Source organism: Symphalangus syndactylus, chromosome 12, assembly GCF_028878055.3.
Source record: "Symphalangus syndactylus isolate Jambi chromosome 12, NHGRI_mSymSyn1-v2.1_pri, whole genome shotgun sequence".
NCBI lineage: Eukaryota > Metazoa > Chordata > Mammalia > Primates > Hylobatidae > Symphalangus > Symphalangus syndactylus.
In genome coordinates, this window is record NC_072441.2 from 79,882,822 (window position 1) to 80,142,170 (window position 259,349).

The following is a 259,349-nucleotide window of genomic DNA, read 5'->3' on the forward strand; positions in this document are numbered from 1 at the left end:
GTCTATTGATTCCAATAGAAAGGAATAATTTTTTATATTTTATTATCTTATTTTTTTGAGACAGGGTCTTCCTCTGTCACCCAGGCTGGAGTGCAGTGGCACGATCTCAGCTTTCTGTAGCCTCCACCTTCCGGGTTCAAGCAATTCTCCCACCTCAGCCTCCCGAGTAGCTGGGATTACAGGGGCCCGTCACTATGCCTGGCTAATTTTTGCATTTTTAGTAGAGATGGGGTTTCACCATGTTAGCCAGCCTGGTCTCAAACTTCTTACCTCAGGTGATCCACTCGCCTCAGCCTCCCAAAGTGCTGGGATTATAGGCATGAGCCACCGTGCCCAGCTGATTCCGAGTCTTTAGACAATAACTTAACTCTTTCAACCAATTGCCAATCAGAAAAGCTTTGAATCTACCTGTGACCTGGAAGCTCCCCCAACCCCCTTCCAATTGTCCCACCTTTCTTTACCAAACCAATGTACATCCTTACATGTACTAATTGATGCCTTATGTCTCCCTAAAATGTGTAAAACCAAGTTGTGGCCTGACCACCTTGGGCACATGTTCTCAGGATCTCATGAGTGCTATATCACAGGCCATTGGTCCCTCATATTTGACTCAGAATAAATCTCTTCAAATATTTTATAGTTTGTCTCTTTTCATCGACACTTGTAGGCCAAGAGGCAGACAATCATAAACTACCACTGCTAAAAGAAACGTTGGAAAGCATCCGATCCAACTCTTTCATTTGACAGATGAGTAAACCGAGGCCCAATGGCGGGGGTGGGGGAGTGAATTACTTTAGGTTGAAATTTGGACAAAAATCTAGATCTACACTGGAGTGCAGTGTCCTTGACCTAGGGAAAGTTCAAAAAACGGCAGACAGATGGTCCCTATCCGAGGCCTGCGTGCACTTACAAAGTAGCTTCCTGGGGAAGCAGAAGCGGTTTGGGGAGGGGGCGGGCCAGGGGAGTGGCTGATGGGGAGAGCTCAGCCTTTAGCCAGACCCTCCGGGATCCCCTGGGATCACTTGGCTCACTGGGGTACACAACTCTTTTGCATCTTGTGTATTTCTAAATTTCAAGTGGTGACTTCCTCTCCCTTCCCTGTCTTTTGATAAGGGTGTGGGGTAGCGGGGAGATTCTATTCCTGTCTACTTCTCTAACTGCTGCAGGTTCTTAGCTGAAGGACCCAATCTCTCTGATCCTCAGGCTTCTTCAAAACAAAACAAAAACAAAACAAAACAAAACGAGAAACCAGAAAAGTAGGGTATGGACTAAGTTCCCTTTTAGCTCTAAAATTCCATGGGTCTTCGGAGGGGAAGACAATGCTTTCGGAGCACGTTTAGCCGGTGAACCTGAAAACGAGGATTTTTTTCATTTGTGAAGTGGAGGTACTCCTGCGCGCCCAGGATGCAGCCACTAGAGGGCAGCAAGTCTTCGAGCACCTGTGCAGGTTGCCGCCGCCGGGCCCCACAGGAAGACAAGTAGGCTGTCTCTTCAGACCTGCCTGGGTCTCTGTAGTTTTCATGTTGTAAATCCTAAACTTAGTTCTTTAGCACAGAGCAGCCAGCCAAGTTAGGATGAGATGAGGGAGCAATTTTGTAAATTAGGCCTAGCACCAGAAGGATAAAAAAAGAGGCCTAAAAAGATACTGGATTCTAGGAAAGCAAATATTTTATGAAAAATTGAAAATGTGTCCGTGTCCTAGTTTAGTCTGCCTTACAGCTCACATCATCAGAGGCAAGAGTTTTGAGAAGAACTGGGAGCATTTTAGGCCGGGTGCAGTGGCTCACACCTGTAATCCCAGCACTTTGGGAGGCCGAGGTGGGCGGATCACTTGAGGTCAGGAGTTCGAGACCAGCTTGGGCAACATGGCAAAACCCTGTCTCTACTAAAAATACAAAAAAATTAGCTGGGCATGATGGTGCATGCCTGTAGTCCCAGCTACTTGGGGGGCTGAGGTGGGAGGATCGCTTGAGTCCAAGAGGTTGAGGCTGCAGTGGGCTGAGATTGTGCCATAGCACTCCAGCCTGAGTGACAAAGTTAAACCCTGTCTCGAAACAAACAGACAGACAAAAACAAAAACAAAAACAAACCAAAAAACAGAAAACAACTGGGAGCATTTTAAGACTGGTAAAAATTTTGGTAGACTGAAAGGTGATTAAAAAAACTAATTTATAAGGCTCATGTGTTAGACCAGCTTTTCCTAGAGTTCCTTGGGAAGTTTCAGTTCATTTTGCTCATGTTTGTTCATTTGTTTGTTTATCTTTGAGACGGAATCTCACTGTGTTGCCCAGACTGGAGTGCAGTGGCGCGATCTTGGCTCACTGCAACCTCCGCCTCCTGGGTTCAAGTGATTCTCCTGCCTCAGCCTCCTGGGTAGTTGGGATTACAGGCACGTGCCACCACGCCTGGCTAATTTTTGTATTTTTAATAGAGACGCAGTTTCACCACATTGGTCAGGCTGGTCTCGAACTCCTGACCTCATGATCCACCCACCTCAGCCTCCCAAAGTGCTGGGATTACAGGCATGAGCCACCGCGCCTGGCCTGCTCATGTTTAATAAGCCCTTACTCAGGAAGAATTGGTTCTGGAAGTTTCCAGAAAGTCCACCAAACCATACACTTTTTTTTTTTTTTTTCTGGAGAGGATGAAATAACCAGAATTATTACATATCCACTGAATAAAAGAGCACCAACCTGGGCTCCTTAAGGGGATAAAAGGAAGGACAGGCCAGGTACGGTGGCTCACACCTATAATCCCAGAACTTTCGGAGGCTGAGGCGGATCACTTGAGGTCAGGAGTTCGAGATCAGCCTGGCCAAAATGGCAAAACCTCATCTCTACTAAAAATACAAGAATTAACCGGGCGTGGTGGTGCATGCCTGAATCCCAGCTACTTGGGAGGCTGAGGCAGGAGAATTGCTTGAACCTGGGAGATGGAGTTTGCAGTGAGACGAGATGGCGCCACTGCACTCTAGCCTGGGTGACAGAGGGAGACTCTGTCTCAAAAAAAAAAAAAAAAAGGTAGGACAGGAAGCTCAGTGAGGGTGGCAAGAAGGAGGGCTGGGTGCTGGCCTGGCTCATCCTACCGTGATGAGGTCAAGTGGCCCCTTCACCTCTCTGAGTCCTGATTCCCTCCTCTGTCAAATGGCAGGTTCTTCAGAGCTCCAATCAGCAATAATGACATTTCAAATCACCACAGCTTCCCAAAAGATTCCAGATGACCTGTCCAATGGCCTTTCCAAATGTAGAAGGCCTGGATCCCTTGAGAAGACAGTTCTCACTAGTAGATTATAATCTGGTAGAAGATCTAGAACACTCATGGAACAAAGACTTAAGGATATTATCTTCATCTAGAAAAATAATGTTGCTTACTCAGCAGCAATAGGACTAGAACTTCAATTTGTTTTTGCCTTCCTTCTCCCTGGGCCACGGAGGGGTCATGGTCGGGATTAAGCTGCCTGTGGCTTTACTCGTTCAGTCTCATTTCTGGACCTCTGCTACCTTGCCAGTTGTTTCTGAGACACACCATGTCCTCCTTCACCTCTCTGCCTTTCCATGTGTGCTTCCTTCGGCCTGAAATTCTTTTCCCTGCCTTATCCTTCTGAGAAGCTCCTAGTCATCCTTCAAAACCCCACTCAAATGACATCTCTTTGGTGAAGTCTTCTCTGACTCCCCAGAGAATCCCCAGACAGAGTTAATCATCCCTCATCAGGGCTCCCACAGCAGCTGGCACAAAACTTATCACAGTGTACAGTACTTGTTTGTTTTCATGTCTGCCTCTGCCCCAGGCCTGAGAATTCCTAAGGGAAGGGGTTGATTATTCATCTTCATGTCTGCAGCCCTGGCCCAGTGCCTGGCAGGTAGTAGGGACCCGGTCAGTGCTGGCAGAACTGAAGTGAGTTCTCCTTCCTGTAACCAGCAGAGTGTTTTTCCACGTGGCTGACCAGGATCACTGAACAAAAGACAATCACTCCATGAGGCAGCCCTGGGGCACCTGCCTGGCATCAGGAGCTCAACGCAGAGAACTGAATGCTAATGTTTAATGTTTGTGCACTGGAGGGCACACATCATTCAAAATTTGATGGAGGCTGTTTAGAATCTATTTTAATCCCAGAAGATGACATGTAAGGAGAAATTTTCTGATAGTGTGATTAAGCTCTGGGACATGAGTTAAAGGGGTGGTGGGTGTTGCAATGGTGAAGGTCTTTATAGTCTCTGATTTTTTCAGAAAAGACTGGGTGGAGTGAGTAGCTGAAATGTGAATAGATGACCTCTGATTTTAAGGTTATGTAATGGGGTTGGATAGGCCTCTTGCTCGCTCTGGGCATTGGACATGGTGTGGGGTTTTGGTAGCTTCAGGTGGAATGACCTGGCCCTCCATGAATGAGTGTTGAGGTTGGACACACGGCTGCCACTTCTCTGTACTGCTCCCCACAGCTTAGCCTCATCTGCAAACTTCGGAGGGATCAGTCCATATGAGTACATATGTGTTGTCAGTAAATAGACTTCTCCAGAGCTGCCAGTATCAGCTGGTGCTCTGTGCTTGTGCTTGTCTCTGGGCTCTCTCTGCCTCCTGGTCCCAAAGGCTCTTGGCGTGGATATGGGGAGAGCCAGCTGTATTGAAAAAGGATGACTACATAACAAAAGAAGAAGGGTGAGGGTCACCTTCAAGGGGAAAGGTAAGTGGGTGTCGTGGTTGATTCCATTCTATGCTGGGGACTCCCTTGCAGGGCGTTCCTTGGGGGTGGAATTTTTTGACTTGTACTTTAGTCAAAACAACCATGGGTCCGAGGAAAGGGGAGAGGATGGCATATGAGTAGGACAGAAGTGATTGCTGAGGCTGGGAATTGGCTGTCACTCACATATTAAAATAGCCCAAAAGCTCAACAGTAGGGTTATTAGTGAAAATTTTTTCAAGTTTAGTACACTTTCTTAGCTCTATATCTTAAATAGCCTCACCATTGTACTAAACATTTTTTATCGTGGAAAAATATACATAACATAAAATTTACTATTTTAGCCTCTTTTTTTTGAGATGGAGTCTCGCTCTGTTGCCCAGGCTGGAGTGCAGTGGCGCGATCTCGCCTCACTTCCAGCTCTGCCTCCCAGGTTCATGCCATTCTCCTGCCTCAGCCTCCCGAGTAGCTGGGACTACAGGCGCCCACCACCATGCCCAGCTAATTTTTTGTATTTTTAGTAGAGACGGGGTTTCACCATGTTAGCCAGGATGGTCTCGATCTCCTGACCTTGTGATTTGCCTGCCTCAGCCTCCCAAAGTGCTGGGATTACAGGCGTGAGCCACCATGCCCAGCCTATTTTAGCCATTTTTAAGCATACAGTTCTGTGGCATTAAGTACATTCGCATTGTTGTGCAACCAACACCACCATCTATCTCCAGAACTTTTTCATCTCCCCAGCTGAAACTCTGAACTCCTTAAATAATAACTCTCCATTGCCCACTCCTCCTTCCTTCTGGCAATAGCCATTCTACTTTCTGTCTGTATAAATCTGGCTACTCTATGAAACTTGTATAAAAGGAGTTATACAATATTTGTCGTTTTGTGACTAGCTTTTTCATTTAGTATAATGTCTTCAAGGTTCATCCATGTTGTAGCATGTGTCTCCCTGTTTTTGTTTTTGTTTTTTGAGACTGAGTCTTGCTCTGTCACCCAGGCTGGGGTGCAGTGGCGCGATCTCGGCTCACTGCAACCTCCGTCTCCCAGGTTCAAGTGATTCTCCCGCCTCAGCCTCCCGAGTAGCTGGGATTACAGGCACCCGCCATTATGCCCGGCTAATTTTTGTATTTTTGTAGAGATGGAGTTTCACCATGTTGGCCGGGCTGGTCTTGAAATCCTGACCTCAGGTGATCCACCCGCCTTGGCCTCCCAAAGTGCTGGGATTACAAGTGTCAGCCACTGCGCCCAGCATGTCTCACTGTTTTTTAATTAAACAATTTTGATAAGCATGTCCTGCAAAATCTTATTTATTGAAATTTCTCCATCTGTAGTTTATAGTTGGAGGGACCAAACTAAAGAGAAGTGCATTGAATATAATTGGCTGCTTGTCTAACTCCATCCTCCCCCGTCCCCCTCACTCCCATCCTTCTTTGACCCCCGGTTTTGTTCTGGTATTCACTGGCAAACTCCTCACACTGGGATGGGTCTACTCTTTGACCCAGGAGTAAGTTTTGATTAGTTTAAGTCAATCATGGCATTTTTGCCAATGATTAGTTTAGTGGATTATCATGTGATATACTTTTGTCTCATGAGACATGAGAGAAAGCTGATGCAAGGCTACTGGAAAGGGTTTCTTGCTTTTCCAATAGACTCAGGATGAAATTTCCTATTTTCTGCTTCTCAGTGTTGTGGCCATGTGTGTTGGTGATACCTGGAGTTCAGCAGCCATCTTGCCACCGTGAGAGGAATTGGCCAATGGCCCAGATGATACACCAAAGATGGCAGAGGGGAGAGATGAAAAGGAATCTGGATCTTCTATGTGAATGAGTCACTAAATTAACCAACTCTGGGGGGTGGGCGCAGTGGCTCACACCTGTAATCCCAGCACTTTGGGACGCCAAAGCAGGTTGGATTGCTTGTGTCCAGGAGTTCAAGACCAGCCTCAGCAACATAGCGAAACCCCGTTTCTACAAAAACTACAAAATTAGTGGGGCGTGCTGGTATGTGCCTGTGGTCCCAGCTACTGGGGAGGCTGAGGTGGGAGGATCACTTGAGCTGAGGAGGTTGAGGCTGCAGTGAGCCAAGATCACACCACTCCACTCCAGCCTGGGTGACAGAAACAAACCCTGTCTCAAAAAAAAAAAAAAAAAAAAAATTAACCAACTCTGGAACTGGAACTCTCTACCTTTAATCCTGACATTTATGTGGCACCATAAATTTCTTTATTATTTACACTTTTGAATTTTCTGTGCTTGCAGCCAAAAGCATTCTAAGGACGTATTAAAGATGAAAGCTAAACAGCAACCAAAGCAGAGGACCCAAGTCTCACACATTTTCCCATTGGATAATGCTAACAATGCAGAAACCTCACGGGTCTATTTGTTATGAGGTCTCCTATCTATTGTATTATTTCTGTAGTGTTGGTCTTGGGAGGTAATTTCTAGGAAAAGAGACTCTTGGAAAATTGAGTTTGATTTTAAGAAAAAAAGGTGGGGGAAGCACTGGAAAAGAGGGAGAAACACAGTTAATAGAGTAACAATTGCCTAGATATTTGCTGCTGGAAGGATAGTGAAAAATGATAATGATATTTGGGAATGGCCTTTGAAGCATGACAGTCCGATGTAGTGAGAGGGCAGGACAGAAAAAAAAGCCAGCCAGTGTGGCTGTAAGAGCCAGGGAACTTTTCTTTTTTTTTTTTTTCTTTGAGATGGAGTTTCCCTCTCGTTGTCCAGGCTGGAGTGCAATGGTGCAATCTTGGCTTACCGCAACCTCTGCCTCCTGGGTTCAAGCGATTCTCCTGCCTCAGCCTCCTGAGTAGCTGGGATTACAGGCATGCGCCACCACGCCTGGCTAATTTTGTATTTTTAGTAGAGGTGGGATTTCTCCATGTTGGTCTGGCTGGTCTCGAACTCCTGACCTCAGGTGATCTGCCCGCCTCGGCATCCCAAAGTACTGGGATTACAGGTGTGAGCCACCATGCTCAGCCAAAGCCAGGGAACTTTTCTTTCCAATGGGAAGCCCAGTGAACCTCAGAGAGGTGATGTTATGGCAAAGTGGAAGACATGGGCATGATATGAAGGTGACCAGGGAAAGGGAACACTACAGCTATAGAATGCTGATAGAGAGCCAACAGAATGATAATTACAAGCTAAGCTGACATAAATTCTCCCTCAAGTTAAACCTGTGCTGATTGTATTAGCTATTGTTTAGCGTCTACCCAGCAAGCTTTCTTCTTAGGCACATGACCTGGGCATGGGATCCAGGTTTGGATAATCATAGTTCTTCTAGAAACTTTATTTATTTACTTATTCATTTATTTAAAGACAGTGTCTCGGCCAGGCAACGTGGCTGATGCCTGTAATCCCAGTACTTTGGGAGGCTGAGGTGGGCAGATCACTTGAGGTTAGGAGTTCGAGACCAGCCTGGCCAACATGGTGAAACCCTGTTTCTACTAAAAATACAAAAATTAATTGGGCATGGTGGTGCACGCCTGTAATCCTAGCTATTTGGGAGACTGAGGCAGGAGAATAGCTTGAACCTCAGAGGCAGAGGTTGCAGTGAGGCGAGACCATGCCACTGCACTCCAGCTTGGGTGACAGAGTGAGATTCCATCTCAAAAAAATAAAATAAAATAAAATAAATAATATAGCCGGGTGTGGTGGCTTACACCTGTAATCCCAGCACTTTGGGAGGCCGAGGAGGGAGGATCACGAGTTCAGGAGATCAAGATCATCCTGGTTAACACGGTGAAACCCCATCTCTACTAAAAATGCAAAAAAAAAAAAAAAAAAAAATTGCTGGGCGTGGTGGCGGGCGCCTGTAGTCCCAGCTACTTGGGAGGCTGAGGCAGGAGAATGGCATGAACCCAGGAGGCGGAGCTTGCAGTGAGCCGAGATCTTGCCACTGCACTCCAGCCTGGGCGACACAGTGAGACTCCATCTCAAAATAAATAAAATAAAATAACATAAAATAAAGACAGAGTCTTGTTGTGTCACCCAGGCTGGAGTGCAGTGGTGGGATCATAGCTCACTGCAGCCTCCAACTCCTGGACTCAAGGGATCCTCCCATCCCAGCCTTCTGTGTAGCTAAGACTACAGGCATGTGCCACTATGCCTGGCTAATTTTAAAATTGTTTTGTAAAGACAGGGTCTTGCTATGTTTCCCAGGCTTGTCTTGAACTCCTAGGCTCAAAAGATCCTCCTGAAACATCCTCGACAAAGTGCTGGGATTACAGGCATGAGCCACTACACCTGGCTGTGTGGTTTGTTACGTAGCTACAGTTAACTGGAATACTCAATGTCCTCCTTAGCTATGTGAACCAACACGTATTCTTTGCTTAAGTTAGTTTGAATTGAGTTTTTGTCACTTGCAACTAATCTTGACTAATTACTTGCAAGGAATCTTGACTAATAAACTCTCTAGTCTCTAGGTATTATTCACTTTTTTTGAGTCAGTTACTCAGATTGCCAAAAAAGTAATTTTTCATGTGGTGTTCATGGAAAAAGTATAGAAAGGTAGTGAAGAGGAAAGAAGACAGAATTAGCGCAAGGGCCTAAAACAAGGACCCCCTTTTTTTCCTCTTTAACCCATGAACCCACGGATAATGGCGGATAATGGATGTCTCATTGCCGTTTTTTTTTTTTTTTTTTTTTTTTTTTTTTTTTGAGGCAAGGTCTCCCTCTGTAGCCCAGCCTGAAACACAGTGGTGCAATCATAGCTCCCTGTAACCTCGACCTCCTGGGCTCAAGTGATCCTCCCGTCTCAGCTTTTTGAGCAGGTGGGACTACAGGCATGCATCACCACACCCAGCCAACTTTTAAAATTCTGTGGCAAGATGCGGTCCTGCTATGTTGCCCAGACTAGTCTTGAACTCAAGTGATCCTTCCCGTCTTGGCCCCACAAAGTGCTGGGATTACAGGTGTGAGCCACTGTGTCCAGTTCATTGCCTCTTTTAAACCATTTAATTTTTCTCCTTAGGGTTGAGTTCTGGCCACTGATCTGCTGAGTGACCTTTGACAAATTGCTGTACCGTGCTGGGTATGTTTCTTTTTCTGAAGGGTAGTGGTAGAGGGAGATATTTCTTTATCAGAAAAAATGAGCAAATGGGGCTAGATGTGATATTTGTTAGAATTATAAATAAAAGGCCGGGCGCGGTGGCTCAAGCTTGTAATCCCAGCACTTTGGGAGGCCGAGGCGGGCGAATCACAAAGTCAGGAGATCGAGACCATGGTGAAACCCCGTCTCTACTAAAAAATACAAAAAATTAGCCGGGCGTGGTGGCGGGCGCCTGTAGTCCCAGCTACTTGGAGAGGCTGAGGCAGGAGAATGGCGTGAACCTGGGAGGCGGAGCTTGCAGTGAGCCAAGATTGTGCCACTGCACTCCAGCCTGGGCAACAGAGCGAGACTCCGTCTCAAAAAAAAAAAAAAAAAAAGAATTATAAATAAAAGCAGCCAGGCGTAGTAGCTCGTGCCTGTAATCCCAGCACTTTGGGAGGTGGAGATGGGTGGATCACTTGAGATCAGGAGTTCACTGGCCAACACAGTGAAACCCCATCTCTACTAAAAATACAAAAATTAGGCTGGTGTGGTGGTGCACACCTGTAATCCCAGCTACTTGGGAGGCTGAGGCAGGAGATTGGCTTGAATCCGGGAGGTGGAGGTTGCAGTGAGCCGAGATCTTGCCCCCACCACACTCTAGCCTGGGCGACAAAGTGAGACTCTGTCTCAAAAAAAAAAAAAAAAAAAAGAAAAAGTGATGTGCTAAGCATTCTGCTAGGCATTTTCTACATATCACTGATTTGATCCCCACCATGGCCGTATTAGCCACTTTTTGTCCCTTTCTGGACTCATATTCTGGAAACACTTGTTCAGCTCCTTCTCTGTGCTTCTCATTCTCATGCACTGTCAGGGCACAAGTCATGTATGACCAGTTCCTTGTCTTCAAGAAGCTTATATTCAGATTGGAAAAGTAAACTAGATATTAAATTGTTATGGTCTAAACTGTGCACTCCAGCCTGGGTGACAGAGTGAGACTCTGTTTATTTCTTTTTATTTTTTTGGGGGGTACAGAGTCTCAGGCTGGAGTGCAGTGGCACGATCTTGGCTCACTTCAACCTCTGCCTCCCAGGTTCAAGCAATTCTCCTGCCTCAGCCTCCCGAGTAGCTAGGATTATAGGTGGTAGCTAGGATTACAGCTACCATGCCACCATGCCGGGCTAATTTTTATATTTTTGGTAGAGACAAGGTTTCATCATGTTGGCCGGGCTGGTCTTGAACTCCTGACCTCAGGTGATGTGCCTGCCTCGGCCTCCCAAAGTACTGGGATTACAGGCATGAGCCACCATGCCCGGCAACTCTGTTTCTAAAAAAAAAAAAAAAAAAAAAAAAATTAAACGGAGTAGTATTGACCTAAATTCAGTAAGAGTTACATTAAATTACCCATTGCTGTGTAACACAGTACCACAAAGTTAGCAGCTTAAAGCAACAGGTATATACTACTCACAGTTTCTATTGGTGTTAGGAGTCTGGGCTGGGCTTAACTGGGTCCTCGGCTCACGGCACCACAAGACTGCTTTCAAGGTGTCGGTTAGGCTGTGTTTCTTTGCGGAGCCCAGGATCCTCTTTTAAGTTCATATGGTTGCTGGGAAAATTTCTTGAGGGTGTAAGACCGAGGACCCCAGTTTCTTGGTGTCAGCCCAGAGCCACACTGAGCACCTAGAGAGGGCCCTGCAGTTCCCTACTGTGAGGCCCTCTCCACAGGCACTTCATAACATGGCAGCTTGCTTCCTCAAGGCCGGCACGAGTCTCCTGCTCTAGTCTGCTAAGAAGTGTTATATAATGTCATATAATCATGGGAGTGACACATCCTCACCTTTGCCATATTCTATTGCCTAGAAGCAAGTCACCGGTTCTACCCACACTCAAGAGGAAGGGATTACACAAGAGCATGACTCACTGAGGGGGGTCACCTGAAGGTATATTTGCCTCAGGAATTTAAAAAAGAGGGATGTCAGAGTGAACTGGAGTCCCCAGGGGAGGCTTTATGGAAGGACTTCAGCCAGGTCTTAAAGGAAGAGTAGAATTTAGTTCAGCAAAGGGAAATAAAGAGGCAGAACATCTAGGACCAAAGAACTCCATGAACAAAAGTATGGAGGTGGGATTCTCACCTAAGTAATTCCTACACAAAAAGGTAACAGAAACCTGATGACTTTGCAGATCACAAGGGGTAGGAGGAACTTTTTCTTATTGAACGAAAGGGAAGCTGGGTAGGGGAAGGAGAATGTCCTGGCTTGATGTCAGAAAATTTGGGTTCAAACTTCAGGTCCAGTATTAACTAGCAGTGTGACTGAGACCTGCTGGTTATCTGAGCCTAGCTTCTTGTGACCATTTCAATTGACTTTGTTATCGTGAGAATGAAACAAGCTCTTGGATGCAAAGTGCTCTGTAAATGGTCCAGATCCTATTTCTGAAAGCAGCATCATTGACTCCCACTCTCTCTGGTCCCCCAGCCCCCTGGCTCCTCTTTCACTGGATCCTCTCCCTCTTTCAGTCTCCTAAATGGGGTGACCATGGGAGAAGATTCTCCAAGTTCTGGACTTGGCACTCCTCTCATCTGACTGCACAGTATGTTTTGGGGTTTTCATCTACCACCACCCAGGGCTGATGGCTCCCAAATCTAAGTTCTGGCCCAGACTCCTTTCCCCAGGTCCACACTCATGTGTTCAACCAGTTGTTGTACAATTCCTCTGGGCTTTCCCACAGGCCCCAAATTAAACTAATCTTCTTCTTGTTCAAATCAAACAAATTTAAACAAATTAAATTAATTTTCCCTGCAAACTTCCTCCTCTTCCTTTTTATGCCATGTTTTGGGGAATCACATCACCACGTCAGGAATCTGATGTCATTCTTTCCTCCCCTACCTTCACACCCGAGATCCTAGTGGTCACCAAGTCCCTTCTCTCTTGTGCATCCCCCTCTTTGTATTCCCACCACTGCTGCCCTAGTTGGCACTTCATTAATTCCCACTGGAGTCACTGCAAATGCTTCATAACTGATCCTTCTATCTGAATTAATTCTCCACACATCTTGCACCATGAACTTTTTGAAGCACAGATTTGTGAATGCCTGTGCTCTGCTTAAAAGCAATCAGAGGCCCCTCACTAATAAGGAATGAAATTCAAACTCCAGGGCATGATATTTGATTTTTTTTTTTTTTTTTTGAGACAGAGTCTTGCTCTGTTGCCCCGGCTGGAGTGCAGTGGCGTGATCTCGGCTCGCTGTAAGCTCTGCCTCCTAGGTTCACGCCATTCTCCTGCCTCAGCCTCCTGAGTAGCTGGGACTACGAGTGCCTGCCACCAAGCCCGGCTGATTTTTTAATTTTTTGTATTTTTAGTAGAGACGGGGTTTCACCGTGTTAGCCAGGATGGTCTCGATCTCCTGACCTCGTGATCCGCCCACCTCGGCCTCCCAAAGTGCTGGGATTACAGGTGTGAGCCACCGCGCCTGGCCGATATTCGATATTTTAAGCCCTCCCGGATCTGACTCTTGCCCACCTCCCCTGTCCACTTCCTGTCTCCTCTGCTCCAGTCCTACTGAACTGTGTGGTCTCACACTGTACTGTGTTCTTTCAAATCTCTGTGTGTTTGAATATGCTGTTTCCTTTGTCAGAAATGCCCTTCCACCACTATCCTTCTCTGCTGCAATTGCTAACTCTTCTCATGTGTAATCACTTAGCTTAGCTCTCCCATTTTGTGAGTCATCTTCCCTAACTCCTCCCTCTGGATACGTGGAAGTCCCTCCAATGTGCACTCCTAGCAACTTGTGCAGGACTCTCCTCACAGCTCTCATCACGCTCTATTGCAATGGTTTTTTCTTTTGTTTTCTCTGCCGCCAGATTGTGAATTCTCACCAGCGGTAATGGTGTCTTATTTTATTTTGCTATTTTTATGCTCTGATCATCTTTTCTTCCAATGTGATCCTTTCTAAATATTTTTAAATTCATTTTTTGAATAGGCAACATACTCATGTGACTGAAAATTCAGAAGTTACATAAAGGTATAAAGTGAAAAGTCTCTCTCCTACCCCTGTCCCCGCCTCTGACACCCTAGCTGTCCAGTCTCCCTCCCCAGCAGCAATCAGTGTTATCAATTTCTTGTGAATACTTCTAGAGATATAAAAATATATATGGTTCCCTTTTATTTTATTTTATTATTTTTTTTTAGATGGAGTCTTGCTCTGTCGCCAGGCTGGAGTGCGGTGGCGCAATCTTGGCTCACTGCAACCTCCACCTCCCAGGTTCAAGTGATTCTCCTGCCTCAGCCTTCTGATGAATACAGGCGCCTGCCATCATGCCCAGCTAGTTTTTGCATTTGTTTTGTTTTGTTTGTTTTTGAGATAGAGTCTCGTTCTGTCGCCCAGGCTGGAGTGCAGTGGCACAATCTCAGCTCACTGCAACCTCCACCTCCCGGGTTCGAGTGATTCTTCTGCCTCAGCCTCCCGAGTAGCTGGGACTACAGGTGTGCTCCACCACACCTGGCTAATTTTTGTATTTTTAGTAGAGATGGGGTTTTGCCATATTAGCCAGGCTGGTCTCAAACTTCTGACCTCAGGTGATCCACCCACCTTGGCCTCCCAAAGTGTTGGGATTACAGGCGTGAGCCACCGTGCCCGGCCCATGGTTCCCATTTTATATACAAATGGTATCATGTTGTATAGATTGTGCTGCACTTTGTTTTCACCGAATCATATATAGTATTGATGATATGATCACTCCACATAAGTGCATACAGAGCTTCCTTATTCCGTGTTTACATTGATTCAGTTTTCCATTGTGGATACATTATGATTTAACGAATAAACATTAGGTTGTTTTCAGTCTTTTGTGAATACAAACAATGCTGCAATGACTTAACTTCATAAAAACATCACTTCACACATGTGCAAGTGTAACAGTAGAATGAACTCCTGGAAGTGGAACCGCCTCCAGTTTGAGGAATACGTGTATTTGTAAGTTGGACCATGTCCTATTGCCTTTCAGGGAGTTTGTAGATATTATTGTATTTATCTCTGCATCCCTAGCTACCATTGCAGAGTCTAGAACAGAGTAGGCATTCAGTATATTTTTATCTAATAAACCAATGAAAAAATAACTCTCTTAGGGGAGGCTCTCTTCTTTTTCCTTTCTCTAATGCCTTGCTTTCCCCATCCAGTGCTCAATTCAAACCAAATGATTCATGTTCAATCCAAATGCCACTATTATTTTGGAGCAAAACTCTTATTCCAACTTACTGTGTAAGTAATCAAGATCCTTCTTCATTAGCTTGGTTGTAAAATAAGGTCACATTGATTTTTATGTTCTAATTATAATGACTTTGAGTCCTCATCCCATATTTTGTGAGATCTCTTCTTTGTTTTTTTGAGACAGGATCTCACTCTGATGGTCAGGCTGGAGTGCAGTGGTGTGATCTCAGCTCTCTGCAGCCTTGACCTCCTGGGTTCAAGCGATCCTCCCACCTAAACCTCCTAAGTAGCTGGGACTACAGGTATGTGTCATCATGCCCAGCTACTTTTTTTTTTTTTTAGAGTCTCGCTCAGCCACCAGCTAATTTTTAAATTTTTGTTGAGATGGGGTCTCACTATGTTGCCCAGTTTGGTCTTGAACTCCTGGGCTCAAGGAATCCTCCCACCTCGGTCTCCCAAAGTGCTGGTATTACAAGCATGAGCCACCACACCCAGCCTTTAAATCTGGGGGGACTCTTTTGTAATAACAGTTAGCTTAAAACACAAACACATTGTACAGATGTACAAAATACTTTCTTTCTTTATATCTTTATTCCATAAGCTTTTTTCTATTTAAGGCAATTTTTAATTTTATGTTTTAAACTTTTTTTTTGGTTAAAAACTAAGACTTAAACACAAACATAGCCTATGCCTACACCAGATCTGGATCATCAATTTCACTGTCTTCCACCTCCATCTCTTGTCTCACGGGAAGGTCTTCATGGGTAATAACATGCACAGAGCTGTCATCTGATGGTAACAATAATTGGGGCCAGGCACAGTGGCTCACACCTGTAATCCTAGCACTTTGGGAGGCTGAGGCGGGCGGATCACTTGAGGTCAGGAGTTCGAGACCAGCTTGGCCAACATGGTGAAACGCTGTCTCTACTAAAAATACAAAAAAATTAGCCAGGCGTGGTGGTGCATGCCTTTAATCCCAAGGGATTTGGGAGGCTGAGGCAGGAGAATCACTTGAACCTGGGAGGCAGAGGTTGCAGTGAGCTGATATCATGCCATTGCATTCCAGCCTGGGCGATAAGAGTGAAACTCCATCTTAAAAAACAACAACAACAAAAACAAAACAAAAACAAAAACACAATACTTGGAATACGTGGGAAAAAACCACAATACTTAGAATACCTAGAATACCATCTGAAGGACCTGACTGAGGCTGCTTTACAGTTAACTTAAAAAAAAAAAGTAGGAGTACACCCTAAAATAGTGATAAAAACTACAGTGAATTCATAAATAACATAGTTCTTATCATTATCAAGTATTATGTACTGTACATAATCATATGTGCTATACTTTCCCATGACTGGCAGTGGTTTGTGAACACCAGCATCACCCCAAACATGTGAGTAATGCTTGCGCTATGACCTTATGGTGGCTACTGTGTCACTAGGTGATAGACATTTTTCAGCTCCATTATCATCTTAGGGGGCCTCCCTCGTCTTTGCAGTCCATTGTAGACCAAAATGTCCTTATGTGGCACATGACTGTAGTTGCAATACAGGACAAGAAAGTTGCACAATAACTGGGCCTTAGTTCCTGATACTTAGTAGCTGGATGACTTTGAGCACTCTAAGGTTGTTTCCTAATAACGTAAAATAGGGAAGCTAATCGTGATCCGGTTGCCTCACAGGTTGTTGGGCCCTGGTCAACATACAAGTTACTGTGCCAAAAAATGAGTTGATATAATTTAAGACTGTGTTGAATCATAAACGTTAAGTTATTCTAACATTATTGTTTTTTAGAGGTTATAAAATGAAAGGCGGGGGGGAAACTTGGTCCGCATCAAGAACTGAATCATTTTACCACGCTGGGTGCTGGGTTATACTCTCCCCACCCAGCAGACCAAACTCCTAACCCAGCATAAAAGATAAACTACAACTCCCGGCAGGCCTTGCTTCCGAACTGCGTCTTATAACCTCGGCTCAGGCCCGGGCCCAGACCGCTCCCCGCCCCCGCCGCCCATAAACTACATCTCCCAGGAGGCCCCACGGTTCCCGATTGTCCGCTTTTCCCCCGCCCCCTGCCTCCTCTTCACCCCCCGCCAGCAGCTCGGTGGCGGAGTCGGTCCCGCGGCCGGCGGATCGGGCGCGCGCGTCGGGGGTCGTGCGGCTGCCAGGCAGGGCGAGCACGCGCCCGGAGGCCTTGGAGGCGTAGGGGGCGGGGGTACGGCTCGCCTGCTCGCAAGATGGCGGACGAGGACGGGGAAGGGATTCACCCCTCAGCCCCTCACAGGAACGGAGGTGGCGGCGGCGGCGGCGGGGGGTCTGGGCTCCACTGCGCCGGGAACGGCGGCGGGGGAGGCGGCGGCCCGCGGGTCGTGCGCATCGTCAAGTCCGAGTCCGGCTACGGCTTCAACGTGCGGGGCCAAGTGAGCGAGGGCGGGCAACTGCGGAGCATCAACGGGGAGCTGTACGCGCCGCTGCAGCATGTGAGCGCCGTGCTGCCCGGGGGGGCGGCCGATCGGGCCGGGGTGCGCAAGGGGGACCGCATCCTGGAGGTGTGAGTATCGGGGCTACCTGCCGCCCCATCCTCCCCGCGCCCCTCCTCCTGCCCCTGCACTCCCCGCTACCCTTGTCATCCCCAGGCCGCACCTCCCCCGAGCTCCGAGCCGGCCTCCGGACCCCCGCCCCTCAGGCCTCCGCAGCCGGGCCCCTCCTTGTGGGCTGCCCTCCCACCACCAGCCCCGGGGCTTCTGCGACGCCGGTCTCCCACCCCGTCGTCTCCAGCTGATGCCCTTGCGCCCCCAGTGCTCTTCCCCTGTGCCCCGATTACTCTGGGCTCTTCTCCGCCCCTTTGCCTTCCCGTTTGGCGTGCTGCATTCTGCTCCTCACTCCCCCTCGTCTTGCTCAGAAGGAACCTCATCTACTCCTTACTGAAGGCGTTTCGTTTTCTGATCCAGCCAGTACCGTGTCCTCCCCAAGTTCTCATCTTAAGCATCGCAGTTTCGTTCTCCACCACTCCCCTCCGCCCCCGTGGACTGCCCCTTCTACCCTCCAGACCAAGTAGGCAGGACCTCTGGTCTGCTCCTACTTTTCCTCCGGCAACATCCCTCCCCTCTCCACTCCTTTTTCTTTCCTTAGTTACCCTCTCCTCATGGTTAAGCTGCCCCTAAATTTTTCCATCCCACCGTGTGCCCCTTTCCTCCCCTCCTTTTTGTATTTCTACTCCAAGAGTTTACCTTGCTTTCTGACCCTTGCATGCCTTTGGGGTGGGGGGCGTGGGATTTGACACTGTAGTTTCTCTTCTCGGTTGCCCCCGTATCACACCCTAATTTGGAATCTAGTGTCTCCATCAGCACACCACTCTAAGAGCATCCCTTCCCTGGCCTCCTGCCTTCACTCCTGCTCTATACTCACGCCTCCTCCTAGTCAGGTTTATGGTAGACCCCTAGTAACTCCTCCTCCTCCCAAACTACTTAAAGCCCTTTTTGGGTCTTTGACTGCTTTGCTTTTTTAGGGCATGCCCGTCTCTGCTGCCTCTTCTACTCTATCCTCCTGTGATCCCACACTTGACTTTGTCCTAGTCTTCCCCTCCCCTAGGCTGCTTTTCCTTTCTTCTGTTTTTTAAGGCGCCTTCTGCTGCTGCAGCCCACCCTCTCTCCCCTGCTGCAGTCCCTCCCCCTTCATACGCCTTCCCCACCACATTCCTCCATGCTCTTGCGGGATGCTGCCGTGTCTTGCAATATCTATGCTCACCTCCTCCATTACCCTAATCTAGGTGTTACATTTGCCTTTTTGTACTTTGTATTGAAATTCGGATAGTAATTGCCGGTTGACTTGCAGATGGTGTGTGCTCGCATTGTCTCCGTTCTCCTCAGCAGCCTTCAGTGTTGTGTTTCTTCTTACTGAATCTATGTTGTGCATTCCTTTTTTACACTTTTACTCTCTCCTTCCATATTTCAATTTGCCCGCGTGAAATCGTTCTCACTTTTTATAAATTTTATTTTAATTGTAATTTCCGCAACCTTCTGTTGCCTCTTGTAAAATAGTAGGTTTGCAAAGGGGACAGTTTTTTGAAAATCTGCCTTATAGAGAAATCCATTCCTTCTTACTCATCTCGTGCCATCTACCCTTATTCTTGACATTTTTACTCTATGGTGTCCACTCATTCTGTTTCCTCATCTCTTCCACCTCAAGAAATAGTTGGTTTTTAACCTGGGAGAGTTGATTGAAAAAAAAAAAAAAAAAAGAAATAGTTGCTCACCTAAGCCAGTGTTTGGAGACAGTATACCTTTCCTCTGTCCTTTCTGTAAATAGATGCTTTCTTGTTTCATTAATGTCCTACATACTGTTTCCTAGTATTCCTAGTATTCTCTGACAATATATTCTTTTTTTTTTTTTTTTTTGAGATGGAGTTTCAATCGTCACCCAGGCTGGAGTGCAGTGGCGTGATCTCGGCTCACTGCAACCTCCGCCTCCCGGTTTCAAGTGATTCTCCTGCCTCAGCCTCCTGAGTAGCTGGGATTACAGGCATGTGCCATCATGCCCAGCTAATTTTGTATTTTTAGTAGAGACGGGTTTCACCATGTTGGCCAGGCTGGTCTGAAACTCCTGACCTCAGGTGATCTGCCCGCCTCGGCCTCCCAAAGTGCTGGGATTACAATAATGACTTTCAGATTTCTTATACTTGGGCACCTAGTTATTTTCTTTCTAGATAACTCAAAATTTGTGGCTGATGTTTTCTTCCAATAGAAGGTCTCGGAATTGTCATTTTCCTTTCCCTTTGGAAGTTAATTTTGGACTCAGTTCTTATTTTTAAATTTAAAACTAAAGCATTTACAATTATAAATTTATGATGAAGTTCTACATTATTTACTCTTCACAGGATCTAAAGGAACTAAACCAAAAAGAATAATCCTGTAGGATACTATAGTTAACATGATCTATCTTTGCAGATACACACACACATCCCAACATACATAGTTAGTGGCTTCTTGCCTTTATTGTGGCTTCTGCCCAAGAGCCTAGATATAAACTGTAAAGGAGACCTCAGATGATCCCCTAGGAAAGGTAGAAGGACTTGCCTTAGGCTCAGGTTCCAGACTAGGAAGCTGGGAAATCTTTGCCTTCTAGAGAAAAAACATTACTTTTTGGCACATCCTTTGTGGTAAGTAGAGAACTTTGTCGCTTTTAGTGGGCAGGGGAAAAGAATACTCTGCCTAGAAGACCTCTCTGGAAGGTTGTGATAATCAGAAATCTTCCTGGCTTTGGTTTCTCACTCTTGCAACTATATGTATTTTGATTTCCAAATTCTCTGAACCTTCTTTGGTACTATAGGGGAAGTAATGATAATTACAGCCCAAAGCCAAGCTAGTGGTACATTCTGTGAGACCTCAACTATACAGTGTCTTTCTCTTTTCTTTTCTTTTTTTTTTCTTCCTTTCTTCGATAGCCTGCGCCTTCTCTGTAGGGTTTCAAGTGAGAGGGGAAATCAGCAACCAAATAGATGTGGTTCTTGAGGGATATCTGTGCCTGCTACTTGTCTCGATCTTGGTTAGGTTGATGCTAATTTTCCTAAAGCATTTTTTAGGCAATACTCCTTACAGCTTTTGTCTGTCCTCCAAGTTCTTAAAGTTTACCTCTGTTGTCCCAGGAAAGCTTTGCATGTTGCTGAAGAGCCAGGTGGGGTCAGAATTAGGGATAGGTGGATTATCATTGTGTGGATATAGTTTGTATCAAGTCATAGGTGAATGTTTGGACCTTGATAATTGCTATCATCAGACTTTTCCCTATTTTAGATTCTTCTATTGTGTTTACAAATTGTTTTTATAACAATTTTCGTATTTTTCAGTTGTTTAGACAACTGACAGAGATGTGAAAGGACAGAGTAACTTTGAGATTTAAGGGCATACAAACTTGGACACAAGTAAGAGCTTCAGTTTCTTTGTGTTTCTTTTAAAGTCAGCTTACCAAGGCTCTGTCCTAATGTTTAGTCCTGAAACTAAATTGGAGCCCATATGGTTCAGTTTGCCTTTTCTCCTTTCAAAACTGTCTAGATTCTAACAGGGTTTGGTACTGCAGTATGAACAAGCCCTCTGGGCTCTAAATTTTACTGCAGATGGAAAGTTTTTTTGACTAGCAATGCTGGTTTCCACCTTGTAATTTTTCCCAGTGTAACATGTACTGAGTGTTTTCCCTTTGATGTGTATGTACCTTGAGGCTAATGAGTAAAGAATGCTTTCAACAAGCAGAACCAAAATAAATATGTCTTTGCACTAATTATATAGTATGTGAAGTAACATTTGACTTCAGGTTAATTTTCTTAAGGTTAAAGTAGTTCCAAGGACTCTTGATTGATTTCTTGAGAGATGCTGCTGGAAGGTTTTAGTGTGCAGTGGATATGGATATAAAACTGTCTGTATTTTTGAAGGATTAGTTTAAGCATGGACCACTAAGATTGGCTTGCAAGCATTCAAAATCATGACATATTTATGCTAGTCAGTATATATGCTTTCCTCTTTGATAGCCACCAGATAATAGACCCATCAGCTTTCCCTCATTAAAGTCATAAGATAAAATAAAACTGTGTATATCAATTTGTTTTTTGAAAGTCAGTTTTTTAACTTCATTTTATGTGAGAGTTTGAAAATGAATAAAGAGGCTGGTGCCACAAGAAGTATTTTTATGAGTTAAGTGTGAGTCATGTAACACAGACTAAGTACCGTCTCAAAAGCTGCTTTCTCAATTGCAACTGAATTCTATTTGGCTGACATTTTCTAGTAGATTTTGGTAATGTTTGAAATAATGAAATCATGGTTATTGATCAAAGGAAATTTGTATGGCAGCGGTTCTCAGGCTTTAGGGTACATAAGAAGCACTTGGGTGTGCTTATCTAAAGTACAGATTCTCAGGCTCACCTTTTAAGGGTTATGATTCAGTAGATCTTTCATAGGGCCTAGAAATCTTTATTTTTTTACTCTTTTGCCAGGTGTGGGTAATGCAACCGACATACCCAGTTACATGCCCAGGGTGATGCAGTAGGCTGTAGGCCTTGGATTCTCAGTTCATTTTATCTTCATGATTATATTGAGAGTAATGAGCTAAGGTTATACCAACAAATACTGAATTGTTAGGCTCTCGAATTCCAACCTAAGTGGAAAATCAGTTAAATACTAACTGTTCTATCTGATCATCTATACTTTATTTATTGGATCTTGCTAAGCACTTGAAATAAAGATGGATGGTTAAGAGGTAGAACAAGTTAATATTAATAGTTATAACAATCATTTTACTGCTTTGCAGCGTGTATAGTGTATTATAGTTTGTAGTTTTATTTATTTATTTATTTATTTGGAGACAGCGTTTCACTCTTGTTGCCCAGGCTGGAGTGCAGTGGCACGATCTCGGCTCACTGCAACCTCCACCTCCTGGGTTCGAGTGATTCCCCTGCCTCAGCTTCCCAAGCAGCTGGGATTACAGGCATGTGCCACCATGCCCATCTAATTTTTGTATTTTTAGTAGAGACGGGGTTTCTTCATGTAGGTCAGGCCAGGCTGGTTTCAAACTCCCAACCTCAGGTGATCAGCCCGCCTCGGCCTCCCAAAGTGCTGGGATTACAGGCATGAGCCACCGTGCCCAGCTAGTTTGTAGTGTTTTTACATCTGATCTTCACACAGTCCTGTGAGATAGGAAGATTATAAGCTCTTATTAATTATAAGATTAAATACTATGTATTTGTTGTATCCCGAGCCAAATGTCTGGTGGCACATGGAAAGTATTCTTCAATAAATACTTGCCAAATGAATATATGAGTATTATCCCTATTTTATAAGACAGGAAATGGAAACTGAGTGTTGTACCAATGAATGGCAACCAGAATTAAATCCAGATCTTTGGATTCTAGATCTTGAATATTTTCTCTTTTTACAGCTGTTTTTTTTTTTTTTCCTTTTAAAGAGATAGGAGTCTCACTATGTTGCCCAGGCTGTACTTGAATTCTGGGCTCAAGTGACCCTCCCACCTTAGCCTTCCGAGTAGCTGGGACTACAGGCATGCACTACCACAGCTGGCTAATTTTTTTGTACTTTTTTTTTTTTTTTTTTTGTAGAGATGGGGTCGCCATGTTGCCCAGTGTGGTCTTGAACCCCTGGCCTCAAGTGATCTGCCCACTTTGGCCTCCTAAACTGCTGGCATTACAGGCTTGAGCACCTGGCTACTTAAAATTCAGTTACATCCGTATAAACGTCGATAGTGGTTGAACTTTGGTTCTACTATTGTGAAATGTAACTATTTTATATCTTTATTTACTCACTATTAGCCATTGTTAAATTGGATGAGAGACAGGGGACTAAAGCAGGCATTCTTTGCTTTTATTATTGCTATCTTTACCCTGTTGGTTATCAGTGAAGACAGCAGAACAATCATTTTTAAATTCCTTTTAATTTCACAAGTAGTTGAGGTTGCAAACAAAACTAAATTTGAAAATAGCATTACCTTCCCCTCAGAAATCACTTCCACAGATTGCTGTAACCAGGAAAATATATTTTATTAGTAGCATAACTATTTGTCTGGGTCTTTTAACTTATTGTGAAGAACAGTTCTCTTTCCATCCACCACTGACCAGTTTTTTTCAGATGATTTCCTGTTAGCATGCTCTCAAAGATAATTATTTTTCAAGATAAGTCCCATTGGGAATAATTCTTATGACCTTGTAGATAAGCAAAGATACTTAATTGACAAGCAGACACTTAACAATTTATGATCACTGCTCAAAATGCTTTTTGAGCATAATCTGTGGCAAGTTCATTCATTAGATGATGGCATTGCTGACAAAAGGATATTGTGGTGTTTTAGGTTAGAGCCATTTAGGTTCATTCTTTTCTTCCATCTCAACTATATAGATGTTTTCTGTGCTTCTTGGGCAATCCAGTAAGAGCCCATGGATGGGTTGGTATAGTTCAGCCCACATTTGGAAAAAAATTTTAGGCAGTTTTAAAATATCTTTAAAAAAATTGCAGCTCATAGTAAGAGATACATTTTACATTATAACCTAATATATATGCAAAAAAAACCACCTGAAATAAGCTTCACAAAAATTATATTTACTGGCCAGGCACGGTGGCTCACGCCTGTAATCCCAGCACTTTGGGAAGCCGAGGTGGGTGGATCGCTTGAGCTCGGGAGTTCGAAACCAGCCTGGGCAACATGGTGAAACCACATCTCTGCAAAAAATATAAAAGTTAGCCACGTGTGGTGGCGCGTGCCTATAGTCCCAGCTACTCAGGAAGCTGAGGTGGGAGGATTGCTTGAGACTGGGATGTTGAGGCTGCGGTGAGCCATGGTCACATCACTGACCTCAAGCCTGGGAGACAGAGACCCTGTCTCAAAAATAAAACAAAACCAAACACCAGAGTGCATGATAGCAGTAAATACAGTTTTTCTGGTTTCTTTTTTCCTCCCACCTTAGCCTCCCAGAAAGCTGGGACCATAGGCGCATGCCACCATGCCCAGCTAATTTTTTGTATTTTTTGTGGAGACAGGGTTTCACCATGTTGCCCAGGCTGGTCTGAGATTCCTGGGCTAAAGTGATCCACTGGCCTCGGCTTCCCAAAGTGCTAGGATTACAGGTGTGAGCCACCGTGCTGGGCCCACTCTGGTGTTTTTTAGTTTGTTCGTATTTTGAGTTTCTTTGTTCTGTTTTTTTGAGTGCTGGTGGTGGCCTGGTACATTAATTTCACAACTCATTAGGTTGTGATCCACTGTCTGAAAAACAGTAATTTAGGGCATCACTTTTCCTGATATTGGCCTCCTAAATATTACTTCATACTCAGTTTGGTTCCACAAGTAAGCACACACTGTATATAAAGTACTGCTTGGCTTGTATGAATCACAGGGTCTCTGCATCCCTGCCTTTGAGAAGCTTACGCTGCAGTAGGGAAGGTAAAAATTTACTGTGTGTAGAGCTAAATGAGGTAATAGAGATAAATGAAAAGCACAGTCGAAGTATAGAGGCAGGAGTGAATATGCCTAAGAAGACTGGTGGGGAGACAGCTCATACAAGGCTTTTAAACTGGATTGAAGAACAAACAAAACTTCAGAGAAGGGGCAAGGATTTTATAGGTTGAGGAAAACTGTGACCAAAGAGGGGAAAATGTGAAAAGCTCTTATGCTAGCAAGGGGCTTAAAGTTGCTGTTTGTCTGTAGACATTTGTGATGATAGAAACTGGAAAGGAAGGTTGCAGTAAGATTTAAAAAAGATGGCTTTGCAATTCTGTGAAGAAAGTCATTGGTAGCTTGATGGGGATGGCATTGAATCTATAAATTACCTTGGGCAGTATGGCCATTTTCACGATATTGATTCTTCCAACCCATGAGCATGGAATGTTCTTCCATTTGTTTGTATCCTCTTTTATTTCATTGAGCAGTGGTTTGTAGTTCTGCTTGAAGAGGTCCTTCACATCCCTTGTAAGTTGGATTCCTAGGTATTTTATTCTCTTTGAAGCAATTGTGAATGGGAGTTCACTCATGATTTGGCTCTCTGTTTGTCTGTTATTGGTGTACAAGAATGCTTGTGATTTTTGTACATTAATTTTGTATCCTGAGACTTTGCTGAAGTTGCTAATCAGCTTAAGGAGATTTTGGGCTGAGACAATGGGGTTTTCTAGATATACAATCATGTCATCTGCAAACAGGGACAATTTGACTTCCTCTTTTCCTAATTGAATACCCTTTATTTCCTTCTCCTGCCTGATTGCTCTGGCCAGAACTTCCAGCACTATGTTGAATAGGAGCGGTGAGAGAGGGCATCCCTGTCTTGTGCCAGTTTTCAGAGGGAATGCTTCCAGTTTTTGCCCATTCAGTATGATATTGGCTGTGGGTTTGTTGTAGATAGCTCTTATTATTTTGAGATACGTCCCATCAATACCTAATTTATTGAGAGTTTTTAGCATGAAGGGTTGTTGAATTTTGTCAAAGGCCTTTTCTGCATCTATTGAGATAATCATGTGGTTTTTGTCTTTGGTTCTGTTTATATGCTGGATTACATTTATTGATTTGCGTATGTTGAACCAGCCTTGCATCCCAGGGATGAAGCCCACTTGATCATGGTGGATAAGCTTTTTGATGTGCTGCTGGATTCGGTTTGCCAGTATTTTATTGAGGATTTTTGCATCAATGTTCATCAAGGATATTGGTCTGAAATTCTCTTTTTTGGTTATGTCTCTGCCAGGTTTTGGTATCAGGACGATGCTGGCATCGTAAAATGTGTTAGGGAGGATTCCCTCTTTTTCTATCGATTGGAATAGTTTCAGAAGGAATGGTACCAGTTCCTCCTTGTACCTCTGGTAGAATTCAGCTGTGAATCCATCAGGTCCTGGACTCTTTTTGGTTGGTAAGCTATTGATTATTGCCACAATTTCAGGACCTGTTATTGGTCTATTCAGAGATTCAACTTCTTCCTGGTTTAGTCTTGGGAGGGTGTATTTGTCGAGGAATTTATCCATTTCTTCTAGATTTTCTAGTTTATTTGCATAGAGGTGTTTGTAGTATTCTCTGATGGTAGATTGTATTTCTGTGGGATCGGTGGTGATATCCCCTTTTTTGTTTTTTATTGCATCTATTTGATTCTTCTCTCTTTTCTTCTTTATTAGTCTTGCTAGCGGTCCATCAATTTTGTTGATCTTTTCAAAAAACCAGCTCCTGGATTCATTAATTTTTTGAAGGGTTTTTTGTGTCTCTATTTCCTTCAGTTCTGCTCTGATTTTAGTTATTTCTAGCCTTCTGCTAGCTTTTGAATGTGTTTGCTCTTGCTTTTCTAGTTCTTTTAATTGTGATGTTAGGGTGTCAATTTTGGATCTTTCCTGCTTTCTCTTGTGGGCATTTAGTGCTATAAATTTCCCTCTACACACTGCTTTGAACGTGTCCCAGAGATTCTGGTATGTTGTGTCTTTGTTCTCGTTGGTTTCAAAGAACATCTTTATTTCTGCCTTCATTTCATTATGTACCCAATAGTCATTCAGGAGCAGGTTGTTCAGTTTCCATGTAGTTGAGCGGTTTTGACTGAGTTTCTTAATCCTGAGTTCTAGTTTGATTGCACTGTGGTCTGAAAGACAGTTTGTTATAATCTCTGTTCTTTTACATTTGCTGAGAAGAGCTTTACTTCCAACTATGTGGTCAATTTTGGAATAGGTGTGGTGTGGTGCTGAAAAAAATGTATATTCTGTTGATTTGGGGTGGAGAGTTCTGTAGATGTCTATTAGGTCCACTTTATGTAGAGCTGAGTTCAATTCCTGGATATCCTTGTTAACTTTCTGTCTCGTTGATCTGTCTAATGCTGACAGTGGGGTGTTAAAATCTCCCATTATTATTGTGTGGGAGTTTAAAAACTACTTTAAAGTTCATATGGAACCAAAAAAGAGCCCGCATCGCCAAGTCAATCCTAAGCCAAAAGAACAAAGCTGGAGGCATCACGCTACCTGACTTTAAACTATACTACAAGGCTACAGTAACCGAAACAGCATGGTACTGGTACCACCACAGAGACATAGATCAATGGAACAGAACAGAGCCCTCAGAAATGATGCTGCATAGCTACAACTATCTGATCTTTGACAAACCTGACAAAAACAAGAAATGGGGAAAGGATTCCCTATTTAATAAATGGTGCTGGGAAAACTGGCTAGCCATATGTAGAAAGCTGCAACTGGATCCCTTCCTTACACCTTATACAAAAATTAATTCAAGATGGATTAAAGACTTATATGTTAGACCTAAAACCATTAAAATCCTACAAGAAAACCTAGGCAATACCATTCAGGACATAGGCGTGGGCAAGGACTTCATGTCTAAAACACCAAAAGCAATGGCAACAAAAGCCAAAATCGACAAATGGGATCTCATTAAACTAAAGAGCTTCTGCACAGCAAAAGAAACTATCATCAGAGTGAACAGGCAACCTACACAATGGGAGAAAATTTTTGCAACCTACTCATCTGACAAAGGGCTAATATCCAGAATCTACAATGAACTCAAACAAATTTACAAGAAAAAAACAACCCCATCAAAAAGTGGGCAGAGGACATGAACAGACACTTCTCAAAAGAAGACATTTATGCAGCCAAAAAACACATGAAGAAATGCTCCTCATCACTGGCCATCAGAGAAATGCAAATCAAAACCACAGTGAGATACCATCTCACACCAGTTAGAATGGCCATCATTAAAAAATCAGGAAACAACAGGTGCTGGAGAGGATGTGGAGAAATAGGAACACTTTTACACTGTTGGTGGGACTGTAAACTAGTTCAACCATTGTGGAAGTCAGTGTGGCGATTCCTCAGGGATCTAGAACTAGAAATACCATTTGACCCAGCCATCCCATTACTGGGTATATACCCAAAGGACTATAAATCATGCTGCTATAAAGACACATGCACACGTATGTTTATTGCGGCACTATTCACAATAGCAAAGAGTTGGAACCAACCCAAATGTCCAACAACGATAGACTGGATTAAGAAAATGTGGCACATATACACCATGGAATACTATGCAGCCATAAAAAATGATGAGTTCGTGTCCTTTGTAGGGAAATGGATGAAACTGGAAAACATCATTCTCAGTAAATTATCGCAAGGACAAAAAACCAAACACCGCATGTTCTCACTCATAGGTGGGAATTGAACAAGAGAACTCATGGACACAGGAAGGGGAACATCACGCTCCGGGGACTGTTGTGGGGTGGGGGGAAGGGGGAGGGACAGCATTAGGAGATACATCTAATGCTAAATGACGAGTTAATGGGTGCAGGAAATCAACATGGCACATGGATACATATGTAACAAACCTGCACATTGTGCACATGTACCCTAAAACCCTAAAGTATAATAAAAAAAAAAAATAAAAATAAAAAATAAAAAAGATGGCTTTGAATGTAATTCCAAGAAGTTTGGATTTTTTTCTCTTTATGAGCTCAGAATATAGCTGTGTGTGCATTAATACCCAGGACTTCCTGTGAATTTAGTTTTATATAATTATTTACCAGAAGAAGTTGAATAACTTTTCCAAGGCGAAAGAGGAAAATCACTATTAGAATAATTTCAGAGCCATCTAGTCTCTTGGACTGTCTTGTACTATATAAAGAAGGGAACTAAGAACAACTAAGCTCTGATATCCAGAACTGGGAACAGCTGGTGAGGAGCTGGTTGCCTTTAACTTGTGTTTGTATTTTATTTCACAATCGAATCCAGCTTCTCAAGTATCCTTTCTCTTATGTTTTAAATGACTATACTTACTATTGTGTTTACAATTGATAACTTTCATCCTTGTGTGCTACAAGCCTGTTGTGTTCTAGCTATACTTTCCTCCAAGTCTGCTTCTCTGATTTGAAGATGCTTCTTCTTTTTTTTTTTTTTGGTGACAGAGTCTCGCTATGTCGCCCAGGCTGGAGAGCAGTGGCGCGATCTCGGCTCACTGCAACCTCAGCCTCCCAGGTTCAAGCAATTCTCCTGCCTTAGCCTCCTGAGTAGCTGGGATTACAGGTGTGTGCACCACCATGCCCAGCTGAATTGTTTGTATTTTTAGTAGAGACCGGGTTTCACCATGCTGGCCAGGCTGGTCTTGAACTCATGACCTTGTAATCCACCCACCTCGGCCTCCCAAAGTACTGGGATTACAGGCATGAGCCACTGCACCTGGCCGAAGATGCTTCTTTTAATTTAAATCTTTTATTTTGGCATACAGCATGTTGGGAGCTGAGTGGACTGAAGACAGAGGGGGAAACTTAATGTGGTACTAAAGTTTACACTTAATACCCACCTTCAAAATGAAAATTCATGTGAAGCTCCTTCAAATAAGTTTAAGACTTGGTGGTGACCACAAAGTGAATTTTTGCTTTCATAATATTAGTACTCCAGGGTTAAATTTTGTGATATGGTATTAGTCAAATGCTAGGTAGTATGTGTGTACTCTTGTTTATTATTTATTACTCCCTGCCAACTAAATAAGGTTCTCATAATAGTTGAGGTAATGTGCCTCTCTGCAAGGTATTGAGTTGCTGAATAAGGAGTTGTATTTGAGTACTCTTACGTGTACTTCCTCAGTGAACTTCCACTGATACGAAAACATCTTTTAAGAAATGGTCTGTTTTTGCTTAAGCTATCTGAAACTTTTTAGATTCTCATGTCAAACCTCAGAGCAAGACCAGAATGATAGGCCTATGTTTTCTACAGGCCTGATACACAAGGAATTAGCTTACTTCCCTCTGGAAAAGTACAGGCAGTCTGCAGAGAGTCAGCTGCTTTGGTGCATGCTCTCCCAGCTGCTTTCAAGAGGCTGATTACTCTTACAGAACTTCAATAAGATTATTAACTAGGAAGGTTGTCTCTTCCCCCCGCAAATACCACAGTACTTTTATATCTATGTGTCGATCTAGTTTTATTTATATTTATTTATTATGTTTTAAAAATTGGGAGATTGATTAAATGAATATTTGGAGATCTTGGAAAACATGCTGGCCTCTGAGAATTTTGGAAACTTTTTCTACTTATTTTGCTGATCAGTTTAATCATCTAGAACGTTTGTTCCTGCCTCTGTCTTTACTTGGAAACAGCAATGAGTTTTGTTCTCTCTACCTGAGGTTTTGTATCAAGGAAATGTGACACTGAAGTTTCGTTTGTGAGTTATGTGCTAGTAGATTATTTTAGATTTCCCTGTCCTACCCAGTTATCTTTTATATTCCTGATTTGGAAAAGATCCGACTGTACCTTTGTTCTCTTTCAATGTGTTGGAACGGACTACAGACTTACAGAAATTGTAGTCTATGTTTCTCATTTCCAAAAGAAATTGCTCAAATTTAATTTGGATTAAAAGATGGTATTTGATCGTCAAAGGGTCATATCCCTTCAAAAGTATATCTTGTTACTAATTTGTAAAGACTATCTTTCATAAATGAAGGTATTTCAGCTGTTTTTTTCAGTTGTCATGATAGATTACACTATCTATTCACATTCATGTACAGGACCACTTGGGATTAATTGAATGTATAGGAAATGGGTGGTTGAAATTCAGGGTTCAGGTTGCGGCCCCAGAACAAATTTACCAGATCACGTGAGGAGTAATGCTTTTAATTACATTATGTAGTAATTCAGAAATAGTAGTGAAATAGAACTTCAAAAAAATCAAGATTTTTTTTTTTGGTGATTTACCTGACTTGCAAACCAAGGTTATTGATAAAACAAGTATATTTTATTCTTTAATTAACTTTCACTGTGGTCAGTATACCAAGTTAAAATCATTTGGGAGTAGCATTTAAATTGGCCATGTTGACAATGATTCAAAATGTAGCAGCTCTCAAACAGTGAGTTGGAGTTGGGAAATGATTTAGGACTAGTTGTGTTTTGGTGGTGAACAACTGAGTGGGGGATCCTCAGAAATGTGTAGAAGGAAAATGAGTTACTTTAGGAAAATCATCATGGCTATTAGCAACTTTCTTTCCCATTTCTTTTTTTTTTTAATTTAAATTTAATTTATTTTTCTTGCCCAGGCTGGAGTGTAGTGGTGCGATCACAGCTCACTGAAGCCACGATCTCCTGGACTCAAGGGATTCTCCCACCTCAGCCTCCCAAGTAGCTGGAACCACATGCATGTGCTACTACACCTGGCTAATTTTTATATATATATATATATTTTTTTTTTGAGACGGAGTCTCGCTCTGTCGCCCAGGCTGGAGTGCAGTGGCGCAATCTCGGCTCACTGCAACCTCCGCCTCTCGGGTTCATGCCATTCTCCTGCCTCAGCTTCTCCGAGTAGCTGGGACTACAGGCGCCCGCCACCACGCCCGGCTAATTTTTTGTATTTTTAGTAGAGACAGGGTTTCACCGTGGTCTCGATCTCCTGACCTCGTGATCCGCCCGCCTCGGCCTCCCAAAGTGCTGGGATTACAAGCATGAGCCACCGCGCCCGGCCAATTTTTATATTATTTGTTTATTTTATTTACTTATTTTTTTTTGAAACAGAGTCTCACCCTGTTGCCCAGGCTGGAGTGCAGTGGTATGATCTCAGCTCACTGCAACCTCTACCTCCCAGGTCCAAGTGATTATCCTGCCTCAGCCTCCCAAGTAGCTGGGATTACAGGCTCATGCCACCATACCCGCCAAATATATATATATATATATATATATATATATATATATATATATATAGAGAGAGAGAGAGAGAGAGAGAGAGAGAGATATGGAGTCTTGCTGTCGCCCAGGCTGGAGTGCAGTGGCACGATTTTGGCTTAATGCAACTTCTGCCTCCCAGGTTCAAGTGATTGTCCTACCTCAGCCTCCCGAGTAGCTGGGACTACATGTGCGGACCACCATACTGGGCTAATTTTTTGTATTTTTAGTAGAGACGGGGTTTCACCTTGTTAGCCAGGATGGTCTCGATCTTCTGACCTCGTGATCCGCCCACCTCGGCCTCCCAAAGTGCTGGGATTACAGGTGTGAGCCACCGTGCCCAGTATTTTTTAATAGAGACGGGGTTTCACCATGTTGGCCAGTATGGTCTTGAACTCCAGACCTCAGTGATCTGCCTGCCTTGGCCTCCCAAAATGCTGAGATTACAGGCATGAGCCACCACTCCCAACCTAATTTTTGTATTTTTTTTGTAGAGACAAGGTCCCACTTTGTTGCCCAGACTGGTCTTGAGCTTGTGGATTCAAATGATCCTCCTGCCTCAGCCTCCCAAAGTGCTGGAATTATAAGCATGAGCCACTGCGCCTGACCCTTTCCCATTTCTAACATTTATTGTCCTCCAGTACAAAGAAGTAACCCATTGTCATGTCCACTCTGTGATAGGATAGTACTATAGGGTTGCTCTATATTGATCAAGTTTTTAAAGATAAAAATGAAAAAAAAATCATATCCAGACAAAATAAATCAGTGTTGTATATTTTTGGAGCATCAGAACTTACTTTAAGACCTCACTGGTAATTCTTTAGCATCTTACATGTGATAAAGACATTGTGCTTACATTTTTTAAAAATTTATTTATTTATTTATTTTAGAGACAAGGTATCACTCTTTCGCCCATGCTGGAGTGCAGTGGCACAATCATAACTCACTGCAGCTATTGATCTCCTGGGCTCAAGTGATCCTTCTGCCTCAGCCTCCTGAGTAGCTGGGACTATGGGCGTGTGCCACCATAAACAGCTAATTAAAAAAATTTTTTTGTAAAGTTAGGGTCTTGCTATGTTCCCCAGGCTGGTCTCAAACTCCTGGGCTCAAGCCGTCCTCCTGCCTTGGCCTCCCAAAGTGTTGGGATTACAGGAGTGAGCCACCTCACCTGGCCTAAAATTCTTTTTTTTTTGAGACGGAGTCTCACTTTGTTGCCCAGGCTGGAGTGCAGTGGTGCAATCTCGGCTCACTGCAAGCTCCGCCTCCCGGGTTCACGCCATTCTCCTGCCTCAGCCTCTCCGAGTAGCTGGGACTCTACAGGCGCCCGCCCCCCCCACCGGCTAATTTTTTTGTATTTTTAGTAGAGACGGGGTTTCCCTGTGGTCTTGATCTCCTGACCTCGTGATCCGCCCGCCTCGGCCTCCCAAAGTGCTGGGATTACAAGCGTGAGCCACCGCGCCCGGCCTGGCCTAAAATTCTAAGACTGGAATTTTGTATTCTACTAAGAGTGAAATGGACAGGTTTGTTTTTATTCTTGGTGACAAGTGGTTACATTGGCTTTACAGGTAATGATCAGATAATAAATGAGCTTTTTTTTTCTAAATAGCTTGATTATATATATATGTATATATATATATTTTTTTTTGAGACGGAGTCTTGCTCTTTCGCCCAGGCTGGAGTGCAGTGGCGTGATCTCGGCTCATTGCAACCTCCATCTTCTGGGTTCAAGCAATTCTCTTGTCTCAGCCTCCCAAGTAGCAGGGACTATAGGCACTTGCCACCATGCCCAGCTAATTTTTGTATTTTTGATAGAGATGGGGTTTCACCATATTGATCAGGTTGGTCGCGAACTCCTGACCTCAGGTGATCCACCTGCCTCAGCCTCCCAAAATGCTGGGATTACAGACATGAGCCACCACGCCCGGCCAGCTTGATTATATTTTTATATTTATTTTTTAAATATCTTAAATCCTTAAGCCTTATTGTACTTTTTTCTCTGAATGACAAGTATGATTCATTTATTGATTATATTTGTATACTGATTGCCTTGGAGTTAGAAGGTTTGAGGAATCTAATTCTTTCTTCCCCAGTAATAAACTCTTGTTACTTCTGGCTGGAGGTATTAAGGTTGAAGAACAGATGAGTCTTATTTGTACTTTTTCTGCCTCAGGCAGCATTCTTTGTAAATAGAACACCCAGTCAAAGGTAAAAAGTCCCAGTGATGGTAAGCAACTTATTTGACAAGTTATTTATTCTTTTTTTTCCTTTTTGGGAAGACCAGATGCCAGTTAACATACTTCTCAGTTTCTCAGCTTTGCCAGGGGCAAACTGTATTGTTATTAATATGCACTTTTGCCCAGTGTTAAATTTTTGGACGTAGGTGCTTTAAAAATACTGGTATAGGCCAGGCGCTGTGGCTCACCCATGTAATCCCAGTACTTTGGGAGGCTGAAGCGGCAGATCACTTGAGGTCAGGGGTTTGAGACCAGCCTGGCCACATGGTGAAACATCGTCTTCACTAAAAATACAAAAATTAGTCGGGTGTGGTGGCATGCACCTGTAATCCTAACTACTCGGGAGGCTGAGACAGGAGAATTGCTTGAACCCAGGAGGTGGAGGTTGCAGTGAGCCGAGATCATGCCACTGCACTCCAGCCTGGGTGACAGAGCAAGACTCTGTCACACACACACACAAAAAAGATAAATAAAAAAATATTGATATAAAGGTTGAATCTGGCCAGGTGCGGTGGCTCATGCCTGTAATCTGAGCACTGTGGGAGGCCGAAGGGGCAGATCACTTGAGGTCATGAGTTCAAGACCAGCCTGACCAACATGGTGAAACCCCGTCTCTACTAAAAACACAAAAATTAGCTGGAGAATCACTTGAACTGGGGTGGTGGAAGTTGCAGTGATTCGAGACCACGCCAGTGCACTCTATCCTGGGCAACAGAGCAAGACTCTGTGTCAAAAAAAAAAAAAAAACTGGGTGTGGTGGCACACACCTGTAATCCCTGCTACTCGGGAGGCTGAGGCAGGAGAATCGCTTGAGCCTGGGAGACAGAGGTTGTAGTGAGCCGAGATCAGGCCACTGCATTCCAGAGCTTGGGCAACAGAGTGAGACTGTGTCACACACACACACACACAAAATAAATAAATAATAAAAGATTGGGCTGGGTGCAATGGCCCACGCCTGTAATCCCAGCACTGTGGGAGGCTGAGGCAGGCGGATCACGAGGTCAGGAGATCGAGACCATCCTGGCCAACACGGTGAAACCCTGTCTCTACTAAAAATAGAAAAAATTAGGCAAGCGTGGTGGCGGGTGCCTGTAATCCCAGCTACTCTGGAGGCTGAGGCAGGAGAATGGCGTGAACCCGGGAGGTGTAGCTTGCAGTGAGCCGAGATGGTGCCACTGCACTCCAGCCTGGGCGACAGAGCCAGACTCCTCAAAAAAAAAAAAAAAAAAAAAGGATGTTTTATGATAATGGTTTTAAAAATCAGGAGGAGAATACTGTTTTATCATGAGATTCAGGAGATCAAGACTATCCTGGCCAACATGGTGAAACCTGTCTCTACTGAAAATACAAAAAATTAGCTGGGCGTGATGGCGCGCACCTGTAGTCCCAGCTACTTGAGAGGCTGAGGCAGGAGAATCACTTGAACTTGGGAGGCAGAGGTTGCAGTGAGCCATGATTGCGCCACTGCACTCCAGCCTGGGCGACAGAGCAAGACTCCGTCTAAATAAATAAATAAATAAATGTAAAATGAAGAAGAGAAAACTGAAATGATTGAAATTTTGGGACCCTATAACTTTGAGGTTGTTGTTTTCTGCTCACTTGTATTTAGGCAGTTGCTAAGGCTGGGCAGTGGTTACACTAAATCATGACTGAAGAGAGACAAGATAGTTTTTGTTTTGTTTTCTAATACTATAAAGTGCTCCAGGCTCATCTTGTATATTTCCTGCGTAGTCCTAGAATCAACCATTTATTTAAAGGTCCCTGGTTCCTTTATTGGTTTTACAGACCAAGATCTGGGCATTCTGGGCATTAGGGTGTGGTTTCTTTTAGGCTATTTCGGCTGACAGCAAAGAAATTTGTGTGTGTATATTAACTCTTATGCATATACTTCTCTGTGTAACCCTCTCTATTATATTAAATTAAACATGAGTTCTGATTCTTCATCTCTACTGCATTACCACATGGATTATTCTAGCCTCTTCCCCTTGCTAATCTGTGCATTTCCATTCCCACAGTGAGAAACTTGGCTTTTCCCATCTGCCACCCATTTACTTAATTGTTCAATTCCAGTACACTTGTTTAGCAGTATCAGAATTGTTAACGAGTACCCTCGTGGAAAACAACTTTATTGACTAAAGTACAGTACTTATTGGTAGTCCCTTTTGCGTTTAGTCTTATAGACCCTTTTCCTTTTCAGTCACTTAGATCCATAACTTTTCCTCTACTCACTTTAGTGAGGTTTTTAAAAATACCTTTGAAATACAGTTAGGTTCTCTTGTCACAGTCTGGGATTCTTCCAACCTACTAACTGATTTTTTAAATATTTGCATATATTAAGGTTCACACTGTTCTTGTTTTTTTTTTTTTTTTTTAAAATAGAGATGGGTTTCACCATGATGCCCAGGCTGGTCTCGAACTCCTGGGCTCGAGCAGTCCACCCGCTTTGGCTTCCCAAAGTGCTAGGATTACAGGTGTAAGCCACTGCACCTGGCCAAGGTTCACTCTTTGTTCTATAAAGTTCTATAGATTTTGACATGCATTATGTCATATATGCACCATTACAGTATCATACAGAATAATTTCACTACCCTAAAAATTCCCTGTGCTTCGCCAATTCATCCTTATCTTCTCCATAGGCCCCTGGTAACCACTGATCTTTGCCTTTTCTGGAATGTCATATAATTGGAATAATACATATATAGTAGCCTTTCAGACTGGCTTCTTTCCCTTAGCAACATGGACTTAAGGTTCCTGCATGTCTTTTCATGACTTTTTTTTTTAGATGGAGTTTCACTCTGTCGCCCAGGCTAGAGTGCAGTGGTGCAATCTTGGCTCACTGCAGCCTACACCTCCTGGGTTCAAACGATTCTCCTGCCTCAGCTTCTTGAGTAGCTGGGATTACAGGCGCCCGCTACCATGCCCAGCTAATTTTTGTATTTTTAGTAGTGATGGAGTTTCACCGTATTGGCCAGGCTGGTCTCAAACTCCTGACCTCAGTGAAACGCCCATCTTGGCCTCCCTAAGTACTGGGATTACAGGCATGAGCCAACTGCGTCCGACCTTTTCATGGCTTAATAGCTCATTTCTTCTTTTAGAGGCATAATATTCAACTGTATGGCTGTTCCACAGATTGTTTATTCATCTATTGAAGGACATCTTGGTTACTTACAGTTTTTTGGTAATTATGAATAAAGCTGCCATAAACATTTATTTACGTGCAGGTTTTTTTGTAGATGTAAGTTTTCAGCTCAGTTGGGTAAATACGTGGGAATGTGATTGCTGGATCTTGTGGTAAGACTGTAAAAAACTGCCAAACTGTCTTCCAAAGTGACTGTATCATTTTGTATTCCCACCAGCAGTGAATGAGGATTGCTGTTGCTCCACATCCTCACCAGCATTTGGTATTTGGTATTGTCAGTTTTTTTGATTTTAGGCATTCTAATAGGCGTGTAGTGGTATCTTCTTTTCATTTGCAGTTCTCTGATGATGAATGATATTGACCATCTTATATGCTTATTTGCCATCTGTATATCTTCCTTGGTAAGGTATCTGTCCAGATATTTTGCCCATTTTTAAATTGGGTTGTTTGTTTTCTTACTGTTGAGTTTTAATAGCTCTTTAGATATTTTGGATACAAGTGTTTTATCAGATATGTGTTTTGCAAATATTTTCTCCTAGTCTGTTTTGTTTTTTCATTCACTTAACAGTGTCTCTTGCAGAGCAGAAGTTTTCAATTTTAATAAAGTTCAACTTTGCAATTTTTTTCCTTCATGGATCATGCTTTTTGGTGTTGTAGCTGAGATCTCATTGCCAACCCCCTAGATTTTCTCCTGTATTATCTTTTAGAAGTTTTGTAGATTTGTATTTTTGTAATCCACTTTTAGGCAGCATTGGCTCAAACATTTCTAGATTAATTTGTTCTTTATGTTTATAATTTTACATGATTGCTTTCTAGTTTATTAAATTATTGTACTACAATTTTCTTAGATTTTCATCCCCCTATTGGCTTTTTATAAAAGCAAATTTGGAAACAACCTAAATAATAATGGATATGTTTGTGCTTAGCTTTTTTGTGTTTAGGCGCTTGCTTCAGCAGCCCATATAGTAAAATTAGAACGATACAGAGAAGATTAGCGTGGCCCCTGTGGAAGGATCATACGTAAATTCGTGAAGTGTTCCATATATATACACACACATATATACACATATACATATATACACATATACATATATATGTATATGTGCATATATATGTATATACACATATGTATATGTGCATATATGTATATATATGTTTGTATATATGTGTGTGTATATATGTGTGTATATATATTTTTTTTTTTTCAGAGACAGAGTCTCACTCTGTTGCCCAGGCTGGAGTGCAGTGGGGCAATCTCAGCTCACTGCAGCCTCTGCTTCCTGGGTTCAAGCGATTCTCCCACCTCAGCCTCCTGAGGGTCTACATGTGCATGCCACCATGCCCGGCTAATTTTTTGTATTTTTGGTAGAGACAGGGTTTTACCATGTTGGCCAGGCCTGGCCTCGAACTCCTGACCTCAGGTGATCCGCCTGCCTCAGCCTCCCCAAGTGCTGGGATTACAGGCATGAGCCAATGTGCCCGGCCACTGTTCCATATATATATTTTTTTTTTTTTTTTTTTTTTTTTTTTTTGTGAGGCCAGCCTGACCAACGTGGTGAAGCCCTGTCTCTACTGAAAATACAAAAATTAGCAGGGCATAGTGGCGTGCACCTGTAATCCCAGCTACTCAGGAGGCTGAGGCAGGAGAATCGCTTGAACCCAGGAGGCGAAGGTTGTAGTGAGCCGAGATTGCACCGCTGCACTCCAGCCTGGGCGACAGAGCGAGACTTTGTCTCAAAAAAAAAAAACAAAAAACAAAAAACTTTTTTGTGTTTGGGATTATTTCATTTATTCTTACAAGAAATGCTTAAGAGTGTTCTGCATACCATTGTAAAATTTTTGCCCTTACGAAGCTCATATTTTGGTCATTGCCTTAAGATAAATTCTCAGTAATACAATTATTAGTTAAAATATTATGACCATTTTTATATCTTTAGATGCATATTGCCAGTGAAATTACTTTCCAAAGGATTTTACCTATTTATAAAACCATCTCATATTCTAGATGATAAAAGTTGATATTACAAATAATTAAGATAATAATTTTTTATTTTAAAAGTTGTTGACCAGGTTTTACTATTTATTAGAAAATGCAAGCATTTTGGAAAACTTTGGCCATTTACTTTCTCTTGTTGTGCTTTTATCATACATCAATAAATAAGATGCTCTAAGATGTGAGGTGCAAAATATTATTTCTAAAACAACATTCCAAATGTCTTTGATATTTAGTGATCCAGAATGGAAATTTTGTTTAGATCTGTTCAAGCTTCACCTATTTTGGCTGCATTCATTGCTTACACATGTCTAATCTTATATCTCAAGAGTTTAAGGGCAAAGTATGGTATGATTGCTTATACAATTAGTCAATAAGAATATTCTTTGGCCGGGCACGGTGGCTCACGCCTGTAATCCCAGTACTTCGGGAGGCCGAGGCAGGTGGATCACGAGGTCAGGAGATCGAGACCATCCTGGCTAACATGGTGAAACTCCGTCTCTACTAAAAATACAAAAAATTAGCTGGGTTTGGTGGCAGGTGCCTGTAGTCCCAGCTACTCAGGAGGCTGAGGTGAGAGAATGGCGTGAACCCGGGAGGCGGAGCTGGCAGTGAGCCGAGATCATGCCACTGCACTCTAGCCTGGGTGACAGAGTGAGACTCCGTCTCAAAAACAAGAATATTCTTCAACTTGTTTGCCTAAGTAAGATAGCAAGGAGGCAGAGTTAGATGAAAAGGAGACAAACTGAACCAGTCAGATGATTTAACTGCAAAAATTAGAAAGGACAGACCTTTACATTTTGTTAGAGTAGTTCCTTGTCTTTACAGTGTAGTTTCTAGTACAGTTGTACTGAACAACTAAGCAGTGAACCAGTGAAAAGTCAAAGGAAATGTCTCTCTTCTCATATGCCAGGGGTCTTTTTTCCTTCAACTTCAGAGATGTCCTAATTTTAAAGAAGATATGTTGTGGAGAAGGTAGGGAGTTCATTTACAAAGCTCTGTATAATTGAGGAGATGATATAATAGCTGTGTTAAAGTTTTAAACATAGTTCCAGTCACCCTAACTCAACTATTTTTGTATTTTACATAATGTGCCTTATGGGCTAAAATATAAACAATTTGTAATCTTCGTTTTTGCATTTAACATAAGAACTTTTCTATGTTTGCATATAGTTTTCATAAATATTTTTAAGATGTTTATAGTCCATATGTTTGATGTACTTCAGTGTCTTTAAAGGTTTCTCTAATGTTGGATATTATTTGGCTGAACAAATTACTTTTCAAATACTTGGTCAGAAGAAAATGCTTTACAATCTTAAATGCTTAAATTTTTTTTTTCCTTGAGACAGGGTCTCCTCTGTCACCCAGGCTGGAGTGCAGTGGCGCAATCTCAGCTCACTGCCACCTCTGCCTCCTGGGTTCAAGCAATCCTCTCAGGTAGCTGGGACAATACGTGTGTACCACCAGGCCCAGCTAATTTTTAAAATATTTTTTGTAGAGGCAGAGTCCCACCATGTTGCTCAGGCTGTCTTGAACTCCTGGGCTCAAGTGATCCTCCCACTGCGGCCTCCCAAAGTGTTGGGATTATAGGTGTCAGCCACTGTGCCTGACCCTTAAAAATCTAACAAGTGAAATCTAGGCCTCCTAAGAAAAAGAATCTGAATTATATTTGTAATGTACTATAATGGTATTTTTGCAGTGTTTGGCGAATTTAACTTTTGTCCCTTACATTATGGCTTTGATAAACTTGAGAGATGCTGCCGTTATCTGACTTAACTTTATAATTTGTTGCAGAGGTTGTTTTTTTTTTTTGAGACGGAGTTTTGCTCTCGTTGCCCAGGCTGGAGCACAGTGGTGCGATCTCGGCTCGCTGCAATCTCTGCCTTCCAGTTTCAAGCGATTCTCCTGCCTCAGGCTTCCAAGTAGCTAGGATTACGGGCATGCGCCACCATGCCCGGCTAATTTTTGTATTTTTAGTAGAGACGGGGTTTCACCATGTTGGCCAGGCTGGTCTTGAACTCCTGACCTTCTGATCTGCTCGCCTCAGCCTCCCAAAGTGCTGGGATTACAGGCATGAGCCACTGCGCCCGGCCACGTTGCTGAGGTTTTAACTATACTAGGTTTGAAATATGTGTCCTGTTGTTTATAGGAGATTAAGACAAGCCAAAGCAGAAGTAGGGGTAAACTAGCTGTGGCTTAATTTTCTTTTCATTATTTCCATGAAATAACCTTGTAAGACTTGGAAATAGCCAAAGTTTAGCTTATTTTCCACAAGATACGGGAGGCGAAGGAAAAAGCATGTATTTTATTTAAGCAGTTTTATGCTGCAGGTATGTACAGATTGATCTACTAGATATTTAACAAATTTATTCACAATAGCAAAACATTCAGAGTAATCTAAAAGTAGAATAGGGGTTATGCTTTTCACCCAGATGGTGGACTCCTATTTCACACTCACAGATGTGGATATTATATAATAATTATTTTTATTTTATTTATTTTTATTTTTCATTTTTTTTGAGACGGAGTCTGGCTCTGTTGCCCAGGCTGGAGTGCAGTGGCGCAATCTCGGCTCACTGCAAGCTCCACCTCCTGGGTTCACACCATTCTTCTGCCTCAGCCTCCCTAGTAGCTGGGACTACAGGCGCCCGCCACTACGCCCGGCTAATTTTTTTGTATTTTTAGTAGAGACGGGGTTTCACCGTGTTAGCCAAGATGGTCTCGATCTCCTGACCTCGTGATCTGCCCACCTCGACCTCCCAAAGTACTGGGATTACAGGCTTGAGCCACCGCGCCTGGCCAGTAAACTTTACTGAGGCGTAATTAACATACAGTCAAATGCACACATATGAAGTGTAGAGTTTGAGTTTTGGCAAAAGTATACATCCATTTAACCACCACACCAGTCAAGACATAGTTCCATCACTTTTTTTTTTTTTTTTCCTGACACAGTCTCACTTTGTTACCTAGGCTGGAGTGTGGCAGTGAGATCTTGGCTCACTGCAGCCTTGACCCCCAGGTACAAGCAATCCTCCTACCTCAGTCCCCAAGTAGCCGGGACTGCAGGCCTGCTTCAGGATGCCCAGCTAATTTTTTGTATTTTTTGTAGAGACGGGGTTTTGCCATGTTGCCCAGGCTGGTCTCAAACTCCTGAGCTCAAGTGATACCCCCGGCCTCTGCCTCCCAAAGTGCTGGGATTACAGGCATGATATGTAAGAAAGTTTCTTTGTACCCCTTTGCATTCAGTACTATCCCCTCCCCTCCAGACAACAAGTGATTTGATTTCTACCACTAAAGAATAGTTTTGCCTATTCCAGAACTTCAAATAAATGGAGTCAAATCAGTCAGATTCTTTTCTGTCTCACTTTCCTCCCCCTGAGTGTATTTTTGAGATTTATCTATGTTGTTGGGGATATGAGTAGTTTTTCCTTTTTATTCCTTTTTCCTTTTATTGGTGTGATACTCCACTTTATGAATATGCCATAACTTGTTTATCCATTTGCTTTTTGATAGACGTTGGGTTGTTTTTAGTTATGTACTATTTTGAATAAAGCTGCAGTGAACATTCAACTACAGTTGTTTGTGTAGATGTGTTTTCTTTTTTTTCTCTTGGATAATACCTAGGAGTGGAATTGCTGGGTCTTGTAGTAAATGTATGTTTAACATTATGAGAAACTGCTAGATTGTTTTTGTTTTATGCACTTATCAGCTGTATATAAGAATGGCACTTGTTCCATCCAAATCTTTGGCAAAACTTGGTATTGCCTCTCTGTTTTAGCCATTCTTATAGACATGTAGCCATTGTGTAGACATATAGCCATTTACAAAATTGAAATGTATGTCTTAGCACTTGCAGTTATAGGAATTTATTATCTATTTTTAATGGGCTGCCTCTGAGAGACTAATTACTTTTTTATTACTTTCGTGCATGTCACAGGGGGTCAAAATAGTATTTTGCTTACTATGTAGAATGGTTTTTTGCTGTGGTATATATAGTGATTGGGTTTGTCATATTTCCATTTATACCTAGTTTTCATTGTGTATAGCTTCCTTCACAAGTGGTATACAAATCCTGACTACAGCTTTTTCTCCTGCTTTTGGGAATGTTTGTGTTAGCTTTGCAATTTCCCTAGCTGGCCAACTTTGGTTGAATAGAAGTCTTATTTGAAGCCGCTCCCATTAGCTAGCTTAAGGCCTCTGTATTGGGGCCAAATGTTGGTCTTATGTAAAAGTAAATATTTTATTAAAATTATCAAGTGTATCTTTACAATGCCAGAGACATAAAATAAATTAGATATCATCTGCATAACTAAACAAAATTTTCATCTTATTTGTGGATTATTGGAATTTTTGGCCCCCTTAATTTTTTCCTTCATTTTATTATGAAGTTTCAAACCTACAGAAAAATTGAAAGAATCGTACAGTGAATACCTGTATACCTATCACCTAGATTCTATAATTACATTTTGTTGTATTTGCTTAATCGCATATGTGTTAGACATTTTTGATGATGTATTTAAGCTGCTGCCTTTCTGTATAAAAGCAGTATATATTGGTAGATCCTACTGGGCAGTCAGTACTTTTGTGTGATAAGAGAATTAGTGCTTCACTGATCCAGTGGTCTTGTGAAGCTGGCTATCTGTGAACCCCATTATCATTGGTTGAGAGCTTAATTATTTATTTTCAAATGAATTCCAGCTAGATTATGTTACAAAGACAGAATTGAAAGGCAAGGGAAATTGCTGGTAGAAAAGGTTTGTATCATCAAGGAGGTGAAAATACTACCAACCTGCTTGCCCAATTGATATAAATACTATAACACAAATAGCTACCATTTATTGAGTAGTTACCATGTTCTAGAGCTTCATCTCATTTTAATTTTCACAACAACTCCATTAGCCAATGATATTAATCCCATTTTATGGATTAGAAAATTGAGATTTAATGAGATAAAGTAATTTACTTCAGGGCTCATCCGTTAAACAGCACAATTCGTATTCAAACACAAGTCTGTTTGTCTCCCAAACCCATACTTTGAACCTGAAGTCTGTACTGCTGAAAGTTTCTCCTTACTGAAGAATTTATATTTTGCATTAATTTATGTCTTCAGAATTGTACAAAGTATTGGGCCACACCGAATTTGAGTCTGGTATAGTAGCCTTCTTGTAAAAAATTACATAACATTTTTGTGACTGTGAAGACCTCTTAATTCCTGAGGATGGAGGGCCCTTTTTCAAATCAGACATCCTGGGGTTTTTACTGACCTTATTTCATTCTCTGAAGAATGAAGGAATTTCCACTTTGTAGTTAGTCGTGGAATGTATAGTATTCCTTCTAGAGTTGAACCAGATAAATATTAGCAAGTCTGTTTAGAATATGACACTGGAAGTTTTTTCCTGTCTTTTTTTAAAAGAGGTTTTTGGAATTATAGTCAGTCTGAAACTTGGTCTTACTAATAAAGAAGTGAAACCTCAGTGAGCTCCCTTGCTCCCTGACTGCTCTTGGTATAAGTCTACTTAAGTTTCTCTGACGATTTTCAGGGTTTATTTTTGTGAGTGACTCAAGGAACAGTGTATTTTGATTTGAAAACTGAATGGTTGGAGGTGTGTATTGAAAGCAATAGTTCTGAATCTTTTTGGAGTTCATATACTCCTTTTTGAAGCTGATGAAAACTAGGGAAACTCCCCAGAAAAAAATGCATAATAGGCACATAAAAAGAATTTTACATACAAATTTTGTAGATCCAGTGACTCCCAAGTCTACCAACAGAGTGCCCTAGATAAAAAATTCTTTAAAGGAAAAAAAAATTAGGGAACCGAAAAGTAAGATTTGAGCATCAGTTTTTATTTTTCACAAATGTGCATTTCATAAAATTGATTGCATTAACAGAAATTTTGTTTTGGTATTTAAATTTTATTTTATTTCACTTTTTAAAAAACAGGATCTTCTTCTGTAACCCAGGCTGGAGTGCAGTGGCATGATCTAGCTCACTGCAGCCTTGAACTCCCAGGCTCAGGTGATCTTCCCAGCTCAGCCTCCCAAATAGCTGGGACTATAGGCACGTGCCACCAGGCCTCGCTAATCTTTTCGTATATTTTGTATAGAGACGGGGTTTCACCATGTTGCCCAGGCTGGTCTCAAACTCCTGAACTCAAGTGATCCACCTGCCTTGGCCTCCTAAAGTGCTGGGATTACAGGTGTGAGCCACACTGTGCCCAGCCTGTATCCAAGATATTGGTATTTTGGCCAGTCTTTAAGGTGTCAGCTTTTGCCACTGTGTTAAAAAAAAAAAAAAAAAAAAAAAGATATTCATGAGTTAGCTAAGGTTCCTAGGGTTTTATAAGATTGTATGGTGATTTCTAAACTTGCTTTTTCATTTTTTTCTTATACCATCAATTTCCTCAGAACTAGTAAGGCCAAATACTTAGATAAAATCTTTTGCCAGTTCCTTACTTAAGATTTCCATTTCTTCTTTAATGAAAATCCATATACATAGTACCTCTTTACTTCTTCAACCTTCTGATATAAATGTTTAGGAATTGTTCTACATGTTTTATTACATTAATCTTCACAGCAGCTCTGTTAGGAACTTATTGTCTCCATTTACAGATGTGGAAAGCAAGGCTAAGAAAGGTTAAAAACTCAGTCAAGACCAATTCTGGTACTAATAGGCAGGATCAGGATTTAAACTCCTGTAACTAGCTCCAAAGCCCATTTTCTTTCCATTTTACCGTGCTGGTGTATGATCAGAGTTGATTTTTTTTTTTTTTTTTTCGAGACAGAGTCTTGCTCTGTCCCCCAGGCTGGAGTGCAGAGTGCAGTGGCGTGATCTCGGCTCACTGCAAGCTCTGCCTCCCGGGTTCATGCCATTCCCCTGCCTCAGCCTCCCGAGTAGCTGGGACTACAGGTGCCCGCCACCATGCCCGGCTAATTTTTTGTATTTTTAGTAGAGACGGGGTTTCACCACGTTAGCCAGGATGGTCTCGATCTCCTGACCTTGTGATCCGCCCGCCTCGCCCTCCCAAAGTGCTGGGATTACAGGTTTGAGCCACCGCGCCCGGCCCCGATCATGTTTTTTGATCACAAGTCTGACTGAATGAATATAAAGCCCAAGTTTCTGTCAGTGAAAGGGGCTCTTTATTTTTTTCTGTAGCTAGCTTATCGTAAAATTACTGATTTTTTTGTATGTAAGTTAGACTTGTAGGATGTGAAATGTCAGGAGTGCTGAATTTACTGGCTAGATTGTTAAACCCTAAATTAAATCCCAAGAGGCTAGCTGGGGGATCTCCTGACTGTTCTGTTTATATAAATGGATATTTCAGATATCAGACTCTGACAGAGACAATTTCAGTGACTGAAAAGTTTATGGAAGGCTTGTTACTAAACTTAGTATCATTTTTCAGGAAGGAAAATCCCTAATGGTTTGGAACAGGACTGAAAAAGAATTTAACTCTAAAGGGTAGATAAGCTTTAAATGTTAAATTGATTAGAGGTCAGGTGTGTATTTCCTACCTCTCTTGGGATAGCCATGGGAGGGAACCTCCAGGCCTGCTGCCCAGTGGTTTTTGCTGAGAGAGCAGCTGGATCAGCATTCTGGAAGGTAGTTTGGTTTGCTGAGTGAGTTTTGTGAGACTCAGCATCTTTCTTGACAAAATACTTCATCTAAACCTTGTACTTTGTTTGCCTTATTTCAGCCGTTTGTACACAGCAAAACAGGAAGGAAAATTAGTAGGCTGACTGTATAATTATAGGTGTATATTTTTTAGTTTGGACTGATTATACAGGACTCTAAATGAGATAGCATAGAGCAGGAAAAAAGTTGATGGAATCCCAAAAGGTTAATTGAATTGGAAACTAGTGTATGTGAAGAGTAATACCATTTAGCTCCCAAAGTAATGAAACTTGGCATAAAGGAAAATTAAGTTGACTGATTTGAGATATGGAGAGAAATTGGATGTAAATGTAAAGGAATTATCTTCAGTCATAACTTTTTTTGAGTCTCTATTTACAAATTAAGAGAATGTATTTTGTGAAGGTTCTTTTAACAGAATTCCTGTGAGGTTTAAAAAGGACAAAGTACAATTTAAGTGGCAGGGCTGTCAAAAGCCACTTTGATTGAATTGTATACATGCTTAGTTAGAATGAGGAAATTGGACTGTTTGACTGAAAAAGCTTTGTTTCCTCCTCAGCTTCAGCCTCTTTCCATGTGCTTTCCTGAGGCTATGTGTGGGATATTAGTATAGAGGAAGGGGAGGTCTTCTCACCTCTTTCCATTTTTTCCTCCGCCGTAAGTTCACAAAGTTTTTCACGTTAGAAACTGTTAAAACATAAACAACTTTTCTGGAAGCAAATTAATCTTTTAACTTCATGGTTCATACCGTGTGACTCTGGAGTGGGGGCAGGAGGGTGGAGCTACAAGGTGTTTGGACCCTTCTGGTTTATGGGATTGTCTTTTTCCCTTTTTCCCCTTAGGAACCACGTGAATGTTGAGGGGGCGACACACAAGCAGGTGGTGGACCTGATTCGAGCAGGCGAGAAGGAATTGATCTTGACAGTGTTATCTGTACCTCCTCATGAGGCAGATAACCTAGATCCCAGTGACGACTCGTTGGGACAATCATTTTATGATTACACAGAAAAGCAAGCAGTGCCCATATCGGTCCCCAGATACAAACATGTGGAGCAGAATGGTGAGAAGTTTGTGGTGAGTGTCAGCCCAACTCGATCCTCAAACATCTAGCTTTATTTCCCCTAGTCTTATAATTATGAAACTATTATAGTGGTAGATAAAAGACTGCAACCTAGGTCAGTTTGTCTACCAGGAGGATGAGTTCACACATAAATAAAAGACACTGACCCTGATTTATTGCAGGGGGTGAACTACAGTAATGGAAAAGAGTCCTACTCAGCTTGAGTATAATTCCATTTTATTTTTAGATAGTTTCAAGTTTGCATTCTGGTTTGTTGTAAACGTGTGAGTTTTCGTTTGTTTAGTTTTTTTTTGTTTGTTCTTTTGTTGGTTGCCGTATCTCTTTGCTAATAGTAGTTTCTTATTTACTGTTGATTCTGTGGTGCTATAAGGCAAGATTAATTTAAAAGGATGGTGTCCTTCAAGATATTTGGGTAATAGAGAGGTTCGCCCATTTCAGAACTTAGATGTCTCTACTCTTCTTTCCACATCATGTTCTTTTTCATTTTCTTTGGAGATATCCCATGTGAATGATTAACTGTGGTTTTTCCCACGAGTTTCCTGAATGCAATTCCCATGAGCTGTTTCACACATTTCTAATCTGTTGCTGTTGTAGTTATGCAGGAAAGCCCATCTTAAATTTTTAGTGATGTGTGCTAGCCCCTTTGCTGAATGCCTTTGTTTGTTCTTCAAAGCCTAATTGCCACTGATAGCTCAGTCTACTTAATTTTTCTTTTGGTTGCAATATGCTTTATTTGCCTTTAATTATTTGTGGAGTGTTGATATAATGAGAAATGTTCATTATTCTTAGTAGAAAATGCAGTGGGTTCTGTTAGATGCTGGCAAACAGACTACAGGTGTTTAAAGCTTAACAGTTGACTAAAGTTAGTCTCTAAAACTGAGATTTATCCTCTGCATAGGAATGAGCTACTAAACATTTATGGTAAATTCTTTTTAGTGAAGAGATAAGAAAAGCAAGGAAGCTAAAAAAGTTGCAGAGGATCAAATAACGCTTGGTTGCATCTGTAATTAGTTGTAGATGATGGCATATAGGTTTTATTTCAGCATGGACTTCTGTAGTCTTAGAACCACACACAGAATTTAGAGTTTTTTGCTTCATAAGTGCTAACTTTGAGTCATAAGGCATGTAAGAAGTTGAAATCAAGGTCACATCCTAAAAGTAGAGCAGACTGGATGTTGAGACCTTTTGGGAATTACCTAAAACCTTGGAAACTTGAGAAAAGGAATGATACTACCAATTGTACCTTTGTTTATTTTTATTTTTATTATATATATTTTTTGAGACGAAGTCTTACTCTGTCCCCCAGCCTAGAGTACAGTGGTGTGATCTTGGCTCACTGCAATCTCTGCCTCCCGGGTTCAAACAATTCTGCCTCAGCCTCCCAAGTAGCTGGTATTACAGGTGCACGCCACCACGCCCTGCTGTTTTGTATTTTTAGTAGAGATGGTGTTTCACCATGTTGGCCAGGCTAGTCTCGAACTCCTGACCTCAGGTAATCCACCCGCCTCAGCCTCCCAAAGTGCTGGGATTACAGGTATGAGCCACTGTGACTAGCCCACTAATTGTACTTTAAAAATCAACTTTATTGAACATAGTTTACCTATATTAACATTCATCCATGTTAAGTCTCCACTTTTACAAGTTTTGACAAATGTACATAGTCTTATAACCACCACCACCACAATGAAGATTTAGAACATTTTCTTTTTTTTTTTTCTTTTATTTATTTATTTATTTATTTTTTTTGAGACGGAGTCTCGCTCTGTCACCCAGGCTGGAGTGCAGTGGCGCAATCTCGGCTCACTGCAAGCTCCGCCTCCCGGGTTCACGCCATTCTCCCGCCTCAGCCTCTCCGAGTAGCTGGGACTACAGGCGCCAGCCACCGCGTCCGGCTAATTTTTTTTTGTATTTTTAGTAGAGACGGGGTTTCACCGTGGTCTCGATCTCCTGACCTCGTGATCCGCCCGCCTCGGCCTCCCAAGGTGCTGGGATTACAAGTGTGAGCCACCGCGCCCGGCCAGAACATTTTCATACCCTCAAAAGTTCCCTCATGCCCTTTACAGTTAGTCCTCACCCCTTACCACTGCCCTTGTCAACCACGGATCAGCTTACTGTCACCATATTTTACATTTTCCAGAATGTCAAATAAATGGAATCATACCATTTGTACTCTCTTGTATCTGGCTTTGTTCAGTTAGTATAGTCCTTAAGATTGGCATACATTGTTATTTATACCAAATATTTGTCCCTTTTTAATTGCTGAGTAGTAGTCCAAATTGTATAGATTTACTACAGTTTGTTCATCCTTTCATTGTTCATGCACATGTGGGTTGCTTCCAGTTTTGGACTAGTATTTCTAAAGCTGCCATGAAATAATATTAAATGTACAGGTCTTTATGTAGACATATGTCTTCATTGCTCTTGAGTATATACCAAGAAGTGGAATTGCAGGGTATGTGTAAGTTTAACCTTATAAAAAACTGCCGAACAGTTTTCCAAAGTGGCTATTTCATTTTTACATTCTCATATGCAGTGGAGAGTTCCAGTGGTTCCATAACCTCTTGATATTTTCAGTCTTTTTCATTCTAGCCATTCTCATGGACATAGTGATATCTTACTGTGGTTTTAATTTGCATTTACATAATGACTCATGATGATGAGCTGCTTTTTGTGTGCTTAATGGCCATTCATGTATCTTTATTGATGAAGTAGCTGTTTAACTCTTTTGCCCGTTTAAAAAATTGGGTTGTTTGTCTTACTATTTTGTTGTAGGGGTTCTTTATACATTCTGGCTCTACAAGTCCTTTATCAGATATATATATATATATATATATATAATATATGTATATATATGTATGTATCATATATATCAGAGATATATATGTATGTATCATATATATATCAGATATATATATATGTATGTATCATATATATATCAGATATATATATGATATATTTTCCAGTAGTTTGAAAAAGGACTTAGATAAGCCAGGCGCAGTGGTTCACACCTGTAATCCCAGCACTTTGGGAGGCTGAGGTGGGCAGATCACCTGAAGTCGGTGGATCACTTGAGGTCAGGAGCTCGAGACTAGGCTGGCCAATATGGTGAAACCCCGTCTCTACTAAAAATACAAAAATTAGCCGGGCATGGTGGCAGGAGCCTGTAATCCCAGCTACTTGGGAGGCTGAGGCAGAAAAATCACTTGAACCCGGGAGGCTGACCTTGCAGTGAGCCGAGATCGTGCCATTGCACTCCAGCCTGGGCAACAAGAGTGAAACTCCATCTCAAAAAAAAAAAAAAAAAAAAGGACTCAGATGTTTTGTAAATATTTGAGTTTGTGACTTGCCTTTTCATTTTTTAAAACAGTATCTTTCAAGGAACAGAAATTTTAAATTTTGGTATAGTCTCGTTTATCAGTTTTTAAATTTATGGATAATGCTTTTTTGTGTTCTAAGAAATCTACCTAACCCAAGGAAACCAATCTGTTATGTTTTCTAACAGTTTTATAGTTTCAGCTATCTTTTTTTGTAGGAACTTTATTTATTTATTTATTATTAGTTTTTTGAGACGGAGTCTCGCTCTGTCGCCCAGGCTGGAGTGCAGTGGTGCGATCTTGGCTCACTGCAAGCTCCGCCTCCCAGGTTCACGCCATTCTCCTGCCTCAGTCTCCTGAGTAGCTGGGACTGCAAGTGTCTGCCACCATGTCCAGCTAATTTTTTTGTATTTTTAGTAGAGACGGGGTTTCACTGTGTTAGCCAGGTTGGTCTCTATCTCCTGACCTCATGATCCACCTGCCTCGGCCTCCCAAAGTGCTGGGATTACAGGCGTGAGCCGCCACGCCCGGCCTATTTTTTGTTTTTGTTTTATTTTATTTTATTTTTTGAGACGGAATTTCACTCTTGTTGCCCAGGGTGGAGTGCAACGGCATGATCTTGGCTCACTGCAACCTCTGCCTCCTGGGTTCAAGTGATTCTCCTGCCTCAGCCTCCCAGAGTAGCTGGGATTACAGGCATGTGCCACCACACCTGAACAATTTTGTATTTTTAGTAGAGACAGGGTTTCTCCATGTTGGTCAGGCTGGTCTGGAACTCCTGACCTCAAGTGATCTGCCCGCCTCGGCCCCCCAAAGTGCTGGGATTACAGGCATGAGCAAGCGTGCCTGGCCATTTATTTATTTATTTATTTATTTATTTATTTATTTTGAGACAGAGTCTCCCTCTGTCACCCAGGCTGGAATGCAGTGGTGCGATCTCGGCTCACTGCAACCTCCGCCTCCTGGGTTCAAGCGATTCTCCTGCCTCAGCCTCCCCAGCAGCTGGGACTACAGGCACATACCACTGTGTCCAGCTAATTTTTGTGTTTTTAGTGGAGATGGGGTTTCACCATGCTGGCCAGGCTGGTCTTGAACTCCTGACCTCATGATCCGCCTGCCTCGGCCTCCCAAAGTGCTGGGATTACAGGTGTGAGCCACTGCACCCAGCCATAAGAACTTTATTAAGATATGATTTATATACCATAAGTTCACCTAAAGTGCACAATTTAGGTTTTTTTAAATTTTTTATTTGTTTTATTTTTTTAGACAGAGTTTCACTCTTGTTGCTCAGGCTGGAGTGCAATAGCGCAATCTTGGCTCACTGCTACCTCTGCTTCCCGGGTTCAAGCAATTCTCCTGCCTCAGCCTCCCGAGTAGTTGTGATTACAGGCATGTGCCAGCACGCTTGGCTAATTTTGTATTTTTAGTAGAGATGGGGTTTCTCCATGTTGGTCAGGCTGGTCTTGAACTCCTGACCTCAGGTAATCTGCCTGCCTTGGCCTCCCAAGGAGCTGAGATTACAGGCTTGAGCCACCACGCCTGGCCAATTTAGTTTTTAGTGTGTTCACAGAGGTTGCAGTGAGCCGAGATCACACCACTGCACTCTAGTCTGGGCAACAAAGTGAGACTTCGTCTCAAAAAAAAAAATAGATAAAAGTACAATTAGTAATTTCATTCCCTTTCTCAAGTTCCCAAGGTTTTAGGTAATCCCAAAAGGTCTCAACATCCAGTCTGCTCTACTTTTAGGACGTGACCTTGATTTCAACTTCTTACATGTCTTACGATTCAAAGTTAGCACTTTTGAAGCATAAAACAAATTTATAACATTTTCATCACCTCAAAAAGAATGTCATTCCTTGTAGCCATCATTTTCCAAACCTCCCATCCCCTCCAATTCTAGGAAAGCACTAATCTATCCTCTGTCTTATAGATTTGCGTATTCTGGACATTTCATAGAAATGGAATCATGGTTTTTTTTTGTAACTGTCTCCTTTCACTTAGCGTAATATTTTTGAGGCTTATTCAAGTTGTAGCGTGCATCAGTACTTCATTTTAACATTCCATTATATGGATATACCACTTTTATTTATCCATTCATCAATTGATGGACATCTGGGTTCTTTCCACTTTTGACTATTATGAATAATGCTGTTATGAGCATATGTGTACACGTTTTTGTGTAGATAATGTGTTTTCATTTTTCTTGGATATATACCTAGGAATGGAACTGCTGGGTCATACGGTAACTCTTTAGGTTTAACCTTTTGAGGAACTGCCAAACTGTTTTCCAAAGTGGCTGTACCATAGTTTTTACTCTTATGTTTAGGTCTGTGATCCATTTTGAGGGATTTATTTATTTATTTATTTATTTATTTTGTATATTGTGATGTAAAGGTCAAGGTTTTTTGTTTGTTTGTTTTTGAGCGTCAGCTAGGCTGGAGTGTAGTGGCGCAATATTGGCTCACTGCAGCCTCTGCCTCCCAGGTTCAAGCGATTCCCCTGCCTCAGCCCTCCTGAGTGGCTGGGATTACAGGCATGTGCCACCACACCTGGCTAATTTTTGTATTTTTAGTAGAGATGAGGTTTTGCCATGTTGGCCAGGCTGGTCGCAAACTCCCGGCCTCAGGTGATCCACCCACCTCGGGCTCCCAAAGTGCTGGGATTACAGGTGTAAGCCACTGTGCCTGACCAGGGTCAAGGTTTTGTTTTTGATTTTGTTTTTATATGGATATCCAGTTGTTTCACAGCAACTTGTGTTGAAAAGAAAGTTCTTTCCTCATTGAAATATCTTGGCATCATTGTGGAAAATCAATTGACTATGTGTGGTTCTATTTCTGAACTTTTTTACTCTGTTTCATTGGTCTGTTCCTTATGTGTCTGAACATTTGTGTCATTTTGGGATTGGTTTCTGTTAAATGCCTTTTCCCTTGAGAATGAGTCATATTCTCCTGGTTCTTTGTATATTGAGTCATTTTGGATTGTATCTTGCATATTTATGAATGTTACATTGTGGAGACTCTGGGTTCTGTAATATTCCTCTGAGGAGTATTGATGTTTTTGTTTTAGCTGGCTATAAGATGTAAACTGTGTTGCCTTCTGTGGGTTAAACTTCAAATCTCAGTTTAATTCTTTCAGCCTTTGCTGTGCTACTTTGAGTCTGTATACATTCAAGAAGGGATTAGTCTGAGATACATGTGGTATTTATTCTTAGAATTAAGGATCACCTTCTCTGGTTTTCTCTTGTCTTGGATTCTCCACTCACTCTGGTAGCAGCCATGGTTACCTAGAATCTTTTCCCTGTATGTTTGAGCCAGAAAGATGTCAGTTTCTGAGTTTTAGTTACTTAAATGGTGCTATTTTGTAACTTATGCCCACAAGCAGGGCACAGCCCTCTTAATGCAGGAGTGTACCCCGCCCTGTGCATCATTGCTCCGTGTTTTGAGTCCCCTCCACGGTCTGCCTGCTTTTAGTGTGTAATTCAGAGTCCTCAGATAATTGTTTTTGTAGTTTGTCCAGAATTTATAGTTGTTACAGTGGAAGGGTTGGTCTACAGGAAGTGTATGCACTAGTTGAAATGGAGTTTTCAGTTCTGTCAGGTTTTTCTTTATGTATAATGAATATTATATCTTGATGAATTGATCCCTTTAATATTATTTATATTATAAGTCTGTATCTGTCATATATCTATCTCTCTTTATCCCTGGTAACATTCTTTGTTCCGAAGTCTTTCTCTCATATAACATATGAGCTACTAACATGTAGCCACTAGTAGCCATGTCACCTTTCTTTCGGTTATTGTTTTCGTTGCTATCTTTTCCATTTAACCTATTTATATATTTATAATTAAACTGGGTTTCTTATAGAAAGCTTAGAGCTGGGTCTTGTTTTTTTATCCAGTCTGGCAATGTTTTTATTTGGAATGTGTAGACTACTTACCTTCAGTATAATTATTGCTATAGTTAGGCTAAATCTACTATCTTGTTCTTTGCTATCTACGTTGCATCATTATTTATTTTTTTCCTCATTTCCTACCTTCTTTTGGATTGATAATTTTTAAATGATTCTATTTTATCTCTACTATTGTTTTATTAGGTATAATTTGTTTTTTTCTTGGTTTACAGTATATATCTGTAATTTATGAACATTTACCTTCAAATTATATATTTGAATTTGTAGTTGTATACACATAATATATAGTATATATATTATATATAGTATAACACTGTATATAGGTAAGTATATCTAATATATCTAATTTTATAATATATAAATATATAATATATATTTGTATTGGCCATTTTGTCCCCCCGTCAGATGTTAATTCCCACAAATTTGTGAATTTGCTAGCTTTCCCTCTGTTACTGATTTCTAATTTTACCCCGTTGTAGTTATAGAAGATACTTTGCATAAAACCTTTTGTGTGTATGTGTGTGTGTGTGTGTGTGTGCACGTGTGTGTGTCAAGGTTTCTCTCTGTTGCCCAGGCTGGACACAGACACAAACACACATACACACACACACACAAACAAACACACACTATATATATAACTTAAGACACTTACAAGAGTATATTTCCCCCCTGCCATCGTTTGTGCTGTTGTTGTCATACATTGACTTCTATATGTGTTATAAACTTAATGATACATTGTTATCTTTGCTTTAACAATTGCCTTTTAAAGAGTTGGTTTTTTTTTTATTTTTTGTTTTTTGTTTTTGTTTTTTGAGGTGGACTCTTACTCTGTCACCCAGGCTGGAATGCAGTGATGCAATCTTGGCACCCTGCAACCTCTGCCTCCCAGGCTCAAGGGATCTCCCACCTCAGCCTGCTGAGTAGCTGTGGCCACAGGTGTGCACCACCACGCCCAGCTCATTTTTTGTATTTTTGGTAGAGATGGGGTTTCATCATGTTACCCAGGCTGGTCTCGAACTCCTGAGCTCAAGTGATCCTCCAGCCTTGGCCACCCAAAGTGTGCTGGGATTACAGGCATGAGCCATCACGCCTGGCGTTAAAGAGATTAAACATGAGAAAAGAGTTATTTTATATTTGACCACATATTTACCATTTCTTTCTTTTTTTTGAGACGGAGTTTCGCTCTTTTTCCCCAGGCTGGAGTGCAATAGCGCGATCTTGGCTCACTGCAACCTCCACCTCCCAGGTTCAAGCAATTCTTCTGCCTCAGCCTCCCGAGTAGCTGGGATTACAGGCATGCGCCACCACGCCCGGCTAATTTTGTAATTTTAGTAGAGACGGGGTTTCTCCATGTTGTCCAAGCTGGTCATGAACTCCTGACCTCAGGTGATCTGCCCACCTTGGCCTCCCAAAGTGCTGGGATTACAGGTGTGAGCCACCATGCCCAGCCCATATTTACCATTTCTGATGCACTTTATTCCTTTGTGTAAATCTAGTTTCTGTCTGGCATTAGATTCCCTCTGCTTGAAGAACTTGCATTAATATTTCTTGCATTAATAGTGCAGGTCTGTTGGCAATGAATTCTCTTAGCTTTTGTTGATGTGAAAAAGTCTTCATTTCACCTTTATGTTTGAAAGATTTTTTCAGGGTATAGAATTCTGGGTGGATTGTTTTTTTCTTTTCTTTTTCTTTTCTTTTCTTTTTTTTTTTTTGAGACAGAGTCTTGCTCTGTTGCCCAGGCTGGAGTTCAGTGGCACGATCTCAGCTCACTACAGCCTCTGCCTCCCGGGTTCAAGCAATTCTCTGCCTCAGCCTCCCGAGTAGCTGGGATTACAGGCGCCCGCCACCACGCCCAGCTAATTTTTGTATTTTTAGTAGAGACGGGGTTTCACCATGTTGGCCAGGCTGGTCTTGAACTCCTGACCTCATGACCCACCCGCCTTGGCCTCCGAAAGTGCTAAGATTACAGACGTGAGCCACTGTGCCTGGCCGATTTTTTTTTTTTTATTTGTTTATTTTTTTAAAGTACCAAAAGAAAAAAACAATCACTCCATTGTAATCTCAGCATTTTGAGAGGCTGAGGCAACAAGATTGCTTGAGGCCAGGAGCTTGAGATCACCTTGGGCAACATACTGAGACTCTGTCTCTACAAAAAATGAAAAAATAGCTGGGCATGGTGACACAATGCTGGTAGTCCCAGTTACTTGGGAGGCTGAGGCAGGATGATCACTTCAACCCAGAAGGTTGAGGCTGCAGTGAGCTATGGTCATGCCAGTCCACTCCAACCTGGGAGACAGAGCTAAACTCTGTCTCGATTTAAAACAAAAATCACTCCAGTCTTCTGGTTTTCATAGTTTCTGATGAGAAGCCTGCTTGTTTTATTTTTTGGTCTTTTCTATGGATTGTTTTAGCCCTCTCTGGCTACCTTCAAAGTTTACTCTCTTTTTAAAAAACAGAGACAAGGTCTCACTCAGTCATCCAGGCTGGAGTGCAATGGTGCAATAATAGCCCACTGCAGCCTTGACCTCTTGGGCTCAAGTGATCCTCCTGACTCAGCCTTCCGAGTAGCTGGAACTACAGGAATGTGCCACTGTACCTGTCTAACTTTTATATTTTATTTTATTTTATTATTTTATTTTTTTGAGATAGGGTCTCACTGTGTCGCCCAGGCTGGAGTTCAGTAGCACCATCTTGGCTCGCTGCAACCTCCACCTCCCGGGATCAAGCAATTCTTCTGCCTCAGCCTCCCAAGTAGCTGGGACTACAGGTGTACGTCACCACACCCAGCTAATTTTTGTATTTTTACTCAAGACAGGGTTTCACCATGTTGGTCAGGCTGGCCTCGGACTTCTGGCCTCAAGTGATCTGCCCACTTCAGCCTCTCAAGATGTTGGGATTACAGGTGTCGGCCACTGCACCTGGCCACCTAATTTAAAAAATTTTTAGTAGTGATGGGGTCTTGCTATGTTCCCCAGGCTGTTCTCACACTCTCAGCCTCAAGCAATCCTCCTTCCTCAGACTCCCAAAGCGCTGAGATTACAGGCCTGAGCCACTGCACCTGGCCTGCAGCATTTTCTCCTTATCTTTAGTTTTCAGAGTTTCATTTTTACATGTCTAGGTGGTTGTTTCTTATTTATCCTGCTTGAGGAATATGTGGTTTGATATCTTTTATTATTTTTGGAAAACTATCAGCCAGTATGTTTTCAGATATTTCTTCAGCCCATTCTTTTTCTCTTGCCTTTCTGGAGGTTCTAATTACCTGTGTTTTACACTGTTTCATACTGTCCTAGAGCTTTTGGGTGTTTTATTCTATTTTAGCTCTTATTTTTCTCTTTAGATAATTTTTATTGACCTATCATTAAGTTTGCTGATTTTTTCCTCAGCTGTGTCCAGTCTGCTGATGAGACTGTTAGAGGAACTCTTCATCTTTGATACCACGCCTTTTTTTTTTTTTTTTTTTTTTCAAACAGAGCCTTGCTCTGTCACCTACCTAGGCTGGAGTGCAGTGGCGTGATCTCAGCTCACTGCAACCTCCACCTCCCAAGTTCATGCGATTCTCCTGCCTTAGCCTCCCGAGTAGCTGGGACTATAGGCAGCCGCTACCACACCTGGCTAATTTTTGTATTTTTTTAGTAGAGACAGCATTTCACCATATTGGCCAGGCTGGTCTCGAACTCCTGACGTTGTGATCCACCCGCCTCGACCTCCCAAAGTGCTGGAATTACAGGTGTGAGCCACTGCGCCCAGCCCATGCCTTTTATTCCTATCACTTTCATTTGATATTTGCTTGTAATTTTCACACCTGCTGAAATTCTGTATCTGTTCATACATGTTTTCCGCCTTTTCCTTTTGCGTGAGATCTTTAACATTGTTAATCATTGTTATTCTAATAATATACTGCCGATAATTTCAACATCTGGGTCATCTCTGAGACTGTTTTATCTCTTGACATAATGTTGGGTTTCTTTCTTTTTTTTTTTTTTTTTGAGATGGAGATTTTCTCTTGTTGCCCAAGCTGGAGTACAATGGCTCGATCTTGGCCCACCGCAACCTCCGCCTCCCAGGTTCAAGCAATTCTCCTGCCTCAGCCTCCTGAGTAGCTCGAATTACAGGCATGTGCCACCATGCCCAGCTAATTTTGTATTTTTAGTAGAGACAGGGTTTCTCCATTTTGGTCAGGCTGGTCTTGAACTCCTGACCTCTGGTGATCACCTGCCTCGGCCTCCCAAAATGCTAGGATTACAGGTGTGAGCCACCACACCCAGCCTGTTTTGTTTGTTTGTTTGTTTGCATTTTTGTTCTGTAATACTTAACTGAATGTCAAGCATCGTGTGTGGAATAATAGTAGAGATGACTGAAGTAAATAGTGTTTGAACTTGGAAATGGGCAATACTCTTCTGTTAGGGAATTTAGTCAGTTAAGCTGGGCTTGGATTTTGTTATAGCTATCATTACCTTTACTGTGCCATAGGCCTCAAGTTTCTCTAGCAATGGGTTGCTATTACCTTGTGCTTAGAGTGAGGGCTGGAGTTCTGGAGGTTTTTAAATTTATTTATTTTTTGTTTTTTGAGACAAGCTCTCCTTCTGTCACTCAGACTGGAGTGCAGTTGCACAATAATGGCTTTTTGCAGCCTTGACTTCCTGGCTTAAGCATTCCTCCTGCTTTAGCCTACCAAGTAGCTGGGACCACAAGCACACGTCATCACATCTGGCTAATTTTTTTTTTACTTTTTGTAGAGACACAGTCCCACTATTTTGCCCAGGCTGGTGTCAAAATCCTGGATTCAAGTGATCCTCCTGCCTTGGCCTCCCAAAGTGCTGGGATTATAGACAAGAGCCACTGTGCCCAGCCTGGAGAGTTTTTTTTTTTTTTTTTGAGATGGAGTCTTGCTCTGTCACCAGGCTGGAGTGCAGTGGTGCAATCTTGGCTCACTGCAACCTCCACCTCCCGGGTTCAAGTGATTCTCCTGCCTCATCCTCCCTAGTAGTTGGGACTACAGGCTCACACCACCACGCCCAGCTAATTTTTGTATTTTTAGTAGAGACGGAGTTTCAGCATGTTGGCCGGGACAGTCTCGATCTTTTGACCTCGTGATCCAGCCATCTTGGCCTCCCAAAGTGCTGGGATTACAGGCGTGAGCCACCGTGCCCGGCCGGCCCCAGAGGGTTTTTTTCAGTGTTTTATCCTCAGGCTTTCAGCCACTTGTGCATACCGGTACCACAGACAAGTTCTCTCTTTACATTCTTACCCCTCTGCTACTGGTAGACTGCTCTTGCATTTTACTTGGGCTGGACTCATGGTAGAGGTAGATGTTGTGTAGTTCACCCTTAGTCTTAGGCAGAATCTGTGTCTCTGTGTCCTAATTCTTTTTCCCTTCCTTCTTACTGCAGCCAAACTCAGCTTTGTATCTGTGGTTAGTCTTGGGAAAGCGTTTCCTGTGCCTCCCTCAGCTATAGCAGACCTCTGCTTGGTAACAGTGGAGGAACCTGGGCCTAATATGGTTTCCTGCCTCTCCCCAGGGGTATAGAGTATTTTACTTTTACTCCTTCCCCAGAAGAAGTGGATCTTTGCCTGTGCACTGTGAATGAGAGGATTTACTGCCTGTCTTAGCCTGTTTTTGCTGCTTTAATAGAATAACACAGATTGTAGGTAATTTTTTTTTTTTTTTTTTTGAGACGGAGTCTTTCTCTGTCCCCCAGGCTGGAGTGCGGTAGTGGGATCTCGGCTCACTGCAAGCTCCGCCTACTGGGTTCATGCCATTCTCCTGCCTCAGCCTCCCGAGTAGCTGGGACTACAGGCGCCCGCCAACACGCCCGGCTAATTTTTTGTATTTTTAGTAGAGACGGGGTTTCACCGTGTTACCCTGGATGGTCTCGATCTCCTGACCTCGTGATCCGCCTGCCTCGGCCTCCCAAAGTGCTGGGATTACAGGCTTGAGCCACCGCGCCCGGCCCAATTGTAGGTAATTTATAAAGAAAAGAGATTTATTTGGCTCACAGTTCTAGAGCCTGGGAAGTCTAATATCAAGGGGCCACATCTGGTGCAGGCCTTTTTGTTGTGTTATAACATGGAGGAAGGCATTCCCTGGTGGGGAAGTGCATGTGAGACAGAGAGAAAATGGGGCCCAAACTCCTGAGATAAATAACCCACTGCCTCAATAATGACATTAATCACGAGAGTTTTGCCATTACCTCTTAAAGATCCCACTTAATACACTTTGTAATCCCACTTCTTAATACATGATAGCTGCTTAATGTCCTGTCTACTGATTCTTTTGTCTTGGTAATTTCTGAGCCTGTTTCTACTGACTAATTTTTATCCTGGTCATAGGTCAAATTTTCATGCTTTTTTATATGTCTAGTAATTTTTGATTGGATATTGTATATTGTGAATGCAGTGTTATTGGGTGCTAGATTTTGTTGTATTTCTTTTTTTTTTTTTGAGACAGAGTCTTGCTCTGTCCCCCAGGCTGGAGTGCGGTGGTGCGATCTCGGCTCACTGCAAGCTCCACCTCCCGGGTTCATGCCATTCTCCTGCCTCAGCCTCTCTGGGTAGCTGGGACTACAGGCGCCCGCCACCATGCCTGGCTAATTTTTTGTGTTTTTAGTAGAGACGGGGTTTCACCATGGTCTCGATCTCCTGACCTCGTGATCCGCCTGCCTCGGCCTCCCAAAATGCTGGGATTACAAGCGTGAGCCACCGCACCCCGTGATTTTGTTATATTTCTTTAAAGAGTGTTGGATTTTTTTTTTTTTTCCTGGCATACAGTTAAGCTACTTAAAGATCACTTTGGTCCTTTTTAGCTTTGTTTTTAAGCTCTTTTTGAGTAGTTTAGAGTACCTTTTACTCTAGAACCAATTTAGCTTCATTCCTAAAGCATGGTCTTTTTGAGTTCCCTTCTAAATTCCATGCAGATTTAGGGAGGTCTCTTTATTCTGGCTGGAGGGAAGTTGAATGATTCCATAACCTGTGTGAACTCTGGGAATTGTTTATTTACTGCTCCCGGCTGATAATAGTTCTTTCCTTAGATTGTTATTCAGTCAAAATTCAAGGGAACTTAATACAGATTTCTGGAACTATGTCTTGCTTTAGCTCCCTCTTGCATGCTTAGTCCTGCAAATTGTAGCTGCTTTGGCCTCCTTGAACTTCAGTCTCTGTTTATTCAACTCAGTGAAGTTGCCAAACTCTGTTTGGGTACCCCTCCCTGAGCTGCAGTTTAGGAGTTACCTCTAGGCAGAAACCTGAGATTATGTTAGGGCTCATCTTGTTTGCTTCCCTTTTCTCAGGGATCACAGTTCTTAGCTGCCCGTTGTCCAGTGTCTGAAAATAGTTGTTGCCTATATTGTGTCCAGTTTTCTGGCTGTATTTAATGGGAGGTTAATTACCACCTGGAAGTCCACAGATTGTTCTGTAAATGGAGAATATTTTTTATTTAGGGATAATTTGATTAAAAGTTGATTTTAAATATTCTTGGCTTTAAAAGAAATGCCAGTGGAACTCTACTTCATATTATATAGCGGAATAAGTTCCAGATGGATAAAGGACTTAAATGACAAAACAAAAAATTAAAAGCTCTTGGTCAGGCGCGGTGGCTCACACCTGTAATCCCAGCACTTTGGGAGGCCAAGGCGGGTGGATCATGAGGTCAAGAGATCAAGACCATCCTGGCTAACACGGTGAAACCCCGTCTCTACTAAAAATACAAAAAATTAGCTGGCCATGGTGGTGGGTACCTGTAGTCTCAGCTATTTGGGAGGCAGAGGCAGGAGAATGGCGTCAACCCAGGGGACGGAGCTTGCAGTGAGCAGACATCGCACCACTGCACTCTAGCCTGGGTGACAGAGCGAGACTCTGTCTCAAAAAAAAAAAAAAGACCAGTGACAAACTGGAAGAAGATATTCACAATACACACAAATGAAACAGATTATGTCAATATATAAAGAACTCCATAAATCAATAAGAAAAGCCAAAAAACTTAGTATGAAGGTAGGCAAAACGCATGAGTAGGTACTTTACAAAAAATGACACTCACATGGTCAATAAGTATATGAAGAGATATATTAAACATCATTAGTAATTAGGATCACAGTAAGAAATCTTTTCACACCAATTCCATTGGCAAAATTAAGAGGATCTTTTTATATATTGCTGAAAGAGAATAAATTGATTGGTACAACCACTTTAGCTTACATTTTGGTATTATCTCCTGAGGTTGAATGTGCATATAACTCTGCAGTGCACTCAGGGTTATACTCAGAAGAATATCTTTTGCATGTACAGCAGGAGGCATTTATACAAATGTTAACAGCAGCATTATTCATGGTAGCTAAAATCCAGAAACAACCCAAGTGCTCATGAGTGGGAGAACAGATTAAAAACAAACGAGCAACTATGATATATTCACACAACAAAATGCTGTATGCAGCAGAGTATACCACAAAGACATATAATGTTGTGATGAGGCTATAATATAATATTTACTGAAAAAAGTAAGTCCTTTGAAGTATCACTCATCTTGATACTCTATTTTTATAAAACCAAAATATCCTTTAAAATTAGAATAAAAATAAAAATTTAAGGATTATATATAAATGCAAAAAATATATAAAAAGAAAAGCAAGGGAATCATGAACATGGTTATGGATATGATAACTTTTTGCGGTCAGAGAAACAGGGACATAAGGACGTGGGATAGAGGAGGCAGAGACTATATGGTTTAAATTAAATTATTTTCAAGGTCTTAGCTTAGCTTTTATTTTGCTTTTCACATTATCTGTTTACTAACAAAAATTCCACTGTTGCTGAAATCATTTTGTTTTTTTGAGACAGTGTGTCCTTCTGTTGTCCAGGCTGGAGTGTAGTGGCAGGATCGTGGCTCACTGCTTCCTGTGCCTCCTGGATTCAAACAATCCTCCCACCTTAGCCTCCTGGGACTACAGGCGCATGCCACCATGCCCAGCTTCATTTTTGTAGAGATGGGGTTTCACCATGTTGCCCAGGCTGGTCTTGAACTCTTGGACTCGAGCAATCTGCCCTCCTGTCGGCCTCCCAAAGTGTGCTGGAATTACAGACGTGAGCCACTGTGCCCAGGCCGCTTAAATCATTTTTAGGCCTTTTCTTTGGAATCAACTTTAGAGCCAGTTTAGGCCACACACAAGTATCAGTTACATTGCTTTATAATCAACCCTAGGTTTTCAGCTCCCTTCAAATTTGCTTGCTTATTGACTCACTATATTTACCACATTGGCTTCAAATGACTTTTAACTTTCTGAAAATAAAATCCACCCTTAAAAACTGATAATTGCCTTTGAAGATATTTACAAGTATGCGAGAGGCCATTTTAATAGCAAAAATAAGATCATGCTCCTCCTGCTAGGTGCGGTGGTTCAAGGTGGGTGGATCACCTGAGGTCAAGAGGTCGAGACCAGCCTGGCCAACATGGTGAGACCCCTTCTCTACTAAAAATACAAAAATTAGCCAGGTATGGTGGCGGATGCCTGTAATCCCAGCTATTCAGGAGGCTGAGGCAGGAGAATTGCTTGAACCCGGGAGGCGGAGGTTACAGTGAGCTGAGATCATGCCACTGCACTCCAGCCTGGGCAACAGAGTGAGACTCCATCTCAAAAAAAACCCAAAAAAACAAAAAGAAGATCATGCTCCTTTGGTAGTCCTTTTTTATATATATAACTTTACGCATGTTTGTCAAAAGTAAGTCTTACTTTAAAGTGACCTTGAATATAGTCTTTGTTAAATGCATAGCAGAATGCATCTAACCAATATCATCTAAGCCTGACTAGATGATTCTGTGATTTAATTTGTATTATGTATGCTTTTCTTTTGTTCTTCTCCTTCACCAGGTATATAATGTTTACATGGCAGGGAGGCAGCTGTGTTCTAAGCGGTACCGGGAGTTTGCTATCCTACACCAGAACCTGAAGAGAGAGTTTGCCAACTTTACATTTCCTCGACTCCCAGGGAAGTGGCCATTTTCATTATCAGAACAACAATTAGATGCCCGACGTCGGGGATTGGAAGAATATCTAGAAAAAGGTAATCCAAACCATCAAACTCTACTATATTGAGTAGACGTAGGTTCTAGATATGCAACTTCTAAACTGCATAGCTGAATTTCTGGAAATTCAATAGTGAATGTAAGTCAGGTTTCTGACTAAGTATTGAACGATCTGAACTTTGAAGGCAAAACTGAAATGTCCAGTACAGTGATCAGTAGCCTGTTTCATTGGTTTGTTGAATGCTTAACAACAACAGAAAAATGAATATTTAGTTTTTGATGCATTTGGTGATGCCTAATGGACTTTTTTTTTTTAGACAGCATCTCGCTCTGTCGCCAGGCTGGAGTGCAGTGGCATGATCTCGGCTCACTGCATCCTCCGCCTCCTGGGTTCAAGTGATTCTCCTGCCTCAGCCTCCTGAGTAGCTGGGACTATAGGCACATGCCACCACGCCCAGCCAATTTTTGTATTTTTAGTAGAGTCAGGGTTTCACCACGTTGGCCAGGATGGTCTCGATCTCTTGACCTCGTGATCCGCCCGCCTCGGCCTCCCAAAGTGCTGGGATTACATGGACCTTTATTTTTAGGGTTATATTATCTTCCAGCAAACACATATAGACTCAGCAATATGCTGAATTGATTTGGGAACTAAGTGGGCAATATTAAGACATTTTAAATATTTAAGACATTTTTATTAAAATGATTCTTGGCTTACTGGTGTATCCTACATGAAAACTTCATTCATTTTATAGGTATTCATAGATAGGTTTGCTGAGTTGTAGGTAATCTAGAGTGCCCTTGTTCTAAGCAGGCTAAAGGTAGATACTAATATTTCTGTATTGAATTTTTTGTTTTGTTTTGTTTTGTTTTGAGACAGAGTCTCTCTCTGTTGCCCAGGCTGGAGGGCAGTGGCGTGACCTTGGCTCACTGCAACCTCTGCCTCCCAGGTTCAAGCGATTCTCCTGCCTTGGCCTCCCGAGTAGCTGGGACTACAGAAGCACACCACATGCCCACCTGATTTTTGTATTTTTAGTAGAGAGGGGGTTTCCCCATGTTGGCCAAGCGGGTCTCGAACTTCTGACCTCAGGTGATCCACCCGCCTTCGCCTCCCAAAGTGCTGAGATTACAGGCATGAACCACTGCACCTAGCCCTGTATTGAAATTTCCTTGTTATTTCACTGCCTCCAGATGATACATCAGGAGTCTGTGGATGTGGATGGTGAAACATTTGTATAGAGGCCTGAGCCACTGCACCTGGCCCTGTATTGAAATTTACTTGTTATCTCAGTGCCTCCAAATGATACATCAGGAGTCTGTGGATGTGGATGGTGAAACATTTGTTTGTCTAGAAAGGCAGGGAAATGACACAGATCTCCTCAATAAGATAGCTCATCTTGTGGCTCAGGGGAGAGACCTTTCCTTGCTACATTATAAAGTTGTATTATTTGGTAGCTGTTCAATAGGTTTTTCTCTAAAATACTAGTTTATAGAATAACAGTTTTACGTGATATGTAATCATTCTGTTTCCTTGTAACTAACTGACCTAGTTGAATATTTTAAAAACTTTTGTAGGGAGCCTTGTCGTGAAGAGAAACCATTTTCCCCATAGAAGGTAGTGGAACTTCTTTATCTGTTTTTAGCTTTTTCTAACATGGACTGGCCTCTCTGAACAAAGCCCTTGGGAAATGAGAAAGGGTACAATTTTAAAAAATCAAACGAAGTAAAGTCACCAGTTTAATTTACCATTCTCATGAGAGTGTCAGGAAATTAACTTTCTTAAATTTAGAGGATTAGCTGCCTACCTTACCTGCCTGCTTGCTTTCCTATCCCATCACACCTCCCCCCAGCTTTTTTTTTTTTTGGTTGTTGTTTTGAAGCTAAAGTCAGTAAGGTGAAATGATGTGAATTCTTAATTACCTACCCCAGTTTTCCCAAAATGGCTTTTAATTTTTGTGGTTCTCTGACTGGCCTGTTTTTAGGCCAAATAAATATTTTTTCTTTAGTATTTCAATTTTATATTTGGTTTATTCCTGATTAATCTTTCCCTACCACTGCCTCTTTACCCCATGTTCTGTTGTTCTGCTTGTTAATAGGTCACACAAGACTGCAAAGTTATGTTTACTGAACTTTTATTTCTCTTCTCTGGTTATGTTTAATATTTTTAGCAAGCTACATCTTTGTATTTTCTATTATTTCTTTGTTCTGATCATATTTAGATGAATGTTTGTCATGCCTTAAAATCTTATATGCCAGACATGGTTTGCTGCCTCATTATTGCCTGCTACTGATGATTTAAACTTAAAACTGATGATTTAAACTTAAACTTTGATATGTCTTTGACTTTATATTCTTGATTTTAAGGCCTTATGCCAGATTTTATCTTTATTTTCTACAGTGTGTTCAATACGAGTAATTGGTGAGAGTGACATCATGCAGGAATTCCTATCAGAATCCGATGAGGTAGGTGAATATCTCCTTTAGTGATTATTTTCCTCTTGGCTCCTTGTGGGGGAAAATAAGTTAAAGGTATTGATTATGGGTTAAATTTCCATAAGCTCTCCAAAGGACTCCATTTTTTCTACTTCCTTTTTATATGTATTCTACTTATCTATCCTTTAAGACCTAGGTCCACTTTCTCTTTGAAGTGCCAGGTCCACTTTCTCTTTGAAGCCATCCCTGATGAGTTTTCATCAATTTTTCATTCCACCAAAAACTTTTGCAATTAGTTCCATTCAGTGATCACTTGTTGCTATCTCATTCTCTAATTTTTGTACATATCATCAGATTGTCGCTTTATATTTTTAGCTTACAAGAGTGTGAGCTACCTGTAGGTAAGAGCTAAATCTTGACCATCTTTATATTCCCAGTGCCTTACCACAGCATCAAGCATGTTGTAGGTGCTTAATAAATATTAATTGAATAGAACAATGAATGTTTAGTGCTAATATAGTAGTGTGTTATCCACTACTTATATGTATATGCCTTGTTTTTCCACTAGATTATAAATTTCTTATAGGCAAGGGCTTACAATAAAGCAATGCTTATGATCGTTTCAGGCAATGAGTAGTACTTTTTAAAAAGTGGTAAATGAAAATGGACTTGGTCTGAAATAATTTTCTCTCTAGTAAAAATTACAAGGTTAGAGCAATGTATTATCATCAAAAGCAGTAAGAGGATTTCTTTTGAATTAAGGAGAGTAAGAATTGTTTACCTTTTGCTAGAAGAAAATTGGGCATCAGGCTAGCTTTGAAAGGAAAAATGGGTGAGACTCAGGTATCCATTTTTTCTTTTAACAATCTCCTGATTATTTCAGGGTTCAGAAAGAAACTTAGTATATCTCTTGATCCAGTCTATATGCCTGACCATTAGTACCAGAGAATATACATCGAAACTACTGCTTTCAGTTATTTTCTCCTCTCATTTGTGAATTCTGAATGGGGAGAGGGAAGCGAATCAAAAATCTCATCTGTGTTTGACCTAGACTGTTTCACGCAAGTTTCCTGTTTTGAAATGTGAACACGTTGGCTTCAACGTGTTTCTTTCCTTCCTGCTTATCTTAAAGGTTAACTTCTGCTGCAGCCCTGAAGTCAGCTTTATGACTTGTAAATGTATTGACTTTTTTCCCATTTTCATTGGAACGCACTTCCTCTCTACCATGTTTTAGGTTATTGTATAGCTAGCTCGTTACAGGGAGAGTGAAGATATACTGGGCAATAAATTATTTCTCTATGTCTTTTCCCCCAGAACTACAATGGTGTGTCCGACGTAGAGCTGAGAGTAGCATTACCAGATGGAACAACGGTTACAGTCAGGGTTAAAAAGAACAGTACTACAGACCAAGTATATCAGGTAAATTAAATGAACATGTAGACTTGACATTGGATGGTGTGAAGCTAAGGAAGATAGATTAAATGAGTCAATACCTATAAAGTGCTTAGGGTGTCTGGCACATAATCCATTTATTAAATGTTAGCTACTATTGTTATTATTAATGCGAAAGTACTTTGCCCTCCTTAAAAGAAAGGTACAGTAAATATCCCAGGTTGTAGTAGTTGTGATTAACCCCTCCTTTTTTTTTTGGAGATGGAGTGTTGCTCTGTCACCCAGGCTGGAGTGCAGTGGCGCAATCCCCGCTTACTGCAACCTCTGCCTCCCGGGTTCAAGTGATTATCCTGCCTCAGCCTCCTGAGTAGCTGGGACTACAGGTGCCTGCCACCATACCCGGCTAATTTTTGTGTTTTTAGTAGAGACACGGGGTCTCACCATGTTGGCCAGGATGGTCTTGATCTCCTGATCTCATGATCCCCCCATCTCGGCCTCCCAAAGTGCTGGGATTATAGGCGTGAGACACCACGCCCGGCCAACTCCTCCTTTTTTTATTGTTAAAAAACCATAACACACATGAAAACAGAATAGTATAATGAATCTCCATATAGTAATCATTTATATTTAATAATTATCAAGATTTTGCCACATTTGCATTATTTATATATATCTTTTTTCTTTTCCTTTAAGTATTTAGAGGCAAATCCCATGTTATCAGACCTGTGTGTACTTCAGTATGCATCTTCTTACAAAACCACAGTGCCATTATCAAACCTTAAAAATTGGCACTATTGCCTTGGTATTGCCTAATAACTACTTCATAGTCACGTTTTTCCAGTTGTCTAAAAATGATTTTTTACATTTGATTTGTTAAAATCTGAATCTAAACAAGGTCCTTAGATCACATTTGATTTTTTTTTTTTTTTTTTTTGAGATGGAGTCTCACTCTGTCGCCCAGGCTGGAGTGCAGTGGTGCGATCTCGGCTCACTGCAAGCTCCACTTCCTGGGTTCACGCTATTCTCCTGCCTCAGCCTCCTGAGCAGCTGGGACTACAGGAGCCCGCCACCATGCCTGGCTAATTTTTTGTATTTTTGGTAGAGATGGGGTTTCACTGTGTTGGCCAGGATGGTCTGGATCTCCTGACCTCATGATCCTCCTGTGTCGGCCTCCCAAAGTGCTGGGATTACAGGCATGAGCCACCACCCCGGCCTCACATTTGATTTTTATATTTGTTTTAATATAGAACACTCCCCACTTCTCCCCATTTTTTTTCATGCCATTGTTTTGTTGCAGAAATGGGTCAGTGTCCTGTGGAATGACCCATATTCTGAATGTATGTGTTTGTTTTCTGGTGGTGTCATTTAATATGTCCTTCTGTGTCTCTATATTTTCTATAAATGGAAGTTTGCTTTAGAGGTTCAATTAGATTCAGGTTCTGCTTTTTTGATAATACTTCATAATTGGTCCTGTATACTTTATATTGCTTCTCAACAACAAGTACACAATACTGGGTTATCCCATTTTAGTGGTACTAAGGTTAACCAGTAGTTTAGGTGGTGAAATCTGATCTTTTCTTTGTAAAATTCACCACTGATCTTTCATCAAATGAATCGATCCATTGATGATTATTGTCTTAACCAGTGATTTCATTAAAGATTACAAAGTGCTGATTTTCTAATACTTTGATTTCTTCCACCGATTAGCTAGAATTCTTCTGAAAATAACTTTTCCTTGTCAACTAACACTATTTAATTATCTTGCAATAGATAATTTCCCAGTTTGTGGGAAAGACAGGATACATATTTAAGCCTTTCCTTTCATTGCTGATTTTCAGAGTAAATATATCATTATATAGAAATATAATTATATATTAATAATATATAAGATATATTACATGTTAAACATATACTTTATATATAATTATATAATATACTAAATAATATAATATACAAATAATATATATTATTTAATATATAATGCATTATGAAATAGTATATATTATATATAATAATTTAGTATCGGGTTTTTAGATTCAATGTGATTTAATCAATAACATATATTATCTTTTTGATGCTCAGATTGTTCCATCTTTGGCCAATGAATGCTCCTTCATGTCTGCTCCTGTATGCTTTTGATGCAACCTAGTATTTTCATGATATTATCCTTGCTTTTTGGTACAATAAGATGTCCTGGCCTCATCTTTGTATATTTGTTACCCTAGATATCTAGAATAGGCCATTTCCCTAAGGAGTCCTATTCTTTTAGTGAGAAACTGTATTTAGAGATCATGATCTGCGTGCTGGGTGTAATCATTGCCTGTATATGCCTTTTCATTGGCCTTTAATCCTAACTTGATCAGAATTTTCAGGGAGACAAGCAGGTTTCTGGGTACTAATGCTTATATTTCTCTTTTGTAGCAAACATTAAAAAATCTATCCCCCATACATTTATTCATCCACTGTATTTTACGGCAAATGATATATGCAGAGGATCTCAGGCATTTATGAAATTATACAATGGTAGAGAATTTCAAGAAAAATACTATTTTTATAGCTTGCTGATCTTTTTGTTTTGTTTTGATTGCTTTTTTCCAGTGTTTCTCTAGCAAGGCTTAGGTTTTTTACACTTTCCTCCCAACCCTGTTACTGAGACTTCTAGCTATAAACTATTTTCTAAACCTCGAAAGCATTTTAGTTTCTATCCAGTGTAATATACAATGATAATTTAGAATACTTATAATGTCCAGCTCCTCTGTCACATCATGGATGAACCTAGGCCTCATATGTGAGCAGATATGAGAAGAAGGGATATAATCACATTTGGCTTACTGAGATACTAATAATCAACAGTTTTATCTTTGTTTTATCAACAAAACAATGGCATGAAAAAGAAATACCTTACTTATATTGAGGTTAATGTTGAAAAGAAATTTTGTTTCTTTGTATGTAATTGTCATTTATTTGCACACAGTTTTCCAATTTCTTTTTTATTTGTCATGTTAGGACCTGAGTTCCTAGAGAGAATGAGTGATTCTTGTTTAATATGCCTCTATTGTCCTAGCATTTTGCTATTTTATGTAGATATTATGATGGTAATTCTTAGGATGGTAATTCTTAGGAAATGGAGGTGCCTAATGATCCCAACATGAGACATGGATCATCTAAAAAGTAAACAAAAAAATTTTGTTTAGCCAGAATATAATTGACAAACAATATTTTACACTCTAGAATCAAATATATAGTTTTTTTTTGTGTTAGTGTATTAAATGTAGGCTGAATGTGTGAAACTGGATATTTAAGGATTTGTTTTCTTTTTAAGATCTGTGCCATTAAGTACATTTCTTATAAGTGGTGTTAAAAAAAGAATGAAGTTATTTTAGAGAGGGAAGCTGATATTTAAGGAGAGACTATTATCAGCTTACACTGGAAGGGAGAAACTCATATTTAGAGATCATAGCTGTTGGGGCAGATACAGGTGTTTTTTCCCTTTTCTTTCATATATATGTATGTGTGCATGCATGTACACATACATACAAAGAAGGATAGCTATGGACCATTAATGCAATTTTTGTGAGGCCAAGATGGCAGAACCTCTCCCCTTTCCCTCTTCCACAGACATACACCTGCATTTTCCTAAAGCATTGTCTGACTTAATTTTCTTGAAACCAATCTATCCTGTTTAACCTTAGGCTATTGCAGCAAAGGTTGGCATGGACAGTACGACAGTGAATTACTTTGCCTTATTTGAAGTGATCAATCACTCCTTTGGTAAGTACCAGTGGCTGATACTAAGCTTTGTTTTCTAATACTATCAGAAGGAAACATTTGCCTAGAGAAGAGCTTGAAGACAAGGGGAGATCCCACTCATTAGAACTGTCTCTAACAATCAGACCAAGCATATCCCATTAAACTCAGCTCATAAGCATGTTTGATCACTGTTGATTCTTTTTCCTCTTTTGTAAGTATAGGTTATAACTAGCAATGAATAGGAAGATACTTTCATGAGGTTCTTTTAAATCTGAGGTTCAAAATTCATATATTCCAATAAAACAGGCTTAAAAAGATGGGATGTTCTATTTAGCCACATGTTGTTTTAGTGTACTTTAGGATTTTTGTAAAGATTCTTAAGCGTGGCTTTCTGTTTTCAGAAGTTAGGAAGATATATATTGGTTAAAAGCCTTGTTTTAATGCATACGTTTAAGTTTCTGTGTGAATAAATTTCCTCTTCCAAGGAAATTTTATTGCGTGGTGACAGGAAATTTATATTTTATTTTATAAAAGCTAGGGATGGTGGTCACATTGGTTGCATTGAGACTACAAAGGGGAGAGAGTCTGAGGGTTCTCTCTGAGTGACATAGATTTCCTACAGTTTATGGGTCTCTTCCATATCATATATATTTATACAGGGCTAAGGCCAAAATTGATATAGATAATATTGGTTGATTAGACCTTCCTTATCCCAGAAAGGGGGAGAGTTTGGTAGATTTAGGTTGCCTTGCTATCTCAGGTCCAGGTAGAATAACTTTGATTCCCCTAAAGCAGCCATCTCCCTAATATTTTTTGTCTTCCCAACTCACAGCAGTGTAACTAGACAGATGTAAATTATGTTACAAAGGATTACTAAGGTACCAGGACATCTGGATTCTAACCTTATTTTTTTTCTAAGCTTTAGTTTCACTTTCTATAAAATGGAAAATATTAAATCTGTCTTTTGTAGTGTTATAAAGCCAAGTAAACATTGAGAGAGGAAGTAATCTCAGCAGTTTGGGAGGCCGAGGCAGGAGGATTGCTTGAGCCCAAGAGTTTGAGACCAGCCTGGGCAACATAGACCGCCATCTCTAAAAAAATTTTAAAAATTAGCCAAGCATGGCGACACATGCAGGTGGTCCAAGCTAGGAAGTTGAGGTAGGAGGATCAGTTGAGCCTAGGAGGTTAAGGCTGCAGTGAGCTATGATTGTGCCACAACACTCTAGCCTGGGCAACAGAGTGAGACCCTGTCTCAAAAAAAAAAAAAAAAAAAAAAGGAAAGAAAAGAAAACTCAGCCTTTCCACAAAAAGGCAATTTAGAAACTAAAAGTGGTAGTTTTTTTATCCTGCTTGAGTGGCTGTTAGAAAGAGGAAGTAACATTACTCAGAATAGCACTTTTCAGTTTGAGGAATGCTGTAGGATTTTTGGAGGTGGGCTGGAAAAAACCTTTTGGCCTTAACAATAAAAGCAGTTCATTGAGAATTGCCACATGAGAGACTCTGAATGTACCATAGCTGGGTAAGAGGAGAGGCTTGCTTTAAAGATGTTTAGTGGAGATGAGCTGTAACTAGCTAATGAATTAGATATTTTAACTAAATTTGGAGTTGGTGCTGTTTGCAGAGTTGTCATGTTAACTGATCTGTGTCTTAGTCCATTTTGTGTTGCTATAAAGGAATACCTGAGGCTGGGTAATTTATAAAGAAAAAAGGTCTATTTGTCTCATGATTCTGCTGGTTTTCAGCTGATGTCTACCAAACATCTTTAAGACTGGGTTCAAAATTGGGCATCTGGTAAGGTCCTCAGGCTGTTTTCTTCCACTTACGGTGTGTGTAGAGATCACATTATGCCCCACCTCTAACATTGGGGATCAAATTTCAACATGAACTTTGTGGGGTGACAAATATCCAAACCACAGCACTTGTCATTCAAGTGATAGGTTTTAGTTAGCTTGAGACTTGACTGGCCATGGTCATAGCTAGAAAGGATATTTGGCTGGACAGATAAGAATGTTTTGTGCTCCCAAGGCAGAACTCCTTGGTGGATTTGAGATGATGTTCTGGTTAATGATAACATATCATTCTTGATCTGCCTTACATAGTTTATACTAGGGAAATTTCTTATATCTTTTCACTCCAGCTTTCTGTGTTTTGTCTTTCCTTTAGTACGTAAATTGGCACCTAATGAGTTTCCTCACAAACTCTACATTCAGAATTATACATCAGCTGTGCCAGGCACCTGCTTGACCATTCGAAAGTGGCTTTTTACAACAGAAGAAGAAATTCTCTTAAATGACAATGACCTTGCTGTTACCTACTTCTTTCATCAGGTAGGTGAATTGATCTACTTGAAAGGCACAATTTCAGGCACAATTTCTTTTTATGTTTGAATATAGTTGGTACTTTGCCAATTCCCTGTGAGTCCTTAGACAGGCTGCTTTGCTCCTGGGTCTGAATTACATTTGTAAAATATTCTATCCCATTTCACGAAAGATAAATAGATAAGTTTTAGAAGTAAAGATATCCTGGAGTTTAAAAATACATATTTTTAAAATATAGTTGCCCCTACTTATTTCCATCTCCCCCCATAGGCAACCACCTTCACCTCTTTTAGCTCTGTTTTTTATTGGTTTGTTTGTTTGTTTGTTTGTTTGGTATTCTATGTCTCCATTATAACTTGGTTATATTGCTGTTACTTAATTTTTCAGATTCCAGCAGCATCTCTTCCATTTCCCACTATTGAAGATGAGACACTAGCTGTCTTTCCTTCTCCATTCCTACCATATACCCATACCTTTTTCATCTCTCCCATCCCCTTAATATAGTTATATTATAACTATATTATAATATAATTATAATATTTATAAGGTCAATGTGCAGTGTTTACAATACTGACTCTGTAAATAGTGAAATTTACAACAGAGCCATATAATAAACACTGTCTTTACTTTTCACTTTATTTACATTTTATTTTTCCCCAGCTAATTGTTGCCCTCCTTTTTCATTTGCTTAATTTTCTGTGTACTTATAATTAATTTAGCTCCATGCTCTTCACCAGTTGTCTAAGTCTCCTCTAAAGACATTCAGTTCAGACCCATCAGGTAGTTCATGATTTCCACTTTCTGAAGAAATCTCTTGTGGAGCCTCTTCCTCTATCCCCGTGTGAAGTGGCAGCATTCTACTGTGGTGCACAGCTGGCCTTCTGGGATTGCCCTTCACTACCACCATCTCCTGTTTCCAGTGTGAGAGTACATTGTTTGTTTTGTTTTGCTTTACTCCCATATTTTTGTAGAATACATTTTCAGAGTTGTTCCTCTTTTTATATATGTAATTTTTTATTTTTAATTTTTGTGGGTACGTAGTAGGTGTATATATTTTGGGGAACATGAGATGTTTTGATACAGGTATGTGGTGTGTAATAATCACATCATGGAAAATGAGGTATCCATCCCCTCAAACATTTATCTTTTGTGTTACAAACCAGTTATACTCTTTTAGTAATTTAAAAATGTACAATTAAATTATTATTGACTATAGTCACCCTATTGTGCTATCAAATACTAGGCCTTATTCATTAATTCTACCTATTTTTTTGTACCCATTAACCATCCCCGACTCTCCCCCAATTCCCCACTACCCTTCCCAGAGTCTGGTAACCATCCTACTCTCTATCTCCATGGGTTCAATTGTTTTGATTTTTATAGTCCACAAATAATTGAGAACATGTGATGTTTGTCTTTCTGTGCCTGGCTTATTTCACTTAACATAGTGACCTTCACTTCCATCCATGTTGTTGCAAATGACTGACTCTCATTCTTTTTTTATGGCTGAATAGTACTCCATTGTGTATAAGTACCACATTTTCTTTTTTTTTTTTTTTCTGAGACAGAGTTTTGCTCTTGTTGCCCAGGCTGGAGTCCAATGGCGCAATCTCAGCTCACCGCAACCTCCACCTCCCAGGTTCAAGCAATTCTCCTGCCTCAGCCTCCCGAGTAGCTGGGATTACAGGCATGCACCACCACGCCCAGCTAATTTTGTATTTTTAGTAGAGACGAGGTTTCTCCATGTTGAGGCTGGTCTCGAACTCCTGACCTCAGGTGATCTGCCCACCTCGGCCTCCCAAAGTGCTGGGATTACAGGCGTGAGCCACTGCACCCGGCCTAAGTACCACATTTTCTTTATCCATTCATATGTTGATGGATGCTTAGGTTGCTTCTAAATCTTGACTGTTGTGAACTATGCTGCAGCAAACATGGGAATGTGGATATCTCTTCAAAATACTGATTTCCTTTCTTTTGGGTATATACCCAGCAGTGGGATTGCTGGATCATATGATGGTTCTATTTTTAGTTTTTTGAGGAACCTCCAAACTGCTCTCTGAGTGGTTGTACTAAGTTACATTCCCACCAACAGTAAACAAGGGTTCCCTTTTCTCCATATCCTTGCCAGTATTTGTTATTGCTTCTCTTTTGGATATAAGCCATTTTAACTAGGGTGAGATGATATCTCATTGTAGTTTTTATGTGCGTTTCTTTTTTTTTCCTGTTGAGTTGTTTGAGCTCCTTATGTATTCTGATTATTAATCCCTTGTCAGATGAGTAGTTTGCAAATATTTTCTCCCATTCTGTATGTTGCTTTTTCACTTTGTTGATTGTTTCCTTTGCTGTGCAGAAGCTTTTTAGCTTAATGTGATCCCATTTGTCCATTTTTGCCTTGGTTGACTGTGCTTGTGGGGTATTACTTAAGAAATCTTTGCCCAGACTGATGTCCTGGAGAGTTTCCCCGATTTTTTCTTGTAGTAGTTTCATAGCTAGAGGATTTAGATTTAATTATTGAATCTATTTTGATGTGACTTTTGTGTATGGCAAGAGTTAGGGGGCTAGTTTCATTCTTTTGCGCATGGATATCCAGTTTTCCCAGCACTATTTGTTGAAGAGACTGTCTTTTCCCCAGTACACGTTCTTGGCACCTGTGTCGAAAATGAGTTAACTGTAGGTATGTGGATTTGTTTCTCAGTTCTTTATTGTGTTCCATCGGTCTGTGTGTCTGTTTTTATGCCAGTACCATGCTGTTTTTGTTACTATAGTTCTGTAGTATAATTTGAAGTCAGGTAATATGATTTTCCAGTTTATCCAGTATATCCAGTTTTGTTCTTTTTTTTTTTTTTTCCAGAGACAGTTTTTTTTGTGTGTGTGTGTATGTGTGTATGTGTGTGTGTATTTGTTGTATGTTTGTAGGTTTGCCGTTACCACAAGGCTTGCAAATACTCTCTTGTAATCTGTTATTTTAACCTGATAACAGCACTGTTTGTATAAACAAATAAGCAAGCAAAAAGAAAACGAACAGAGGCTCCATGCCTTAAATATATCCCCACACTTTTTAACTTTTTGTTACTATTTATACCTTATTGTACTATGTCTTGAAAAGTTGTTGTAGTTATTACTTTTGATTGGTTCATCATTTAGTCTTTCTACTTAAGATGAGTAGTTTACATACCATGTTACAGTGTTATGACATTTTGTGTTTTTCTGTGTATTTTCTGTTGTTTTTTTTTCAGCTTTGTCACCCAGACCAGAGTGCAGTGGCATGATCACAGCTCACTGCAGCCTTGACTTCCTGGGCACAGGCTATCCTCCTGCCTCAGCCTCCCCACTAGCTGGGGCTATAGGCCCATGCCACCATGCCTGACCGATTTTTTAAAGTTTTTGTAGAGGCAGGGGGTCTTGCTGGGTTGCCCGGGCTGGCTTGAACTCCTAGGCTCAAGATCCTCCTGCCTTAGGCTCCTAAATTGCTGGGTTACAGATGTGTGCCACCACACCCCACCCAGTTTTCTTCTTTTTCTTAGGATATCTTTGGCTATTCTGGGTCTTTGGTGATTCCATATAAATTTTAGGATAGTTTTTTTTTTCTATTTTTGTGAGGATGTCATTGGTATTTTGATAGGGATTGCATTTAATCTGTGGATTGCTTTGGGTAGTGTGGACATTTTAACAATATTTATTCTTCCAATCCATGAACATGGAATACTTTTTCCATTTGTTGGTGTCCTCTCTTCACCTTTCTTTCATAGTGTTTTAATTTCTTTTTCAGATTGTTCACTGTTGGCATATAGAAATGCTACTGATTTTTGTTGTTGATTTTGTATCTTGCAACTTTACTGAATTTATTTATCAGTTCTAATAGTTTTTTGGTGGAGTCTTTAGGTTTTTCCAAGTATAAGATCATATCATCTGCAAACAAGGATAATTTGACTTCTTCTTTTCCAGTTTGGATGCCCTTTATAACTTTGTCTTGTCTGATTGCTCTAGCTGGGACTTCTAGTACTATGTTGAATAACAGTGGTGAAAGTGGGCATCCTTGTTGTGTTCCAGATCTTAGAGGAAAGGCTTTCAGTTTCTCCCCATTCAGGATGGTAGTAGCTGTGGATCTGTCGTATATAGCTTTTATTATGTTGAGTTTCCTTCTATACCCAGTTTTTCGAGGGGTTTTTATTATGAAAGGATGTTGAGTTTTATCAAATGCTTTTTCAGCATCAGTTGAAATGATCATATGGTTTTTGTCCTTTACTCTGTTGATATGCTGTGTCACATTGATTGATTTGTGTTTGTGAACCATCCTTACATTCCCAAGGATATATCCTACTTACTCATGATGATTTTTTATATGTATTGTTGAATTCATTTTGCTAATATCTTGTTGAGGATTTTTGTATTAATATTCATCAGGGATATTGGTCTGTAGTTTTCTTTTTTGATATGTCTTTGTCTGGTTTTGGTATCAAGGTGATACTGGCCTCATAGAATGAGTTTAGAAGTATTCCCTCCTCCTCTCTTTTTTTGAAATAGTTTGCCTAGAATTGGTATTAATTCTTCTTTAAATGTCTGATAGAATTTAGCAGTGAAGCTACTGGGTTCTGGGCTTTCCTTTACTGGAGACTTTATTATGGCTTCAGTCTTGTTGCTTGTTATTAGTATGTTCAGGTTTTGGATTTCTTCACGGTTCAATCTTTGTAGGTTGTATATGTCTAGGAATTTATCCATTTCTTTTAGATTTTATAATTTATTGGCATATAGTTAATCATAGTAGCCACAAATGATCCTTTGAATTTCTTCAGTGTCAGTTGTAATATCTCCTTTTTCATCTCTGATTTTATGTGGATCTTCTTTTTTTTTTTCTTAATCTGGCTAAAGGTTTGTCTGTTTAACTTTTCAAAAAAACCAACTTTTTGTTTCATTGCTCTTTTTTTGTATTTTTTCATTTCATTTTAATTTATTTCTGCTCTAATCTTTATTATTTCTTTTCTTCTACTAATTGGGTTTGGTTTGCTCTTTTCTATTTCTTTAAGATGCATCATTGTTTGAAGTTTTTCTTCTTTTTTGGATGTAGGCATTTATAACTATAAAATTCCTTCTTAGTACTGCTTTTGCTGTATCCCATAGGTTTTGGCATGTTATGTTTTCATGATCATTTATTTCAATAAATTTTTTAATTTCCTTCTCAATTTCTCCATTGACCCACTGGTCATTCAGGAGTATATTGTTTAATTTCCATGTACTTGAATAGTTTCCAAAATTCCTCATTTTTGATTCTGGTTTTATTCCATTATAGTCAGATACTTGATATTATTGTAATATCACTATGGTCAGATACTTGATCATATTGATACTATTTGATATTTATAATACTTGATATTCCATTTTAAAAAAATGTTTTAAGACTTGTTTTGTGACCTACCATATGGTCTGCTCTTGAGAATGATCCATGTGCTGAGGAAAAGAATGAGTGTTCTGCAGTCATTGGATGAAGTGTTCTATAAATGTCTGTTAGATCCATTTGGTCTGTAATGCAGATTAAGTCCAGTGTATCTTTGTTGATTTTCTGTCTGGAAGATCTGTCCAGTGCTGAAAGTTGGGTGTTGAGGTCTCCAGCTATTACTGTATTAGAGTCTGTCTCTCTCTTTAGCTGTAATAATATTTGCTTTAGATGTTAAATATATATCAGGGTGCTCCAGTGTTGGGTGCACATATATTTAAAATTGTTACATCCTCTTGCTGAATTTACCCCTTTATCATTATATAGTGACCTTCTTTGTCTTGTCCTATATTTTTGTCTTATAATCTATTTTGTCTGATATAAGTATAGCTAGTTCTGCTCTGTTTCGGTTTCCATTGTCATGGGGTATCTTTTTCCATCTGTTTATTTTCCATCTGTGTGTGTCTTTATAGGTGAGGAATGTTTCTTGGAGACAACAGATCAATGGTTCTTGTTTTTTTTTTATTTATCAGCCACTGTGTGTCTGTTGATTGAAGAGTTTAGTCCATTTGCATTCAGTGTTCCTATTGATAAGTAAGGCCTTACTCTTGCCATTTTGTTATTTGTTTTATGGTTGTTTTGTGATCTTTTCCTTCTTTCCTTCCTTCCTGTCTTCCTTTTAGTGAAGGTGATTTTCTGTGGTGATATGATTTAGTTTCTTACTTTTTATTTTTTGTGTATTTGTTGTATGTTTGTAGGTTTGCGGTTACCACAAGGCTTGCAAATACTCTCTTGTAATCTGTTATTTTAACCTGATAACAGCACTGTTTGTATAAACAAACAAGCAAGCAAAAAGAAAACGAATAAAGGCTCCATGCCTTAAATATATCCCCACACTTTTTAACTTTTTGTTGCTATTTATACCTTATTGTACTACCTCTTGAAAAGTTGTTGTAGTTATTACTTTTGATTGGTTCATCATTTAGTCTTTCTACTTAAGATGAGTAGTTTACATACCATAGTTACAGTGTTATGATATTTTGTGTTTTTCTGCGTATTTAATATTACCAATGAATTTCATACCTTCAGATGATTTCTTATTGCTCATTAACATCATTTGCTTTCTGATTGAAGTACTCCTTTTAGCATTTCTTGTAGGACAGGTCTGGTGTTGATGAAATCTCTCAGCTATTGTTTGTCTTGGAAAGTTTATTTCTCTTTCATGTTTGAAGGATAATTTAGCTGGATATACTGTTGTAGAGTAAAATGTTTTTTTCCTTCATCATTTTAAATATGTTATGCCACTCTGTTCTGGCCTGTAAGGTTTCCACTGAAAAGTCTGCTGCCAGATGTGTTGGAGCTCCATTGTATATTGTTTCTGTTCTCTTGCTGCTTTTACAGTCTTTTCTTTATCCTTGACCTTTGGGAGTTTGATGATTAAATGCCTTGAGGTAGTCTTCTTTGGGTTAAATCTGCTTGGTGTTCTATAACCTTTTTGTACTTGGATATTGATTTCTTTCTCTAGATTTGGGAAGTTCTCTGTTATTACCCGTTTGAATAAACTTTCTACCCCTATGTTTTTCTCAGCTTCCTCTTTAAGGGCAATAACTCTTAGATTTGCCCTTTTGAGGCTATTTTCTAGATCCTGTAGGCCTCCTTCATTGTTTTTTTTTTTTCTTTTGTCTCCTTCATGTATTGTTGTTGTTGTTATTATTATTATTATTATTTTTTGAGACAGAGTTTCACTCTTGTTGCCCAGGCTGATGCAATGGCGTGATCTCGGCTTACTGCAACCTCTGCCCTCCGGGTTCAGGCGATTGTCCTGCCTCAGCCTCCTGAGTAGCTGGGATTACAGGTGCACGCCACCACACCCAGCTCATTTTGTATTTTTAGTAGAGATGGGGTTTTGCTATGTTCGTCAGGCTGGTCTAGAACTCCTGACCTCAGGTGATCCACCCGCCTCGGCCTCCCAAAGTGCTAGGATTATAGGCGTGAGCCACCACGCCCAGCCTCCTCCATGTATTTTCAAATAGCCTGTCTTCAAGCTCACTAATTCTTCCTGCTTGATCAATTCTGCTGTTAAAAGACTCTGATGATGCATGCATTCTTCAGTATGCCAATTGCATTTTTCAGCTCTAGAATTTCTGCTTGATTCTTTTTAATTATTTCAATCTCTCTCTCTCTTTTTTTTTTTTTTTGAGACAGAGTCTGGCTCTGGCGCCCAGGCTGGAGTGTAGTCGCGCAATCTTGGCTCACTGCATCCTTGTTGAATTTATCTGACAGAATTCTGAATTCCTTCTCTGTGTTACCTAGAATTTCTTTGAGTTTCCTCAAAACAGCTATTTTGAATTCTGTTTGAAAGGTCACATATCTCTTTTTCAACAGGATTGGTGCCTGGTGCCTTATTTAGTTCTTTCGGTGAGGACATGTTTTCCTGGATTGTCTTGATACTTGCAGATGTTTTTCTGTCTCTGGGCATTGAAGAGTTAGGTATTTATTATAGTCTTTGCAGTCTGGCCTTTTTCATACCTGTCCTTCTTGGGAAGGCTTTCCACATATTTGAAAGGACTTGGGTCTTGTGATCTAAGCTATATCTGCTTTAGGAAGGACCCCAAGCCCAATAATGCTGTGGTTCTTGCAGACTCTTAGAGGTACTACCTTGTTGTCTTGGACAAGATCCAGAATTCTCTGGATTACCAGGCAGAGACTCTTACTCTCTTCTCTTACTTTTTCCCAAACAAATGTAGTCTTTTCTGTGCTGAGCTGTCTGGAGCTGGGGGTGAGGGTACACAAGCACCCCTGTAACCACTACCACTGGGACTTTGCTGGGTCAGACCTGAAGCCAGCACAGCACTGAGTCTTGCCTAAGGCCTGCTGTAGCTACTCCCTGGCTACTGCCTATGTTTGCTGAAGGTTCTGGGCTTCTACAGTCAATCAGCAGGTGGCAAAGCCAGCCAGGCCTGTGTCCTAAACTTCAAGGTGGTGAGTTCCCCCAGACCCTGGGAGGGTCCAGAGTGCCATCTGGGAGCCAGGGACTACAGTCAAAAACCTTAGAAGTCTACGTGGTGTTCTACTGTTCTACAGCTGAGCAGGCATTCACACCACAAGACACAGTCCTTCCCACTCTTCTCTCTTCTTTTCAAAGGCAGAGAAGCCTCACCCCATGGACACTGCCAACTCAGGCCCATGGGGAGTACTGCCAGACTCCCGCCAATGTTCCCTTAAGACCCAAGGGCTCTTCAGTCAGTTTGTGGTGAATGCTGCCTGGCCTGGAGCTCTCCCTTTAGGGTAATGGGCTCCCCTTTGGCCCAGGGCAAGTCCAGAAATGCCATCTAAGAACCAAGTCCTCTAAGAGCTTCGTGAGAAGAGGGTACATGGGAAGACAACATTTAAAAATCTTGAATGCCTGGAAATGCCATTATTCTACCTTCACACTTGGTAAATGTCACATTTATGTATAGAACACTAGGTTGAAATGATTTAACTTCAGGAATTTTAAAGAATTATGTTCCACCAACAGGTGTGATGGTTCATGCCTTTTGTCCCAGCACTTTGGGAGGCCATGGTGGGAGGATCAGTTGAGCCCAGGAGTTCGAGACCAGCCTGAGCAACATGGCGAGGCCTTGTCTCTACAAAAACTTTAAAATTTAGCAAGGCATGGTAGTGTGCACCTGAAGTCCTAACTGCTCAGGAGGCTGATGTGGGAGGATCACCTGAGCTCAGGAGTCTGAGGCTGCAGTGAGCCATGATTACACCATTGCACTCTAGCCAGGAAGACAGAGTGAGACCTTATCTTAAGAAAAAAAAAAAGCCATCTTATATCTGTACCATTTTATGTGACCCTCTTTTTCTTTCCAGAAACTGAGGTCTTTTTGTCTCCATGGGTCTCAAATTTCACAATCGTGTGCCTTGCTGTGGATCTATTTTCATTTATTATGTTGAGCTTTCTGTGGGAAATTTGTGTTTCTGATCTGGCAAATTTTCTTGAATTATTAAATTGACAATTTGTTCTCTCATTTTCTGTTCTCTCTTTTTGGCATTCCTATTATTCTGATAGCAGTTTTTTGGTCTGCCCCGTCATCATCTTATCTTCTCTCATATTTTTAATTCCTTTGTCTTCTTGTTTTACTTCCTAAAATACTTACTCAGGTTTCTCTTCTAGCCCTCTTAAGTTTTTTGTTTTTTTTTTTTTAACATATGCCAGTTTTTGTGTGTGAGTGTGTGGTTTTTTTTTTTTTTTTTTTTTTTTTTTGAGATGAAGTCTCTCTCTGTCACCCAGGCTGGAGTGCAATGGCGCAATCTTGGCTCACTGCAACCTCTGCCTCTGGGTTCAAGCAATTCTTCTGCCTCAGCCTCCCAAGTATCTAGGATTACAGGTGCATGCTGCCATACCCAGCTAGTTTTTTTTGTATTTTAGTAGAGATGGGGTTTCACCATGTTGCCCAGGCTGTACTCGAACTCCTGAGCTCAGGCAATCCACCTGCCTCGGCCTTCCAAAGTGCTAGGATTACAGGTGTGAGCCACCGTGCCTGGCCTATATTTTTAATTTCTAAAGGTTTTCTTTTGTTCTCTGAATATCCTTTTTTATATATAGTGTTCTGTTCTTTTGTATAGTATTTTTTTCTTGGCTCTCTGAAGATATTAAAAATAATATACTTTTTTAGGCCGGGTGTGGTGGCTAACGCCTGTAATCCCAGCACTTTGGGAGACTGAGGCAGATTACCTGAGGTTAAGAGTTCGAGACCAGCCTGGCCAACATGGTGAAACCCCATCTCTACTAAAAATATACAAATTAGCTGGGTGTGGTGATGGGCACCTGTAATCCCAGCTACTCAGGAGGCTGAGGCAGGAGAATTGCTTGAACCCAGGAGGCAGAGGCTGCAGTGAGCCAAGATCATGCCACTGTACTCCAGCCTGGGTGACAGAGTGAGACTCTGTCTCAAAAAAAAAAAAAATTAGTATACTTTTTTATTTTGAAGTTATCTTTTTCCTCCCTCTATTGTTTGCTTGTTTTGGTCTCTGTTGTACATGTTAGAAGTGCTCCTCTAACACAGATATCTGCTCAAATTTAAGACTGAGACACTGCACAGCTGATTGGGAGCTCAGCATGTGAGTACATCTTATTGACTATGGCACAACCATGGCTCACCACAGCCTCGACCTCCTGGGCTCAGGTGATCCTCCCACCTCAGCCTCCTGAGTAGTTGGGACTACAGGTGTGAACACCATGCCCAGCTAATTTTTGTACTTTTTGTAGAGATGGGAATTTTCCATGTTGCCCAGGTTGGTCTTGAACTCCTGAGCTCAAGCAGCCCTCTCTCCTCAGCCTCACAAAGTGCTGGGATTACAGGCATGAACCATGGTGCCTAGCCAAATCACTAGTCTTCTACTGGCATTGAAGAGGGCAGTCATCTGGTTCCAGGGAATAAAGGAAAGGATCTCAGAATTTGATTCTTTTTTTTTTTTTGAGACAAAGTCTCGCTTTGTCGCCAGGCTAGAGGGCAGTGGCGCGATCTCGGCTCACTGCAACCTCTGCCTCCCGGGTTCAAGCAATTCTCCTGCCTCAGCCTCCTGAGTAGCTGGGATTACAGGCACCAGCCACCACACCCAGCTAATTTTTGTATTTTTTAGTAGAGACGGGGTTTCACCATGTTGGCCAGGGTGGTCTCGATCTCTTGACCTTGTAATCTGCCCGCCTCGGCCTCCCAAAGTGCTGTGATTACAGGCGTGAGCCACCACGCCCGGCACTGATTGTTTCTTAAATATGCTTTCGGTCAGTCCTCCTTATTTTAGCCACATCTACCACCTCTCCTAGATGGCCACCTGGTGCTACCAAGTGTTTGGTCTTTTGGGAATTTTGTGATATAAATTTGAGTGGTTCTCTACTTCCCCTACTACTAGGTAGGGAATCCATCTTTTTTTTCAGGTTTTTAAGTTACTACTTATATATCTGTGTTCCAGATTACAAAATTTTGTTCTGATTGTTTCTCTTTGATCTCATGGGTTTATTCCTTTACCGAAATTTTAGTGGGGTTTTAGGAGGAAGTAAGAGTTGATACTTGTTTTTAATCTGCCATCCCTAATTGGAAGCCCTCTTTTAGGAACTTTTCCTACAAGTATTTACATGTATATTTGGCTTTAGGTCTTTATATGGATGTATAATTTTTACATAGTTATAATTCTAATACAGATACAACCTTTTTCTTTTCTTCTTTTTCATACAGTTTTTTATATATCATTTATGACTGAGTTAATGTAGTATATGTTGTTTAGTCATTCCCTGTTATTTGTTCCAGAGTTTTTTTGTTTTGTTTTGTTTTGTTTTGTTTTATTTTGAGATGGGCTCTCCCTATGTTGCTGGGGCTGGCCTGGGACTCCTGGGCTCCAGCAATCCTCCCACCTCTGCTTCTCAAGTAGAGTGCCTGGGACTACATGTGTGCCTGGCTAGTGCCAGGGTGTTTTTTGAGTATGTGATTATAAATGATGCTGTGATTAACTCTTGTAATATCACTTTTTGGTGTCTTTCTTTCTTTCCCTCCCTCCCTCCCTCTCTCCCTCTCTCCCTTCCTTCCTTCTTTCTTTCTTTTCTTTTTTTTTTTTTTGAGACGGAGTCTTGCTTTGTCGCCCAGGCTGGAGTGCAGTGGCGTGATCTCGGCTCACTGCAAGCTCCGCCTCCTGGGTTCACGCCATTCTCCTGCCTCAGCCTCTCCAAGTAGCTGGGTCTACAGGCGCCTGCCACCACGCCCGGCTAATTTTTTTTGTATTTTTAGTAGAGACGGGGTTTCACCGTGGTCTCGATCTCCTGACCTCGTGATCCGCCCACCTTGGCCTCCCAAAGTGCTGGGATTACAAGCGTGAGCCACCATGCCCGGCCTTTTTTTTTTTTTAATAGGATCTCATTCTGTCACCCAGGCTGGAGTGCAATGGTGTGATCATAGTTCACTGCATCCTCTACCTCTTGGGCTCAGGTGATCCTGCCACCTTAGCCTCCCAAGTAGCTAGAACTACAGGTGCTCACCACCATGTCCGGCTAATTTTTACTTTTTTAAAAAAATAGAGACAAGATCTTGCAGTGTTGCCCAGGCTGGTCTTGAACTCCTGGGCTCAAGCAATCCTCCTAAAGTGTTAGGATTACAGGTGTGAGCCACTGTGCCTGGACATATTTTTCTTTTGAATACAGCTGTTAATTGATTGTGTTTTTGTACCTTGCTGTACAAAAATTGCTGTATTTTGTTCAACTTTTATGTCTTTGCCATTTTAATAGATATTTACTCAGTTCCATTGTTTTTCTTTTTATCTTAGTGCTATTAATTTTCTTTTCTTCTTTTTTTTTTTTTTTTTTTGAGACAGAGTCTGGCTCTGTTGCTGAGGCTGGAGTGCAGTGGCACAATCTCGGCTCACTGCAACCTCTGCCTCCTGGGTTCAGGTGATCCTCCCACCTCAGCCTCCTGAGTAGCTGGGGGGACTACAGGCATGCACCACCACACCCAGCTAATTTTTGTATTTTTTGTACAGACAGGGTTTTGCCATATCGTCCAGGCTCATCTCAAACTCCTGGGCTCAAGCGATCCGCCCACCTCTGCTCCCTAAAGTGCGGAGATTACAGGTGTGAGCCACCACGCCCGGCCAGGAATTTTGTTTTAGAGAAGTTTTAACATTTAGTGTAACAATGTTTATCCATCTTTTCCATTGTGATTTCTACTAACATTTTCTTTCCTCAATATAAGAGGACAATAGCACAGTTATATTTAGTGTGCTTTTGTCACAATATTTTATTTTTAATATTTAATGCTTTAATTTACCCAAGGTTTATTGTGGTGTGTAGTATGAATGGTTGGTCTAAGTTAAATTTTCTTGGTATTGCTATCCACACAGCACATCAGGATACATTAAATGATTCATTTCTAATACATTATGCTTAACTTGTCTTGCATTAAATTTATGTGTGTGTGTGTGTGTGTGTATGGCCTATGTTTAGCATCTCTCTGCTCTTAATCTGTATTTCTATTTTTGACTCCGTATTCCCTTTTGATTATTGTTTCTGTATAATACATTTTAATATCTGGTAAGGCTAAGCCTTCCTTTTTTAAAAGGCTTGATATTCTTTCCCATTTTTTGTTTTCAAATAATTTTTAACCCATTTCATAACACTTTATAAAGTATCTATCCTATTACTGTTCCAATTGGAATTTTGTTAAATTTATGGTTTACTGAAGAAGAATCACCATTTTAATTAAATGTTGTATTATAATAATAGATGCATAAAGTATGTATTTTATTCAACTTGACTTTTGTTTCCTCAAAAAATTACATGGTTTTATGTTTTACCAATGCCCCCTTAAATTAATCACCAAGGATTTTATATTTTTATTGCTATTATGAATGGAATATTTTATCTTTGTATTTTTGGAGTAGAAAAATCATTAGCTAGGAGTCAGAATATCTGGTTCAAGTATAAGCTCTACATTGGGTAAATCCTTTGCATAACATTGCTGAGATCTGTTTTCTTATCTGTTAAAGGGGAATAGTGGTGTGTCTCATAGGTGGGTTTGTTTATTTTATTTTAAATGTATTTTTTATTTAAAAAATTGAGAAGGTGTCTCGCTATGTTGCCCAGGCTGGTCTTGAATTCCTGGCTTCAAGCAATCCTCCCACCTTGACCTCCCAAAGCACTGAGATTACAGGCATGAACCACCACACCTGGCTGTTTTTTTTTTTTTTTTAATGCTTATCAAAATTTAAGTGAGGGCAGAGCATGTGAAATTGCTTTTTGAAGTATAAAACTAGAAGACAAAAGTATTTAAGTATTTAGAAAAGTTAATGTTTTTGGAGCAGTATCTTATATCCAGCAACTTTTCTGAACTTTCCTATTGTCTCAGATGATTTCTAAACAGCTTTATTGAGGTATAGTTTACATACAATAAACTGTACATATTTAAAATATACCATTTGATAATTTTTAAAATTTCTAAGCCATTTTTAGTGTATAGTTCAATAATGTTAAGTATATTCACAGTGTTGTACAATGGATCTCCAGAATTCTTTTTTTTAAAGGAGGGGACAGAATCTCAGTCTGCCACCCAGGCTGGAGTGCAGTGCTGCGATCATAGCTCACCATAATCTTGAACGCCTGACCTCAGACGATCCTCCTACCTCAGCCTCCCAAAGTGTTGTGATTACAGGCGTGAGCCACTGCTCCTGGCCCAAAACTCTTTTAATCTTGCAAAAGATTAAAACTGAAACGCTGTACCCATCAAACAACTCCCTGTTTTCCTCTCCCCCTTGGCAACTACCATTCTACTTTTTGTTTCTATGAATTTGACTACTTTAGATATTTAATGTAAGTGTAATTATACACTATTTGCCTTTGTAATAACTGGCTTATTTCACTTAACATAATGGCCTCAAGTTTCATACGTGTTGTGGTAGTATACGACAGGGTTTCCTTCCTTTTTAAGGCTGAATAATATTATGTTGTGTGTATATCCCACATTTAATTTATCCATTGATCCATGGACAGTTGGGTTTCTTTCATTTCTTGGTTATTGTGAATAATGCTGCTGTGAACATGGGTGTGCAGATATCTTGTTGAGATCCTTTTTTCAATATACCCAGAAGTGGGATTACTGAATCATATGGCAGTTCTGTTTTCAACTTTTTGAGGAACTGCTATACTGTTTTCCATAGTGACTGCACCACCTCAAATGACTTATTTTTTTGTTTTGTTTTTTATTTTTTGGAGACAGAGTCTTGCTGTGTCTCCCAGGCTGGAGTGCAGTGGGATGATCTCGGCTCACTCCAACCTGTGCCTCCTGGGTTCCAATGACTCTTATGCCTCAGCCTTTTTGAAGTATAAAACTAGCTGGAACTACAGTTGTGTATCACCAAGCCCAGCTAATTTTTGTATTTTTAGTAGAGATGGGGTTTCACCATGTTGCCCAGGCTGGTCTCAAACTCCTGGCCTCAAATGATCCACCCAGCTTGGCCTCCCAAAGTGCTGGGATTACAGGCATGAGCCACTGCACCTGGCCACAAACACCATGCCTGGCAGCTGTTTTTTGATGGACTAAGTAAACAACTGTATCTTTTGAAAAATATATTAAATTTCTCTTACTTAATTTCAATTATTTTTGTATCATATTTTGATGGTAGGAATATTTAATGAATTTCACAGTTCTAAGATATTATCAGTTATAAGATGCACCATTATTTTATGTATTGATAAGAAAGAGAAAAAAGCTGTCAGGTAAACTGATACATCATTGATTGTAAGATACATCCCAATTTCAGAAATGTTAAAATATGAAATAATGTATTCATTTAAATTGATGAGATATTATATGTTAGATGCTAATGGTAATAATGAGCCTTTTCCTTAAAAAATTAATAAGGTAGAAATTAATCATTTATATTTAAATTCTGGCTAAACCTGGCAAAGTGTACACACATTTAAGCTGCTGTTTCCTGAAAGCTCACAAAAGTAGCAGTAGTGGAATTTTAAAAAGCGTAAACTTGCAAGGACAAAGAGAACAAGGGAGGATACCACAGCAAATGACAATTGTTGACAGTTTTTAGAAAATGAATGTCTAAGTAAAAGAGTTTTGGTATTTGGTTATTGTGGAGGAAAAATTGGTGATAGGTACATGGGAAGTTACAAACAAAAACACGAGGCATTTAACCTCAGAGGAAATAAAAAATTATGCAAGAAAGGAAGTCATAGCATAGTATACAGCTTAGCTGTGAACAGTGTTTACATATTTATAATGCAGTCATTGAGTATTTTTTATTGAGAAGTTGGGGGAAGAGGAAGTAGGAGTGTTTGGGTGCTACAAGAGAGTTAAAACCAAATATTTTCAACACAGTAAGTCAACAATGTCTAAAATTGGTAAATCAGGAATTGTCAATGTAAGCATGCCATTTAGAATTATGGAAGGATTATCACAATAAATTGCTTAAAGTGCCTAAAAGTAGTTGCTTTTGTGGAATGATGCTCTGGGATCAAGAGGCTGCTGTTTTTATTAGGAGCCTTTTAGTACTATATGTTTTTTTTTTTTTTTTTTTTTTTTTTTGAGATGGAGTCTTTCTCTGTCGCCCAGGCTGGAGTGCAGTGGCGCAATCTCGGCTCACTGCAAGCTCCGCCTCCCGGGTTCACGCCATTCTCCTGCCTCAGCCTCTCCGAGCAGCTGGGACTACAGGCGCCCGCCACCATGCCCGGCTAAGTTTTTTGTATTTTTTTAGTAGAGACGGGGTTTCACCGTGGTCTCGATCTCCTGACCTCGTGATCCGCCCGCCTAGGCCTCCCAAAGTGCTGGGATTACAAGCGTGAGCCACTGCGCCCGGCCTGTTTTTTTAAACTATATACATCTTTTACTTTAATTAAAAAAATTTAAGAAGAAAAGGAAACTAGGGTGGTGATATTTATGTTTTCCACTTAGTCAAGCAGTGTAATCTTTTTTTTTTTTTTTTTTTTTTTTTGAGACAGAGTCTTGCTCTGTCTCCCAGGCTGAAGTGCAGTGGCATGATCTCGGCTCACGGAGATGTAACCTCCGTCTTCCGGGTTCAAGTGATTCTCTTACCTCAGAGTCCTGAGTTGCTGGGATTACCTGCTCCCTCCACCACATCCGGCTAATTTTTGTATTTTAGTAGAAATGGGGTTTCAACATGTTGGCCAGGCTGGTCTTGAACTCCTGACCTCAAGTGATCCTCCCGCCTCCGCCTCCCAAAATGATGGGATTGCAGGCATGAGCAACCACACCTGAGTAAGCAATTTCTTGATTAGAAATGAAAGAAGACCATTTTTACTGCCCCATGTGTAAAAGAGCTCACTTGGAATTGCTGGAGTAGATAATCACTGTGACCCACCTCTGCCTTGGGAAAGTGTTCATCAAATATTAGTACTGATGTGAGTCAGACATAGTTCTAGGCATTAGGGGTAAAAACAAAACCCCTGACAGTGTTCTTATATTCTTATTCTCATCGAAACAATACAGAAATAAAGAAAAATAGCCTTTTCCCTGAGCTAAATAACACTGTAAGTTTCTTTGGAAACTGGATAGACCAGTATTGTTTATTTATTTCCCCCTTCTACTTCTCTGCTGGCTTTTCAATAATTGGTTTAAATTTGGCTGGAGCAGTAGAGTGTTTTGGTGATGAAGAGGAAAGTGTTCAGGATCTTCAGGACATTGACATTGCATGGTGGTTCTTTTTGAACATCCCCTCTGTGGCTATAATCCTCGGAGCCCTCACTTGTATGGCCAGGTTGGGCAGAGACTGGCATAATCTTTCTATTAGTCACTTCCTGGCAGGACATTCATATCCTTGTACGGTTCTTAGAAGAACTTAATAGCTAAATGATACTAATAATAGCTACTGATATATACTTTATAAAACTCTTAACATCTGTCATCTTTTTCTTGTACATCTATGAGATATTCCAGTTTTACACAGTGAAAGGGTTTACATGACTTATGCAAGTGCACATTGGTAGGTGACAGAACTAAAAGTTGAATTAGTCTCTTGACTTAATCTTTTTTTTTTTTTTTGCGATGGAGTCTTGCTCTGTCACCCAGGCTGGAGTGCAATGGCACAATCTTGGCTCACTGCAAGCTCCGCCTCCCAGGTTCATGCCATTCTCCTGCCTCAGCCTCTTGAGTAGCTGGAACTACAGGCGCCTGCCACCTCTCCCCGGCTAATTTTTTGTATTTTTAGTAGAAACAGGGTTTCACCATGTTAGCCAGGATGGTCTCAATCTCCTGACCTCGTGATCTGCCCACCTCGGCCTCCCAAAGTGCTGGGATTACAGGCGTGAGCCACCGCGCCTGGCCCTCTTGACTTAATCTTAATCTTGAACTCATTTGCCTATCCAACTATCTTTCCTTAAAAGACTCTGGGAAGTGATTTCTACCTTGAGTACCAAACATCATTGATCTTCCTTATTTCATTCTCTTCAGGTTAATTCATGTGGCTTTCAAACACAAATCAAACTTTCTTTAATAAAGAAGGAGCCACTTTTTATTGCTTATTTTAGCTCCCTGTTGTTTATTTCCTTAAGTCTAAATTCCTGTGCCTACTTTTTAGGATTTTTCATAATCTGGTGTTAGTCTGCCTATCCAGCATTATCTTTAATTGTCTCCTGTTCCCTTATTTAAATCAGGCAAATCTGTTTTCTCAGAGTATTTAAGCACAGACTCATTCCTGTTTCCTATCTTTAGCTTATAGTTTCTCTTCTTCATTCTGTTCTTTGGGGATCCACCTAAGGCTTCCCTGATAACTGTAATTATCAATAAGTGCTTCCATTCTGACTGCCTATATCACTGTCTGTACCATACATGTTTGCTATTTCATTGTAATGCAGTATTATATACCATCTTTCGGTGCTCTCTAATTGTTTACACGTGTATAAAATAACTGGAATTTAAGTCCCCTGACAAGAGAAACCAGATCTCTCACATATACCAAAAATAATGCTTGAGCACGTGCCAGATATTCTTTAAATGCTAGTTATTCCAATAAGTATACCTGTTACTGGATGTATTAGTCCATTTTCACACTGCTATAAAGACACTACCTGAGATTAGATAATTTATAAAGAAAGGAAGGTTTTTTTTGTTTGTTTGTTTGTGCTTTTTTGAGATGGAGTCTCACACTGTCACCTGGGCTGGAGTGCAGTGGCATGATCTCAGCTTACTGCAACCTCTGCCTCCTGGGTTCAAGCGATTCTCCTGCCTCAGCCTCCTGAGTAGCTGGGATTACAGGTGCCTGCCACCATGCCCAGCTGATTTTTTGTATTTTTACTAGAGACGGGGTTTCATCATGTTGGCCAGGCTGGTCTCAAACTCCTGACCTTGTGATTCACCCGCCTCAGCCTCCCAAAGTGCAAGAAAGGAAGTTTAATTGACTCACAGTTTCGCATGGCTGGGGAAGTCCTCAGGAAACTTACAATCATGGCACGAGGTGAAGGGGAAGCAAGCACCTTCTTCACAAGGTGACGAGAGAGAGAGCACACGCAGGGGAACTGCTATTTTTAAAACTATCAGATCTAGGCCAGGCACGGTGGCTCATGCCTGTAATCCCAGCACTTTGGGAGGTCAAGGCGGGCAGATCACTTGAGGTTAAGAGTTCGAGACTAGCCTGGCCAACATGGTGAAGCCCTATCTCTATTAATAATACAAAAATTAGCTGGGCGTGGTGGCTCATGCCTGTAGTCCCAGCTACACCGAAGGCTGAGGCAAGAGAATCGCTTGAACCTGGGAGGCGGAGGTTTCAGTGAGTCGAGATTGTGCCACTGCACTCCAGCCTGGGTGACAGAGCCAGACTCCGTCTCAAAACAAACAAAAAAACTCCATCAGATCTTGTGAGAACTCCCTCACTATCATGAGACCAGCATGGGGAAACCAGACCATGATCCAGTCACCTCCCACTGGGTCCCTCTCTTGACATGTGGGGACTACAATTTGAGATGAGATTTGTGTGGGGACACAGAGCCAGACCATATCCCTGGACATGTGATATGTAGTTCACTGGTAATGATGGTGGTCCAAGTGGACAAGAGATTTCCTGAAAATGCGTCTGTGTCTGTTTTCATCGATAATGTACATAATAATGATTTTTACACTCCTTTCTTCTCTACTTCTGTTTTGGTGATAGGCAGTTGATGATGTGAAGAAAGGTTACATCAAAGCAGAAGAAAAGTCCTATCAATTACAGAAGCTATACGAACAAAGAAAAATGGTCATGGTAAGTTTATGTCCCTATAATCCCTTTATAAAATGCCCCTTCCTACTTTTAAAACCTATAGTTCCAGTCATTTTTGAAAGGATTACAACCTGGTTAGTGGCTTAACTAATTTTAAAAAAGGAGGGTAATAGGGACCTTGATGCAAAGTCCATTGTGTTTCTCCATTTAACACACAAAGATCTTGAATTACTGTATATTGGTATGTAATTTTATTATTATTTTGGAGGGATGAGGTGGGGGAGGGACAGAGTCTTGCTCTGTTGCCCAGGCTGAAGTGCAGTGTCGTGATCTAGGCTCACTGCAACCTTTGCCTCCTGGGTTCAAGCGATTCTCCTGCCTCAGCTTCCCGAGTAGCTGAGACTACAGGCATGCGCCACCACGCCCAGCTAATTTTTGTATTTGTAGTAGAGACACGGTTTTGCCGTGTTGGCTAGGCTGGTCTTGAACTCTTGAGCTCAGATGATCCACCTGCCTCGGCCTCCCAAAGTGCTGGGATTACAGGACTGAGCCACTGAGCCTGGCCCATAATTTTATTATTAATAATAACTATTTTTTGATTAAAAAGTACTAAAAAGTTATGTAAAACATTACAATAGGATATAGATAAGATTGTATAAGACCTGATATTTAGCTTTTTAACATTAGGAATTATTTTAGTCATGATTTAGCAATAGCAAAATCATTTGTTTTTACAGCTTCCATTTCTGCAGTTGCTTAAACATTTATGCTCTGTAGTGCTCTTGGTTAGTATATCATCCTAGAATTGTGCTATTTGATTCAATAACTACTAGACTCATGTAGATATTTAAATATAAATTTAAATTCATTTAAATTAAATACAATTTAAAATTCAGTTCTCTAGCTACTCTAGCCACATTTCAATGCTAAGCAGCCATATGTGCACAGTGAATAGCTAGCATATTGGACTGTGCAGGTATAGAACATTTTCATCATCACTAAAAATTTTGCTGAACAGGGCTGCCTAGAGCATTCCTTAAATGGCTTTAAATTCATTTTCAATTTGTATCTGCCATACATACAGGGATGGAAATTGTCAAAAATAAAATTAGTAAAGAACACATAAAAATTTCTACTCGTTATACCATTTTTAAATTTCTCTCTTGGCAGATTCACATGCAGTCGAAGTTTTTTCAATTATACATGCTCCTCAACTTACGATGACTTTACATCCCAATAAACACATCTTAAGTTGAAAATATTAAATCAAAAATGCATTTAATACACCTAACCTACCAAACATTATAGCTTAGCCTAGCCTATCTTAAATGTGATCAGAACACATATTACCCTACAGTCAGGCAAAATCATCTAACACAAAGCCCATTTTAGAATAAAGTTATTTAAACTGTTTTTTTTTTTTTTTTTTTTTTTTTTTGAGACTGAGTCTCGCTGTGTCACCCAGGCTGGAGTGCAGTGGTGTGATCTCAGCTCACTGCAACCTCTGCCTCCCGGGCTCAAGCGATTGTCCTGCCTCAGCCTCTCGAGTAGCTGGGACTATAGGCACCCACGACCACGCTTGGCTAATTGTTGTATTTTTAGTAGAGATGGGGTTTCACCATGTTGGCCAGGTTGGTCTCGAACTCCAGACCTTGAGTGAACCGCTTGCCTCAGCCTCCCAAGGTGCTGGAATTACAGGCGTAAGCCACTGCGCCAAGCCTAAAGTTATTTAAAGTTTTGAACAAAAATTTGAGGTACTTGTAAAGACAGCAGAAAAGTTAAAAAAAAAAAATCGAAGTACAATGTCTACTGCATACACATTGCTTTCACACCATCATGAAGTCAAAAAAGCATTAAGTTAACCATTGTAAGTTAGTGACTGTCTGTATCATTTTCATTCTTTAGTAATGATTCTGATAGGTCATTTGAATTCTTTTGTACCTTCTGTGTACTTTTCAGGAGAGAATATTGATTCATGTACATTAATTGGTTGGAATAAGAATGCAAACAGCTGCGGGGCGCGGTGGCTCACACCTGTAATCACACTTTGGGAGGCTGAGGCGGGTGGATCACCTGAGGTCAGAAGTTCGAGACCAGCCTGGCCAACATGGTGAAACCCCATCTCTACTAAAAATACAAAAAGTAGCTGGGCGTGGTAGCATGTGCCTATAATCCCAGCTACTCAGGAGGCTGAGGCCAGAGAATCGCTTGAGCCCGGGAGGTGGAGGTTGCAGGGAGGTGGAGGTTGCAGGGAGGCAGAGGTTGCAGTGAGCCGAGATTGCGCCACTGCACTTCAGCCTGGAAAACACAGTGAGACTCCATCTCAACAACAATAACAACAAACGCAAACCAGTCAGCCATTGAACTTAGCCTGTAATCTTATATCTAGCTAGGTTAGTTATTTTAGTTACTTATGTGATGAAAAGTAATAAATCTCTTTACCTTAGAAAATTGCCAAAGATCAGGGAGCCATCTTACCAGTGTTCTATGTATCAGCAGGCTGATATAGAAAATGCAAAATCCTTTAAATGTAATTAAATCTTGGCAGAATTTTGGTTAGGAGAATTTTGCTATGTGTGAGACAGAATTTTAAAACACGACTTCCTCCTGTTCTTTAAGATAATGGCATTGTCTTCTATATATTAATACATGATTCTGACCAATACATTTGCATCTTTTTGGTGAAAAGGGCCAAATACTAACAGGCCATCAACTTCTACAGTAATCCTTTGCCTTTGCCAAAGCCAACAGTTTTCTTGTTACTGAAAAGTTAATAGAGTCAAAATAATTTCATAAGATCTTCTGATAATACCAGTGTGGAATACATACTGTTTCTTTGCATTTATAGTACTCCAAACACACTATCTTTCCATGTATGTATTCAACAAAACATATTTGTTGAGTACCAAGTACGTGTCAGGCACAGTGCAAGGTGTGAGAGAAATAAATAGGTTTGCATTGTGCCATGGCAAAATATAGAAAATCTGAATTTAATAAACACAGTAATCTATTATGAAGTCATTTTTAGACTTGTTTATACTTTGTAATCACCCAGGTAAAAGCTCAAGTATAGTTGATAGACAGATATGTTTCCCCATGGTCTTTTGCCATTGTGTATAAAATATGCTTAAACGTTTGTGGAATTAGATTGTCTTGAAAACCTAGTACCCACGTATATCTGTGTACTAGCCACATGATATGATAGTCAGATTTTGAAGAAAATCTCATCAAAGTTTGAATTTTATAAGTATAATATGTATTCAAGTATCAGTGTTCAAAGGCATTAGGCTAGCCAATATTAGGTCATGGTCAATACATTGAAACTTCTCACATGGGCCCTTCTGAGCCCATAGGCCCTGATGCCATTAACCATAGCAACTAAGTATGGTGAACAGGCCTACGATTAGGCTAGATCACTACAATTAGTAGTTGTCTCATCATTGTAAGAACTGCAGCAACACAATGAACTTCTCAGTTTTAGTTTCTTTTCTGTAAAATGGGGATATTCCGATTATCAGCTATTAAGTAGAATCTTGACAAAATACGCCAAGATTCTTGGAAGATAAATAAGCTTTGTGTAAGTTCCCCTGTCCTCCAAATCTCCAAATACAGAAGAGAGCTCACATCTGTGCATAGTTTATAATACCCAGTGTGATCAAAAACATTTTTGTTTTATACTTACTTACAAAGTTAGACTGAATCTCAAATTTGGATGGTTGAGAATATAATATACAAGAAACAATGTTTTCTCCTCTTCCTCCCTCCCTCCCTCCCTTTCTGTCTCCTCACACAAACAGTAGACGTGTAAATTATGCTTTTCTTATGTTGAAGTGGCCTGATTTTGCCATTGTTGAACGGATAAAGAGCTTTTGTGTTTCTCTACATAATTTGTATTGATTTCACACAAGGCAGCATGTATGTCAGTTTTTCTCAAAGTGTGGTCTCCAGTCTACTTACATGGAAGACATTTTTGAAGCTGCTTAAAATGCAGATTTCTAGACTCCACCCCACATTTACTAAGCCAGAATCTCTGGGGGTAGGACGTAGGGAACTTTATTTTTAAAAAGCACACTGGTGATTCTGGAACATTAGGTGCTTCAGAATCACTACTCTGATTCTGGTTTTGGGAGAGTTGGCTCTTGAGGTTCCTCTCGGTCCCTTACTTCTATTTTGGACCTGGTTTGACCCTTAGCAGGTTGTTTGGGAGAACAGAGAGTTCTCTGGAGTGGACCTTGACCCATTCACCTAAAGTGTTCTGCTCTGTTAAGCATTGAGTCTCTGCTTTAAAAACTGTCGGCCTGGCGCGGTGGCTCATGCCTGTATTCCCAGCAGTTTGGGAGGCCGAGGCAGGCAGATCACGAGGTCAGGAGATGGAGACCATCCTGGCTAACACGGTGAAACCTCGTCTCGACTAAAACTACAAAAAATTAGCTGGGCGTGGTGGCGGGCGCCTGTAGTCCCAGCTACTCAGGAGACTGGGGCAGGAGAATGGCGTGAACCCAGCAGGCGGAGCTTGCAGTGAGCCAAGATCGCGCCACTGCACTCCAGCCTGGGCAACAGAGCGGAGTCTGTCTCAAAAAAAAAAAAAAAAAAAAAAACGAAAAACAAAAAAACAAACTGCCCTATATCTGTATTTGTCTTGCTGAATATTGAACATTTATAAAATATCCTGTACTATACCTGTCCAATTCTCTGGCTTAAATGGGCCACTTTCTACATGATACATGAATAAAGGGAGATAATTCGGGATACATATTTAGCTACTCAAAACTTAAGGTGAAAACTAAGGGAACCTGTGTCCTTGGTGAGACAACAGAGTAAAGTCTCATTGGGAGACAGGGTGGTCAGAGAGACTCAGGTTGGGTAGTATTTATCAACTTTAAGTGGGAAGTCCCTGAAAGGAGAATGGGCAGGATGATTTGGTGTTTTAAATACCAAATACCCTTTTAAATATCACGTAAACATGCTTAAAAGCAAAAATTCAGCGAGGCACGGTGGCTCACGCCTGTAATCCCAGCACTTTGGGAGGCCCAGGCAGGCAGATCACAAGGTCAGGAGTTCGAGACCAGCCTGGCCAGCATGGTGAAACCCCGTCTCTACTAAAAGTACAACAAATTGCTGGGTGTAGGGGTGCACGCCTATAGTCCCAGCTACTCAGGAGGCTGAGGCAGGAGAATTGCTTGAACCTGGGAGGCGGACGTTGCAGTGAGCTGAGATCATGCCACTGCACTCCAGCCTGGGCAACAGAGCGAGACTCCGTCTCAAAAAAAAAAAAAAATTCACCTTTCTTTTACAAATTTTTGATTTATATAAAAAGGTTTTTTTAACTTATTTTAGGTTCAGGGACACGTGCAGGTTTGTTACACAGGTAAACTGCATGTCATGGGAGTTTGGTGTACAGATTATTTTGTCACCCAGGTAGTAAGCATGATACTACCTGGTTGTTTTTTCTGATCCTCTCCTGTAAAATTTTAAATGTTTCTTCTTTGAGGCTTTGTGCAAGCCCAGGAATGTAGAGACTGCCCACTTAATGCTGATAAATACTGCTCAGTCTGAGCTCTCTGAAAACCTTGTCTTCCAATAAGACTTTACCTTTATCGGCTCACGAAGGGCACAGGTGCCCTTACTTTTCACTTGGGTTATTTTTAGAGCTTATGCCATTAAGAAGTCCCCTGAAGGTCTTTTGCTTTCAAGGACTACATTCTTGAATACAGAGGGATAAATTAGTCTTTTGATTCAGAGGGGATGGAGAGGGCATGTATTATGTGCCTGACTGGTCTAGGCACTTTATATGAAGTCTCATTTTCTCCTTATAACAACCCTGCAGGTATTATTCCTACTTTACAGAGAAGTGGAGCCTGAGAGATTAAGATTCTTACCTAAGATGACATAGCTTCTCAGAAGTGGAACTAGAATTTGAAAATGTGATTTGAACCCATTTTTGTCAGGCTCCAGTGCATATGTTTTTTCTCTGCATCAGGGAAGACAGGATAGCAGCAATGTCTTATTTCCAGATGGCAGAAGAGAAGACCCCAGGTAGAGTAACTTACTCAAGGTCACAAAGAGAGAGTTGAAGATACTCAGAGCCCCACGCTTCTTCTGATCTCTTTTCCCAAATCCCTGCCTTTGTCGGCATGCTTCTCTCTTTTTAAAGATCTATTATAGTAAAACTCCCAATTAGAGATTGTGGCAGAAATATTTGTCCAAACAGTAGTGGTACCTCTCAACGAAGAGACCTCTTAACAGATGTGCTATATGTAATCCTATTTTGTTAAAGGACATGAATAGTACTAGTTTCAAGGGTCAGCGACACCCACTGGCATTTACAGAGGTGTTAAGTGTCCTGGAGCAGAATTGCTGCTTATTGAGCATGTAAAGTTTCTGATGACTGTGTTAGGAAGATGGCTTGGATTGAGTGCCAGAGGCCTGGTTGCTAGGGTGTTCTTTTTCTTTTAACATTTTATTGTATCTATATATACTTTTTTTTTTTTTTTTTTTTTTTTTTTGAGGTGGAGTCTCAGTCTGTTGCCCAGGCAGGCTGGAGTGCAGTGGCACAATCTCGCCTCACTGCAGCCTCCACCTTCCAGGTTCAAGCAATTCTGCCTCAGCCTCTCATGTAGCTGGGATTACAGGTGCATGCCACTATGCCTGGCTAATTTTTGTATTTTTAGTAAAAATGGGGTTTCACCATGTTGGCCAGGCTGGTCTCGAACTCCTGACCTCAGGTGATCTGCCTGCCTTGGCCTCCCAAAGTGCTGAGATTACAGGCATGAGCCACCACACCCAGCCGTATAAATTTTTAAATGCATAAAGAAGTTGGAAGAAAAATACAATTAATCCCCATGTATCCATTACCCAGCTTCAATAGCCTTCGACTTTCTGCCATTCATGTTGCCTCTATCTCACTCACATGCTTTTTTCCCCTCAGGAGATTTGTTTGTTTGTTTGTTTGTTTTACTGTCACTGACTTGAAGCTCACCCCAGGAATTTTTAAAAGTAATTTCCAGATACTTTAAAAGTTTTTTTTAGCTGTCATTTATTAAATGCCTAATTATGGCTGAGTACTATGTTAAATATCTTTTTTATTTTTATTTCTTATTTTGAGACAGGTCACTTATTTTGAGATTGCAGTGGTGCAATCTCAGCCAGGCTGGAGTGCAGTGGTGCCATCATAGCCTTGACCTCCTGGGCTCAAGCAATCCTCCCACCTCACCCTCCCAAGTAGCTAGGACTACAGGTGCCCAGCAAAATTTTTTTTTGTTTTTTTGTAGAGATGGGGTTTCACTATATTGCCTAGGCTGGTCTCTAACTCCTGGGTTCAAGTGATCCTCCCACCTCAGCCTCCCAAAGTGTTGGGATTACAAGTGTGAGCCACCATGCCCAGCCAAATACTCTTGTATTTAATGCTCACAAATCACACTGTGGTTTAGATGCTATTATTATTTCCCATTTATGGAAGAGGAAACTGAGGCACCTGGGATTAAGTAATTTGCTTGCCTTAAAGTAACTTGCGCAAGGTTGCACAGTTAGGAAGTAATGGAAGTAATGGGGCCAGGATTCAAGCCCAGGGTAGTCTGGGCCTCTTACTCACTCCTCTGTGTTTCAGGCATTGCTGTTTATTATAACCCCAGAAGAGTTCTGTTCTATACCACCCACCCCTGTCATATTTACCAAACTATAGGAGTCAGAGATTTATTTTGTTTATAGTGCCAATGGCAGGATTAACCAGTATCCATGTTTATCACTGATCTAGGAAGGACAATAAAAAAGAGAAGGTGAAATAGGGCGACAGAAGGAGGGAGGGAAGAAAAATGATGTGATTGAAATATTGTTGCACTTCTAGGCTGGGCATGGTGGCTCACACCTGTAATCCCAGCATTTTGGGAGGCCAAGGCAGGCAGATCACTTGAGGCCAGGAGTTCGAGACCAGCCTGGCCAACATGGCGAAACCCCGTCTCTACTAAAAATACAAAGTATTAGCCAGGTGTTGTGGTGCACATCTGTGGTCCCAGTTACTCAGGAGGCTGAGGCATGAGAATTGCTTGAACCTGGGAAGCAGAGGCTGCAGTGAGACATGGTCACACTCCTGCACTCCAGCCTGGGTGACAGAGTAAGACTCTGTCTCAATTAAAAAATAATAAATAAATAAATAAATAAATAAATAAAGAGATGGAGACTTGCTCTGTTGCCCAGGCTGGAGTGCAGTGGCATGACCAGACTACCCTGGGCTTGAACTCCTGAGCTCAACCTATCCTCCTGCCTAAGCCTCCAAATAGCTAGGACTACAGGCACATACCACCAGCCCAGCTAATTTTGAAATTTTTTGTAGAGACAAGGTGTCACTCTGTTGCCCAGGCTGGTTTCAAATTCCTGAGCTCAAGCAATCTTCCTGCCGCAGCCTCCCAAAGTGCTGGGATTACAGGCATGAGCATTGCACCTGGCCCCTCTGTTTTACAGCGTTGTAACTGTGAGAATCATATGTGGCACTTCATTTTGGTCCAGATGCTTTTCAAGGAACCATATATACTGGAGACCCAGGGGACAATGGGGTTGATTTGGGGACTAGTCGGTGACAGTAACAGGAACAGAGGCCTGGAAATTAAACCTGGGTTCTAGTCCTAGTTGTGCCACTTATTATTACTTGTGACTGCAGGCTAGTCTCATCTTATTCTGAGTTCCCATAAAATGGCTCATTTTTAAAGTCTCTTTCAGTTTTAACATTTTGTAAATATGAGATTTGGGGTAGCTTAATCCTTACTACAGATCATTGTAACTTTTGATTGGGAAAGGAATAAAGAGAAATGTTACCACCGGACGCGGTGGCTCACGCCTGTAATCCCAGTACCTTGGGAGGCCGAGGCGGGTGGATCACAAGGTCAGGAGATCGAGACCATCTTGGCTAACCCGGTGAAACCCCATCTCTACTAAAAATACAAAACATTAGCCAGGCGTGGTGGTGGGCGCCTTAGTCCCAGCTACTCAGGAGGCTGAGGCAGGAGAATAGCATGAACCCGGGAGGCAGAGCTTGCAGTGAGCCGAGATCGCGCCACCGCACTCCAGCCTGGACGACAGAGCCAGACTCCGTCTCAAAAAAAAAAAAAAAAAGAGATAAATATTACTCCCTTTCTTAATTGTAAGGATAGATTAGATTCCCATCCCTTGATTACAATGCAAATAGAGGATCAGACTAAACAGAATTGTGAGACCCCTTCTAGCCCTGTGAGTCCTGGTTATAGTATATCTAATGGTTTTCATCTGTGTATCTTTTTGTTTTTCCAGTTTTTTTTTTTTTTTTTCCCCCTGAGACAATGTCTTGCTCTGTCTCCCAGGCTGGAGTGCAGTGGCACAATCTCAGCTCACTGCAACCTCTGCCTCCTGGGTTCAAGCGATTCTCCTGCCTCAGCCTCCCGAGTAGCTGGAATTACAGGCGTGTGTCACCACGCTTGGCTAATTTTTTGTATTTTTAGGTATTTGAGGCTGCAGTGAGACATGGTCATGCCACCGCACTCCATTGAGACGGGGTTTCACTGTGTTAGCCAGGGTGGTCTTGATTTCCTCACCTCGTGATCCACCCGCATCGGCCTCTCAAAGTGTTGGGATTACAGGCTTGAGCCACCGCCTGGCCTGTATCTTTTTGAAGTAGAGAAAGGAGGGTTAGAAGTATGAAGGTGTTGTTTCCTTACTTACGGCAAAGAAAAAAAGAAAAAAAAAAAGTAGAAGTTGAAAGTGGGATAAAGAATTGCTAGCCAGGCACGGTGGCTCATGCCTGTAACCCTTGCACTTGCAGTGGCTGAGGTGGGAGGATTAGTTGAGCCCAGTTCAAGACCAGTGTGGGTAGCATAGGGAGACCCTGTCTATAGAAAATCAAAATTTAGCTGGGTATGGTGGTGTGTGCCCATGGTCCCAGCTACTTGGGAGGCTGAGGCAGGAGGATCACTGGAGGCTAAGGTGGGAAGATTGCTTGAGCCCTGGAGGTTGAGGTTTCAGTGAGCCAAGATCATGCTACTGCACTCCAGCCTAAGTGACAGAGCAAGACTTGGTCTCAAAAAATAAAAAGAAAAGAATTGTCTCAGAGTCCTTTCCCAACTTAGAGATGGGTGCGAGACCAGAGGCCAGGTCTTCAGGTTGTTGGGTGAGAATACTCTTTGTTCTTTTTCTTGCACCACATCTCAATAGCTCTTCATTGTGTTTAATACCATAGTAACCCTGTTTCTCCCTTTTTTTTTTTTTTAGTACCTCAACATGCTAAGGACTTGTGAGGGCTACAATGAAATCATCTTTCCCCACTGTGCCTGTGACTCCAGGAGGAAGGGGCATGTTATCACAGCCATCAGCATCACGCACTTTAAACTGCATGCCTGCACTGAAGAAGGACAGCTGGAGGTGAGTTTTCAGCATAGGGCTCTGGCTACGAGGACTGGAGATACTTTGATGCTCACTTGCTTGTGATGTTTTAATTCCTTTTTAGGGGGAAATGAAATCAAAACTGTATTTTGACCGGGGCAAATAAACAGGCATGGAATCCACACTGATCCACAACTTCATTGGCTGCTTCCACTGATTTGTATTCTTCTATCACAGTCCTTTCTCTGAAGCGATGCAGACATCTCCATTCATTTCTCTTCTGTCTCCTGGTTCAGAACCCCCTACCTCAGTTCCCCAGCACTCTGAAACACAGACTGTACCTTACTCCCTTGTCTTGGTTGTCCAGAACCAGGTAATTGCATTTGAATGGGATGAGATGCAGCGATGGGACACAGATGAAGAAGGGATGGCCTTCTGTTTCGAATATGCACGAGGAGAGAAGAAGCCCCGATGGGTTAAAATCTTCACGCCATATGTGAGTGCAATTTGGGGAAAGTAACTGGGACTTAGTTTGTTTTTTTGTTTTATTTTGTTTTTTTTTTTTTTAGCTATATGCATAAATGGAGAGAGAGATAGAGCTAGTAGTTATCTTGAGATCTGAACCTGTTTGAATCCTGGAGCCCCCAGATTCATCCTGTCTTTGTTTTAGGCCTGACTGGAATTGGCAATTTCCTATCCCACTTGGCTCGTAGTTACCACTAGAAGGAGCTAGAGAATAGGGGATGAACCAGGCCTGGGTTTTATGGTATTTGTCAGGGTATTTCTCTAGACTGAGTTTGGAAGATGGGATGACTGGGGACAGGAGTTCAAAGGCAGAGTCCTGAGGTGCCTGCTCTTGAGAAGTTAGTGAGTGTCACCACCTTTCTTTTCAGTTCAATTACATGCATGAGTGCTTCGAGAGGGTGTTCTGCGAGCTCAAGTGGAGAAAAGAGGTAATTCTGAACAGTCCTTGAATTGACCTTTTCATCTTTTTGTTTCTTTAAAATTTATAGGCCTGTGGCCAAATACCTGGGACCCTCACCTCCATCTCTGTCTTTCTAGGAATATTAGTTAGAGACTGATTATCTCATGTGAGCCAGGACATTCTTCCAGCAAGGTTGGCCTCTGGATGGTGAACGGGTTGTGCAAAAAAGCCCTGCTTCTTCCCTTGTCTAGAGGGTGGACATTGGCTACAGGCTCTTCCATCTCTCATGACTTCATGGACCCTCCTCTGCCAGTTTTTTAAATCAGATCACCCTCCATGTTGTTCCTGACCCACAGGGGAAACTGTCCTCAGTTGTAGCCGTCTTGACTGGATGAGTCCTGGCAGTCTTTCTAGGCAAACCAAGAATGTGTGTGTGAGGGAAGGTGTTTGCTGTTGCTTTACTGCTGTCTGTATATGCCAGTGCTGGAACAGAATTTGGAAGATTCTGAATAATTAGTTACTTATTCTCAAAGAAAATCTTTGAAAGAATCAGGAGGTCAAGTCAAGAACATGAAAATTTATATTCTTAGTACAGTAGAAAGAACATTGGGCTCTGGGAATTTTATCTGGGTTTTCTCCTGGCTTTTTTTTCCTCTGTGTAATTTTGGGTAAATCAGCCTCCCTAGCTCTCAGTTTTCTCTTCTGCGAAACAGGAAGACTGAACCATGTAGTTAATATCCAAGGTCCCTTCCAGCTCTAAAAGGCTATGATTCTAGATGAGAAGTTATATCAGGAAAGATGCGGCCAATCAGATTGAGTCATCCAGGCATATCTTTTTAGCTTCTGTTTGAGGAGTTGTCTCCAGATAAGAGGAGATGTGGCTTCCCAATAACTCTTTTTTTTTTTTTTTCCTTTCAGAACATTTTCCAGATGGCGAGGTCACAGCAGAGAGATGTGGCCACCTAGCCTTTCCTTATCCCCTTCCCTTCCCTTCACCCCCATCCTCTTACTCCTTTCATGTCCCATTTCAGACAGAGTAACCATTAACACAAAAGAAGAGAAAAAGTTAAAGTCGTTATATTCAAAAGCCCTAAACTAAATATTATTAATAACCCCCTCTGAATTTCATGTCTCTGGAATTGAGGTGGTAGTGAACAGCAGATCGGTCAGCACCAGAAGTCAACTTAGTTAAGACAGGAAAAGAAATAAGCCCAACCAACTTGCCAAAGGTATCTTTGTCCTTTCACCTGGGCCTCATACCAACAGCCTCTCCTTGTACTATATTTTTAAAACTGGAACTATGAACTTCATCCATTTGCACTGTTCAGACATATATATGTATGTATGTAAAAATTATATATACACAAATTAGCTGCACGTATATACATATATATATATTTCTTTTTAAATTTCATATTGATGGCAGTACCTTTTTTAGCTTGTGTTTTTACACACCTTTCACTAGAATCCATGACCTCTCTCGTGCTCTCTTTCTTTTGAAACAAACTTTAAAAAGGAAAAAAAAAAGCATTTTACAGGGAAAAATACCTCTCCTCATGAAGGACTTGAAAAGTTTACAACCTGCTTGGATTTTTGCCCCTTTTTTTGTATTGAGTATAGATTCCAGCTCATGGGTTGCCATAGAGTCTGGGAGCAAGGAGTATAGGTTCTTTATCTTCCACGAGGGTGCTGGGGAGGAGAAAGAGGTGTGTTTCTCAAGGTTAACAGGCTGTAGTTCTGCAGGGAGAGCCTAAAGTCCTGGTATGGTCTCTTGATTCCGTGACAGTTTTTTTGATCCATCTGTTTCTCTCACTCCTGGCTTTCTAGCTACATTCTGCACCTCCTTCCTGCTTTCCTAGAGCCTCGGTATGCTTTCCCTCAACCGGCCCTGAGTGAAGTTGCAGGTGGGCTCAGGAGGTTGATGCCATGGGAACCTGAACCTGAAACACTTCATGGTAGTAATTTCCTGTTTTCCTTGCCTTTTTTTTTTTTTTTTTTTTCCTGCGACAGGGTCTTACACTGTCGCCCAGACTGGAGTGTGGTGGCATGATCATAGCTCACTGTTACCTTGAATTCCTGGGCTCAGGTGATCCTTCCGCCTCACCCTCCTGAGTAGCTGGGACTACAGGTGTGCACCACCACACCTGGCTAATTCTTTTTAAAATTTTTTTGTAGAGACAGGGTCTCACTATGTTGCCCAGGCTGGTCTTAAACTCCTGGCCTCAGGTGATCCTCTTGTCTCAGCCTCCCAAAGTGCTGGGATTACAGGCATGAGCCACTGTGTCCTTCCCTGCCTTTTTTGCAGCAGGGAGAGTACTCAGGACCAGAGTTAAGCTGATACCTTAGGCACACACGTTGGACTTACATAGAGGAAAGAAAGCAAGCAATGCCCTATGTACATGAGGTTTTACCTCCTCCATTCCTGACCAATAACCACCCATAACTACGGCATTCTCTGTGACTTCCTTAAACAACAGTGATGGGAATGAATCCAATAGTATCTTCAAGGCCTTGGGGAAACTTGCAGTGGGTCAGTGGTCTGTGCCAACCAAACGATAGCCCCATCCAAGCCAGCTGAGGACCCAGGAAGGAGCAGTAGGTATACGGTTGATTAGATTGGCTCTCCCAAGTTTTAATTGAAAGGAGACTGAAGGAAAACCTTTCTGCTTTCCGTCCCTTAAAGAGCTCCTCATCTGATCTTGCAGCTAGACCCTTTGAGACTTAAGAGCTGCATCCCAGGATCAGAAGCCAGGGCTAATTGGGGTAGGACAATATTCCCTGCCCCTAAGCTCTGTAGATAGTGCATAAGAAGCACCAAGTCAGGCTCAGATGCAACTAAAACACATCTTTGAGCCTTTTCTTTTTCCCTTCTCCCCTTTCTAAACAAAAACCTTCCTAGGATGACATCTTTTGCTCTAACTGGGAGACAGTCATAATTGGTTGTAGTCAACTCTACTAAGCAGTTTTGGGGTGGTTGGAAAGTCTCTTTTTTGTTACTTGTTTTTGCAAATCATTGTGAGGCCACTTTTTCTTTCTTTCTTTCTTTCTTTCTTTCTTTCTTTCTTTCTTTCTTTCTTTCTTTCTTTCTTTTTTCTTTCTTTCTTTCTCTTTCTTTTGCTTTCCTTCTTTCATCTCTTTTTTGTAATTTGTTGTTGCAAATCATTGTGAGGCCACTTTTCTTTCCCCTTCCTTCCTTCCTTCCTTCCTTCCTTCCTTCCTTTTTTTTTTTTTGTGTGTGTGTTTTTTTTTCCAGAGTCTTGCTCTGTCACCCAGGCTGGAGTGCAGTGGCACGATCTCGGCTCACTGCACCCTCCGCCTCCTGGGTTCAAGCAATTCTCCTGCCTCAGTCTCCCAAGTAGCTGGGATTACAGGTGTACACCACCATGCCCCACTAATTTTTTGTATTTTTGGTAGAGGCGGGGTTTCACCATGATGGCCAGGTTCGTTTTGAACTCCTGACCTCAAGTAATCTGCCCACCTCGGCCTCCCAAAGTGCTAGGATTGCAGGAGTGAGCCACTGCGCCTGGCCCACTTTTCTTTCTTTCTTTCTTATTTTGTTATCCTGGCAGCCATTTGCCCCTGCATGGTATGGGATCAAAGAGGACAGCCTTTCCTCCCTCACCTTCTCCAAATCTAGGTAGAATCACAGAGTACAAAACATAAGAATGCTGAATGTGTAAAGTTGCAGAGGGATCCCTAATTTGAAGACTTTGACACAGAACTAACTTCTTTTGGCTTAAATAAATTTAAAATGAGCCAAAGGACCCTGAAAAGAAGACATGTTGATTTCCCACTCCTAGATGCTAAAGAGACTTGGCACCAGCTTTGTTCAAACTGTAAAAATAGCAATTTGCCCCTACTCGTTCAGAGTGGGACAGTAATGAACAGAGCTGGGATTCCATGCGACAGCTTGAATGCTGACCTTCAGAAATGAGTCATAGGGATTTGGGGGCCCCTTAGAATGGGTAGATGGTGTTATGTTCCCTTTCTGGCATAGCATTCACTTGGTGCTTTGGAGATTAGGTGAGGGCCCTATAGGTAGTTGGCCTGTTGGCAGAATTTATTTAGGAACAGCCCTTCTTGAAAGTGTCCCAGTAACAAAGCACCCAGCTGCAGCAAGGAGGTGGGGAAGGAGGGCACCCCTGAAGGATAGCGCCTTCTTCTCTTCCACCCATGCACGGCCTTGGGTGATGGAGGCGGGGTCCCTGTGGCTGCGTGGATCCCATAGGATCAAGCCCTTCTTTGCATGAAGCAGTGTTAGTTGTGACTCTTCTCTCTCCCCTTCCTCTGCACTTCCTTTCTGTAATCCCTACTGTTCTTTTTAGTCCCAGCTTCTGCCCAGGGAGGCTTCTACCCAGACTTCTTTTGCAATTTGTCCCTGAGAAGAGGGGGTCTCCCAGTGCCCCCAGCTTTATCCCAGCAGAACCAGCAGGATCCTCCTGGTCTCTCACTGGCTTTCCTCCACACTTGGTTTCTATCCTCTGGGGTAGAAGCTCAGAGCTTTTTATGGCCCAGGAGAAAGTGTAGACCCTGAGGAACCTGTCCCTGCAGAAAGGTTCCCTTGGGCCATGCTTTGGGCCTCTCCTCTTTATATGTTTATTCTATTCTCCATTTTTCCGCCCTGTCCTTACCCTAGGCCTAAACACAGGTACAGATATGTGCGTGCTCAGGGCATCTCCTAGGCCTGGACCGAGCTCTCAGGGAGGAATTAGATAAATATTCAAACATCCTCATGCCTGGCCCATTTAGTTTCATCCTTTAGTTACCCAGGCCAGTAGCTTTGGGTTATCCCTTCCTGTAGCTCCAAACCCAGCACTTGGAACAGCATAATAGGGCACTGACAGGAGATGACACTCCCTCTCCTATCTCAGAATTTGCCAACTTCTGGGATGGGCTCCTAGGAGGTAGTTTTCTTGAAGGGGACTGCATCCTAGTTGACCTGAATTTTCCAGACCAGGAGGGACTGCTGTGCCCTCCCTTCTCGCCATCATGCTGTTTGGCTAGATTCATTCAGCAGTGGAAGCTCTTTGATCTGTTGACCCCAGCATACTGCTGTTTCTTCACCAGCTTCATTGTGTCACAGTGGCTTCCTTTTGGAGGATGATGTGATAGAACACTCAGAGAGAGGGGGGCAGAAGAGAGGTAGTGGGTATGCTTCTTTAGCTCCCCATCTTCCAGGTCCACCTCTTGACTTCCTGTTCCCCTAAACCTGAGCACATCACGCCAGGCCTCATTGCTGCCAGGACAGCATCAGCTCACTCCTCAGCAATAATCTAGGGTATGTGGGAAGGTCAGGGCTGTGGTAAGGAATAGAAACAAAGAGGGGAGTGATATGGGGTGGGGGCACTTGGCCGCCTGCTAAACTTGGACATTAATTTTATATCATGACCCCTTTTTAAGCCAGTGAGCTGGGCTTCAGTTTTTCCCAGGCCATGCACATTTAATTTATTTCAGAGAAACTCTAATTGTATTTTCACTGCAGTATCTTGTATTTTTTATTTGTGATTTAAGAAATGTGAAGAGAAAATACACAGACACAATAATGGCTAACAGTGTTTCTTTCATTCCTTGTTCTAGAGCTAACCACTCTAAAATTGTTTGGTAATGTCACTTAGTGTAATTAATTGTAACATATTCTTTTAAATAAATTGATTTATTGATCAAACACTTCTTTGGTTTCCTAGACTACAAATCCTTTGGGTTGTGTGGGAAGAAGTGAACAGGGACCTTTGAGATTTGAGTCAGAGTGGTCAGTCTGAAAAGAAGAAGAAACATCTAACCAGTTTTCCCAGGTAACTAGTGGGGCAGTTTTTTGAGTGCAGGGAATGGAGAAGGGTGAGGAAAGAAGCCACAGGAGGCCCTTGGTTTGCAGTTCTCTTCCCAGTGGCTCCTTTGAAAATTCCTTCTTCTCCTTCAGATCTCAGAGGTGATTGAGCTTACCCCTCCCATCTGCAAGCTTGCACAAAAATCCTTTGAAGATTCACAGGATTCCTTTCTCTGCCATGCAGATAGAGCCTGGCAGAGCCTTTGGTACAGATCTTAGCAATGGCCCCTCCTCTCCACCCCCAGCAACAGGTATATACTTTTTCAGGTAAATCGGGAAAGTTTTTCTCTTTGGGATCTGGACTGAAAGGAACACATTATGACTATTGAATGTCCAGCACAAAACTAGGCATTGTGGGTGGCCTTACTCTCCCCTGCTCCCACACTCCTGAGAAGAAGGGTGGTCCTACTGCCTTTTGCTTTTACAGAGGCATCTGAGGGGCTGGGGCCTAACCACCTTCTCTCAAGAGTACCTGCTCCTCTCTGCACATTTGTTTATGAGCTGACTGTGGTCTGAAAAGCTCAGCATTTGTGGTGGGTGAGACATTTTAATTTTTTTATAAAGCTTCATTATTATTTTTACAACTTCCGACCACACGCTTTTGTTCCCTAACTGATGACCATAAGACCAAGGACCATTGTGACATTTTGTTTGGCAGTTTGGGAAGAGACATTGTTAGGGGCTCATTCATTCACCCACCCATTAGCTTTGGATATTTAAAATCTAAGAAACACTACTATGCTAATGGAGGGGGGAAATGTTACCTTTCCGAAGCAAAGAATCCATAAAGAAGAACAAACTGGAATTCCAGAATTAGAGTTACAGTGGTTAAAGTCAAACATTTATTAGGTATCTGCTGTTGGGGGTGGAGTGGGGAGATTGTTTGAGATACTGCAACAGACACAAAAGCAAAGAAAGAAACATTTCTGCCAGCTTACAGGCTCACAGAAGAATGAGACACTTATGCATGGCCATGATACACAGCAGTGAAAGGTTTAAGTGCCATAAGGACTAGAAAAGGAAGGAGAAAGACCTGTGGATGAGGGCCATTAAGATTTTCATGAAGAAAGTAGTGTTTAAGGTGAACTGTTTTAGTGTGAGAAGGATTTCAACAAGAAGGCATTCAACAAACATTTATTGAGCCATTATGTGCCAGACACTGTAGTAACTGGGAATGAAGAGACATGGGAGAAAAGGGACCAAACTTGCCTAGAGAACAATGAATAGTTCTATTTGGGTATGTGTAGGAATGAAGTGGAAAGTAAGGCTTCAAAGAGCCTTGAATGCCAGGCTGAGGTGTTCTATGAAAAACAACAAAAAACAGCAGCAGAGAAGTTTTGTTTTTTATTAGCTGCAGTTTAGAAAGATTGATGCTTCAGAACATAGACAGAAGGACCAATTAGGAAATTGCTATGATTACTCAGTTAATAAGTGTAGGCAGTGATAATTGAAAAGAGGGAAATGATATGAGAAAGTTTGTGGAAGTGAAATCTTAAATGATTTAATACCATTGAGTTTATGTGAAAGTACTAAAAACTCTTGAGGTTTTCTGTCTATGTGACTAGAAAATAGAAATATATGAGTTGGGACTTTATGGGAGAAAGTTTTAGCATTGGCCCTCTGATGATTTAGATACAGATGGGAAATCCAGTATAGATGCCCAACAGTCATTTCTTATTTACTAAGCAATGTCTAATGTTTGGGGCACTGTTTAGGGTGACCAGGATACAGTGCTGGACAAAGCAGACTAGGTAGTAAATGTTGGTGAATTAACTTTTAAAAGATGACCCTTGGCTTCTTGGGAGGACAAATTGTAGGAGAGCAGGGGAAGAAACATGGAGACAGATGAGAGCAATGTGACATGGACAGTGTTGATGGCTGTGGAGATGCAGAGACATGAGTAAGTAAATCAGCTGAATACTTTAGAGGTAGACTTAGTAGGGCTTTGCAGTTGGACTGGGGAGGAGACATGAGAGAAAGGGTGTAATCCTTGAGTAGGTACCTAGTGGTGCTGCTTACTAATGATGAAGACTGAGGGAGAAAAGGTAATACCAAAATTGAGTTCAGGACAAAAATTAGGCTAGAAACGTATCACTGGGACTTGGTTTTCATCAGGCAGGTGAGAGGATGCAATATATTGGAGGGAAACCAAGTTTATGAGGAGCAAGAAGAAGCTGACTGCTCTGTGAAATAGACTGAAAGAGGGCCCAGAGAACAAGGGTCTTATTAGAACCAGGGGCTTGGATCAGGGCTGTTCAAGTTACCAGATTTGGAGAAGAGAATGAGGCTTGGCCATGGGTGGGAAATTGCTTCAGTCACAAATACCTGAAGACAAGGCTGTGAAAGGCTTTGAAATTTTAGCAGGAGAATTAAAAGACAAAGGAAACACTGAAAGTCAGAGAGGCTGGCTGTCAGGCCAGCAGAGTCCAACCTGAGGAAATAGAGACACTTCGCGTTACATTTATGCTTTCCAAAGCTTTAAAAATATGGAAAGTGGATGGGACATGTGGAAGGAATTATTTAGGGCTATTTTTTCCCCCAGCCATTGTCTCATCACCTAATCTCCCTAACAGGGTATTTTTCTAAGTGTTTGCTTTCATTTCTACAACTGAAAGGCTCCCCTCTGTCCCTGCTATTAACATGTCAGCTCCACTCTTCTAGCTCAAGAAGTTATTTTCCTTCTCTTCCCTTTATGCTGCCATTAACATTTGAACATAACTTATTTTAGAAGAAGAAACCGACAATAAAAGTAGCCATTGATGTTGCAGCAGGGGCTGTCACACCGAGACGCTGCCTGAGGTCTGGGAAGAGGCCAAGAAGGAGGCAGCTTCTCCGTCCTGTTGCCACCCTCACCCCCTAGGAGAGAACCCCCGAGTCAGTGAATCACTCTGGGAGATGCCGTTTGGTCTAAAACCCACCTTCTGTCTTTCTATCCTGACTTAGAACCTGCCCTGAAGTTGAGGCAGCTCATGGGGAAATTTGTAGATATTAAATGCTGATTCCTGTCCCCCTTGCTACACAGGCTTTTTCTCATCTCTGAGCACACCCACACACACTTAACAGCTCTGTGTTGTTGAGATTTCAGATGCTATCTACTTGGCTGAGAATACTGGCTGGATTCTTCTCCTTTGTAAGGTCCCATTTCTGATCTTTACCAATCCAAGAGACACTTTTTTCCCCGTAAAACAACGTCCACATATATATCTGCATAGCACTTCACATTTTGCTTCTCTTTTTAACTATTCTTAGTTTGAGGTCTATGAAGAGAAGCAGAAGTACAGGGCAGGGATCTGGGGGTGAGTTGGGATTTACTGTTGTGCCTTCACAGAGCTCTGACCTGAGGCCAGATCAGAGCTGGAAGTTGAGCAAGTTTATAAGAAGGGACATACTGAGGGTGGGGTAGCAGCCTAGAAGCACATGTTCTATGAAGTCAAAGAAGACACCTGTGTGATCCTGAGCCTGCCCTAAAGCAGCTCACAGAGAAGAATCTAGGAAGTGGAGGGACTTAGGGCTTATGTATGTAGTCCACCCTCTACCTGAAGGACTCACTCCTAAGCCTGCTTGCTACTTCTTGGGATCTTTGCCTCAGGTCAAAGAACAGGTAAGAAGAGAACATCATGGGCTTTGGAGTCTGACTAACTGGGTTCAACTCCTACAGCCATGCCTTACTGGCTTTGTGACTCCAGGGAAGTTAGTTAACCTTCCAAGCCTCCTTTTCCCATCTATAAAATTATATCCTACCTAGGCTGGGCGTGGTGGCTCATGCCTGTAATCTGAGCACTTTGGGATGCCAAGGCGGGAGGTTTGCTTGAGCCCAGGGGTTCAAGACCAGCCTGGGCAACATAGCGAGACCCTGTCTACAAAAAAAAAAAAAAAAAAAAAACCACATTTTTTAAAATGAGCTGGGCGTGGTGGTGCAGCCACTTATAGTCCTGACTACTTGGGAAGCTGAGACAGGAGGATCCCCTGAACCAGGAGTTCAAGGTTGCAGTGAGCTATGATCTCACCATCGCACTCTAGCTTGAGTGACAGAGCGAGACCCTGTCTCAAAATAAATAAATAAAATAAATAAACTATATCCTGCCTCACAAGGTTGTTAGGAGGTAAAATGAGGAAATTGCACAATAAGGACTTGGAACAGAATCACTTACAGAGCAGTGGTTAGTAAATGGTGGTGTCACAACTGGCTCCCAGTATCCACACTGGCCTCTGTGCAGAAATGGAAGTCCAGATGTGAGACTGCAAGTCCTCAGCCTTCAGAGGGACACAGCTGGATACAGGGGAGACCCCCCGACAGGGGAGATCTCCTTGTGCCCAACTCTGCAGGACATTCCAGAATTAAGCCCCAAAGAAGGGCTGAAGGACAGGATCATGAAGCCATGAACAAGGCCTGGATGCTGCTCAAAAGCAAGGGCCCGGCCTTCCCTGATGCGATTTTCTCTCTCAAACCTCATTCTCTACCTCCCTCCCGCTTCCCAGTGTGGGCAGGGAACAATCCCCTACCCTCAACCTTCCAAGACTCTTATTTGATGCTTTTAAACTTTTTTCTTTATTTAGACAGAAAAGACCAACTCTTTAAAAGTAAAATGCAATAAATAAATAAGTTAAGCATAGAGAACTGTCTGAAACTGACTCCCCGGTCTCCCCTTAGCACCCCCACCCCCACCCCATTTTCTTTTCCCTAAAACCTCTTTCTAAAGAAAATGATCGGGTAATAAACCCCTTGACCCCTCCCCACACCCCTCCTCCCAATACCCAATTACCCCCCAAAGCAAAGGGAGAAATTAAAAGAGAGAAAAAAATCCAAGGGCAACATTGTCTAAACTCCCAAAAAGAGAGATGGCAGCGTCCGGGCCAGGCCGGGCGGGCTGGATAACGCACGGGTGGTAGTGGTATTTACACGGAGGGAACCAGCAGAGACTGTAAACATTTTTAGGGGTTCAGGGGCAGGTCTTTTCCTCGTGAAAGGAGGAGGGTCTCTGTGGCTGACTGGCAGAGAGGCAGCCCTCAGGGCTCCCCCACACCCTCCTTAGAGGGGGCCCTTGGGGGAGGCAGTGAGTTTTAGGGCTGGGAGCCCAGGAGTCAGGGATATATATCCTACCTCTAGCTGAGGGTGGAGGGGAGTGAGAGCCAGCTTCCAAGAAACCCCTAATGTGGGGAAGAGGCTGGGGTGAGGGTGCGCTGGGAGTGTGTGGCAGGCCCCTGCGGCTCTCCTGAGGCCTGCACGGGTAGAACAGGCCCACTGGTGGGGGAGGCAAGTACAAACGCTGGGCACAGAAGGCCTGTCACAGGAGCCCAGCAGAAGGCAGATACCCCGGAACCTTCGAGCCTGTTCCTCGCTCCCTCACAAAGGCCAGAAGGGCATCTAGGAGGAAATGGGCCCTTGGAGCCAGGGAAGCACAGCCACGGCCCTTCAGAGAGGCAGGGGGGTGGGAGGGGCCAGTGTCTTGTGCCCCCTGGGGCCACGAAGCAGCGTTTGCCCCAGAACCCAGTCAAGGCCCAGGGCAGGTGTGCGGAGAGGGCCGGGGCCAGTCGTGGGAAGAGGGTGTGAGGCGCCCCTTCCTCTGGGATCTCCAGACCTGTGAAGGAAGAAACATGGGTGAAGCATGGGGAAGAGACCGCTGATGCGGATCACAGGCTCTGGGGGAGGGGAGGGGGCTGGGGTGAGTGACAGCATCTAGGATGGGGCTGCCTGAGGAAGGCAGATCATCAGGCCTCAGTTCAAATGGACCCATCTGCCCCCACCCCCCAGCCATGAGAGCAGGGATAGAGGAGACAGGAGGGAGGGGGCGAACCATACAGGAAACCAAACGATATTAGGAAGGAAATAGTCAAACAGCCCATGAGAAAAATAAAGACTGGAGGGGGAGAGAGGCAAAGAGACGACAACAGACAGGCAGGCAGAGAAATGGAGAGAGAGGCAGAGAAGGGGGTGCGTGTAAGAGACACCTGGAAAAAGAAAGGGAACATCCGCAGAGAAGGCCAGGGCAGAGCCCAGGTCACGGCTCAGGGATGGAGTCTTATGGGGTGAGACCACCCTCGGCCCCCAGGTAGTGCTCTCATTCCTTTTTGGAAAGGAACACAGAAAGCAAGAGAGAAATGCACAGAACACAGACCACAGTCACCAACCACTGTAGACCAAGCACGTCCCGCGAGCTGCCCCCGGCCCTGACCTTGGGCTTGGGGGAGCTTCCCTCCGCGGCCCCTCCCCAAAAAACAAACAATCGGCTCCAAAGACAACACGCTCGTTCCATGCAACTTACAGGGGCCCGGAGCAGGGGTCCGGGGATGGGGGCTTCGGCCGACAATGGACACGGGCCCTGGGCTGGGGGGGCCCCCAGGGTGGGGGGAGTTAAGCAGCCAGGATTGGGGGGAAAGGGGAGAAACAGAAAATGTGGGTATTTTTCTTGGGTTGTGTTTTCTCAAGGGTTTGGTCCAAAGGAGATTAAACAGTGTGAAAGTAACCAAGGCTCACAGCTCTGTGGCCATGAGGTTGAGGTGGTGGTCAGCAATGGGGTGGAGGGGACCTGATAAGTAAACTTCACAGGCGGCACATTTCAACCTCTTCCACCTAAACCAGAGCAACTCCCAAGAGGCCTGGAAATGGGCTCCCCCAGTCTATCCTGTGCACTCTGCTGCCCCATGGGTCTGCTGCTACATGGGAAAAATCACCTGAAGTCCAGGGAAACCAGGGCTGATGTCCTCACTTCTCAGGACAACAGAGATTCTAGGAGCCAAGGATTCTAGGGCCCTCTGGCACCCTCAGCCAACCCCTTAATCCTCCAGTCCTATTCCCCTAATTCCACTCTAACCCGAAGGAAAACCAGAAAGAGACACACACAGACAGGGACACTGACCAGACAAACGAGACCAGATATTGTGGAAGGTCCAGGGAGTGGACACATATATACAAAGACTTGGCTCTTTCTGGGGTCACAGAGGGTGTGTATGTGAGAGAGAGAGAGAGAGTGACTCAGATTATTGAAAAACAGCTGAGGGAGCTGCCCCAGTCCCCTGCTTCAAGTGCCCAGGGTCAAGGGTAGGGTGGGCATCCCTGAGGGTGGTGGAGGACAGGGGTGGGGGGTGCAGTCCAATCGAGGGCCCTGGCTGCAGTGTGTGAAGCTGGGGAGGGAGGCCACAACAGAGGAGCGGGACCCACCTGGGGGCCCTCAGTAGGGCCGGTTGGCATCCTTAGGCCGCTTTAGCTGGACTTTGAGGCGCTTCATGCCAATCTGGAAGCCATTCATGGCCTGGATGGCAGCCTGGGCACTGGCCGGATTGTCGAAACTCACAAAGCCTGGGGTGAGAGGGGCATAAGGCCCGGCCCAGCCCCACCTCGCTCTTCTGTGCTTAGGAGACCTCTGGCACTACCCTATGTCTCCCAAGTGTCCCAAATGCCTAGAAAGCTGCCTGCCACATAGCAGCATTCCGTAGGAATTTGTTGATTGATGGGTTGAATGGATGAATCCAGTCCAGCCACTCAAACTACCACGTTCTTCCCAGCATTCTGTGCCGGTGACCCCTTCCTCTGCCTGGATAGCTCTGAGCCTGCCCTTTGAAAACGGCCACTTCCAGACCCTAAATGGCTTCTGAAGCAGAGAAGAACATTCCCTTTCTCCCCTGAGGAAGCCTTTCAAAGATGTGAAGGCAGCTAAAACCGACTCCCCAAGCCCACCTTTTGCAAATCAAACATCCTCAGACCATAAGCCTATTTCAGACCTCATGGGACATGAATTTGGCCAGTTTTTAAGCGAAACGCTGAAGGAAGAAGAGATGGGCCCAGGCAGCAGCTGGGTGTGGCATGTTGGGTGTGTCAAAATGGCTCTTTTGTACTCTTGGATAATCAGTATTTCAAATACTGGGTCCACTGTGACCATAAATGCCTTCAAATATATTAGACCTTGTCCTGATTTGGAGTATGGCAAAAAATGTGCCATATCATATTCTTTTTTTTTTTTTTTTTTTTTTTTTTTTTTTTTTTTGAGACAGAGTCTCGCTCTGTCGCCCGGGCTGGAGTGCAGTGGCGCAATCTCGGCTCACTGCAAGCTCCGCCTCCCGGGTTCACGCCATTCTCCTGCCTCAGCCTCCGAGTAGCTGGGACTACAGACGCCCGCCACCGCGCCCGGCTAATTTTTTGTATTTTTTAGTAGAGACGGGGTTTCACCGTGGTCTCGATCTCCTGACCTCGTGATCCGCCCGCCTCGGCCTCCCAAAGTGCTGGGATTACAAGCGTGAGCCACCGCGCCCGGCCTCATATCATATTCTTACCAAAACATTTGCTCTGATTGGTGGCCCGGTCAACAAAGACTTTGGCTGAGATGACATGGCCAAAGGGGACAAACATCTGGAGGATCTCTGAGTCAGTGAACTCCTGGGGCAGGTGGTAGATGAAGATGTTGCAGCCATCAGGGCCTGGGTGGTGGCAGAGACAGAAGAAAGAGCTCAGTGACTGGGAGGCACACACTCCAGGAGCAAATGTCCCAGGGAAAGCAGATCCTGGGAGGGCCCTCCAGTCCCAGTCCTCAACAGTGTGGGCCAAGTCTCCAGCCACCCCCTCCCCACTTGCTTTCATCCTGACACGCGGGCAAGAGCTGGGCTCAGCGCGGGGCAATAGGGAGTCCCCAAGCCCATAACGAGGGCATTCCTGTCCCCCAAGGCCCCAGCCAGCACCTTCTCTTTGCTGCTGCTGTTGCTGCTGCTGCTGCTGCTGCTGCTGCTGTTGAGGCGGTGGTGGGGGCTGCTGGGCGACCAGGGCTGGAGGCTGCGGGAACGCAGGTGCAACCAGGCTGTAGGCTGCTGGGTAGGCTGCTGGGGTGGGGAGAACAGAGAGGCTGATGGGGCTTCCCTGACTTCTTGAGCCCTCCCAGCCAACTCTGTCTCCCTTCCCCTAGCCCAGGCCAGTGTCACCTGCAGGGCTGAGAGGTGGTCAGGGAAGGAGCTGCCTCAGACCCCTGGGTGTGCTGCCCTTAAAGACCCCTCCCCACAGTTGGGCTTGTCAGTAAAGCCTGAAGAGGGTGATTGGCAGGGAGCCAAGGAGCCCAGACTCAGTTACTGGGCCTCTTTTCCTCCTGCCGCCTCTCCCACTTGAGCAAGGGCCCTGGCTAGGGCGCCTCACCTGTGTAGTGCTGCATCCCCGCGTAGGCCTGCTGCAGGGGATCCACGGGGGCCGCGGGGCTCTGGGCTGGGGAGAGCAGCACAGACCATGAGCGTGGACCTGGCACGCAGTGGGGGCCCTCAATGCCTCTCTGGGCCTCTGGGCCGAGGCCAGGCAGGTAGGGAGCAGAGCTTCTCTGGCCATGGGGTGTGAATTGAGAAGGTGGAAATGCACAAAGCAGTGGGAAGAGGGGAAAGAGCCCAGCGTTAGAAAGACTTGGGTCTGACTGTCTTGCAACCCTGGACAGGTTGCTTCACCGCTCTACACCTCAGCTTCCTGGCCGAGCCCAACAGGAAGGATCATCCCCACCCAGGATGGCAGGGCAGGAGGAAGCGCCTGTAACCCCCAAAGCTGGGAGGGAAGGTGTGTCCTGCCTCCCTAATGGGAGTGGTGGCTTAGATGGTTGCTGGGACGGAGTGGGCAGGCAGAGAGTCCCACCTGGGTAGGGGTGAACCCCGTTGGGATACAGAGCATCAGGGGCAGGCTGCCCAGTGGGCTGGGTGGGCACCGGGCTGTAGCCGTTGACGCCCAGGGCAGCCGGAATAGCAGAGACAGGCGTGGCAGCGATGGCAGGAGGGGTGCTGGTTCCTGGGGAGGAGAAAGCGACAGGGAGAGAGCAGAGGAGCAGACACACACACAGGCAGAGAACCAGTCAGCAAGTCTGCGGGCAGAGGGGAGGAAGCAGGCCTCTCTGACCCCTGAGTCCCTCCCAGACCCCAAGGCTTCCCTGAGCAATGCCCTGTGCCCCTCCCTACCCCTACCATGCTTAGCTCCCTTGCCCGGCCTTGCCCAGGCCATACCTGAGGATGGGGTGATGGGGGTGGCGATGAGGCCATTGGCATTGATGGCAGCCATGTGCTGCATCTGCACAGCAGCCATGGTGGCCATGGGGCTGAGGTAGGCACTGTGAGCCGCTACCAGGGCCGCCTGCTGCTGCATCAGCTGGGGGGAGGGGAGAGGAGAGTGGGGCAGGCCCCCTGTGCCCCAGCCTGGCTCCCTCCCAGCCCTGGGCCTTGGCATTGGGAGGCTGGGGGCAAGATTCAGGGGGTCAGGAGGGCTGGCCCGGCATCGGGGGCAGTGCTCACGGCCTGGGTGTAGGCGCTGTAGGCTCCAAACTGGAGGGCAATGGGGCTGAACATGCCCAACTGGGTGGCCACCTGCTGCATGCGGCGGAGACCTCGCTCCTTCTCAGTGTCAGCAAACTTCACCACCAGGCTGGACGAGGCACCCTGGGCAGGGGCCCACACACAGGTCAGAGGTGCAGGGTCAGGGTCTCTCCTCCCCAGAGCCCTCAGGACCTTGTCTCCATTCCACCCCCATGGCATGGCTTGGCCTCTCTGAGGGGGCGGCCACCATTTTGTGTATGACAGATGGGGAGATTTTAATCCCACCCTTTCCCTGTGCTAGGATGTGCAAGAGGCTAGAAGAAAAAATGAGGAATGTGAAGGCACATGCTTGGAAAGTGAAAGACCTACTGGAATGGAAAGGGCATCATTGGCTTCTCTGTGAGGACTCTGAACTGGAAATCATCCCCACCCTGGGTCGCCACAGCAAATGTTTAATCTCAGGCTAGTCTTCCCTTGTAGCTGCCCTGTGTGCCTTACCACGACTCCTGCCCCCACACCCCAGTCCGCATGGTGTGCCTCAAATCTTAATATTAGTCTGAGCTGAATAAAAACCAAATTGGAGCATTTGCAAGGACGATGGTAGAATCCTAGAATCTCAAAGCTGGAAGGGACATAGGGTCATTGGACACAGTTCTCTACCCAATGCTGTGTCCCCTCCACCAAGTCCCCGTGAAATGTTTGCCCAGCCTTTGCTGGAGAGCTGTGAGTTACGGGAAGTGCACAGCCTTCTGAGTCAGTCAGTTCCAATTTAGATGTGGGCTCTAGACTGGTCACTGACCTAACACTGCTGTGCAGGGGCAGGGAAGAGGGGTGCACGTGGGGCCTCTAAGCAAGTGTCCTGGCACCCCAGCAAATGAGGGTAGGGGGATATGGGAAGGCTGGAGAAGAGATGGGGGTGAAGGGAGGGCTGGGGAATGGAGGGGGAAGGAGAGGGATGTGAGTGAATTTGGCTGAAGGTGGATGGGGAATGGGGGGGAGTGGGGAGGTGGGGAAGTGCCATTTGAAATGTGAGAGTGTCCCTAAGCAGTTGGGTTCTTCTGCCAGGACGTTCCTTTCCAATAAATTCAAATAGCCCATCCTGAGTGGACTGCTTCTCTGGGTCAGGGCCTGGCGGGTGGGCAGGGTGGGAAGGAGAGGCCCGGAGGCAGGGGAGTGGGGCTCACTGGCAGGGTCCGGCTGCTGTGAAGGGTGTTGATGGCCGCCTGGGCCTCAGCATGGGTCTGGAACTTCACGAAGGCGCAGCCTGGAGAGGTTGAGATGGAGGAGGAGAGGGGTGAGCACCCATCCCCACGGGACCCCTCTGTGGAACCCGATGCCTAGGGAGCCTTGGGGGCGGGACAGAAGGGGAAGGGCCCGGTGGGGAAGGGGGAAGTGGGTGGGCTACCTTTGCTGGTGCCATCTGGCCCCCGGAGCACAGTGCACTCATCGATGGTCCCGAAGGGCTCAAACATCTTCCGGACGTCCTCATCTGTCTGCTGCTTCCCTAGCATCCCCACAAAGAGCTTCCGGTCTTCTGGGTGGTAAGGCACAGGAGGAGGGCATGATCAGGGCCTCCTGGCTGCCTTCCCAGCCCTTCTTCCGCCCTTCCCTGGAGCTCCTAACACTACTTCCGCTGCCCTAGGGACCAATGGCTGTAGGGGCTGATGGTTGGGGAATGGGGTATAGTTGCAGAGGGTGCTCATCCCAGCTCTGAGGGACTCGCACTCCACCCTGGGCCTCAGTTTTGCCATCTGTACCCCCACCAGGTCTCGCCCCCTCTGGCCACACTGACTCCTATCTCACCACAGCTGGGAACTCTTCAGAATCATCAGGCTTTCTCCCTCAAGAAAGGCTACCCCTCGACAACTCCAGGCCCTGGGCCTGGGCGTGGGAGGAGAGGGATGGAGTCCAAAGGCACAGAACCTACCTCCTCGGCTCTCGCTGTCGGCTGGCTTGACCTGGATCGGCCTGTTCATCTGAAGGAGAGAAGAGAAGGCAGCTGCTGGGGACCTCCTCTGAACACCCAAGAGCCCTCCCAGGCCAGGCCCTGCAGAGAGACTAGAGGGGCAAGCCCCAGGCCCTCTAAGTTTCTGATGGGAAGGAAGGGACAGGGCCTAATATCATTCAGGATGAAGGCCTGAGGGGACCAGAGGCACGGAGAGAGAGGATGTAGAGGGAGAGGCTCATGGGCACAGCTCCAGGCTCAGGTTGGGCTCCTGATGACTTGGCCAGGGATGGGTGCTGCTGTCCTGAGTGGGAGAAGGGGGCCTGGGCATAGGACCTGGGGCCTGAGAGAGAGCCTGACCAAGGGGTTATTTAACAAGAATTGCCTCAATTCCACAAAGTGGGCGCAACAGAGGCCACTCTGAAGAAGCCCCAAGGAGGACTCTAGACTGAGGGAGACCCCACAGAGGCCCAGACTTCCTTCTGACCTCTAGAGGTGTGTCTGCCTCTCTTTCTGCCCCCCTATACCCCTTGACCCCAGGGGGAAGGCACTCGGGCAGCACAAAGGGAGCAGATGCCCAGTCTCCGTGGCAACGGGAGAATGTGCACCATGGCAACCGCCCACTCAGCCTGATTTATCCGTCCCCGTCGCCCTGGCGACCGTGGTGATGTCATCACTTCTGCTGCTCCACACACCCAGAGAAGGAGTGGGGTGGGGGGTGGTAACAGGGTATGCTGTGGGTGGAGGATTTGGTGGGGGCTGGGAGGTGGGGGAGGGGCCCAGAAAACCTTCCTGATTCTGGAGGGAGGCTTGCAGAGCAGGACCTGCAGGGGCCATCCCATCCTTTCTCCTGCCTCCCTCCTCCAGAGCAAATCGTTGGTGCCTAGAGGGCTCTAAAGGAGGAGTTGCTGTCCCGTGCTCCTTCGCAATTTACCCTGTGCACGGAAGTCCTCCAGAGCTCTAACCTCTCCCCGACCCCTGCAGTATCTCCCTTTGTTCAGTCTTCAGTGGAAATGGAGAAATTCCTAGTTCCACTCTCCATGTTCTTGTCTGGTGAGAGGACTTGGAAATTACTCCTGCAGGTTGATTTTCTTAACCAGGGTGGGGAGTATTATAGGAACTGGAGAAAGAGGAGAAGGACTTAGTATTTAGTGTCTGAAAATATTTTGCTCTTGAGGACTCTGACAGCTGGAACCACACCTGGTTGCCCCACTCATCTGATGGTGGGGCAGTAGTTCCAGTGACCAGAAAAATTAAACCATCCATTTACATTCTGAGGGTGAGGCTAGAGGTACCCTCAGGAAAGGCACTGGACTGGGAGTCAGGAGACCTGGATTTGAGGACTAGCCCTGCCCTGCCACTTACTAGCTGGGCAACCTTGGACAAGCCACTTGTCCCCTCTGGACCTCAACTTCCTTATCTGTAAAACAAGGGGGTGGGCCAGGCAATGTCTAGTCAGGTTCTGGTCAGCTCCAGGCTCCAGCATGTGGAGATCCTGTGTGTGGCATCACTTAGCGCTGAGAAGTGCAGAAGTCACAGTTGCCCCTGCCCCTTCTCACCCTGGATCCTCACCCAGGTGTCGCATCATGCCAGTCGGTCTGGCCGACTCCACCAGTTAGGTATTCCCGGCCTCAGACCAAATCTAAGCCCCACCTCAACTGATACTCCTTTCCCAGGGCCCCACCCCCGCCCCCCAAATCTCTGGATCTGAGAGCAGCTGGTGAGGAGGGAGGGTAACAGTCACACAAATCCTCCAGCCAATCTGCCCCCAGCTTTATCACCCGCCAATCTGGGATTATCCCATCGGAGGCTCAATCTCCTTAGGCATGTGTGTGCGAGTGCGCATGCGCAGGCAAAGCATGTTGTGGGGGCAGATGCTCGGGGTGCATGGGCTTTCACCTCCTTCTCTCCTGTGCTCTAGCCAAAGCACTCAGGAAATTCCCTCACAGGCACCTCCGCAGCCAGGCACCCACCCCTACGCCCACGCCAAAAGAAGTAGAATCAGAACCAGGGTTGGGGGATTCTTACGCTTGGTGCTAGCCCCCTTCCCAGCAGGCCTGGGGATTTGCTGTTCTACATGGAGATGGGAACCTGGGACCCAGAGAGAAAGGATGCAGTTCCTTCCTGGCATAGGCTCCCAGGCACAGAAATAGCATCTCGAGAAATATCCACGGCTGATGTGGATTCGCACAAAGAGACACACAAGTGTACAGACCACAGCAAGGACCGTGCCGATGGTAGGCTCCCCCTACACCCTCACAGACAGGGCCCTTGGCGCCCCAGTGTCCCCTTCCCAGCCTCCTTCTTCGTGGCCTGGCACTTCCTGTGGGGAGCTCAGGCTTTGTTAGCTCAGCTCAGACACACCTGCCCCCTCCCCTGAGTCCAGCTGTGCCCTGTTTACCTGGCAACCAGGCGCAGCGCGTCTCCTCCCTAGTTACTACCCACCAGGTGACAAGCCCTCCGTAGGGCCTCCCAAAGAAGGAGGGGCTATTTATACCCCAACCCAGTATAGCCGAGCCCCTCCACCACGGTCACTTTTAAGGCCCTCATCTTTCTCGCCAATAGCAAGGACCCCTCTTCCAAGAAGACCTCACAGTTCTCACAAAATCTAATTCTTTTGAGGGTACAGCCTGGGGTCCTGCCACTCCTGGCTCCACACTTGTTCCAGGCATCCCAGACCACTCACAGGTTCTCTCCGTGGGGCCAGAATCCACCTTCCTGACTGCAGACCGACAGGGAAGGCCCATGTGCACCAAGTGGGATTTTGGTTCAGGGTGAAGGGGGAAGAGCTAGACAGAGGGCAACCCCCACTCCACCACCTCCAGGAGGCCACACCCTGCTCAGAGGACAAATTCAGGGACCTGTGGCAGAGCCACTCCTGGGAACTCTTAGGGGAGAGAAGAGGAAATGGAGCTCAACAGCTACAGGCCCAGCCCCTATTCTTTCTCTTTCTCTCTGCAGCCCAAAATATCACCCTAGTATGGTAGCACCTTCTAGATTTTTGGGGTGACAGAGATGGGGAGCAAGGAGAGGGGGCTAAATGTCTCATTTTTTAAAAAAACCTGCAGTAGGAAGGCATGGAGATTAAACAGTAGGAAGAACACAGTTATGCAGGAGCTGACACACTGCACACACACTCATGCATGCACACACACTGATGCATGCACACACACATGCAAACACACACTGAGGGGAGAATGCAGGTGGCAGGAGAAGACTTGGGGAAGACAAAGGGTCACAGACATCTGCTCCCCACAACTGCCCTGGGTCTGTTCCTTCAAAGCCCTTGGATGGGGGTCCCTCTTAGAGGATGGAACCCTCATTTCCTACTGGAAGCTCTGTCAGGTCCCTCTGGATTCTGTCCCCTGGGGCAAGGGCTAAAGTAGAGAATTCAGCATCACCTAGAAGCTCTGGAGCAGGACTAGACAATCATTAACCAGGCGCCCTTCTTCCTCACCCCCACCCTGGGCTGGACTTCCTCAAGAAGGGCAGGTGGCACCTCTCCACACCCAGGATGGAGCTCTGCCTGAGCTGCCAGGCAGCTGGAGGGGCACAGACCTAGGGTGGACACCTGCAGCTGGTACACATGACCCGTGGGGCTCATGCCCATCCCCAGGCTGTCTCTCATCCATGTCTCCACACCAGTCCTCTTTATCTACCCTTTCGTTTAACCCCCTCTCATTTCTGCAGGGGCTCTGAGATAGGGAGACAACAGAAAAAGACAAATGGCGATGGAGATGAAAACTGTTGATTTGTGAGGGCCTCCACAGAGAAAAGCAGGGAAGGCAAGTTGGGACTGGATGGGGACCAGGCTTCCCAGGGATATGTGTGCCCAAACCCCACACATCTGGCCTGTCGAGAGCTCACATGCCTGTGTGCACAAACACAGGCTCGCCTTGGGTCCTGCAGCTCACACACGTGCATGGCCCTTAACTCTGGCTGTGATAGGCAATGGCTATTCTTGACACTGACTGGGATAAGATCATTGGTGGGGGTGGGGGTTTGGATAGATTTGCCGCAGTTGGCTTTGCTTTCCTAGCTGTACTCAAAGGTTGAGGCCATGGAAGGGCTGGGTCTTGGACCTATGCAGGGTTTGAAGTTGGGGGTGGTTGCAGCAGTTCTAATTTTTGCAGGTCCCCACCTGCCATTTCCCCATCTGTTTTTTCTATTTCTCTCTTAGGAAGAGATGAGGGAGCAGCAGCATTCTCCACTTCTCATGTTGGAGAAGGAGTAGAGGCCAGGACAGATGTGTCTCTGGCACCCAGACCCTGCTGAGCAAATGTTTGCTGAAGGTGGGGATGGAGTTAGGTCTCAGGAAGGCACTTGCTGGGATTCACAGTCTGGGAGAAGGCAGGGCAGACAGATAGCAAAGGGAGTGGGGCATCCTTTCCCCCCAGCTTCTGTGACCGGGGGAGGGGGACAGTCCAAGGTTCTTTCTTCCTGCCCTCAGTTGCCAGCCCAGGCTTGGGACAATCAGCAAGGCTGGCTGGGAAGAAGAAGACACAAAGAGATAGGACCTTGCAGGAGAGGGGCCACCTCTGAGGCCAACCCTGCCTCCCTGGGCATACCTGGTGGCATCAGGCCTGATCCTCTACAATGTCTGTCCCTGCCCTTGCCTGCTACTCTCAGGCCTACCTCCAGCCCAGACCTGCCCAGGCCTGCCCAGGCCCTGCTCTACCCTGATGCTCTGTGGCTCTGTTCCTGGGACTCTTCCTGGGAGACAGAAGGGAGAAGGGAGCTCAAGAACCAGCAATGAGATGCCAATCCAGCCGGCACCAGCTGCCTGTTCTCCAGGCACTCCTCCCTCATCTCACAGCCACCCAGCCTGCCTTTCCAGAGTGAGAAAAGAGTGCCTGGGTGCCCCCTGCTCACCCTGATCCACACTTGGTGTCCAGAGACTTTCCCCCACACCTTCCAACCAGCGAGTCCTCCCTCTAGTGTTGCCCCATGGGCAGCTTGGGAAGTGGGGAAGGGGCTGCATCTGCTCCTGGTAAAAGTCATGTTTACGCCACTAATCGCTGCTTTCCTTCTCTCCAGGTAACAAGAAATGCATGCATCTACAGCAAGAAAGATGGATGCTAGAGAGAGAGGGGGGACTTCCTGGCGATGAGAGGAGGTGGAAAATATGCTCAGTGTCAGGAGGGTGGTGAGCCTCCTGCCACTTCTATGGCCCTTCTCAGCCCCCTGGCCCTGCAAAGGGCAGGACTCACCCCTGGAAGCGTCTTCTGTTCGTGCAGGGCGCTCTGGGCCTTCAGGGCTGAATCCCGGGCACAGTATGTCAGGAAGGCACATCCTGAGGAGGGGCAGGGGCAGAGAAACACGGCGGGGGGTGAGTCCTCCATCTCCCCTCTCTGAAAGGCTCCCTTCCAAAGACTGATGACTGGGAAGCCTTCCCTTCTTGTCATCTTCTGCCTGCTGGGGTAGGGAGGTGTCTCCAAGGGGTAGACACTCTGCCCCAGAAGTGGGGCAGACACCTGGAGGCCTAAATACTGGTGGTGATGGGAGAGGGAGGATACTTGGGCTGTCAGGAGACGGGCTTTGTGTAGGGAGAGAAGGACCATGTGACCGCCAGACAAGTAAGAGTAGTGTGGCTTTCTCTCCTGCTGAGCTGTTCTCCTTTCCCCTCTCTCCCTCACCTCCACCTCCCTCCATCTTGATCACCATCATCCATCTCTTCTCCTGTTTTCCCTGTTTCCTCATCTCTCCCCACCTCCACCATAGGCAGGTGGAGGATGGAGAGTGAAATAGAGAAGGGAAGGGAAGAACAGTTAGTCGGAAGTGCCTCTTCCCTGTGCCAGGTGGAGGGGGAGCTAGTGTGGCCCCTGGGATCCCCGGTGCGTGGAGCTCTCCAAGTGCCGACCCTGACCACCCCCGCTTAGCCGCACAGCCCTTGGATAGGCCTGAGGAGCACCCTCCCTTCTCCCCCACTCTCTTAACTTTCTAAGCCTCCCACACTTTCCAGATCTTTACCAATCTCCAGCCTTCATGCCCTGCTTCCTAGTCCCTCTCTTTAGTCCTGGAGCTGCCCTACCCAGTCCAGCTCCACGCTTTCCACATTGAACACCTGACCCTGTGTCCTGACCCCCATCCCAATATTATCTGAGGCTGCTCAGATTCTCACTCTTGCTGCACACACACACACACACACACACCCCTACCCAGCTGCTTATCTCCCAAACCAGCTCTCTTGTCCCTCCATTCTTTCTTGAGTTCATCCCATGACATCCACACCCCCGTATGTCTGGGATCCACATCTTTGCAGCCGTCTTGACAACTCTTCACCCAAAAGAGGCCCTCCTTAGTCCTTCACCGGGGTTTCCTGATCACTCTAGCTGAGTTCTTTTTCAGCTCCTCCATCCACCTTCCTCAGCCCTGAACTCTTCTCCTTCCACATCAGCCCTTCCCAGCCACTCCACCCCTCCAGCCTGGCTTAACTACTCCCAGCCTCCCAGCCCACCCCGAAGCCTCTTCAGCCTGCCCGACCCCTCACCCTTGTGCAGCCCGGTGTACTTGTCCTTGATGACAGTCAGCTCAAAGATCCGACCAAACTGTTCGAAGATGGGCTTCAGGTCCTTCTCCTCCAGATGCCTCGGGATCTGCCCCACAAACAGCTTGATGGCATCCGGCTCCTTCATTGAGGCGGCCCAGGAGGAGGGGCCGAGGGGAGCAGGGAGAGACCCAAAGGCCAAGGGGAGCTGCCCAGCAAGGAGATAAGTGGTGGGGCCTGGGGGCCCAGCCGGGGCTGGCTTTCCCTTTGGCCCCCAACCACGCTGCTGAGCAGAGGGGCGGCTCTTCACACAAAGGAGGCCCAGGGAGTTGAGTGCTAGGGGTCAGGGGTCTAGGCAGACGCTGTCATGCCACCAGGGGGCATCGCCCAAACAAACGATCTCCCTCCCAGAGATCTGGCAGATGTCCCAGGATGGGGGTGAGTATGGCCAAGACCTGGAGGGTGAGGTGGTAGCCGAGGGTGCTGGGGCTTAGAGGGCTGGGAACTGGGAGTTGAGATGAGAGCTGGAGGCGGGGAAAGGGCCTGAGGAGGGTGATGGGGAGAAGAATGAGGGGTTAAGGGGCCTCCTATGGTTGCCAGCAGCGTCAGTGAGGGGGGCCCACTCCTGATGTGGAGCAGGTGAATCTCTCGTAGGCTTCCCTGGGAGGACACCTCCCCTGTGACGGATCCTTCTGCTGGGTCCGAAGATCCCTGATGCCAGATGCTTGATCTCTGATGGCGGCAGGGCTCCAGGGGTCCCTTTTGCCCTGCCGCCCCCCTTCAGGTCCTCCCCTCAGCCCCCCTCCCACCCCCACCCCGGTCCCCGGGCCTGGGCTGCTGCCGGCTGCTCCCGCCGCTGGGGCTGCCTGCTTTCCCGGTCACCTGGGTCCCAGAGCTCTGCTCTCCGGCCGCGCTCTCCTCAACAAAAACCTCCCCCCTCCACACCCCCCTCCCCACTCCCACCTCCCTTCCCCTGACATCAGTGATGTCAGTCTCAGGGGTCGAATACAAATTCTCTACCCCGGAGAGGGACGCACAATCCAGGCAAGAGCCACGCCCTCTTTCTATCTCCACCCTGCCTGACTCCCTTCCCGCCCCCAGAAGAGCAGCTGGTCCTGTTGATAATAGCCCTTCCCCCATCTTACTCCCCAGTCAGGAGTTGGGCAAAGCACTAAGATGGAGAATTTACAGAGGAACCCTAAAGTGGGGTCCATTGTTCCGGGGGCTGGAGCTGTCCCCGGTGCTGGAAGACTCAGGAGATGGGGGGGTGGCGGGGAAAGAGGGGAGCCCGGCATCTGGGGAGCCCCGAGAGTAGAGAGTCAAGGAAAGAAATCAGGGGAAAGAAAAATGAGAAAGGACGGTTGCACAGGCTGAAGGGAAAGGAGGTATAGATGGAGAGGGAAGCAGGTCGCAGAGTCTGGGGGAAAAAGAAAAAATGCAGAGAGGCAAAATGGAAAGGGACGTGGGGAAGGGGAGAGCAGGATCAGATGAATGCAGAAAGAGAACTGTATATCTTCCAGAAAAGGAACCAAGAAAAACGATAGCTTTCTGGCATTTGCCGATGCCCCCTTCTCTCCCTCTGGGGGGTTTGTGTGTATAAAGTGCGTGGGCAGGGAGGCCGCGGAGGCGGCGCGGCGGGCGCTCTGACTTGTAAGCTCCTTGAAGACCAGGACACCGTTTAATTCAGCATCTTACTGTTCACAGTGTCTAGCACCCTGTCTTGCTCATGCGTAGCAGGAGCTTAACAAACACTTCATGCAAAGAACCTTTGACAACAGTGGATTCCTGATTCCTTCAGTGGGAAGAACCACAGCTGCCAAGCTTCCCCTTAGGATGCAGAAACCCAATTACTCTTTCCTTTGCTTCTTTCTTCAGATGGGTTCTTTGAGTGGGACTCAAATTGAGCCAGGTAGCACAGAGGAGCAGGGGAGGCACATTCGGGGACCATTGCTCCCCTGAACGTGGATACTTCTATGGATGATTGGCAGGCTCCACGATCTGGAGGGAGCGTGACCCTTCCATGCACTGGGCTCACTCAGAGCACACCCTCAGTGCGGGGTTTATCTGTGGACATCAAACCTTATCAGTGGTGGCAGCCCTTGCTTTCTGTCAGTGCTCAGCAACAGGGGCTCTCCTGGGGCTCTGGGCTTTTGTAGAGCACCCTGTCTTCCTGTCATTCCCTTCTTCACCCCCGGGGTAGGGCTGCTGTTTCCACAGAGGCACTCGTGTCTCTAAACTGTGTCCCAGCTGAGTCCCAGGGGCCTCCATTCCTGAGCTATCACGGCAGGCAGGCTTCTCTTCTGGAAGGGAAATAATAGTAACAGCCAGTGCTTACATGGCTCTTACAGTGTCCCAGGCTTTGTGCCAAGTGCTTTATATTTACTAACTCCTAAACCCTCACCACCCCCCTATGATGTAGATTTTATCATCTCCAAATAAAGAGGAGGTAACCAAGACACAGAGCTGAAATAACTTGCCTAAAGCCACGCAGCTAGAAAGAGGTCTAGCTGAGACTGGAGCCTGGGCAGTCTGGCTCTTGAGTCCACGCATTTAACTCCCACATCAAACATTCCTCTTGAGAATGGGAGCAGTGGTGAAGTCTGGCCTTTCTCCCTCTTCTGTCTCCATTTAAGCCCTGGATGAGAGAGAGTCCTTTTTACTGCTTGATTCTGTGGACCACCTCCCATCCTTCCTTACCCTGTTTTTATGTTGTGGCCTGGAGCCACGCTCTGGCAGGTGCTTGCATTTGAGTGAATGTGTATGTGTGTAGACTTGATTACACTTCATCACATGGATGCCCGGGTCCCCCAAGTAGGGTCCCCTAGGATGGGGTGGCAGTGGGGGGAGGTGCTAGAGGACTCAGTGGTGGGTGCTTAGAAGAAGCGAATGATGGCAGAGCCAGGGAATCAAGAAGGGCAAACACATCTTGAAAGTAACTTTCCACTCACCTACCCCACCCCCACTGCTCCTTTCCTTGCCTTCTAATCTGATCTTGGTATTTATGGAGATGCTAAACAGATCATGCCCTCTGAGGATGGAGAAGGGGAAGACCCTATGGCCCTGTTGATCTCATTACTCTATGTCTTCTCAGCAGATCTGCCGCCCTGCTGCTCATTGAGGCTTGGGGCTAATCATATTAATTGAAATATTAAACATTCACAAAAATGAATTAAAATGAACTCCCCTCACTCCTCCTCCCAGTCAGTAACTGGGGAGACAGCTGCAGACAGCAAAATGCCTCCAGTCCTTTGCTTAGTTTGTGGTCCCCAAAGGTGTCAGTCTGAGAGAAGAGGCAGGGTTGAGGGGAGAAGAGTGGTACCTCTCATCAGACTCTCCTTGCTGAGTGACTGTGAACACATCTCTGGTGTTCTTTCAGGCCACGGGATGGGACTCCTGTGAGGTAAAGACAGGGGAGCCCTGAGACTCAGATGCCTATTCTGGAAAGTTTCTCTCTAGGAGGGAGAGAGGCTTCCAGGATACTTTCTCTGCCCACCACCCCCAAGCTCACGATTTATTCCTCTACAGTCAAAGCTAGGCTGCCCTACATAAAAAGATCATTGAATTTATAAAGGGAGAGCTCTGATCCTGGCTTTAGATTCTTAGGAAATGAGAAATGCCAGATAATTGGGATATTTTTCAGAAAGGGCAAAATGTGGCGGTATGTGTGGGCAGAGTGGCTAGTCGTGAAGTACTTACTGGCTTCACTGATTGAATACAGAGTGAAGACATCTGCAGCAGAATTTATGAGAGTGCACAAAGAATTGATTCTATAACCTTCCTGCCCTCAAGTGGCTTCCACCTCAAGTGGAAGGTAAGACAGGCCAACACAATACATAATAGTGAATACTGAGACACTGTTAAAAAAACAAAAAGTAGCCCCTCTCATACATGGGCATTTGGGCCATAGGATGTGATCAGTGAAGAAAGGCTTGATTATCAAAGCACAGGAAGATCATAGATTCGCAGAGGGAGGATATCAATCATTTCCTACTTGGAGGTGGGGAGGTAGAGAACACTGTGCATGCCTGTGTGTGTTTGAGTATGTAGGTTTGCTGGTCCAGGCTCTGGTATTGTCTAATATAATACAAGCCACATATATGGTTTAAAAATGTCTAGTAGCCACATATAAAAGCAAAAAGAAGCAAGAGAAATTACTTTTAATAATAAATGTTATTTAACCTGATATATCCAAAATACTATTTCAACATGTAAATCAATTACATGTTATTGAGATTTTTTTCATACCAAGCCTTCAAAATCCAGTGTGTATTTTATATTTGCTGCACGTTTAACACCTACAGCCACTTTTCAAGTGTTCAAGAGCCACAGGTGGCTTGTGGTGACTGTATTGGCTGGCACAGCTCTGGAGGTGCCACCACTACCTTCTCTGGAGGGAGTGTGGGGAGAAAAGACAGATCTTGGCCAAGAGGAACCATTATCTCTGGTTAACCTCTTGCTCTTGCCGGAAAAAAAAAAAAAAAATCACTTCTGACAGATGGCAGCTTATCTCTCTCTCAGTCTATTAACTCTCTCTCTTAAAAAAAGACAAACAACCAAAACGATCACTAACCAAGATGGGGTTCCTGGGAAGTGGCTTGTAGCCCACTACCTACTTTACTTCTTGTGGTTTTCCCTGGCTTGGGAACTGCCAACACTTTCACTTCTTTTCCTCAGTCTTTGCTGGAAAGGACAGAGGCAGACCAATGACAACCCCTCCACCGCCAGGGCCTAATGCTGAGCTTGTTTCTCATGGTATTTTCTTGCTCCTTAGGGCAGTTGTTCACAAATCTGAAAAGACAACCTCCCTTTTTTCTCCTGCTTCTCAGAAGGCCTCTGCTGAGCACGATCTCTGTGGGGGTAGGAGCTCGGCATGTGTGTATTGACAGACAGGCTCATGCCCTTTCTCGTGGCTATTTTCAGCTCTCTGGCTTTATGTTTCACTTTCTCTTCTTAATTAGATACTAGAAGAACAAATCTTGAAGACCAAATTCCCTTTCTCCTCCCGTATTCAGTTGGGAGTGGAAGAAAATAATTTAGAATTTATGAGGAGCCCAGGGTGAAGAGAAATCAATCTACACAACAAAGTCCAAGAAGGGGAAATTCTGGCAGAATGTCCCCCAGGTCCTTTCCAGCATCTTTAGTCGGACAGAACGTTCCTTCCTTTGCAGAACTCAGCTCACTCTATGTTCTGGGGTGCTTCCACGTTGTTTGAAGAATCCACGGCTCCAGTGTCGAATGTGTACAGGACAGAGGGACGGGTTGGCTTCTGGGCCAGTGGAAAGGGAAGAAGCTTGGGTTCTCTTTCCCCAGTATTAGGCTTCCTCTAGCTTCTGTCCAAATGAGGGAGTCTGGAAGCAGATTCAGGGAGACCTTTTTTCCTGTTTTACCCTAGAGCTAACAAAAAACACCTGAAGTTGGGTGGGGTCAAGAAGGGCTCATTCCACATACAATTAAGTCCAGAAATCAGTCCCCCAATCCGGGAAAGGCGATCCTTTAGAGACCCAACCCCCTAACCCCCGCCCCGGAGCTCACCCCTCAGCTCCCTCAGCCTCTCGCCCCCGCTTCGCCGTAGGGGCCGGGCTTGGGGGCAGGGCGGGGCCGGGGGCGGGGCCTCGCCGGCTCGCTGCCGGTCGCCTTGACGACCGCAGCAAAATGGAGACGCTGCCAGGCTTGCTGCAGCGGCCCGACCCCGGGGCGCTTAGCGCCGCGCAGCTGGAGCAGCTGCGAAAATTGAAGGTGGGTGCGCCCACGCCCCCATCCAGCGTCCACCAAAGTGTAGCTCCCCGAGGACTGGGGCCTCAGACTGGGAAGAGAGCCGCCGAGAGAAGGGGAGCGGGAACCCGTTCCCTGATAAAGTGGGGAGGGCGCAGGGGAGACCCCCGGCGGACCTCTGGGCGTCTGATCCCAGCACAGAGCGCGACGGGCATCTGAGAGTGCAGGAAGAACTAACTCAGGGACTCCTGAGAAATCGGCCAGAGAAATCGGCCGAAATTACTGCCAGACATATCCGACCTTAGTTAAGGCCCCTCAGCCTGAACAGGCGGCAGAATAACATTTTATCTGTAAGAAGATGGGTGGCTTAAACTTTCAAGCATCCTGGGGAAAGACTTAGGTTAAATGCGCACGCCGTTTCCCGCAGCCCTTCACATCTCCAGGACTGAACCCTGAATCTGTCTCCTCATGGAAGTGACCCTTTATTCTTGCCCCCCAGATTCAGACTCGGATTGCTAACGAAAACTACCTAAGGACCCACAAAGAAGTAGGGTGGCTCATAAGTGGTTTCTTCAGGTAGGTGGTTTTCCAGGCTCTGGGATTTGTGGCACGCAGGGTTTTCTTCGTTATCTCTAGAGGTTTCCTTCAGTTATCTCTAAATTCTTAAAAATATGTCTATTCATTTATTTTAACCGTAAGGATAAATACATACCTTACGACACTTGGAAGAGGGAATTTGGCGTTGATAAACCCAACAGCCATCCACTGGGTGTAGAACACTATTCTCAACCATAGGAGCTTAACAAAATCACTAGTTGAATTTAAAACAAAAATCAGTTGTCTGGTTGGCCCTTCCCTACTTGAAAACATTACTGTAGAAAAATTCCAAGGGTTGGAAGCCACTCTTTTCTTGGGGAAGAGAAGACAATTTACCAGTGTATCCTGGAATATGTTCTTTCCTTCCCCCACCCTCCTTTCAGCCTGGCATTTGCTTGAATGGAAACATATCCTAATGGGATGAAGGCAGAGAATTAAAAAAATAAATCACGGAGCATCAGTGGATGAAAACAATAGCGCTATCTCAAATGCTGTTTGGTTATAGACAAATAGACAAGGTTTAAATAATTATAATGGCACCCATCTCCAGGCATTGTGCTGTTTCCCTACATTAGCACTTACCACACTGTATTGTAATTGAGCTGTCAATCTTCTGTTACTGGTCCAAAGCTCTGAGCTAGTGGAGTGTGTTTGTGTTCCCAGTGCCCACGCAGTGTGTGGCATCTTGGAACACTTTTGCCGATCCTCCCAGCACCTCCACAAAAGACAGGTTATTGTCATTTTCATTTTACAAGTGAGAAAATTTAAGCTCAGAAAGGTGAAGTACCTTCCCAAAGTTGCTGAACCAGGATTCAAACCCCTGGTTTTTCCACTGTATTGTGCTGTAAGCAGTAGGTCCCCATTTCCCCTCTGGACTGTGTGCTTATAGCCAGAGGCAGGCCCTCTCTTGTCTTCTCAAAAGTTGGCCAGGTCAGGCACGGTGGCTCATGCCTGTAATCCCAGCACTTTGGGAGGCCAAGGAGGGTGGATCACCTGAGGTCAGGAGTTTGAGACCAGCTTGACCAACATGGTGAAACCCCGTCTCTACTAAAAATACAAAATTAGCCGGGCGTGGTGGCATATGCCTGTAATCCCAGCTACTTGAGAGGCTGAGGCAGGAGAATCGCTTGAACCCAGGAGGCAAAGGTTGCAGTGAGCTGAGATTGCTCCATTGCACTCCAGCCTGGGCAACAAGAGCGAAACTCCATCGCAAACAAAAAAAAGTTGGCCAGGCAGATGCATTGGCTCACGCCTGTGATCCCAGCACTTTGGGAGGCCAAGGGGGGCAGATCACTTGAGGCCAGGAGTTCGAGACCTGCCTGGCGAACATGGAGAAACCCCGTCTTTACTAAAAATACAAAAATTAGTCAGACGTGGTGGCACGTGCCTGTAATCCCAGCTACCTGGGAGACTGAGGCAGGAGAATCGCTTAAACCTGGGAGGCAGAGGTTGCAGTGAGCCGAGATTGTGCCACTGCACTCCAGCCTGGGCGACAAAGCAAGATTCTATCTCATGAAATAAAAATTTAAAAAACTCACTATTCATATAATAGACGTTTCTCCAAGTGTCAACAGATTCTTAGAGGGCAGATAGGGGAAGGAGACAGAGAAAACTGAAACCTATCCAGTTATGAAGGTTGGCCAGGGATAAGGCTTGGGCAGAAGAGAGTTTAGGGATCCTCTGTCAATATCAGACCTGAGGATCAGGCCGTCACCTTTTGCAACTTTTCTTCTAAAGGGAAATAAAGGGAAATAAGATGATATCGTTCCTATCCTGGGGAGCTTGCTCTCCAGGTTAGAAGTAGTTCCAGCAGAGAGATTGGGGATAGAAGTTAAAAGCTGAAACTAAATCAACATTTGCATTACTCACAAACAACAGGATTAGAATGCTTGGGGTTGATGAATGAAGAATTAGTTGTTTCAGTCACCTGCAGATATGATAGATAGCCAGGTATGAAATTGTAGAAAGTTTTTTTTTTCTTTCTTTTTTTTTTTTTTTTTTTTGAGACAGTCTTGCTCTGTCGCTTAGGCTGGAGTGCAGTGGTACGATCTCGGCTCACTGCAACCTCCGCCTCCCTTGTTCACGCCCGGCTAATTATTTTGTATTTTTTTTTTAGTAGAGACGGGTTTCACTGTGTTAGCCAGGATGGTCTCAATCTCCTGACCTCATGATCCACCCGCCTGGGCCTCCCAAAGTGCTAGGATTACAGGCGTGAGCCACTGCGTCTGGCCATTTTTTTTTTTTTTGAGACAGAGTCTCGCACTGTCACCTGGAGTGCAGTGGCGCAATCTCAGCTCACTGCAACCTCCGCCTCCTGGGTTCAAGCTATTCTCCTGCCTCAGCCTCTCAAGTAGCTGGGATTACAGGTGCCTGCCACCAGGCCCGGCTAATTTTTTGTATTTTTAGTAGAGATGGGGTTTCACTATGTTGGCCAGGCTGGTCTCAAACTCCTGACCTCGTGATCTGCCTGCCTCGGCCTCCCAAAGTGCTGGGATTACAAATACAGCAGTGATTATGTCCTTCCTTGGCTGGAAAAATCTTCAGTAGTTCCACAACGTTGCTTTTTTGGGTTTGTTTTTAAAGATTCTATTGAAATATACTGAAAAGTGACATATCCTAAGCTGGATGAACGTCACAGGGTGAAAATACACATGGTACTATTGTTCAGATGAAGAAATAGAACCTTACCAACACCTCACATCCTTTGTGCCCCTCCCAGTCACTCCCCTTAAAACAGTAGCCAGTATCCTGACTTCTACTAGCACGGATTTATTGTGTGCTTTTGTATTTTATAAGAATGGAATTCTACACTATGTGCTCTTTTGTGCCTGTTTCCTTTTGCTCAGTCGTATCTTGTAGATCCTCCATTCTCACTGCTGTATAATATTTCATCATGTGTTATGCCGTGTTTTGTCTATTTCCATTGTCTTTCGGATTGAGTATAAATGTCTCTCCCCAGCGTTCAAGGCTCTCCGTAATAGAGCCTCTTCTGTTTCCCACTACTCCCTGCATGCGTCCCTCACTCCAGCCAGACCACATTTCTGATCATTCTGCTGACCCTATGGAGCTCAGGCACAGATGCCTCTTGAGTTCTCTTTTGGACTCGAGATAGAAAGGTGTCTACAACGCACTTCCTACTCTCAAGGAAGTCATAGTCTATAGAACACAAACTGTTTCTCTTTCTGGGCCTCTGCTCTTGCTGTTTCCCTGGATCTGGAATGTTTTTGTCCCTCAACCCTCATCCCGCCTACTACAATCCCATGTGTACTTCAAGGGTCCTCTCAAATGCCAGCTGCTCTGTGAAGATTGTTGGGGTCCCCCTCTCAGTAAACTCTCTCCCCACTCTGATCTCGCAGAGCACTATTTAATACCTCTCTTTAGCACTTGTCAGAGGTTCCTTGGCTTTTGGACATTTGGAAACTGACTTGTTCCTTTTTACTTGCCTGTAAGTTATTTGAGGTAGGGCTATATTTTATTTTATTTTGAAAAAAGCAATCACTCATATCTAGTGCAATTACTTGCACATAATTTGTGCTCAATAATGATCAAAATGAATTGAAGGAGAAGGGGGGGCAAAATTCTTGAAGCTTAGGAAGGAGGGGCTTCTTGGTGAGTTGGGAGGCCTTGGCCAAGAGAACATATTATAGAGAGCACTGACCTTGGAGTCACAAGACCTGGGCCCTCTTTACTTTATTGACCAAGTTTATGAACTTGGGCAAATCATTAATCTTTTGAAGGCTTGGTTTCTTTGGATGTAAAATGGGGGCATAATAATGGTTGTTTCACAGGGTTGTTGTAAAGTGAGACAATATTTGTGAACATACTTTATGAACCATAAAACTCTATGCAATATAAGGCATTTTCAACTCTCTGGTGGCATTGGCCCTGCAGGTGTTACCACAGTGTCTCCTTGCTGGACTGAGGGGCCAATAACCATCTGAGGTCCACCTTTTAGCTCTGTTTATTGTATCTCCCTCTGCCCCTTGAATTCATGGTTAAGCTTACTCAGGACATTGTGGGGCTGCATATCTCCCACCATTAGTGGGCCGGCCGGCATGTTCTTCATCTTTGCCTCTTGCCCCTGGCTTGAGATCTGGTTCAGTGAAAATGATCGTTGAGGCCGGGTGCTGTGGCTCACGCCTGTAATCCCAACACTTTGGGAGGCCGAAGTAGGAGGATCGCTTGAGCCTGGGAGTTTGAAACCAGCCTGGGCCACATAGTAAGACACTGCCGCTACAAAAAAAAATTAGCCAGCGCACATGCCTGTAGTCCCAGCTAGTCGAGAGGCTGGAGATGGGAGGATCTCTTGAGCCAGGGAGGTTGATCGTGCCACTGTACTCCAGGCTGGGTGACAGAGCAAGACCCTGTCTCAAATAAATAAATAAATGCACACATAAATTTGTCGACGGAATGACAAGCCCCACTTGGCTGCAGCACAGCTCTTTCTTGACGTAAGCAATATCCTAGTGTATTGCCGTTTCAGATGCTTCATTCCTTGCCTTAGATATGGAGTTGAAGGAAAATCATGAATGAAAGGGTCTTTGTCAGGAGTCTGCGGATTTATTGACTCCCAAGATGGTTGTGTCTCAGGTTCATCTGTGAAAGTACAGGACCCGAAGCAGTAGCCACAGCCTGCCTTAAAGTCTACTTTACCTCTCATCCTATCCTTTAATGTTTTCCAGAGAAGTATTTTTGAAAAGACCAGACAACATCCTAGCATTTGCTGCAGGTGAGTCAGGCAGCATCGGTTTTGGGTATCTGACAAAGCCAGCGCAGGGACCATGATTGTGAGTTTAGACTTCAATGAGCCCAGGATTCTCCCTGCAGAGTCTGGGGTACTCCTTCACCTGATGTCCCCCAAGGGAGCTTATTTTCAGCTTTTTCTTTCCTCCATCATCATTTCCTCAAAATGAGGACAGACAAGAAATGAGGCAGAACTTCCTCATGGTGAGGATTGTTAAGAATTTTGAGATTCCCAAAGGAACATAGCGGCAGTTTTTCCCTTGGGAATCTTAAAGCAGGGTTCTCAACCCTAGCTGTGCATCAGAATCACCTGGGGAGCTTTTAGAAATACTGATGCTCAGGCCCCACCACCAGAGAGTTTTATTTAATTAGTCTGGGGTGGGGCCCAGCATACATAGCATTAAAGACTCCCCAGGTGATTCTAATGGACTGGCTGCCCCAGATGCCTTAAGGTCAATGGTATTTAGAGGGAAAGGGATGGATTGGACAATTTCTTGGTTCCCATTAGTCCTGAGAATTGGTTACATCCCAGACCTCAAACCATTGCTAACGGAATCTCAATACGCCTTTGCTAGCACAGCAGATGCTGCCTCTGATTCACAGTATGCTGGGTGTATAAAAACCCTCATCTGGCGTCATCCTGTGAGAGCCTGGCTCTCCTCTGAGAGGGTATTCTCAGAGAAGGCATGATAGCTCAGAGACAGGAGCTGGCAAGCGGAGCTGAGACAAGAATAAATCTTGGCATTTATTTGGGCCCCAAGATGGGCCTGGAGCAGAAAACCCAGAGAATCCCTGAGCCCTCTGATGGCTCTCTGTGCGTCAGCAGGCGGAGGAGCAAACGACGCGACCTGGGGTAGGTGGGGGTTGGGGGCAGGCACAGTGTGGAGGCGGCAGCCAGCCTCTGGGAGCCCTTCCTGGGAATGTTGGAGCTGGCAGAATCAGAACTGCTCGGGTGGGGGCAGTGACCGCTCATTTTACCATATTACATTGTAAAGCAGGGCCACCAGTAGCAGTCCTGCTAGTACCAAGCCATCCTAACTTTTTGGTGGAGTAAGCTGTCTCCTTCCATGGGTAAGTCTTTTCCCTTTGGGTATAGATGATGTCTTCTTTTTGATTTTTATCCCAGACTACTTCACGGATCCCAGACTTCCCAACAAGATTCACATGCAGCTAATTAAAGATAAGAAAGTGGCTTAATTAGCAAAATCATGATGCTCAGCTGTTGGGAGCGACCAGACAGAATCCAGCCTCGGGGTGGGTGTTAACCTCACTTACAGACAGAGGCTTCTTTACTCTTGTGAAAATAAGCTCTGGTTTATTGGTCCAGGGTGTGAAAGAAATCAAGTGGAGAATTTAAAGAGAAGTTTAATGTAAATGTTTAGTTTTTCCTCTACTGTTTTGGGGAATTAGGGACTGTGAAGAGAGGCCCAGGGTTGATGTGTCATGTCAGTAGCAGGAAGCTTCTTAATGTAGTAGAATGGATTAAGGGAATGGAAGTGGGAGTACAGTAGTTCAGGGGTAAAGATGTCAACAGGGAAATGGGGAGGGGACCATTAGCATCAAGATGATGTTCCTGCTGGTGGCCTTTCCCGTGAGACCTTGGTGGTGAGAGGGGAGATGGTTCCATTGCTTCTGGAAGGGGTGTGAGCAGTTTCCCTCCTTGCTTCTTGGATCGGGCACTTTTCCACTCCTGCCCCATCTTCAAGCCAGGCTGTGCCATTAAGGCCACCACAGGTTTTTCAGGCAGAATGATTCCTGAAATGATATTGAAAGCTGGGATTTAAATAAAAAAAAAATGTGAGGTGGGCAAAGGTCACACTCCTAATTTGGTGGAACCATTTCTGTTTTGCAGGGTCATCTGGAGGCATGAGAGCCCTACTGCCATCAGAGTGGGTTTCCAAGTTGCCTTGGGCTCTGTCTACTGTCGCAAAAGCTTTTAAAGATACTCATTAAACACGGACCTTCTTGCTGTCTCTGCTTTATTTCACTCAAGAGGAGGAAGCCATCCTTCAGGGGAGGGCTGCTGTGCCCCACTTTGACGTGTGAGGCAGCCGGCCTGTTTCTGCTTTCAGGGCAGCCAGGGGCCTCTTGCTGGGTCAGTGGGCTGTCGTGCCCACCCCCTGAGAAGAACACAGCTGATCACAGGGGCACAGAAACAAGCGAGTCCATGCTTCAGCTGTGATTTTGTTTTCTTGTTTATCTTACTTCTTGGGTTACTGTACAGAGTGTAAGGTGATGATTAACTTTGATTTCCATAGAAGCAATTGTAAGAGGAATTGGGCTGGAAGGACATCAAGAGAATGTGAGATTAGCCACAGAAAACCCTTTCAGGGTCGTGGATATTGTGAAATATGTGCCCAACAAGGGATTTGGGAGTTGTGGGCTTTGTTCTTGAGGATTTTTGGGAACTTGCTGCCCATCCACTTGATTTCAGGTAAGAGGTATGGGAGTGGACCAGATGGCTTCAGTAAGTCCTTTTCAGGCCTAGGAGCTTGGGGGTCCTTCGTGGTTATGTCCTGCCCCTCTGGCCTGCACGATGCACTGGCTCCACTGTAGAAAGAACCTCTCACCTGCGCGTTACTTGTCAATATCACCGTAGCAACAGAAGCCCAGACCAAAGCAGGGGTTGTATTATTTTTATTTCCCTTGTCTCTGTCGGCCTTGTTCCTAGCTGCCATCACCTGCAGTAGTAGAAAGGGCAACAAAACAGGGTGTTTAAAGAACTATTAAAACTACACATAATAAGCTATGGAATAGGAACCTGAGGAGTTATTTTTAGTGCCTTCAGAGTCACACTTTGGGAGCTATGGCACTGACAATAAGATACCCTTCTTTAGAAAATCCAGACGAACCCTTCAGCAAAAAACACACATCTACTAAGGATCTCTGATGTGTAGTGTTAGATTAGACAATGCGAGAACCTTTCCTGGGGAAAGAGACCTGGAACAATGTGGGGAGAGAGCAAAGCGTTCTCCAAGATGCTGTAGCACATGATTTAATACTGGGAGAGTATACTGGTTCATTCTTGCGGGGGGTTTCCTGGCAGAAATAAGAAATGCATTTCTTTTAAAATATTTACACTTAAGGTACATTTCAATGCCTTCCTGAGTAAAGAATGCATTTAGCACATGTTCATAGGGCATCTGCTTTGTGTGAGATGCTGTGCTATGTCCTGGGGGCAAGACATAAAGACAGTCCTGCCATAGAGTTGTTTATAGTCTGGGGAGATGGGCTTCTTTTCTGTCTGAATATCTCACCTGTTAGACTGAAAGCTCCATGAGGGCAGGGAGCAAACCTAAAAATCTAACTGGTTCACTACTGAATTCCTGACTCCTAGCAGTCTTTGGCAAATAGCAGGAACTCAGCAAGCATTTGCAGAGAAAATGATGTCTGCATAATTGAATGAGCAGTCGCATTACATCAATTGCTATATTGGCAATTACATACCTCTGATGGAAGTAGGTACATAATATAAGGGGAGGTAGGAGAAAAAGCACCAGGTTTGCCTGGGAGAGTGAGGTCAATCCCATGAGAACTGGCATGTGATGGATTAGAAAGGGTTTGCTGGCCGGGCCCGGTGGCTCACACCTGTAATCCCAGCACTTTGGGAGGCCGAAGTGGTCAGGAATTTGAGACCAGCCTGGCCAATATGGTGACATCTCGTCTCTACTAAAAATACAAAAATTAGCCAGGCGAGGTAGTGCTCACCTGTAGTCCCAGCTACTCAGGAGGCTGAGGCACAAGAATCACTTGAACCCAGGAGGTGGCGGTTGCAGTGAGCCGAGATTGCACCACTGCACTCCAGCCTGGGTGACAGAGCGAGACTCCGTGTCAAAAAAAAAAAAAAAAAAAAAAAAAGCGTTTGCCAGGCAGACCTGGGAAGAGGGTAGTCAAGAGCACCTTGGTGCTTCCACTCTGCTGAGCAGGATGGTGGTGGCAGGTCCTGTTTGTCACCTGCTCGCCTTTATCCTTTTCTTCCTTGCTAATGGAACTCCAGGTTTGTTGAGGGCAGCAGTGGGTTCAGCCCCAGGTAGTGGATGGAATTTGATCTGGGCCAACTATAACAGTGGCATTCCCTGACTTCCCAGGCTTCCTTGCAGCTTGGGGCAGCCATTTGTTCATGAGCTAGAGATAAAAGTGTGCTGGGGGTTCTACAAAAACCTTTGCTTTTCTTAACGAAAAACCGGAGTTGGGGACAAAAGATTAGGTTGGAGTAGCCCTTCCCTTTCTGATTTGGATCTGAACGTGATGTCTCCAGCTGTACGCTGTACAGCCATCTTTTTTTTTTTTTTTTTTTTTTTGTGAGACAGAGTGTCACTCTGTCGCCCAGGCTAGAGTGCAGGGGCGCGATCTTGGCTCAGTGCAACCTCTGCCTCCAAGGTTCAAGCGATTCTCCTGCTTCAGCCTCCTGAGCAGGTAGGATTACAGGCATGTGCCACCATGCACAGCTAATTTTTGTATTTTTAGTAGAGACAGGGTTTCACCATGTTGGTCAGGCTGGTCTCAAAACTCTTGGCCTCATGTGATCCGCCCACCTTGGCCTCCCAAAATGCTGAGATTACAGGCGTGAGCCACCACACTCGGCCTGAGCAGGCGTCTTAAGACCGTGAGGTAATCAGTGTGAGGGTGAAAGCCAGACCTCTAAAACAGCAGAAAGGGAAGATGGGGAGACCCTGGGGTCCTGATGGCATCTTTGAGCACTTAAACAGCCCAGAAATCACCCACCTACCTTCAGACTTCTTGGCAAATGAGAATAGTGAATCTCTTTTGTTTCAAAATCAAACCACAGTTTACATCCTGATCCACCACTTACTAGATGTCTGGCCTTGTCCAAATCACTTCACTTCCTTGAGCACTGGGTTTCTCATCTATAAGACCTACAATACCCACCTCTCCGGGTCGTTTGGATTAGAGATAAAGAATGGACAGTACCTGGTGCATGGGAGGTATTTGCTAGTGGCGTGCCGCCTGGTGATGTATGAAGTACAAGGGTAAGGGTGGTGAGAGAAAAAGTCAGATGAGAAGGTAGGACAAATCAAAGGGTGCTGTGTACTAGGCAAAGGAGGTTAGGTTTTTATCATGTAGGCAGTGGAGAGCCAGCAAATAATTGTAAGCCGAGGGGAATTATAAAGATATTTGCATTGTGAAAGTATAATAGCATGGAAGACAAATTAGGGGAAACTAAGTCTAGAAATGGGAAGACCTGTAGGGAGACGATCGTAATTGTCCAAGCTGGTCAGGCATGGTGGCTCACACATGTAATCTGAGCACTTTGGGAGGCTGAGGCGGACTTGAGGTCAGGAGTTGGAGACCAGCCTGGCCAACGTGGTGAAACTGTCTCTACCAAAAACACCCACTAAAATTAGCTGGGAGTGGTGACGCACACCTGTGTTCTCAGCTACTCAGGAAGCTGAGATGGGAAGATCGCTTGAGCCTGGGAGGTCAAGGCTGCAGTGAGCCGAGATCGTGCCACTGTACTCCAGCCTGGGCAACAGTGAGACTCTGTGTTTTTGTTCTTTTGTTTGTTTGTTTTTTTATAATTGTCCAAGCTGTCATTGTCTCTCACCTGCACCACTTCAGTTGCTTCTTACCCTGGTCTCTTTGCTGACTCTCTGTCCACTATTTCAGTTGAGAACGTATTTAGCTGTAGGTAACAGAAAACCAAATTTATAGTAACTTAAACAAATACGGGGTCATTTTTCTCACCTAATAAGTTCAGCAGTAGGCAAATGTCAAAGGGTCAATGATGTTGACAAGTACCCAGACCAGGTTTTTTCTGTCCTCACTCTGCCAGCCTTAGCCTGTCCCGTCATGGCTGTGAGGCCTCCTGCGCTCTCAGGTGTCCTCTTTACATTTCAGGCAGGGAGAAGGGCAGAGAGCTGCGCCAGCTGACTGTGTCCCTTTTTATCAGCAAAGACAAGCTTTCTCTGAAGGTCTGCCACCTCTCCCTCACTGGCCAGACCAGGGTCATGCGGCCCATCCTAAGCTCAACAGAGACCAGGAACGGGAGGGAAACTGCTGGGTCAGCCCCAAATCAGCATCTGACCCACCTGCACTTTCTGATGCATCTTCCATGTAACAGCTAGGATAATTCTTTTTTTAAAGTTTAATTTTATTTATTTATTTTTGAGACAGTCTTATTCTGTCACTCAGGTTGGAGTACAGTGTAGCTCACTGTAACTTCAAACTTTTGGGCTCAAACAGTCCTCTTACCTCAGCCTCCCTAGTACTAGGATTACAGGTATATGCCACCACTGATTTAAAAAAAATTTTTTTGTAGGCTGGGTGCAGTGGCTCACACCTGTAATCCCAACACTTTGGGAAGCCAAGGCAGTGGAGTACTTGAGGTCAGGAGTTCAAGACCAGCCTGGCCAACATGGTGAAACCTCATCTCTACTAAAAATACAAAAAAAATTAGCTGGGCATGGTGGCACACACTTGTAATCCCAGCTACTTAGGAGGCTGAGGCAGGAGAATCGCTTGAACTCAGAAGGCAGAGGTTGCAGTGAGCTGAGATTGAGCCACTGCACTCCAGCCTGGGTGACAGAGCGAGACTCCATCTCAAAAAAAAATTTTTTTTTTTTTTTTTTGTAGAGATGGGTTGCCCAGGTTGCCGTGTTGCCTAGGCTGGTCTCAAACTCCTGGACTCAAATGATTCTCTTGCCTCAGTCTCTCAAAATGTTGGGATTACAGGTGTGAGCCTCCACACCTGGCCTAGAATGATCTTTTAAGAAACTGAAATCAGAGTATGCCCTCTCCTGCCTAAAACCCATTAGTGGTTTCCCATGAGCTTAAAATCCAGATGGCACTCCAGGGGCTACAAAGCTTTGCAAGACCCCGCCCACCTCTCAGACTTACCTACTCTTTCCCCCTCACTTCACTGTGTTCCAGCCACACTGATCTTTTTTCTGTTCCTCAAACATGCCAAGGTAGTTCCCATTTTAGGGCCTTTGAACTCTCCCTCATTTCTCTGCTCCAGATGTTCACATGGCTCGTGATTGAAGTTGGAATGCCCTGTGCTGAAAGGAAGAGAAAACTCCACCCTGAGGGGCTTAAACAAACAGGGCTTACTTTTCTCCCATAGCAAGTCTGGGGGTGGTGGCTGCTGGCCTTGGTTCAGGGCCTGCATCTCTCTAGAGTTTCCTTTCTTTCTCTCATGATCAGAGGAGGAACAAGAGGACCAGGAAGGGACTATGCCAGTACACTTGTCTTTCTTTTCAGGAAAGTGAGAGCTTTCCCTCCACCGCAGCTGACTTTCATTGGCCAGAACTGTGGATGTGGCAATGAAGGGAGGTTGGGAAATGGAGTATTTCGGCAGCTAACAGTGCCCTAGACAACTTCTTGTCACTGCCACAGAGAGTCCTTTCCTAGTGAGCCAACTAAAGTAGCCTCCTCAAGATATTTTTCGATATTTAACTAAAAAATACCTCCCCCTTGGCAGGGCACAGTGGCTCATGCCTGTAATCCCAGTACTTTGGGAGGCCAAGGCAAGCGGATCACGAGTTCAGGAGATCGAGACCATCTTGGCCAACATGGTGAAACCCCATCTCTACTAAAAATACAAAAATTATCTGGGTGTGATGGCACAAGCCTGTAATCCCAGCTACTCAGGAGGCTGAGGCAGGAGAGTTGCTTGAACCTGGGAGGCAGAGGTTGCAGTGAGCCAAGATCGCAGTACTGCACTCCAGCCTGGAGACAGAGCAAGACTCCATCTCAAAATATATATATATATATATTATATTATATATATATATATATATAATATAATATATATATATATATTTTGTTACTGTCTGTGGCCCCAAGAATGTGTGCTCCAGTGAGGCCTCGTCAGCCCTGTTCATCACTCTGTGGCCAGCACCCACAGTAATGTCTTTTTGTAGAGATGGGTTGCCCAGGTTGCCTTGTTGCCCGGGCTGGTCTCAAACTCCTGGGCTCAAGTGATCCTCTTGCCTCAGTCTCTCAAAGTGTTGAGATTACAGGCCTGAGCCTCCACGCCTGGCCTAGAATGATCTTTTAAGAAACTGAATTCAGAGTATGCACTCTCCTGCACTCTCAGCGTAACCTCCGCCTCCTGGATTGAAGCAATTCTCCTGCCTCAGCCTCCTGAGTAGCTGAGATTACAGGTGTGTGCCACCACACCCAGCTAATTTTTGTATTTTTACCAAGTTGTTCAGGCTGGTCTCAATCTCCTGACCTCGTGCAGCTGCTCAATATGCATTTGCTGAATGATAAATCAATGGGGTGTTGGAAGACTGAACTGCAAGATGAGGCCTTGATATATGCAGTGGCATGAAAACAGGAGGTGAATTCTAGACATATTTAGGAAGGGGAATTGGCAGGACCTGTAATTTGAATGGGGTGGAGTTATTACAGAAGTTGTAGATTCTAGAATGACTTCCAGGTTTCTTGCACGGGAAAGAAGAGGAATGCTGGAATCATTCACTAATACAGAGGGGAAGCAGGTAGGGGCAGGGGAAATGGGGAGATGAATTTTGGCCAAAAGTTTTCCACTGAGTTTGCAATTGGGTCATGGTGATATGAACATGAATAGCTTTAGTGGGGTAGGCAGAAGTCAGATTGCAGTCAACTTGGTGGCAATTGTGAGATGAAGACATGGAAGTAGATACACACTGCCCTTGAAGACAGCTTTCTAGGAGCATGGCTGGGAGAGGAAATGGAGAAAGGGCAGTCGTTGGAGGGGGAAGCAGGGTCAAGGGTGGGTTCTTGTAATGGGAGATGCTTGAGCATCCAGTAATTGGACGCTTTCATCTCTTCTGATATATTTTACTTTTAAGCTAAAGTTAGGAGTGTCTTGGAATTGCTGCTCAGATTGGATCTGATATCCAGAGAGCAAATACATGTGCTAATAAGCTGGCTACAGGCAGGCATGCTTTGCCACCTAGTGACCTTCAGCAACCCCTCTGTGTCAGGTTCCTCGTGTTCAAAATTGGAGCAGTAGCTCTCCCTAGGCTTGCAGTAAGGATTGCCTCAGTGTGTGGTTGCCTTGCTGTGTCCACGGGGTGGGAAGGAAGGGCAATGTCTGGAAAGCAGGCCAATCTCAGTCTAGCTGGACTGGCCTCTGCTGCCCTCTCCTGGGCATGTCTGCAGAGTTGACATGCTGTTTGGAGAATGCCTGCTCAAGGCCAGAGTGGAGTGTCAGCAGGAGGGAGAGAAGAGGAAACAAAGCTGGGCTGGGAGTGGGAAAATAGTAACAAACACACAGATTCCTGTAATAGAAAGTTCTTTAGATGTTACAAAGACCAGGGCCTTAGCCCTGGGCAGTGCTGCTTCAATGAGTACCTTAGACGTTTACTTCTTTCTTTATTTCTTTTTTTTTTTTTGAGATGGAGTCCATAGGCTGGAGTACAGTGGTGATATCTCGGCCCACTGCAACCTCTGCCTCCTGCGTTCAAGTGATTCTCATGCCTCAGCCTCCCGAGCAGGTAGGATTACAGGCATGTGCCACCATGCCCAGCTAATTTTTGTAATTTTAGTAGAGATGGGGTTTCACCATGTTGGCCAGGCTTGTCTCAAACTTGTGATCTCAAGTGATCCACCTGCCTTGGCCTCCCAAAGTGCTTGGATTACAGGCATGAACCACCGTACCCATTCAATGTTTACTTCTTTAAAGTATCTGAAGAGAAACCTTGCAAATTGATTATTTATTCATTTATTCATTCACTTATTCATTCATTCAACAAATATTAGGGTGTATTATGAACTCAAGATGCAAAGTTTTGGGAATCAGACACGCTCCTCAAGGAACTCATGGTCTAGTGAGTGAAGACAGATACATAGGTACATAGATAATTACAGTACAGTTTCAAAAGTAAAATGTAGGATGTACAGTATATTCTTGATTACATGTATTCAGTAGTTAATATGTTTTGGATCTGTGTCCCCACCCACATCTCAGGTCAAATTGTAATTCCCAATGTTGGAGGTGGGGCCTGGTGGGAGGTGACTGGATCAGGGAGTGGTTTCTCATGAATGGTTTAGCACCATCCCCTTTGTGCTGTTCTCAAGATAGTGAGTTCTCATGAGATCTGGTTGTTTAAAAGCGCACCTTCCCACTCTCTATTGGTCCTGGTCCTGCCATGTAAGATACTCATTCCATCTTTGCTTTCTGCCATGATTAGAAGCTTCCTGAGGCCTCCCCAGAAACAGATGCTGCCATGCTTCCTGTACAGCCTATGGAACCATGAGCCAATTTTTCTTTATAAATTACCTGCTCACAGGTAGGGTTTTTTTTTTGTTTTTTTGTTTTTATTTTGTTTTTTTTGAGATGGAGTCTTGCTCTGTTGCCCAGGCTGGAGTGGCAGTGGCACCATGTTGGCTCACTGCAACCTCTGCCTCCCGGGTTCAAGTGATTCTCCTGCCTCAGCCTCCTGAGTAGCTGGAATTACACGTGTATGCCACCACATCTGGCTAATTTTTTGTATTTTTAGTAGAGACACGGTTTCACCATGTTGGTCAGGCTGGTCTCAAACTCCTGACCTTGTGATCCACCCACCTTGGCCTTCCAAAGTGCTGAGATTGCAGGCATGAGCCACCACACCTGGCCTTCAGGTATTTCTTTATAGCAATGTGAGAACAGACTAATACATAAAATTGGTTCTGAGGAGTAGAGCATTGCTATAAAGATACCTGAAGATGTGGAAGCAGCTTTGGAATTGGGTAACCGGCAGAGGTTGGAAGAGTGTGGTGTGGAGGGCTCAGAAGACAGGAAGATGAAGGAAAGTTTGGAACTTCTTAGAGACTTGTTAAATTGTTGTGACAAAAATGCTGATAGTGATATGGACAAAAAGTCTAGGCTGATGAAGTCTCAGAAGGAGATGAGGAACTGATTGGGAACTAGAGCAAAGGTCACCTTTGTTATATGTTAGCAAACAACCTGGTGGTATCGTTCCCCTGCCCTAAGGGATCTGTGGAACTTTGAACTTGAGAGTGATGATTTAGGGTATCTGGTGGAAGAAATTTCTAAGCTGCAAAGCATTCAAGATATGGACTAGCTGTTTCTAACAACCTATCTCATATGCATGAGCAAAGAAATGATGTAAAACTGGAACTTACATTTAAAGAGGAAGTAGAGCATAAAAGTTTTTGAAAAATTTGCAGCCCAGCCATGTGGTAGAATAGAAAAGCCCATTTTCAGGGGAGAAATTCCAAGCAGGCTACAGAAATTTGCATAAGTAAAAAGGAACCAAGTGCTAATATCCAAGACAATCGGGAAAATGCCTTGAAGGCATTTCAGGGTCTCTGCAGTCCCTCCCATCATACACCCAGATCCCTAGGAGAGAAGAATGGTTTCGGGGGCCAGGCCCAGGGTCCTGCTGCCCTGCATAGCCTTGGGGCATTACTCCTCATATCCTGGCTACTCCAGTTCCAGCCATGGCTCAAAGGGGCCAAGGTACTGCTCGGGCCACTGCTTCAGAGGATGCAAACCCTAGGCCTTGGTGGCTTTCATGTAGTGTTAAGCCTGTGGGTGCACAGAGTGCAAGAGCTGAGACTAGAGAACCTCTGCCTGGATTTCAGAGGATGTATGGAAAAGTCTGGTTGTCCAGGCAGAACCCTGCTGGTAAGGGTGGAGCCCTCACAGAGAACCTCTAGTAGGGCAGTGCAGAGAGGAAATGTGGGGTTGGAGCTCCCTGACACAGTCCACACTGGGGCACTGCCTAGTGGAGCTATGAGAAGAGGGCCACCACCTTCCAGACCCTGAAATGTTTGAGCCACTGACAGCTTGCACCCTCAACCTCAAAAAGTTCCAGTCACTCAATGCCAGCCCATGAGAGCAACTATAGGGGCTGAACCCTGCAAAGCCTTAGGGGCAGAGCTGCTCAAGGCTTTGGGAGCCCACTTCTTGCATCAGTGTGCCCTGAATGTGAGACATGGAGTCAAAGGAGATGATTTTGGAGTTTTAAGATTTAATAACTGCCCTGCCCGGTTTCAGACTTGTGTGGGGCCTGCAGCCCCTTTCTTTTGACTGATATCTCCCTTTTCAAACAGGAATATTTATCAAATGCCTATACTTTCATTGTATCTTGGAAGTAACCAATCTGTTTTTGATTTTACAGGCTCATAGGTCAAAGGGACTAGCCTTGTCTCAGATAAGACTTTGGACTTTTGACTAATGCTGGAAGGAGTTAAGACTTTGAGGGACTGTTGGGAAGGCATGATTGTATTTTGCAACATGAGAAGGACATGAAATTGGGAAGCGTCCAGGGGTGGAATGATATTTTTGGATCTGTGTCCCCGCTCAAATGTTATGTTAAATTGTAATCCCCAATGTTGGAGGTGGGCCGGGTGGGAGGTAATTGGATCATGGGGGAGGGTTTCTCATGAATGGTTTAGCACCATCCCCTTGGTGCCTTTCTTGTGATAGTGAGTTCTTGTGAGATCTGGTTGTTTAAAAGTGTGTAGCACCTCCCCCCACCCTTGATCCTGTTTCTGCCATGTAAGATGCTCTCCCCAACTTTTAACCATGTTGTCTGCCATGATTAGAAGCTTCCTGAGGCCTCCCTGGAAGCACATACTGCCATGCTTCCTGTACAGCCTGTGGAACTGTGAGCCAATTAAGTCTCTTTTCTTTATAAATTGCCCAGTCTCAGGTATTTCTTTATAGCAACGTGAGAACAGACTAATACAATAGCTATAGCTGTGTTAGGCCTAATTTTTATTTTATTTTATATATTTTTTTGAGATGGAATCTCACTCTGTTGCCAGGCTGGAGTGCAGTGGTGTGATCTCAGCTCACTACAACCTCCAACTCCCTGTTTCAAGCGATTCTCCTGCCTTGGCCTCCTAAGTAGCTGGGATTACAGGCACATACCACCATACCCAGCTGATTTTTGTATTAGTAGTAGAGACGGGGTTTAACCATGTTGGCCAGGATGACCTCGATCTCCTGACCTCGTGATCCACCTGCCTCAGCCTCCCAAAGTGCTGAGATTACAGGCGTGAGCCACCGCACCTAGCCAGGACTAATCTTGAATAAAATCCAAACACAATGTCTATTTGGCTTTGAAATACACCACTGTATGATTTCTTTTCCTCTGCAATGCCCCTTCAATGGCAAAGTAACATGGTAAAGTAACCTTGTGAAATTCCACAACCAAACCAACTAGGAAGAAAGAGTAGCTGTTTAGAGCTGTAAGAAATATCTAAAAAATACTTATCTAGGTGAGAAGTATCAAAAAATATATCTCAATTCTCATATTTAAAGGTACTATAGGCCAGGCACGGTGGCTCATGCCTATAATCCCAGCACTTTGGGAGGCCAAGACAGGTGGATCACCTGAGGTTGGGAGTTCGAGACCAGCCTGACCAACATGGTGAAACCCTGTCTCTATTAAAAATACAAAAAATTAGCCGGCTGTGGTGGTGCATGCCTGTAATCCCAGCTACTCAGGAGGCTGAGGCAGGAGAATCGCTTGAACCCAGGAGGTGGAGGTTGCAGTGGGCCGAGATTGCACCATGGGAGCCCAGCCTGGGTAACAAGAGTGAAACTCTGTCTCAAAAAAAAAGAAAAAGAAAAGAAATAAAGGTACTGTAGTGGATACTGTTGTGCTACCCAGATACCCACCCCCATCAGGACTGAAGCACTCATCCTTGTCCTCCCCCCAGCACTTCTGGGAATTTTGGGTGACTGACAGTTCCCAGTTGCACCAGCATTTCCAGGAATTTGGGTGACTGACAGTTCCCAGCTGGGCTTCCTCGAGGAGTTGCCCTCAAGTGAAAATTCATTCAAGATTATGCCCCCTCCTAAGACAGCCTGCATCTACTGGTCTACGTGGAAGTATATTCCCCTGCATGATTCTGATTTCCTTGTTTCAGTGGGGGACAACTCTGCAGGGCCACAACAGTTCCTGAGTTCCTGCTGTCCAGTTCTAAGGCCTTCACTTTCCCCCCAGTGTTGTTGATCCTGAGAGCCCGACTCAATGAACTTCTTTTACTCAAATCTCCATCTGAGAGTATGTTTCCCGAGGAACCCAGCCTGACAGTCAGTGCCAAGAGTGCTGAGGAAGCAGATTCTAAAATGAGATTCTAAACTGGAAATACCTGTTGGCCTACTGGCAGGGAGGGCCACTGGCAGTAGGTGGAGCATGGAGATTCCCCAGCAGGGTATCAGTGCAACTGTCAAAGCTTTCACTAGTGCTGAACTGGGATGGGATCCTGGGGGAAAGCAATGCTTAGTGGGGGAAATATATCAGGTCTGATAAATATATCAGGTTTTATAAAGACAATGGAATTGGATGGCTAGCTGGAGGCAATCAATGCATTGGACAAAGGAAATGAAAAGTTGAGGGTGATTGATCACCAAATAAAGGCTAAGAGTGAAAGCCCAAGGCCCTCCTTAGCAACTTAAAAGATATTTTTTATCTTTTGTATCTAGAGGCCCCCAAAAATTGAGAATAAGGTCCAATATTTAATTGTAAGAGTATCAGGGCTCCAAAGAAGGTTGAATTCTTAACTCTGGCAAGAAGGAGTGAGACCCTGAGAGACACAGGAGTGGGGGCAGCTGGGTTAATGCTTTAAAAAATCTTGAATTTTTAAATTCTCCATCTTTTGGGCCTGCAAAAGTGCCCACTTGTTCCTGGTAAAGGTTATCACTACTTCCTTGCTTAAGGATGATAGAGAAGCCTCTGGCTTGCAAGACCACACAGGTTCCCTTCAAAACCTACCCCACCTCCTCTCCTGATCTGCAAACCAATAACTAGGATTAAGTACTTTTAGAACTCAGCTAAGATTCCCCTAAGAGAAAAAATGCACCATGCCCTGGAGGTTCAAGAGGACCTAACTAGCAAATACAGGTTGGAGATGTATGGGACTGGATTCTGAGGGTGTTGGATCAAGGAGGGTGGGACATAAAGTTTGATAAGGGAGAGTGTATGGATATGGGAGCCCATTCTTTTTTTTTTTCTTTTTAAGACAGAGTGTCACTCTTGTTGCCCAGGCTGGAGTGCAGTGGTGTGATCTCAGCTCACTGCAACTTCCACCTTCCGGTTTCAAGCGATTCTCCTGCTTCAACCTCCTGAGTAGTTGGGATTACAGGCACATGCCTGCCATCATGCCTGGCTAATTTTTGTATTTTTAGTAAAGAGAGGGTTTCACCATGTTGGCCAGGCTGGTCTCGAACTCCTGACCTCGCGATCCACCCGCTTCAGCCTCCCAAAGTGCTGGGATTACAGGCATGAGCCACTGCGCCTGGCCTATGGGAGCCCATTCTTAGGATATGGGATTTAGTACTCTGACAAAGACCCTAAGAGATGTTGCTAACATTCTGATAGTGTAACTGAGTACCCCATTTTCCAAGAGATAGTTTATTTTTTTCTCTCCTTTTCTCTTTTCTCCTTTTCCCCTATAACTATATTTAGAAATGCAGTTATAGCCTTTTACCTCCTCTTCACCAGACACTCCCTACAGGGCAAGTTCATCTAACTGTGTGTTTAGAAATCCCAGAGCAGAACTCTCACCCAAGCAGGAGGTTACCTGAAGAGACAACCTACAAGTCCATCTACAAGCCAACCTATGCCTGCTATGAGACTCTCTCACCTGGAGAGTTTTTGGCTGCTTTGGCAACCTAGTCCTGCCCATGAAGGTGCCAGTAGTCACCAGCTCGGCCACCTAGTAGACAAGGCACCAAAGCGAGTATGCAGGCACCTGCATGCCATTCATGTCAGCATGCCAGGTCCCCCTTTTTTTTTTTGAGACAGAGTCTTGTTCTGTCGCCCAGGCTGGAGTGCAGCGGCGCAATCTCGGCTCACTGCAAGCTCCGCCTCCTGGGTTCACGCCATTCTCCTGCCTCAGCCTCTCCGAGTAGCTGGGATTACAGGCGCCCACCACCACGCCCGGCTAATTTTTTTGTATTTTTAGTAGAGACGGGGTTTCACCGTGGTCTCCGTCTCCTGACCTCGTGATCCGCCCGCCTCGGCCTCCCAAAGTGCTGGGATTACAAGCGTGAGCCACCGCGCCCGGCCCAGGTCCCCTTTTAAAAGCACCTGCTTTCTGCTCCAAAAGTGGAGTGGTACCCTAAAAGCCAGAGGCTATACCTTCTTCCCCTAAGCTAGCTTTGGAATAAAAAGTCGCTTTGTTTATACCAGACCTTGCTTTTGTTAATTGGACTCTGCAAGCAGCAAGCAACTGAACCTGTTTTGGTTACAGTGAGATGACTCTGGGAAGCTTGAAGAAAGCCATGGCCCACATTAGGTGAAGTAGGCATGTGAGAAGGGCTGTGGCATAGACTGGAAGAGGTATTAAATGGCTCAAAAGAGTGGGCCTGCTAGGCCGGGCGCGGTGGCTCATGCCTGTAATCCCAGCACTTTGGGAGGCTGAGGTAGGAGGACTGCTTGAGCCCAGGAGTTCCAGCACAGCCTGGGCAACATAATAAGACCCCGTCTCTATTTTTTTTTAAAAAATGGGTATGCTAGAATTGATATGTAAAATCAGAAAACTCACCAAATGCTTATGTTCCATCAGACATCCCAAAGAATATTCACTTTCTTTTAAAAGGCTCAAAAGAGTGGGCATGCGAGGCTGGGTGTGGAAAGAATACTCAATTTCTTGAAGTGATGAAGAATGTGCTGGTAAGAGAAGCTCAGGGATGGCTGTTCTCTGTAGGCCAGGGCTGACATAGGGTATACGGTCACAGAGCTGGGCTTACTAATAGCAGAGGGACAATAGGATGCCGGAATCAAAGTAGCAGAATTATTGTGCTGAGCAGAAAGGTTGGAGAGGTAGCCAGGGTCTGACCAGCAGAGAAATTTGGTGATCATTAATAGAGCATGGCTTCCTGGGGACAAGATAGATGGCACTCAACAAATACATTGTTCAATGCATTCAAAAACAAACAACAACAACAACAAAAAAAGTAAAGATGGATGATTAGGAGGTGGAGGACAGCCACCTTGATAAAAAGTTACAACTCCTTACTGTTTCTGCACCCACCCAGCTTAAAAAAAATTCATCTTTATTGAGGTACAATTTACCTACATTAAAATTCACCCATTTTAAATATATACTTTAATGAGTTTTACAGATATGTACAGTTGTTCAGCCATTAACACAAGATATGCAACATTTCCATCGTGCCCCCAAATTTCCTTGTGGACAGTAGTGCACTGGATCCCACTTATGCCACCTTGTGAGATCCAGCTGTTAACCAGCCTTTCTTCTCTACTAAATGTTCAGTCATGTCACATCAGTAATTTGAAATTGGCAACGGAGGGGTATTTACACCATGGAAATCAGCAAATGCTACAAACCAGGGCTCCCTCTCCACCAAGAGCCAGTTGTTAAACATTTCCCAGGACACCACTGCTCATTCCCCTCTGCAGTCAATTCCCATCCACAGCTCTGGCACCCAGCAACCACTGATAAATTGCCACTATAGTCTTGCTTTTTAAAGAATTTCACATAAATGGAATCATACAGCATGTAGTCTTTTGTGTTCAACTTCTTTCATTATACTTTTAGGTTTATCACTGTTGTACATATCATTTGTTCCTTTCTCTTGTTGGGTAGTATTCCATTGTTTTTGCAGCAGTTGATGGATGTTCGGATTGTTTTCATTTGGGGACTATTATGAATAAAACTCCAATGAACTTTCACATATTAGTAACTTTTCATTTCTCTTTGGTAAATATCTGGGAATAGGATTGCTGCGTTAAATGGTAAGTACATGTTTTAACTTTGTAAGGAACTGCCAAACCCTTTTCCAAAGTTCCTACCCCATTCTGCATTCCTACCAGCAATGTATGACCAGTTTATCTGCGTTTTTAGCAGGATTTGGTGCTGTTGCTATTTTTTATTTCAGCCATTCCAATAGGTGTGTAGTAACACATTGTGGTTTTAATTTACATTTCTCTGATAGCTAATCATGTTGAACATCTTTTCATATGCTTGAATATTCTTTTGAGTGAAATGTATATTCATGTTTTTTGCCCATTTTCTAAGTGGATTGTTTGTGGGGTTTTTGTTTGTTTGTTTGTTTTGTTTTTTTGATAGGGGTTCACTCTGTTGCACAGGCTGGAGTGCAGTGGCATGATCATAGCTCACTATAACCTGGAACTCCTGGGCTCAAGTGATCCTCTTGTCTCAGTCTCCTATGTAGCTGGGTCTATAGGTGTGCACTGCCACACCTGGCTAATTTTTAAATGTTTGGTGGAGATGGGGTCTCCTTATGTTATCCAGGCTGTTCTCCAACTCCTGGCTTCAAGTGATCCTCCTACCTTGGTCTCCCAAAGTGTTGGAATTACAGGCAGTTTTTTGTTTGTTTTGTTTTTACTGTTGAGTTTGAGGGTTTTTTTTTTTTTTTTTTAAATACACTGAAGATACTGGTCCTTTGTTAGATATGTAATTTGCAAATATTTTCTCCCAGTACCTTGTCTTTTCACCCTCTTCACATGGGCTTTCCAAGAGCAAAAGTTTTTAATTTTGAGAGGTCCAAAATCTCAATTTTTTTTTCATGGATTGTGCTTTTGGTATCATGTCTAAGAACTCTCTGTCTAATCCTAGAATTTGAAAGTGTTCTTCTATTTTAAAAATAAGTTTTATAGTTTTACATGTCACATTTAAGTCTTTTGCCATTTTGAGCTAATTTTTGTAGAAGGTGTTAGATTGAGTTTCATTTTTTGCCTATGGCTGTCCAGTTGCTCCAACATGATTTGTTGAAAAGGCTAGCTTTCCTCCAGTGAATTGATTTTTTTAAATTGAATTGAGGTAGTACCTTTTCATTGAATTGAGGTAGTACCTTTGTACTACCTCAGCACTATGTTGAATATAAAAACATTCAGACTGTCACCATTAAGTGTAATGTTAACTGTAAGCTTTTTACAGGTACTCTTTGTCAAGTTAAGGAAGTTTCTCTGTATTATTTTTCTGAGAGTTGTTTTTTTCTTTAAATCACAAATGAATGTTATTTTGTCAAATGAGTCTTCTGCATTACTTGATTTTATCTTGTGATTTTCTTCTTTAGAGTTTTAATATGATGGATTACATCGATTGATTTTTGAATATTGAACCAGCCTTGCATCTTTGGAATGAGATGGGTGTGGTGTGTAATGCTTTTTATATATTACTGAGATCTTTTTACTGATACTTTGTTAATGCTTTTTGCATCTATACTCACGAGAGATGTTGGTTTGTACTTATTTTATACTGTTTTATCTTTTTCCCCCTCAGGGTAATACTGGCTTCATAAAATGAAGTGGAAAGTGTTCTTTCCTCCTCTATTTCTATTATGTAGAATTGGTGTTAATTCTTCTTTAGACATTTGGTAGAATTCTCTAGTGAAACTATCTGGGCCTGGAGATTTCCTTTCCTAGGAAGTGGGAGAAGTTTTAAATCATGAATTTAATTTCCTTAATAGTTACAGAGCTATTTAAATTATATATTTTGTATTGTGTTCATTGTGGTATTTGTGTTTTTCGATTTGGTCCATTTTGTCTAAGTTGTCAATTTACGTGTATAGATCCATGGTATTCCCTTATCCTTTTGATGTTTATATTGATATGTTATTTCATTCCTGATATTGGTAATTTGTATCTTTTTATTTTTCATCAGTTTTGCTAGTGGCCTGCCAATTTTAATAATTTTTTTCCAAAGAAACAGTTGTTTTATTGATTTTGTTCATTGATTTTTAAAAAAATAAATCTCATCAATTTCCTGTTTTTTTGGTATCTTCATTATTCCTTGCTCATGCTTGCTTTGGGTTTAGTTTGCTCTTCTTTTTCTAAGTTCTTGAGGTGAGAATTTAGATTATTGATGATGGACTTTTCGATTTTCCTAATGTATACATTTAATGCCATATTTTTCCCTCAGCACTGCTTTAGCTGTGTGACAGAAATTTTGATATGTTCTATTTTCATTTTTATTCAGTTCAACGTATTTCAAAACTTTTTTTTTTCTTAAATCATGCAGTGGAATGCCTGGGTTTATGCAATCCTCTTGCCTGAGCCACCTGAGAAGCTGAGACTTCAGGCTTGCACCTTTGCACTCAGGGCATTGAAGGTATTTTTAAAAAATTTCCTTGAAACTCCCTCTTTGACCCATGGGTTTTTACAAAGTGTGTTGTTTGACTTATAAGTATTTGAAAATTTTCCTCCTATCTTCTTTATTTTTGAGACGGAGTTTCATTCACTCTTGTCACCCAGGCTGGAGTGCAATGGCGTGATCTTGGCTCACTGCAACCTCTGCCTCCCGAGTTCAAGCAATTCCTGCCTCAGCCTCCCGAGTAGCTGGGATTACAGGTGCCCACCACCATACCTGGCTAATTTTTGTATTTTATTAGAGATGGGGTTTCACCATGTTGGCCAGGCTGGTCTTGAACTCCTGGCCTCAGGTGATCTGCCTGCCTTGGCCTCCTGAAGTCCTGGGATTACAGGTGTGAGCCACTGCTCCTGGCTCCTCCTATCTTTCTATTATTAATTTGATTCCATAGTTGTCAGAGAACATATTGTATAGTGTAATCCTTTTTAATTTGTTGAGATTTGTTACATGGTCTAGGATATGGTCCACCTTGGTACATGATCTGTGAGAGCATTAAATAATGTGTACTCTGCTGTTGCTGGGAGTAGTGTTCTATATAATGTCAATTAGGTCTTATTGGTTTGATGATATTGTTGAGTTCTTCCATATACTTGCTGATTTTCTGTCTAGTTGTTCTGTCCATTGTTGATAGAGGGGTGTTGATGTCTCCAAATATAATTGTGGATTTGTCTATGTCTGTTTTGAGTTCCATTAGTTTTTGCCTCACACATTTTTCAGCTCCTTAGTTTGGTGCATATGCGTTCAGGATCGTTATGTCTTATTGATGGACTGACGCTTTTTGTCATTGTATAATGATCCTTTTTGTCTCTGATAATTTTCTTTGCTTTGAAGTTTACTTTACCTGTTATTAGTATAGCCGCTTTTGCTTTCCTTTGGTTAATGTTTATCTTTTTTTGAGACAGAGTCTCACTCCATCACCCAGGCTGGAGTGCAGTGGTACCATCTCGGCTCACTGCAACCTCCGCCTCCCGGGTTCAAGCGATTCTTGTGCTTTGATCTCCTGAGTAGCTGGTCTTACAGGCGCCCACCACCATGTCTGGCTAATTTTTTTATTTTTTAGTGGAGATGAGGTTTCACCATGTTGGCCAGGCTGGCCTCGAACTCCTAACCTCAAGTGATCTGGCTGCATTGGCCTCCCAAAGTGCTGGGATTACAGGTGTGAGCCACCACTTGTGGCTTTTTTTTTTTTTTTTTTTGACAGGGTCTTGCTCTGTCACCCGGAGTGGAGTCCAGTGGCACAATCTCGGGTCACTGCAATCTCCGCCTCCAAGGTTTAAGTGATTCTCCTGCCTCAGCCTCCTGAGTAGCTTGGGTTACAGGTGCCTGCCACCAAGCCCAGCTAATTTGGTTAATGTCTGCATGATATAACTTTCCCCATCCTTTTACTTTCAGCCTGCCCATATCATTATATTTAAAGTAAGTTTCCTGTAGAGAGTACATAGTTTGGGTCATGCTTTTTAATTCATTCTACTAATCTTTATGTAGTTATTGGTATGTTAGGGCTTAAGTCTGCCATTTTTTGTTTTTGTTTTTTTCTGATTTTTGTTTCTTTGTTTCCTTTTCCCTACCTCCTAAAGATTACTTGAACATTTTTTAGAATTCTATTTTGATTTATCTATGGCATTTAAAAAATATATGGAGTGCTTCACAAATTTGCATGTTATCCTTACACAAAGGCCATGCTAATCTCTGTATCATTCCAATTTTAATATATGTACTGCTGAAGTGAGCACTTTCTACAGTGTTTTTGAGTATATTTGTATAGCTTTCTTATTGGTTGTTCTAGGTATTATGTTATATATACACATAACTTATTATAGCCTACTGTTTTCATTATTTTACCAGTATGAGTGAAGTATAGAAACCCTCTCTTTGTCCCTTTTCCCTCTCTAATTTATAATTTCTAAAAACATTCCCTCTACATACCTTTAGAATAAAATCAGAAAGTGTTGTAACTTTTGCTTCAACTGTCAAACATAGTTTAGAAAATTCAGAAGAAACGTCTATTGATTTTCCGATATTTTTTGCTAACTGTGTCTTTTCTTCCTAATGTTCCAAGATTTCTTTTTTCATTGTTTCCTTTCCATTTAGAGAATCTCCTTTAGCCACTTTTAGAGTAGGTCTACTTTTCGCTTTCCTAAGAAAACTTCTGATAATGTCTTAGTTTCCTCTTCATTCCTGGAGGATTTTTCTTTCTGTGTATAGAATTCTATTTCTTTTTGGGTATAGAATTCTGAGTTGACTGCTATTTTCCTTCAGCCCTTGAAAAATATTGTACCAATTCCTTCTGGCCTCCGTGATTTCTGATGAGAAATCCATTGTCACTGAATTGTTTGTTTCCTTATAGTGACATTTTCAAGAGTTTTTTTCTTTGATTTCAGAAGTTTAATTTTTACATGTCTTGGCACACATTATTTGGGTTTATCTTGGTTGAGGTTTCCTCAGCATTTTTTCTTTTTTTTTTTTTTTTTTCTTTTTTGAGAGAGTCTCACTCTGTTTCCCAGGCTGGAGTGCAGTGGTGTGATTACAGCTCACTGCAGCCTTTACCTCCTGGGCTTGAGTGATCCTCTCACAGCTGGGACCACAGGTGCATACCACCATACCTGGCTAATTTTTTGTGTGTGTGTTTGTTTTTTGTTTTTTTTTTTGGTTTGGGTTTTTTTCAGAGATGGGGTTTTACCATATTTCCTGGGCTGGTCTTGAACTCTTGGCCTCAAGCAGTCTGCCTTCCTCTGTCTCCCAAAGTGCTGAGATTACAGGCATGAACCACTGTACCCGGCCTTCCTCATCTTTTTGAATCACTATGTTTATGAATCACTATGTTTATGTCTCTTGACAAACTTGGGAAGTTCTCAGTCATTATTTCTTGGTGTACTTTTTCAGCCCTGCCTTCTTTTGTTTCTTCTTCTGGGACTCCAGTGACAGGAATGTTAGATCTCTTGTTACCGTCTCTCAGGTCCCTGGGGCTCTATTCACTTTCTCACTCTATTTTCTCTGTTGTTCAGATTGAGTAGTTTCTATTGTTCTACTTTATGGTATGCTGATTCTTCCTTTTGTTCTCTTTATTCTGCCATTGAGCCTATCCACTGAGCTTTTCTATTTGGTTATTGTAATTTACAGTTTTAAAATTTCTATTTGGTTCTTCCTTATACCTTCTGTTTCTTTGCTGAAGTTGTATATTTTTTCACTTTTTTCAAGTGTTTCCATAACTGCTTCTTGAAGCATTTCTATCATAGCTGCTTTAAAATCTTTGTCAGATATTCTAATATAGCTGCCATCTCAGTGTTGACCTCTATTGTCTTTTTTCATTCAGTTTGAGATCTGGACATTTTTGTATGATGTTATAAGACTTTGGATCTTAATTTAAAACTTTTGTTTTAACTAACTTTGTCTGTCACTGCTTTGGCATGAGAGGGGGTGTCATTTCATCGCTGCCAGGTGAAGGTAGAAGTTCAGATTTCCCACCGTACCTCTGTTGACACTCAAGCAGGACAGATCTCCTCCTTACTGCTGGATAGGGCTGCTTGTTCCAGGCCCACATGGTGTCTACTGATATGGTGGTAGAGGTGGCCTCATTACCTCTGGGTGATGGTCAAAGTCCTGATTCTCTACTAGGCCTCCTCTGATACCAACCGAGCAGAAAAGCAGAGGGGTACCTCATTTCTGCCAGATGGATGTCCAGGTTCCCCACTGACACCACAGTCTTTATTGCCACCATGCACACAGAGAGGAGGGCTCATTACTGGCTGGCTGGCACAGAAGTCCCACTTCCCTACTTGCCTTGTGTGACACCACTCTAGTAAGGGTATTGGGGTGGTCTGTTACAACCTTGAGAGTGGAAGTCTAGGTTTCCCACTTAGTTTTGGCATGGGCTGGGGTAGGGCCACTATAATAGAATTCTCCAGAGAAATAGAACCAATGGAATATATGTGTAAATTGGCTCATGTGATTATGGAGGCTGAGAAATCCCATGATCTGCCATCTGCAAACTAGAGCCCCAGGAAAGTCCATGGTGTAATGCCAGTCTGAGTCTGAAAGCCTGAGAACTAAGGGAGCCAGTGGTGTAAATTCCAGTCCAAGAGCAAGAGAAGATTGATGTCCCAGCTCAAGTAGGCAGGTAGAAAGCAAAACAGGGACATTTATCCTTCTTTTGCCTTCTGTTCTATTCAGGCCCTCAACAGATTGGATGATGTCCACTCACACCGGGGAGAGTAATCTGCTTTACTGAGTCCATGGATTCAAAAGCTAATCTCATCCAGAAACACCTCACAGACCACTCAGAATAAAGTTTAATCTAGGCACCCTGTAGCATGGCTAAAAGTTCCTGTCTTGCAGACTGCCCCTTGCCTTTGGCTAGCAGAAACAGGCTTTTGTTGGAGCTTTTCTTTTTCTTTTTGGTCTGTGCCCATTGACATTTCCTGGTTGCTGGTTTCTTCAGCTCCAAGTGTGGAATAAATGAAGCAAAAAGAAAACTCGGAGAACTCACCACTGTGGTGTTTCTTGGGTCTTGAGGTTTCTATCCAGTCTGCTTTCTTTTCTCCACCTTTCAAAGTCTTCTTATGTTTAATAAATAATTTCCAGGGTTTATGGTTGTTCTAGGAGTGGTGAAAGTACATTACCCCATCCTCCCAGAGGCAGAAGTTCCATCCAGTGTATTTTCCATTTCAGATATTATATTTTTCATCTCAAGAAGTTCCATTTTGGCCTTTTAAAAATACCTTCCATTTCTCTCCTTATTATATTTTTGTTTTTCTTTACATTATTTAACAGATTAAATATGTTCATTTTAAATTTAATTCAGTATGAAACTGTTAACCTTTACAAAAAGACAACTAGGAAAATGGCGAAATATTTATTTCTATAACCCCTAGTTTCACATATTTTTAAGTTCAGAACTAAAATACTATGTCTCCTCTGATGCCTTAGTGAAGTTAATAGTAAAACTCCTTTTTTGAACTTTTTCTCCTGACTTGGTCTGTTTTTATTTTTTTCAATTGACAGATAAAACTTGCATATATTTATAGGGTACAACATGATGTTTCGATATATGTATACATTGTGGAATGGCTAAACCTAGCTAACACATGTATTACCTCATGTACTTATCATTTTTTGTATGTGGTAAGAGCACATAAAATCTATTTTCTCTCTTTTTTTTTTTTTAGAGATGGAGTTTTGCTCTTGTTGCCCAGACTGGAGTGCAATGGCACGATCTCAGCTCACCGCAACCTCTGCCTCCTGGGTTCAAGCGATTCTCCTGCCTCAGCCTCCCCAGTAGCTGGGATTACAGGCGTGCACCACCACGCCCGGCTAATTTTTGTATTTTTAGTAGAGACGGGGTTTCACCATGTTGGCCAGGCTGGTCTCAAACTCCTGACTTCAAGTGATCCACCTGCCTTGGCCTCCCAAAGTGCTGGGATTACAGGCATGAGCCACTGCACCCGGCCCTTTGCCCATTTTTAAAATCAGGTCGTTTGCTTTCTTGCTATTGAGTTGTTAGAGTTCCTTATATATTTTGGATATTAACCCCTGGTCAGATGTACGGTTTGTAGATATTTTCTCCTACTGGGTAGGATGTCTCTTTACTCTGTTGATTTTTTGCTTTGCTGTGCAGAGGCTTTTTATTTTGATGCAATTCTGTTTGTCTACTTTTGATTTTGTTGCCTGTGCTTTTGGACTCATATCTAAAAAATCATTTTTCAGACCAATGTCATGGAGCTTTCCCCCTATGTTTTCATCTGGTAGTTTTACTGTTTCGGTCTTACATATAAGTCTTTTCCCCATTTTGAGTTGATATTTATATATGGTATCAAATAAGGGTCTACTTTCATTTCCTTTATTTCATTCTTAAGAACATGCAGGCCAGGTGCGGTGGCTCACACCTGTAATCCCAGCACTTTGGGAGGCCGAGGTGGGAGGATCATCTGAGGTCAGGAGTTTGAGACTAGCCTGGACAATATGGTGAAACCCCATCTCCACTAAAAAAAATTAGCCGGGCATGGTGGCGGGTGCCTGTAATCCCAGCCACTGGGGAGACTAAGGCAGGAGAATCACTTGAACCAGGGAGATGGAGGTTGCAGTGAGCTGAGATCATGCCATTGCACTCCAGCCTGGGCAACAAGAGCAAAACTCCATCTCAAAAAACAACAACAACAACAACAACAACAATGCATATTTATATCTCTTTTAATGTCCTGTCTACTAATTCCACCATTTCTGACATTTCTGGGACTGTTTTTTTTGGTTCTGGGTAATGTTTTCCTATCTCTTTTTATAATCATTTCTTTAAGAGACAGGGTCTTACTGTGTTGCCCAGGCTAAAGTACAGTGGCTCTTCTTGGGTGTGATCATAGTGTATTACAGCCTCAAACTCCTGGCCTCAAGTGATCCTCCTGCCTCAGCCTCCTGAGTAGGTGGGACTACAGGTACATGCCACCACATCCAGTCCAATAATATTAAATTGAATGTCAAACCTTGGGAATTTTATTTTGTTCAGTGATAGGTTTTGTTGCATTTCTCTAATGAGTGTTGGACTTGGTTCTGGCATGCTTGGTATAAGTTTGATCATCAGTGCTTGCTTTCAAGCTTTGCATGGTGGCTCCAGAGCAGCCTTTATTCTAGTGTCCACTACTGAGTCCTTTTAAAGTCTCTATATGATGCCCCATGTATTATAGGATCTATTCATATGGGCTGTCAGGAACACAAAATATTCCCAATCTTGTGTAAGTTCTGAGAATTGTTTGGCCTTTCATTTTCTGTTGTTGTTGTTGTTGTTTTTAACCCCCTGCCTTGTGGAATTTTGCCTCATTAATGTATATATCAGTATTCAGCCAAAGTTTTGAGGTCTGGGACCTCTTGACAGATCTCCAAAGCGCTCTGTGTCATTCCCTCGTCTCCAGTGTTTCCCTTTTTTCCTTTCCTTTTTCTTTTTCTTTTTTTTCTTTTCTTTTCTTTTTTTTTTTTTTGAGATGGAGTTTCGCTCTTGTTGCCCAGGTTGGAGTGCAATGGCTCAATCTCTGGTGACCGCAACCTCTGCCTCCCGGGTTCAAGCAATTCTCCTGCCTCCACCTCCCAAGTAGCTGGGATTACAGGCATGTGCCACCATACCCAGCTAATTTTGTATTTTTAGTAGAGACGGGGTTTCTCCATGTTGGTCAGGCCAGTCTCGAACTCTCGACCTCAAGTGATCCACCTGCCTTGGCCTCCCAAAGTGCTGGGATTACAGACGTGAGCCACAATGCCCGGCCTTCCCTCTTAATTTCTAGCCAACGCATTCTCCACCAACTCTAATCTCTGTTTTCTCCACTTAATGAGACTGCTTGCTGTATTGGGGCTCCCCTCTCTGCAGTGCAGGAAACTGCCTCTAGGCAGTAAGCTGAGGCAATGATGTGGCTCACCTTGTTTCCCTTTTCTCAGTTACAATTCTGCACTACTGGCTTTCCATCGTCTATAAATATTTCTTCCATAATTTTATCTGGTTTCATAGTTGTATAGTGGGAAGGCAATTTCTGTAGCTGTATTTCCTTCTTGGGAGAAGTGGAAGTCTTCTTGGGCCAAATTTTCAGCTGGAAACAACTTATTAAAGAGGCTACGTCTCTAGCAGAAAGGACCCTGAGACACCATGATGAGTATATAAGGTAGTAATTTTCCCAATCCTAACCCACAGGGACTTATGACCTTTTATTTTCATAACACACATGAGAGAAAGAGGACTATGCAAACATTTAAAGCACTGTTGGATTGAGTCCATTGACATTGACACCCTAGGATTGGAAGCTCCATTATGGACCTCTGTTAGAGTGGCAGGGTGTGGAGGGTAGGTAATAATTGTATTCCAGCTCCAGGTCTGACTCTCAGTAGGTCTACCAGGTTTACAGACTCATCTAGTGGTTATTTCATGAGTCCTTAATGGACAGTTGGAATATTTGACAGTTGGCAGAACTGGTTGGTTTTTTTGGTTTGTGAGGTAAGAAATGTCATAGTGAGGAAGGCCAACATGAAGTGTCTGGAACTGCCTCCACCATTCCAGACCAATATAATAAATAAAAATTGAAGATGGCCGAATAGGAACAGCTCCAGTCTACAGCTCCCAGCCTGAGCTACACAGAAGACGGGTGATTTCTGCATTTCCGTTTGAGGTACCGGGTTCATCTCACTAGGGAGTGCCAAAGAGTGGGTACAGGACAGTCGGTGCAGCGCACCGTGCACGAGCCAAAGCAGGGTGAGGCATTGCCTCACTCAGGAAGCGCAAGGGGTCAGGGAGTTCCCTTTCCTAGTCAAAGAAAGGGGTAACAGACGGCACCTGGAAAATCGGGTCAGTCCCACCCTAATACTGCACTTTTCCAACGGGCCTGGAAAACGGCACACCAGGAGATTGTGTCCCACACCTGGCTTGGAGGGTCCTATGCCCACGGAGTCTTGCTGATTGCTAGCACAGCAGTCTGAGATCAAACTGCAAGGTGGCAGTGAGGCTGGGGGAGGGGCGCCCGCCATTGCCCAGGCTTGCTTAGGTAAACAAAGCAGCCAGGAAGCTCGAACTGGGTGGAGCCCACCACAGCTCAAGGAGGCCTGCCTGCCTCTGTAGGCTCCACCTCTGGGGGCAGGGCACAGACAAACAAAAATTCAGCAGGAACCTCTGCAGACTTAAATGTCCCTGTCTGACTGACAGCTTTGAAAAGAGTAGTGGTTCTCCCAGCACGCAGCTGGAGATCTGAGAATGGACAGACTGCCTCCTAAAGTGGGTCCCTGACCCCCAAGCAGCCTAACTGGGAGGCACCCCCAAGTAGGGACAGACTGACACCTCACTCGGCCGGGAACTCCTCTGAGACAAAACTTCCAGAGGAACTATCAGACAGCTGAATTTGTGGTCTCACAAAAATCCGCAGTTCTGCAGCCACCGCTGCTGACACCCAGCCAAACAGGTCTGGAGTGGACCTCTAGCAAACTCCAACAGACCTGCAGCTGAGGGTCCTGTCTGAGAGAAGGAAAACTAACAAACAGAAAGGACATCCACACCAAAAACCCATCTGTACATCACCATCATCAAAGACCAAAAGTAGATAAAACCACAGAGATGGGGAAAAAACAGAGCAGAAAAACTGGAAACTCTAAAAAGCAGAGCACCTCTCCTCCTCCAAAGGAACGCAGTTCCTCACCAGCAACGGAACAAAGCTGGACAGGGAATGACTTTGACGAGTTGAGAGAAGAAGGCTTCAGACGATCAAACTACTCTGAGCTACAGGAGGAAATTCAAAACAATAGCAAAGAAGTTAAAAACTTTGAAAAAAAATTAGATGAATGGATAACTAGAATAACCAATGGAGAGAAGGGCTTAAAGGAGCTGATGGAGCTGAAAGCCAAGTATCGAGAACTATGCGAAGATTGCAGAAGCCTCGGTAGCCGATGCGATCAACTGGAAGAAAGGGTATCAGTGATGGAAGATGAAATAAATGAAATGAAGCAAGAAGGGAAGTTGAGAGAAAAAAGAATAAAAAGAAACGAACAAAGCCTCCAAGAAATTTGGGACTATGTGAAAAGACCAAACCTACGTCTGATTGGTGTACCTGAAAATGACGGGGAGAATGGAACCAAGTTGGAAAACACTCTGTAAGATATTATCCAGGAGAACTTCCCCAATCTAGCAAGGCAGGCCAACATTCAGATTCAGGAAATACAGAGAACGCCACAAAGATACTCCTGGAGAAGAGCAACTCCAAGACACATAATTGTCAGATTCACCAAAGTTGAAATGAAGGAAAAAATGTTAAGGGCGGCCAGAGAGAAAGGTCAGGTTACCCACAAAGGGAAGCCCATCAGACTAACAGCTGATCTCTTGGCAGAAACTCTACAAGCCAGAAGAGAGTGGGGGCCGATATTCAACATTCTTAAAGAAAAGAATTTTCAACCCAGAATTTCATATCCAGCCAAACTAAGCTTCATAAGTGAAGGAGAAATAAAATACTTTACAGACAAGCAAACGCTGAGTGATTTTGTCACCACCAGGCCTGCCCTAAAAGAGCTCCTGAAGGAAGCACTAAACATGGAAAGGAACAACCGGTACCAGCCCCTGCAAAAACATGCCAAATTGTAAAGACCATCGAGGCTAGGAAGAAACTGCATCAACTAACGAGCAAAATAACCAACTAACATCATAATGACAAGATCAAATTCACACATAACAATATTAACTTTAAATGTAAATGGGCTAAATGCTCCAATTAAAAGACACAGACTGGCAAACTGGATAAGGAGTCAAGAACCATCAGTGTGCTGTATTCAGGAAACCCAACTCACCTGCAGAGACACACACAGACTCAAAATAAAGGGATGGAGGAAGATCAAGCAAATGGAAAACAAAAAAAGGCAGGGGTTGCAATCCTAGTCTCTGATAAAATAGACTTTAAACCAACAAAGATCAAAAGAGACAAAGAAGGCCATTACATAATGGTAAAGGGATCAATTCAACAAGAAGAGATAACTATCCTAAATATATATGCACCCAACACAGGAGCACCCAGATTCATAAAGCAAGTCCTGAGTGACCTACAAAGGGACTTAAACTTCCACACAATAATAATGGGAGATTTTAACACCCCACTGTCAACATTAGACAGATCAACGAGACAGAAAGTTAACAAGGATATCCAGGAATTGAACTCAGCTCTGCACAAAGTGGACCTAATAGACATCTACAGAACTCTCCATCCCAAATCAACAGAATATACATTTTTTTCAGCACCACACCACACCTATTCCAAAATTGACCACATAGTTGGAAGTAAAGCTCTCCTCAGCAAATGTAAAAGAACAGAAATTATAACAAACTGTCTCTCAGACCACCGTGCAATCAAACTAGAACTCAGGATTAAGAAACTCACTCAAAACCGCTCAACTACATGGAAACTGAACAACCTGCTCCTGAATGACTATTGGGTACATAATGAAATGAAGGCAGAAATAAAGATGTTCTTTGAAACCAACGAGAACAAAGACACAACATACCAGAATCTCTGGGACACATTCAAAGCAGTGTGTAGAGGGAAATTTATAGCACTAAATGCCCACAAGAGAAAGCAGGAAAGATCCAAAATTGACACCCTAACATCACAATTAAAAGAACTAGAAAAGCAAGAGCAAACACATTCAAAAGCTAGCAGAAGTCTAGAAATAACTAAAATCAGAGCAGAACTGAAGGAAATAGAGACACAAAAAACCCTTCAAAAAATTAATGAATCCAGGAGCTGGTTTTTTGAAAAGATCAACAAAATTGATACATCGCTAGCAAGACTAATAAGAAAAGAGAGAAGAATCAAATAGATGCAATAAAAAATGAAAAAGGGGATATCACCATATCACCACCGATCCCACAGAAATACAATCTACCATCAGAGAATACTACAAATACCTCTATGCAAATAAACTAGAAAATCTAGAAGAAATGGATAAATTCGTCGACAAATACACCCTCCCAAGACTAAACCAGGAAGAAGTTGAATCTCTGAATAGACCAATAACAGGCTCTGAAATTGTGGCAATAATCAATAGCTTACCAACCAAAAAGAGTCCAGGACCTGATGGATTCACAGCCGAATTCTACCAGAGGTACGAGGAGGAACTGGTACCATTCCTTCTGAAACTATTCCAATCGATAGAAAAAGAGGGAATCCTCCCTAACACATTTTATGAGGCCAGCATCGTCCTGATACCAAAGCCTGGCAGAGACATAACCAAAAAAGAGAATTTCAGACCAATATCCTTGATGAACATTGATGCAAAAATCCTCAATAAAATACTGGCAAACAGAATCCAGCAGCACATCAAAAAGCTTATACACCATGATCAAGTGGGCTTCATCCCTGGGATGCAAGGCTGGTTCAACATACGCAAATCAATAAATGTAATCCAGCATATAAACAGAACCAAAGACAAAAACCACATGATTATCTCAATAGATGCAGAAAAGACCTTTGACAAAATTCAACAACCTTCATGCTAAAAACTCTCAATAAATTAGGTATTGATGGGATGTATCTCAAAATAATAAGAGCTATCTATGACAAACCCACAGCCAATATCATACTGAATGGGCAAAAACTGGAAGCATTCCCTTTGAAAACTGGCACAAGACAGGGATGCCCTCTCTCACCACTCCTATTCAACATAGTGCTGGAAGTTCTGGCCAGGGCAATCAGGCAGGAGAAGGAAATAAAGGGTATTCAATTAGGAAAAGAGGAAGTCAAATTGTCCCTGTTTGCAGATGACATGATTGTATATCTAGAAAACCCCATTGTCTCAGCCCAAAATCTCCTTAAGCTGATTAGCAACTTCAGCAAAGTCTCAGGATACAAAATCAATGTACAAAAATCACAAGCATTCTTGTACACCAATCACAGACAAACAGCCAAATCATGAGTGAACTCCCATTCACAATTGCTTCAAAGAGAATAAAATACCTAGGAATCCAACTTACAAGGGATGTGAAGGACCTCTTCAAGGAGAACTACAAACCACTGCTCAATGAAATAAAAGAGGATACAAACAAATGGAAGAACATTCCATGCTCATGGGTTGGAAGAATCAATATCGTGAAAATGGCCATACTGCCCAAGGTAATTTATAGATTCAATGCCATCCCCATCAAGCTACCAATGACTTTCTTCAAAGAATTGGAAAAAACTACTTTAAAGTTCATATGGAACCAAAAAAGAGCCCGCATCGCCAAGTCAATCCTAAGCCAAAAGAACAAAGCTGGAGGCACCACGCTACCTGACTTCGAACTATACTACAAGGCTACAGTAACCAAAACAGCATGGTACTGGTACCACAACAGAGACATAGATCAACGGAACAGAACAGAGCCCTCAGAAATAATGCTGCATATCTACAACTATCTGATCTTTGACAAACCTGACAAAAACAAGAAATGGGGAAAGGATTCCCTATTTAATAAATGGTGCTGGGAAAACTGGCTAGCCATATGTAGAAAGCTGAAACTGGATCCCTTCCTTACACCTTATACAAAAATTAATTCAAGATGGATTAAAGACTTACATGTTAGACCTAAAACCATCAAAATCCTACAAGAAAACCTAGGCAATACCATTCAGGACATAGGCATGGGCAAGGACTTCATGTCTAAAACACCAAAAGCAATGGCAACAAAAGCCAAAATTGACAAATGGGATCTAATTAAACTAAAGAGCTTCTGCACAGCAAAAGAAACTACCATCAGAGTGAACAGGCAACCTACAGAATGGGAGAAAATTTTTGCAACCTACTCATCTGACAAAGGGCTAATATCCAGAATCTACAATGAACTCAAACAAATTTACAAGAAAAAAACAGCCCCATCAAAAAGTGGGTGAAGGACATGAACAGACACTTCTCAAAAGAAGACATTTATGCAGCCAAAAAACACATGAAAAAATGCTCATCATCACTGGCCATCAGATAAATGCAAATCAAAACCACAGTGAGATACCATCTCACACCAGTTAGAATGGCCATCATTAAAAAGTCAGGAAACAACAGGTGCTGGAGAGGATGTGGAGAAATAGGAACACTTTTACACTGTTGGTGGGACTGTAAACTAGTTCAACCATTGTGGAAGTCAGTGTGGCGATTCCTCAAGGATCTAGAACTAGAAATACCATTTGACCCAGCCATCCCATTACTGGGTATATACCCAAAGGACTATAAATCATGCTGCTATAAAGACACATGCACATGTATGTTTATTGCAGCACTATTCACAATAGCAAAGACTTGGAACCAACCCAAATGTCCAACAACGATAGACTGGATTAAGAAAATGTGGCACATATACACCATGGAATACTATGCAGCCATAAAAAATGATGAGTTCATGTCCTTTGTAGGGACATGGATGAAACTGGAAAACATCATTCTCAGTAAAGTATCGCAAGGACAAAAAACCAAACACCGCATGTTCTCACTCATAGGTGGGAATTGAACAATGAGAACTCATGGACACAGGAAGGGGAACATCACACTCCAGGGACTGTTGTGGGGTGAGGGGAGGGGGGAGGGACAGCATTAGGAGATATACCTAATGCTAAATGACGAGTTAATGGGTGCAGTAAAACAACATGGCACATGGATACATATGTAACAAACCTGCACATTGTGCCCGTGTACCCTAAAACCTAAAGTATAATAATAATAAAAAATAAATAAAATAAAATAAATAAATAAAAATTACTCCATTAGTGCCCCACTTGAAGACCTAAAGAATGCAGAGGTGGTGGTGCCCATCATATTGCCATTTAATTCACTAGTCTGGCAACTGCTAAAACCAGACAGATCTTGGAGAATGGGTATGGATTACTGCAATCTCAATCAACAAATAATGCTAATTCTATCTGCTCTTCCAAATGTGGTATCTTTGCTGGAAAAGATTAACGCAGCCTACATGGTATGTATTGATCTTCACAATGCACCCTTTTTCATCCTTGTAGAAAGGAAGATCATAAAAGCTTGCTTTCACTGAGATGACCAATAATATACATTTACAGTTTTGCCTCCGGACCATGTACACTCTCCTGCCTCTGTCATAATATAGTCTGAAGGGACCTGGATCATTAGGACATACCATAGGACATCCCATTACTGCACTGATGGCATCATGGTAATTGTACAGGATGAACCTGAAATGTTACCTGTATCAGAGGCCTTGGTAGGATAAATCTTCTTCAAATAGTAGTGCAAGAATCCTACAAATATTCAGGATCTTGCCAGATCAGTGAAGTTTTTAAAAGTCCAGTGGTCTGAAGCATACCAGGACATTCCCTCCAAAGATGATAAGGAGAAATTTTGCATCTCATATTTCTCACCACTAAAAAGCACAATGCCTTGCAAATGTCTTGGGGTCTATTGACAGCATATTCCATACTTGGAAATGTTGCTCTGACACAAATATCACAGGTGACACAAAAGGCTGCCAACTTTGAGTGGGTCCCAGAGCAGGTAAAAGCTCTGTAGCAGGTCAAGACTGTGGTACAAATGGCCCTGCGGCTTGGATCACAAGACACCATATTATATTAGAGGTGTCAGTGGTGAGAAAAGATCATATACTGTTTGTGATAAATCCCAACAGTAAGTCACACACAGCCCCCTGTAGTGCTGGAGCAATGTCATGCCATCTGAAACAGAGCATTATACACCTTTCAAAAGATAGCTCCTGGAATGCTACTGAGCCCTAGTTGAGACAACGTGCTTACCTATGGGATGTTAAGTGATGATGTATTATAACCTGGGTTCTGTCAAACCCACAAGTCATAAGGCTGGGTGGGTTGACGGGTCATCCTTCATAAAATGAAAGTGGCATATGTAGAATTGGGAACAAGCAGGGCTGGAAGGCAAAAGTGAGCTACATAAGCAGGTGCCCAGATCCCCTGTCACCCACTACTGATGCACTGGTGGTGCTTTCTCAATTTACATCTGTAGCCACATGGATCGGAGATCCTTCATGACCCGATGACAGAAGAGGAAAAAGGCTGAGCTTGGTTAATGTACAGTTGTCTCATTAGGTGAAAGTAAGCTGGAAATACACTGTGGCTGCACTATGGCCCCACTTAGAGATGGCCTGTGTACCTGCCAGAAGTAAGAATATATATAGACTCATGGGCCTGGAAAGCAAACTGGAAGATTAAAAACAAGGAAGTGTGGGGAAAAGACACATAACATACCCGAGAATGGGTATACAGTGTGATGATTTTTGTATTGCAGGTTAATTCCCATCAGATAACATCCACCACAGAAAAGGCACCAACCACGCAGATGGAATGACTTAGCCAAATAATGTTAACCAGGCTTTGTTGCTGGCACCCCAATGCTGGCAAAGTGATCCTATGAACGGAGGAGCCACGGTGGAGCAAATGCAAGGGTTCAACGTCATGGACTCATCAAGTCTGATCTAACTACTGCATCAGTGAGTGTCCAGCTTGCCAGCAACAGAGACCAACACTTAGCCTGATGTCACCATTCCTCAAGGAAACCATCTAGCCACTTGGTGGTAAGTTGATTACACTGTATCCTTGCTACCTTGGAAGGGGAAGTGTTCTATCTTGATGGGACATTGATGTATATTATGGGTACTGGTTTGCCTTTCCTGCCTGCACAGCCTTGGTCAGCAACATCATCCAAAGGTTTACAAAATTTTGATCCATTGGCCTGAAATCTTGTGTAACATTGCATCAAACCAAGAGACCCACTTGATAGCAAGGAGGTACAATGCTGGGTACATGATGGTGGGATCAGCTTTAATCACATACCATACTATGCAGAAGCTGCTCCCTGATAAAGTGCTTGTTAAAAGCACAGCTAAGGCACCAGATTGGAGATGATACCCTGTAAGGATATCATCCTTCATGATGATATATCCTTCATGATGCAGTACATACCCGAGACCAATAGCCATTGAATAGTGTATACTTAAGGAAAATATATGGCTCTGGGGAACAAAGGGTGCGTGTAGGAGCAGCCTGCCATTATCATCACTCCCAGTGACCCAATTGAAGAAACTGTGCCTTCTATCCCAACTCTGGTCTCTAAGGGTTTAGAAGTCCTGGTTCCCAGAAGGGGAATATTTGCACCAGTGGGCACACTGAGTCTCACTAAACTTTAAGATATGGCAGGCACTAGATTACTCCAAATCACTACCAAGAGACAAGAAGGCAAGGAAAGGAGTCATTATCAGGAGGTGGGGCGGCTATTACACAGTGGGGACAGGGAAGAATATATCTGGCACCCAGATCATCCACTTGAGTATGTTTCTCCTTGCCCAATTTTGATGATAAATGAACAAGTGCAGTCATAGCCTGAGAAGGGCATGATGGCCAGGTACCTCATCTGGTAACCCACATGAACCAGAGGTACAAGTCTGAGGGGATTGGGGAAAGATCAACAATAGGTAGTAGAGAAGGGAGGTGAATGCCAGTTGCAAACTCAAGCTACAGCAGCAGAGGCTGTGGCCTGTTCCAGACCTTCCTCTTTTAAATTTCCCCAGAAAGCGATCCATCAGAATCCTGAAGAAACCATTCCAAAACTAATGAAACAAATCAGTCTGAGCAGTGCAAAGGGTGGACTGTAGTGTTGACTGTGGTGTGCTGCCCATATTTTCCCCTTGAGGACTGAAGCTGCTAAGAATGCTGACAGCTGTCACCTGTGCTCCATCCAGGGCCCGCCTTTGGCTGAAGTGAGCCACCTCACTCAAGATCATACCCCTTTCCTGGTCAAGTGGGGAGATAAGGTCCAGCCCACTTACCCTATTGGGGCATCCTGCACAGCCGTCCTAGTTTGAGCTCCTGATTGACTGAGGCGTTTGTTAAGACTGCATCAGTTCCATTTCTCCCTATACCCAATTCTACTGCCTTTACTCCCCAATAGGTGTTGATGCAGATAACTCCTCCCACTAAATTTCTGCATGTGAATCTCCAACACAGAGTGTTTTTGCCAAGAACTCAATCTATGGCAGGTATTTAAATGCTTTTTAAGGTTAGCTGTGTGAAATGTGTGCTTGTTGCTCAATTTCAGAGTTTCGTGATGGTCATGTTGAGAGATGCTGTGTGTGTGTAATTAGCCTACCATTTCAAGGACAACAGGAATGGGGATCATTGAAATGGCAAATTTCAGTGGGCTTGGGACTCATGCCGAGGCTGCAGGTCCTCCCCAAACCTCAGGAGTGTGTCCAGGATGGCAGAACTCTGTGCTTCAGTTTGGGGGTTAATTCTGGGTGTCCCCAACTCACTAGGGATTAACTGGGGTACAGAAATGTATGCATCTGCTTCAATCTAGATCAGCGCTTCCTAAATGCTGGGGTCTCTGCAAGTTAATGGAGGCTCAAACCTTTCAGGAAGTTCTGTTAAATCCAAGACTGAGTGTGCCTACCAAAAGCAGTCAACCATCTTTCAAAACAAGAGGGTCCTGCTGGGAGATACTGGCAATGAGAAGTTCCTATAGGACCATAAGATCAGTCTGGGGCTGGGTGCGGTGGCTCATGCCTGTAATCCTAGCACTTTGGAAGGCCAAGGCGGGTGGATCACCTGAGGTCAGGAGTTCAATACTAGCCTGGTCAATATGGTGAGACCCCCGTCTCTACTAAAAATACACAAAAAATTAACTGGGCTGGTGGCGGGCTCCTGTAATCCCAGCTATTTGGGAGGCTGAGGCAGGAGAATCGCTTGAACCCGGGAGATGGAGATTACAGTGAGCCGAGATCATGCCACTGCACTCCAGCCTGGGCAATAAGAGTGAAACTCCATCTCAAAAAAAAAAAAACCAGTTTGGGCTTCAATATGCCCAAATGGGATATGAGGGCACCTATACTTACACTGATTGCCCCTTCATTGGTAACGTCTCCATCTGAGGGTGGATCCTGTCTGGCATGGTGACCAAGATAAAAGATGCAAAAGATCAACATCATCCACCAAGACTATTTCTACTACATGTGTAAGTACAGTTGCTTCAAGAAGCACAAGAACATGTTCGTGCACCCATCCCCTTGCATCAGGGATATCCAGATCAGCAACATCATCATAGTTGGGTAAGCACCAGCATGAGCAAGATGGTACACTTCAACATGCTCATGGTCCCCAGTGCCACCAAGAAGCAATTCCAATTGAGTCTGGATGCCTGCCTACTCCCTAATGTGAAATAATGTTATTTTCCCATTCAAAAGAAAAAAAAAAAGAAAAGAAAAGGGTGGGGAGGGGAGAAATGCTAAATTTCAGATAGTGCCAGTGCCAGACTTGTTATAGAGCTCTGTCAAGTATGAAGTTGGCTATAGTTATCAGTACAACTACTGATGACAGACTTTCTCATTAGCTGAGATGGGATGAAAAGTGTTTGACTCAGAGTGGTAGGTGAGCTCAAACAGGAAAGAAACCAATGTCTGGTATGGATAGCGAAGGAGTCAATGATCCCATCTTTACTACCCTAAACTGCATGACCTCACATTGTATTTGAGTGACCTTGGCACAATCCACCTGAAAATGAATGTTCTTTTTTTTACTAATGAAACTCTGAACTTATAGAAAACTATCTACTTTCAGGCCAGGCATGGTGGCTCATGCCTGTAATCGCAGCACTTTAGGAGGCCGAGGAGGGTGAATCATGAGGTCAGGAGTTCGAGACCATCCTGGTCAATATGGTGAAACCCCATTTCTACTAAAAATATAAAAAATTAGCCGGGTGCTGGCACATGCCTGTAGTCCCAGCTACTTGGGAGGCTGAGGCAGGAGAATCATTTGAACCAGGGAGGCGGAGGTGCAGTGAGCTGGGATTACACCACTGCACTCCAGCCTGGGTGACAGAGCAAGACTTTGTCTCAAGAAAAAGAAAAAAGAAAACTATCATCTACTTTCCTTATCTCCCATCAAGACATCCATTCATCCATTCCAGAATTACCTTATGACTAGCTCCCTATCTTAATCTTGGTCTAGAAAATTAAGGTAACTTCTTTTTCAGAATTTCAGGAGCTGGTTCAAGGAACAAAGTTCCCTTTTTAAGCTTCTTTCATCCCAGCTTTCCAACAATTACCCTTAGGCCTTACTCAGGTCTTAGAGAAGTAGAATCCATTGTGCTTATTCACACTGATGACTGCATCAATGTATCTAAGAAGAGTAAGTGTTAAGACCAAACACATCATCAACTTGTTCAGCACAATTTGTTCATACCACAGTAACCGTGGAATGCGGTCTAAGATATTCTCTTCTTTCCTTTTTAGCAGCAAACCTCTGTGGCTCAAGGAAATCTCAGTTGGATGTCCTGTCCCATCTACTCAAGACCAGTAAACAACACTTAAAAAGAACATAATCTCTTTATTTCTGCTTGGGATACAAATGTTCAGTTTGGATGATGAGAATGAGGCAAGTACTGGAGACAATGGCTGGCTCTTCTGTTTGTCCCAATAAACTCCAATGGAGGAAGAAGCTAAACAGGTTTGGGATGGTTTCGGTCTATTGTATCTAGCTTATCAAATCTACGGCCTGGTACTTCTGGAACAAGACTGCCCCAGTGATGACAGTTAAAGATAAAGATGGCAAAAATGAAGAATTCAACATGTATACGCAGTGCAGTCTGATGTCTTCAGATGTTCTCTAAAATTCTGTATTTGGTCAGAGCTGGGAGTGAGATCAGGGTGCTTGCCCATTTCTGCTCCACTGCTCCTGATTCTGCTTTGCTGCCTTGGAGGGAGAGGAGATTTAGATCTGGGGGCTGGTGGGGGCCATGGCCTTGGCAGCTTGCTGGGCTAACCAGTACTTATATCTTTTGGTCTTGGGCTTCTCAAAGTTCACAACAGACATAGGCACTCTCACAGTATCAAGCCCATTTACCTGCATACAAAACAATGGGAATTCTCAGAGATCAGTCAGGTAGGTAAGATTTAGCACCACCTAATCCCAGCTTTTCACCCTGACTTTTCTCCCAGTCAGAAAAAGGAGAGTTAGGGCTGGGCACAGTGGCTAATGCCTGTAATCCCAGCACTTTGGCAGGCTGAGGCAGGTAGATCACCTGAGGTCAGGAGTTTGAGACCAGCCTGGCCAACATGGGGAAACCCTGTCTCTACTAAAATACAAAAATTAGCCAGGCATGGTGGCGTGTGCCTGTAATCCCAGCTACTATGGGGGCTGAGGCAGAAGGACCGCTTGAACCTGAGAGGTGGAGGTTGCAGTGAGCTGAGATCGTGCCACTGCACTCCAGTCTGGGCAACAGAGTGACACTCCATCTCAAAAAAAAAAAAAAAAAAAAAGGGAGAAGTAGGTGCTAGGTGCGGTGGCTAACGCCTATAGTCCTAGCTACTTGGGAGGCTGAGGTGGGAGGATCGCTTGAACCCAGGAGTTTGAATCCAGCCTGGGCAATGAAACAAAACCCTGTCTTTAAGAGAAAGGAAAAAAAAGGAAAAAGTGGGGGAAAAGGAGAAAGAAAAGAAAAAAGAAAGTATGCAAAACACTCACCGTCACCTCACACCAATACTCGCCCCACCGTGTGATAGGCTCTTCTGGTAACTTTAACGTATGTGGGGCAACCACAACACCAAGCTACAAAAAAAAAAATAAAATAAAATAAAATCTCAGCTCAAACGAACTCTGTTTTCATGACTGCCACTCTAGGGAACCTCATAAAGAGGGTTACAGGATTTCCTGCACAGGGATGCATAAAACTGGGGTGTCTACTCTGGCTGATTCCATGGGAGAGAAGGGCATACACCTTCATAGACGGTAGTAGAGAAATATTCAATTCTGATTCTCAGAAAGGGAGGTAGATTCACAAAGAGAAACAGGGCTTGAGGCCAAAACCACTTCATCCACAAAAGTAACAATTCTCCAGTGAGTCACAAATCCCCAGCGTTTCCCTAGGTAGACAGGAAATAAATGGAAACCACCACCTTTTCCTATGAATCTTCAAATTCTATGTGACCATCCTTAGTCCTTAGCCATTTCCTTCCCATACTCCTGCAAACTAACCAAGAATACTTTCCTTAACTATAACTGGATGATCACAACCCTTCCTAACAAAGGGATCAATCCCAGGCCTCCTTCCCAGAGGCAGCTTCCACCTCAGGGGTAGAGTGATTTTTGGGAACACTCACATTCTTGAAGAAGTGGCGGGCAACTATTTCAGGGTTCAGCTCCCATTTGACATTGTTCTTCATCCCTACCTCCAGGCGACAGCTTTTTAGAAATTTCACTGTCTGAAAGGAATTATGAGTTGGAGTCAAAGGAGAGGAAACATGTCAGGGTTACAAGGTATGCAAGCCAAGCATGATGGCTCATGCCTGTAATCCCAGCACTTTGGGAGGCCAAGATGGGTCTCCCAAAGTGGATCACTTCAGCCCAGGAGTTTGAAACCAGCCTGGCCAACACGGCGAAACCCTGTCTCTACCAAAAATACAAAAGTTAGCCAGGCATGGTGGCAGGCACCTGTACTGATTATCTTCTCATGTGTCCATGTTCTCTCCAACTTGTACGTAAACATCCTTGAAGGCAGAGCCCTCATCTCAGACTATTCCATGGGTTCCCTGATTCCCAGATTGGAACCTCCCTTGGTACTTTAAGGCACTTCATGCAACACATCAGGGATCTCCCAAGAGGTCTACATACCGGTTTTGTGGGGCAGCCACAACACTTCCCCTTTCTCCCACTCTTGGGTCTGCAATCAGGAGATCTCAAAGGAATCAGGGAGACTCTCAGGGTGAGGTTGGTAAGTCTTGTAAGTGACAAATAAATACTTTTTACATTTCTACTCACCGCCTCACCTGCCTTGGTCTGGATCTTCTCTAATTTTCCTTCTTGTCTCAGCTAGAAAAGAAAGTTAGAGATGAAAAGCAGTAAAAGAAAAATGAGCCCATGTTAAATAGCATCAAACTATTCCTATGCTGGGCATTGGCTGGGCTTCTGGATGCCTGTTCTTCTAGTTCCTATTTCATTTTCAAGTTAAATGTCAAAGGGAAGGAAGCTGCGAGAGAAAAGAAGTCTCTCTGTCCTTCCTTTGAGCTCACCAATTTCTCCTCTTCAAACAGCTTCTTGTTTTCAGGGGATGCATATACAGCCAGTCCCTGAAGAAGGAGTCGATTCCGGCCCAAAGATTTCTTCACTGAGACCAGGTCACCCCGGACTCCAACATCTGTCAATGAGAACAGAGACAGGGGAATTAGAACCATCTAGGAGTCCCTAAAGAAAAGATGATCAAAGAGAGAAGCACCTCTTACTTTCTCACAGTGCTTATTTTTCCTAAAAGAAATGCTAACTCATATTCACTAGGAAGAAGATTTAAGAGACTGCTAATTAGTTTCTTTAGAACTTGATGTATAAATTTAATATCCCCTGTACAGAGGGAGGAGTTGTCCCATGGAGGATTTCAGTATATGTGGCACAAATTGTCAGGCTCCTCTCCCCACACACTGTTAATGATGTTGCTGCCTTTATGTTTTAATTTTCAATGCTGGAGGCCAATGTCACAATCAAAATAGTTTTTATGGCTTCCTCTTCTCACATATAGAGTTGATTATTTCCACAAAGAAAAAGCAAGGCAAATGGTTGAGGGGGACGGGCTAGAAAAAGCTGATGCCAAACCGGACCAGCCTGAGAGGAAGCGCCTCGGCCCAGGCCTTACTCTCCACCGACTGCGTGAGGATGAGCTCCAGGTTTTCTTTGGGCCGATGCTTCGTGTCCTCCACCAGCTTATAGACGCGATGTCGCCGGTGCAGGCGCGGCTTCCGGCCCTCCCCGGCCAGCGGTACCTTCCACCAGCGCTCCACGATGACCGTGCCCTGGCGGCCAGGAAAGCGACGGTGAGCTAGTCTCCACAAGGAACAGCCTCTCCCTCCACCACGGCCACCAGCCCCTCAAGGAAAGCCCGCCACCCCCACATCGGGTCCCTCCAGGTCCCAGTGCGCCTCCAGAAACAATACTCGAGCGTGTCTACCCCCTACCCCACACTCAGCCCTCACCCGATTTTGAGAGAGGCTGAAGTCGCAGGCCAGGTCAGGGGACTTCCCTTCATGTCGCGGCCGCAGTAGCTCCCGGGCGCCTCCCCGCAGCTGCCGCCCAGCGCCCGCCCGCAGCAGAGCTCTGCCCGGGGCCGTGACAACGTGCGCCGCCATGTTCGCAGGCACAGAATGAGACCTGAGGGAGGACCCGGGCGTCGGGCGGCAGGAAAGGCCCCCGCCAGGGCTGCCTGCGGCGCGCCGGCGCGGCTTTGGTCTGGGCTGAGCGAGGGGATGGGGAGCGGGCCAGGGGACAGATGGCACCGCGGCTTGCCTGTTTTTACTTTTTGGCAGAGGGGACGGACGCCCAGAATTACTGATAATGGAATGAGTGTTAGGTGGACTGACGCCGGAAAAGACGCTCTTCCTCTTGAAAGTGTGGGCTTTGCTTTTGCTCTAGTTGCTGGGGTAACTTTTAATTCTGACGTTCTGTGATGACTGGATACTGACGGGAGAATGAATGATGCTCTCACTTTTCCTTATTTCAAATCTACCTAAAAGTGGTAAAGGATGGGATCTCTTGGAAAACTCTGCCAGCTCCAGGAGGAGCCTAACCCTTAATCATTATGCTGCAGTATTTAAGCTAATAAAGGAGAATTCTAAATCACAAGCTATGTAAACCATAGTAAAAAAGCAACTATGGTAGGGCCGCGACAGTTCCCTCTGGGGAGGGTCTCAGTACTGGACAGAAGACCATAAAAACTGGATGAAAGAAAGTCCATTTGGCAGAGATTATGGAAAGACGGGCCCTTAAACATACTGACCAGTCCTCCTTCCTCCTAAATACACTACTTGGCCTCCTGGACACCGGTCTTCTTCAGTCTCGTTTGCTGATTTCTCCTTTTCTCCCCGCTTCTTAGAATGCCCCCGGGACTCCGTTTTTGAACCTTTACTCTTCTCAGGATACACTCACTGTTGATCTCATCCAGTCTCGTGGCTTACAATACCATTTATATGCCAATGACTCCTAAATTTCTAGGTCCATCCTAGACATATCCCAAACTCATCTCAAATATTCAACTGTTTATTCGTCATTTTCCTCTTATGTATCCAAAGGACACCTCAAAGTTAACTGTCCCAAACTGAACTTATTTTATTCCCCTCTCGCCCCCAAAACTGCCCCATCTGCACAGCCTTTTTCCTCTCAGTTGACAGAAACTCCATTCTTTCCATTCTCTTTTCTCTCATACTCCATCAGGAAATCCTGTGGGTTCTACCTTTAACTTACAGATAGTCCCTGACTTGGATTTACAATTTTTGAGTTTGTGATGGTGTGAAAGTGATGTGCACTCAGTAGGACATCAATAAGTTACATGAAATATTCAACACTTTATTATAAAATAGGCTTTGTGTTAGATGATTTTACCCAACTGTCGGCTAAGTTGTCTGAGCATGTTTAAGATAGGCTAGGCTAAGCTATGGTGTTTGGTAGGTGTGTTACATGCATTTTCAACTTACGATACTTTCAACATACGATGGGTTTATCAGGACATAACCCTATTTTAAGTCAAGGAGCACTTGTAGTTCCAGAATCCAACCACTTGTCACTACCTCCAATGCTCTACCTTGGAGTAAGACACTACTTTCTCCTGGATTACTGCAATAGTCCACTAAAAGATCTCCCTTAATTCTCTACAGTTTATAATTCTCTGTAGCTTATTTATAGCAGCCAGAATGATCTTTTTAAAGCATACGTCAGATCATGTCATTCTTCCACCCAAAACTTTGTAATGACTTCCTCCTTTACTCAAGGTAAAAGAAAAAGGCCATCAGATGGTCTACAAGGCCATACATAATCTGACCCCATTAGCTCCTCTATAATTTACACTGCTCCACCCACAGTGGCCTCCTTGTTTCTTGAAAACAGGCACATTTCCTGCTCAGGGCTTTTGCACTGGCTGCTTTTGCGTTGGATGCTCTTATCCTCAGATGCTGGCTTGGTTAACAACCTCACATCCTCCAAGTGTTTAATTAAATGTCAGTTTTTTTTCAGTGAGAGATCACCCTATTTCTTACTGTAACCCTGACCCATCCCCTTCACATTCCTTATCTTCCTTTATCTTGCTCTATTCCTCCCCACCCCATAGCAGTTACCTTCTAACATACTAAAAATTTACTATGTTTATTTTCTAGGTTTGTCCTTTCACTTTTAGAAGATATGTTCCATATGGCAGGGATTTGTTTTGTTCACTGATGTATCTCAAGCACCTAGAATAGTGGCTGGCTCATAGTAGACCCTCAATAAATATTTGTTGAATGGATAAATATGCAGAGGTCTCAAATTGGCAGTCCCAGAATCAAATTTTGCTTACAATGTTGTTTATCAACAATATTTTTAGTAGTCGATTTTTTTTTTTTTTTTGAGTCGGAGTCTTGCTCTGTCCCCCAGGCTGGAGTGCGGTGGTGCGATCTCAGCTCACTGCAAGCTCCGCTTCCCGGGTTCACGCCATTCTCCTGCCTCAGCCTCCCAAGTAGCTGGGAATACAGGCGCCCACCACCACGCCCGGCTAATTTTTTGTATTTTTAGTACAGACGAGTTTCATCGTGTTAGCCAGGATGGTCTCGATCTCCTGACCTCGTGATCCACCCGCCTCGAACTCCCAAAGTGCTGGGATTACAGACGCGAGCCACCGCGCCCGGCCCAGTAGTCGATATTTTTTAAAATTGGTGAGATTTACTACAAAACTGTCTTTCCAGTTTCTGTTCAAAAATCATACGATACAGCACCATCAAGTCTGCATTCTTGCATGGAACTGGATGGAATTGAGTTGTGTGGACTTCCTTTAGATAAGGTGTGAGCTTTCCTATTTTGCTACAGCCCTACCCTGCCACTCCACAAATTTCCATAAGCTGTCTAGGCCCCTGAAGGCATTTAGTTTGCAATTCCTACCCTACAAGGATTCAACAATCTGTAGCAACCCTGGGTTATTAAGGGTAGGGATGATAATAAAAATACTCAACTGGTATGAACTGGGAACCAACTAATCAGGTCACCACTGGATCAGAGCCTTGGAAGAGTCAGATACTAACTATTTACTTGCTGGAATTTAAGGGAAGGGGAGTGTCCACAGAGGAGCAGGGTGGGTGGGCACAAGTGCTCAGGCAGGGCTTTTGGCCAAGCAGTACAGAAGTCTTCAAGTCCTATTTTTCAATCATTCATACAGCCATAACATGCCTACTAGTTGAATATGAGCCCTGGATAAGGGATTAGGGTAGATGAGCAGCAGAGTGGAGTCCTAATATGACATAAGGGCTGACCCCTTATCCATGTCATAGTGCCCACTGGGTCACAATGCCACCAGGTTGCCTAAACCTCTGCCACCCACCTGTGAACTTCACTTTGCCACAGGGAGGCACTGAACTGAAAAACTGCCTTGTAACAGGTGTCGCCCCTCTGTCTACTCCCTTTCTTATATCAAGAGGGGAAAAACACGTAACTACCTCTACCCGATCTGGTCTCCATACGCCTATTACCTTTACTGTTACAAGTACCGGATCACCCTCCGGGAGAAGATGCTGCCTCGTTGTTATAAAAGGTACTTGTTTTCATCTCTATTTGTAGTTGTTTATATAATATGTAAGGAAAAAGTAAAAGAATTTGAAAGAATTTCCCAAATGGCAAGAAATAACAACAGAATAGGGGGTGGAAAGCTGGCATGGAACTTCAGAATTTTTCCATCTGGTTGGCCCAGGAACATAGAAACAGGCTGGACAACAGAAAATACAGATCATGCCAGAGCCTGGTACTGTGTATCTTCCCACCTCAGATTCCAAGATAAACTAATTTGGGTCTCTTTCCCAACCAGCATCACTTATAAGGAAGAGGAGGACTTGACACTCCAGCCCCGTTCCTGCCTCCAGTGCTCCTGAGTCCCTAGTAGGCCTCCAGGAGGGCAAAAGCACCAAGCAGGGTAACCACGACCAGCTTAAAGAACTGTATTCGGTAAGTGGACTGTCAGCTGGTGCTGTGACAGGGCAACCCTTTTCTTGCATACCTTGCAGAGGAGGGACATTAGCAAGTTGGAAGATGAATTATAGAGGTAGACGGAATCTTGGAACGCATGTGTAAAAGCTACTTGTTATATAGACAAGGATTCTGGCCCACAGACTGTAAAATCAAGGTCATACAGATGGTAGTGAAAAGCAGGATGGGAAAAGAGGGAGTGGGGACAAAGGCAGAACAAACTCTATAGGACTTCTGGGACATAAAGCTGGTTAGATGCTAAGCAGGATCTGGAATCCAGAACTTGCCCACATATCATATTGCAATAACAAGCCTGGTTGTAACTACGGCATTTTAAATAGAAGAATTTAGAGAAAACCCATATAATGAAAAAAGTGGAAATTATTAGTGAGAAAGGAAGCACATTATAAAGCTTTGTTTAAATCCTAAGCTCTCTGATGGAAACATTTCTAAGTTCCTAAATGGTTATTGTACTCCTGTGTTGAAGTCAGCAGGCAGTAATACTGCCTCAGCTGGATTGTTTGATATAAAGGAGAACTCCATAATAGGCATAGGCTATTAGCTCCTGGGACTAAGGGATATTATTGCATCTTTAAGATCTTGGCTCCGATTCTCCCAGGCTCCCCCCATCAATGCCCACCTTGCTTCAACAGACACACCCCAATCTGCCTGAGGTCTGATTTGAAGACTAGAGGAGCGTTTTTACTCCTTTTCCAGGCTGGGAACTTGACGGTGCTGGCTACTGACCCCCTGCTCCACCAGGACCCAGTGCAGTTAGACTTTCACTTCCGCCTCACCTCCCAGACCTCTGCCCATTGGCACGGCCTTCTCTGTGACCATCGACTCTTCCTGGATATCCCGTATCGGGCCTTGGATCAAGGCAACCGGGAAAGGTGACTGAGCCTGGATGGGAGAATTGGGAGGGGATAGGTAGGGGATTTCACCCTTCTATCATGTCATAGTACATAGGGCTAATTCTGGAGCTAGATATAAGCAATCCATTCACCTGGCATGCAGACAAGCCTGTGAGCTGAGCCAGGATCTGGGGTTCAAGGGATGAGTCCATGGGAAGTTGGACTCAGATCCAGAAATAGTTGAATAACGAAGTACTTTCTAGCTGTTCATCTCAGTAGTCCTTTCTCCCCAGACCCCTTCTGTGGCTTACATCCAGTGGTGTGCAATCTCTTGGCTTCCGAGAAAAATCTACCAAAACTAGTATAGCAACTTTCATTTCCTGGCTTGAGTGGGTAGAGGGCAGAAAATGACCAATAAGATTTTTTCTGCTCCAAGTAGGTGTCTTTCTGGATTTTGAGTTGGCCAAACATTTTAACTGTTTTTCTGTGGCTCCTAGTTTGACCGCAACCCTGGAGTACGTGGAAGAGAAGACAAATGTGGACTCTGTGTTTGTGAACTTCCAGAATGATCGGAACGACAGAGGTGGGGATCTGCTGTTCTTCCTTGCTCTTCATGCTGAGGCAGCTGGATAACTCCTTTTCCTTTATAGGAGACCCTCTTCCCCCATCTTTAAAAATGCACCCTCAGGCATTTCAGGGATTCTTTTCTTCCCACCCACCACAAAGGTGGGAAGTTGTAACTTGTTCCATCAAGTTACAACTGGACTCTGAGGAAGCCCCTGCAGGTGGTGTTAGGGGTCAGATTGAAGGAGCACTGGTGAAATTACACAGAATCCATTCAACGGATGTGGCCAGCAGGACAAAATGGATCTCAAACTTACGGAGCACCTACAATGTGAAAGGGTCAGACATAAGGCCAAGGGAACGGGGACATATTTAACCGGATGCCTGGAGCATATGTTACAGAAACTATAGCCTCTTGCCTCAAGGAGTTCAAACTCTGTTGGATATAAGACAAGGGATGGTGAATAATCATTCATAAGTGATAGATATTATTTCAGAGCTTACTATGCCATCATTGTATTAGTATATAGGTAGACTTCACTCTAGTGTTAAGCACTTCATGAACATCGCATTTAATCTTAAATTCTGTGAGGAGGAAGGTTCTATGATTTATAAATGGAAAATTTTATAGATGGAAACTGAAGTTCTGCAGGACTAACTCACAGAACAAGTGTTAAAACCAGAGTTAGAGCCTAGGTCTGTCTGACTAAAGCACATCCTATATGCCTGCACTACACTGCTTCCCAGGGCCACTCCCTAGTGGAAGAAATCAAATCTGGGGGCATACATGTATTGAGTTTTAAAGCATGTTCTAATCATTTGTTCTATCCTTTCACAGGTGCCCTGCTGCGGGCCTTCAGCTACATGGGCTTTGAGGTGGTCAGACCAGGTCACCCTGCCCTCCCTCCCTTGGACAATGTCATCTTTATGGTGTATCCCCTTGAAAGGGATGTTGGCCACCTGCCCAGTGAGCCTCCTTGAACATGATTATTCCAACGCTTTGAGGGGCTGGAAGCCTTGACACATGGAATCAGGGGCCCGGGATGTGATTCAGGACACTTTCCATCCTAGAAATAAAGGGTAGTGCAATCATCAAGTGTTCACTGTTTCTTGGTGGGGTGGGTAATAGGGTTGGCTGGAGTGGGACATACACCTTACAGAGCTAAATTCATTGAAAAGATCACAGGGACCTGAACTACGGAGGGAAAGTACCTAAGGATTTTTGGTTCCCTTTGCCTTCCTCCATGCCCCAAACTATTTCCCCATTTATTCTAACCATTTACTGAGCACTAATCAGTGAACTCCGTAGTTCAGAAAGACTGAGATTTGTTGGGCTGTTTTTATCCATATATTTCAGTTGAGGTGCTACAGATGTGGAGAAAACCAAAGAAGGCACATAGATCCCTTGGCTTTGGCCCAAGTTGGGGGATCTCAATGGACAAAATAGGTGACATAGAAGAGGGCATTCCAGGCAGCAGGAAAAGTACTGGGTTATACTAACAGAATGACAAAAGAACCCATCAGAATGGGCTGTAAACAGGTAAGACTTAAAGGCATATTAAAGAAAAAGACTTTTATACATAGTAACAAACTGCAGGTAAGAATGAGACATTACTCATTTTCAGGGTAGGAAGTCTTATAAATGATTTATATCAGGGACCTCTATCTTAAGAGTAAAGGTTCCCTAAGGAACTCTGGTAGCACCAGTTCCAGGGCTGAGCATGCTTCAGCGAGTTCATTGCAGCCAACATCTGAAACATCAAATAAATGGAAGCTCCTTAAAGATTCCTCCAAGAGTACCTGAACTACTCACCAGAGCTGTTCCTTCACTAGAGCCTTTCTGCTAATTGGGACTGAGATTTTTCTTTTCTTTTTTTGGAAACAGCATCTTGCTGTGTCACACAGGCTGGAGTGGAGTGGTGCAATCTTGGCTCACTCGCTGCAACCTCTGCTCCCCTGGGCTCAAGCGATTCTCGACCTCAGCCTCTCAAGTAGCTAGGACCACAGGCACACACCACCATGCCTGGCTAATTTTTTTGTATTTTTGGTAGAGATGGGGTTTCAGCATGGTGCCAGGCTGGTCTTGAACTCCTGAGCTCAAGCAATCTGCCCGCCTCAGCCTCCCAAAGTGTTGGGATTATAGGCGTGAGCCACTGGTGCCTGGCTAATACTGAGATTTTTCTGAGAAAATAAATTTTGAGAATTGTGGTTATGAGAAAATATAGTTGCCATGTAGTATATAGGTAGACGTTACTAATCCCTAAATTTTAAAAAAAAGACCTGTGTAAGGCATCCTTATGTGCTAGTTTTAAATTTTCTAGTTTATCTTGCTTTATCCTTAAAAAAAGTTCACTTGCCATTTTTCTACCATCCACATTACTATACATTTATATTTACTTTGAAGCACCTCAAGTACTTCAAGCCTCTCATTTGAGCCTCACAGTACTGTCAGAAATGGAAAGATGCTATAAGGAAACACATTAAAATTTTGCAAAAAGTTTACAGTGGAGATCTACTCCTTAAAGATTCCTCCAAGACTACATGAGCTACTTACCAGAGCTGTTCCTAGAATCCAGGTTTCTAGAATCTTAATCTGGGCCTTTTTTTTTTTTTGAGACGGAGTCTTGCTTTTTCACCCAGGCTGGAGTGCAGTGGCTCAATCTCGGCTCACTGCAAGCTCCGCCTCCTGGGTTCACACCATTCTCCTGCCTCAGCCTCTCCGAGTAGCTGGGACTACAGGCGCCCGCCACCACACCTGGCTAATTTTTTGTATTTTTAGTAGAGACAGGGTTTCACCGTGGTCTCGATCTCCTGACCTCGTGATCCGCCCACCTCGGCCTCCCAAAGTGCTGGGATTACAAGCGTGAGCCACAGCGCCCAGCCGCCTTTTCTTTTGAATAGTATAGGTGGGGTCTTACTCACACAGCCTAAACCTAAACTGGTTCGGGTTCCTAGTGAATTTGTTTTTTTGAGACAAGGTCTTGCTCTGTTACCCAGGCTGGCGGTGTGGTGGTGTGATCTGGGTTCACTGCAACCTCCGCTTCCCAGGTTCAAGTGATTCTTGTGCCTCAGCCTCCCGAATAGCTGGGATTACAAGTGCCTGCCACCACGCTCAGCTAATTTTTGTATTTTTTTGAGACAGAGTCTCTCTCTGTCACTCCAGGCTGGAGTGCAGTGGCACAATCTCAGCTCACTGCAACCTCCGCCTCCCGGGTTCAAGCGATTCTCCTGCCTCAGCCTCCCACACAGCTGAGACAACAGGTGCATGCCACCATGCCTGGCTAATTTTTTGTATTCTTAGTAGAGACAGGGTTTCACCATGTTGGCCTCAAGTAATCTGCCTGCCTCAGCCTCCCAAAGTGCTGGGATTACAGGTGTGAGCTACCGTGCCCAGCCAGTGAATGGTTATTTCTGAAGTGACTTTAGAGAAACAATATCAATGTGTATATGGGAGGGACACTTGTTTCATAGATGGGCTTTCTGTGAGGCAGTTGGCAGTTTTCACCAGATTTAGGCTCACATCCTGCTTCCACCTTGTGAGTCAATCAGAATTTGGTTTTAGAAAATTTTCTTGAGAACTTTATTCAGCAAAAAAATCCTCCAAATGATTTAAACAGGACTGTATACTCTTCCTCTCTCTCCACGGGTGGATATGTGTGCATACATATAGATATTATACTAGCAATTTAGAAAATTTCTTGAGCCTCCTGTCTCCTTTCTACTTATATTTTAACTAAAGGTTACAGAGAAATAGCTGGAGCAGTTTCAAAAGCCTGTCTTCAATAACATATCAGCAATTGAGGCTGGGAGGCAGTATTCTCTTCCCACTTCCTGAGGCTTTTAAATATAATTATGCTAATTTTTGCCTTTGCCTCCTGATTCAACTGGGGTCTTTGAGTTCACCACTCAAAAGCTTTCCTACACTTGATCTTAGCCAAAAGGCCAAGAAGTGATCAAAAGCTTTCCTTAACCAGAGTCCCCTGATAAGGTGAGTCAGAAGTCTGCAGAATCATCCCTTCCAATGACGAAAGCCTATTTCCCAGCCTCGAAAAGGATACAGCCTAGCAGTAATGTGCATCATGACTGGTAGAGGGGACTGAGCCTGACGTTGAACGGCCTGGAAGTAACACAGCAGTATTCAAACACTGGAGGGTTGGGGAGCGATCAGGAGCAGGAGGTGGAATGGGGGAGACACACTTGTAGTGTGGTAGTCCAATTTTTTTGTAGTCTGATGGGAGGAGAATATGAATTTGGTCCACAACAAGCCAGACTGTATGTGTAATAAAGGAAGGACTGTATGGATCCTTTATCATACACTCCTCTCCTCCAGGCACCAATTCCTATGCCAAATCCTGCCAAACACAGAAATACACAAAAAGCTTGAAAGTGCTCAATCTGAGAGCAAGTTAAGCTGCAGGAAAGCAGCTGCAGAGTATATTAAGACAGGGCACGGGAAAGAGGGAATCAAAGCAAGTGCCCCACTGTCACCCTCATTACTTTCCTGTTGCTACAGATAGATGATAGCTGCACTCACACAGCAAAGCAGATGGCTGAGCAAGCTGAAGCCCAGACTTCAGAGTAAGTAGTCATCTTCAAGGTTATCATCACCAGACATAGAAGCAGCTTCTATTGAAGATAAATAAGAAGGAGAAAGTTAGACACTGCCCTATTCTAGCAGGCACTGCCAGCGAGGCTCAAAAGAAAAATTGACCTCTTGGTGCTCAATGACCTGACTAGGAACCAAGCCTTCAATTAACCTCTCTAGTCTGGAAAGACTGAATGAGAAAAGTTAATCTCCAAAGATGCTCTAGGGAGGAAATACTGCTTGTACCTGATAAGCTGAGGCAGGACAGGGTATGTGTTATCTCTCCAGAGCTCTTTTTGGTCTCAGTGAGCAAGGTGCTGAGAGAGGCATCTGTTTCTGTGGCCTGAGTGGATGAAAACAGGAAAAAAGGAGGAACATGTTGGCTTTTAGGAAAAAAGAGGCCACCCTTTCATTCTTCTCATAGGACCTGGTTAAGGCAGTTGCATTTGGCTACCAAGAGGGACAAAATGCTCCTTTGGTCAACTACTGGAGGAGCTCAAAGTCCTTAGGAAAGCTAACACAGTATCAGACTAGAAGCCCTTAATGTCTATGTGTTAGATTTGCCTGAAAGCAGCACCCTATATAACTGCAATGGCTCACCATGTCCTTCAACATGTCTGGGATAGCTCTGTTTTCTTCTATGTCTTCAGGAAGCTCAATTGCGTATCCTTTGTGTACTAATTCTAGCCCAATATCAAGTTTCTGAGAAGAAAAATGAAAAGGGAATGATGTTCTCTCAGTAAGCAAGGGCAAATTTGAGGAAACAAGGCAGAAGGACTGACACTTTAAAGACATTCCTTTGGTAAGATGGTGAGAAAGATCTTACAGTAAGAGTAATATCAGATAAGGGTTTCTGAGAAAGAAAAAGTAAATTAGGCTATAAATATACTGAAGATATGGCAAGCAGTGAGTGAATGCCAGTCTTACCTTCCCATTGCTAGTATCATATAAGTAGATCTTCGGCCAAGTTGAGATCCCAGTCTGGACATAGCTAGAGATCTTGGCTACCAGAGGCTTCCAGTCAGCACAATGAGTGAGTCTATCAAACTCATCCAAAGCTTCCTCTTCCCACTGGTCACCTGGCAAAAGATTGTAGGGGTTACTGCTGATAGAGGTGGGGATTATACCCTGGAGGCAAGTTGGAACTACCCTTTTCTACTCAGGAAGGCACCTGTGTCTTCTCTGGTTGGGTTGGGTCTGCCAGGCAAGTTTCTGGCTGCTGCTAGTGCTGGTGAGGAAAAGACACCTGAGTCCCCAGAATTCAAAAAGCCTGGGAATGTGAGAATTCCTTCCAATGAACTGTATGAAAGTTATTCTATTTGGAGGTAAGCTCAATAGGTGGCATGACCAATTTACCTGAGGGAGCAATCCGTGCCAGACTACATTCTATTGCTTGAAATGGAAGGCTTAAGAAGTCACTCCTGAAGTAAAAGAAACTAAAATTAGAATCCCGGGGCCAAAAACATCTTCTTATATTGCCGCTTTCAGAAAGAACCAACTAACATGAGATGATAACCATCTGCTCTCTGTAAACAGGTTCCCTTCCAAATCCCCCTGACAACTGCCAACAGCTCACCACCCTATGGTCAGAACTGAGTCAGTAGTTGGGATTGAGCTGACCTCAGCACTGACCTGAGAGCCCTGAGGTCCTTCAGTGGGCAATCTCCATTATCTCCAAAGTCAACAAAATAGAGGTCCAAGTTCCCATTCTCCAAGGTGCCGAGGACCCGAGCTCGATACCAGGAACCATTTGTAGGTAAAGGTGCTGCTACAATGTCTCCTACATGCACAGTCAAGTCTTCAGGCTGTATGTGGGGAGGAGGACAAAGGCAGAGAGTTACAAAGTGCTAGGCTCATAAACAGAATCGCAGGAGGAAGAAAGAAAAGTAGTTGCTCCACAGGGAAAGGAAGAGAGTACAGTGAAAAAGATATGCCATCTTTTCATTAAACCCCAGCCCTGTCCCTATGGCAACTCACCACACTATTCTCATAGTGCTGAGTCATCTCATTGACAAGCTTATCCAATTGCAGGCTGCGGGAGCCAACGATCTGGATCCAGAAGTGGTTAGGGTGCTCAGAAGCAGAAACGTAGACTTCTAGGTACTCATCAGCATGAAAACTGAAGTCAGGACTGGGGACTGAACACAGAGATAAGGATGGTGGCCACATCAGACCCATCTCTTGTTGGAATGAAGAGACTAACCAGGGTAGTGACAGGTACAAATACCAATGGCTGTTACCATTTTAAAATGGCAGGAGAGGCAACTGGATGAATCAAACAAGAATATCCTAAAGAAAGATACTAAGCTATCCTTTGTACCTTTCCATGTAACTGAGTAATAACAGCTTACATTCTTTGTCATGTGCTACATATTCAAATCAGTCACCAATTATGCAGAAAGTAAACCTCCATATGCTAGCTGCAGCACCGATCAGTAAAAAGGTATATGGACAGCAATCTTTACATGGACAGTGACGGACATGGGCCTGTTCCAGATCCCATTCTACCACTGACTCCTTACGTGACCCTGGACAAGTCTGTGAGATTCTTGGGGACCCAGGTCCTCTTTGCCCACGCCAACACCTATGTACAGAAGAGAAAGCTCACAGCCTTTTCTTTTTCAATAGTGATGATTTTTAAAAACAGTAATGAAAAAGCAATATAAAATCTGGCTGAGAATTTTACTTGTTGATAAAGTATGTCTAGGCTGGGCATGGTGGCTCATGCCTGTCATCCCAGCACTTTGGGAGGCCAAGGTGGGTGGATCATTTGAGGCCAGGAGTTCGAGACCAGCCTGTCCAATATGGTGAAATCCATCTCTACTAAAAAATACAAAAATCAGTCAGGTGTGGTGGTGTGCACCTGTGGTCTCATCTACTCAGGAGGCTGAGGCATGAGAATCACTTGAACCTGGGAGGCGGAGGTTGCAGTGAGCCGAGAATGTGCCATTGCACTCCAGCCTAGGAGACAGAGGAAGACTCTGTCTCAAAAAAAAAAAAGTATGTCTAGAGAAGCAATATCATGTAAATCCAATTATTTGATGTATTACTCATTTGTTTACTGTGTCAGCATTATTTTGCCATTTTCATCAGCTGTTTTATATTTAGAAAAATACTTATGTTTAGTATTAATTCAAGTAAAATATTATTACCAGTAGGGAATATCTGTGATGATAGACATAAGTGTATTCATGAAAAAAGACTTTTTATTGCTTCCTATTTTGGGTAATCTAAGCCAGTATTTCTTTTTAAAAAAATATTTAATTTTTTTTTTTGAGACAGGATCTCACTGTCACCCAGGCTGGAGTGCAACGGTGCAATCCCAGCTCACTGTAGCCTCGACTTCCTGGGCTCATGCGCTTCTCCCATTTCAGCCTCCCAAGTAGTTGGGACCACAGGTTGCACCACCACACCCTAAGCCAGTATTTCTTTTTTTTAAACAGAAAACCTAGGTTATTTGTTAAGCTGTTACAAAAACAAAACAATTACCATTTGAAGTACTTTGAGGACTTTATCCCAGACTCATTTGTTCTGTTATAGAAACTAAACTAAAAGGTTGGAAATCAAAGGATATAACCTAAGAGGTTATAACACAGCGGGCTGGTAAAACATGGCGAAAGGAGCTCTCTCTTTCCCCACCCTGTCTACTTATACCTCCAAGCTCCTGTGCATTCTCACCACATAGGTCTGCTAGCTTACGGAAAATGCATACAGTGAAGGCAGGAATTATAGGCCTACTCAGAGGGTACCCAGACACAGAAAGTTTTGGGGTAAATAATAAACTACAAATATCCTCTTGGTTAATTCATTTTTGTTAATAAAGGTGATGTATCTATCTTTCGCTGGTGACAACTTGTCTCAATATAGTCTGTCTCGAGAAAGAAGTAGTTCAGGTTGGGTTTTGGAAAAGGAAGAAGACTTTCATCAACTTTGCTTCAGAGTGGAAGAGGCACCAAGTTCTCTCCTACAATTAGGAGCAGAATCTTAAACCTGCATAAATCATTTTCAGTGATCAACATCTGCATCCTCAAACTCTCCAGCAACTGTTGGTGTGGATTCTACCTCCATCCCATCTTCAAAATATCTTACTGAATCTTCTGTCCTGACCCCAGCCATATTATACTGGCTGCTCAGACTGAGAAAGCATTCCTTCTAATGTCTCCACTATCTAAGCCAGTATTTCTATCTTCTATGATTAATGGGCTCCCTCTTTGTTACATACTTTCAAACATGGACATCTCTGGGATGGCCTGGGCTCCCGACTTCTGAAAGCTGTCATCACTAGGTTTCTCCCAGGAACCTTCCTTTGACACTACCACAGCCATGTTGCCTCCTCCTTTGGGTGGAGGAGTCACCAGGGGTGCAGCCGGCTCCATGCTAGAACTGGTGTTTTTCCATAAAGCTGGCTCTCCAGCTCCACCTGGCTCTGTCATGTCTTCTCTTCTCACACTGATTGGCTGTTTGCGTGGGACTCTGGTTTCTGCAGAATGAGCAATTCTCTTCCGAAGTTCTTCATCTTCTGAAACTTTCTCCAGTATCAAATGCTGTGGAAAATAAGAGAAAGGATGATATTCTGACCTGGGATAGAGTAAAAGGATCTTCTCATGCTCAGGTATAATTCAAGTCTATTAGCTACTTGCCTTGGCTGCTGCCACTTCCTTCTGTGTTCCTGAGATTTTTATAAGTCTTGATAGTAGTAATGTCCCTTCTGATTCTTTGTCACAGGTAATTTTGGCTCCAGAGGCTTTACAGATAGAACGAATTGTCTCGCCGCCTCTCCCTACATTAAACAATACATAAAAACCTGCCCTTCCCTCCTGGCCAACCTTAGCTACTGGAGAAATCACTGTTTTGTATATACTAGGAGAAGAGAATCAGTTCTCATTTCTTAAGTGAACAAAATACAAGATGTTGAATGGAAAGCAGGAGATACTGAAATCATTACTGTGAAAAGGAGAATACCATATTCTTTCCTTTTTCCATTTTATTTAAACTCCACACTTTGGCTAACTTCATGTCATTTTCATTTTGACCACTCAGCATGGCCATATCAGGTCACAAAAAGATATGCTATATAGTGTGTCAGGACACTGGATCAAGGACAGGACATTTCTCTGCCTCTAATAGCAGCACTAAGCGATGCTCTAGGGGAAAGCACAAAAGGTACCCTCTAGAGCACTGTCTTGAAAGACTTGAGATAACATGAGCATCCCAAGCTTCCCTTTAAAAATCAATTATAAGGTAAATATAATACATCTACTAGAACCCTTAAAGAATCAATTTGTAAGGTTCAGATCATATAACTTCTTGAGGAAACAGGTTTGGTTTTACCACCAGTTCTACAAACAGTAAACCTCTGGTCTCAATGTCCCTTTTTTTCCCCTCACATGGTGAAGGGGAACTAGGCCAGAAAAAACCCTGGGAAGGTGTGGAAGAGGGACAAAGGTAAAGAATGAAGGAAACAGTAGAGGAAGCCATCCAGTGGTACCTATGATTCTGCCCACAGATCTCTGGGGAACTGAAAGCTGCTCAGACACTGGGGTATTCTCTGTCAGGATCTGATGGATTGCTGCTTTGGCCTTGCACACCTGAACAGGAAAACCACTGATAAGCAGCACTCGCTCATCGCCTACATCCTCTGTGTCCACATCAATCCGAGCACCTGTCTGTTTCCGCAGCTGCAAAGAAAAGGACATTTGGCAGTACATTCTGGAAGAGCTCCCATTTGAGCCCAGCTACAGACACTCTAAAACAAACCCTGGAGGTAGACAGAATTAGCCAAAGGCATCAGCTAATACTATCTATGCAACCAGTCCTCAGTTACTTTATATACAACCTCGGTTACTATCTTACTTTATATACAACCTCAGTTACCATCTATACAACCAGTCCTCACTTTATGGAAGGAGATTAGTAACAAATGTAACCCCAAATAGCAGTGAATTCAAACGCATTTATCTTTGTGTTTAGAATCCTTTCCCCTTACTAATTTTATTTGGATTAGAGGATCAAATATTTTGTTTTCTTGACATTTCAGCTGAATGGAAGATGGTAAGAAGAACCACGTAGCCATTCAATATTTACTGTCAATTAATGAGAGTTCATTAATTCCATAGTAGAAAAGGATAATTTGACCAGGTGCGGTGGCTCATGCCTCTAATCCCAGCACTTTGGGAAGCCGAGGTGGGCGGATCACGAGGTCAGGAGATTGAGACCATCCTGGCTAACATGGTGAAATCCTGTCTCTACGAAAAATACAAAAAATTTGCTGGGAGTGGCGGCGGGCACCTGTAGTCCCAGCTACTTGGGAGGCTGAGGCAGGAGAATGGCGTGAACTTGGGAGGTGGAGCTTGCAGTGAGCCAAGATCACGCCACTGCACTCCAGCCTGGGTGACAGAGCCAGACTCCGTCTCAAAAAAAAAAAAAAAAAAAAGGATAATTCAAGCTATACCATGCTGACAATCATCCAGTCAAAAACCCATATTTCAAGCTAAGTTATCCTTTCTCTCTAGGGAGAAGTATTCTTCTCTAGAAGGGAAGTAGCTAAAAAGTTCCTCTATTTGTTCTTTTAAAAATATACATAGTGGCTGGGCCCAGTGGCTCACGCCTGTAATCCCAGCACTCTGGGAGGCCGAGGTAGGCAGATCACGTGAGGTCAGGAGTTCGAGATCAGCCTGGCCAACATGACGAAACCTTGTCTCTACTAAAAATACCAAAAATTCGCTGGGTGTGGTGGTGAGTGCCTGTAATTCCAGCTACTTGGGAGGCTGAGGCAGGAGAATCACTTGAACCCAGGAGGCAGATGTTGCAGTGAGCTGAGATCGTGTCATTGCACTCCAGCCTGGACAACAAGAGCGAAACTCCATCTCAAAAAAAAAATATATATATGTACACACACACACACACACACACAAACACACACACACACACAGCATGTGAATGTTTTGTGATATGGGGTCAGTGGAAGGAAACAAGAAATCAGTAAACAGAATCAATCCTTGGGAAAGCAGACTGCCTACTCACACACTTACTTGTTTAATATTGGCTCCTTGCCGGCCAATGATGAGTTTCACAGCCTCCTGGGGAACCCGCATCTCTATCTCAATGTCATCTTCCCCAACAAATGTCAGCCGCTCTTCTGCACAGATCATTGTTCATCAGATCAGACTTAGATAACACCCAAAGCTATTATAACTACCAGTCCTCCCCAGAATCTGGCTGTCAAAGAGACACTGATCCAAGAGATAAAGTGAGGATCTCAACCATAACAACAAGGAAAAGTGGCATCTGAATGGGAATTAGAAGGTCCCAAAGGATCAGAGATGGGCATTTTCTCTGGGATGTTGTTTCAGATGCTAAAATGGGAAAAGGAGACTCTGCAATAAAGAGGTGCTGGGGTTTGGGCCAACTACTTCTCCCAAGACATGACTATTGGAGAAGAATGAAGGCCAAAAGTTACCTGAGGGGTCCATTAGGCTCAGAACTTCTCCTGACTGATATGTACATAAGTCATTTCTCTAGGTCCTATTCTCTAGATCTAGCCTTTGAGGTAAGTGCGTTCTACTAACAATTAATTAGAGAAAAGGAATATATAAAAAAGATGAGTATAGAAATTAAAAAAGCACTCTTTGCTGTGTTGATGTTGCTGAAGAAAACACATCGATGGAGTTATAAAATGAATTCATTTCATAGACTAGCTTACTTTGCTATGTAAGAACATAGCAAAGACTAGGCCAGGTGCAGTGGCTCATGCCTGTAATCTCAGCACTTTGGGAGGCCGAGGCAGGTGGATCACTTGAGGTCAGCCACCCTGGTGGTGAAACCCCATCTCTACTAAAAATACAAACATTAGCCAGGAGTGGTGGCGCACGCCTGTAATCCCAGCTACTAGGGTGGCTGAGGCAGGACAATTGCTTGAACTCAGGAGGCAGAGGTTGCGGTGAGCTGAGATTGCTCCACCGCACTCCAATGTGGGTGACAGAGTGAGACTCTGTCTCAAAGAAAAAAAAAAAAAGACTAAATAATTTTAGTCAAAGATTTCTCACAGAAAGTCAATTACAATACCTGGGTCAGGCATGGAGACACATGCCTGTAACCCTAGCACTTTGGGAGGCCGAGGCAGGTGGGTTGCTTGAGCTCAGGAGTTCAAGACCAGCCTGGGCAACATGGCAAAACCCCATCTTTACAAAAACTACAGGCCTGTGGTCCCAGCTACTTGGAGGCTGAGGTGGGAGGATTGCTTGAGCCCAGGAGGTCGACACTACAGTGAGCCAAGATTGTGCCACTGTATGCCAGGCTAGGTGACAGAGTGAGACCCTGTCTCAAAAAAACCCCACAAAAAACCCCAAAACAAAAAACACACAATACCTGGCAAGGAAAGAGTTTTTTTTTCAATTTAACAAGGCAGGAGCATGTCTGAACATTTTCACATGCACAGTCATAGGGTTCACATACCTCTGCTTTCCCTATACCTGCGGTATAGGATATAGGCAATTGTTGCACTGGCTGGGATCCCAAGGCCCAGGGCTATCTTCTGAATGGTGGACAGGCTTGTCCAAGAAGTCCGTTCAGTAGACATTTTCTGCTGTACTCTGACTTATATCCTGAAACAAGCAAAGCAGGGAAAAGAGAGAGGTTTCATCCAATCCTTGTATGAATAGCAGAGAGGCATGGGAGCACATTATTACTGAGAAGACTACTACTGCCTACCTTCCAATTTCAAGAGCTTCAGCAATTTCAAAATTTATTTCATATAAAAAGGGCTCAGGGTATTTTTTAAAAGTTAGCTAAGGTACACATAGAATTAAAGAGAAGCATACTTCACTTTCCCCACCCAAGTCAGTTTTAAAAGACAAAAAAAAAACCTAAATGAATCAAATATTTAAAATATATATACTTAGATTTCATATTAAATTATTTAAAATTACTTATCTAAGTCCTTTTATGCCTCCAGGGCTTTCCAGAAGCTGCTGCCTCTGCAAGAAATGCCATTCCAGGCTTAGTAAAGGCCTTACTATTTATCTTTGTTGGAAGTACAGTCTTCATTTACTGTCTCTACTTTTGGTTTCTATATATTTACTCCTTAATGAACAGTGAAATGGGGTTCTTCCCTGCTCCATCACCAAAACTGGAACTTCCCAGATAATCAACCTAGAGGGCATGCCTGGAGCCTTATCTCGCCCATCTCTCTGTGGTAGCAGGAAGGTGGCCACTCCCTCCACAAAACTCTTTCCTTGGTTTCTCTGCCCTCTTTCTCTTGGTTTCCTCTTATTTCCCTGGAGGGTCCTTCCAAGTTTGGGCTTCTCATCCTGTGCCATCAATTGTTAATGTCACTCTGCTCTCTGTAGACCATTTCATCCACATATGTGGGTTCAATTACTACCTATATGTTAATGACATCAACAATGCTGGATCTGGCCTGATTCAGAAGCTCAAATCTTATTTAGACCACTGCAGTGGCCTTCTTACAGACTTTCGTGCTGAGTTTCTCTCTGACACTGTATCTTCATTTTGCTGCCAAGCAAATTTTAACATGTTCCTCATTATATTTCCTTATTCCACATAGTTTCTCAGCCTCCCTCTCCACTCAAACGTCTTGTGCTGCCTCCTCCAACCTCTCTCAATTGAGGTCCTTGCTTTCTATTTCACTAAAACAGAAGAGCATTCAGAGAAAATATCCACAAGCTTCTACACATTTGCCCACCTTCCTCCACCTGTGCCTAAATGCTTGCTGTTCTCTCCTGTGACCACAGATGAACTGTCTCTGCTCCTAGCACTGAAGTCTTTCATAAAAGCACTGCTCCACAAGTTCTCCTTGCTTCTCCTGCATGATTAACATTTTCTTTCCTCTCTACTGGACAGTCCCATCAGCAGACAAACATTCTCCATTTTTAAAGAAAACACTTCGTGGATTTCACTTCAACTATTTCTCATTTCTTTTCTTCCTTTTAAAGGAAAACTCGAGTGTCAATATATCTGTCCTCAAGTTCTTTTCTTAAATCCACTCTAACTGCTCACATCAGGGTCACCAATGATTTCATACTGCTCAATCCAAAGATCGATGCTCAGTTCCCATCTTACCAGATGTCCCCACAGTATTTGGCACAGCTGGTGATTCCCTCTTCTCTGAAACACTTTCTCCATAGCACACCCTCCTGGTTTTCCTCTTTCTTTTCTGGCTATTCCATCAGTCTCCCAGTTGCTGGTTTCTTCACATTTTTCTAACCTCTAAACACTGGAGTGCCTCAGGGATCTGTCCTTCGCCCTCTTCTCTGTTCTACCTCACTTCCTTGGTGATCTCAAGTCTCATTCACAGACTGGCTTTAACTCCTAATCTATATGCTGATAACTTCCAAATTAATAGATCCATGTAGGACCTTTCTCAACTGCCTACATGGATCTCCATTTGATGTCTAATAGACATCTCAACACTGAGCTCCTAATTCACCCCCTTCCCATAATCTTTGCCATCTCAGCAAATGGCAATTCCCTTTTTTTTTTTTTTTTGAGACAAGGTCTTTCTCTGTTGCCAGGCTGGAGTGACATGGAGTGCAGTGGCGCAATCATGGCTCACTGCAGCCACAACCTCTGGGCTCAAGCACTCCTCCCATCTCTCAGCCTCCCAGTAGCTGAGACTACAGGTGCATGCCACCATGCCTGGCTAATTTTTGTATTTTTTGTAGAGACAGGGTTTCACCATGTTGCCCAGGCTGGTCTGGAACTCCTGGGCTCAAGTGATCCACCAACCTCAGCCTTCCAAAGTGCTGAGATTACAGGTGTGAGCCACTGTGCTCTGCCTCGACTGCATTCTCTTACTCCCTTAGTCATCCTTTCTCTCACACTGCACACCTAGCCTGTCAACAAATCTTATTTGCTCTACCTTCAAATTATCCAGAATCTGACCACTTTTTCTCTTTGCAGTTCTATGACCCTGCTCTAAAACACCATTATCTTTTCCCTAGATTACTGCATTGTTTAATTACATTCCTGCCTTTGCCATTGTCCATTCAATTTATTCTCAACACAAGAACTGGGGTAAGTACTATGTGCTAGATGCTACTGTGGCACTAAAGACACAAAAATGAAAAGACAAATGTGTTGAGTAGCTACTATGCCAGGCAAATTACATAATTTTATTTTATAGTCATATAACCCTGTAAGGCAGGAAATATTAATCCCATAGAAGAGTACCCATGTTTGAAGAGGTTATCTAATCTCTAACCCAGAGTCTGGGTTATTATGTGCTTCTAAAAAAACCTTGTAAAGTGATTTTAGAAATCCTTCCCCACTCTTCCTTTTACCTAAACTCAGGGTAACAGCACCTGTATTTTTATTCTTTATTTTGATCAACATATTCAATTCAAAATTAATACTGGTAGAAAGTACTGTAGGTGGTTAAAAAACACTGAAGACTAAAAAACCAAAGATAGGTGATAAAAAACTGAAAACTAAATATCTGTATTTCCAGATATTACAATCTAGTAGAACAAAGCAAGCTGGCTTTAAATGAGATTTGCTTAAAAATGAGTAAATGTAACTTATGCCATAATTTACCTCCAAGTACAAAAATTCAACCCAAATAATTATAATAAACAAAAATGTATTTCACCCTGGGGGGAAAAACTGGCTACATCCTGGTAAGGCTAAAAACATACTCATTAATACAAAACTTACTCTGGAATAAAACTTAGGCTTTCAGGGAAAGCACAGTCAATCTGGAAGAGCAAAGAGAGAAAGGAGAACATCTAGCACTGAAATCTCACTGAGGGCAGATATAGTCAGGTAAGGGAGGCTGGAGGTAGATTTCTTACAACAGTCATCCTCTTATCCTCGAGGAATATGTTCCAAGAACCCCAGTGGATGCCTTGGAGTACTGAAAACTATAGGTTTTTTCAATCTGATAACCAAGATGGCTACTAAGTGACTAAGAGGTGGGTAGCATATACAGCACGGATATGCCGGACAAAGGCAGGATTCTCGTCTGGGCCAGGATGGAGATTTCACCATGCTAGTCAGAATGGTGCACAGTTTAAAACTTAAGAATTGTTTACTTATGGAACTTCCCATTTAATCTTTTTGGACCAGGATTGACTATGGGTAAGTGAAAGTAAAACCACAGAGAAGGGGAGACTACTACACTGTCATACAGATGACCAGAATTTGCATCTGGTCTCACAGTTTTACTGATCAATAGAACCAAATAAAGTTCTTCAGAGAACTACCAGAAGCTTGCCAAATCTATTTTTTCTATATCCTGGTTTTAAACAAATTTAATCCACCTTCTTGCCCAGACTCACAGCCTGAGCAAAAAATAAAACCGCCTTTTACTACCCGGGGTGGGGGGTGGGTACCTCTTTTCAAGTGTGTTGTCTATTTTGGGTCATTAGTTACTCAGTAAATTCAGTATATCATTTTTAGAGACTATCAATCAGAGGGAATACTGTTCTCTCCCGACCTTTTTAGAATGCAGGACAGAAAGGGTTGAGTTTAACGTAGGCTGTTTGTTTTCATTTATGAGGTTCTTTCCCCAACTCATTGGATGAGCATTAGCTTCTCTTTTTTTAAATAGGCTGCAGATAAAAGCTTTTACCATCCTGAAAGTTTGGATGGTATTATATAAGCGTCTTTGTATATACAAAAGGAAAGGAAACAAGTTGTTTCATAAAGGAGTTTTTTGACTTAAATAATTCTTGAATACATACCTCCCAAACTGCTACTTTCCTACATTGAGATGGTTTATTCTTGGTGTCTAGAAAGGATTTGACTTCTTTTGTCCCGATTACTTTAGATATATATATTTTTTGAGACGGAGTCTCACTCTGTTGTCCAGGCTGCAGTGCAGTGGCACAATCTCAGCTCACTGCAACCTCTGCCTCCTGGGTTCAAGCGATTCTTCTGCCTCAGCCTAACGAGTAGCTGGGACTACAGGCACCCGCCACCATGCCCGGCTAATCTATGTATTTTTAGTAGAGACAGGGTTTCACCATATTGGCCAGGATGGTCTCGAACTGCTGACCTCGTGATCCGCCCACCTCGGCCTCCCAAAGTGCTGGGATTACAGGCGTGAGCCACTGCGCCTGGCTTAGGTATTTTCTTATATGACCACTAAAGTGCAAAGCTTGTTTCCATTATTAATGCGTCTTGGTTAAATAGTGCTAGCTCCTTCTTGTGTGCTGAGCATGTTGGGGACAGAAGGAGGAAGAAGAATTTCTACTTGGAAACATTCATAGTCTAGGAAACATAAACACCAAAACAGGCTGGGCACAGTAGCTCATGCCTGTTAATCCCAGCACTTTGAAAGGCTGAGGTAGGAGGACTGCTTGAGACCAAGTACTCAAGACTAGCCTGGGCAACATAGTGAGACTCTGTTTCTACAAAAAAAAAAAAAAAATTAGCTGGGCGTGGTGGTGCACACCTGTAGTTCCAGCTACTCAGGAGGCCGAGGTGGGAGGATGGCTTGAGCCCAGGAGGTGGACGCTGCAGTAAACTGATCACACCACTGCACTCCACCCTGGGCAACACAGCAAGAATTTGTCTCAAGGGGTTAAAAAAAAAAAAAAGTATAGGGCAAGATGTGTGTAGGTTATACACAAATAATATGCATCTTATACAAGGGACATGAGCATCTACGGATTTGGGTTCTGCGGGGTTCCCGGAACCAATCCCCTGCAGATAAGGAAGGGAGGGACGACTGTATAAATTCTTGGTCAATGAGACAGTTGAAAGGAGCTGGAACCTTAAGGTTTATTTCTTAGATGGTGTATAGTTGAAAATCATCTCATTAAAATACAACTCAATTTTTTTCTGCAAACCTATACTACATGAATGAACTGCAGTAAATGGACATTTATTCAAGCCAATAAATATCGAGTTCTGATGTGTGCTTGACCCTGGGGACACAACAGTCAAGACAGACTTGGCAGCTGCCTTCATGGAGTTTCCCATCTGGCAAGGAAGATCTTGATAGGCAGGAGTCTTTAGCTCTTAAAGGCTTTGGGAAACTGAAATCTAGCCCTGTGAACAAGAATAAACTGGATTTGTATTTTCATGCTGTCTGCTTTTAAAAACTGGCCATACTTGATGCTTATGGGGCGTAGAAATCACAAGATTTTATAACTAGAAGGGACTACAGAACTTATTTGATTCCATTAATAACGCAGCAATTTGGGAAACTGCGGCTAAGGGATAGAAAAGGATTGATCTAAGGTCACACAGCTCATTAGTCATTTCTACACAATACAGTGCGCAAGGGAAATAAGTCTGTTTTGATGGCCAGTCATAATCACACCTCTTTACAGAGGCCCAAAGGACCAGCAGCACCTTTGTTTTCCAGTTCTGACACTATCAAGATCAAGTGCAGAAAGGCCTCTGTAGCCAAGGCCCCTCAATCTCAACCCCCTACACTGGGTTCAGTTACATTGCTACGGGCTTCCACAGAATCCCCAATATCCCTTGATAACACATGCCATGCTTGTCATTCTTGATTAACATCTGTGTCCGTGGTGGAGAATTGAAGGCAGTAACCGTGGCTGCAGGAGACCAATCAGGGACTACTCCAGGTGTCAATGATGGAGTTGGAGAGTAGATGAATTGGAAAGTTTGTTGTTGTTTATTTAGAGACAGAGCCTTGGTCTGTCACCCAGGATGGAATGCAGTGCATGATCATAGCTCACTGCAGCCTTGAACTCCCGCAGTTGTCCGGCGTAGCTGAGATTATAGGCGCGGTTTTGGCCGACTTCTATTTGAAGCAAAAGGTAAATTTCACTAACTCCTCTTCAAACATTACAAATGAATTTGTGCTAATTGAGTTATCAGCTGATGTCTCAAAAAATGAGACACTACTTGATCTGTCACTATGGTTTGTTCACAATTTTCATATCCTTTCAGTTATGTTTCTCTTAAAGAGAAATGGAAAATAATACAATGCAAACGGGGATAACTGCATAGTACTGACTGCTAGCTTGTGTTTGATTTTATTACTTAAAAATTGAATGGGAAGGAGGAAGATACTAGAACTTAAGACCACCGTTTCTAGGGGAAGCTAAGAAGAGAAGATAAGGATCATTGCTCAGTGAGGAATGTGGTTAGATAATGGTTTTCAGTAAAAGCTAACTTCGAAATTCTCTGACATTTGTATTGAACAATTGCCAAAAACTATCTGATATGCATCGCTAAGGCTTACCTTATCATTTAAAATGACAGGAGTCAAATAGGATGTGATCAGGAGTCAAATCACATTGTTAGCTCCATGAAAGCATAGACAACTCATTCCAGTATCTCCTAATAACCAGAACCTACAAAGAACCTACAACGTGGTGACATGCTTGAATCGAAGCAGCTCAATGTTCTCATCCTTGGTACGTTTATTTTAAATTCAGGAGAAAAAAAAAAGTGTCAACCCCTTTCTCTCAAAACAAGGAAAGGGTCTAAAAGTCAGTCTTTGAAATAGGGGTCTCCAGCCAACCCCCACTATGATACCTGCATTAAGGAATGAGGGATACTGGAAAAACAAAAACCCCAATGTATTATTCTGACGACTGTAAACAGCCATCCTATTAGCGATAACCAAAGAAAAAGCTGGGGAAAGTTAAAGGCAAAGTGATATATGGATGGCAGCTCTCAGTCTCAAAAAGGCCCAGTGGAAGAGTCTGAACTGACTCAGGGCAAACACAAACGCTCCCGCACCGGGTCCGTTGTGGCGTAAGCGGGTGACCGGAGCATTTTCCTCAGATACAGTTACGAGTTCCCAGTGGGTCAAGTTGCCCCTGGGCGGCGTCTCACAGCCCAGAGCTCTGACTCCCTCGCTGCGCCCCACACCCTTCCCTCGCCCCGGGGCACGCCAGACCCCTCCCTTCCATCTATCCCGCATTTCCGTCTCCTAGTGGCCAGGGCTGCCCATGACCCTGTCTTTCCCACTCCCCAAACCTTCGCTCTCCATCCCCGCCTTTACCGCTGCTCCAGTCAGCCGTCGAGTGCGCTGCCTCGCGCCTCACCCCAGCTGCAGCCACCAGCGCCGCCGCCTCCCACTCACTCGGCGATAGAGAGCCCCGCCGGCGGCGCTTCAGCCGCCACTTCTCCGCCCCCGCAGCCCGACAGCACCAATCAACACCCTGCTCGCAGTCCGACCAATCGCCTTCTCCCGTCACAACCAATCCTTCCGCGGGCTGCCCCTGAGCGACGTGGCTGCTGCTGGCCACTGCCCAATTACCCGGATGGAATCCAAAGCAGGCCCACCCTATCAGCCAATAAGCTCCAGGAAAAGCAGATGTTGTTAATTGAGACCGCACCTGCTGAGAATTAAACAGCCAATTACAAGCTTCCCGGCGTTCTCGCAGACCACCTCTAGGCCAATTACCAAGGAGTTTTCTATCTTCTAACCCTTGGGGGAAAATCGGCGCTCCAGCAGCTGCGACCCAGGCGTGAGAGCGTTGAATCATGAGTGGCATCGTTCGCAAAAATTGGTGTCTTTGTACAAAGACCGTGCCACAACACAACTCAGTGACCATCGGGAGAGCAGCCTCATGATGGGCGATGCTCCATCAGTTGTTTCTCTTGCGACCTTTTGCATAGATCGGTCCGGCCCCGCATATGGTGATGAGGACTCAAGAGACACGGAAAAATGTTTTCTTTCTGGAAAACATGAAATAGGCTTTGTAGATGGACAGGAGGTCAAGGGACAAGCGGTGCGCCGCAGAGAGCGAGGACCTACTCTTCTATTCCTTTGCCGAGGCACGGACACACGGTGTGGCCCGAAACAGCGGCAGGAGAGTGAGACCCGAGCTCCGACCGCGTGGTAAGGGGGCGGCGGGCCGTAGGGGCGCCAGGGGCCCACCCTTCCCGGGGGATTCGAGGAAACGGGTCGAGGCGACAGCGTGAAGGCCTACGCCGGGGGGAGGGGGGGCGGTGGCGGGGGGCGTTTCTGTGGGGGCGAGGAAGGGAGCGGGTCTCCGCAGGCGGAAGTTTGCTTTGGAAGATTTTATTCCAGACGCTGTCCTGGTCCCTGGACCGTTAGGAACGGTTGGGTCCTGCTACCGCCTCCGTGGGGCGGGGAGCCTCGCGAGCCCGGCGCTGCGCCCTACTCGGTCCACCCTGTCCCCGCCCCGCGCTAGGGGCTCACCCTGGGGACAGAGGTCGGGCGATCCTGGTCACTGGGGGATCTTCCGCACTAGCTTCCATCACAATACCTGGCAGGTGATAAGCAATAAATGTTTGCTGAAAGAACGCAAGATTGTATCTTTTGTCAATTAGGGAGATGCCTTTGGGCCTCAGGTTTTGCTTTCTATTAATATAAAAATGTGTATGCGTTTTGAATAAGTAATACATTTACATTCTACAAAATTCAGAAGAAACAAGGTTATTATAGTGAATAAATCTTCCTTCCTTCAAGGCAACTAGGGTTACCACTTTCTTGTGAAAAATTTCACAAGATATTCTATAGTTAACGTGTGTATATGTGTAATATATAAAGTGTATATATATATACACACACACATATATACACACACACACATATATATATACACACACACATATTTTTTTAACCCAGTTGATAACATACATACTATTTTGCAACTTTCTTTGATACAGTCTGGAAATGTTTCCATAGCAGCATATACATATCTGCCTCATAGTGATAGTTTCATAGTATGCCTGAGGGATATATGAAGATATATTTAACCAGTCCTTTAACGTTTGATTGATATGCAAGGATACTTCATTTCCCTCTTGCATATCTGTATGATACTTAGAAATGCAAGTGCCAAGTTAAAGAAATGTGTGCATTGTTTTTTCATTTGGATAGATAAAGTTTTGCAAATTCCCTTCCTTCCACAAAGATTTTTATAATTTTCATCCCACCAGCAATTTTTGAAAATGATTTTAGTTAGTATTACCAAATTGCCTTCCCTGGAAGTTTTACCAATTTTGTCTCCCGTCAGCAATGTATGAAAAGAACCTGTTTGATGGCACACTGGTGCTGTTAAACTTTCTGACTTTTGACAATCTGATAGTGTAAATGCTATCTCATTGCAAGATAAAATTTCATTGCTCTTATAAGTAAAGTTGAGCATCTTTTAATATATTTAAATGACAATTTTTTTGTAAATTCTGTTCATATTTTTATTGGTTATAGGGTCATTTCTTAATACTTGCTGTTTGTATATAAGTTAAAAATATTTTCCCAGCCAGGTGCGGTGGCTCACGCCTGTAATCCCAGGACTTTGGGAGGCTGAGGCGGGCTGATCACCTGAGGTCAGGAGTTTGAGAACAGCCTGGCCAACATGCTGAAACCCCATCTTTACTAAAAATACAAAAATTAGCCGGTTGTGGTGGCAAGCGCCTGTAATCCCAGCTACTTGGGAGACTGAGGCAGGAGAATCGCTTGAACTGGGGAAGCGGCGGTTGCAGTGAGCCGAGATTGCCACTGCACTCCAGCCTGGGCAACAGAGCGAGACCCCGTCTCCAAAAAAACAAAAAAAGTATGTCCCTTTTCCCAGTTTCTTCTATGTATGTTGTTTATACATATAACAAGTATTTTCCCCTTTCCAAGTTTGTTCTATGTATATTGTATATTTTGAGGCTGGTCTCCAACTTCTGACCTCAGGTGATCAGCCTGCCTCAGCCTCCCAAAGTGCTAGGATTACAGGCCTGAGCCATTGCCCTCAGCCTGTTTATGGTTATTCTTTGCAAATTTTAAAAATTTTTACGTAATTGAGTTTATCAATATTTTCTTTGCTGATTTCTGGGTTTCTTTCTTTCTTTTTTTGAGACAGAGTCTCATTCTGTCACCCAGGCTGGAGTGCAGTGGCATTATCTTGGCCACTGTAATCTCTGCTTCCCAGGTTCAAGAGACTCTCGTGCCTCAGCCTCCTGAGTAGTTGGGATTACAGGCATGTACCGCCACACCTGGGTAATTTTTGTATTTTTAGTAGACTCGGAGTTTTGCTATGTTGGCCAGACTGGTCTCAAACTCCTGGCCTCAAGTGATCCGCCTGCCTTAGCCTCCCAAAATATTGGGATTAGAGGTGTGAGCCACTGCGCCTGGCCGACTTCTGTGTTTCATATAATTTTTAGTAAAGTCTCCCACTACTTAAGATTATTCTTAAAGCTCCTATGTTTTTTAAAAAGTACTTTGATAGTGTCTTTGTATATGTAAATATTTGATTCACCTGGAATTTATTTTGGTGTAAAGGTGTGAGATAGAGATCCAACTTTGTTTTGTTTTATTCAAATCCTTCTTATTGAAGAACCCATGTTTTCTCCATTGTTTTTGAATGCTACCTTTGTAATACCACATTGCCATATGTATTTGGGTCTATTTCTGGATTTTTTTCATTTTGTTCCATTGATCATTAAATTTTTTTTTTTTTTTTTTTTTTTTAGACGGAGTCTCACTCTGTCACCCAGGCTGGAGTGCAGTGGCGCAATCTTGGCTCACTGCAACCTCCAACTCCCCGGTTCAAGCGATTCGCCTGCCTTAGCCTCCTGAGTAGCTGGGACTACAGGTGCCTGCCACCACACCTGGCTAATTTTTTGTATTTTTAGTAAAGACGGGGTTTCACCGTGTTAGCCAGGATGGTCTCGATCTCCTGACCTGGTGATCCGCCCGCCTCGGCCTTCCAAAGTGCTGGGATTACAGGCATGAGCAACTGCGCCCAGCCTAAAAATTTTTAAAATTGTGTACATTATGTTTTTTATCACAATTTAAAAAATTAACTTATATACATGCAGAAAAATGCACAAATGACAAGTATATATCTTGATGAATTTTCACAAATGGAATACATTTGTGTAACCAGCAGCAGATCAAGAAACAGAACATTGCTAGTGCCCCAGAAGCCACTTGTGTGTTCCCTCACAGTCACTGCTCTTCTCAAGGACAACCACTCTTCTGACTCCTGATACCATAAACTAATTTTGCCTGTTCTTGCTTTTTATATAAAGAGAATCACAGAGTATGTACTCTTTTGTGTCTGGCTTCCTTTGTTCAAATTATTTCTGTGAGATTCAGCCATATTGTGTATAGTTTTAGTCCCTTCATTCTGACTACTGTGTAGTATAATATTGTGAGGCTATATTGAACAATAATTTACTTTTCTGTTACTGTTATTTTGACTCGAATCACATATTTTTAGATTATCTAAAGGAGAATGTATGATAAGAATCTTCCTATACATTCAAGTCATTGGTGCCCCATCAATAGAATTTTAGTTTTCATTGGCCGGGCGCAGTGGCTCACGCTTGTAATCCCAGCACTTTGGGAGGCTGAGGCGGGTGGATCACGAGGTCAGGAGATCGAGACCACGGTGAAACCTCGTCTCTACTAAAAATACAAAAAATTAGCCGGGCGTGGTGGCGGGCGCCTGTAGTCCCAGCTACTTGGAGAGGCTGAGGCAGGAGAATGGCGTGAACCCGGGAGGCGGAGCTTGCAGTGAGCCGAGATAGCGCCACTGCACTCCAGCCTGGGTGAAAAAGCGAGACTCTGTCTCAAAAAAAAAAAAAAAAAAAAAAAGAATTTTAGTTTTCATTATGTAGAATTTACATACTTCTTATTAAAATTATTCCTAGGTATTTGAGTGCCTTGATTGCTATAGCTATTTTTACTTTAAAAAAGGTAAAATGGTAGCTCAAATCCAAGGAAGAATGTGTCCAGTGTTGCTATAAAAATACAGACCTACTTTATGGGTCCATCTTCTTCTAGCTCCAGTGAAGGTGGGATGGGCAAAAAAGAGGAAATGAAGTCCCAAAAGGGGGTTTCACTTTATAGTTAAACCACAAGAGGAATTTATTTCTTTTTTAAGACAGAGTCTTGCTCTGTTGCCCAGGCTTGAGGCAATGGCATGATCTCTACTCACTGCAACCTCCACCTCCCAGGCTCAAGCGATCCTCCTGCCTCATCCTCCCAAGTAGCTGAGACTACAGACATGCACCACCACACCCGGCTAATTTTTGTCTTTTTAGCAGAGATGGGGTTTCACCATGTTGCCCAGGCTGGTCTCCAGCTCCTGGGCTCAAGGCATCCACCTGCCTTAGCCTCCCAAAGTGCTGGGATTACAGGAGTGAGTCAGTGTGCTCAGCCTCACAGGAGGAATTTCTTAATCGGAGCAGTGAAAAGCCAGGTGGCATCACTTTTCCCGGAATTTCTTTCTTTTTTTTTTTTTTTTTTTTGAGACGGAGTCTCACTCTATCATCCAGGCTGGAGTGCAGTGGCTCACTGCAACCTCTGCCTCCAGGGTTCAAGTGATCTTCCTGCCTCAGCCTCCCGAGTAGCTGGGATTATAGGTGCACACCACCACACCCAGCTAATTTTTGTGTTTTTAGTAGAGATGGGGTCTCACCATGTTGCCCAGGCTGATCTTGAACTCCTGATCTCAGGTGATCCACCTGCCTCAGCATCCCAAAGTGCTGGGATTACAGGTGTGAGCCACCACGATCTTATTTTAAAATAAGATTTATTTGATCTTATTTTAAAATCAGATTGAATTCTAACTTGCTGGGTAGGGAGGTTGGGGAGCAGAAGAAATAACTTCGAGTGAGCTGATGCCAAACTCACCCTCAAGTCACTGTACATTTGGGATTTGTCATCTAATTTCTCCTCTCAGATCCCAAATCAGGATTGAAAGATTGAATTGTGAGATGCTGGGATTGAGTGAACATCTCCAGTCCTAAGAGTCTATTCTGTTTCCCTGAAGGGTGTTCTGAGCAGGCTGTGGGAGGCATTAGGTGGAGTGAGTTAAGATAAGGTCTGGGTTGCCCAGAGGGTTCAGTGAGCAGGTGTTCCCTTTAGTAAACTGAAGCAGGAAAGTAGATCTTAGCTAGGGATCTGGGCAGTGAGGGGCTCTCAAATACAAGGAGCCTGGCTCCAGAGCCTTGGCTGCCCACAGAGTTCCCTCCCTGTACAACATACGAATGATTCATTCAAGCGCTGTTCAGCTGTCTGAGTCTGAAAAACAGCACTCATCTCTCCTGTTGCCCATCGTAGGAGTCACCCCCTCCTCCCCACTTAAGCCTCTTCACCAGAAACCAGCGACTGGGAGCATGAGCCTTAGTGTCCTCACTTATACTGGTGCTACTATTCAATCTTTAGACCAGATTGAATTGTGGCAGATGCCCTAGGAAAGAATTCTCCTCAGCCTCTCTGACCACCACCACCCAGCTCTATCTTCCTACTTAATTCCCCTTACGAAGCAATTTGGAGGAACAGGACCAAGGAGTCCCTGTTTTCAGAGACTCTCCAGCCTGAGTCACCACCATACTGACTTCTTACAGCAAGAGTTCCACCCAAAGTCTCTTGCCTGTCCCTCAGATTGGTGCTGGTGGGAGAAGGGGACAGGGGAGGAGAGAATGATGGAGCATTTTTGTGTTTTCTTGCTGGGCCCATTGAAATACCTGCTCTTACCTGTGCTGACATCCACTTTGAACAGTAGTCCTTCTCAGCCTTGTCTCTTTGCCTCTAATGGACCCTGGGGAGCAAAGGTGGCCTGAGGCCTCAGAGTTTCCGCTGCAACCTGTGGCTTCTTATAGCAGAATTTTTAACCTATATTCTATGGAGTCTGTGATGGCTTCAGAATAACTGGATAATTTACAAACATTTTTGTTCATAGCTTGCATCAGGAATTCTCAGAGGGGTCTGTGACTCAAAAAAGTTGAGGATCATTGCTTAGCTGGGCTCTCATCTCCTGAATCAGGGATCCAGCACAGCACAGGAAATAGAAGTCAGAAATAGAGAAAGATTGTATCGGGGACGGAAATGTGAAGTGCTGAGATGGTGCCACAGTATCTTTGGGTCCAGAGTTCTCTCTCAGCTCAGGTAAGACCATGTCTGAGATGGAAGAGAGAGGGGTAGAAGGAGGGCAGGATGGAATGTCCTCAGAAGGGTTCTGTCAAGCAGGGGTGGGCAGAAGGTAGGCAGAGTCAAATTCTTCTCCAATCTGAAATAGCTCACAGATTGTTCCGCCAATCTGTGCAACCTCTCTCTAACCTAGGAGGTTGTTGAGGTTAGAACCCAGAAAAGAACTAGGAAATCTGAAGCCTCCATCTCAGAGAATCCTTTGCTGGAAGCCAGGCATTTCACTGCAGTCCATTTACTCCCTGGAATTTCTGCTCCTTTCTACCAGTCCCTGAGGCAGAGGCTGTAAGGACATTGGGAGAGGGGACTGAGAAGAGAGAGTAAAAACAAAGAAAAACCCCAACCTCCTGAATCAGGTGCATTAGAGTTAATGAAGAAGGTAAGGACCAATAACTTAGCCCAGTCCCCCCTGAAAGTTCAGAGTGGTTGGGTTGGAAGATTTCCCCTTTCTTACAGGTCGTGTCCTGCGACTGAAAGGCCCTGGGAGAGAGACCCGTGAGGGTGTGGCAGTGAGGATGGCAGTGTGGTGGAAAGGGGGAGTTTTCAATCAGACTGCCATGAGCTCAAATAGCTAGTTACTATTTACTAACTAGCTCTGCGCACTTGAGCACTTACTCTATTTGACCTTTAGTTTCATCAGCTAAGATGCCTCCCTACTTTGTAGGGTTGATGTAAGGATTAAAGAAGAAAATATATATAAAGCCACTGACAGAGAATAGGTCCTCAATAAATGTTATTTTCTTCTCTTTGAACTGCTGTCCCACCCTGGGCAGTGCCTCCATTAGATTGTCCCCATGATGTGGTACCATACATCCCTGCACATGGTCCACAAAACTTCTGCACACACACCACCCACTCATGTCCTTGGCTGCATTTGCACACTCATCAGCACACACACAGCAGCCTGTGCCATCACAGCTGAGCTGAGGGCAGTCTTCCCAACAGGTAAGATGAGGGACTGGCATGCTAACGCTTGGACAAGCTGTGGAAGTGCTCATCAGAGTAAGCTTGTTACCTGAATGGGCTTCAGCCCTCAAAAGTGTTCTGGAAAAGCTGTGAAAGGAGACAAAGGGGCTGTGGTGAGACTAATTCCGTAGGCATTTCCTTGAGATTAAATGTGTTTCTTGAGGGATACTTCGTCCACCCACCACTGCCAAGGAGACCTTAGTCTATGCCCCGGTTGCAATGTCTGAAGCTTTGCTGTCCAATATGGTAGCCGTTGGCCACATGTGGCTATTGAATGCTTATAAAGGTAGGTGGTACAGCTGAGGAATGGAATTTTAAATTTATTTAATTTAAAATTTAAGACAGATATTCGATTCAGTTATTGGAAAATGTTTTATGTTTGAAAAAACTTCGATGTGTGAATCCACTTTCTCAACAGTGACCTGTATGAAATACAGATTTTTCTGGTGAAAACTTAGTAACTGAATTGAGATGTTGAGATGTACTGTAAGTGTAAAATATACACTGGATTTTAAAGACCTAATATGAAAAAATGTTAAATATTTTATGATTGATTTTTATATTGATAATATATTGAAATGATAATAGTTTGGGTATATTGGGTTAAATAAAATAAGTATTTAAATGTATCCGTTTCATTTTGATTTTTTAATGTAGTAGCTACTAGAAAATTTGAAATCACATATGTGACTTAGATTCTGTGTCTGTTGGGTAGCTCTGCTCTGGAGACTTTGAGACTTCAGAGACCTTGGGCAGCAGCATGTCCCAGCGCCAGACAGTCATCTGTTCCCCACTGTGTCAGGGGCTTCCCAGAGAAGATTTCTCTGAACAGCATTGCTGCTTCCGCATTGCAGAGAGGGCAACTAGAGTGAGAACCTTCAGCGTCTGACTCCCAAGTCCCAACCTAATAAGCTGCTGGTGGAAGGTTATGGAAAGGAATGGGAGGGCTGTGCCCCAGGAAATCTGTCTGGTACATTATACACTAAAGAAGGGGAAGTTGCTGGGATGCTGATTGAGTTGTGTGTGCATGGTGGGTGGGGAGATTGCAGGCCCAGGGAAACTCGTTTCTCAAGCAGGTCAGTTTCTCCAGCCTCGCTCTCCTGTCTGCCTGGTTCTCACATTCACCTCTGGTACTAACTACCCCCATATTCCTATCTCTGCCCCACTAAAGAGCGGCCTGCCTGTGAAGTCCAGCTTCACCTCCTCAGTGGCTCTGAGTGTCTCACCTGTCGGGCAGTTTGAGCTGGGAATCTTCTAATGAGTGGAGTCTCCTCAGAGCAAGGACAACAACAGCAGGAATCAACTAGAAAGCTCACAATGCTTGCATCTGGTTTGGTGTAGGGGTGGGTGGGAGGAAACTAAGGACGCTGGGTAGATGCTGCTGCTCAGAAAGGCTCCCTAGGGCCACGTGATTCTTCCCTTCTCAGTCCCTCCTCCCACTCCTCTCCTCTCCCTGTCACTCCTCCCTTCCAGTGACGGTGAGGCTGTTGCTCTGTTCCTTGAGCTTCCAGCATCTCTACTTCTTTTTGGGCTCTGCTTTGCCCTCTATTTGAAGCACAGTCAGTGGTACTCAGCAGTTTCACCTCCTACTCCACCTCCCCATCTGGGGGTCTCTGTAAATCAGTGACCTCTATCCGGAGACAGCTTCCCACTGGGGCTGCACTAAGCACAGAACCAGAGGAAGCTGCAGAAGGATGGTGGAAATTAACTAGGCAGGCAGTTACTGCTGCTCCCCCTTCCCTCCACTTCTCACTACGGCCTGCTGTGCCCTCCTCCCTGTTCCTCCAAGCCTAGTCTCTGCAGTGTCCTGGGTCTCTCTCCTTTGACAACTGTGGATTCTTGCATTTGTTAGTCATTATCTTGGAGTTCTGACTTTTCCCCAAGGGCACTAGGGATCTGTGACACAAAAATGATGGGGAGCTCCCATGGAGAAATGGGAAAGAGAGGCAGCAGCTGGGTGTCCCAGGTGGAATTTCTATGCAGGGGTCCCCTGGAAGGTAGAGGATCGCTCCTTTTCCAGTTCCAGAGATGGGGAGTGAAAGGGAGAGGATTGAGGCTGAAACCGGGTCTAGGAGTGCTGATCCCTCCAGGCATGGGGGTAGGGGTGCAGGGGGGTGAGGAAAGTGAAGGTGGGAGGGGCACTCCTTACCCTGTTTGTCAGGCAGGTTAGATGGAGGCAAGGCCACTGGGACACATAATCAATGGGCAAGCAGAAAGAGAAGGAGCCGGGGAGATATAACAGAAATGAGGGTAGGAAATAGACTGAAGTAAAGAAAACTCCAGAGATGACATTTAGTTTTGGCTGCTACTGTTGTGGCCCTTTGACAGCAGGTTTAATGATCTGGCAGACAGAGGAAGGTGGTAGAGGCTCATGCAAACGCAGTGCAGTGTATGGTCTGTCCTCCCCATCCCACACTCTGTCCCCATCCTCTTCTCTGTAGCCTGAGGGTCCTTTGCTCTTATTCCTGTACCTAGGGGCAGGGTTGGGGTGGGGAGCAGAAAAGAAAGGGACTCTGCCTGGTTGACAAACAGAGACTCCAAGGAGCAAGTGGCACTTCCCAGCCCCACCTGTGAAATAATCTTATAGCCGTCGTTGGCATTTGGTTATTAAAGGATATAAGCGTGTGTGAAGAAAGCGTAGTGGTTAGACTAGCTGACTAGCACTTTGATTATGTTTCCTGTTTTGTGTGTGGAGGGGGCGAAGGGGGGGCTGGACTAACGATGGGGTCTGCATCTGCAGTTCCCTGGGACCCTCACAGAAGAAATGACAACGCTATTCTCAGACCGGAAAAGCTCAGGAGGCAGACTCTCCGGCAGGAGGCACAATGCAGGCGGGAGGTGCGGGAGAGCGGTGCTGCTCGGGACTAGGTTCTGGTTCAAGCAGCCTTGGTTCTGTCTTCCCCTTTGGTATCTGAAGTGGACTTGGTGGGTTCCCCACAGGGGAAGGAAAGGTCAGAAGAGCTTGGCAGTGACCCGGTTACCCCCAGAGTTTTTATCCCCAGAGGGCCGAGGTGCCACAAAGTCAAAGGTCATGTGATGTTTGACCCGACCTTTGCCCTTGCTCCAAAGGGCAATCAGGCCAAAGCAGAGGGTCACTGAGGTGAGGAAGGGGAGGAAGCCGACTGCCAGCACCATGGCCACACCTCTGCTATCCAGAAAAAAAGGCCCTGGGATCCCTGGCACGGTGATGTTGGGGTCAGAAAGTGTACCGTTTGGTGGTTCCACCTGGATGACTTCCAGCCAGGTCCTCAGGGAGTCATTCCCAGCGACATTGCTGACCACACAGACATAGGCCCCTCTGTCCCGTAGCTGCACTGAGCGGATCTCCAGTGTCCCATCCTCTAGGACCCTTACTCTCCCAGCCCTGCCCAGCCAAGCCCCGTGAGGCCTCATCCAGGAGACAGTGGGGGCTGGGTCTCCGTCTCCAGAGCAGGAGAAAACCGCATGCCCGCCCTCCTCTGCAATGACCCATCGAGGCCCCGACTTTCGGATCAGGGCTGGTTTGCAGGTGAAGTGCCCCGGAGGCAGGATGTCTGAAAACTCCCTCAGGCTCTTCCCCTGGACATGCTGGGGGCCAGCACAGGCAGGGGGGGACGTGCCAAAGTCCAGGCGGCGGCGGAGCCGGAGCAGCCAGAGGAGGCGGCAGTCACAGGTTAGGGGGTTGCCAGACAGCCTCAGGGTGACCAGTTTTTCTGGAGAAGGGAAGGCTGTTTCCTCTAGTGTCTGAAGGGCGTTATCTGCCACATCCAGGAGGTGGAAGGCAGTCAAGCCATGGAAGGCATGGGCAGCAATGGAGGTGAGGCAGGCCCCTGACAGGCGTAGCTCCTGGAGCCGCACCAGGGGGCTGAGCCTTCGGGCTGGGATGGCTGAGATGGGATTCTGAGACAGATCCAGGACCCTGAGGAAGCTGAGGTGGTACAGTGCTTGGAAGGGCACCGAGCTCAGATTGCAGCGGGTGATGGCCAGGCTGCTGAGATTGAGCCCAACCAGGCTCCCAGGGTCCAGAGCCTCCAGAGATGGCCAGAGGTGGATCTCCAGCTCCTTGAGCTGCCCTAGCCCCCGCAGGGCCCCAGCTGGCAGCCTCCCAATATCCAGTTCTCGAAGCCTTAGGGCCACTAGTGCCGGGAGACGGGCAAGGGCTAGGCCAGGCACTGTGCTGAGGTTGCAGCGCTCCAGGGTGAGGGTGCTCAGCTTGGCCAGCCCTGCAAAGGCCCCCGGAGCCACAAATACCAGGTGGTTGTCCCCAACCTCCAGCTTCTGGAGGCTGCCTAGCTCCCCAAAAGCTCCATCTAGGAAGAGGACAATCTGGTTGAGGCGGAGGTCCAGCAGGGTCAGAGCAGAGAGGCCAGAGAAGACCCCAGGCCCCATGATTCTGAGCCGATTGCCCTGTAGCCTCAGGGTGATTAGGCTTTGCAGGCCATGGAAGGCCCCGGGCTCAAGGGTTGAGAGCTGGTTGTAGCTGAGGTCCAATTCCTGGAGCAGGCTCAGGCGGGAGAGCATTCCCCGCTGGAGCCCCCACAGGCGGTTCCCACTCAGGTCCAGGAGCTCAGTGTCCAGTGGGAGTCCTCCAGGTACAGCCTCCAGTTGCCTGTGGCCACAGAGCACAGCCTGGGGCTGGGAGGTGCAGTCACACACAGCAGGGCAGCTGCCACCGCTCCCTGCAGGGAGGAGGAGGAGGAAAAGGAGCGGGGGCCATGGGGGCCAGGCTTGCTTTGGAGCTGTGGCCGCATCCATTCCCTCTTCAGTCCTGGAATAGATGATGACATGACCCTTTTTGGAAAGTGGCTTCAGATGATGGTGACCCTGGACTTCCTGGCCCTTCTTAGAGAGGAGAGAAATTGGTCTATCTGTCTCAGCATTGCCAACAAGTAGGGCACAGAACCAGGAAGAATTCTTGTGTGCCACCTCCCTGGGGCTTCCTGGAGCTTCTCTTTGGGGAATCTCTGCTTTCCTCCCTCTTCCAGCCCTGGATAACCAGTCAAGTGCTTACTGGCTCATGGAACCCTAGCCAAGCCTGATTTCTGTGGGGAAAAGGCTTATGGGAATGGGGCAGGGAACAGCAGGGAGGTACTGAGTCTTTCTGTAATGGGGTTTCCTGATGTCTGTGAGATCCAGGAGTATCTCAGGTCCCTTCTCCCTGATATCTGCTCTTCCCAAGCTCTGCTCTGTCCCTCTCTGCTCACGCTTATTCTTTCACATTATGTACCCATAGTTTTGCCTAAGGCTCAGGGAGATCATGTCCTTGGCCCAGAGTTCCCTGTCCTGACTGGAGACGTCCTTACCTTGACTAGCTCACCCAAGGCTGGGAAACATGCAGGCCTCAGCTCCACCCCCATGCTGAGCCCTCTTCCAGCCTGGCCCAGGGCCTGAGCCCTGGACTAACAAGATCCAATCTCCCCAAAATGCCTGTGTGGACAACTGCCAAGCTGTACATTAGCTGTGGCATAGGATGCAGGGCGCACTTGACTGGGAAGCTGGGAATCCCCTGCAAGAGCCCAAGGGCAACTGCTTCTCCACTACAGTTGAAGTTGGGGTGTGTGAGGGACCCAAAGGATGCCCAGGTTTTGAGTTCTGTTGCTTGGTCTTCAGTCTTGGGCTTCCCTCATATCCCTCCTTAATGGTGTTTGGATTCTGGTCCAGTGTGTGGATCTGAGGGAGAGCTCATGTCCCTTTTGGCCTGAGCTGCCTGAGAAATTCCCAAGAGACAGATTGTGGATCAGGGAGCATAGATAAGTGAGGAGAGACAGCATCTGACCGAGCTCTGTAGGGTGGGGAGGAACGGAGCCGTTGGCTGGCACAGCAGGTATCTGGGCACAGACAGTGTGCAGAGTCTGTAGACTTATAGTCAGTTTCTGGGTACCAGGGTCCGGGAACCCTCAGGAAGATGGTGACTACAGTGGCTGAGGTGACAGAGGAGAAGGAGCCCTCTAGGTGATGAGGGCCCCTGACTCACCCTGTTCGATGTCAACAGGGACCCCAAGGCAGAAGAAGTACTGGAATTGGCAAGGGATGGCTACAGAGATAGGAGCAAAAGCCTACGGATGCTCTCTGGGATACAGTGCATCTGAGTCTCTCCTGAGCGGCAATCCTGATCACCTTTGGGCTTGTGGGCTTCAGGCTCTCTGGGCTCTACAGGATCAGCTTTCTACTGCATGCCCTATTTTTTCTCATGTGGAACTTAGGAGAGGCAGTTTAAGAGATGGTCATTTCTTCCCCTTTCCTTCCCACACTCCACCTCCTAGAAGGATCATTCTAGTGGCTATCCTACAGCCACTTGAGAGGATTGTCCTAGTTGGGAAACTAAAGAAAGAGGCCAAAAGAGCAGAAGGATGCAGAAAACTGGTGTGAGGCTTGGGGATGAGAAAGAATAATGTGGGGCAAAGACTGCAGAGCAGACTCCTCTCGCCCCATCTTGACCTAACAGGTCTCTGTGGCATGCCCGGAGCTCTCCCGGGAAAGATGGCCCAGCCTCCCTTGTTCTTCCTAGGCTTGTTCTGGAAAGTCCACCTGACAGCTAGCTCTTCATCACTACTGCTGCAGTTCCTGCCCATCCTCTGCTCTGCATTCAGCAAAAGTGCAGTGAAGCATGTAACCCAGCTTTTTTCCTTCCTGCTCCGGTGAGTTTCCCCTGAGTCCCAAAGCCTGCTGGGCCAGGGGCTGAGGGAGCTGGAGCAACCTATTTTATTTCTAAGGTGGCTAATTTAATCACAAACTTCCCTTGCCAACCTCCACGGCTGCAGGACCGGCTTCCGGCCACTTTGCAGGAAGAGAGATGTCAGAACCACTTTTTTGTCTCTTCAGTGGGGTGAGGACATCACCAAGACATGACCCTTGAAGGCATCACCCCTCAAGGGTAGGGAGCCTTTTTCTTGTCTGTATGTGGCAGTCCAGAGACACTTTTGAACCTGGGTATCCTGTATCCTCTTTAAAGCACAACTGACTGACAAATGGGAACTGTGTGGGGAGAGGGTTCCTGGGGGAAAGATTTCTGGAAGATCCACACTGGTTGTGAAGAAAAACCCTTCCAGAGGAAGGGGGAGCACTGGGGAGATGGAAGGGAGGTCTCCTTGGAACGCTTCCACCCAGGGGTACTTGGGATGTTTGAGTTTCCCCCTCAAAGTCCCATGGGGCCAGGATTAATTGTTAGCAGGGTGGGGGCCCAAACCCTCTTGCCTTGAGGGGCACACTAGTCTGGCCTGTCTCTGAGAATGTTATGGAAAAGGGCCGCTGCATCTTTGGGACAGAGAGTGGGGGCACTTACCGGAGAAGCTGGAAGGTGGCATCAAGTTTGGCACTGCATCTGTCCAGCGCTGGGGGCCCTGTCCCATTCGAGCTGCACCTCAGGCCCCTGCACCTTCCCTGTGTGCCTCAACCCCCGCTGCCTGGCTGCCCGGCTGCCGCCTGCCACTGCTGCTGCTGCTGCTGTTGTTGCTGCGGCCGCTGCTGCCAAGACTGAGGTGGAGAAAAGAGCCAGAAAGCATTTCTCCTTTTTTTTTTTTTTCCTCTCTCTCTCTCTCTCTTTTTAAACCAGGCAAGAATGAGTCTGCAGCAACCCTGTTGGTGCAAAATAAATAAATAAAGCAACCAGGGAGGGCTGCAGCAAGCACCACTACAGGCTGGCAAGTGACAGGGGAGGGAGCCAGGAGGGAGGCTCTGGTGCCAGGGAGGGGTCATGCAATAGCAAGAACAGCAGGTTCCAGAGGATCTCTCTGACATCCTGATTCCCCCACTGGGGAGCTCGGGCCAGCCGCCTTCCAGAGGATTGTCTTTTGGTCTCCCAGATGTGGAGCAATTCTGTGCAACCTCTAAATCTAAACGTTCTCTGTGGGTATCATTTATGGGAAGTTCTCAGTCTAGAGCATCTCCCGTGGGGCTCAGTTTGAGGCTCCTACAGTGGGGCTTCCTGAAGATTCGTTCACAGTCCTCACTGAGGGACTGCTCCACCTGGGGAGAAACTGCAGGGTCGGGGTGAGGGTGGGTTGGATCTGTATAATGCTGATGGATTGCTGAGCTGGAAACCTGAGTCTTGACCCAGGAATGAGACTGGAGAGCAGGCATGCAGGTAATCTAATTTAAGGATCTCCCACACCCTCTGACACACACACCTTTTGCCTTTAAAATCATTTTATAAAGAATGGCACAAGTTGGGGTTTATGTTTACTCAGATGAACCTGTCCCCTCAGAGGACACAATCCCACCCCCAGCCCCCCAACCCCACAACTGCCCATCATTGCTGTTAATCCCTCAGGGGAGGGTTCACAGCTGTTTATGAAGCCAAGAGAGGTTCTGGGCAAGGTCACAGCTGGGGAAACAGGCCCAAGCCCTGCTCCCTGGTGTCCTCCATGCTGGAGTCAGCGGTGCCCAATGACGGGGTGATGTGATCACATCTGCTTCCTTCTCCACAACAAGAGCAGGGCTGGCGGGCAGGCCAGGAAAGTCCTCCAGGGTCTGATCTTGCCTTCCGACTGACCAGTGCCAGCGACCCCTGCTTCTCTTGGGGCTTCTAGTGGTAGAAGACAGCTGGAGCTGGGGTGGTGTTTGGATTACCCCAGGCCCAAGATCAGTGGACCAGAGCACCATGGAAATGTTTGGGGGGGGGTGTCCCTCAGGATTGGGACTTTCCCCTGAGGACTCTAGGCTCCTCCAAGCTGTGGCCTCAAGGATAAGAGAGATTGTGTCAGGTTCATGTATCTCTGGAACTGCATTACTGCTGTTGAGTCTGTATGTGTTTCACCTGTGTATGGATATGTGTCTCTGATCAGATTTGTACCAGCCCCTAAAGTCTATTTTTAAAGTGCACATAAGAGGTTTGAGTTTTAACTCTATATCTGAGATGCTCTTGGCCTTCATTGTACCCTAGTCCCACACCCAAATCCCATAAAACAATTATCTCCAGCCTTTCATCCTCATCCCATCCAGTTTTGGTTAGACCCCAGGTAAAGGATAGGGTGCCCAAATACTTCCTTCCTGAGCTGGGAGGAAGGCAGAGGCAGAAAATGTAAAGCTCCAGATTCATTCTATACAGGTCCTTCTGGGCTCTCACTGCCAGTCTCTGAGCTTGATCCATCTCCCCCAGCCGAAGCCCAAAGGGAAATGCAATGAGGTATTTCAAAGGCTTATTCTTAGCTTCTGAGCTTCTGAATGAATTGCGTTCTATTCATCCAGGGAGCCCTGGATGCCCCTGTTTTCTTGAGGATGTCTTGGTCCCCCAGAAGTCCTTATATCCCAGCCACCCCCTGCCTTCCAGAAGCTGGGTGTGAAGGAATATGGGAAATGAGACAGGTCAAAGCTGAGGCTGGAGATGGTGTTCTGCCAGCCCCACCCTCTGGCGATTGTCCCACTGCCAGGCCAGCCTGCTGACAGAAAGCCAGCCGCAGATCTGCTCACTTCCAAAGAGCTGGTGGGGACTACCCTCCAGGGTTCATGGGAAAGGAAAAAGCTGAGGGTGGAATGGGGTCCAGGGAGGTGGGCCAGCAGGCCATAGGGAGAGGCAAGGAGTCCCTCTTCCAGGTCACTTGGACAGCCCCACAGGTGACTCGGTTTCAGTGCTGAAGAGCTCCTTGTAGAGTGGAGGGAAAGCCGCTTGGACCACAATAGGGTGGAGGTGCTGGAAGATCTGCAGCCTTTCCACATGCTGGCTACACAGGCTCCGAAGCTTCCCCTTGGGTGGCAGCTGGATATGGGTTAATGGGGAAGGGAGGGTCAATACTTCAGCTCTCCTCAGAGCAAAGAAGTCCACTTGTTCTTCCTGGGCTAGGACCAACCCTCCTTGCCTTCCCCTTATATACTTGGCACTTTGGCACCAGCCAAATCCCCCTGGTAGAAGTACGTGTGTGTTCAGGACACTGGAGGGAAGTGAGAGTGGATGGGAGACAGGTGAATGTTTTCTGGGTGAAGCCCTCAATTTATGTTCCCAATACTTCTAGAATGAACCTCATCAAAGACTCTAATGCGCACTTCATGCTTTTATAAGAGTGACTGTCTGTGACTCTTGTTGTATGCTGTCACATGCCTCTGCCTTTGTGCATGTTGTTACATGCCTCTGCCTTTGTGCATGTTGTTCCCCTCTTCCCATTACTAATCCTTACCCTCTGGTGTCACCTCTCCTAAGACTATTTCCCTAACTGCTCCCCATCTGGATTAAGGGCCCTTCGTTTGGGCTTTCCTCTGTGTAGCACTTACTACATTGCAGGAAAATAGTCCAATTTGTCTGCCGTCCCACCCTAGATTTCAGCTCCTTGGCTGAGGTCTCTCTTTCCCTGTCTCCTCTGTACCTATCATAATGCTTAGCACATGGCACATGCTTAATAACTCTTTGAACTAAACAGACTTTCTAAACAGGCACCTAACACTGCAAGTAGGAAACCAATGCTGCCAGCACTCAGCCAAACGGGAGACGAAAAAGGCACAGAAACCAGTGAGCAGATGGAAACAGGGAGACCTCACTGGAGCAAGACTGAAAGAACAATTTATCTCTTGCAGTCTCCTCTATAACCAAGGGGCTTAAAAATGTCTCTTGCCTGCCATTGCCTCCCTCCCACTAGCTTAGTTTCCTTGGAAAGAGGCAGTCAGGGAAAAGCAGGCAGCAGGGTGTGATCCCGTCATATCTCCTCGATTCTTTCTCTTCCTTGCCACTGCTTTGTTCTGAGCTTTTTTGGGCTATGGCAATAGCTTCCTTCACTCATTCAACAAATATTTGTTGAGAACCCATCTGAAGCTGAGCTAGGCACTGTGATGGCCTCTAGTGATATATCAGATATATCAGTCAATAAAGTATAATCTGTACCTTGATTAAATTTACATTCTGGTGAGGGACCCAGAAAATAAATATGTAATGTGTCAGATAATAAGTTCTTTAAAGAAAACTAAAGCTTTTTGTATGGGGTTACTGGTTAGGAAAAACCTCTCCCGAATGAAGAGATGGAGTGAGCCATTTGGAAAACTGGGTAAAGAACCCTCCAGGTGACTACAATAGCAGGTACAAAAGCCCTGCGACTGGGTTTGATGTGTTCAAGGAATAGCAAGGAAGCAAGTGTGGCTGCAATGGGTGTTTGAAGGGGCAGTGGAAGATCAGGTGCGAAAAGAAGGCAGGGATCATGTTATGAGCCACTTGACCATGACACAGACTCTAGATTTGATTCTCGGCATCACAGGCAGCTACAGGAGGGCTGAGAACAGGAGTCAAGGCCAGGTGTAGTGGTTCACACCTGTAATCCCAACACTTTGGGAGGCCCAGGTGGGCAGATCACCTGAGGTCAGGAGTTTGAGACCAGCCTGGCAAACATGGTGAAACCCCATCTCTACTAAAAATACAAAAATTAGCCGGGTGCGATAGCTCACCCCTGTAATCCCAGCTACTCAGGAGGCTGAGGCGGGAGAATCGCTTGAACCTGGGAGGTGGAGGTTGCAGTGAGCCGAGATCACACCACTGCACTCCAGCCTGGGCGACAGAGCAAGACTGCCTCAAAACAAACAAAACAAACAAACAACAACAAAAACAAGAAAAAACCACAGGAGTGGGGCATGATGAGACTGCATTTTTAAAAGGGCTACCGTGGGTGCTGAGTAGGTGTGATGTGGTTGCTACGGGGCAGATGAGGGTGGAACACGGGCTCAGTTAGGAGGCTTCTCTTGAAGTCCAAGTGAGAGCTGAGAGCTGGTAGGGGCTGGGGTGGTGGTAATAGTAGGGAAGGTGATGTATTTTGAAAGCAGATCCAACCAGATTTGCTTTCCAATTGCTCTCCCAGATTCCTGTCTCTCCTCCTTCGAATCCATCCTGTAGCAGATTAAAGTTCAAGTTCTTCAGAGCACAGACTGTGTAAGTCATTGCTGTACCCTTAACACCCAGCCCTGTGCCTGGCACATAGCAAAGGCCTGCTTGAATAATTACATAAATGGTTCCTTTATACTGGTTCCAAAGTAAATTGCCTAAATGACAGCTCTGATTGTGTCATGTTTCTAGCCTTTGGAGCTCCCTGTGGCCTAGAAATAAAGCTTTAACTCTTATATGGCATTGAAAGTCCTCTCTGATTTGCCCCTGACCTAATTTTCAGGCTGATCATCTGGTGCTCTTCTGCCCCATCAGTCTATCCCAGCTTCTGATTTTACACTTTAGTCAGGATGTACCATGAGCGATTCTCCACATACACACTATTTTGCCGCCTTATTTTTGCTCCTGTTGTTCTTGGTCTTCATTGTACTCTAGTTCCACACCCAAATCCCATAAAACAATTATCCCCAGCCTCTCATACTCATCTCATCCATTTTTTTGGTTAGACCCCCAGGAAAAGGATTTTTTTTCATTTTTTTTTTGTTTTGCTCCTATTGTTCCCTAAGCCTGGAATGCCTGCCCCACCCCCATGAATGCCTGTTAAAATCTTACATCATTCATGGCCTAGTATAAATGTCATCTGCCCTGGGAAGTATTTATGACCCACTCCTTTTACCCCCAAATTATTTTTAATCCCTGTTTTATACTCTCATAACATTTTCCTGGTGTCTCTTATTATAGTTATACATAGGGGACACAGGGATAGAAAGAGGGCAAACAGCACTGGGATTCAATCTTGCATTTAAGTCACTGAAGTCTCCTAATAGCTACAAGGAGATTTTTTTTTTTTTGAGACAGAGTTTGCTCTTGTTGCCCGGGCTGGAGTGCAATGGCACAATCTTGGCTCACTGCAACATCTGCCTCCCGGTTTCAAGCGATTATCCTGCCTCAGTCTCCCAAGTAGCTGGGTCTACAGGCGCCTGCCACCATGCCTGGCTAATTTTTTTTATTTTTAATAGAGATGGGGTTTCACCACGTTAGTCAGGCTGATCTTGAACTCCTGACCTCAGGTGATCCACCCACCTCGGCCTCCCAAAGTGTTGGGATTACAGGTGTGAGCCACTGCACCCGGCTGCTACATAGGGAGATTTGAACACCCGTCCTATTGACTGAGTTGCCATGAGGATGAGAAAGCATGTCAGCAAAAGTACTCTGTTAATTGCATTATTATTATATCACATACCACATTCTACTTTGTGTGAGTTAGTGATACACCGATCTCTTCTTCATACCAGATTAAAATCTCTTGGTGGGGGCAGCAACCAAATCTCTGTATCTTTCCACAGTGCCTTGTAAAAGCAGGTGCTGGGTAAGTGCTGGCTATATTAAACTGAATTGTTCCCTGGAGGTCCCTCCCAGTTCCAGGCCCTCTAACTTTCCAGTCTTTATGCACATGGAAGTAGCCGTTCATTCCCTTAGTTCCCACTGCTGATGCAAGCTCTCAAACACGGCATGGCACTTCCGCACTCCCTCCTCTGTACCCACAGACCCCGGCCCTCGCAAACTCTGATGTCACAGAGCTGGCGATGGGCCTGGCCTCTTCTACCCCAGGGACCGCTCCTACCTTTGCCAGGATACTTTGGCGATGAGTCTTGCAGAGATGATGATGAAAGGCCAGCTCCAGATTGTACTGCAGCTGTTCTACTTTCCTTTTCTCTTGGAGCCCTGGCCGGTCTGGAGGAGGGGGTGGGACCGTAATGAGAACAAGAAAGAACATGGACATTAACTCCCAACAAAAGGGTATATCTTTTTGGACATCTGTGCTGGATAGAGGTCTTCTCAGCTGAGCGCGTGCATGTGTGTGCCTTGGTTTGATCATGGTAAGCTCTGGGACGTTGGGCTTGGCTAGCTGTCTACAAGGAAAACTGGGAAGAGATGAAAGGTATGAGAATTTCTGATCTCCTGACTCCAAGCTACCTTCTCCCTGGTAACCTGATATTCCACATAGCTCATTCAATGCTAGGCACTAGGATTCTGTCATAAGGGGAACAAGAGTTGGAAAAGAGCTCTCCCATGTACGAAAAAGGCTCCTGATAGGAGGTGGCCTTCCTGAAGGTGCCCAGGCCTGCACCAGGGGGCTTGCAGCAATCTGTGACTAACTTTTGCCCTGATTCTATAAAATACCCAGAAGTCATCTTTAAAGTTTTTATCTTCTAGTTTGAGGGGCATATTTAGGTGTCCACTCACTGGCAGAGCCAGAAGACTGATAGTCTCGATCTGCAAACTCAGGTTAGCAGCTTGACCCACTTCCCTAGGTTCTCTGAATATTTAGCATTCAGCTGGCTCAGCCCAGCTACTCCATGCCAGGGGAGTGGATAGGATATCCAGAGTCTTCCCATTATAGGCATACAGCCTTAAAATTAGTTCACACAGAGCAGTGATTCTTAATCTTGGTGGCCTGGGCGTGGCTGTTAAAATTCAGCACACCCCTGATCAATTACAGATGGTCCCAGTCTTACGATGATTTGACTTACTATTTTTTGATTTTATGTTGGTGAGAAAGCCATTTGCATTCAGTAGAAACCATACTTTGAATACCCATGCAACCATTCTGCTGTTCACTTTTAGAACCACATTCAATAAATTACATGAGCTGTTCAACACTTTATCATAAAATAGGCTTTGTGTTATATGCTTTTGCCAGACTGTAGGCTAATGTAAGCATTCTGAGCACGTTTAAGGTAGTCTAGGCTAAGCTATGACATTCAGTAGGTTAGGCGTGTTAAATGCAGTTTCAACTTACCATATTTTCAACTTATGATAGGTTTATTGGGACATAACCCTATCATAAGTCACGGAGCACATGTACACTGGAATCTCTGGAAGTGGGACCCAGGCAGCAATAGTTTTTAAAGCTCCCCAGGTGATTCTGATGGGTGCTACAATGAAATCACTGCCACAGACTAACAGACACATTTCCGTCAGGAAAGTGGCTCATTTCCTCTCAACCTCATTTCTCCCCACTTCCCACAACCCCACCTTATGCTGCTCTTGTCCCTCTCTGAGCATCCTCTGAATCTTTATTTTAACTCATTTTATTTTATAGCAATACTGAGTAGGGCTCATTCTGCTATTTAAAGCAATTTCCCAGATTTAACCACATCTGAGGGTCTAGACTCTTCTTCGATATCTGCCATGCCCCTGCCACCTGAATGTCCTTCGCCCAAGCCCAGCGACACTCACGGGCATTGATGAGAACAAGGGCTGTGTAGAGGGCAATCTCGTCCTCGGAAAAGTGCAAGGCACTTAGGGAGTGGGAGAAGTCAAAGATGGAGCTGATGAGCTCGCTGCAGCCTGATGGAGTGGAAATGAGAAAAGTGAGAGAGTGGCTGGAGTGATGGTGCCCGAGGACACCGCCCTTATGGTGTTTAGAGCAGAGGGGGCAATTCGCCCTGAAAAGAGGGTGCCCTGGGTCACAAAGATTTGCCTGGGGTTGGCATCAGAATCTTCTCTCTCATTTCTCCCTGCCCCTCACCCAAGGCTCGGAACAGCTCCATGCCACCGTATTTGCCTTCAAAAAAGACCGTGCGGTTGTCAGCATTGTAGGCCCGGCACATCCTAACCAGCACCACTTCCATTGCTCCTGGGCAGTGGGGAGAGAAGATGCAGGGACAGTGTCAAGCAAAGCCAGATCTGACTCTGTCCCCCTGATTTCCTTAAGCCACCTCCCTCCACTTGGCTCTGCCCCGTGCCGTGCTCTGTCCCCTTGCCCCCAGGCCTGCCCACCCATCCCTGGGCACCTGCTTTGAGAAGCACAATCTGGTCATTCTGGCAGAGCTCCATAAAGCCTGAGAGCCTCTTGGCAAACTCCACCACGTACTGAATGGCCTCGGTGAGGTGGTGGGCACAGCGTTCCCACATCTCCCACATGGACTGCAGGGAGGGAGGAGGGTCCCGCTGTAGCGCTCTGTGTGGCCCCGTGATCCTCCTGAGCCCTGGAGCCCCACCTAATAAACTGCAAGGGGTAGGCTCTGAACTCCTATGTTCTCAACTAGCATTTTCAAAAGCCTGGTCTTAGCACAAATGCACAGATTCCTGCCAGTGAGTCCCACACACTGAGCACCCACCGGCTGCTGACACCGAGTTAGCTGCTGTGAGGGAATCAAAAAAGTATGAGATACAGCTTTGCCCTCCAACAAGGTACATCTTGTTGAGGTGAACAGGACATACTGCTGCCCCTTCCCCCACAAAGGTTATGCTCAAGGTCTCAATAACCTAGAGAAGCAAATGTGAAGTGCCAAACGAGTGTGTTTAGAGCAGGTGGTATCATGAGAGTGTAATCGAAAAGGCAGCATAAACTTTGGAGCCTGATGAATCTGAATTTGACTTTGGTTCCACCACTTTGTGACCTTGAGGAAATCTATTAACCCCTCTAGGCTCAGTTTCTGTCTGTTAAAAATAGGAATAAATGCCACCCTCATGGGTTGGTTGTGGTAGGGACTGAGGATAATTTACATAAAGCGTTTAGCACAATGCCTGGCAGAGAAGTGGTGTTTAACAAATGGTAACCAGGGTTCTGATTATTGTTATTGTTGATGGAAGAGGAGGAAGGAGGGTACACCAAGGTCTGCATGGTAGAGGAGGTAGGATGAAGGCCAGGTACAATTTTAATAGGCAAGAACTAAGGAAAAGCGCTCATCCATCTGCTGGGGTGTAGACAGATATACACATTCACAACTGTGCATAGACGGTGTGCACATGCTTGTTGGCCAGCCTGTGTCTGTGATGTCCCGCCCTGCCCCAGGACCCAGGTGTGTGCAGGTAGCCATCTCTGAACTCTCCCCGTGGGGGTGGGATGTGTTCCCTTCCTGCAGGTCTCCTGGCCTCACCTTCCTCTGGTAGCCAGTCACTTCCTCCCGGGAGAAGATGTTGGAGCGCTGCCGCAGCAGGTCCTCCAGCCGCAGCTGGCATGTCTCCCTGTAGGACTTGCAGACGCTCTGCACCAGGTGCTCTGGGGCCGGAGAAGGAAGGCATGGCTTGATCTCAGCCAGCTCCTACCCCTACCCACGCAGGGGCACTTCTCAGCCTGGCCTATCCTGCTCTGCCTCCTCCCTCCGCCCCTCGTCCGGACCCCTCAATTCCCTCAGGCGCATGTTTGATTGATATGGGGTGCTGGTGGAAACCCCTCCCTCATCTCTACCACCCTCTCCACCTCCCCAGCTGCTCACCTATCTCTGTCAGGGAGGCATAGGGTGCCTCCAGTGTGCTGTGGAAACTGGGGCTGCCATAGCTCTCTGGGCCCTGTCCCAGTTCCCCAAGCCCAGGATGCCTGTGTTCCTCAAAACGAAGTCCACATCGGTCAGGGGTCGGCTGGCTGCCTGTGCTATGGAAGCTCTCTCTGCCCTCAGCCTTGCCCCGCTCAGGGCTGTATTCAAGGTGGCATGAGGCTCCATTGAGCCCTGCCTTGGCCAAGCCATTGGAATATAAGGGCCCAGAGCCTGAGGCTCTCAGGAGGCCAGGGGGACAGGCAGAAGCCTCAGGCAGGTCAGGCGAGGAGCCCAGGGGCAGCTGCCCGTCTGGGAGCCCCAAGGTGTAGGTGAGGGTATCTGCTCCTTGGGCCCCTGCTGGAGGGGTCTTGACCACTGGTTCCTGTTGCTGCTGTTGCCGCTGCTGCAGCTGTTTCTGCACTTCTGCATGCAGGCTGTCCCTCTGCTTCTTGGACATGCGGCCGAACTTGACAGCTGAAAGAGGTCCAGGGACCAGGGGTTTATGAGGCAGGAGAACATGGCACAGGGCAGGGTCAGCAGGCATTTGGCCATTAAAGGATTAACTTGCTGCTCTCTGAATGGCTGACTCCAAGCACAGCTTCTCTCGCCTTTAGGGAATTTATGCTCAAGACCCCACCCATCTCTCACTCTTGTTTGCTTCTGGGGTCTGTCCAGCCTGCCATTTCAATCTGTTAAGCAAAATCTTCTAAGTTCTAGATCAGATTTGAATCATGGCAGAATTCAAGCAACGAGTCTAGGCTGGGGATTCTGGCCTCCAGATATTGGGGCTGGGGGTGGTCGAGCAGAGGGCCTCAAGCTGTATTGGGGTCACCTCGCCTTTTTGGGAGGGTCGGAGGAAGAGGAGAGCTGAGAACACAGGTCTCCCTGTGGTCAGGCCTGCAGGCTCCCTGGTGACCTAGATACTCACCACAGCCCAACCCGGGCTCCGCGGCTTGTTTCTGAACATCCTCTTCTGCTCTCTCTTTCCTGCCTTTTTACTCCCCCCGCCACCCCTCCCAGGTGTGGGGGCACAGCCCCTCGCCCCGCCTGCCCCTTTGCACCCCTGCGTGCTTCCTTTTGCTTTGTTATTTTGGGCACTGAAAAGTGCTGACAGGCTCCTTCTGGCTCCTCATCACCTCATGCCCCCCCAGCTCCACCCTAGGCTCCTTCTGTGGTGGTGGAGGTGTGCAGGGGCACTGGTGAGGAGGTGGTGGGTGAGGAGGGGGGATAAGGCACCAGGACACCAGCCCTCCCCCGTGACCACCCTCTGGTTGTTCTCAGGCCAATTCTGTTTCCATTCCTGGCTACAGTCCTGTGTCCAACTATGGGAATGGGGAACTAGGAAAGGAGATAGAGCTAGAACTACAACAACAGGGTAGCAGGGGAAGATGCCAGAGCTGCATGGGAGCTGGGCCAGAGGGAAGCAGAGTGAGGAGAATTCGTTCCAAGTAAGAAGAGATGAAGAGGTATGGGACCTTGGAAAGAGGAGCTTTGTTCTAGCAAAGCCTAAAGTTGGGGGCTCCAAAGAATTTTGATGGGGGTGACCCATCCATCCCTGCAGGGGAGGAGACAAGGGGTTGTAAGAGGGAGGAATGGAGAGCAGACCAGAGGACGGGCAGTCTTGCAGGTTAAGCCTTGTCTAGCTCAGCAGGCCAGGCTGCCCCTCTGGAGACACCAAAAAAAACCCCAGGGGGCTGTCGACTTGGCCTCACCATCTCGGGACATGCCCAGCGCCAGGCATTTCTGCAGGCGGCAGTGCTGGCATCGGTTTCGGCTGGTGCGGTCGATGGGGCAGTTCTGCTGACGGGTGCAGGAGTAGGCTGCGTTACAGCGCTGGCTCCGGCGGAAGAAGCCCTGGGGAAAGCAGGTGGAGGGCAAGACTGCTTATCCTGGTCAGGCCCAGCTCACTCACAAAGGCCTCCAGCCCACAAGCTCTGGCAGGTTTTCTACATCCCACGACCTGTCAGTTTTCTCTCTCCTCCATCTCTTTGTGTAATTGCAATTTATCCTGTAGTCATTTCCCCAGCTTAAGACACGGCCCTGCCAGTGTTGAGGGCCCTGCAGGGAGGCACTACTCAGGCATTTTCCTGGCTGCCCAGGAGATCATCCCTGGAGTCAGAACAAAGGCCATTAAGCCCCTTGTTTATCTCTAAGGAGACGCTGTGTGTGTGTGTGTGTGTGTGTGTGTGTGCTTGTGTATGCACACGCACACATGCATGCATACACATGCCTACGACTCACCTTGCACCCCTCACAGGTGATAACCCCATAGTGGATCCCAGACGACTTGTCCCCACAGATTTTGCAAGGGATCACTTCAATTTGTGCTGGAAGAGAGAAAGAGAAGTAGGTCAGCCCAGGAGCCTTTTCTGCATTCAACCACCATGTACCTGGGCTGCAGATACAGGTACCTGGTGCTTCCCCTACTTCTCCAACCAGCTCCAGCTTGCTGTTTCCCTCTTGCAAAATGGAAGGGGAAGTGAAATGCCAAATGCTTCTCAGCAAAGGGTGTGAGGAAGCTGCGTTTGTTTCACAGAGGAGGGGAGTGTCGAGGGGCAGCCGGGAGTTGTATCAGTGCTATGGAGGCAGAGAAAGCAGCTGCAGAGGGGCCACCTGCTCAGCCCTTCGAGTTGAAAAGCTCCAGTTGCCTCCCTCCCGCCTTGGGACATAGGACTCCTCACTGCCTCACAACACCTGCTTCCCGCCCAAGGGGTTTTCTCTGTGCCTCCCTCCCCCACTGGGGCTCAGCTCCCATGGGCAGAGTGTAGGGTATAGCAGGAAGATGTGGTACACAGGGGGTGGGGGATAGGCAGAGATGCCAGTCCTTCCCAGCCAGACAGTGAAGGCTCAGGGAGGTGCTGTACACAGACGGGGTGAGGGGGTGGCAGGGAGGAGCCCAGGAAACTGGGGCTCAACACCCCAGCTCTGCTGGATGCCTGAGAGCCTAGGGAAAGAATTAGCCAGAATTAGCCAGAAAGAAAGGTTCTTAGGCTCTTGGCCCCAGAGCAGAGAGAGTGTGGCTTTGTGTACATCCGTGTGTCTGAGTGTGAACACTTATGTTTGTACAAGGGTATCTGTATCCATTTGTGCGAACATGAATCATCAATGTTAAAAATGGCTGAGACTGGCCGGGCGCGGTGGCTCACGCTTGTAATCCCAGCACTTTGGGAGGCCGAGGCGGGCGGATCACGAGGTCAGGAGATCGAGACCATGGTGAAACCGCGTCTCTACTAAAAATACAAAAAAAAAATTTGCCAGGCGTGGTGGCGGGCGCCTGTAGTCCCAGCTACTCGGAGAGGCTGAGGCAGGAGAATGGCGTGAACCCGAGAGGCGGAGCTTGCAGTGAGCCGAGATCGCGCCACTGCACTCCAGCCTGGGCGACAGAGGGAGACTCCGCCTCAAAAAAAAAAAAAATGGCTGAGACTAGAGACCATCTCATTCAACCTCTTCATTTACCGATGAAGGACTAAGCCAGATAAGGCAAGGCGGTTGGGCCAGGGTCATAGGCTAGTTTGCCTGAGAGCTGGGGCTACATCCCAGTTCCCCTGAGCTTTCCATTATGCTGTTCTGTGTACCTGTCTTTTGGGGTACACATTTCAGTGGGCATGTTTGAAGGTGTGCTTGTGCGTGTGCATATGCATGAAAAGTACATGTCATTTGTGAGCCTACGACTTATCTGGTTGCTCCTGCGTCCACACGTGCATATTTGTATGTTAGCGTCTGCTCATGGGGCACTAGGACCCCAGGTTCTCTCTCCCACCGAACTCACTGTAACCTGTACCTGCTTCCCCACCCCTGTGGTTTGCTGCTGGCCCTAGGCTCATCTCTGCTTTGCCCTGTTCCTGTCAATGCCCACAACTCTCTGATGAGCTCTGTGGGACCACAGGAGGCCTTCTCCCAGCTCTTCTTTGAAAGGTAGCTGGGCAAAGCTTGGGATCCCTGGTTACTGTAGGTGTTTTTAGCATTTCCCAGAGCACATGGGTCTCTTTTCCACCATCACTGACCTGCTGCCTCCCCTCTGAGTGGGGAGTCCTGGGGCAGGACAGGCCAGAAGAGTAAAGAGAACGGCCAAAGCCCCTTTTAATCTATGACATGTCTCCCACCAAAGGGGCAAAAGAAGTGGCAGCCTCTCTGGAGGGCGAATGCGCATTGCTGTGAGCTCACCTCCAGTCCCTGGCCTGGACACTGGTCACATATCGGGCCTGATGATGTGAAGTGGGCAGGGAGACCATGGCTTGCCCACCATTCCCCAAAATATTATTTCCATCACTCTTAAACCATCATCCCTCAGGCCAGACTTGAGGTGAGTCAGAGGCAGTAGTTGCCCCCGACGGGGACAGGGCACATGGGTATCTGAAATCCCTTCGTTAGCACTCAATTCCTCACCCAACCCCCAGCCACACGTGCCTGCCCAGCAGCAAGCTTCCAATGCTCACACTGTAAGCTGTGGTCCCCCCACGACCAGGTGGTAAGTGAGTTTTCCAGATTCTTTCCAGTAAATTAAGAGCAGATTTTAATGCATGGAGGGGAAGAGAGAATAAGAGGGCACTGGGGGTCTGGAACAGGGGCAGAAAATGTGGGGGCCCCCTTACTTCTAGTCACTTAGATTCTCCCTCTAGACCTGCGTTTTCTTGTCAGCAAGATCAGGATAAAAGTATTATTGCCTCTCCATGGGGTGATTGTAGGTAACAGAGAGTAATGAAATGAAAGCACCCATGGAAAGCACTGTGTATTCAAGTTACTCCTGAGCAAAGGTCAGGCTGAGAAGCCCAGTGGGCCTGGCAAGCCTGAGAGGAGCACTCAGGCCCTGTGGACTCTGTTCTTGCCCAACACCTCCCCCTCCAACACTGTGGCATCTCTCTTTTCACTGGCCTAAGACCAGAGATGGGAGAAACCAACATGGGCCACCCAAAAAAGTAAGCGGGAGGGAGATTAGGCCAAGCCACAGTGGGAACTCGGGCTCTGGCCCAGCAGTCAACCACAGGCCTCCCTGCCTCTTCCCTTCTCCAAGAGCCACATCCGCGTGCGTGTGTGTGCTGACCACATGGGTGACCCCAGACACATCTCCCTGCCCCATGCTTGACCCACTGCTGCTCCTGGCCCTAGGAACCTCACAACAGTGTCATCAAGACCTTGACCTTCTCATAGGAAGATGTGGCCAGTCAAGGACCCCCTTCGCAGATACCCATGTTTGGGGGACACCAAAGCCTTGGACTCCAGCCACCTGGTCAGCCCATCCTCAATCCTCCCAGTCCAAGACAGAAGTACCCAGTGAGACAGGCACACAAGGCCAAAGACTCTGAGCTAGAATGTCAGACCCCCTAGCCTCACTGAGCTGGAGAGACCAAGAGGTTTGGGACCAGGAAAAACAGAGACATAGATCTAGGGATGGAGAGACGGCTGCGGAAACATTGAAACACAGAAAATCCACGCTTGTATCCTGGCCTTTGCCCAACCCATGGCCCCCTCAGCACTTCAGGCCCTCTAGTCCTGCTCCCCCCTCCTTCCCCTGCCACCTGCACTCCCTTCAATGCCATCCACCCAAACCTCAGAAAGAAAGTACCAGCGCTGTGTACATGAGGGTGTGTGTTACTTGTACAGAAGGGGTGGGGGAGAACGGGAAGGGGGCTGGTAGACTTGGGGGTTGGTGAGAGGAGCTGAAAACATCTCTGATGATAACTCACCTTCAAAAGCTACCCCTGGGAGACACGTCCCTGAAGCAGCAGGTGGTGGGAACTCAGATTGGGGAGAAGGAGCTGAGTAATCACAGGATTACTCAAACTGTTGCCCAGGAGCCAGGCCTGCCAGGAACTTACCATCTAAGGGCCTGCCAGTGCCAGGAACTAGAGCCAAGCAAAGGTCAGGAACCTCGAGCCAGCCCCTGCACCACTGCTCCCATGGCAGCCCTAACTCTACCTTCACCTGCTGTCTTGGAAAGATCTTTGATCTCACCTACAGCTCTCTCACTGTAGCTCTCTCCTGAGAGAGAGCTTTCTCCAAAAGAAAACTCCAATTCCACATGCTTCCAAAAGGAGAGACAAATGCCCAAATGCACCCACCAGCTCCTTAAGTCATCTAATAACTGAATGACTATGGCTTTTTGCATCTCAAACAAGATTACTTGGGGATCTGAGGTGGGGCTCAAGATTCTGCACTTTGGTCAGCTCTTAGTTGGTGCCTAAGCTTACTGGTCTTCAGCCTATACTTTGAGTAATAAGAACTTAATCCCTATTCCTGTCTTTTTGCCAGGCTGCTCCTTCCAGGGAGTGGGGCTGGGGTTGGCGATCTTTTCCTGAGCTCATTCTTGTATCTTTTCTGCCATCCAGTGTGACCTCTAAAACTTCATTCCGAGACAATACTAGAAAAAGAAACTGAATCTCCTCTGGATTGCTTTAGAGACTGAAGTACCCCCAGGAGCATCCTAGTAGCTCCTGCTATGAGGGGAAATACGGTAGAGGCAAAGTCCTCCATCCTCCTCTAATCGAGCCTCTCACAGCTGCGAGATTCAGTGATAGTGCTTTGAGTACTTCCAGAGCCTGGCCCTGTGCCAGCTTAGGAAGCCAACCCTGGGCCCTGTCCAGGTGCCCTATGCCACAGAGATGAAGTGGTAGGAGCAGGGGAGGGGCTGCAACCCAGGGGGATCTCTCCCCTCAAACCCCAGAACCACCACCCCCCACCATCATGGTAGAGAATGGGTTCACACAGAGAAACCCCAGGGTCCTTATCTCCTCCTGGTGCCTCGTCAATCTAGAGATGGGCCTTTTCCTCTCCTCTTTCTCTCTCCCTTTTCTCCAGTGGATACTGACGAAGGAGAAAGGATAATGATAGACATAAGCATTGGCTGAATTCTTACTCTGTGCCAGGCTTTACATGCATTTTCATTTAATGATCACAACAACTCTGTGAAGTAGGCCCTGCTAGTATCATCCTCATCTTACAGACTGAGGCCTAGAGAGAATAAGCAGCTTGACTAAGGTCAGACAGCCAGAAGTGGCAGATCCAGCATTTGAACCTAGATCTCTGTAATTCTGCAGCCAGTGCCCTCAAGCCTTAAGCTACATACTTTATGAGGATAAGACGCCCAAATGCACACCGGAGACCTGGGTAGAGGACATGGTTATTTGGCTGTAGGGGAAAAAGTGTGAGGTGAGTGTGGTGGTCTAGGAACAGAATTCACAGAGGAAACCCACAGAACTAAAGCCAGGACTCCTGTTTGTATAAACATCCCAAGAGATATTATTCCCTCTGTCCCAACTCTTCCTCTGAGGTCCCAGCCTCCTCCTGCCCTACCCCTTTCTCTAAGGCCAAGTGGGACGACTTATATATCCCAACAGGGTTCCTGGGGACTCCTCGGGAACACCACAGCCCCTTTAGGGTATAGACTAGGTTTCCATACATCTTGGTCTGCCTCTGTTTGCAGAATGAATGAATGAGTGAGAAAGAGGAATGCATCTCTTTCTTTAGCTTGAGCTCCTCCTCTCCCCACAGCCAGAACTCTCTGTCTCAATCCCCACCGAGACCACAGCTCTGGTCAGCGGTCCCTTGCACACCCCAACCTGTCACCAGCCTCCCTCCTTTCTCAGCTCTTAGTTCCCCCAGCTTCTGCAAAGCTGGAAACCAAGGTGGTGGGTGCCACCACAGGGGAGCAGGAGTGGGAGGGCTGGGTGGGGGCTGGGGGAGAAGCGGTTCTACCTGGTGAACACTACCCCCAGCCCAGGCCAAGGCCCTCATCGCAGCTCCTGGTGAGAATTTTCTGCTGAAACACCCAGATCCTAGGGCTGAGAAAATAGTGAAGCTAAAACTCAGGTGGGCGAGGGAGAGTCTGGGGTTTTGAAAAGCCATGAATGACAGCCAGCCAGCCAGCCGAAACCCCCTCCTGGTGCCTCCGCCACCCCCGCAGTCTGGGACTGGAGAAAGGCGAGTGAAAACAACTAGTGAATGGGGGAGGGGATGAATCACTAGGAGGAAGATCTGGCGAGTGGGAGCCCAGACGTCACCATCAGCGCCTTCCCTGCCTTCAGGGCCATCTGTCCTCCATCCCAGAGCACCTTTGCTGCTCCGGGAGGGTAGTGGACCCAGAAAGACCTTGGCTCTGACCCTGAGGCCCTGCCTTGTTACTGTCCCTCCCCCAAAATAGACATCTCCATTCTTTCTGAGCCTCAGGGCCCCAGGGAAGGGGCTGCACTGCAGCAGCAGGCGTGGAGGTGAGACCTCAGAAAGGACTAGCTATATGGGAACAGGAGCAAGGGCCTTGGGCTGCCTGCCTGGGAGAGACCTTAGCCCTTAGAAAGTCCTGTTTCCTGTTAGTTTAAGTCAGCAGCACAGAGGCAGGGGACGGGGAGGAGCCCTTGGTAGGGACCGAATATTTTCATTGTACTGGGACAAGCTGAGTCTTTTCAGAGTCTAGCACCTTGGGCTGGGTGGTTTGGTATTTCTGTTAGGAATGGGAAGACGGGGAAAGAGAAGTGTGCTGGAGTGATGCAAGGAAGGAAGAAGCCCTTCACGGAGTCCTAAGATGGCCCTGGGCTCTCAGGGTGATATCTATGTACGCTGGGGACTTGGAGTCCTTTCTGGCCCACTGTTCCTCATGACCATGACCAAACCTAAGAAAGATCAGCTCATAGACAGTGACCTCGCACCCCTCAGCCTCCCACCTCCCCATCCAGGCCAAATGCCAGGGCCTGAGTGCCTATTGGCGCCATGCTGGCCATGCCCTTAGGGGAAGATGTCTGGGCTACCCTCCGTCTGGCTGGCTGGGAGTCTCTTTGGTGTATAGACAGACACATTATCTCCACTTGACAGCAGCAGGTCGGATGGCAGGGCGCTGGTGCCATCCTTGTCAGAGCCACCCTACTTCCCCCTTACCGCTTTCCTAGACCCTGTGTCTCCCTGTCTTCCCTTTACTGCCAGTTATCTTTTCTCTCCACCTCTCCCTGTGTCTATGTGCCTCGTGATCTTCTGCACTCCAACTCTGTTTCTGGGCTTCATACCTTCATGTTTGTTTGTTTAAGAGACAGGGTCTTGCTCTGTCACCTAGGCTAGGGTGCCATGACATTGATCATAGCTCACTGCAGCCTTGAACTCCTGGGCTCAAACGATCCTCCTGCCTCCGTCTCCTGAGTAGCTGGGACTACAGGTACATGCCACCATGCCCAGCTAATTAAAAAAATTTTTTTTGTAGGGACAGGGGCTCACTTTGTTGCCCAGGCTGGTCTCAAACTCCTGGCCTCAAGCCTCAGCCTCCCAAAGTGGGATTACAGGCATGAGCCACCGTGCCCGGCCGCACCTCCATGCGTTTGGCTCTATTGGTGTTTCTCTATCCACACCTTGTTGTGAAGGGAAGCCAGGGAAGCCAGAGAAGCTCTCAGAGCACAAGGTGAAGGAGGAAAAAGGAAGCCCCATGCCCCTATGACTGAGGCCTGAGGCAGCCCCAGCTTCAACCTGGGGTCTTCCCACAAGCCACAGAAGGGAGGCCGTATTGAGTCCTGGAAAGACCCCTGGACTGACAGTGTAAGACCAGGCACTTATGCCGCCTGTCACTGGCTGGACATTACTCTCTCCCCAGGTGTTCCAGAAACCTGCCATTTGAGTTGGGCCTCTGCATCTCTCCTTATTTCTTGATCTGTTTCTGCTCCTTTTGTCGGGCCCTTGGTCTCTGGGTGTGTCACAGTCCCAAGCCCCATGTGCTTTGACTCTCGCCATCGGTGGTTGGAGGGGCTGGTGGTGGTTGGCACTCATTGGGGTCAGATAACTTGGGGCTATGAGATACCTGTAAATGTCCAAGTGAGAAGGACCAGTGGCACTGACCCCCTCGTTGGAGGAGGCCCTGTCTCCTACCTCCCAGCCTGGGTGGGGCTGTGTGTGTGGTGGGGGTGGGAATAATGGAGAGCTGGACAAGTGTCTCCCTCAGCCCCTGCTGGGGACTCCTGCCCCACTGCTGGGCTAGAAGCACACCTAGTCATTTCATCCCAGGGTTGATTTGCTCATTAGGCGCCGTCTCTGGGAAGACCAGTCTGCCAGCATTTGCTGCTAATAGAGAGAAGCTAGAAGGGAAACTGAAGCTCCAAGGGGCCCTTTCCTCTGTGTAGAAGCTGTTGGCTCTTCTCTCCAGCCCTCCTTATCCACCCCAGCTCATATGCCTGCACTGTGGCCTCAGTCCCCATCACAGAAGTGGAATTCTTTTCTTTCCTTGGTTTCCCTTCCTTCTAATCTCTGGGAGAGCTGAGTCTCCTTCATCACCCTTGGGGATGCCTGCCTCAGGGCACTGGGCTCTCTCTTGGCCCTGGGCCTTTGGAACTGGGAGACTCTCCATAGTTGGTTTTGTTGTTCTATCTTAAAATTCAGCTCCCTTGTTTTGCGGATGGTAGACCAGGGCCCAGTGACTTGGCTTGTCTAAGTCTATATGGCTAGCCAGTGACAGGCGGCATAAGTGCCTGGTCTTACACTGTCAGTCCAGGGGTCTTTCCAGGACTCAATACGGCCTCCCTTCTGTGGCTTGTGGGAAGACCCCAGGTTGAAGCTGGGGCTGCCTCAGGCCTCAGTCATAGGGGCATGGGGCTTCCTTTTTCCTCCTTCACCTTGTGCTCTGAGAGCTTCTCTGGCTTCCCTGGCTTCCCTTCACAACAAGTACAGGGGACTTCCTGAGGTTGCCCACCCTTGCTTTGCTGGAAGGCACAGGAACCCCAGACATCTGCCCACCAACTGTTGGCCCAGGCTCCAAGCCAGAAAAAGAGTGAGACTGAGGTCTTTCCAATCCCATCTCCGTTGCCTTGCTTCCCCCGTCAAATGGGTGACTGACCCTGGAGAACCACACACACACACACACATCCACACACACACGCACACACACACACACCCCACACACACACGCACACACACACACCGCACACACACACACCTCACACACACACACACACCACACACGCACACACGTGCGCACACACACACACACACACACGCAGGCATGTGCCTGGGTGCACCCTGACTGGATTCCACATAGTCCTCATGTCCCTGGATTGGGCAGAAAGCCTGGTGGCTTTGAGGCCTAGATGTGGGGATTCTGTGCCCTGCTGCCTGCCAACCTCAGTTGACTCTCGCCGTCCTGTTGCTTCAGAGCACAGCAACTGCTCTGGCCTCCTTTTACTCACAAGCAGGCTGGAGGCACAGAGGGAAACACTGTAACAAGAGCCAGGAGAGTGCGTTCAGGGCCCCTAGTAATTACCAGCCCCCATCAGATACCAGCTGTGTAACGGGTGAAGTACGCAGCCTCCTTGGCTCTCAGTCTTTTTGTAAAATGAGGGGCCTGGATACCTCAGATACTCTTGGAGGTTCTTTTTGGAACTCAGGAATTCCTCAACAGTCCTCTTACCATTGCTGCTGTCAGGGAGCTGCCTGGCCAGCAGGACTCCCCAGCTGCTCCACCCATCTCCCAACAGATCTTGACCTTGACCAGGACGCACCCTGCCAGGAAGGAGCACTCAGCTTTGCTCACACTGTTCCCAAGACATCCTCCTTTCCAGAGGGGTGACGACAGGGTCCAGGCTCCCCCGCCCCCAGGTGGCCCCATTCACTTACTTCTCATGACTGAGCCTTGGCTCTGCCGGCCTTGGCTCCCTGTCCTTCTCAGCAGGGGGTGGTCCAGGAGTGGGGTGCAGCTGGCGGCAGAGGTGGTGCGAGGCCCTCTCAGCAGCGCCTCAGCCTGAAGCTCTGCACCTAGCTCTCTCCCCCAGTGCTTCTGGGCTGGGGGGTTTAAGCTCTGCACCACACAGGTGGCCAAGTGACAACCCCCCACCCCACCCCCAAGGGGTGCAGTGAGTAGGATGACAGGCGCCCCACGTGGCCAATCTGGGCCTGGGGCACGGTGTGAGGGGAGGGGCAGCCAATCGTAGGGGGCGTTGGAAAATTCCAAAACCACATGCGACAGCCACACGCGGTAAAAGCTGTTTCCACCCGCCAGGGTAGTTCTGGCTGGGGAGCCGGAATGGAGCTCACACGAGCCTGAGGCCAGGTTTCTACTCCTGCTACCCCTGAGGACCTTCCAAGCCTGACCCTCTTTGCCAGGTGACTTCAGGGACAGGGATGTTTTCAGAGGTAAGTCACAGGATGTCTGCCTGGGGTGGTGGCATGTTGCCACCTGACACCCTGTGGACTGCCAACAGCCATACCCACTGTGGTGCAGCCTGGGGGGCTGTCCCACCACCCCCATGCCCACGCTCCTCCCTGCAGACACCACATATATCTTGCGCTAGGGAATACATGGAAATGATAGAAGCAGTAATAATCACCAGGCAAATACCCACAATCCACAGAAGGAAATGAGAAATTTCCTTAGGAGCCAAACTGCTGAAATTGGAGTGTAGCTACTGATCATCATCACCATCATCATACTCATAATCATAATAATAGTGCTTACTAGTGTGTGTCAGAAATGGTTCTCAGTGTTTTATGTGGATTATCTAATCCTCACAAAATACTTTATGTGGGCCAGGGGCGGTGGCTCACGCCTGTAATCCCAGCACTTTGGGAGGCCGAGGCGGGTGGATCACCTGAGGTTAGGAGTTCGAGACCAGCCTGGCCAACATGGTGAAACCCCATCTCTACTAAAAATACAAAAATTAGGCAGGCATGGTGGCGAGCGCCTGCAGTCCCAGCTACTCGGGAGGCTGAGGCAGGAGAATCGCTTGAACCTGGGAGGCGGAGTTTGCAGTGAGCTGAGATAATGCCACTGCACTACAGCCTGGGCAACTGAGTAAGACTGTCTCAAAAAGAAAAAATAAAAAAACTTTGTGAAGTAGCTACCATTATCCTCATTTCGAGGAGGAAATTGAGACACAGAGAGGTTAAGTAACTAGCCCAAGGTTACACAGCTAGTAAGTGGCAGAGTCAGGATTCAAGCCCAGGCAGATTGGCTTCGGATCCCACTTGAAGGATGGGAGGGTTTCTCTGGTTCAAGTCTGCTTTTGAGGGTGTCTCAGCCTGGGTATATGAGTCTCTCTGGAGTGTTTTTTGGCCTGGGGGAGGGGCCAAACAATTCCAGAGACCTTCTCAGCTTCTTAGGTGCTCTGTGGGGTACGTTGGCTTTGAGAGTCCCTCTTCAGGGCCCCTCAGTATTCAGGCTCCCTCTTGGTCTGGGGAGTTCCCCTGGGTTCCCCATCTTGGACCCCCATCTTGGGGTTGTCTCAATTCAGGAGCCAATTTTCAGAGTCTCTCGGCCTGGAGGAGGCCTTAATGTCTCCTGGATTCTGTGGGGCAAACTCCTGAGAGGTGTCTGATCTTGCTGGGACTCTAGACCCTCTCATCCAGGCACAGGCCTTTCCTTGCCTTCCTGGGCCTTCCTGGGGCTTCAGGAGCTGGGCTGTGGAGTGGGGGAGAGGCCGTCAGCCTGGATCCTCAGGACGACACTCTTGGGGTGGGGACATGAGGACCGGTGGGTTGGGAAAGGGATAAGGAGGTATAGTCCTGGCTGAGGTTTCTGAGGTCAGAGGTTAAGGGTAGGAATAGGGTTTGACCTCTCCCAGTTCCTGCTGCTCCGAAAGTCCCCCTACTCCCCCCACCCACATATGGTCCGTGACCCCCCTCCCCCAGCTCACCCGCGTCACTCCCTGACCCGCTTTCCTCCCGGGGCCCTGCTCAGCATTTCCGTGGGGCCCTGTGGCTAAGGGCAGGCGAGACACTGATCAGGATTATGCTGAGCAAAGCAACCCCCACCCAGGAGGAGGTAGCATCCTGGATGGCCCTCAGCCCTGGGCTGCCCAGCTCAGGGAGAAGGGCAATGCTTTGCTCTCTGAGATGTCTCTACTTGGAACAGGGAGGCTCTAGATAATTTTGGCAGTGGGCGAGATGGCAGTGAGCTCTCAGGAGGAACTGGCAAGGCAGTCAAGGGACGGCTACGGAGAAATGGTATGGCCACTCCTACCCTGGAGGGATCCTCTCGATTCAGGGACCCATGCTTACAGAAGGGCACGCATAGCCCTGATGGGCATAGCTTTGGGACTGTGTGCATTCTCTGGGGGACTAGCCTTTGCCGCAAACTAGGAGAGGAGAGCTGATGTGCTGAGTGGTCCCTAGAGACGATGCTTATTCACTAGCGTCCACTGGGAAGTCCTCTCTGAGCTCCAGTGCCCTTCTTACCTGTTGTAGTCTGGCTTTCAGGGCCCCAGGACACAGAGTGCCCCTGTCCATTCTGTTTCCTACAGAGATAAAGCTCTCCTGCTCTCTAGTCCTGCACAGGCTGGCTCCAGGCTTGTTCACGCCTCAGGATGTGTTAACCACAGAGATGAACACCAAACCTGGCTCAGCACCATAAAGACTGGTGCAGGCTGGGCACGGTGGCCCATGCCTGTAATCTCAGCACTTTGGGAGACTGAGGGGGGTGGATCACAAGGTCAAGAGTTTGAGACCAGCCTGACCAACATGGTGACACCCCCGTCTCTATTAAAAATACAAAAATTAGCCAGGCGTGGTCGTGGGTGCCTGTAGTCCCAGCTACTCGAGAGGCTGAGGCAGGAGAATTGCTTGAACCTGGGAGGTGGAGGTTGCAGTGAGCTGAGATTGTGCCATTGTTCTCCAGCCCAGGCGACAGTGCCAGACTCCGTCTTAAAAAAAAAAAAAAAAAAGCCTGGTGCAGGCTCCCTGTCTCCCTTGGCAGCAGCGCTGAGTTCCTGAGGCCACCCCGCCTCTGCACGCCCCCCTACCTCTATCTCCTTCCTTCCCCGGCCTGGCAGTCGGCCCCCACCCCCTCCCATCTCCCTGCCTCTGTCCAGCATCTCTCCTCGCTTTTTTTCACAAGGTGGTTCCCTTTTCCTTTGTTCTTTCCTGGTTTCTTTACAGTGTTTCCTTTCATGCTTCAGGCTTCTTCCTCATCTCCTCCCATTGCCCTGATCTGTGGTTTCCTTGCACCTCCCCCTGCTTTCCCGTTGCCTGCCATCTCTTCCTGACTCCTCCACCTCTGTCCAACCTCAGTCCCCCCACAGATCACTTGCTGAATTATTCTACATCTCATTATGCCCCAGCCATTTTCTTGCCCCAGACCCCCTACTCACAGGTGTGGGTCTTCTTTGCAGCCAGCAGCTCTGTAAAGACAAGAGAGGGGGTTGACGTCAAAGGTTGAAGACCATGAGGGGCTGAGACACTTCCCCCACTCCTAGGATCCCATTGCCGCACTCCTTCCCTCAGAGCCTGGCGTCTGAAGGGCAGGCAGGCCACCCCCTGCACTGTCCCTCTCTCCTCCTCTGCCCTTGGGCCACACTGGCCCTCTTCCAGGTACCCAGAAGTGTCAGGCTCCTCACTGCCTCTGGGACTCCCCCAAGCTGCTCCTTGCCTAGAATGCCCGTCTGTCCTGTACCCCTTAATCTAGCCAACTTCTCTTTCTCCCTCAGGTCTCTGATTATGTCTCTTCCTTGGAGAAGCCACACACACCCCCTTCCCCTGCCCTTGTGCTGACACATTTAGCTCCTTGCATTTTATTTCCTGGCACTCACCATGTAACCAACTGTCACCTAACTGCGGTAATTGTGTCATTGTCTATGAAATGGGTCTTCCCTGCCAAATTGTAAAGCCCTGTGAAGGCAGGGACTGTGTCGGTCTTATTCACCTTGTAATTTCCAGAGGTGTCGGTCTTATTCACCTTGCAATTTCATTGGAGGTGCACAAGAAATATCCTACAGCCAGAGTTAAATCTCTGTGGGACTGAAATCTCTTGGTTGCTTATCTATGCCTGAAAACACCAGGGCTTCAGAGATGTGGAGGTTGGGAGTAGGGGGGGAGGATGTTTGGAGGAAGAGGAGGGGACAGCTGCAAACACAGACCCCTCTCTGGCTTCCATGGGCCAGGCTTCCCTGGCCTACCAGCCTGAAGAGGAAGGCATCCCTTCTCTGCTGCTGCTGCGTGGCCGGGTCTGGGTGGAGACTGGGCAGTAGGGAGCATGAGTGGGTCGATGGGGTCACACGGATACTCGGACCTCCAGGAGGAGCAGCCCTTGAGGGGAGGGCCTTAGCTGGAGCATGGTTGGTGGGGGGGGGTGTCACCCATTCATGTAGTTAGCATCTATGAAACACCTAGCCAGGGAGCCCCTGGAAAGAGGATTCCCCTGCCAGACCTTGGCCCATTTCCTACATCCACATAGCAGCTCATCACAGAGCACAGGGCCAGTCTTTTGTCTCAGAAAGTGCTTCAACCATGCCCTACACCCTCTATAGCTTCCCTAACCTCTGGCTCTGTTCTGTTATTTTTTTCCTTCTGCTGTTCAGTCTTGACACCCGACACACACACACACACACACACACACACACACACACACACAATGCCCTTCTGCCCGGGAGATGCTCCCCACTGGCAGGCCATGGTCACTGGGCTGTGTGGAGGCGAGTGGCCTCATGGCCTGGGCTCTGCTGGGGTGAGGGAGGAGAAAAGACTGCCCCGAGGTGGCAAGGCCCCACCCAGCCCCGCCCACCTCCCCTTGCTCCTGCCTGGCCCCACCCAGCTTCCTCCCTGACGTGGCACCGGCTCCTGGCCTGTAGCCTTGCACCTCAGAGCAGTCCTGTGGTGGGGGTGCTCCCCTTGCTCACCCAGGTAGCCAGTTCTTCCTCCACCAGGTGGCCCTGGAGCTTGGTGGCTCTGGCCCTCAAACTTTCCTCCTCCATGCTCACAGCTGACCAAGCCTATGGCCCTGGGATCCTGCTCTGAGGGGGTTCCTGACTTGGACCATGGGTGGGGCCAAGGACGGCCTGACATTCTGTCCTTCCCTGCTGATGGCCCAGTGCCCCACATTCTCTGCAGAGATGAAATCCCACACTCCTGGGTGAGTGGCGAGGAAAGGACCAGGCTACATGGTCGTGGGCAGCTGACAGGGTGTGGTTCCCCCTGCCACACTCCCCAAGTCTGTCACTCCTTAAAGGACAGGTTTCTCCACGGGTGAATGAACGGAAGGTGGAGCAGCCAGCCTCCCAGCCGCTGCTGTCTGGGGTCCTGGCCAGATCAAGGAAGCAGTGTCCCTGTGCCTCCTGGGGCAGGCCCACACCTGGGAGGGCCTGTCCACATTCTGACCCCTCACTGGGTCTAGATCTGGCTCCCCTGACTTGGCTCTTCCCTCCCCATCTACCCTCCAACCTGTTCCTTCCTTCTCCCGCTTCTCCCTTTCTTTCCTGTTTCTCTCCTTTTGCAATTTCTTCTCCTCTGTCATCACCCTAGCCCCTCCTCCTGTTTCTCCTCCAGTTTCCCTCCCTGCCAACCCAGGGCTTTCTCCTCCGCACTCTTGTCCCTCCCTCCCCTCCTCACTTCTTGCCCAGTCTCTTGCCATTTCTGCCCTCTTCTGAACCTCTGGCAGTCTCTTCCGCCTGCAGGCAGGGCCATGGGCCTCTTACCCCGTGAGGCTCGGTGCTGTCTCTGTGGGGCCCTGTCCATGGGGCAGCTCCCTTGGTGCCGTCCTGGCTGCCCTGGCTGCCCTGGCTGCCCAGGAGGGCAGGGAGCAGGGCCCAGGGGAGGGAGGAGGGCGGAGGGTGGAAGGCGGGAGCACCTGGCCCTCCAGCAGGCAGGGAAAAGGAGTGGCTGGCAGAGTGTCCTGGCACCAGGAGGGGACATGAGAAGAGACCAGTGGACCAGCACATGGAGCCTTGAGAAGAAACAGGACAGGAGAAAGGAAGGGAACTAGCATTTATTAATCACTTACTGTGTGCTGGGCCCTTTATAGGACACTTTATGTAAGTCCATGCTTTTACTTTGTGTAAATATTCACAACACCCACCACAGGGAAACATTATTATTCCAGATTGATCAGTGAGTAGAGGGAGTCTCAGAGATATTAGTGATTTTGCTCAAGGACTCACACAAGAACAATAAATGGGTGAGCTATGATTTGGACCCAAGTCTTTGTGACTTCAGAATCCTGTGATTTCTACCTAAGACAGGTGACAGGCATAGGGGAGATGGAGAGGGCAGGTTTGGGGGACTGCGTCTCTTCTCTAGGATGCAGTCAGACTCCTCCCAGTGACTGTTCAGTTCCCTGAGGCCTCTGCCTGCTTGGCCCCTGCCCCTAACCCTTCCTGCTCTTGTCAGGACTCCCTGACCCCCTGATGCTTCCACGAGCTCCTCATCTGTTGGGGCAAGGGGCAGGCCTGGAGGAGTGCCCGGAGGCAGAGAAGCCATGGTGGGGAAGAGGAGAGGAGAGATGCTGCACTGGACTCGTTGGGAGAAGGAGAGGCTCCCAGACCTAGTGGCCCACACTGAGGCCTGCAGTGAAGGCTCTGAGGGGGGCCAAGAGGACGAGGCTTCTGGGGATCCTGGTGCTGCTTTTCTCCTGCATGGCCTGGGCCCAGAGTTTGATTAGCTGGGCCTGGCTCTCCTGGTTACCCAACAGGCAACTGGCCAGGGGCCAGGCTGCAGCAAGAGGCTCCCTGGCACCTCCTCCTGCTCTCGTTCCCAGCTGGTAAACAGCAGAGCAGGAGTCAGCCATGCCACAGCCTCGTGACTCGCCCACTCCCCCCCACCTGGTGCACGTGGCACCTGGCATGGAGAGGGCAAGCAGCTGTCCTTTCCCTCTTCTGCCGTCTCGTCTCACCATCCTCCACTCCTGCCCAACCCTGGAGCTTCACACTCTGCTACCATCAGCACCTCTGTTCTTAGGTAGCTCCCAGAGTCTCCCCATGGCTGCAGATTGAGAGATAAACGTAGAAGTGGAGAAGGACTTTTCAACTCCTAGGGTCATTGACAGTGGATGAGTAGTGAGAAAGAGGAGGGGAAGTTTTGGGGACCTTCTGCACTGAGAGTCTGAGGGTATGTGTCTATGCTTCTGAGGTTCTGATTATCCCCGTGTCCTTTTGGTAAATGTGGGCCCACTCATCCATGTATGCGTCTCTGCACAGAACAGGATGTTGGTCTGTTTGGGGGCTCTGCCCCTTGGGCAGGTGTGGAATGAGAGGTAAAGTGCTTTGCAGCACCCTGCCTCCCCCACCCAGCACCCTCCAGGTGACAGGAGGAGCCAGCAACATGCCGGGGGTGGGAGTGCAGGGGAGATGTTGTTCTGCTCCCCTCCTCCCCAGAACTCCTCAGTTATCCCCCATCTCTCTGTCTCTCTTCGCTGGCTCCTGCCTGTCTGTGGCTCTTCTCCAACTGTCCCCTCTCTATCTTTTCTCCTTTTTAGGCCTCTCTTTCTCTTAACTCTGAGTCTCCCAGGGGCCCTTCGTGACTACCTCTCCTACAACCCACCAATCGCAGGCACAGAGCAGAGGTCATGTAGAATGCTTGTGGATGGACACAGAGCATCCCCAGACACTGCAGGCACAGCTGACTCCCCAGTTGTGCCACTTTGTGCTACTGTGTAGGGTGGGGAGGAAGTGACTGGAGATTTAGAAGACAGTATCCTGGCCTCTAGGCCTACGAGTGTCACATGCTTCCTAGGCATTCTCTATACCTCTCCCCTGCCCTAAGCATGGATAGCTTGAGTTTTTTTTCTCCCCAGGGCAAGAAGGTCCCTTGGTTATCCTTTTGGGAAGTTCCCCCTCTTGTCTAAACTTTCTCCCTCTTGCTGCAATCACAGCCCCTTATCTGGAGGAATCGTCCTTTCAAAGCAGGGTGGTGATTATTTCCTCTTCAAATACAATCTTATGTAAGGAAGGGGCTGATAGGGATTAGAGAATCATTTCATCCCCACGTGCCCAGTCCCGTTATCAGGGAAATCTCCATGCTGGGGGCAAACACTCTGGAAGGGATGGGAGGTGGTGGTGGTGGCTTGGAACTGGGGAGCAGTCCCCAACATCTCTTTCCCTCCCTCCCCACCCCTAAACCACAGAAACCACTTAAAGCTCAGCACAAGTCTGCCCTTTCAGGGAGGGCCTGGGGGTCAAGGTGGAAAATATGTGGAGCCTGGGTACTCTGCGGTGGCACACACTTCCCCAGCCCCATCCTTGGAGAGCCCTCTCCTTGGGATGCCTGATCCAGTGATTAGGGACCACCTTTCTTTGGGTTCTAGGGGGTTCCATGCCTGGAGACGCCTCAACCCACTGGAGTGACTCAGGGATGGGTTGTGCCTCAACCGTTGAAAAAGGACAGCCCAGGCTCTGTAACCTTCGGTAGCCTCCAGATCTCACAGTCCCCACCCCTCCCCCTTCTTGTCACAAAGCCACTGTGGGTGGAGGAACAGTGGGAGTTTGACCCTAGCTCCTGGCCTTGAACTTTCCACAGTGACCCTGCTTGTACCTCTCCTCTCTACCAATTAACATTTATAGCACACAGGCTTGAAGGCGGCAAGAAGGGTTTATTTAAATGCTGGAGCAGAATCACTTTTAAGAATGTGGTCTGCCATTTACTAGCTGTAGGCCCTGAGGGAAATCTCAGCCCTCAGCTACCACATCAGTAAAAATGGGGCAATAATACCTGTCCTAACTAGTGGATTTTTTTTGTTTTGTTTTGTTTTTGAGACAAGGTCTCACTTTGTCACCCAGGCTGGAGTGCAGTGGCGTGATCTCAGCTTACTGCAGGCTTGACCTCCTGGGTTCAAGAGGTCCTCCTGCCTCAGCCCCCCAAGTAGTTGGGACTACAGGTGCATGCCACCACATGAAGCTAATTTTTGCATTTTTTATAGAGAGGGGGTTTCACCATGTTGTCCAGGCTGGTCTCAAACTCCTGAGCTCAGGTAATCTGCCCACCTCAGCCTCCCACATTTACCCACTTATCAAAGTGTTAGGATTACAGTCGTGAGCCACCACACCTGGCCTCTGACTAGTGTTTATAGAGGTGCTTTGGAGCCAGAGCAATCTGCACACTGGAGGGGTTCTTAGGACCTCCTCATTCCCCTGTTTCTGTACTTTAGCTACCCAGGATGTCCTCCAGCAATGCTAGGGCCCCCATCACAGAGCCTCAGGGCTGTGAATGCTGAGTGAACTGCTCCTGGGAGGAGTGGCCTTGGATTTCCTCACAGCTTCCCCTAAGCAGCTGGGGTGGCAGTGGGGGTGTCTGGGTGGAGTCAGGTCAGAACCTTTCCCTCTAGCCAGGGCTGATCCCCAGGCAAGCTTACTTAACCTATCTGATCCATTTCTTTCTTTGTAAAGTGGGAATAATAATACCTACTCTCCTGAGGGGTTGTGACGCGGTGGCTTACACCTATAATCCCAGCACTTTGGGAGGCCGAGGCGGGTGGATCACGAGATCGGATCAGGAGATGGAGACCATCCTGGCTAACACGGTGAAACCCCGTCTCTACTAAAAATACAAAAAACCAGTGGGTGTGGTGGCATGCGCCTGTAGTGGGAGCTACTCGGGAGGCTGAGGCAGGAGAATCACTTGAACCTGGGAGGTGGAGATTGCAGTGAGCCAAGATCGCACCACTGCACTCCAGCCTGGGCAACAGAGTGAGACTCCATCCCCCCACCCCCAAAAAGAGGAATAATAATACCTACTCTACTGAGTGTTTGTGATGATTAACTGAGATAACACAGATAAAGTTCAGGACCTGGTCCAAAGTACTATGGTTAAAAAAAAAAAGTTTCCTCTCCTCCCTCCCTCTTTCTGGCCCTATAATCTTCCCTTCTCTTTATCTGACCCCTCTTTTCTATTCCCTTTCTTGCTTTATTTTTCTCTGTAACATATCACCAAGTAGCATTCTTTACATTTTAATGGCTTATTTTATCACTTTTCTGATCCCCATGTCTGTTTAATCACTGCTGTATCCAATGCCTGCCACCTGATGGACCTTCCCGAAGTATTTGTTGAAGGAATGCATGAAGGTTCTACGGCCTCTAACTTTCTTTCCAGATACTTTCAAATGGGCATCAAATCCAGTTTCTCACCAAGGGTTGTTATGGGAGAATTTGGGGGCTGAAATAGAAATCCAGTAGTAGGGGTAGACCTAAATCTATAGGTAGACTTCCCAGAATTCAAACATGGGATTTTAAACCGGCAGGGTACGAAACCTTTGCAGAGCTACCATCTTAGGGAAGGAGGCCCCTTTCAGAGTGACTTGATTGGGAGGCAGCAGCTGGCAGTGGGGGGTATTATCTTGAAGTGATTAAGAGTCCAGACTCTGGAGCCAGACTCCCTGAATTCTTCCCTTTACTAGCTATGTGAGTCCTAGTTCTTCCCTTTACTAGCTATGTGAGGCCCAAGGTCCCATTGGATAACAATAGTATTTACACCCTTATAGAAGGTGCTGGGAGGAATAAATGGCTTGCCTAATTGTTGGAACAGTTCCTCACGTGGTTATAATCCATGTGTAGTAGTTAGCACTTAGGATTGTTTGGTCAATGCCACCACCTGGTGGACACCTGGAGCAAGAGTTCTCTGGCCTAGGGCTAGGTAGTGGGGACCTGATCAGGGAAGGGAGAAGGAACTGGAGAGCTGTCTGAATGAAGCCGTGTGTGTGTGTGTGTGTGTGTGTGTGTGTGTGTGCGCGCGCGCGCGCGCGCGCGCATGAGCGCTGGAATTTAGCGTGTCCAGGTGCTGAGGTTTTGTCAGATCCAGCAAGCTTAGCCCTGATGCAGGTCACCGCTGGCACCACGAAAAATGAGAAAGGGCCCAAGGGAGAGGGAGAAAGAATTTGGGTTAGCCTAGTGCCTACCTCACTTCCTCCCTCCCTCCTCCAAGCCTGGCCTGAGTCCAGAGGAACCGGCTCCTGGGAAGGTGGAGGGAGAGAGAAGAAGGTCACTGCTGACGTCAGGGACATTCAGGTAGAGGTAAACACAATGTGACCTACAATTATCCACCTCCCCCCACCCCCACCTCCTGGCTGGAGGAGCCTCTTCTGGCATTCCTGAGAACAG

At 45.1% G+C, this 259,349-nt stretch overlaps 8 protein-coding genes, 1 long non-coding RNA gene and 2 other non-coding genes across 27 annotated transcripts; 5 read left to right on the forward strand and 6 right to left on the reverse strand.

Annotated features, from left to right (window-relative positions):
* The first annotated feature begins 16,973 nt into the window (after nucleotides 1–16,973).
* SNX27 (sorting nexin 27) lies at nucleotides 16,974–123,843 on the forward strand. Of its 6 annotated transcripts, none has more exons than XM_063626299.1 (13): nucleotides 16,994–17,467; nucleotides 47,905–48,136; nucleotides 65,224–65,416; nucleotides 67,774–67,838; nucleotides 69,123–69,227; nucleotides 72,893–72,971; nucleotides 75,114–75,277; nucleotides 95,346–95,435; nucleotides 105,627–105,776; nucleotides 106,105–106,233; nucleotides 106,631–106,690; nucleotides 112,347–112,454; nucleotides 123,048–123,163. In XM_063626299.1, the coding sequence occupies exons 1-12, from the start codon at nucleotides 17,154–17,156 to the stop codon at nucleotides 112,419–112,421; spliced, it is 1,656 nt and encodes a 551-aa protein (XP_063482369.1). In that variant the 5' UTR covers nucleotides 16,994–17,153; the 3' UTR covers nucleotides 112,422–112,454; nucleotides 123,048–123,163. The 6 variants fall into 6 exon arrangements, with proteins under 6 accessions (XP_063482373.1, XP_063482372.1, XP_063482369.1 ...); XM_063626297.1 differs by lacking the exon at nucleotides 123,048–123,163 and adding an exon at nucleotides 112,580–117,190; XM_063626303.1 differs by lacking the exons at nucleotides 112,347–112,454; nucleotides 123,048–123,163 and adding an exon at nucleotides 106,800–112,329 and having other exon boundaries at nucleotides 16,974–17,467.
* On the forward strand, nucleotides 38,381–38,487 carry LOC134734965 (U6 spliceosomal RNA). The gene has a single exon (XR_010117832.1). It is a non-coding gene; the product is annotated as a U6 spliceosomal RNA (small nuclear RNA).
* Nucleotides 117,809–132,102, reverse strand: LOC134734305 (CUGBP Elav-like family member 3). 5 transcript variants are annotated; one of them, XM_063626338.1, is made up of 13 exons: nucleotides 131,182–132,102; nucleotides 129,902–129,984; nucleotides 124,674–124,722; nucleotides 124,152–124,280; nucleotides 123,931–124,010; nucleotides 122,726–122,869; nucleotides 122,441–122,582; nucleotides 122,079–122,228; nucleotides 121,602–121,667; nucleotides 121,157–121,291; nucleotides 120,755–120,898; nucleotides 119,646–119,783; nucleotides 117,809–118,065 (listed from the first exon to the last, which is right to left on the reverse strand). In XM_063626338.1, exons 1-12 carry the CDS (start codon nucleotides 131,324–131,326, stop codon nucleotides 119,656–119,658), a joined length of 1,395 nt encoding a protein of 464 aa, XP_063482408.1. In that variant the 5' UTR covers nucleotides 131,327–132,102; the 3' UTR covers nucleotides 117,809–118,065; nucleotides 119,646–119,655. The 5 variants fall into 5 exon arrangements, with proteins under 5 accessions (XP_063482408.1, XP_063482407.1, XP_063482406.1 ...); XM_063626337.1 differs by having other exon boundaries at nucleotides 121,157–121,294; nucleotides 124,152–124,277; nucleotides 131,182–132,101; XM_063626336.1 differs by having other exon boundaries at nucleotides 121,157–121,294; nucleotides 131,182–132,101.
* Nucleotides 132,103–136,797: 4,695 nt separating this feature from the next.
* On the forward strand, nucleotides 136,798–144,201 carry RIIAD1 (regulatory subunit of type II PKA R-subunit domain containing 1). Its single transcript, XM_063626380.1, has 5 exons — nucleotides 136,798–136,914; nucleotides 137,390–137,466; nucleotides 142,170–142,216; nucleotides 143,357–143,484; nucleotides 144,083–144,201. Exons 1-4 carry the CDS (start codon nucleotides 136,831–136,833, stop codon nucleotides 143,425–143,427), a joined length of 279 nt encoding a protein of 92 aa, XP_063482450.1. The 5' UTR covers nucleotides 136,798–136,830; the 3' UTR covers nucleotides 143,428–143,484; nucleotides 144,083–144,201.
* Nucleotides 144,202–151,011: 6,810 nt separating this feature from the next.
* On the forward strand, nucleotides 151,012–182,345 carry LOC134734327 (uncharacterized). Its single transcript, XR_010117570.1, has 4 exons — nucleotides 151,012–151,676; nucleotides 178,027–178,312; nucleotides 179,686–179,773; nucleotides 182,024–182,345. It is a non-coding gene; the product is annotated as an uncharacterized lncRNA (long non-coding RNA).
* Nucleotides 163,909–164,012, reverse strand: LOC134734971 (U6 spliceosomal RNA). Its single transcript, XR_010117838.1, has one exon. It is a non-coding gene; the product is annotated as a U6 spliceosomal RNA (small nuclear RNA).
* Nucleotides 182,098–185,937, reverse strand: MRPL9 (mitochondrial ribosomal protein L9). 2 transcript variants are annotated; one of them, XM_063626368.1, is made up of 7 exons: nucleotides 185,750–185,934; nucleotides 185,413–185,569; nucleotides 184,799–184,923; nucleotides 184,548–184,598; nucleotides 183,890–183,991; nucleotides 183,255–183,338; nucleotides 182,098–182,633 (listed from the first exon to the last, which is right to left on the reverse strand). In XM_063626368.1, exons 1-7 carry the CDS (start codon nucleotides 185,900–185,902, stop codon nucleotides 182,502–182,504), a joined length of 804 nt encoding a protein of 267 aa, XP_063482438.1. In that variant the 5' UTR covers nucleotides 185,903–185,934; the 3' UTR covers nucleotides 182,098–182,501. The 2 variants fall into 2 exon arrangements, with proteins under 2 accessions (XP_063482438.1, XP_063482439.1); XM_063626369.1 differs by lacking the exon at nucleotides 183,890–183,991 and having other exon boundaries at nucleotides 185,750–185,937.
* OAZ3 (ornithine decarboxylase antizyme 3) lies at nucleotides 185,559–192,259 on the forward strand. Its single transcript, XM_063626375.1, is given in 6 exon segments — nucleotides 185,559–185,590; nucleotides 189,592–189,652; nucleotides 189,654–189,728; nucleotides 190,467–190,642; nucleotides 191,101–191,186; nucleotides 192,006–192,259. Coding segments are annotated over 6 exon segments (573 nt in total). The 3' UTR covers nucleotides 192,149–192,259.
* TDRKH (tudor and KH domain containing) lies at nucleotides 191,431–211,840 on the reverse strand. 6 transcript variants are annotated; one of them, XM_063626292.1, is made up of 14 exons: nucleotides 211,702–211,804; nucleotides 204,207–204,355; nucleotides 202,784–202,890; nucleotides 201,241–201,430; nucleotides 200,393–200,532; nucleotides 199,975–200,296; nucleotides 197,730–197,890; nucleotides 197,373–197,557; nucleotides 197,109–197,173; nucleotides 196,680–196,831; nucleotides 196,353–196,454; nucleotides 195,999–196,095; nucleotides 195,702–195,793; nucleotides 191,431–191,491 (listed from the first exon to the last, which is right to left on the reverse strand). In XM_063626292.1, the coding sequence occupies exons 2-13, from the start codon at nucleotides 204,328–204,330 to the stop codon at nucleotides 195,741–195,743; spliced, it is 1,698 nt and encodes a 565-aa protein (XP_063482362.1). In that variant the 5' UTR covers nucleotides 204,331–204,355; nucleotides 211,702–211,804; the 3' UTR covers nucleotides 191,431–191,491; nucleotides 195,702–195,740. The 6 variants fall into 6 exon arrangements, with proteins under 6 accessions (XP_063482362.1, XP_063482365.1, XP_063482363.1 ...); XM_063626295.1 differs by lacking the exon at nucleotides 191,431–191,491 and adding an exon at nucleotide 201,170 and having other exon boundaries at nucleotides 192,493–195,793; nucleotides 197,385–197,557; nucleotides 200,393–200,496; nucleotides 201,341–201,430; nucleotides 211,702–211,806; XM_063626293.1 differs by lacking the exon at nucleotides 191,431–191,491 and adding an exon at nucleotides 192,493–192,918.
* A 10,015-nt stretch (nucleotides 211,841–221,855) lies between these two features.
* Nucleotides 221,856–226,927, reverse strand: LINGO4 (leucine rich repeat and Ig domain containing 4). The gene is made up of 2 exons (XM_063626287.1): nucleotides 226,826–226,927; nucleotides 221,856–224,311 (listed from the first exon to the last, which is right to left on the reverse strand). Exon 2 carries the CDS (start codon nucleotides 224,296–224,298, stop codon nucleotides 222,517–222,519), a length of 1,782 nt encoding a protein of 593 aa, XP_063482357.1. The 5' UTR covers nucleotides 224,299–224,311; nucleotides 226,826–226,927; the 3' UTR covers nucleotides 221,856–222,516.
* A 4-nt stretch (nucleotides 226,928–226,931) lies between these two features.
* RORC (RAR related orphan receptor C) lies at nucleotides 226,932–254,040 on the reverse strand. 2 transcript variants are annotated; one of them, XM_063626289.1, is made up of 11 exons: nucleotides 253,962–254,040; nucleotides 251,643–251,672; nucleotides 238,843–238,928; nucleotides 238,314–238,455; nucleotides 236,563–237,075; nucleotides 236,224–236,345; nucleotides 235,135–235,267; nucleotides 234,870–234,977; nucleotides 234,578–234,688; nucleotides 232,959–233,068; nucleotides 226,932–229,237 (listed from the first exon to the last, which is right to left on the reverse strand). In XM_063626289.1, exons 1-11 carry the CDS (start codon nucleotides 253,999–254,001, stop codon nucleotides 229,076–229,078), a joined length of 1,557 nt encoding a protein of 518 aa, XP_063482359.1. In that variant the 5' UTR covers nucleotides 254,002–254,040; the 3' UTR covers nucleotides 226,932–229,075. The 2 variants fall into 2 exon arrangements, with proteins under 2 accessions (XP_063482359.1, XP_063482358.1); XM_063626288.1 differs by lacking the exon at nucleotides 253,962–254,040 and adding an exon at nucleotides 253,167–253,368.
* Nucleotides 254,041–259,349: the final 5,309 nt, after the last annotated feature.

Excerpts from the sequence above, each read along its gene's own strand:
- SNX27 (XM_063626296.1), top strand. The coding sequence starts at position 17,154 with ATGGCGGACGAGGACGGGGAAGGGATTCACCCCTCAGCCCCTCACAGG. Across the intron at positions 65,417-67,773 it reads GGAAGAATATCTAGAAAAAG|TGTGTTCAATACGAGTAATT; the intron begins GTAATCCAAACC and ends TATTTTCTACAG. Across the intron at positions 95,436-105,626 it reads AACAAAGAAAAATGGTCATG|TACCTCAACATGCTAAGGAC; the intron begins GTAAGTTTATGT and ends TTTTTTTTTTAG.
- LOC134734305 (XM_063626336.1), bottom strand. The coding sequence starts at position 131,326 with ATGAAGGAGCCGGATGCCATCAAGCTGTTTGTGGGGCAGATCCCGAGG. Across the intron at positions 124,011-124,151 it reads GCCAGATGGCACCAGCAAAG|GCTGCGCCTTCGTGAAGTTC; the intron begins GTAGCCCACCCA and ends CAACCTCTCCAG. Across the intron at positions 122,583-122,725 it reads ACAGCGCCTACACCCAGGCC|CTGATGCAGCAGCAGGCGGC; the intron begins GTGAGCACTGCC and ends CCCTCCCCCCAG.
- RIIAD1 (XM_063626380.1), top strand. The coding sequence starts at position 136,831 with ATGGAGACGCTGCCAGGCTTGCTGCAGCGGCCCGACCCCGGGGCGCTT. Across the intron at positions 137,467-142,169 it reads CTCATAAGTGGTTTCTTCAG|AGAAGTATTTTTGAAAAGAC; the intron begins GTAGGTGGTTTT and ends AATGTTTTCCAG. Across the intron at positions 142,217-143,356 it reads CATCCTAGCATTTGCTGCAG|ACTACTTCACGGATCCCAGA; the intron begins GTGAGTCAGGCA and ends TTTTTATCCCAG.
- MRPL9 (XM_063626368.1), bottom strand. The coding sequence starts at position 185,902 with ATGGCGGCGCACGTTGTCACGGCCCCGGGCAGAGCTCTGCTGCGGGCG. Across the intron at positions 184,599-184,798 it reads TGTTTGAAGAGGAGAAATTG|CTGAGACAAGAAGGAAAATT; the intron begins GTGAGCTCAAAG and ends TTTCTTTTCTAG. Across the intron at positions 183,992-184,547 it reads AGACCAAGGCAGGTGAGGCG|ACAGTGAAATTTCTAAAAAG; the intron begins GTGAGTAGAAAT and ends AATTCCTTTCAG.
- TDRKH (XM_063626292.1), bottom strand. The coding sequence starts at position 204,330 with ATGTCTACTGAACGGACTTCTTGGACAAGCCTGTCCACCATTCAGAAG. Across the intron at positions 200,533-201,240 it reads ATCTGTGGGCAGAATCATAG|GGAGAGGCGGCGAGACAATT; the intron begins GTACCACTGGAT and ends TGTTTAATGTAG. Across the intron at positions 195,794-195,998 it reads GTCCTGCCTCAGCTTATCAG|AAGCTGCTTCTATGTCTGGT; the intron begins GTACAAGCAGTA and ends TATCTTCAATAG.
- LINGO4 (XM_063626287.1), bottom strand. The coding sequence starts at position 224,298 with ATGGATGCGGCCACAGCTCCAAAGCAAGCCTGGCCCCCATGGCCCCCG.
- RORC (XM_063626288.1), bottom strand. The coding sequence starts at position 253,368 with ATGTGGGGCACTGGGCCATCAGCAGGGAAGGACAGAATGTCAGGCCGT. Across the intron at positions 235,268-236,223 it reads TGACTGGCTACCAGAGGAAG|TCCATGTGGGAGATGTGGGA; the intron begins GTGAGGCCAGGA and ends CCCTCCCTGCAG. Across the intron at positions 234,689-234,869 it reads GGAGCTGTTCCGAGCCTTGG|GCTGCAGCGAGCTCATCAGC; the intron begins GTGAGGGGCAGG and ends CCACTCCATCAG.